At 46.1% G+C, this 238,562-nt stretch overlaps 6 protein-coding genes and 2 long non-coding RNA genes across 19 annotated transcripts; 2 read left to right on the top strand and 6 right to left on the bottom strand.

The window, feature by feature from the left end:
* Positions 1-485: 485 nt before the first annotated feature.
* SESN2 (sestrin 2) lies at positions 486-60,016 on the bottom strand. 6 transcript variants are annotated; one of them, XM_079986077.1, is made up of 10 exons: positions 59,567-60,016; positions 17,431-17,496; positions 12,683-12,880; positions 10,638-10,820; positions 9,895-10,107; positions 9,085-9,244; positions 8,309-8,424; positions 7,485-7,675; positions 5,954-6,098; positions 486-5,124 (listed from the first exon to the last, which is right to left on the bottom strand). In XM_079986077.1, exons 1-10 carry the CDS (start codon positions 59,960-59,962, stop codon positions 5,038-5,040), a joined length of 1,755 nt encoding a protein of 584 aa, XP_079842203.1. In that variant the 5' UTR covers positions 59,963-60,016; the 3' UTR covers positions 486-5,037. The 6 variants fall into 6 exon arrangements, with proteins under 6 accessions (XP_079842203.1, XP_079842204.1, XP_079842205.1 ...); XM_079986078.1 differs by having other exon boundaries at positions 9,094-9,244; XM_079986079.1 differs by lacking the exon at positions 59,567-60,016 and adding an exon at positions 40,386-40,862.
* Positions 32,311-37,517, bottom strand: LOC307221802. The gene is made up of 2 exons (XR_013841533.1): positions 35,875-37,517; positions 32,311-32,632 (listed from the first exon to the last, which is right to left on the bottom strand). It is a non-coding gene; the product is annotated as an uncharacterized lncRNA (long non-coding RNA).
* A 4,218-nt stretch (positions 60,017-64,234) lies between the features above and the next one.
* On the bottom strand, positions 64,235-84,183 carry FAM76A (family with sequence similarity 76 member A). 2 transcript variants are annotated; one of them, XM_079986231.1, is made up of 10 exons: positions 84,021-84,181; positions 80,530-80,594; positions 79,630-79,684; positions 78,767-78,919; positions 77,785-77,942; positions 76,217-76,303; positions 75,512-75,643; positions 68,621-68,756; positions 67,746-67,847; positions 64,235-66,395 (listed from the first exon to the last, which is right to left on the bottom strand). In XM_079986231.1, exons 1-10 carry the CDS (start codon positions 84,099-84,101, stop codon positions 66,309-66,311), a joined length of 1,056 nt encoding a protein of 351 aa, XP_079842357.1. In that variant the 5' UTR covers positions 84,102-84,181; the 3' UTR covers positions 64,235-66,308. The 2 variants fall into 2 exon arrangements, with proteins under 2 accessions (XP_079842357.1, XP_079842358.1); XM_079986232.1 differs by lacking the exon at positions 75,512-75,643 and having other exon boundaries at positions 84,021-84,183.
* A 1,535-nt stretch (positions 84,184-85,718) lies between these two features.
* On the bottom strand, positions 85,719-97,825 carry LOC307221596 (ryncolin-3-like). Of its 4 annotated transcripts, none has more exons than XM_079986247.1 (8): positions 97,662-97,820; positions 95,657-95,797; positions 94,448-94,501; positions 92,318-92,362; positions 90,278-90,414; positions 88,122-88,251; positions 87,685-87,819; positions 85,719-87,050 (listed from the first exon to the last, which is right to left on the bottom strand). In XM_079986247.1, exons 1-8 carry the CDS (start codon positions 97,759-97,761, stop codon positions 86,803-86,805), a joined length of 990 nt encoding a protein of 329 aa, XP_079842373.1. In that variant the 5' UTR covers positions 97,762-97,820; the 3' UTR covers positions 85,719-86,802. The 4 variants fall into 4 exon arrangements, with proteins under 4 accessions (XP_079842373.1, XP_079842374.1, XP_079842376.1 ...); XM_079986248.1 differs by having other exon boundaries at positions 90,278-90,411; XM_079986249.1 differs by lacking the exon at positions 85,719-87,050 and adding an exon at positions 87,057-87,230 and having other exon boundaries at positions 97,662-97,825.
* On the top strand, positions 88,261-90,082 carry LOC307221777. Its single transcript, XR_013841503.1, has 3 exons — positions 88,261-88,804; positions 88,848-89,093; positions 89,552-90,082. It is a non-coding gene; the product is annotated as an uncharacterized lncRNA (long non-coding RNA).
* Positions 97,826-98,553: 728 nt separating the features above from the next.
* LOC307221524 (digestive cysteine proteinase 2-like) lies at positions 98,554-115,941 on the bottom strand. The gene is made up of 11 exons (XM_079986111.1): positions 115,846-115,941; positions 114,036-114,107; positions 112,363-112,455; positions 110,222-110,394; positions 108,321-108,561; positions 107,361-107,562; positions 107,041-107,234; positions 105,999-106,090; positions 103,310-103,471; positions 100,725-100,914; positions 98,554-99,345 (listed from the first exon to the last, which is right to left on the bottom strand). Exons 1-11 carry the CDS (start codon positions 115,886-115,888, stop codon positions 99,158-99,160), a joined length of 1,650 nt encoding a protein of 549 aa, XP_079842237.1. The 5' UTR covers positions 115,889-115,941; the 3' UTR covers positions 98,554-99,157.
* A 12,321-nt stretch (positions 115,942-128,262) lies between these two features.
* On the bottom strand, positions 128,263-161,383 carry LOC307221526 (digestive cysteine proteinase 1-like). Its single transcript, XM_079986114.1, has 11 exons — positions 161,232-161,383; positions 153,467-153,526; positions 145,905-145,997; positions 143,501-143,673; positions 140,394-140,637; positions 137,998-138,193; positions 134,567-134,760; positions 133,585-133,676; positions 132,096-132,257; positions 131,207-131,396; positions 128,263-129,667 (listed from the first exon to the last, which is right to left on the bottom strand). The coding sequence occupies exons 1-11, from the start codon at positions 161,281-161,283 to the stop codon at positions 129,480-129,482; spliced, it is 1,644 nt and encodes a 547-aa protein (XP_079842240.1). The 5' UTR covers positions 161,284-161,383; the 3' UTR covers positions 128,263-129,479.
* Positions 161,384-176,974: 15,591 nt separating this feature from the next.
* Positions 176,975-238,110, top strand: FGR (FGR proto-oncogene, Src family tyrosine kinase). 3 transcript variants are annotated; one of them, XM_079986117.1, is made up of 13 exons: positions 176,975-177,354; positions 216,574-216,634; positions 222,389-222,653; positions 223,802-223,904; positions 224,832-224,930; positions 225,258-225,361; positions 225,958-226,107; positions 228,688-228,843; positions 230,742-230,921; positions 232,094-232,170; positions 232,541-232,694; positions 233,109-233,240; positions 233,406-238,110. In XM_079986117.1, exons 3-13 carry the CDS (start codon positions 222,401-222,403, stop codon positions 233,612-233,614), a joined length of 1,617 nt encoding a protein of 538 aa, XP_079842243.1. In that variant the 5' UTR covers positions 176,975-177,354; positions 216,574-216,634; positions 222,389-222,400; the 3' UTR covers positions 233,615-238,110. The 3 variants fall into 3 exon arrangements, with proteins under 3 accessions (XP_079842243.1, XP_079842241.1, XP_079842242.1); XM_079986115.1 differs by lacking the exon at positions 228,688-228,843 and adding an exon at positions 227,113-227,277; XM_079986116.1 differs by lacking the exons at positions 176,975-177,354; positions 228,688-228,843 and adding exons at positions 180,878-180,898; positions 227,113-227,277.
* Positions 238,111-238,562: the final 452 nt, after the last annotated feature.

Genomic DNA, 238,562 nt, shown 5'->3' with positions numbered 1-238,562 from the left:
GTACCCAATACAATAAGCTGGGCTGTGTGTGCTTACTTGTGGTATCCACAAGTCTTTCTCCCATTCAAGGACATAAGAAAAAGCTTGCTGGTTCAGGCCAGTGGCAAAGCACCCTGTTCTCAGAGTGGCCAAACAGATGTTTGTGGGGAACCAGCAAGCAAGATTCAACCCCAAGAGCCCTCTCCCCTGCTGTGGTTTTCACCACCTGGTATTCAGAAGCATTGCTGATTCCACCTGTGGCATCACAGCACAGCTCTTCAGGCTAATAGTCCTCTCCTCTGTGAATTTGCCTAATCGCTCTTTTAAAGCCACCCAATTTGGCAGCCATCAATGTCTCCCGTGGGAGCGCGTTCCATAGTTTAACTATGTGTTGCACGGAGAAGCACTTTCTTTTGCAAATGTGTCCACAGGCTCGAAGACGGTTGGCAACCCCTGGCTTCACTGATGTAGGCAAGAACTCTGTTTAAAAACAAACCGGACAGATGTTTGGAAAAACCAAAAGGCAACTTTATTTCTCAAAAACAAACAAACAAGAACTGGTAGCAAAGTCACAACACTGGTACAGTCAAGAGTAAATACATTTTTTTAAAACACACACACACAACATAACTTATACGGAGCAGAGGTCCCACCCAGGTTCCAGAGGCATCCAAGTCTGTACTGCTGGAGGGGTGGGGAAGGGGGAGTGGGAGGGAGTGAAGCCAGGAAGAGAGAGCAATGGTGTGCATGGATTGGGTTTTTGTTTGTTTTTTTAAAAAAAGTATACTTGATGGCATGAGATTTGAGAATGGTCATTGCAGAGACTGGGAGAAATGTGAAAGGTAGTGGCACATTCAGGCTAAAGTCACAGACACAGCCTGCTCTCTCAGGATGCTGTGGGACCCTCTGCTCCCCTGCCCCACACTGCACCTCTCAAGGTGGAAACAGACAAAGCTTTCCTAAGAAAGACCCACCTGAAACAGGACACATGATAGTCAATCAACAAAACTGCATTTGGATACGGACAGGACCAGGTTTTTCGCTCCTTAAGAAAAAGTGGCGAGTATCTAAATCAGCTCAAAAAGCCGGCTTGGGAAGAAGAGGGGGGTGGCAGGGGGAAGTGAGGAAAAGATCAAAACCAGCTTGAATAAAGAGTCGAGGCCTGCTCAGCTCAGTTTAGTCATGGGCCAAGCTAGCCTTTGAATTTCACAGTGCATTTGCTGCCTTAATGTGCAATACTGCCGTGGGCAAAGAGAACGAGCCATTACGCTTTATGGGGGCTTTGTTTCTCCAGGGAAGCTGAGCAGCAGGCTACTCTGGTGAAGCCACTTCAAATGGATCCCCCCTGTGAAAAACAAGGGGGACAACTTAACCAAGAGTCCTTGCAGAGTGTGGCCTAGAGGTTTAGGTCCTTGCAGAGTCAAGGCCCCACCTTCCGCCTACAAACACTACCACAAGACTTGCTTTGCAGTGCAGGAAGTGTATGAATGTTAACACACAGTGACCGTACAGTGTCTTGAAGCAGAGTTAACTAAGCAGCCAAACATAAACCCCAGCCTTTTTGTTTTTCCTTCCAGCGAGCAATGTGTTTCAGTTAGAAGAAAGAATATCCTTTGCAGTCTCTCAAGGCATCTACAGAGTCAGTCTGGAAAGCCATGATCACTAGTATCTTGAGAATTTACAAAAGGGTGGCTAACCAGTGGCCCTCCAGATGTCGCTAGGAACCAACTCCCATCAGCCCCCAGCCAACATGGCCAAAGGGCCAGGAATGAAAGGGCGTGTGGACGACCACATGTTAATCACCCTGCTTTGAAAGTCAGCATATAAACACCATAATCATTCTGAACTCTACACAACCAGGTGAAATTTCAGAAACCCAAGGCTCCATACCAAATCTACTGTATTGGGACCGATGGACGGACTGGGAAGCCATGGGGCAGCCAATGTGCTGCCTTCCAGAAGCTATGGACTACAACACCCATCAGCCCCAGCCAACATGGCCAATGGTCCTACAATGTCTGTAGGGCACCATGTTGGCTAACTTAAAATACCAATTCATGAGCTGTAAAGCCAGTCATTTGAGGTAGGCCCCAGCAAATGAATCCTGTGTACCTTATCTTTGACCAACAAAGGCCGAAAGACTGTTTTAGCTTCCCTGCCTATGCCAGCTCTGTGATATCTTTACTTTTCCTAGGGCAGGAACTGGGGAACCTGTGGCCTTCCAAGTGTTGCCGGACTACAAATCTCATCATTCCTGAACATTGGCCATGTTGGCTGGCGGCTGATGGGAGTTGGGAGTCCAGCAACATACAGAGGGGTGCAGGTTCCCCTTCCCCCATCTTAAGGCTTATAGAGACAATAAGCATATACTTCCAAAGTCTGGACTCATCACAGGGAGCTCCTAGGGCATATTTACAGCATAACCAACTCAGAGGTAATATAGGCTCTCTCTGACCTGAGCAAACCAGGCCTGGGAGGCCAAGTCAAAGAGGCAGCACTAGCTTTCAATCAGCACCCCCCCCCACAAAACCCCCTGCCTATCTCATCGTTCCTGGTGTCCTCCAAATGCTCTGCACCACAACTCCCATCAACTCTAGTCTGCACAGCCTGGTTGGCCGAGGTTGATGGGAATTGTACTCCAAAATAATCTGAAAGGCAACAGGTTGGGGAACATTGGCTAGCTTGAGCAACCTCTGCCCGTGCCAGTCTTTCATATATTTCAGGAATGCTCCCTAGAGTCCTGTTCTTCTTACCAGTCAAGCCAACACAGGATTTTCATTACTAAAGTATAAAGGGGGGGGGGAGGCACATATATACAGAACAACCAAAACAATCTTGTGGGCATACTCCAGGTGTTTGGTACACGCAGTTTCATGGCAACAATCCAAGAGGTAAAAATTCAAGATTGTGAATATGAAAGGGGAAAGCGCCAGAACTTGATATGCATCTACACCACCTTTACGTGTTAAAACCTTTTGAAATTATGGACACTTAGTTCCTTCTTGAAGTGTAAAAAAACCCACACCCAAAAATGGGTTAGCAATGGGGGGGGGGAGCAGCTTAAGAAACCCAACAAGAGTGTGGTGTTGTTTGAAAAGTTATCTTTAAGGTTTGCTTTTTCACAGTTTAGTGATCTACTCTCTGACCAGGGAAATCAGTTAAGGCAGATACACAGTGGACTCACAAAGAATGTTGTGTGTGTGTGTGTGTGTGTGTGTGTGTGTGTGTGTGTGTGTTTTGAGCATAGGGCCTGAATGGGGTCTTTCTTGGCAGAGGGGAACCCTCCTAACTTGAGAGAGAGATAAAAAGCGCACAATGTAACATTAAGGCATGATGTTTAAATGCTCTCCACTCTCCAGTGGTCAGTGCTCTTTAAATACTTCCATATATTCACATTTCTGGAGACTGCTTTGGCAACAGGTGAGGGTCTGCTCTATACACGCAAGAGAATGAGGTGGGAGAATGGAGCACACCACTTCAGCCAGCCAGAGAAGGATCACATTTTTTCCATGCCCTCTCATGTTATATATATATGTATATCTTTTTATTCCCTGCAAGTAAAGGACTAGTACATCAGAGAGAGGGGGTTTAGTTGAGCCTGCTTCCTTCATGCTAGCTCTTTACATACAGGGACATCTACTTATTTACTGCAGGAGACCATTTAAAAATGGCACCTCTCACCTGCAATCTAAACTAGGGCAGAGCATTGCACGGCAAGTGTTACCACTTTATTCTATCGCACAAACAGATCAGGCCAACCTCTTCTGAAAATGTCTGTTCAGTCCCCAACTCTGGGTCATCTAGGTGGGCCCATTGTTGCCTAATCAAAACATAGAGGAACTTGTGGGCAGGGCCAGGAGGCAGAGAAAATAACAGCTCCATAAATGCTAAACACCCAAGTTATGGGATCTGTGAGGCAGCCTAAATACATGCACGCGCGCACACACGCGCACACACACACACACACACACGTTGGGAGGTGATGCTTTTTTAAGGGAGGCAAGCACAGTTGGACATCTCTATCTATACCCCAATTTTCACAGATGCAGCAGCCTTCTGTTCTGGATCTGGTCCTTGAGAATCTGTGTACTCCAAAACTGGTTTCCTCAGATGAGAGATCTCTCCATCCCTGGCCAGGAGAGACCCTTGCATTTTGCCCACTTTGACAAGGTGAAAAGAAAAAGGGAAATCTGGCCAAACTTAACCACAACCTGGTATACTTTTGCCCCGTGTGACCTCTTTTAAGCCAGTCGCCATATATGGAGTGCAGTGATCTCAGGCAGGAAGCTAAGAAATGTAGTGTAGTCACCAAAATTGCAGTGGGGAAACTGCTTGTTTCATATGATTCTCAGGCCTCCCCCCACCTTCCAAAGCGTGACCTCTTCGAACATTCACAGTCCTACATTCAAAGTCCTGCAGCAGGTAGAGAAAGGAAAGCCCGACATTGCGGCAGAGAGATCTCTTTGGTTAATCAAGTCTTTGCCTCAGCTGGTCCAGCAGCGTTGTCGTTGCAAAGGACATGGCCACGAGATCCGACATTCATTGCACTAATCACCTACTGGGTAGGGGTGGGTGTGTAGGGGGAGGTATCTGAGAGTAGCCACAACAGGAAACCACCACCAATTTCAACACATGACAGGCCAGCAAAAGGGCATTGGCAAAACAAGCCTTCCAAGATGGAGGCCAGAAGCCTGGCCATCCAAACATGACCACCCCTCTTCCCAGCTGGTGGCAGAGCCAACAAGCCACACAGCTGGAGGGGGATGGCTCCCAAGTCTCAGCCGAGAAAGCCGGGGTTAGGCAAAGTTGGTTTTCACCACACGTGTACAGTTTGGTCTCCTGCACCGCCCTCCTTGGCTGGTCGCTTGGCAGGAGATGCTCAGAACAGTGTCAGAAACGCCACACACAGCCCTCCAAAAAGTCACGGGGAGCAAGGTGACAAAAGTGTCTTTCGCAACGTAGTCCAGAAACACGCCTCTGTGTGGGGAGGGGAAGGCTCCCCTGTCCAAAACAGCTGGCCTGCCCCCCTTAGGGACGGCAAGGGGGAGCAGAGTCCCGTCAGGTCATGTAGCGGGTGATGGCACGCAAGGCGTACAGCAGGGCAGCCTGCATGCGGGCCTCCAGCAGAAGCAGGTTGATATGCACCTGGAAGGTGAGAAGAGAGAGGTCAGAATGGAAAGGGGCAGAGAACAAAGCAAACATGCCAAGGCCCAGCAGGGACTACCGCTGATGCCTGCCTGTGCCCTGAGCCCTCCTTTTTAATTTTGTCTCCTTGGCAACTGGTGCTCCTTTTCCCCAGTTATAATCCCCTGGTGTTTCCCTGGGGCATTGTGGGAAATTTAAATGGCGACACCCAATGGAGCCTTCGCTCAGAGCTCAGCATTGATTAGGAGAGCAGCATATATATCTCCAAGCAATTTTGGAGACAAAAGCTCTTATGAGAAAAGTAAAGGATATATCCAATATTAGTCCTGGCCCACTGAATGGATGTATTACTAACTTAGGCCCATTCATTTCATGGAAGGAGAGGTGAAATTCAAACAGGAAATGAAAATAAATCAGCTAGTTTGAAAGTTTGTGGGATAGGGTTGTACTCCGAGTAGACCTGCTGAAATTAATGCTGCTAACTTAGTTGTGTCCATTCATTTCAGTGGGTCTGTTCTGACTAGGAATAGCCCTGGATACAACCCACAGTGTACAAGTGTGCAGCCATATCCTATATTGGGACCCTCCCAGTCTTGTTGGACCCAAACCTCATGAGCCCAGCCAGTGCAGCCAATGGCCAGTGATGATGGAAATTACTGTCACACGTCATCACAGTGTGTGTTGTGTCCTCGGCTCCCCCGTCCCTGCTATCACTCTCTCAGCCATGAGAAACTCAGACCAGTCTCTTGAGACCCCAGAAAGAGTGAGAGAGAAACAGACCTCCCTTCTCCTCTCCCTCACCCCCCAAGGAAATATCATGTGGCTTTACCTTTTCAGAATGTTTGAAATGCCTCCAGAAGTGAGTGTACATGCGCTTGGTGGCTTTCTCTGGATAGCAGGCCACAGTTTTGATGTAGATTTTCAAGCTGCGCTCCAAGAGCTGATTCACCTCCCTGTAATCATAGTCGTCGTACCTGGGGGGGGGGGGGAGCGCAAAGATGTGAACGTTATGGGGCTGCCTTCTGTCAAGTCAGAACATTAAGAACGCGAGTGGCCCAAGTAGTGCAGCATCCTGTTCTCAAAGAGGTCAAGCAGATGCCTATGGGAAGCCTCCATGCCAGACCTGAGTGCAAAAGCAAACCCCCCCCCCCCATTTCCAGCAACTGGCGTTCTAAGGCCTCTGGCGTTGGTAGCAGAACACAGCCACAAAGTACGTCTCATCCTCTTTGAAAACCATCCAAGTTGGTGGCCATCACTACTTCCTGGGGGATTGAATTCCATAATCTAAGCATGCACTCTGTGTAGAGATCCTCTTTCTTTATCCATCTTCCAACAGTAGAGTCCATTTTGACGGGCAGCAACTCTCTGGCGTCTTCTGCAGAGGAGCCCTTTCCTGGCTCTGCTCATCAAGGTACTTTAAACTGGACGTCCCAGTGACTGAGCCAATGAAATTCTGCATGCAAGCACATGCCCTGTACTCTTAAGCTATAGCGCTTCCCAGAGAAATCACTTCTTTAGCCACACGCCAACCAACAGCACAACTGTCCCTTCCCTCTTCATTTAAGTCAGGGGGTGAGCCCCTGGTCTAATTTCATTGGGGGGGGTGGCAAAGAAAGGAAAGAGGGTGGGCAGAAAGAGAAACCAGTGGTAGGAAAAGGTTAGCTATTCCTGCTCTAGGGAAGCTGTTCCATTCACATGGCAGATCCAGCCGAGGATATGACAGGACAAGTCCTCCCACATCCCACAAACGTGCCTAACATCCGACCTCTCTATGAATTAGGTGACTCAGCTCCCTTGAGTCACACCTGTTTGGCGAGATCCGTGCAAGGCTAGTCACAGAAATCAATCCAGCCAAAACACACAAAACAGTCAATCTCCTCCTTCAGTCCTATACTAAACAAAGCAACCGGTCTGAGAAGGACGATGGATCTCAGTAGATTTCTTGTGAACCAGGCTATGGTTTAGCATCACATGACTAAGCTTTGGGCTTGTGTGCTTCCTCCTCTCGCCTATGTGTCCTACTTCCTGATCTGAGGCAAACCATAGTTGACATGAACCAGCAAACTAGGGTTTATCTGCAAAGTTTCTTACAATTTCTAATCCCACTTTTCAGACATTTGTAGTTTCCCAAACGGGTAAGCAACTAATTAAGCAAAATCCATGAAGGATAGATGGCGCACATGAGTACAAGGCTCATCCACAAAGTGCCAAGCTATGGTTTGGTGCTGCAAGCAACTTAATCCAATGCTTTCCTTTCTTAGAAGTAATCATTCAGCAAAGTAAAGGTCTGGAAAGGTCTCAGGTTAGCCTTGATGAGACACAATGCAGTGCGGAGGGGAAGGGAGAAACCAAAGTCTTACCGAATGCCGAAGACACAGTGCACATAATTCCAGATGGCCCTCCGGAGCATGGATGTGTCCACCCCACTGTGCATGGCTATGGTATTATAAGTCAGGTTGTAGACCACCTGGAATTTCTCATCCAGCAATTGCCCCACATCAGGATATAGGCGATTGATGAGTGAGTAGCCATGGTCCTCCCAGGTGTAATCCTGTGTAGAGAATGAAACATAAGGACATAAAGTGAGCCTGTTGGATCAAGCCCATGGCCCATCCAGTCCAACATCCGGTTCTCAGGGTGGCCAAGCAGATGTCTGCAGGCCGGACTGGAGTGCAACAGCACCCCGCCCACCTGCGATTCCCAGCAATTGGTAGTCAAAAGCATGATGCCTCTGGCAACAGAGGTAAAGCATAGCCAATGTGGTTAGTAGCTGCTTATAGCCTTGGCTGCCATGAATGTGACTTATGCTCTTTTAAAGCCATTCAAGTCGGTGGCCACCACCAAACAGCCTCTGTGCCACAAAGCCTACTGATTTTCTTAAGTGGTTTGCCATTTTGACAGATCTTGCCCTGCACTCATCTACTTAAAGTAGAACAATATAGTATTGTAGGATGCACAGGTACTAAGTTCATCTATCTATAAGATTTGAACTCTGGTCTCCAAGGTCACAGCCCAACACTTTTACTGCTACACCACACTGGCAAATATTGCATATTACCAATCTGCTGGATTGCTATCAAAGGACAGAACTGGCATTGCGTTTTAGAGAATGAGGGAGGGGGGTTGGGAGAGACTAGGAACCTTCACACACAGCAGGGACCGTGAATGAATGCGGACAAGGTACCTGAGCTCGGAAAGTCGGGGGCGTCTGTTCTCCTCTCCTGGTGAAATCCTTGTATCCAAATTCTGGGTCCTCCACAAAGCACATCACATTGGGAGGCAGGGAGTGTTCAGCAATGTCTAGTGGGAATAAAGCCCCAAGGAAGATTAATGTGAGAGCATCAAAAACACCTCCCTCTGGACAGTGCTTTCTCTTATACCAGAGCAGGTGCTATGTGCAACTAAGCTGTTCAACTAGAATACAACTGTGTCCTAATATACACCCTAGAAAAATAAAGGGAGTTTGGAGCCTAGAATTATTCTTTATTCATTTTGCCAAGACAGGATAGGAATGGCACAATAGTTCCCATCTTGCATGTGTATAATCCTTCTTTCACAAAAGGAACTTGCTCTCCTTTTTCCAGCTTCAGTGGCTAAATGCAGAACACATCTGTACTATACATGTAAAGCAGTATCATACCATACCAAACTGTAGTTTGTTTAGGGGTGCTGTGAGTTGTTAGGAGATCCCTATTCCCTGCAGAGAGCTACAATTCCCAGATTTCCCTAGGAAGAGGGATTGATTGTTAAACCACTCTGGGAACTGTGGCTGTGTGAGAGCGATTACCTTGTTGCACTAAGTTCCAGTGCAAGAGTCTCTACTTCCCTTTGAACAGTCTGTTTTTGGTTGTTAACAGCACAGTCACTGGGAGATCCCCCTCAAATCTTTTCCAAGTCTAGCAGGCCGTAGCACTAGGAAACTCCCCACTGAAATGGCTTGGATCCCATCTGAGAACTTGCCTGTCTTACCCGAGGGAGTAACGAGCAGACTCTCTCTCTTTTCCATCTCAAAGCGGGTCTCCATCTCCTCCTGGGTGACTGCCTCCTCTTCCAGCTGGCACTCTTGCAGAAGCTTCATCCTCTCCATCAGCACTTCCACCTCCTCCATAGCATCTGAGCCCTGAGAACATTGGGACAGAAACCAGTCAGTCCTCAGAATGACGGCTGGAGAGGGGCACACATTTATGAAGTGCTTAATTGGGGAACGGCCGTAGCTCAGTGGTACAGCACCTGCTTTACATGCAGAGGGGCCTCCAGTTCAATCCCCACTTGCGGGTGGGAATGTCCCCTTCCTGAAACCTTGAAGAGCCTTGGAGAGCTGTTGCCAGTCAGTTTAGACAACACTGAGCTATATGGGCCAATGGTCGTTACTTAAAAGCAGTGCTTTTTTCTGGGGGGATGCGAGGGTACACATACGCCTAAATATTTTGTGAATCTAAGTTTGTCCTCGTTGAGGGGCAGTCTTTAAATATGAGTAGGAAAATGAGAGTATCTCTAAACTTTTTTTTTTTAAGAAAAAAGCACTGCTTAAGAGTATAAGCTTCCTGAAATAAACCTCTAAAGTTTCATAAGCCACTCTGGAAGCCTTTGAGGCTGAAAAGCAGGACAATGAATGCTTTCAGGTAAGCAGATATATAATGTGGAAATCACAGCACTCCCAACACTCTCCAAGAATGGACCCTGCCAGTTTTTGGTGCTGTTTTCTAGTGGGCTTTAAGGGTCCTTAAAGCATTGAGAAAAATGGAACCCCCTCCCCTTACTGCCACTCACACTGGAACTGTTTACTCCATCCTCCGAGGCCGGACTGCTATCACAACTGCGTGGCGAGGGCGGCCGAAAGACGTGGCCTCCTTCCTGGTCGATCTCCAGATTGATGCCGCAGCCAAAAACGAAGGATGCAAGCGAGTGGTAATGTGTGAGGAGCACCAGAGCCTGGATGAGTTCTGCCAGAGACCAACTGTTGTCGCCCGTCTTCAGGAGCGCCTGTTTAAAACAAGCACCACCACCAAAGGGGTCCCCATTTAGCTCCATGCATCAAAAGAAGAACTGCTCATCTTTAAATGGGAAATGAATAATATCTTGCTCAGAACTCTGCTGTACATAAGGCTGGCAAGGCTGTGCTGCGCTTCCTAAACAGCAGGGCAATGGGTTTCAACAGGTGGGCAGGGCAACCTACCTGCCCCCCATCTGATGTCATCTGATTGACAGGCAGGTTGTCTTGCCCAACAAAGATGGTCCATAGGGTGGTGCCAGATAATGATCTGGCTCACAGGCCAAAAATGTACTCTATCCCTGCAACAGACAAGAATGGTCTGACCGGGTATGAGTCAACTTCATATATTTGTAAGTGAATCACTTTCTGTGGCCTGCCATTAACAAGAAAATGGGTGAGTTTTTTGTTTTCGTTTTTTAAAAGAGCAATGGTCTTATGAATCAATACACTGTCCTCTGTGGAGTTCTCAATGGATGTTTGCGCAACTCCCAATTCCTTCCTTCCACCCTTAGTTACTCACCTCAATGTGTTCCTTGGTAATCAACCAGGGCCGGTGGGCCAGGATCTTGTTGATTTCGTTGAGGTTCCTCAGTTTCTGTGGAGCATACTGCAAGCCTCGCAGCCACTCTGGGTCCCCACCCACCTGCAGGAACTCCCCCATGTGGAAGCCAACCAGATAGGAACACTGATGTCTTGCAGCAGCCTGAGAAAAAATGGGTTAACTTAATAAGAGGGGTAACTCATAAAGAAATGCAGGAGAACAGTCTCTGCCAGGAATCAGAGTACATGGCCACATTAACAACACGGGACCCAGATTTGGGGGAAAGCTTCCCATTGGGCAGTGCTTAATTAGCCACCCTGAGCCCGGTCTTGGCTAGGGTGGGGTATAAATAAATTATTATTATTATTATTATTATTATTATTATTATTATTATTATTAATTTCTAAAAACAAGGGATACACAGGAAGCAGTTTTCTACTGCCAAGACCATCGGCCCACTATGCTTTCTCCAGCTTGGTGCCTTCTAGATTGCTGGGTTCCTAGCCAGCTCCAGCCAGAGTGGCCAATGGTCAGGGATGATGGGAGTTGTAGTCCAGCAGCATCTGGAGGACAATAGCCTGGGGGAAGCTGGTCTACACCCATGGACAGTGGCTCCACACAGGTTCAGACAGGCATCTTTCCTGGCCAAATGTGGAGGTTCCAGGAAGTAAACTGGGGACCTGGCCTTCTGCATGACAAGTAAACGTTCTGCCACTGAGCAGAGGTGCTACTGAGGTGGACCCAAGTTAGTCATGTACCTCAATTTCAATGGATCTTCTCTGAGTAAGACCAACATTGAAAGCTGCACGCTATAGCTACGGCTATAGGGCCACATCCGCACCAACTGAAGGACAATTATTACCACTTTGTTACGGCTTCCCCCAAAGAATCTCGAGAACTAGAGTGCTGTTAGGCAAGCTCTGTCCCTCTCACAGTAATATTATTCCCCAAGTGGCTAAACAATCATTCTTCTTCCCAGAGAATTCTGGGAATTGTAGGTGTAGGTGGGGAACAGATGTGGCCTAAGAACTCTCAGACCCTTTGCTAACTACAGTTCCCAGGATTCTTGGGCAGGTGGACAGGGACTATGACTGTTTAGAGAGAGATGATACTGCTTTAAATGTGCAGTGCAGAGGGGCCTCTAAAATTCTAGGTCTTGCGAGGGAAGTCAGTAAGGAGTGTGCAGTTAGGCAACACAAACACACAAAAGTGACCAGCAGCCAGAGGAAAATAAGATGGGAATTCAATCAGGATGATTTGTTTAATGGTCATGAATGATTCACATATGGTGGCAAATTGATTTTCTTTTGCCTAACTGCCAATCACATTACTTTGAAAAATGTTACATTTATAACTTTTATTTGATTCTCATTTATAATACCTTACTTTCTGATGTTCAGAGGTTATTTTGTATAGCTGTTTTCTACCTTCCACACATTTTTGTAGCTGATTCTATGGTGTAATGTTTATTTTGATACTAAAGAGGATTCAGAGGACTTATTATTTTGATACTAAACAGGATTTATTTCAATGCTTAGCCGTGTTTTAGGGAATGTAGAAATGATCTGGGCACTTTTTGTATTTGCTGTCTATTTAAGACATTTTAATCTATGCCGTAAACTGCTCAGAGTTTTGTTTAAATATAAGCAGCATGTAGGTTGTCCAAATAAATAAAAATACGAAGTGAAACAGTGATAGAAACAGCCACTCCATTTAAACAAACAAACAAACAAACAAACAAACAAACAAACACCTGGCATTTTGTGGGTGTTGTTGGGGAGTGGCTGCCAGGGGCAATGCTATGACCACTGGAAGAATTAGAAACAACTCTGAGGTAATTCTGTCGTAATTCAAAACACAGAATCTAAACAGGTGCAGGGATAGCTAGGGAATTTTATAATAATAATAATAATAATAATAATAATAAGAAGAAGAAGAAGAAGAAGAAGAAACATTTTAAAATGAGGTGTTCTTTAACATCTACACCTACTGACCCAGGTTCCCATTTCTCCTCAGTCACTCACCATGATGGCAATGTAATGGCGCTTGTGATATGGCAAAGGCCCATCCATCCGCAGCAGGAGGTACTGAGTTTTCCAGAAGCTTGTCAGGTACTCAGGATGCAGCCCCATCACCATGGTTATGTTATCCACCCTGCCTGTGGAAACAAAGGCCTCAATGAAGAGGCGCCGCTGGGCACTCTCTACTCCTTCTTGTAGGATCTACAACAAGTTAAAAAAAAAAGGCAGGAATGTAATGGGTTGTCCAGGGGAGCCTCTTTTATTGAGCATTCGTGCCTATTAGCTTGCAAAAAGCATATGCAGAAGTTCGATTGCATCCAGTCTTTAATGGGGCATTTGTTCACATTTATTTGCAGGCAGGTTATATGGTCAAGAGCTCCACTAGTTTTCACGGTGCGTTTCCCCATTACTTCCCTAATCACAAAAAGTACAATCCTTTATGAAAAGTGAATTTCTTGTGCGAGGGTGACAAAGCGCTTTAAATTCACTTTAACCGTGCAAACCTAGATTTCCCAGTATGCACTTGAAACCCTTCTGCAAAATACTGAAAGTCTGGAGTTAACCCTGAGTGGCTATACAGTGGTGCCCCGCAAGACGAACGCCTCGCAAGACAGAAAATCCGCTAGACGAAAAGGTTTTCCGTTTTGGAGGCGCTTCGCAAAATGAATTTCCCTATGGGCTTGCTTCGCAAGACGAAATGTCTTGCGAGTTTTTCCGACTTTTTTCCCCTTTCCCCACCTTTTTCTAAGCCGCTAAACCGCTTATCAGCCGCTAATAGCGCTAATCCGCTAAGCCATCAATGGGCTTGCTTCGCAAGACGAAAAAACCGCTAGACGAAGAGAATCGCGGAAGGGATTCTTTTCGTCTTGCGAGGCACCACTGTATAGTTTTTGGAGCTGCTAAAAGCACTTCAAATACACAATGTCAAACACACAATGTTACCAAAACAACCCTGTCCAAGTAGATTACCATCTATATGGGCAGATCCAAACCATACTTTTAAAGGACATGACTCCCTGCCCCTGACTAGAACTCTGGGAACGGCAGCACCCCTTTCACAGAGCTACAATTCACAGCATCCTTAACAAACTACAGATCCCAGAATTATTTAGGGGAAGTCACTTGTTTATTGCTCTGTATTTTATGCTTTTTTAATGTTGTAGGCCGCCTTGAATCCCAACTTGGGGGAAAGATATCATATAAAACTATTAAAGAAATAAATCAACGTGCTTTAAACATGCACTGGATGTGCTTCAAACGTATGAGGCAGATCTGCCCCTAGTAAAGTTGCAGAAAGTCTGCAATAAATCCATTCAGTTGTCACAGCTTCACCTGAAGGAATACTCTCCTTTCCAGCAGGGCAACACATAACACAGCAAAGTTTACTGAGCAAACAACTTTGAGAGAGAGAGAGAGAGAGAGAGAGAGAGAGAGAGAGAGAAATTTAGCCGTTTCCCACAGCAGCTGAAGGGCTCAGCCATCTGATGCAATCGGGTTGTTTGTTCAAATTCCAGGCCAAAAAAACAGCCACCACCAACAGCCCAGCCCATCACACACCTCCTTGCCCCTCCTGCTTGGCAGGGAAATTTCAAAAAACACGGCTCTCTCGGTTGTTGGAATCAAAATCCTGCCCGGTGACGTCTCTGGAAGCAGATACTGTCCTTGTGGCCAGCACCACAGAGCTGTCCAGGAACAAAACCCATATCATTTCCCCAGCCAGACCAGCCAATGGCTCAATGGCTCCGAGTGGCACCCCCTTGTGAAGGAGGGGAGAGGAGCTGCCAGTAGGCCAGAGAGAAAAAGAGAAAGGGGCAGCTGTCAGCCCAGAAGGAACCCCCCCCCCCACACCCAAAGGCTGCATACACACCATATATTTAAAGCACCCCCTCCAACAGTCCTGGGAACTACAGTTTGTCAGGGGGTGTGAGTTGCAGCTGTGCTGGGGTAAACTACAGTTCCCAGGACTCAGGGGAGTGCTTTGAATGTGGTGAGTGCCTGCAGCTGAAGTCTGTAACAGGAGCAGAGTCACAAAGGATTTGAACAGATTTATGCTGCCCAAAGGGTCCCACCCCACCCCAGGGCTTGAAAGGAGGGGTGAGGACAGCATCTGATGGGTGCAACAGTGGCCAGGGAGAGGTAGCTGGCGCTCAGTCTTTTGATAAGTTGTTTGTGCATACACAGGGAGGGAAGGTCATTCGATAAATAAGGAGATGACGACATCACAGGGCAACGCTCACACATGTGTCACTCCCATCACAGGAAGAAAAAAAAAAATCACAAGGGTGGGGGAAGCCAAGGACTTTGCTGTGGCAATAAGCAAATAGCACTTTGTGTTATGTGTTGCCCTGCTGGAAAGCCAGCAGGGCTGGCTGCCCCCCCAAAACCAGGAAGGGGCGGGGGTGGAGATTAACACCTCAGATGCCTCTGAACCCATGGCCAGCAGTTTTGCAAGATTGCCAGAGGTCAGGGAAAGAAACAAGTAAACAATAATCTGTTGCTTTAGGCAAGAAAACCACCATAGAAGGGGGCAACCCTTCTTCAAGGTGCAAGGAAAACATGGGGGAAATACAGGATATTTATTTTTATTTCAGTGCTGGTGGTGAGAGGGGTTGATTTTCATTTGCAGCCTCCCTTCCTTCATCCCAGTTAAATAGGCAGCACCCCAGAAGCAATACAGTCGTACCTTGGATCCCGAAAGCCTTGCAAGTCGAACACTTTGGCTCCCAAACGCCGCAAACCAGAAGTGAGTGTTCCAGTTTGTAAAACATTATTTGGAACCCGAACGTCCTCCGCGGCTTCTGATTGGCTGGAGGAGCTTACTGCAGCCAATCGGAAGTCGCGTCTTGGTTTCTGAACGCTTTGGAAGTTGAATGGACTTCTGGAACTGATTCCATTCGACTTCCAAGGTACCACTGTATTTTGAAACACACACAAAAATATATCCTATATATACAAATAGCAAACTTGTTCTTAATGCAAACCCTTATCTAGGCAAAATAGTACCATCCATGCATGAGGAGGGGAGAGATGTTAGCAGACCCAGGGAAGCTCCAAGATTTGCAGCAATACAATTTTTTTAATTTGTAAGAATAAAAACTTAAGTGGATCCCTTTACCATCCAAAAAAGCTCACTGACAGCCAAGCATGCTTAACAGCCACAGGAACAAGATTGGTAGGGGGGCACCCGGAACATAGTGTTCTCAAAAAGTGCATGGGTGGCTGGCCTTCTAGGGGCAGGGAAGAATGGAGTTTTCTCAAAAAGGGCATGGCTGGCTGTTAGGCCTTCTGAAGAAGAGCACTCCGCACTGCAACATTTTCTTGCAGGTCCTACTCATAAAATAATTGATGTTCTGGTATTTGCTTCTTATCAGCAGAACAACAAACTATTTATGTTATCAGTACCAGGGAAAAAACAAACCTGTTTTTAGCTACTGCAGTTTCCCTCTGGGAATCGGAATTTATGAAGCAGTTTGACTGGCTTTTTCTAACCTCCTTTAAGGAACATGATCCCTAGACTTCAGTAGAGAGCAGTCAGGTGCAGAGACAAGTGACTGAGGTCACCCAGTGAGCATCATGGCTGAGTGGGAACTTGAGCCCTGGTCTCCCAGGACCTAGTCCGACACTCTAACCATAATGCTGCCTTGATTAATTGTCATGGAAGTATGGTCTATAATTATCTCAATAAATAGATAAAACAGAAGCTGGAGACAGTGGTGTGTAGAGCTCAAAACAGTGGTAACTAGAGATCACAAGACCGTGTGTGTGTTCCTGCCCCCTCTTCCCCCCCAAAAGGAAATTCGTCCCACCCACCCTGAGGTTTTTTAAAAAACAGTGTTGGGGCCCAGCCAGGTCTCTCTAGATCTGTTCATGAACTCAGTTCTGGCACCTCTCAGGTGGGAGCCATTGCCATTATAAGAGGCGTTCATGGTGAGTTCTGGCACCTCTTTTTCTAGAGAAATAGCACTGAATACACATGTTCCTTCCTAACATGGATGGGAGGTGGGGATGGAAAGGAATACTAAAGTTTCTGCCCCCCGCCAACCCAACAACGCCCCCCCAACCCAGCTCCAGTTCCCCTAGCTGAAACAGTCTCTCATTCTAAAGTACTGCTTCCTCAAAAACGAAAGCAAAGAACAGGGGCACTGACTAACAAGAGAGCTATTCCCATGCTCAGGACCACCCTGAGGTTTACAGAGTTAAAAGAAATGATGAGGACAACTAAAGAGCAAAGGGAAGTCCTATATATGGCACAAAGAAGATAGAGAATGTTCAGCCATGGAATGTTGAGTGTGGGAACAGCAGGAACCCTGAATAACAGCTCTCCTGCTTGTAGCCAGCAAGCACACTGAACCTTTGCTAATATTTATTATTTATCGATACTCAGTTCTTTAATATTATAGCACCTGAAGACTACTAGATGCTGAATGCTTGCCGGCTATTTTCTTGTGCATATGAGAGATCTCAGGTACATAGCCTGTTTGCTAAGGGTGCTGGGAACTGTAGCACTGCAAGGAATAAACTATGGTTCCCAGGACTCCTGCCCCAAGGTAGGGAGGACGAATGTGTTTTAAATGCACAATGTGTAAGCAGCTAGAGCTAACCTTCCCAGCACCCAGACTCCTCTCCGCCCCCCAGATCCATCCCCAGAAATGCAAAAATAACTAGCCCCATCACTGCAAGGTGCTCTCTAGGAAGGATGATTCCTTGGCCTGGCAGAGAGAGAAAAAGAAGTTCCAAGCTGTGCATCTTACCTCTTCCACCGGGATGAAGGAACTGGGGCCTCTTCCCAACTGCCGGGGGATTTTGACTCCTCTGTCCTGGAAAATGAAAGGAACAGCTGTTTTTAGAAGAACCAACACGCACATCAAAGGGGATTCTGCCCCACCCAGTTACCTCTTCCCTGGGAGGACAGCCATTGCCAGAGGCTGTACGTCACAGTTTGGGGGTGGAGGAAGGGTGGGGTGGGGAGAGTAAGGCAAGAGTGAAAGAAAGCACAAAGGAGTGGGGGGTGGGGAGTGCGCCAGACCCTAGAGAGCAAAGGCTGCTGGAAACTTCAAGTTAGGCTCTGCGGATGAGATGTCTTTTTCTCAACCTCTCCTCCTTGCAAAAGCCGCTTGGAGCAATAGCCCCGGAGGAATTGCATCAGATAAAAGACCTGCCCAGAACTGGTTAGCTCAGTGTGAAGTTTGGGGATTTCCATCAACCTCCCCCACGTTCAGAAAAGAAAGCGACAATATCTCTTAAAGGAGGAGGAGCTGGTCACCCTTTGCTTTTGACTCAGGAATTCTGCTACCTGATGAAAACGGTCCAAAGCGTTACAGGGAGATGTCCCCTCTCCCTGCAACAGAGGGCCTAGCTTTGCATCAGCAAGACGATCTCTCCAGGACAGGAGGCGTTTGGTAACCTAGTTTCTCTCTCACACTCCACAGACCAGCGGTGCCAGGGCAAGAAGAGCTGCAGGCTGGAAGACTTTTATCTAGACAGCTGATCCTAAGAGCCACCTGCTGAATTCCAAGACTAGACAAACAGAAGGCAGACAAACCCAGATCACCACCTGCCACTTCTCTGCTATGCTTTAGGCCAATGGCTAAGGGGGGTTTTGTTGAAGGCGTCAACTGAAGACAGCTTAGTGCTGCAGGGCCTCCGAGCACTCTCCCCCCGCCCACCTGAGCGGAGAGTTTTCTGGCACTCCTAGACAGGACTGGGAGGTCTGTGTATATCAGAGAGCTAGGCCTACACTCCCCGCTGGGCTCAGTACGGAAGAGGGAAAGCTGAGCAAGCAGTGCTTATGCGCTACAACACAGAGGAAAGTAGTATTGTGCCCTAAATTTTGCAAGAGAGATTGGCTACCAGTGGAGTTATCTCTATGCACTGACCAAAGCTAAGGTCGACAGACGCAATTGCCAGCTCGCCACTGGCGAGTGCATCTTTCTAACCTGGCGACTGCAGCATTGGAATATGGAGAAGAACAAGGATTTGTCCTTCAACAGCGTGTGGATTCTAGGAAACTCCTATTCCTGCTCTGGAAAGCATATCGCTGTGAGGGGTATAGGGGTTTTGATACTGCTTTAAATGCACAGTGCAAATGGGCCCCCAGAAGTTATACAGGACTTTTCAGCACCACCCCCAGAGGTCAAAATGCTTCAGCTTGATTATCTCAGTGATCTTTCAAACAACCCTGCAGTTCAGGCCCTGTATCCACCCCATTATGCAGAAGGAACATGGAGCAGGGAATCCAGTAAAGGCTACTTAAGTGAGCTCTTGACGGAGTCAGGAGTTGAACTAGAAACCGGCTGGCTCTTAGCCGCTGCACCACACCAGGGCTCTCCTATTAAAATGTTTCCCCATGCATGGCAATTTCAGGATGAACACTGCTCTATAGGCAACCAGCAACCACATCTTCCCATTTCTTGGCTGTGCTGGAGCTTTCAAAAAAGTTAATTACATCCAACAATAACATGCAAAGTTAGTAACCCTGAGGGCTTATCATCTACTTTTGATGTGGCTGTCAGACCAAACAAGCTGTTCACCACAAAATTAAGAGATATAATTAGAGCCAGCAGAAACTCAGGTGTTTTTTTTTAATAAAAAACCCGTACGTTACCAAAGGTGGGAGTGTGGAGGCAGAGAGAAAGGGAGGGGGGAAAGGACAAGCAGCAACACATTGGCCAACATGTCTTCAAAAGCCAGTCATGAGATTTAAAACAGCCTTCTCCTGGTGACCTGCAGATGTCGTGGGTCCCCATCTCCCATCAACCCCAGTCAGAACGGCCTGTGATTAGGGATAATAGAAGTTGTAGGCAAACAACATCTAGTGGGCACCAGGTTGGGGAAGCCTGCAAAAGATGCCCCTTTAGGCAGAATGTAGTGATTTAACACCCTCTTCAGGTGTCCATTCTTTCCTATCACCTCACAGAAGTTCATTGTATTTTTTAAATGCCGCTTTTACTTATTTACTCTAGAAATTTAAAAAAAGAAATTCAGTGTTGTCACAAGGAAGGAAAGTAATAAGGAATTAGCCTGCATTTTGGAGGGTTAAGTACTTTCAAACATCACTGCAGGCCAGATTTGCAAATGGATAAAACTGATCAAAGAATGGCATAAAGGAGCCTTCTGAAGAGCTGATGGTATGAATTTAAAAGGAGAAACAACCTCCACTATATTATGGTGTGGGCCACAAACTCAAAGGTAGCAAGATCCCTAGTGAAGGTTGCTAAGATGTCACCACTTTATATCCTTTACGTTTGGTATTTTACCTTATTGTTTGTTCTTGTGCTAGTATTATATTTTCTTTACGTAAGTATTGTATTGCATTTGTAGAGTTATAGTCATAGAACTGTAGAGTTGGAAGGGACCAAGGGTCATCTAGTCCAACGCCCTGCAGTGCAGGAATCTCAACACGAGTTTCAGTAATAAAAAAGCAACTCAGATTTAGGAACACAAGAAGCTACCTTATGCCAAGGCAGACCACTCGGGTCTGTCTACCTCAGTGCTGTCTACACTGGCAGGCAGCAGCTCCCCAGGATTTCAGGCACCAGTTTCTTTCAGCGGGGATTGAATTAGGGACATTCTGCATGCAAGGCAGATTCTCTGCCATCAAACTTGCAGCCCCAGAATCCTTAGGACTGTAGGAATACACACACACACACACACACACACACACACACTTCTCAAAAAGTGAATTTTCCCAAATGCAACTTGCTCAGGACAAACATAAGTCTGGATGAGCCCTATTTAAAATACTATTTTGGTCAAATCCTTCAGAGTTTCCATTTGGGCCTTTTCATATCCCTTTCTATTTTAAAAGTGCACATAAAAAATAAGATATACAAACGCAACAGAACACTACTTTTTGAAAATGTAGGTATGCACATCAGTAGGGATACCAGAGAACTTCAACAAAAATGGAAACGGGAGCAGAAATTGCTGGTGTTCCCTTATTCATCCCATGTCTGGAAGGCTAAACAATCCAACAAATATTATCTGTGGTCATTCTTCAGTCCACCAATGAAACATGTTTGATAAATTGCCCCCTGCAATTTGCATTGTGTGCGGATTAATGTAACTGATTATGTAATTAATTCACCATAGTGGAAAAGAAGATGAATAATGCAGTTCTTGTTGGAAGCCAAATTGCAGCAGAACAGAAACAGCGCAGCACGCAATGCATCCAAGGCGGAACAGAAGTATACAGTGGTGCCCCGGAAGACGAATGCCTCGCAAGACGAAAAACTCGCTAGACGAAAGAGTTTTCCATCTTTTGAGGTGCTTCGCAAGACGAATTTCCCTATGGGCTTGCTTCGCAAGACGAAACGTCTTGCGAGTTTTTCCCCTCCCCCCCTTTTTCTAAGCCGCTAAGCCTCTAATAGCCGCTAAGCCGCTAATAGCGCTAATCCGCTAATAGCCGTGCTTCGCAAGACGAAAAAACCGCAAGACGAAGAGACTCGCGGAACGGATTAATTTTGTCTTGCAAGGCACCACTGTATTGCCTTCTTACATCCCTTCTCACCAGAATGTAGGGATGGGTTTCTGCTGTTTTGTGTGCATGATCATCATGGGCAAAATGTGATTTTGTTAGCGAACAGTGAGCAAAACTGTCCTAGATGTTCCCTCCATCAAGTCACGGCCGTTCTAGCGCTGCTCTCTGCAAGCGTGAGAACACAAGTCGCCTGTGGGTTGGAGGGTGAGCGGGGCTATTTATTCCACTCCCCCCCCCCTTTTTTAGACTTTCATTAAACATTGAAAAAACGAGCGAGCGAGCGAGGAACACATACAAACAAGTAGAAAAAAGAAGCCCACAAACCAGTATTTACACTTGTGCAGCTGGCTAAATAAAGGGTTAAAGAAAAGCTTCCTTATTTCAGTCTCCAAAAATGCTGACTCCCTGGAATGACACTTTTTTTTTTTAAATGGAAAGAGCCAGAAGCCTATATCCAGAGGCACACACAAGACACTGGTGAACTAACCTTTGCCACTCTTCCTTCTCTCCCCCCCCCCCCGCCGCCACCATGCACACACCCTAACCAAGCAAGTCTAACTCAGCTCAAATATAAAGCTCTCCAAAGCTGCTGACTCGACAGACTTTTTTTTCCAACCTCTGAGACAGACACACACACACACACACACACACACACACACACACACAGCGCTTTGATAAAGGGAGGGTTAGAAAGCTGAGAAAGGGGAGGGAGAATAGGAAGGTCAGGCCTCGGCTGGAGGCGCTTCAGATTGCCAAACAGCAACTAAACTGGACTCCTTTTTTGTCGCCAGATACTTGAGCCAGCCAATCACAGCATAGAAGAAACACAAGATTTTGTAATCCTTTGAGCTTCCATAAAACAAAGCTTCAAAAGTGCAATATAAATCATCACAGGTGGTCATTAGTAATACAGGCTATATTTATGTCCCACTCACCTTATTTCTTTCCCTGATCATCTAACCATCAATATTTTTTTATTTTTTTTAATAATTAATTCACTGACAAGAGGAACAATGAACCAAGCCAGCATGGTCAATTCCACATCTCTAGCCAGCATGGTCAATTGCACACAGCGCAAATGTCCCGTTTTGAGCGTGACACCTTGGATTGACAGAAGCCACCCTGATCCAAATCCTGGGTTTTGGCTCCCATGCTCTGAATGTGCCACAGCGTGGGACCCAAATACACATGTTCTTGGTCGCAAGACAGTTGGCTCACACCAGAGTGCGGGACCAAAAAATGGAACAGCCAGTGTACTTATGGAAGCCAGTGCTGCACTTTCGGGATTTCAGCCAATGGGGACCAAAGGAGTGTGGAAGCAAAAGACACATGTCTTTTGGTTCCGCGCTCTTTTGGTTCCACACAAGTGAAGGCAAGGCGGTGGCTAGCAGTTGGGCAGTGAGCGAGTGGCAGCAGTGTTGGGGTGCTGTGTGTGTGTTCCGAATTGCCCTCCCGAAATGTTTGGGGGTATGCAATTGTCAAGGAGGAGAGAATAATAATTATTATATTATTTATATCCCGCCCATCTGGCTGTGGCCCTTCTTCCATTTTTAAAACTGTCTGGCGGGTTGCGACTAGGGAACATGACATCCCAACAGTGCCTGCCCCCGCATATATAGAATGCCCTCACCAGGAAGGAAGTCTTGGCTCCCAAAACTGACATACTGTCAGTGCCAGGCAAAGCCATTCCTCTTTTTCTCAGGTATTGGTGGGTTATTGTTTTTCCTCGCAGCAGTTGGGGCATCCCTTCCACACTTTTTGGGGCTGTGTGTGGTGGTTAGACCTATGTTAGCGGGATAATTTATTTTTTATGATATGATTACCTCATATTGTCCTTCATTTTAATGATTTTGTTTTTCATATGTTGCTTATTTTACTATTACTTGTAAGTAACTCTGAAACACTTGTGTAAAGCTACAGCTAATAAAACACAAATAATAAAATGCCCTCCTTTCCATTGTTTTAAGTGTGATTTCAGGTCTCTTTTCTCCATCCATCCTAATTCAATACTTTTATTTTGCGAAGGGATATGTGTTATTTTAATATATATCTCAAAAAAGTGAACACATGGCAAAACAACAGAGAACTTAAATAACATAGGATCACTACAGCTGTCTGCACATAATAGCAAAAAATCTAGCAAACAGGAGGGTATATGTTGGAGAGTGCAAAGAGACAAGTTGGATTAGGTAATAAACCATGGAAATTTTTGTTTTGTTACAGGTTAGCCTATGGTTGGTCTTCATCCACTGGTTCCTGACAGTTCCAGAAACAGGCATGTTGGTCTGGCTCCTGTATATGTGCACCATCATTTTGTCAATGGAAAAAATTAAATCTTGCCAAGTTGTGCTAAATTAATTTGTGTCTCTTAAACAGCATGTTCTTCCAGTATGGCAAAGTTTCATTGCTTTGGCACACAGGTGACTACTATTAGCCATTGTTTTCTAGCATGGATATTAGCCAGAGCCGGCATGGGGAGCCTGTGGCTTTGGGATGGTGTTGAACCAAAACTCCCATCAGTCTCAGCCAGCATGATCAATGGCCAGGAATTATGGGAGTTGTGGTTCAACATCTGGAGGGCTACAGGTTCCCCATCACTGAAGAGAAAAACACGGCAATTACCCAGCCAAGATTGGCAGGTCAGTCTATGGCATGATTTGCTAGCGAACCTTGGCCATTGCAAAAACAGGGAAACAGGTCTTAGCCATGGAAAACAAAAGAAACGAATGCATTAAAGCACTGAACTGGATTGTGAAGTTTATAATGTAAGCACTCGCTTCAAAGCTTGGCTTGGATAAATTTAACTTTCTCTCAACAATAGGATAGATGCCTTGAAACATAAATCAATCAGCGAGGAGCTGTTTGTACTGAATCCCTTTGCATGGAAAAAAACAAACCTGTGAAAGCAAGCCCAACCATGCCTCATCCACCCCCATCCCCGCAGCAAGCCAACAGACGGTATTTTTCGCAATTGAAAAGCTCGAAAATTGCTACCAGGTAGTTACTTCAAGGGACTAATCCACATGCTCTCAGTCACTTGAAGACCAGTGGTGCCAAGTTTGGCAGATACATAAAACCAGAAGTTATAAGAGTATCCCATGTAAGGATTAATAGGAGAGTCTCAGATCTGAAAAGACTGAAGAGCTGAACTTTTGCTGCTTCTCCATTCTTCCAGATAGGAATTTCCTGTTGATAACTTATATATAATCTATTTACTCCCAAGTGTTCCCAGTAAGTCAGTGGACCAGCTCAAAGCAAGTGGATTGTCAACCCAAACAAAAAAGGTCTCTCCCCTTTCAACATGGATCTCTGATGTCAAGCAGCCAAGCAACATTTATTTACTCTCATTTCCTTACAACCAAAAAGTCAGACTGACCTACCTTGATTTTGGTCTCTCTCTCTCTCTCTCTCTCTCTCTCTCTCTCTCTCTCTTTATTAAAAAAGTGGGGTAGCTTCTTTTTGCCTGCCTTCACGACAGAACTTAAGCCCGATCACTTCCCATCCTCAGCAGCTTCTGTGCTTCCTGTTCTAACACACTGCATCCCTAAATAGTCTTGTGTCTGCCCACAGATGCATCACGTCACAGACCAATTCCCTATGATGCAACTTGTTTCCACCAAGAGGGTGGAGAGCTGAAACAGAGGACTCCTTTGGGAAACAGGCAAGTCAGCCAAAACGGATTGTTCTCCCAAAAGGAGAATACTCAGATTATGGATTCTTGCCTCTGCCACCCACCTCCTCTTGATCTGATTAATCTCATCCTCCAGCCTCCCACTGGCACAGCAGTTGTACCAAATGTCCCCACCTTCTCTGTTAAGACACAAAACCCATGCATAAATCCTACACAGTCTGTTCACTCAAGCCTGGCAACATTGGCTTTATAAAACTCTAGAACATGGGCATAGCCAGGGGGGCAGGGGGCAGCTGCCCTCCCCCCAAATCAATAAAAATATATAATTAACTGAGGTTCTGTGTCCCCAACAAAAGGCCTGCCCCTCCAACAAAAATCCTGGCTACGGCCATGATCTAGAATGAATGCAGGTGAAAGGAGAAGAATAAAATGATTACAGCAATGATCTACCTAGCAGGGTGGTGATAATAAGAAAAGAATCTGTAAATCACTTTGTACACTTTTAACAAGTCAGTTCTTAGTGCCTCCACTTCCTTGTCTGTTCTGCCAACCATCTCCCCCTCAATGCAAAGACTGTTTTTATCTCTTGTCTTTAAAGGAGTAGTTTAAGGCTTCCCCTTACTTCTTGATTAAATGATTTTTGGTTAACCATTTAAAAACTCCACCAACCACTTTTTTTTACCCATCCCCATGCCCCCACTTCCTAATTTCCTTGTTTCATAGAATGATGGGGGCGGGAGTATGTTCAGTTGACATTTTACCAAGAAGCTGCCTCATCTTGACTTCCCCAAAATGAGAAGCAAACCAAAACGCAACTAGCCACACTTCTCCAAATTTCGCAACGCAGTTCTCCAATAATAAAAATGTGAATATTATTGGAAAATCTGCCTGAAAATGTAAATGTAAACAGCTCAGGACCGCAATACCTCAAGAACCACTTGTCTCCACATGAACCTACCTCGACCCTAAGATGATTCTCTGAGGTCCTTCTCCATGTGCCTCCTCCATGACAAGTCTGAAGGGCGGCAACATGAGAACAGGCCTTTTCTGCAGTGGCTCCCCTTTTGTGAATACTCTCCCCCCAGGGCGCTTTCACTATATATATATTTTTAAAATTGTAATCTTTAAAATTTGAATAAATACTAGGAGAAACAATAAAAAACAAAACAAAACAAAATAAAATAAAGACATAAGAAATACAAACAAACAATTAAAAAAACCAGATCAAACCTTTACATAGCTTTCTTTCCTTTACTTATTTCCTTGACCTCCTCACACCTCCCTTTTTTGTATTCTAGTTCAGTTAGATGTTTCAGCAAATCCTTTCCAGCTTTGTTTTTATCCTAATAATTTATCTTAATATACTGTAATTCTCGTCTTTCACCAATTAATAAATCAATTTTAACCTAATCCTTTATATCATTTCTGCTAAAACCACATTACTTCATTCCAACAACCTTGTAACATTCCTTAATTTTGCAATGTTTCTGTAAATAAACTTTATTTTTTTTCCAATCTTCTTCCACCGACTCTTCACTTTGGTCTCGGATTCTGCCAGTCATTTCCGCCAGTTCCATATAGTCCATCACTATATACCATTAGGCATCAGGTGAAAATGATCCTTGACAATCAAGCCTTTGACCGATTAACATCCAATCACCTTTTAAATATGTCGTGGGAGATTATTGGTTTGTTTTGGTTCTTATTTTTTTATGTATTTTGTATCTTTTATGTTGTATTTTTAGGTTGCAAACCACCCTGAGATCTATGGGTGAAGGGTGGTATATAAATTTGATTAATAAATAAATAAATTAGTAATAAATATTAAACAACATTGCTTGCAAAGATATGTTCATTGGGAGAAACATAGCAGGCCACAGGTTGTCTATCTGTGGTCTACACCAGTTGGTACCAACTCTCTTAAGTTTTCAGACAACGGTCTTTTATCAAACCTGCCTGGAAATGCTGGGAATCGAACCAGGGAACTTTTGCGCACAGAACATGTGTTCTGCTACAGTGCTCCAATTCCTCCACTGTAGCTACAGGGAATGGAAAAGCCTGCTCTTTGCCCTTTGCTAGATGCTTCACTCCCCACTCGACCCCACAGAAAACACACAGAACAGTATATTCAAGATGAAGCTGGATGTTGGAAGGTTCAGGACAGGTGAAATAAAGCACTTCTTCAGGCACTGCATAGACAAATTATGGAACTCGGTCCCACAAGAGGTAATAATGGCGACCAACTTGGATGGTTTTAAAAGGGGATTAGACAAATTCATAGGAGTACAAGTTCGTGGCTACTGGCTATGATGGCTATTGCTCTGTCTCCATGATCAGAGGCAGTACAGTGGTACCTCAGGTTAAGTACTTAATTCGTTCCGGAGGTCTGTTCTTAACCTGAAACTGTTCTTAACCTGAAGCACCACTTTAGCTAATGGAGCCTCCCACTGTTGCTGCACCACCGGAGCACGATTTCTGTTCTCATCCTGAAGCAAAGTTCTTAACCCGAGGTACTATTTCTGGGTTAGCGGAGTCTGTAACCTGAAGTGTATGTAACCCGAGGTACCACTGTAATGCATCTAAATACCAGCTGCTGGGAACACAGGAGGGTAAAGGGTTTTTGCACTCAGGTCCTGCTTGCAGTTTCTCATAGAAACCTTGTTGGACACTGTGAGTGCACAGGATGCTGGCCTTGGATTCAGCAGGACCCTTCCTATTCTCCAAGATTCTTATGTGATAATTTGGCAGCAAGTTTAATGATCCAGTTCATATACTTTTTCCTGTGTTAACTTCGTGTTTGTATAGGGATTGTAATTTTAATACAAACTGTTTTGAACTTTTATGTGGTATTCTAATAAATGTATAAGGCAAAGAAGGGGGGGGACCCAGGTACCGGATATTACAGGTACCTTATAGATGGAAGCACCTCAGAGTCTGAAACAAATATTTCAGGTGAAGCTGGAGAAAAAGCAATGCTGACTCTCCCGTCTAAAATTTAAAGCAAATTGAAGATTGTAACTGATCCCCATCACCAAAGTACACATGAGATACTACTATAAAGGCAGACAAAACTTCCATGCTTTTCCATAAATGCCCTGACCGTCAACTGGTCCAAGGCTGTTCAATCTCAGGCACACCAAAACCCAGCTGAGATACCCGGCACATGCCAACATAGAAAGTGCATGATAAAGCATCTTGGAATGGTGGTTAGGTTTATTAAAACATGTCCTCCATAATAACTAAGGCTTATTAAAACTAATTAACCATATCAACATCCTCCTCTGGCTACAATATCTCGACTGAAGTAGAGGGTGATTGTCTCAATTTGTCTGATCCCACAGGCAACGGTGCCATCAGGCGACCAGACACCTAAACTTGGCGGATTTCAGCCTGGGAAGTGGCTCCATTATCGCTCTGAAAGAGACGGTATCGGATACCCAAGTCACCCAACAAGAGCCAGCGTGCTGACTAGGTAGGGTGACTCCGCAGGAGATGAGACGCAACGCTTAGTCAGGAATTGGCAAGAGCATACTTGATAAGCAAGTCAGGAAAGGTTAAGCAAATTACAAGCCGTGCAACAAAACAAGGTTATTATAGTGTCATAAACTCAGGAGGCCAAAGAGGCTGCTCAGTCTGTTGGAGCCTATAGAACCAAAGCCAATCAGCTGAGACGGCTCTTTAGGTTGACCCAACATCCCCAGTTTTATTTTATTCTTTTGCCACCTTTCTATTAACCATCCGTCTCGCCTGACAATCCACAAGGTGGCTTTATCTTAAAATCTGATACCAAGTACTAAATAAATTAAACCTTAGCCACATAAACAGCAGCAAAATTACCCATCAGACCAGCAGCAACTAATATAGATCCATGGCAGGTCTCTTACTGGTCCCAAGGTAAGCTGGAATAGCAGTCTTAAGCACCATCTTGGCCTAAGGGCAGTTTGTTAAAGATGCTGAGAGTTGTTAGAGGAGACCTTTATTCCTGCCACAGAGCTATAATTCCCAGAGCTCCCAGGGAAGAAGGATTGCTGACAAGAGAGCCCTAGACCAGCTTCAGTGAGGAGGTAGATTCAGTGGGGCCCATGGAGAAGGGCTGGTTCAGAGGGTCTGGGTTCATCAACCCTAGCTGGCAGGGATCAAGAATCAGGGATGATGAGAGCTACAGTTCAATCAGATCCAGAGAGCTATCTTTCCATGGGTCAGTCTAGCTCAACATCGTCTACACCAGCTGTGGCTGATGGGAAGTTGTAGCCAACACATTTTGAAGGGCACAGGCTTGTCTATCGGCACTGGCAGTGGATCTTCAGGTTTCTAGACGAGAGTCTTTCCCAGCCTTATTTGGAGATGCTGGGAACTGAACCCATGAACTTCTGCATGAGACCATCCCAAACGAAGGACCATGTAAGTTGCACTTTGATGAGTATTTTTTCCAAAAGAGCTTTCTACCTCTTTAAATACGGTATATGTAGCCCAGTTATTTTATTGACTGAAATGTAAGAATTGAAATCTGTGCAGTTGAATACGTTATTTCAGCTCCTGCACCATTGTTCCGTTTCCGAAGTTCAAGGCCGGCTGCTTTCTCTTATGCAGTCAAAACGGCACCACTCACTCACTAAAGGAAGCTTTCAGAAGGCTCAGGAGACTTGCCAAGGTTTACAGAAGCACAAAAAATACCCTAAGTAACTAAGGGAGCATCTTTCCCCAAAAAGCTCAATAGGGGCTGAGGATGTTCAATGGCTAAAGAATGCTGACTGCCTTCTGGAGAAAGGGAAAAAAGAAAACCAGAAATTGAAGGTCTTGAAAGAAGGCAATGCTGGTTGGCTGACACTGTGAACAGAAGCACTTCACACTGCAACTGTTTTGTTCCAGGTTCCATTTGTTCTATGCCTATTCATCATTCTTGCTCAGAGCTGCACCCTCTGCTGGTATATAAGGGACTTGACTGCTGTCGCCTATGCCTTTATGTGGTGCTGCCCATGAAGATAGCACAAAAATTGCAACAAGTGCTATTGGGTGCTGGTCAGTAATTTCACCAGTACTTACAATGGGCCCAAAAGCACTCTGGTCACGGGTTCAAGTTAGCCTTGGCCTATGAATCCCTCCTTGTTGACAGATAAGGGAATTACACAGGGTGACACAGCTAGGTGCTTCCAGTTTTGCATTTGGCTAGAAAAACAGGATATATAACCTGGCAAGCGAGTAATCTGTGGGCCATTGCAGACATAACATTCTTGGCTTGGTAAACAATGGCTTGGTAAGCAAAGAACCAGTATTGGGCCTTCACATTCCTCCCTGGTGTGCCAGCTTACACAATGTGACCCTTCAGGCTCTCTTTAAACCACAGATCCCCACCATTATGTCCAAGGTGGGAAATGCTCAATGTTGATTTCAGCAACCAGAATCTTAAACCCATAAGGTTTAAAATCCTGATAGGAGCTAAAGTCCAACATTGGGGGGCGGTGGATAGGTTCCCTACCCATGGCTTCTAAACTATTATTCTTATGTGCACATACTCATATGACCCCTGACATTTTTGCCCAATCTGTTGTTTCCAAACTGAAAAACTGTTCCAGCAAAAAGCTACTTTGTGATGTCACAGACATCAGGTCGATCAGCCCTCTGTTCTGCCTGAAACTAGCACAACTTCCCACCCCCAGAGCTCAATCCTCAGACGACTGTACACATGACAACAGCGTCGTGAGTTTACTTTCCAGAAGAGAGAGGCTCTATTCCAAAATCCACATTTGGGCAATACCCTTATTAAGCTAATCAACGTGTTACAGAATGGCATGTACACATCTGAGCTCTCCAGAACGCCCCATCAGACCAGATGAAGGTTTCTTGGGAGTTGTCAAACAGGAATTAAGAGAAACCAGGCAGTTTGTATACACTGGTACCTCGGGTTACAGACGCTTCAGGTTACAGACTCCGCTAACCCAGAAACAGTATATCGGGTTAAGAACTTTGCTTCAGGATGAGAACAGAAATCGCGCAGCAGCAGCACAAGGCCCCATTAGCTAAAGTGGTACCTCAGGTTAAGAACAGTTTCAGGTTAAGAACGGACCTCCAGAAAGAATTAAGTTCTTAACCCGAGGTACCACTGTGTACAGTGGTACCTCGCAAGACGAAAGAGTTTTCCATTTTTTGAGTCGTTCCGCAAGACGAATTTCCGTATGAGCTTGCTTTGCAAGACGAAACGTCTTGCGAGTTCTTGCGAGTTTGTTTCCTTTTTCTTAAAGCCGCTAAGCCGTTAATAGCCACTAAGCCGCTAATAGCCGCTAAGCCGCTAATAGCCGTGCTTCGCAAGATGAAAAAAACGCAAGACGAAGAGACTCGCGGAACGGATTAATTTCGTCTTGCGAGGCACCACTGTACTGAAATATGTCGGGCCATTGCCAGATCCCAAGGAGAAAGCAGCAAGGCTGGAGGTAAAGCAAAGGTTGCCAGACAGTGGGTGACTCCAAGCGACCAACTTGCTCTGACAAAGGTTGGGAGCAGATTGAGGCCTTGTAAGCTTCTGTGTCTCCAGACTACCTCCTTCACAGCTTCCCTCCTGATGCATTTCTGCACTGCCAGACTATTAATGTGCAGTGGGGGGCATCTTGTGTTTGAGTGTCCAGGCTCTGGCCCTATAGACCAGTGGTGGCGAACCTATGGCACACGTGCCAGAGAGGGCACTCAGAGCTCTCTCTGTGGACACACGCGCCATCGCCCCAGCAGGGCCATAGCTTCCATGCTGGGGGTGGGGGAGGAGGAGGAGAGGAGGGTTTGCGTACACCATCCCAAGCCTGTGGCACCAGGGCCTAGCAAGCATCGAGGGGCTGAGCAGGCATTGACTTTTGATGCGCCAGGGCCTCCCGCCAGTCTGTTTTTCCTACTCAGGAGTAAGACACCTTGAGTTCAGCAGGGCTTAACTCCCAGGTCATTTAGCATATAAAGATGGCAACCTAAGAAAGGGCTGCTGGGTTTACATGTTTGCTGGGCTTTCCTGCAGAAGCCAACAGGGAAATTCATTCCGTGGAGGCTGCGATCAAATGCCAGCTGAAGAAACAGCAAATAATAATAGTAGTAGTAGTAATAATAATAATAATAATATTCTGCCCATCTGGCTGGGTTTATTTATTTATTTATATATCTCATATTAAAAACTGGGAGAGGGTGGCTCTTAGTACAGCCCTTCAGTGTACACTAGTGGCCAACATCGTGGAACCTTCTGGAAAAAACGTATTTCCGAGGTTTGATGGCTCATAATACCACTTGTTTTGGAGTAATACCAGTGCTTTTTTTCCTGTGGGGACGCAGGGGGACGCATACTCCTAAACATTTTGTGAATTTAATGGGAGAAGAAATTCACTATATTTATTTTCCCTGATTTGAACTGTATTTATTTTCCCCTGGTGGCATTTTTCTTTAGTCAAAATGAGAGTACCCCTAAACATTTATTAAGAAAAAGAAGCACTGAGTTATACCATAAAATTTTATATCAATCGAAAAGATAATTTAATGAAGAATATAATGCAATAACTTTTATGAAGGATTATTTATTACAACAGAAGTCATAAAGAAGAAACGTGAAACACACAGAAAAAATGAGAGATACAGGTTAAATTGCCATGTTGGCACTTTGCGATAAATAAGTGGGTTTTGGGTTGCAGTTTGGGCCCTCGGTCTCTAAAAGGTTCACCATCACTGCTATAGGCCCTGGTGGTCTGGGAAGTTCCTCTGCTGCTCCTGTCCGACAGCCTCAGGCACAATTGTCTCCCTATTTTCTGCAGTCAGTTCTGAGCCCTGAATTTGACCATCTGGTGCCCCTGCAGCCTCCAACTCCATATCAGTGTTAGATCTAAGGGCCAAGACATATACATTTATGCTGCATCGCAATCATAACTGGTATGCTAGGTTAAAAAGGAATTCAAAAGAAGCCAAACTGGGTAGCTTTTCTTACAGACTGGAAGGAATGCTCCCTCAGAAAATAGGCATTTTGGTTGGTATTGCCGCTATGGTCCAAAAGAGCTACTTTGACCTTGATAGTTTTTATGTAGGTTCTGGATTTGTACGTCGAAGACATAGAACATCCCCTTCACCTGTTAGGATACGGAGACTAGGGACCAATTGTGGCTTTTTGCAGCTTACAAAGGGATGATACTAATACAGGAATGAAGCAAAATAGGAAATCTCGAAGGTGCATTTGAAGCAGTTTGTTGAAGCCTGTCTGTTTTGAATTAGGGTACTGTTCTTTGGGGGACCGCTGAATCAGTTTCTGCAAGTGCTGGGTTTAATGCAATCTTGCAGACTATGTGATAATTCTCTCTTTACATTAATAGATAGAGCGCAAAACTGCCTTATCCCTACTTTGCAGAAACCAGCTCAGAGGTCTCCCAACCTGAAATGCGCTGGGCCTTAAAGAACTTTTTCAAGTGCATATTAAGTCCTCTCTTCTCTTTCTCTGCAGCACATTAGTATACTAGCAGTGAAAACGTGTTTACCTTGCAATGTATAAGTAGGGGTGAGCAAATACGTCAATTTAGGTTTCTCTCAGTTACTCATTTTCCATGATTAAACTCTGTTCTCCACATTTCCAAATCAGTATGTGATTATTATTTTTAAAGAGGGTCCCCATGAAAATTCATCAGCATCTTAGTGTGTACTTCTAATATACACATTTGCATAGCAATTTCTGCAAATACAATACATTTTTGTATACTCTTTGCACTAACATACACACACCCACATAAAATTTATTGTAGCATACACATTTTTAGATACATTAATTGGCTACTAAACACTGCATTGCAAAATTCAGAGACGTGCAAATGTCAAAGGATGGCTGTCTTCTTCTATTGTTGTTGTTTCAAAAAGTGTGAATCAGGTATGCTCACCTCTAAATTTGAACCATCAGATTTCTACTCCATCGCTTCGTATAATTCAAAGGCTGCATTCAGACAGGTTTTTATTTCATTCTCCCAACGTTCTTCTGGAAACCAAGCCTTATGAGGAACAGTTGAGGGAGTTGGCTAAGAGGAGACTGAGAGGAGATATGATAGCCATCTTCAAATATCTGAAGGGCTGTCACATGGAGCAAGCTTGTTTCCTCCTGCTCTGGAGGGTAAGACCCATACCAATGGATTCAAGTTACAAGAAAGGAGATTCTGACTAAACATCAAGAACTTTCTGACAGTAAGAGCTGTTAAGAACAAACTCCCCTGGGAGGTGGTGGATTCCCCTTCAATGGAGGTTTTTAAGCAGAGGTTGGATCGCCATCTGTCATGGATACTCTAGTTGAGATTCCTGCACTGCAGGGGATGGGACCGGATTACCCTTGGTGTCCCTTCCATCTCTACAATTCTATGTTTCTTTATCAGATAATTTCCATGTCTTATGTGATATTTCACACAAGCCACTTGTGAAATCCAGTGGAAACATAGCACTCATTTCAGTGCTATTTGCTTCCAGAAAAAAATCTGTTTGTAGCCCCACTAACCCAGAAAACCATACAGCTCTTTCCCACCATTTAAAATTTAGCACAGCATAGAAGTACCGTATTTTTCCTTCTAGAAGACTACCCTATGTATAAGACACCCCCTATTTTGGGGAACTCAGATTTAAGAAAATGGGGGGGAGATGTATCCGTGTATAAGACACCCCCTAATTTTTGACATTATTTTTTAGGGGAAAAACCTAGTCTTATACATGGAAAAATATGGTATATTGTTCAAAAAGCCACAGTTCCATAATGCAACAGGTAAAAGATTGTAAAAGGTACATTAGAATCTGGGATAGAAGTGGTAATATTGTAAGGAAAAGTAATGCAATAATCCCCACATCTGAATGTGCCTGAAATCAGGTCTGTAAATACTTCCCCAATTACCGGTACCTCCCTGTGGCATGTACAGCTGCAACCACACCACCATGTATTCCATTTTCACAACATTTCCCCAACTGTGTGTTCAGTTCTACATTGTATCTGAGCTTTCACACGATGCAAAAGTTACTTCCAGAACTATGGAGGAATGTAGTGGAACATAGCATTCATTTCAATTTTATTTGCAGACAGATTTTTTTCCGGAAGCAAACAACACGGAAGTCAGCACTAAATTTGCACTATATTTCACTACAGTTCCAGAAGTGGCTTTTACGTCACATCAAAGCTCAAATATAAAGTTGAACTGAACAATTAGGGAAAAGTTGTGAAAATTGAATTAACTGCCATGAAGACTCAGAATAACTTTTAGGCAACCAAACCAATCAGCTTTTGCAAGTAGAAAGGATTCCGCCTCTGCCCACCCCCTCCTCTTTTTAAGGTCAGTGATATTTCATAAATGACTAACACAGGTATTTGCAGGCCAAAAACAGGCTAATAAACATTTATGAGCGATTAACTTTTGTGAACTCGTTTGCAAGGCTGCAATAAATCTGTAACAGGCAACACGATCCTTAGAAGCAGCAGCTCTTGGATTGCAAAATCACTGGCTGAGATTGAACAGCCTCAAGCAGATAATCTTTCCGACTACCAATGCAGTTCTATGCATGGGTTCCTGGGTGTAACCACCACCAAACATAGTGAAACTTAGCTACGAGGAAACAGTATGAACCCAAGTGCATAGTTAAACTATGGATGTAGCAATGACTGCCAACTTGAATGGTTTTAAAAGAGGATTAGGCAAATTTATAGAGGGCAAGTCTATTAATGTCCATGTTTGGGTGAAATGCTAAGCCAAACCATTGTTTAGCATGAGCATGCTAATTTCCAAGGAGAAGATGGCAGTTGTTTTGCTGCTCCCTGGTGTTTTTCTAGTATATTTATTTGTTTTATTTCAAAAATTTATAAACTGCTTTATTGTTAAATAACCCTCAAAGCTATGTACAAAAAGGAATAAAACAATGAATGGTTAGTGTAGCAGCTAAACCGAAGTGTTGTCCAAACCTAGGCCCAAAATTTGTTTTCTGCTTACAGGCCATGGTGAATGAGAGACCTTAACCACAAGTCGGTAGCATTTTCAGATCCGCCCCCCAAAGCCTTGCAGGAGGAATACTGCCACTACAGTCAGAGTACAATTTTAAAATTAAGAGTGTGAAGTACCTCACCCAATTCTGTTCATGCAAAGAGTTCGAAACTAGAGGTGTGGAAGCTGAGGCGCTTAAGACTACAATTCCCATCACCCTGACCTCCGCCCTCTCCGACTGGGGCTGATGGGAACTGTGAGTCCACCACATCTGGACTGCAATTCCTGATTCAAGAAGCTGAAGAACAGTTTGCCTTTATGTCGGGGAAGGTATCTGGAGGGTTGGATTTCTCCCTTTCTCTCTTTTCCAAGAGAGAACTGTTTTCTCCTCAAATAAGTTTTTTTGCCAACTGCCTTCCTTAGTTACAATGAGTTACATCTGTCTGTTTTGGTTTCTCTCAGTTTCTAAAGTTTTCCAATCTTAAGGTCAGCTCTCCACATTGACACATCAGTTTAAAAATAATGCTAAAAAGTGGGATATTGTTCAGTAAGTGCCCACCATTGCTAATTCTCAAACCTGAAAAATAAAAGTCCACTTAAACAGACAGGAAAATGCAGCCATAACAAACGGAATCAAAAAGACTCCTGTAATTAACAAAAGGCATCTCATCTGTACTCCTCCAGATCCACTGCCCTCCATTGTGTGAAGGTCTCCGGCTTCCTCAAGACTCCACCCTTGCTACCATGCTGCCCCTTCTGCATAAAGATAAGGTAAAGGGACCCCTGACTGTTAGGTCCAGTTGCGGACGACTCTGGAGTTGTGTGCTCATCTCGCTTTACTGGCCGAGGGAGCCAACGTTTGTCTGCAGACAGTTTTTCTGGGTCATGTGGCCAGCATGACTAACTCGCTTCTGGCGAAACCAGAGCAGCGCACGGAAACGCCATTTACCTTCCTGCCGGAGCGGTACCTATTTATCTACTTGCACTTTTAAGTGCTTTCAAACTGCTAGGTTGGCAGGAGCTGGGACTGAACAACAGGAGCTCACCCCATAGTGGGGATTCGAACTGCCAACCTTCCGATCAGCAAGCCCTTGGCTCAGTGGTTTATACCACAGCGCCACCCGCCACCTTCTGCATAGAATAGAACAATTCTGCACTGCCACTACTCTTCTTTCAAACACCTCCCTAAAGTCCTAGTTCCCATGCCCTACTATAACTCAGTCTGTCACTAGTACACCTAAGCTGGGACAGTAGCAAGCTGCCTTATGCCAAGTCAGAATATTGAGACCATCTTGCTCAGTACTGCCTACACCAACTGGCAGCAACCCTCCAGAGTTTCAGGCAGGAATCTCTCCCAGCACTTCTTGGAGCTGTTGGGGATTGAACCTGGAATCTTCTGCATGCAAAGGAGATATTCTGTCACTAAGCTACAGACCTTTCCCATGTGCAACAGAAACAACCACATATCGTTTCCCTGTTTATCCCTGCCTCGGCTTCCTCTAATGTTCAATCTATGTCAGATTTTTTATTACGAACTCCTTGGGGCAGTGACCTGGCCTCTTTTCACGATGTAAAAGTGGCATGCACCCTGATGGTACTATATTAAACTACCATCAACAATCCCTTTCCTTGTGCAGTTCAATACATGCCCAGGCATACAGGGAAATTAAAGAGGACCATCACTAAAGCGGTGCATAAATAATTGCAGATGCTCCCAATTCACAGTGTAGTTCCACATTTAAAACCTTAGCAAGTCTGGGTCCACTATACCTTCCATAGCATCTACTCTATTCATATGCTGTCAACCTCACTCATTCTGCTTGCCAACCCCTTTGTCGCCTCCCCTTTCCCCTGCAACTGGCCAGCCCCTCCTCCCTTCATCCATCCCCTTTCCTACCCCTTCACAGCTCACTCAAATCTCTCCTACCCTCATTGCTCCCCAAGCCCCAACTCACAGCAGCTGCCCCACCCTCTTGTAAAGGAGAGGGGAGGCACTTCAGAAAACCTCCATTAAGCAACTTGCCTGGGCCACCTGCCACTCACATTGCTTTCTAATTCACCTGTCTTCCATTCTGAAATCATGCTGGAATTGGTGTGGCCACCTATTGGTGGCCATGTGAAATGCAGCATGACAACAGCCTTACATTTTCATGTATCTAGGAAGATATTCCACAACTCATCCAAAGTGATCTTGGGGCATGACACAACTTAACATACATACAGAAAATAAGATCACAATTAAAAACCACGAATCCATCTATTAAATATTACATGCATTACATAGACAGCACAGGCACACAACCAATTCAAAAGGCTCGGTGGGAAGCCTATTTCTGTATTTACTTCACTATAGACAAAATTAGAATAGGCATCTCTCCAAGCTGGGATGAAAACAGGGCCTTCCCAGTGGTGACACCAGTGTCATGAAATTCCTTTCTCAGAGGCATTTGTGTCAAGTCAGTTTAATTCTTACTTATTAAATCATAGTGAACCTTTTGGTAAACATTTCAACAGGCATTTCAGAGCCTGGTCTGAGTGTTTTTTTTTTAACTAAGTGACTGATCAAGTGATGGAAAAAATGAATTAAGAGACTGTTTTCAGTTTCTTTGTTTACTTTGTATAATTTTAGCTGTTTTGACTAGTGTAGAAAAGAAGTGTTTGCTTTGTTGTAAGCCTCAAAAGTTCTATGCCATACAGAGCCTAGGGAGGGGTGCTGCGGGCCAGAAGGGGTGGGCAGGGGCCACCTCTGGTCCATGGGCCAGTAGTTCTCCATGCCTGCTCTATGGAAAGACACTGGTAAGACAGAAATAAAATCAACAAACAAATTAAAACCAAGGGATTTTTAAAGCTATTCACACTTCCTGCTCCGAATCTAACAGTGGCTGTTGTCCACCCTCGCACTTAAGACAAAAAGGACTGAGGAGAAGCAGCTGAGGAGCTGCTGCTCTTCCAGCCAGCGAGTGCCCATGCAAGGAGTGCATGTGTGCGAATGGAAGCGAAGACCCTTGGCTTGTGTCTTGAGCTGCATGATCCAGGGAGGGGCTTCAGCCCAAGCCTCTGTTGCTCTTCACTGCAGGGAAGAGATTTAAAGAGCCCTTTGCTCCATCCCAGTGGGCCAACAGGCAAAGCCAATATTGGCTCTGTCTTCAGTGCTTGCAAAACTCAAAATATGGCCTGTCAATTTGGGCTTTATGGTGTCCAGAGAAACTTCACAATCCTGATGGGAAGGCTGGGGGGGGGGGGCGAGGAGAGGGAGAAATGCAGCAAAGCCAAACAGCAGGTATTCACCACTCCATTAAAATTATACACCGGATTAACCCTTTGTAAACCATCACCACTGCCATGTGGTATCAATACACACTGACAAATATTTTGAGATCCAAACTGCCCCATAACTATACACTAAAGCAGCAGGGCCAGGAAATCCATAATTTAAAAACCTTATAGCAATTTAAAAACTCTCTGGCAGCTAAAACAATCTGAAGAAAGGATGCAGTGTGATTTTCCACCCCTTTGCAGTGCTGAGCTGGGTATAATTAGTGGGTGTCCAGGGGACCCAATTTTTTTTTTGGGGGGGGGGGCAGCGGCTAAAGTGCAATAAGTCACATTTTCTGGAGTGGGTCAATCTATGGGTTGCAAAAGGGGCAAGGATACAACCTTTCTTCTTGAAAAAGTTATCAGTGTTTGCTTAGCTAATCCTGGAGATAGAAGTTATCTATGCAGAAATCCTGCAGTTAAGCTGGCCCCCTTCCGCCCTCGGCAGTGTGGGGCACACAGTGTGGGGCATGCCCGTACATGTGTGCTTGACCACTAGAAGAAACAAGTCAAAACGGGAACTTATCGCCTCCCTCTAATGAACATCATGCAAGAGGGAGCCCTTGACCCCCACAAGCCGATAACCCAGAGCAAGGCTGCGGCAATCCTAACCCCTGCTTACACATGGAACTTAAATAAAAAACACAGCGGCGTTTATTTGCTCCAAAAGTCCCACAGTTAGGAGAAGAGTGGGCGCTCTAGTGCACACCGGTAAGTTACCTGGGAGTCAGGCCCGGTGAATTCAATAGGACTTATTTATGAGGGTAGCAAGGACTGCGGGGTAAGGTCTATTTAGCCATTTAGGGGGGCGAGGAGGCCGTCCTAACGGACCAACACACCAAAGTAAAAGGTTCGCAACCGCTTACCATTTTGCAGTTTTCAGAAGGAGGGAAGGCACATCCCCGCTTGCGCCGACGGCTCACTCTCCCAGCCCGTTTGATCATTAATCTCACTTAAGTGGCCTCCGGTACAGTACAGCAGCCACGCTCTCACCCCAGATTTGAGAGTGTGTGTTTTTCAAGACCCCAAGCCTCCGTGTGCTTGTTTGTGTCTCTACGGCTGATGCAACTAGGTTCTAATGTATCCTGTTCGGAGGATCATCATAACAACCACCTTTTACGCAACTCTGCAGCAGCAACTGGAGCGCCCCCCTCCTCCTCGCTCCCCCCTCCCAATCCCCCTAAAATGGCAAAGAACCGGCGCGCGGGGAGGGGAAATAAACAAACACCGACGCCGCACAAAGTTAGCCAGGGTTACAGCTGAAAGGCAAGTGGTAACCCTCCCCCAAAATACCCCCAAGAGGGAGAGAGAGGCACGCGTCTCCCTCGTTTGCCTTACCTCTTTACTCCTCAAAGTTCCGAGGCTCTTGCAGGGTAAATAGCCCTGGACTCCGGGGGCGTCGCAACTCTCGGAGTCTGCGACCATCATGGTGCCGTGTAGCGCTGGGGAGCCGCGCGGGGCACGCACACCAGAATAAAGCGCGATCGCTGTCCGCTAGCCTTTCCTCCGAAGTTGGGAAGAGTTTGAAAAAGCAATTCTTGAGAGAGGGGGAGGGAGGTGGTGCAAATTCTTAAGAAAGAGAGAGGGAGGAATAAAGTGCAAAGAGGCAAGAGCGGGCAGGCGGACCCCCCCTCTCCTCCCGGGCGCGTCAAGTGTCACAGGGAGGCTGAGCGCCCCTCCTTCTCCGCGAGGCTTCTGCGACAGAACGTCCGAAGCTGGCGGAGTTCTAGAACGTCCCGGTGCCCCGGGGTTCCAGAACGCTCAAGAGGCTCGCGAAGCGCCCGACTGAAAACTCTCCTCCAAGTAATCGCTCTCAAGAGCACTGGGGGAGGGAGGGAAGCCCCGCCCCCGAACAGCTGCTTTACTGAAGGGGAGGGAAAAGAGGCGTCGACGCCCGCCCCGAAAGCCAATCGTTGGGATGCAGGCGGGGCTTTCCCTAGACTGGGGCTTCAAACTGCCGACCTCTTTTGCACCAATTGGAAGGAGAACAACAGCCCGCTTTGGGATCATGGGAGGCGTAGTTCCCGCCGAGGTTGTTTTTCTCCTAACATACATGCCCTGGGAAAGGGGTGGAAAATTTGGCGGCGGCTGTGCTGCTGCTGCTGCGCGGGGCGGGGCGGCCCTCCGGCCGATTGGAAAGCAGCCTTGGAAGCGCAGCGATCCGCCGGGGTCTGTTAGGGCCGGTCTGTCGCGATATGCGGGCGCCTGAAGACTGTCGCGCTTTCGCGCGGCTCTCTGGACACATTCTGGTGGGGTTGATGGCCGCATATGCCCCTAATGCGCAATAAGGGCGCTTCCCAACCTCAGATTTCAGGGCTGTTCACAACATAAAAATACAATATGAAAGCACAAGATACATGATAAAAAAAGAACAAAAACCCTACAGACCAATACCTCCCTCCCCCAAAAGTCCGATCGATTGGGGAAAGTGGGTTTGTTGTGCAAGTTTACTAAATTAGCTGTAACTGCGCATCCTGAATCTGTTGGAATGTGACTGACAACCAGCTGATGATAGCATCAGTTTGGAAGTGATACAAGAGGGCAAAGTTCATAACGCCCCCCACCCCCAACCTTCAAAGAAAGCAGGGCTGCTTGCAGACTGTCTCTTGCTGGTGGGATTCAAGCATCTGCTGGCAATTTTAGGTTGCACAGCTAAAGCTCACTTCCAGATAACCAGTTTACTGAGCAAACACCCTAATCTGTTTACGCCAAGTTTGTGAGGAGGTTAGACAATGGGTGCTTCCAGACTGACACTATTTTCGGGTGGGATTCAATCATGTAAAATGGGGGTTTACTTATTAATTAGATTTCTATCCCATCTTTTCCTCCAAGGAGCTCAAGGTAGTGTACATAGTTCTCCCCGTTTTTTATTTCACCTCACAACATACCTGTGAGGTAATGAGACTTCTGTAATGGGAAAATGCACTGGAAGCTGTGGGATAATGGTTGCTTGGAGCATCTTTGTATCACCTCTCTGCTCAATAAACACTCATGGTGGGATACCTTATGGAACACAGCTGTTATGGAGAAACTAAGGAAGTATCTGAGAGCGCTAACGAGCACAAAGACCACAAGTTGATTTAGAACCGTGTGACACATGTTTATTCAGAAAGGACTTGCCACCAGGTACCCATGTTTCAGTCTGGGGCAATCTGTAAAGACAGAGAGTAGAAGGCATGCAACTGACACAAATAGACCTTACAAATAGACCAACTGAGGCAATTGCCTCAGGTGCCGGGATCCCACTGGGACCCAGATGCGGCAGGTCCTGTTGTGTCACACTGCACATCTCCATCTGCTGCCATTGCTGCTATGGTGGTGGGTTCTGGCAAGCTTTTGTGGAGTTCTGTGCGAGCTCTTACTGCTGCCGCCACTTCTTGCTTCTCTGGCGATGGGGGGGGGGGGGGCAGGAGGCCTGCTGTGGTCCTGGAGTTCCATGGGCACCACTTGCCTCTCCCTGCCGCTGCCAGAGAAGCAAGAAGCAGCTGCAGTGTTGGGTTCTGGGTTCCGGATGTGACGAAATATGATGGGCCGCCCCTGCTAACTGATATAATCTTGTACAAAGCTGCTTAATCTTTGCCTATCATTTACTGACTGCTGATTGACTTTGATGCAATCTTACACACGGAATGTTTTTCAGGCAGGGAAGGTACATGGGGATTGTATGTCATATGTATTTTTTGAAACTGAAAAATAAATTTCAGGAGAAAAGCTTAAAAAAACAACAACCACAACCCTCAATAAACAGCTCTTCTGGAAGTGAGGGAATCATATATATTGAGTAATCATCAGGATTTTTCTGCAAATGTTTGCAGGTTGCTGTCAAGTGGTGGTTATCCTGCACTTTCCACTGTAGTTTTCCACCACTTTTTGTACTGCACAACATCAAGTGAATGGGAGCAGATTTGTTGCGCAAGAGTGCCATTTGCATTGCTTCCAGGCAACCTGTTTATCAAGAATTTATCCTGAATTTGAATCCCACTTGCAAAATAGCAACAGTATGGAAGGGTTTGAGTATGTTCACATTAGGGGCTTGAAGCGCAGCAAAGTCATCCCGCCCCTCCCCACTGCACATCGAGCCACATTTACAAGTATTTCTTCATTTTTCAGGAAGGGGAGCTGGGGATGTCTATACCTGACATACATTTTTTGTTTTCCCTGCAGCCCCCCTGGAACTCCTGTTCATTAAGCTGCCGCCAGAACTTGCACACACATCTGCCCCTGCACAAAGGCTGTTAGGGTATGTTCACATTACCGCTTTCTTCCTCATCCATTTTTATAACCAGACTGAAACTGGTGCTGGTTTTAGGGAAAGCACACCAAACAGCAGTAATAAACTACAGAACTGCTAGGGACTGTGGCTAACGTGTGAACGCAGCTTCAGAAACTAGCAGTAGGACCGCACTAGGTGCAGAGTAAGCCAAAATGTGAACATATCCTCAGTGCCAGTTCCCTATTTGTGGAATGCCTTCTCGTGAGGTGTGCCTCTTGTTACTAGCTGAAAAACACTTCTGTTTACCCAGGCATTTGATGCCTGAAAGATGCAGCTCCTGGCAACCTTGAAATTACTTGCTGTGAGAGCGTGTGATTATCTTATGTTTTAATTGTATATGTATTTTTTAACTGCATTGTTTTATCACTGGCTGCAGTGTTTTATCACCCTGGGTTCCTTTGGGAGGAAGAGCGGGATGTAAGTTTAATAAATAAATGACTCAGCCGAGGCAGCAATCCTATGCACAAGCCCCACATGGGACTGACTTTCGAAAGAACATGCATAAGTTTTGAGCTGTAACTATTCTAGTTCGGAAGAATTCTCAGTTTAAGGCTGTGGATTCACTGCTTTAAACGTCTAGAGAGTTGATTGTCTTCCTTTATTTTCACAGGTATGACTAAGAGACGTTTTTGGTGAGTAACTGGCAAGATAGGTGTCTATTCTTTCCTTCAGTTTCTGAGATGAGTTAAGGGGGAAAAAAGGAGGAGTACACAGTGATCAAGTGTGGAGAGGGCCCTCTTTTCTCTGGAATGTGCAAAACAACTGCAGTGAGAGAACAACAAAGTGATAAAGAGAGGGGAGTATGAAGGGGGGGAGGCAGAGGAGATTAGCACACTGTTCAAATAACATTTGTTCCTTGAACGCCCAGAGCAGTTGATCCAGAGCCATAAATTTGCCCTCGAGGTAAGCAGCACTGAAGATGCACTTCTGAAGTTACAGGAAAGAAGTAATCTACTTATAAACAACACGGTTCTCGTTCTTCAACAACACTCATAATACCATCAAGGGGATGGAGCCACTCCCCAAGGAAGAAAGGCTGCAGCATTTGGGACTTTTTAGTTTAGAGAAAAGACGAGGAAGAAGTGAGATGATAGAAGTTTATAAAATAATGCACAGGACAGAGAGAGCGGAGAGAGGAAAGTTTTTCTCTCTGTGTCATGACACCAGGACTCGTGCGCATCCGATGACGCTGAACGTCGGAAAATTGAGGACTGACGGAAAAAAGTACTTTTATGTAGCACTTTGTTAAACTATGGAACTCACTCCCACAAGAGGCAGTCATGGCTGCCAACTTAGAGGTCTTTAAAAGAGGACTAGCTATCAATGGCCACTAGCCACAGCTATGCTCTGTTTGCCATTTGGAGGCAAAATGCTTCTGAAACCACAGGAGAGGAGAGCACTCTTGTGCTCAGATCCTGCTTATGGGTTTCCCACAGGCCAGCCACTGTAAGAACGCGGTGCTGGACTAGAGGGGCATTGGCCTGATCCAGCAGGCTCATCTTCTATTCTTAGAATCCTTAGTTTCCCATACTCATCTCTTCCCAGAGACCTAGTGTGGGGTAGTGGTTAGAGCGCTGGACTAGGACCTGGGAGACCAGGGTTCAAATCCCCACTGGACCATGATTCTTACTGGGGGTCCTTGGGCCAGCCACTGTCTCTCAGACTAACCTAATTCACAGGGTTGCTGCGAGGATAAGATGTGGAAGGGAGAGAACCATGCACACCGCCTTAAGCCCCTTGGAGAAAAGGTGGGGCTTAAGTGTAAAAAATATTCAATAGATAACAGATTCAAGTCTGTTGCTCCATTCCTGGGAAACTCAATCCATTCCAGGCAAAAGAAGCACTGATTGTCCAAAGGTTCACATCACCATTGCCTGGCCATTCTTTGTTGATGATCAGCCTGATTAATTCTAACAACAAAGACATCTGTGGTGTGATAGCTGGGAATGTAGCTTTTGAAAGCATATTGTACTTATCCGAGCACTTGAAACTTTGGAAAAGGAATATTGTATCAAATGGAAGAAGTTTCTATGCTGTAAAAATAACCTCTGACCCTCGTTTAATCTCTCAAAGCCAAAATTAGTTTGTTCTTAGATTTCAAAGTCTGCAGCCTCCCGTTAAAGTATCCTTTACATAGTAATTTAACAGGAACTGGCAGTTCTAAGATTTCCAAGGCCCTAGTCAAGAATTTGGAACAAGTACTTACACTTTACAGTGGTACCTCGAGTTAAGTACTTAATTCGTTCCGGAGGTCCGTTCTTAACCTGAAACTGTTCTTAACCTGAAGCACCACTTTAGCTAATGGGGCCTCCTGCTGTTGCCGTGCTGCCCGAGCACGATTTCTGTTCTCATCCTGAAACAAAGTTCTTAACCCGAGGTACTATTTCTGGGTTAGCGGAGTCTGTAACCTGAAGCGTATATAACCTGAAGCATATGTAACCCGAGGTACCACTGTATATTAGGAGGCAATGCTACTGTACCTTTACAGTAGTACCTCCTGTTACGAACTTACGTAATTCGTTCCGGAGGTCGGTTCTTAACCCAAAACCGTTCTTAACACGAGGCAGGCTTTCGCTAATGGGGCCTCCCGCTGCCACCGCACCACTGGCGCGCAACTTCTGCTTGCATCCCGGGGCAAAGTTCACAAGCAGGAGCATCTACTTCCGGGTTAGCAGAGCTCGTTACCCGAAGCGTTCGTAAGGAGGATGGTACGTAACCCGAGGTTCCACTGTACTAGTAAAGATAACTCTGGCAGATGTTTCTTGCCCTGTTCTTAGTATTATGGGAGGAAGAAAAGCTACAGCCATCTCCCCAAATCCTTTTTATTATTATTAAAGGTACAGATTTCCCAACTATGACATCTCATCCCATCAATTCATAGTGAAATCCAACACGTGTTTATTCTGAAGTTAGTCCTGCTAAGTTCAGTGGGGCTTCCTTCCTATCGAGTGAGTTCAGGACTGCTGCCTTAGTAAGTCATGAAAACTGATCCTTTCCTGGTCTGCCCTAAAACCTCCACTGGACCCACACAGACATCAATAAAAGGTTGTTTTTAAGATACCAGAGTTCTTTTTTTTAAGGGATTAAACAAAATGAGATCATATATTTTATTTTCAGCAAATGACTCAACAAGCTGGAAACCACAAAAGAGGAAAGAGATGTTGGGCTATATATATTGGTTGTTGACAATGTGTTATGAGCTGTCAGTGGCCCAGTTTGCACATAACGCTAAGCCAAAGCATGGCAAATGAGCAAACCGTGTGGGTTCGCGGAGAGAAGATTGCAGCCACTTTGCTCCTTCTCATGTCCTGCTGCTGCACTGCTGGGAGCTAAGCCATGGTTTGGCTTTGCCTTATGTCCAGACCTGAATAGGTGGTTTATCTTGCTCTGGACAAACCATGAGCTGCAGCCAAGGTTCTATGTTCTATGGTTTACTGCTTATGGTTTGTTTGGAGGAAATAAGCCCAGAATTGAACGTAGCACACAGAAGAGTGGAGGCGGCAGGACCAGAAAATGAAAAAGTTACCATGACCTTCTCTCCAGGAACCTGCCTGTTTGCTTGTGGCTTGGCTTTGTGTTCTGTGCCAAATGGATCAAATATGATGTGGTTCCAAAGAAGGCAAATGTAGAAGGTATTATATCCAGTGTTATTTATACCCACAGTTGACATGTTAAAATGGCTTACTTCAATCATAGATCTCCCCTGCAACATCTAGGAAGATCTTGATACCTTTTCACTGGCTTTGCTTCTGGACGGTTGTTGCTTCCAGGTGGGATTCAATTACATACTGGCAAATTCTGCGGTGCTATTTGATTTGATATTACTGGCAATTATAATTGATAGGGAAGTCTTGTCAAAAACACCCGCTTTCCCCAAAGATCAGTTTTTTTGTGACTGTAACACACACTGGCTTTATTTCCTGCTGGCACAGTTTTGACACTGTATTATATTTTTGTTTTGTTTTGGCGGTTTATCACTGCATTTTACACTGCCTAACAAATTTTGTAAACCACTTAATTAAAAAAAAAATCCAAGCGGCATGTATAAAACAATGATGATGAATCCAATACAGATAAAAAATAAGCAGAATTTCAAAACAAGTATTCACAACAAATTAAGTGTCTGGGTGGATCTGCTGAAATAAAAAAGTTTTTAGCAGGGGCCTAAAACTGCATCATGAAGATACCTGCCTCTTGTTTATAGGCAGGGGGTTCCAAAGCACAGCTACTGCAACACCATCTCACATACTGTTTTTATTCTTGTTATAAGTCACCCATAAAATTTTGTAATTGGGCAACATATGCATTCTGTTAAAAAATAAAGAAAATAAAAATCTTATCCACTTTTATTCCTGCATTTTTTAAAAAAAATTAATTTATAGCTATACAAAATTTAGGGGACACAGGTGGCGCTGTGGGTTAAAGCCTCAGCGCCTAGGGCTTGCCGATCGAAAGGTCGGCGGTTCGAATCCCTGCAGCGGGGTGCGCTCCCGCTGCTCGGTCCCAGCGCCTGCCAACCTAGCAGTTCGAAAGCACCTCCGGGTGCAAGTAGATAAATAGGGACCGCTTACCAGCAGGAAGGTAAACGGCGTTTCCGTGTGCGGCTCTGGCTCGCCAGAGCAGCGATGTCACGCTGGCCACGTGACCCGGAAGTGTCTCCGGACAGCGCTGGCCCCTGGCCTCTTAAGTGAGATGGGCGCACAACCCCAGAGTCTGTCAAGACTGGCCCGTACGGGCAGGGGTACCTTTACCTTTACCTATACAAAATTTAAATAGAAATAAACAATAATAAATAAAACACTGTACAGATAACTCACAACTTACACATGTTTAAATTGTGTGCATTCTTTTTCGGCACTTGGCATTTTTTTTTAAAATAAAAAGGGGCAGAAATAGGGTGAACATCTTGAAAAAAATACTTTGACAATCCCACCTGCCATTGAAGCCAATGTGTTTTGACTATACGCACTTTTGACTACACAGTATTTCAGGAACATAAACCAGCATAAATTGAGAGTCACCTATATTGACAAACAAGCAACAGAATGGTAACTAATCCAGCAACATAATTAGTAGCGATTTGACAATGGATATTATCAGACAATACACACTTATAATAAATATATAATTACATATAAAAATAGAGTATGTGTAGTATAGTTATCGAGGGCAATATTTGAAGTAAGTTTTATTGAGAGTGGACCCATTGAAATTAATAGATCTAACTTATTCAGGCTCACTCATTTCAGTGGATCTACTCTGAGTAGTACTAGCATTGGCTACTACCCTATAGTTTTGGTGTATAATTTGAAATTAATTTTCATAGGATCGAAAAAGGAATGTAACTGATGTTATATTTTTATACGGTTCGCAACTCAGGCGGAGAAGGGTGAAGGGCATGTAGGGAAATCGAACAAATACAGAAGCAAGCAACAGTGACTAAAGTGGGAGTTACTTCCCTATAAGCATGTGGAAGATCGGGCCGCACATCTCTCCAAGGGTCTCACAAGGCTGCTTTGCCACTTGCCACTTACTAATGGATGAAAAACAAACAAACATTTGAACCTAGTTGGAAGAAACCTGGACTGTCTCCCACCCCGGTCATTTTCAGCTCTACTTCATTCCAACCAGAAGCTATTTTAAAACCAGGCCCCAGACAGCAATCTCTGCTGTCTGATCTGAAGACTTCCATGCGGCGAAGTCCAGAAAACAGAAATGCTCTGCAACAAAACATCCCAGGTCTTTCTTTGCTCCCCCCCCCGCCTTCTTCTGCCCGGCAACAGCTTGAATCGGGGAAGCCTACCAATTAGAGGACCGTGCCTTTGCACCTTGCCGGAGAGTGAGAGTGCCTCTCAGAGCAGCCATTGAATGGGTTGTTGTGGTGCAGAGGAGAGGCAGTTCCTCAGCCAATCTGGGCAAATAGCACTACAAATAAGGGGGGGGGGGCGTGGAGGACGAAGCTTCTGCTGTACAGTGGTACCTCAGGTTACATACGCTTCAGGTTACATATGCTTCAGGTTACAGACTCCGCTAATGCAGAAATAGTGCTTCAGGTTAAGAACTTTGCTTCAGGATAAGAACAGAAATCGTGCTCCGGCGGCGCAGCGGTAGCAGGAGGCCCCATTAGCTAAAGTGGTGCTTCAGGTTAAGAACAGTTTCAGGTTAAGTACGGACCTTCGGAACGAATTCAGTACTTAACCTGAGGTACCACTGTAGCTCTAGAAGGCTCCTCGCACCCCATATTGATTTTTAATAGCTGTAGAAGTGGGGAAAGGCCCACCAGCCTGCAGACAACTAAGCAAGAGCCCGGGTCTTATTTTTTTTGGCATTCGCCATTGCACAACTCTGTGGCTCAACAAAGGGTTTCCTCAAGGAAGATTGTGTTATCACCAGCCCCTGTCGCTTGACAATGGTACTGGTTCTAATCTTCCTGCCGCGTTCTGCTGTTGCATCAAAAATGTTGGCCGCAACCACATTTTAAAGACAGAAGACGTTTGCGGTGGCACGTCCAGCTTTTCACGGGCCTGACCCATGCCACCAGATGTGTGGAGGGGTCGCGTGATCGAGGAGATGAAGCAACTCCAGCTATGGGGAAAAGTCACAGCGTTCGGGGCTTTTAAGTTTAGGGGAAAGGCAAGTAAGAGGCGGAAGGAGAGGAGATTATAAGATGGTGCGTGGCATGGAGAGAGTGGATGCAGACAAGTCCCCCCCCCAATCTCTCATAAGACTAACAGACAAAAGAAAGTAATTCTTCATGCATAGTTAAACTGTGGAACTCGCTGCCACAAGAGGCAGCGAGGGCTGCCACCTTGATTGGCTTTTTAAAAGGATTAGGCAAATTCACAGAGGACAAGGCTATGTTTTGCTTCCACTGTCAGAGGCACTGTGCCTCTGAATGTCATTTGCTGGGGGTCGCAAGGGGGAGGAGTGTTGTTGTACTCCTGTCCAACTTGCAGGATTCCCAGAGTTATCTGGTCAGCCACTTTCAGGATGCTGGACTAGATGGGTCATGAGATAGGGTGAGGCACATCTCAGTAGGAAGGGATGTTCATATACAAGGAGCTACCACCGAAAAGGCCCTTTCCTGGACAACCACATCACATACTTCATCCTGTGTAGGGACTACTAGGAGGTGCTCGGCTGCTGATGTTAGAGAACGAGCGGACTGATGTGGAAGAAAATGTTATTGCCAGGGAAGGCCAATGAGCTGCCCTCCCCATTTTGACCGGCCACAATTCCCATCATCTCTGACTGACCATTGCACATGCTGGCTGGGGATGAGTCCAATGGCATATGGAGGGGGCCAAGTCAGCTACCGTAGCTCCTTCCTCCAAATATGGTGATCAGTTTGACCCTAATGGGAGACAAATTAATGCTCCTTCCCCCACGCCCGTCCCAGACAGAGGAACCCAAAAAAGAGACCGCCATCAGCTGCCAGCCTGCGTCCTTCTTCTGACAGACCCAGCCACTCTCTAGGGAACCTATCAGCCTATTCACATCTTACAAAAAGGCCATAAGTTCAGGGAAAGGCCAATGGTGGAAGGAGAGCATCTCCTCCCAGGTTCATTAACCTCCAGGCAGAGGGAAATGTGACTGTGTCAAGCCTCGGAGTGACAGCTTGAGTGACAGCTGTGCCTTTTGGGGATGGAGAAGCAGGAGAAATTAGCACTGGGGCTGCTTTTCTTTACACAAAGGTGTAAGAGCACATGCCACAAATCTGTCACCAGATTTACTCATTTGGATCGTCTCTGAACCTTAGAATCCTCAGAGATTGCTTCAGAACCCACAATACAGGGTGTGTGAGAGACAGAGATTCAGTCCCTAATCTCTGCATGGAAAGCCTTTGAAAACCTCTAGACTGGTGTCATTTGTCTATGTGCAGGTTTATTCACCAACGTGTCATTCAGAGCAGATTCATGCCGGACCATCCACACACATTGTTCCATTTTGTTAGTTGTTCTGCAATGCCTCCCCAAAGTTACTGCATTATTGCGACCTAGAGCAGCACTCTTGCATTCTAGCACGGCTAAAGCAGGTCAAACAATAACAACACCCTGGAACACTGGTGGTACGAGAAGTTTCAGCAGGAATTTAAGCACGAAGCTATGGAACATGCACTGATTCAAAACAAAGCAATATGGCCACCCCAAAACCTTTGCAGGTTCAAATGGTATTATGAAAGCAGGATTGTGTATAACTGCCCTAATACCATCATGAGCACATATCATCACAAATGCACAATAAAAAGGAAGTCTGGTGAGGCCTGGAGGTGATAATTCTATCCAACTATATCTGTTGCAAAATAGCACAAATGGAAACCTCCCCCCACCGCCGAGAAATCACTATGGAGTCATTCCTTATTCATACAAATGACATTCCACACCTTCCACTTTTATTGACCAATAACTGGTAAAGGAGCCAATCTCCACACTCGTGATAATTAAATGCATGCCATGGTCAACATGTTTACCACTAGTATGATATGTTCCTGCCTGACGTGCCTTTTAATTGCTCCAATTAATATTATTCTTAATGCGCTGTTCACCTTAAGTTCCCAGGGCAGGTTGCAACATTAATACGCAATACTAAAAACAGTTTAAAACAACTTACAGTCATGCAAATATGGTGGGTCCTCAAAATATCTGTATGTGTGTGTGTTGTGTGGGTACTTATTTATTGCATTTCTATCCCATTTTTCCTCCAAGGAGCTCAAAGCAGCATACATGGTTCTCCCCCTCTTTATTTCATTCTGTAAGGAAGGCTAGGCTGAGAGACAGTGACTGGTCCAAGGTCATCTAATGAGTTTCATGGCAGGGAGTGGGGATTGTGCACCGTGGTCTCTCAGGTTCTGGTTTCACACTATGATGCACTGGCATTATAATCTGAAACCCCACTGTGGGAAATTTAAGATGGTGACACGTAACTACCTACTGTTGCTATGGTGTAAACCAACCTGTAGTTGGGTGGTGGGGGCATCAGTATAGGAGGGGACTTCCTAAGGGCCTTCTCAACCGCTGTACCCCTCTTTCTCTTAAGCATCAGTGGCCTTCAGGAATATCCCCTGTCTCTCACTTCTAAGGCAGATATAAGCGAAGCAAGTTCCCTGTCTCCCCATCTGCTCCCTTTCAAAGAACCCAACTTTTCCTACTCCACTGCACTCCAGATCGCCAATGAGCCTTTAATCTCTTGTTGTTTGCTCCGATTTAAATTGGCCTCATCTGGACATTGTTGCGACTGGGAGGGATCCTCCACTCCTGTTTTGCAACCAAGGAGTGGTGCGGTATCAAACATCTTGGGGGAATTAGGCCATTGTTTGCCAAGGTGATTCAGAGAGTCTCCTAAGGGGGAAATGCTTCCATACAAAGGTTGCAGTGCAGCATGGTCAGGAGTGGAAGAACACCCTGCTCCCAAAAGAGTCATGATCCCATATTAGCAGGGTCTACCTATACTCTGTGATCCTAAGTGATGTTATCCATCGCTTTGGGACACTTCACAGGAACAGATTCAGAAATGAAATAAATAATAGCTAAAGGCTAGGCTTCGTTGTTGGGTAGCCATGCGTCCTACTTTGAAGAGGGCAGGCTTTAAGGGCTACCATGACTAAAGTGGTATGATACTGCTTTAAAGGTATAGTGTTTCAAAGGTATAGGCCCAAGGCCTACTCTGACTAGACCAATTGAAGTTAATGAACATGACTACCTTATGTCTATTAATTTTAATGGGTTTGCTCAGAGTAGGGCTTCGGCCCCTATCTGCACTATACATTTAAAGCAGTATCATACCTCTTGAAACAGTCAATGGCTTTTCCTAAGGGATCCTGGGAATTCTAGTTTGTTATGGTCGCCATGAGCTGCTATGCACCACCTGTTCCCCTCACAGAGCTACGATTCCCAGTGTTTCCTGTGAAGAGGGGTTGATTGTTAAACTGCACCTGAAATTTTGTCCTTTTCTCCAGAAATCCTGTCTTTTGATATTAATTTTATAACATTTGATATCGCAGAGCCACAGGTTCTCCATTCCTGGAGAACACCCTACTAAAACTTGATGTGCCAACAATGGTCTGATCCCATAGCAGAGGTTTTCAACCCTTTTGGGTCCACGGCTCCCTTGACCAACTACATCCTTTCTGTGGCACCCCTGTGAGGCTCAAGAGCCCAGTTATGTCACCCCTTGCCTGCAGAGCTGGCAGCCCCTCACCCCTTTTCGAACAACCTCCCTTGCGGAGTGTTCCCTCAGCTTCCTCTCTTCTCCCCTCTCCTTGGAGTCCTCAGGGCAGCCATTGCTGCTGCCCCTGGTCTCTGAGCTGCCCCACCTGCCCCAAAGAGAAGTGCCTCCTCACCCTGCCCCACAGGGGCCTGGGAAACACCCCATGGCCAGCCCCAGAGGCACCATTCGCCTGGGGAGCTTGTAGCCAGGGCTGCTGCAACAAACAGCTGTGCAAGAGAGCATCAGAGGAGGGAGGGAAGGAAAAAGGGACAGAGGCCAGTGTTGCCAGCGGCCCCCTTGACCATCATTCAAGGCACCCCAGGGTGCCACGGCACGCTGGTTGAAAACCACTGCCATATACAGTGGTACCTCGGGTTACAGATGCTTCAGGTTACAGACTCTGCTAACCCAGAAATAGTACCTCGGGTTAAGAACTTTGCTTCAGGATGAGAACAGAAATCGCGTGGCATGGTGGCAGCGGGAGGCCCCATTAGCTAAAGTGGTACCTCAGGTTAAGAACAGTTTCAGGTTAATAACAGACCTCCAGAACGAATTAAGTTCTTTAACCTGAGGTACCACTGTAAGAGGAGTTCATTAGGACACAATCCAAATTTGAAAAATCAACAATACTTTACACTTTAGGGAGTTCTGTGAAAGGGCCTCACATCTGCCCAGCCGCTGCAGTGTGCTGCTAGACTTTTCTTCCTCTCTCCTATTTTCTGGACCTTTTGAGGTTTGGAGTTCAATCTGGACAAAACAGGAAAGACCTTGACCATGCAGTGGTGGGTGACACCTTCAGGAACCAAATGCCAGCATATGGGTGAACTTTCCAGAAATCCTGATGGCACTTGGGGAGAAGGGTTGGGGTGAGGAGAAATCCAGAAATGCTAACAGGGGAGGCTTCCAATCTGCAGTATTTGCTTGACTAGATCAAATTATTATATCCTTTGTAATCAGAAGTAATATCTAAGACACCTGGCCTGCCATTAGTGCGCAAATAGAAAAGAAATTCATGATTGCCCAAAGGCACTGGGGAAATCAATATATATATTCAAAAGCTTGATGAGAAGAGAGAGAGAGAGAGATAATTTAATGGAACAACTTCTTTTCCAATTTTACCCAGTGTTAATTTTTTCTCTCTTGACAGGCTCTCGGGCAGGAGGGGAAACTGGATTACAATAAATGGGGCTTTGGAGAGTAATGGAAGCTTCTAGCATACTATCAGTATAGGTTTTTGAAAATTTTAAATGGAACGGTATTCATATTTACTGTCTATTTCTTTCTAATAGCCTAGCTTTCATATTAAACCTCATATCCCCAACTGCACAATCAATTTGCAATGCAATCCTAAGCATGTCTACTCAGAAGTAAATCCTATTGAATTCAACAGGGCTTACTCCCAGGTAATAATGGGTTAGGACTGCAGCCTCAATTCTCACAGTACATTTTTTCCTGTTGCCCCCCACCCCACCCCTTCATGCTGGAAGGAGCAAGTTTCTTAGGCCCCATCTGCAGCCTACTGTGAAAGCAGTATCGAACCCCCTTAAACAGTCTTGGTTTTCCTGGGAATTGTAGTTTATTCAGAGTGCTGAGAGTTGTTAGGTAAAGGTACCCCTGACCCTTAGGGCCAGTCGCGGACGACTCTGGGTTGCGTGCTCATCTCACCAACTTTTGTCCGCAGACAGCTTCCGGGTCATGTGGCCAGCATGACTAAGCCGCTTCTGGCGAACCAGAGCAGCGCATGGAAACACTGTTCACCTTCCCGCCAGAGTGGTACCTATTTATCTACTTGCACTTTTGACGTGCTTTTGAACTGCTAGGTGGGCAGGAGCTTGGGCTGAACAACGGGAGCCATGAGGCATCCCAAACAATTAGACTTGCTGGAACCCCTCAGCCTTTCATCTTCCTAACACAAACAGAAAGGAAAATGGAATCAAGTGGGGGATTTCTAAAAGGAACATGTGGGTTTTTCCACACCTCTCACACCTGCTGGACTCCCCTCTGCCGATTCTGTTGGAAGATTCCTGCAAAGATTCCTGCAAAGCCTCTCTCTACAGGCCGTGGGGGAGTTAGAGCTGGATAGAGAGGGAGAAATCTGTCAATTTCAGTTGCTCTCAGTTCCTCATTTTTCCACTCTTATGTTCTGTCCTCCACATTTCTACATCAGTTAATTTTATTTTTAAAGTTCTTGTGGAAATTCACCAGCATTAAATAGTAGATTTTCCCACATAAACACATGGTTTTTTATTATAAAAAATGCAGTTTTGCCTCACAACCTAACCTACCTCACAGGGTTTTTGTGACACTGAAATGCAGGCGGGGTGGTGGTATATATAAATACATTAAATCAATTGCCAAAGGTAAAAATAGGGTCATGCTTGTAACATCCTATTATATGAAACCAAGGATCATGGTCAGATACACAATTGTATGTTGCAGAAGGTTAATACATGTGCCCTGCTGCATTGGTTTCTCCTGCAACAGGCTGTCTTCCGCTAATTTAAAAGCCAAGAAAGTGTTTGCTTCTTTGCTAATTCGCCCAGGAACCTCACCAAAATGCTGGAGAGGGTGCACCTCCACAGGCACATACCTCCACATGTGGTGGGAGTGCCCCAAAATCCAACTATTCTGGACAACAGCCATATGAGAAATATGCAAAATAACTAAGCAAGTATTAGAAATTGCCCTAGAATTGGCCCTACTAAACATCTTCCAAGACAATAATGCCCATTTACACCACAAAGAACTCATAACCCACCTACTTTCAGCAGCCAGAAACACCATAACCAGACACTGGAGAGACCTGTCAGGAGTAAGCATGGACCAATGGTACCAAATAGTATGGGAAACAGCCTTACTAGAAAAATTAACCAATAAACTGAAACTGACATGGGGACATACAGAAGAAGACGCCTTCACCCCGGTATGGCTCCCCTTTATCACATACACAGCCCAACAAGACAAAGACAAAAATCTACCAACAGCATACAAATCAATATGGCTAACCTGATCCAAAACACCCACCCACCCAACTCACACATGAAAACAAAGATCAGCACAGCCAATCACAAACAAACAACCACACCCTTGGTCAACCCCAACCTCTCTCACCACCAAAGGAACACAAGTGAACAGCAGAAAACCTGCACAAGTGACACTGACAGAAAACCCCACATATATTAAGTAAAATAGAAACATCGCCACCCAACCCCACCCCCACTCACCTTTCCCCCACCTCCACCTCTTTCCCCTTTTCTTCCTAATGTCTCAACAAATCAAACTGATCTGTAAAAAATGTTACTTGGAGAAAAAAGAAGAGAGAGACATTGCACATACTTTTGTAAACCAGGAAAATCTTTAATAAAAATACATTTTTTTAAAAAAAGATACGCTTGAAAAAGGTAGCTGCACTCCAGTTCAAAACATACCCCTGCAGTTGCAAGCTGCATGTGAAGTGGCAGGGTTAGCTCTGCGAGGGGCCTTTTGTGTTCGTCACACCTTCCAACATTTCACAAAGGAAAATAAGGACAGGCTTGCAGCAAACACATCTCCGTGTTACACAGAGGGCCTTCATCGTGCCAATGCACCTAGATAATGGAACACCTGGCACTGTGAAGTACAGCTGGCCCCTTCCTGTGCTGCGTTATTAAAGGCTGTTTTGCTCCTGCAGGCTTTCACTCTGTATGCGGCAGTCAATGTTTTGATGCTTGGTTTTTAACCAAGCCAATCCTGTCCCCTTGGTTGATTGCCTTATGCCAGGGCTGGGGAGCCCAGTTTCAGCTCAGCAGCACAGCTCCTCATTTTCCCCCACCACCCAGAAGCCACTCTGACAGGTGGGCAGGGACAACCATCTTGTCACATTAAAGGAACTCACTGGCAGCGTTAATGAGCTGATGGACACTAACAGCAAGCTCTTCTTTGAGCATTTTGCATTTTTATTCATTCTGTGCCTGCAAATTTATGTTAGGGCGGCAGGCTTCATGTTGGGGGGGGGGCAGAACCTCCGTTAGTTGAGTATTTTTATCATGGGTGTAGCCAGGATTTTTGTTAGGGGAGCAGGCCTTTTCTTTGGGGATGCAGAACCTCAGTTAGTTATGCATTTTTACTGATTTTTATTAATTTGGGGGGGGGCAGCTGCACCTCCCTTCCACCCCTTGGCAACATTCATGATTTTTATTGATTTGCTTGAATGCGGGGGAGGGGGAGCTGCCCACCCCGCCCCCTGGCTACGCCCATGATCATCATGCCGCTTTAAACAGGCTTGGCTTCCCCCAATGAATCCTGGGAATTGTAGGTTGCTAAGGGTGCTGAGAGTTGCATACCCTCCAATGTTTCTCTGACGAAAATAAGGACATCCTATTCTGTATCCTTCAACCATTTCTCTGATGAAAATAGGGATGCCCTAACGAAAAGCAAGACATTTTGGGATCAAATCAGAAACTAGTACAGCTTCTGTAAACCCGGGACTCTTCCTGGAAAATAGGGACACTTGGAGGGTCTGGTTAGAAGACTCCCCCCTCCCTTTGAGCTGCAACTGTCAGAGTTGTTTAACAATCGCTCTTCCCAGGGAATGCTGGGAATTGTAGCTCTGTGAGGGGAATAGGGGTCAACAGTTCCCAGAATTCTTTGGAGGAACTCATGACTGTTTGAAGTTATACGATACTTTTTAAAAGACATAGTGCAGATGGGGCCTCTCTTACTCAGGAAATACAGTGGTGCCTCGCAAGACGAAATTAATTCGTTCCGCGAGTTGCTTCGTCTTGCGATTTTTTCGTCTTGCGGTGCTAATGGTTTTACGAAAAAGGAAGCAAATCCGCAAGACGTTTTCGTCTTGCGAAGCAAGCCCATAGGGAAATTCGTATTGCGAAGCACCTCGAAAAACGGAAAACCCTTTCGTCTAGCGAGTTTTTCGTCTTGCGAGGCATTCGTCTTGCGGGGCACCACTGTATATATGAAGAAGTTGCTACTTCCCTCTCATTTTTGGGACAGTGAAGAAACTATTCCAGGTCTGGTCACAGACAGCCTTATCTGAAATTCTGGGACTATTGTTTCTCTATTGTCCTAGCCCTTAAATTTTATTACATTTATGGTTATATGATTTCTTGATTGCACACATATTGTACAAGCGCACAGAATGGTACTGGTACAGTTCAACATCTTGAAAAGAATTCTAGTCCTTATGGCCGCCTGAAAATATAAGTTGTTATAAAATATAGAATGTTATCATCTATGGTGACATAGCTCAGCTGAGGCCAGTAAGATGGTATGGAAGATTTTGCTAGGCCTTAATTCCGAACTAGGAATGAAAACCTATTTTCCGTTCCACCCTAGTGACCCTGTTGCATTAGAAGTAATAACAAATAAGGGAGTGCCCCTGATCATGTGCAGAGTACCTATTGGCGCTGAACATCCACATATTCCCAACATAACATCCCAAGTGAGGAGATAGACCTCCTGCATTGGAGCCATTTGTTTTTGTTCCACTAGGTATTTTGGTAGAGCATGAGACTCTTAATCTCAGGGTCGTGTGTTTGAGGCCAATGTTGAGCAAAAGCTTCCTCCGTTGCAGGGGGTTGGACTAGATGACCCTCATGACTTCGTAACTTATAAAGTAGCGCTATATGCGTTGGCAGCTAAGAAGATGAGGAGAAAAGAACGAGATAAAATAGCGGTCAATTGCAAAGGTGATTCGGACATTTAAGCTGGCACATTCTATTTGAGAACCCCCTGCTATTCTATCGTATGCAGCAAACAATTTCTAGGAGACATGACCATGGTTTATTGTATTTGCAGTGCCTGATGTTTTTATGGTTATTGTTGTTTTTCTTTATTGTTGTTTTCCTTTGTGAATGATGCCATGGCCTTTGGCTAGTGCAATAAAGTTGATGATGATGATGACCCTCATGGTCCCTTCCCACTCTATGATTCTATGATTTACACAAGTTGTCTCCTGTGAGCTTGTTTAATATAGGTGGTTTAGACCATGTTCTGACATTCTGCCTTTAATCTGTAACCAGCCTGCCTAGACTTGGCATCTTACCTGGGCAGCCTTTAGCATTTGTGAGCATCGCTCTCTGACCTCTCTGAAAGGGCAGCTTCTGGAGAGCCTGAGCAATAACACCAGGATCTGGTGAAGCTCCAAACCTGCTGCTTCTGACGACGATGAGGACCGTCCATTTTCCAGGTCATTTCGGGAAGGGCAAGGCTGATGGCCGATGGAACTCAGCAGAGCCTGAGCCAAGGTGTCCATTGCTTCTCCCCGGTCCTTTTCTCCTCTGCTATGGAGCCCAACCCACTTTCCAGAGTCCAGGTGGCCCTGTGGCCCTGGCTGAAGTTTTCTCTGGTCCTGTGGGATGGCACTTTGTTGAGCCATCTGCGGATCTTCAGCCCTGATTGGCGCATTAATGCAGACCCCAGGCATGGATTGGCTTGTCATTTTTCTGGGATCAAGCGTACCTGTTCTGCAGTCCTGATTCTCTCTCCCTTCAGCCTTTTACATCTGGAAGTTTCTCAGATCCACTTGCAGCAAGGGGAGGCCACACGAGCAGACAGACATCTCTAGTAGCAGTGGCACACCCACCAGGCTGAGAGGACGACGTCTGCCTGCAATCCTGCCTTGGTGAGCCTCGGTCCTCTAACGTTGCTTTTGTTCGGGTGGGAAGAGGCCGCAGAAAACATCTCAGGCTGATGCAATCTGTCTTGTCTCTGCTGCCGGAGAAAGCACAGAACTGCAAGTCGTGACAGGTAAAGGGGACCGTGGCTAGAGCAACGAGCCCTGGTGCATTCTGGGAGATGTAGTTTTCTTTGTTATGAATGTGCTGGAAGCTGTGAGTTAAGCCCTGACCAAGCGGTATTTACAAGATGCGTTATTTTCCAGAGGCAAAGCTGTGTGAAAGCAAACACACACATATACATATGAAGTCTTGTGGGTCCTTAAAGACTAACATTTTGGTACAAGAACTTATGTTACAATACATCTGTTACAGCTGAAGGTTCCTAACAAGACCTTTTAAAAATATACATTAAAATTATCTTCCGTCTCTCGGTCCTGCCTTGCGTCAAAATGTGCTTAGGCCTTATATTTGGACACACAGACTGTACTTGTGTATGGGATTATGGGAAAGGGAAAGACAATATTTCTAAAATGGACATCCCATTTGATGAAAATTTATGAATGGGGAAAGGATGGATTGTGTATTGGTGTGTGTGTGGGGGGGCAAATTGTGTGCCAAGGTTGCTTGTTTGTTTGTTTTTCACAATACAGTAAGATAACAGATACAAAAACTGCAAACAAAACAAGGTGGCATTTATTCGAGGATTTGTGAATTTTATTGTTTTTGAAATGCACACTTGGGAGAAGCATTTATGTGCTAATTCATTAAAATATTCATGTATCCTTTTGCAAATATTAAAATAAGAATTTGAGTGGGAGGAAAGGACCAGTCATGTTAAGAAGAGTTAGAGTGCCTGAGTCCATGCTGTCAGCTTTTTGCAAGAGGGATTCAACCACATAGATTTGCACAAAGTCGATTAAAAGCCCTCTGTTGTCCTCATGCAACAAAACTATGGACTTTTTCCAGGTAGGAGAAGTGTGGGATGAACAAATGACTAGAAGCAAATCAGGATAACTGTTCATTGTCAGTAAAGACTGGGTACTTTTAGACCTGTTGTTGTTTTTAGGTTGTACTAAGACTGTCTTCCTGCAGTTTAGGATCCTGCTGTTGAATAACTAAATTTGGTATTTTCAGGTCACACAAAAAGCAACATGGCTACCTTTGCTTTTGCATGACAGGAGCTGCCATATGTTTTGATACCCACCCACCCCTTAATGGTGTTATTGACTTCCACCCCTTTACTCTCCCCTGATAGAGCCTGTGGTTCACAGTGAAATCAGTACTATAGGAGAACATGGTACATACTGTCATCAATAGCTGTGAGAAAGTGATACCCAACCTCAGTAAGGATGTAAGGACTGCAGAGACCATGCAATGCTACATGCGTTTGTCACAGCACTCCTGAAAGGGACGGATGAGGGCAAGGGTATAGTAAAGTCACATGAAGCTAATGCATCCTCAAGCAGTGAGCTTAGGACAAAACACCCGCTGCTTATAAAGCACTGGCAGACTAGCCAAAAAATGAACTTGCATGAATATAAATTGTATGGAACCACAGGGAAGGGGGCAAGGAAGACCAGAGGCAGCCCACTCAGAAGGCAGGTGAAGCAGCTGCCTCAGGTGGTGGAAGCGCAAGGGGTGGCTCCCGACCCACCCATTGCTTCTGGTGTGAGGCATTGCTGCTGGTCTTCTCCACCCTTGGAGAAGGAAAAACGAGCAGCAAGGCATTGTGGAACACCCAGTGGCGTAGCGTGGGGGGTGCAGGGGGGGCTGGCCTCACCGGGCGCAACATCTGGGGGTTAGGGTTAGGGGGCGCAAATCCACGGGTTAGGGGGCACAAATTACTTGCCTTGCCCCGGGTGCTGACAACCCACGCTATGCCACTGGGAACACCCCTAAGTTTGGTGAGAGGGGGGCATTCTGGCAAGCGGCACTACCCCTCATCCTCCCCGCCCAGGGCAGATAAGATTTAATCACCTAATATGAACAATAAAAGCATTCAACTGATCCTGACTTAAACATAACAATTGTCAGAACACATCCATCTCTTCCAGGGGGGCTAAATATTGTGCTGCTTGCTGCATGTAAAATGCATCAGGGACAACTTTGAGCAAACTTACCATTTTGTTCTTTATGACTGGCGGTTTATCGTACGATGCAGGAACTAGTGATTTTATTGTAATGGTTCTGTGTTCGGTTTGGTCTTATTTTATATAGATGTACAGGCCACGCCCCCCCCCGGCAATACTGTTCACTGAGTGTAATAAAAGAGATTGATTGACCTAATATTAAGTCCATATGTCCAAGTGGATATCCAAATGAAACTGACTAGTCTAAGCTGAAAGGGCAGTGGGATCTTCACTGCAGTCCCAATCTTAATTAAGCTGCCTGCACCTATTTTAAAGACATTCACAAAATTGCTAAGTTGGCTTCATGTCTAGTTTGAATGGTGTCATGTCTAGTTTGGCCGTCACTCATGCCTGTGTTTTGCTGGATTAGGATCTGGAGCAGTAAGGAAATTGAAGGAGGCCTGCTTATCATTCACACATTTGCACTATCCAATTTCTCCCCCCACCCCAGCATCTGCAAATTGGGAAAGTAAATGCTTTTACCTGTAATCCAACTAACTATAGTACACACCAAGGTCACACGACATGTCAAGTTGCTGGAGTCTAGGAAACAGCTCCTACATCTTTGCATGATTGCCAGGAACAGCTGTTACGGTGAATGTCTACATCTCTGTGCAACCGGTTGGCTGGAAAACCCAGATGAATTTTGTGAATGGCTGAAAGTTGAATTAGGTGACTCTTGACATTTATTCACTTATCTCAGCATTTTCAAACAATGAAAAAAAGTTTGTCTAGCATTTTAACATTTGTTGCTGACACGAGCATCACAGCAGCCCACTCTCAAGGCTGTTGTAAGGATTATTTGGAGAATATACCGTAGGTGGAGTAATCTCAGAACTAAAATGCACAACATAAATGCTATTGTTTCATTTTATTGTAATACCAGTTTTGTGTTTGACACCCTGGGGCCCTTTGGAAGGAACAGCTGGATATATATTTAATAAAAGCAAATACTATTCATTGTGTTTATATCCCACCTTTTTCTCCAAAGAGCTCAGGTGGTATACACGGTTCTCCCCCTCATTTAATTCCAGCAACCCCGTGAGGTGGGTTAGGCTGAGAGGCAGCGATGGGCTCAGGGTGACCCAGTGAGCTTCATGGCCAAGTGGAGATTTGAATCCTGGTCCCCCAAGTCCTAATCTGACACCCTTTGGGAGGAAGGGTGAGGTATAAATTTAACAAGTGAATAGTTTGTTGGTTTCAGTTGTGTTCCATCTACAATTTTATTATGTGCACTGCTTAGAGAGCTGTCTAAGCTGTTTATAAATCTTTCTAAATAAAACAAGCAAGAACATATATATTCTGGTAAGGTGTGATGGGTTCCAATGTTGTGCTAAGGAACCTGTTCAGTTAGTGCAAGGATTAACGCTTGTGCAATGGGATTTCCTCCCTCTCCCATCATCTAAATCTGATCTGGGGGTTCACAACAGCAGATGTGGGGAGGGCACAGGGTGTACATGGGGGTGGGAGGACAGTGTTCCAATGTGCAAGCATAAATCCTTACACTAACATTATAACTGCATTGGGTACCACTCAATGCGACTTGAGCACTGTTCACTCCCCACCCTGTCTCCAAGTGGCAGTCAATCAAACAGAGTAGGGGAACTCCGAGAACAATTATGTTATGCCATATGCCTTCTTCAACGAAACATTTTAAAGAAGATGGCGGGGGCAGTGGGGGGGGGAATATGCATTTCTCATGTTGTGTACTTAAATTTAGTGGGAGTCTGAGATTTTTTTGTGTCGCTTTGTAGAGAACTTCACTCCTTTCCTCACTTGGGTTATTCCAGTTTAGCTCATGAAACTTCCCTGCATGGAAAAGAAAAATGATCAAGGACTTGATGTTCGTAGGATTTTAAAAAATCGGAGAGACTAGCTGTCACCCCCCACCCTACTTTTTTTAAACAAGTGACGATAGCTACAGTAATGTGACAAGACTGAAGGAGACATATCAAACAAGAAACCTTCAATACAGAAAATACTGTTTAATCCTCTACATACATCAAATCCCACAGTAGCACCAAAAGGTCTTTGTGCTTCATGCTGATCACCTGCACCTGGATCAGGCCCATGCCAGTGGGGGGAGGGGGAGAAGGAATGGTTTATCTTTGCCGACTCAACCAAGAAAGGCATAGGCAAAGTATCGAAATATGAAACAACCAAAAGATCCCCCCCTCTCTCCCAAACCATTTTTTTTTTACATTTATTTTGTACAAATCAATGCAACTTTTTTTTTAAAGATTGCCAATGTTACAAACATAGAAAGAAAGAAAAACAGCATCACTATAAATCACCCACTTAAATGCATGATCAAGGTGTCACAGTTAAGAAAAAAGACACAATTTACAGGAAAAAATCCTTCTCCTTGTCTTCATTTTCTGTAGGCTGAGGAAGCTAAAAACTACTCCCGCTTAAATTTCTTTTTCCTAAAAATGTTCTTGAATATAAAAATTAGGCTTCTGCTGCTACAACTCCTTCTGGTGCAATGAATTCTTAATGTACAATGTCTTTTAAACAAAGCAAAAACAAGACTAAAAAATAAATAACCCTCAGCAGAGTGTGTGTTTCAATATTCTTTCTTCCACGTTCCAAGGCTTGTAGGTCTTTCAAAGTGCTACTGGAAAAAAAAATCATCCCATATATTTATATATTTTAAAATATCCATAAAAGCCCATCTGCAGCAAATATCCCTCTATTTATCTTATAGAAAGTTAATCTCACACCACCTCAGATTGCTGTGTTAGGTGCATGTCCATAAAGGGCAGGGGGTGTCCCCCATTATTTCGGGCTGGGCTCTGTACAAAGGAGCAACCTGGCCAAATACCTTGCCTGGATCTCAACTGTATTTGAACGGCTTGCTATTTCCAAAGAGATGCCTTGAGGGGCAGGGCTCAAACAGCTGCAGTTCATCCCATGTCTCCTCTAATTGGGGTAGTGGTCTCATGGCCTTGCTGGCACTCCCAGCAGCTTCTTTCTCCTGCAAAAGCCATCATCTTGAACAAGAAAACGAACACAACCTTCTTCCCTCACACCTCTTTGTTCTGCTGCCAAGTTAGCTGGAAACATGGTGCCTGACCTCCGCCCAACTTCCTCAAAACTCTGCAGAATTGGGCCTTGTTACAGCCCAGTTACTACCACATTATTGGGGACTGGCCTCACCCAACCACTGATCTTGGGAAAAGGCTCCCTTCCTCCCCTCCCAATTCCAGACAAAAGGGGTTGGGGGAATAGGAGAAAAAGCAGGCCAATCTTAATCAGGGACTGAACCCTAATTCTCAAAGAACCAATGCCATATAAGTGATGACGACGACAACAACAACTGAATAAGCGAAACTGCAATTCACCAACCCACTTTCTTCCAAATTAATGTCCCCAGTATTTTTTCCAAGAGGCCCTTCAGCCTCCAGAATTCCTGATAAGACAGTTGCTGCATTAAACCTCCATCTGGTTTAACGTCCCACAATTCTACATACGTAAGGGAAACTAGAATCATAGAATCATAGAGTTGGAAGAGATCACAAGGGCCATCGAGTCCAACCCCCTGCCAAGCAGGAAACACCATCAGAGCACTCCTGACATTTGAGAGGAGCTCTGCATACTAGAGCAAAACGCAAGCATTCTTACGAGTAAGCAAAGTTAGGTACTGCTCTTTAAAAGGCTATACTCAGGCAGGACGTTAAATGCCTTGGGGGGAGGGGAGGAGAGAAAGCAGGAGAAGTCCGTGGAGGGATCCTATCCCAAGCCCTGTTTCCCTTACCGACTCGAAGGAGTGGTAGTAAAACTGAATGGGAAAACCCTGACATTGAAAGTATTTGTTGGCGGGCTTGGAGGGATGGTGCCCCCAGCCACCCTCATCGCTGTACTAGGACAGGAAAACAAGATGTGGAAAACCCAACACCTCAAGCATGCTATTGAATGATCAGACGCAGAGGCTTCCACCACGTCCTTCGCAACAACAATCAAAATGAGGTTCTGGAAGGATTCCAACCCAACCAGCTGGGTTTGCAGCCTTACTGCGGGAGGAGCTCCCAGGCGGTGTTTAAGGGGAGGTTATTGCTCCTGACTTCTCCGTTTTCTTCCCCTTGGATAAAGCTGCGGCTTGTTTCAGGAGCTCTCGGTTCTTGGCCTGTTGGAGGAAGGAGAAGATCCATGTGTTACTTGAATGGGTTGGGAAGTAGCCCCAGGCTGAGTAACTGCTGCCGATTTACAAAGAATCATGGACTGGAAAAGAATAAAAGAACATGGGGGGAGGGGAGAGGGGAGAGGAGTTCTGCACTGAGAAAAGCTCAATTCTGCAACCTGAATAAATTATGCAAAGCAATCTATCCTGTAATTCTCCCAGTCATCATGGGGAAGGCACTGATGCATTCACACAACCATGAATATATATAAGCAATATGATCCAACATGCACACCCCTGAGAGTGCGACCCTTGGGAAAGGGTTGGAGCTCAGTTGTGAACTACGTTTTATATGCAGGAGGTCCCAAGTTCAATCCCTATTGCCTCCAGGTAGTGCTGGGAACACCCCCTTTCTGAAACCTTGGAGAGCTGCTGCCAGTCAGAATAAATGATAGGTAAAGGTAAAGGTAAAGGTAAAGGATGCCTGTATGGTTAAGTCCAGTCAAAGGAGGCCGAGGGACCCAGCGTTTGTCTGCAGACAGCTTTCTGGGTCATGTGGCCAGCATGACTAAACCACTTCTGGTGCAAGGGGACACCATGACGAGTGCCAGAGCACAGGGCAGCACCGTTTACCTTCCCGCTGCAGCGGTACCTATTTATCTATTTGCACTTTTGAACTGTGTGCTTTTGAACTGCTGGTTGGCAGAACCTGGGACAGAGCAACGGGAGCTCAGCCCATCACAGTAATCGGCAAGCCCAAGGGGCTCCGTGGTTTAGACCACAGCACCCCCTGTGTCCCGGTAAAGGATACCGCTTCTCGGTAAACGATGCCAAGCTAGGAAGCAAGGAGGCGCACCAACTTAGATAGCTTTAAAAGAGGACTAGATGAATTCATGGAGGATAAGGCTATTGATTTCTCCTAGCCGTATTGGCTATGTTCTGCCTCCACAGTTGGAGGCAGGAATGCTTCTGAACACAGCTAGAAACCACAAAAGGGGAGAGTGCTCTTGTGAACTCAGATCCTGCAGGCATCTGCTTGGCCACTGTGAGAACAGGATGCTGGACTAGATGGGCTACTGGCTTGATCCAGCAGACTCTTCTTATGTTCTTATGATGCAGCCCTCTGTATCTTTATGTAGGACTCAGAAAGATACCTGTCTGAAAATCTGGAATGCTGCTGCCAATCAGCACAGGCAACAATGAACTAAATGGGCCAAAGGTATTGAATTGTTAGAAATCCAGAGTAGAATATTAGTCGATCTAACAATGCAAAGGTTTGCAGAGCTGGTCACAGTGTTCTCAGCATCCAATCAGTCCTGTAAATGCTAATTAATGGACCAAGTTAAACAAAGTTACCTGCAATTGTTCTGTGACTTCCTTGTGAGTCTTTTCCATCTGGTTCATTTTCACCCTCATCTGGGATTCTTGGTACTGCAGATCAGCCTTCAGTTCAGTTATCTGCAGAACACACACAAGCAAAAGAAATCAAAGCAGTTAAAATTCATTTGCAATTAATATTTGCCATACAATGGGAGATATCCTTGTAGAAATCCAGTATGCTAAATAAGCTGCAGGGCTGCCACCTGGGAACAAGGTGATAAGGAGTTTTATTAAATTCCATATATATTTAGTTTGAAAAATGAAGCAGGAACATAGCTGAGATTCAACAAAATTCTTACAGAAGCCTTTGCGAACCTGGTGCCCTCCAGATGTTTTGTACTACAACTCCTATCAGCTGTTGCTGTGCTGGCTGAGGTTTATGGGAGTTATAGTCCAGAATATCTGGAGGGCACTAGGTTCCTGAAGACTGCCTTATGGCTTAACTTCCAAAATCATGAAACACAACCAGCGCCCAACCACCTTTCAGCTTGGGATCCAAACACCCACAAGAGCACCTCTCCTTACACCATCCTGGCCATGTCTTGAGATCTTTAGAGGAGGCTCTTCTCCATGTTCTGCTGCCAGGATAATTTCAATATGCAGCAGACAGGGAGAGAGTCTTCTATGTGGTGGCACCCCAACTACAGAATGCCCTCCTCCAAACATGACAGGTGGCAATGTGACAATCATTTCAACACTAGCTCAAGACTTATAGAATCTTATTTATCTGTAGCGATACTATGAAAGATCCAGCTCTAGCTTTCCTCACCTTCCTTAGGAAGAAAATTAAGAACAGATTACAATAAAGTGCCCCATTGTCTCACTGAGAGGTGGCTCAAAGGGGACGTTACCTTCTTCTCTTTCTCCAGGATCATCTGATCTTTTTGGTGCAGCATTTTCTTGAGAGTAGCCACTTCCTCTTTCAGCTGGGCTATGATGACAAAGTGGTCAGTGCCAGGAGAGTCCAAGGCAAGATCTGGAGAAAAGCTATAAAGAGACAGTAAGGGGGAGATCATTAATTACTCACCCCTGGGCTCCAGTTCAGATGGGATAGTAAGCCGTGAACAAGAGAGGTCAGTCCCACAGGCTAACAGGAAAGCCTGCAAAGTCCCTCACGGTCATCTAGTTATCATCATTCAGTGAAATGTGTTTGGAGAAGAGAAACCCTTCCCAACCTTGAGTCACTGGATGTTGCTGACCACAGCCAATGGTAAAGGATGAAAGGAACTGTAGTCCAACAACATATGGGGACCCAAGGCTGGAAACGCTGATTTAGAGGATATGTATGTAGGGTGATCTACAATAATTAAAATAACACATATGTGCAACATTGGATGCAGGTTATCTCTGACCCTCCAAAAGTAGCTGAACTCCTACTTCCATCAGCCCAGCAAGTCAGACCAATGGCCAGGGATGATGGGAGTTGTAGTTCAGACACATCTGGAGGGTCTGTGTGGCAGGCTTGACCTATTTGTCAAAAGCATGCTGCTCCAACTACATATTTAATTTGTGCCAGGGACATTTTGTGTCCCTCCCCTTTTAAAATGACAATATAGACAATCCCACCTTCTTCTTTGGTCAATTACCACTCCAAAGGTTTAGCTAATATTTGACGTGTTTCCACACTCTTCACGACAAAGGGGACAACGGCTATGGCTCCAATCCTATGTATGCTTCCTTGAGCGCAAGCACTATTGAATTCAACTTACTTCCAAGTGACTTACTTCCAAGTAAATATGCGTGGGTTGATCTGAATTGCATCTAAACAATTATCACTGTATATCCTGCGAAGAGGGAAGAACGCTATGCACCTTCTTGAGCATATCACTCTCTTTGCACAAAATGAACTAATAAGCAGTTCTCCAAAACTTCTGTCTTCCCCCTTGTTTGCAGCTGTATGATATTATCCTTTTCCGTGTGGATTCATATTAATTTTTCAGTGCAGCATCAATTTTCTCTGTTTGGAGTTTCTCTGCATTATTTAGCGCACCTGTGCATAACACTGTACAGACCTGTCTTTGTTGAATTTCAGTGCATTGCTGTCAGCCTAGTCCTAAAGCTCAACATCCCAATCAACTTCCCATATTCAATATAGCAGCTTTAAGGAAGGGTGAGAAACACTACTGTGAACACACCACCAAAGAGCAGCTTAGAAAATTTCTGAGCTATGGATCTTCTACACTGTGCAAAATGAGTTCATGTGTGTCAGGGGTTCAGGAGCAGAGATACAGGGGAAGAGAGGAAACGGAGAGCGAAGGGGAAGAATCTGAGGGCAGCGTAGGGGAGTATGACAGTGGCCCGAGAGATTCCATGAGCTTCTCCAGCGATTCAGAAGATTCCCAGAGGGGGGCGCCGATGGCCAGGGCAAGGGGGGTCCCAGGGGGGACACACCAGAAGCAAGGGGCCAGCGGGGACTCCCAAAGCAGCAGCGGGAGATCAGGACCAGTTCCCCCACCAGAGCGGAGTGGGGGGGAAGAGTCTCATGAATCAGGGCCAGCGTCTCCTCCAGTAGGGAGAGAAGATGAGTCAGAGCTGGCCACGCCCCCATCGCAGAGTGAGGGAACGGAGGGGAAGTCAGGTCCAGCTAGCCCCCCCGAGGGGGGAAGCAGTGACAGGAGCAGTGTAACGGTCAGGAGAAAGGTTGCTGGCTGGGCGCGCGCGCCAAGTTCAAATGTACAGGCGCGCGGGACAGCAGGAAGCACGGATTGGGAGCCAGGTCCTAAAGCACGCCGGAGGCAGGGGGAAGAATCCGGGGACTCAGCATCAGAAGAGTCCAGAAAGGGCAACACCCCAGCGGACAGGCGGACCCAGAGGAGGAAAGAGCAAAGGAAGAGGTGGAGCAAGGCTAGAGTCTTAAACTGGTGTCTGGGGGGTGGAGATTCAGACGGAGCTTCAGCGGTCTAGGGTTTAAGACGTAGGGCTGCACGCCGCGGCTTTGAAATCGAAACTGCGTTTCAATAAAGACTCTTGTATATAACAACGGACTGGCGTTGGTCCTTTGTGAGCTGGGACCTCGGGCAGCCCTGACAATGTGCTTTGGTATTCTTCATGTTGTAACGTTCAGTGGGCAAAAATGTGGGATGTTAAAGAATGCTGTTTCACATGCAGAGAGAGGGAGGGATAAAACAGTAAGGAAAATCAAAAGCCAAGAGGTGGCTATGGCATGAGGTTTTCTAAATACCCTCAACAAGGACATATCCATACCACAAACCTATGTGGCAGCGGTGGGAATCCTGTAGCCCTCTAGTTGCTGTGAGACTGCAACCGTACTTGTCTCTGACTACTGGCTCTGCTGTTTGGAGCTGATGGGAGTTGGGAGTCCAACAACCTCAGGAGGGAACCAGGTCCCCCACCTCTGTTCTCCTGGCTTCCCCCAAAGAATCCTGGGAATCTACCCTTGCAGCACTACAGTTCCCAGACTACCAAGCTGCTTTAAATCTGCAGTGAAGACACGAATGGCCAACTGATGGCTTGCAGGCAACAACGTACCTTGATATGTCCTCATCAAACTTTAGTCAGAGTAGTAATATATCCCCAAGTGCATTTGGAGATGCACTCTTTGCCCTTGGAGATAAAGGAGACCAAGATTCCCAGCAGCAGCATGAACATGTTCCCCATGAGGAACACAATCACTGCTTTTTCAGGTTAGGTTTGAAACCCAACATGAACACAACACACCATAAATGCTACTGCATTACTATCCCATGCAAGTTTTGGATATGCAAAGAGTCACTGCCACCCCTGATGTAAATTTATATTTTTTAATATTGTGTTGGAAGCTACCCAAAGTGGCTGGGGCAACCCAGTCAGATGGGTGGGGTATAAGTAATATATTATTATTATTATTATTATTATTATTATTATTATTATTATTATCATCATCATCATCATCATCATCATCATCATCTTAAATCTGCAGAAGGTGGATCCAGACCAAGTCAGGCACACTTATTATTTCCACTTAAGATCAAAACTTACTTATCAAGTTGCATGGATTTCAGCAGGTGTAACTACAGTGGTGCCTCGCAAGACGAAAAGAATCCGTTCCGCGATTCTCTTCGTCTAGCGGTTTTTTCATCTTGCGAAGCAAGCCCATTGATGGCTTAGCGGATTAGCGCTATTAGCAGCTTTTAGCGGCTTATCAGCTTAGCGGATAAGCAGATAAGCGGCTTACCGGCTTAGAAAAAGGGTGGGGGGAAGGGGAAAAAAGTCGGAAAAAAACGACTTGCGAAGCAAGCCCATAGGGAAATTCATTTTGCGAAGCGCCTCCAAAACGGAAAACCCTTCCGTCTAGCGGGTTTTTCGTCTTGCGAGGCATTCGTCTTGCGGGGCACCACTGTACTGCCTTGGTCCAGATTTAACAACCCATTTAATGCAACCTAAATATTAATACTGGGGGACGCAGGTGGCGCTGTGGGTTAAAGCCTCAGCGCCTAGGGCTTGCCGATCGAAAGGTCGGCGGTTCGAATCCCTGCGGCGGGGTGCGCTCCCGCTGCTCGGTCCCAGCGCCTGCCAACCTAGCAGTTTGAAAGCACCTCCGGGTGCAAGTAGATAAATAGGGACCGCTTACCCTGGCCTCTTAAGTGAGATGGGCGCACAACCCCAGAGTCTGTCAAGACTGGCCCATACGGGCAGGGGTACCTTTACCTTTACCTTTTTAAATATTAATACTAGAGACAGAAAGAACCACACAAATGGAAAGAGGAACCCTATGAAACAGTGAAAGTTCTTGGGGGAGGCAGTAAAGAGAGAGACAGTATTTCAACTCTGTTGACAGCACTTTCATTACAGAAGCCAAAGAACAGAAAAAGAAGTAGCTAAAATGAGAGTGGGAGGGTGAGGTTTTCCAGAAATACCCCATTTTCAGAAACCATTGTTTTATCTACAACCTCTTCTTGAAGGGTCCATTCACAGTCAACTTCTCCTACACACAAGCAAGCACCCTCCATCTGAACTAGGAGCCACACCTACATTAACACGGGGAAGCATTATTGTGAACCAGGCTGTACAAAGGTACAACTACAGCCACTCCCACGACTGCGGAAGTGTCTGCTTGCTGTCTTCAACGTACACAACTCGGCCAGGAATCAAACTACTCCTTAAGAGTAGAAAGCTGGGCAGGTGAAGGCCTGGGGAGAGTCCTGAGGGCCAGACAGAGATACCCGCAGGGCCACGTTCACCCCATATGCCCGAGGTTCCTCATTCCTGACCTACATAGAATGCCTGGCTTGCCTCTGGTTACCAGGCAAGCAACTCAGTACAAGACTGCACTTATGTAATATTGCTCATTTCCATATAACTTGAGACCCAGAGTCCTCGAAGGGAGGTCAGGCAAAGCAATAACAGGGCAGACAAGGACTCCCTTGGAACTTCAGGTTTTTTCCCCTCTCCATACTGACCAGCCTTGATTGAGGCAGGCATAACTGTACAACGCTGCCAAAAATGTCCACCTTCCTAATTACTCTTCAGCTTGAGACACACCATGCAAAATGCAGTCCATCAGCTTCACAACTCACCGACCCACCCTTTGTCAGTCCCAGGCAGGCAGCAAAAACAGGAGGTATAGTAACAGGCTGCCATAAGCTTGGCGGGTTGCAAACAGTGCAAGTTTGCTGTGAAATGAGAAATGGGAACTGTGGAACCTGGGAGCCTCTAGATAAAGTGTGGGGAACCTTTGGCCCTTCAGATGTTGCTGAACCGAATCAGCCTTGGCCCCGGTTCAGCAATTTCAAGAGGGCCAGAGGTTCCCCATGCCTGCTCTGGGTGCTGCTGTGCAGTTTTTGCAAAGTTTCCTGCTACACCATCCAGAATATAGCAGGTGACAAGAGCCTAACAGACCCGGCTGAAAGACTAATTCCAGCCAGGTTGCTCACAAATCCCAATTCTTATGGATCACAATAAACCTGTGATTTCTTTATGCTGGTTTCTGCCTGCCCTCCCATGGCAATGAGGAGAAATTGCAGGTCTGTGCTAAAAAATTGCACTCTCTTCCTTAGATAGTCGTTTAGAAATCATAACATGTATGCCATGGTCTAGTAGGTTTAGGTGTACCGAATATAGAGTGATTATTAGAGCAATAAGAATTAAATCAAGCATACATATACAAGCCTTGATTCTTACTGCTCTAATCACTGAAACTTGATATAGATTCAGTAATACAGTATCTTGTCTTATGGATGGAGAGGAGAGGACACGCAAGGAGGTGAGAGTGCACTAGCTGTGTGTGTCAGCCCCTCAGCTCTGACCTTGGGAGCTACAGATATGATTAAACAACAAATCTGGGATGTAGCTCTCCAAAAGGATAAAGTTCAAAATGCATGCTACTCAGCAGCAGGAAACTGTAGCAAAAACTTCATTCCAGCTGATTATCATTGTATTATAATCCAATGCTCATCTTTTTTGGCCAAATTACATTGTGAAAATTAAGGTGTGCGTTAGATTTGATGGCACATTAGACAAGTGATTACGGTACTTTTGAAATTTCTAAATACCACAGCTGGCTTTAACACCTTACCATCTACTCTATTGGAAAGGAGATCCTCATACATTCCTTATAACCAATGTGTCTTGCTTTTGTCAATCAAGCATTGAAACCATTGAGCATGTATTACTATATTACTCATATTACAAGGACATCTGCTCCTTATATATTTTAACTATTTTAACTGAATTCCCAGGCAGATCTGATAAATTTTACACTTCCCTCCTTTTGTCAGATTCCACTAAAGGCTGTTGGTAGCTTTTTGTACTTTTGCAAGCGTTGGGGTTCTCTCAAGTAACCTCCAGGCTGAATTACTGCAATGTTCTCTATGTGGGGCCGCCCTTGAGGCTGATCCGGAAGCTCCACCTGGTGCAAAATGTGGCAGCTCAACTGTTCACTGGGGCAGGACATGGCCAACACATCACCTCATTCTTGAAAGACTTGCACTTGCTGCCAATTAGCTACTGGGCTAAGTTCAAGGTGCTTGTTTTGATGAATAAAGCCCTACATAGCTTGGGTTCAGGATTCTCTTTATAAATCCAATTGATTACTGAGTTCTCTTGGCGAGGGCCTCCTGCGGATATAATCTTGTCAGGAGGTCTATTTCCTCACAATACAGGAATTGGTCCTTTAGCGTTATGGCACCTCCTTTTTGGAATTCCTTCCCCTTAAATATTAGGCAGGCACCCACTCAGTTTGTCTGTTCAGGGCCTACTGAAGAACTTCTGTTTTCAACAAGCGTTTTAAGTGGAGACCTTTCCCCGTCTGCATCCACACTGGAGATGTTTTTATTGTTTTACCACCCTGGGCAACTTTGGGAGGAAGAGGGCAGGATATAAATTCTATAAATACATAAAAAACAAATCCTGCCAGTATCTCCATCTTGTGTGTGGATAATGTCCCCTTGGCTCCATGAGAACGCACACTAGAATAAGGAGTTCAATATTAGTGTATAGAACAATATCGTCTCCGCACATGGATTTCATGCCTTGATATTTCTAAATACAGGCATCACAGACAATGAGGGAGTGACAGGAGAGTTGTAACATGGAACTAGACCAGACCTTCAAGCGATGGTTAATAAAGCAATTGCCAACAAATTACCTACACACTTAGAAGTCCTGGCCTACAGTCTGGCCCACGCTCCTGGAATGATATGCTTTAGGAAGAAATCCAAGAGCATGGATTGCTTCCATAAAATGAGACAATTCCCAGGGTTGGGGAGGAAACGGGTGGGGGAGAAAATGATAGGTGATCTCACTTCAGGATGTCAGTGCCTTGAGAAACAGGACAATCATGGGCACCGAGACTCTGTTGGGAAGCAGCCCACTGCACCAACACGGACGGGGCACTCTGGATAGGGGGGCAAAGCATCTCGGGAGAGGAAGGAACGCTGAGAATTAGAGAGGAAAGGGAGGAATGAAAATATGCACATCAAGAGCGTCAATGCTAACTACACCCGCCCCCTCCTCATTCTTTCCAGATTTTAAGTGTCAGGGAAACCCTAACCTACCCTACCATGTCACTTGCTGGGGAAGGGGGGAAAACCAACACATTTTTTTTGCACACAGCAGTCACAGAACAGAAGCTACAGACTTCAGAGATTGGCAGAGGTTTTCCTTCTCCCAAAACAAAGGAAGGGGGTAAAGTGGGTCTCTTTTTAAAAGTATGATCTTGCTTGACAGTAGCTTTCTTTTCTCTAATATATTTCTATTCTGCACTGCCTAATTTAACAGCATAGTCTGGAATCCCAAAACTACACATATAACTACGCAAAAGAAATGCAACATATCACCAAACGTTTTCCCCATAATGATAAAGTTGGTCCACAAGAGCCCTGCAGCTCCAGAAGAGAAGCTTCACCATTTAAGTCTCTAAGCACTGAAAAGTTTTCTAATTCTTTTTCTTTTAAAACTAAAAACAGATCAGACCACCCACCCGCACTTCCAAATTTTAAGATGCTCACCTGTCTCCATTGGCTGATATGGCATCAAACTTGGGCTTTTTCTTTGGGATTTCATTCTGAATAGAAGATGTAGATAATGTTTTCTGGCTGCAAAAGGAAACAAAGCAACAAAACACACCGTTAAGAAGTTTGGCAATTCCAAGTCAGTTTTCTGGTTGTTTTCTATAATTGCAGTATGCTCCTTGAAAAAAAGAACTCTTTGTGGATAAAGCAGCAGGGTTTCTTAAACAGAAGTAAACATGAGATGACCTTTAATGCACCTGTTAAAAAAAAGAGGGGGGGCACCCTGACCATACTCAGTGGCTACACATTTTAATACTAGTTATGTGCCAAAGCTGTGGATTTGCTGACTAAAGTAGAAAAAACTGCAACACTTGTTATTGGGAGTGGTACATTGCACCCTCCTCCCACTTTATCCTCCCAACAACCCAGTGAGGTAACATATGGGATGTGTGTGTGTGTGTAAGAGAAAGAGAAAGAAGGCCAGTATCACCAAATGAACCTCAAGGCAGAGTAATGATTCAAACCTAGATCACTCTGATCGTATCCAATACACTATCCTGACTCACACACTTCCTTGCCAAGCAGTTTCCAAGACACATTTAAGCAGGGCAATGTGCATGTTGTGATCCCATGTGGCACTGGGTGCAGAATTCATCAAAAAATAAACTTTAAACAGCAGCAGTGCATTACAAAGCCACTACAGATTTCCACCTTCCCAGTTGCTGCACAGGGTCCTCAACTTGTACAGAAATACAGAGCAAAGCAGCAATTTTCCAGTCCTCACAGCTGGGAAGAAACGTCGGCCATGCCTGCTTAAATGTCAAAATAGTTTTTAAATAGACAGGCAAGTGCTCTTTCTCTCCTAATCACCTCCCTGCTCTAAATCCCAAATAAACCGAAAGGTGGCTTGGGTTTATTATTGTTTTTAAAGCAAGAGGACTGCAATATGTGTTAGTGCGTACTTTGGTCCTCTGAAAAAGCAAACCACACCAAAAGACAAATACTTCTTATTTACCATAAAGTAACAGCCTGCTATTGAGAGCTCCCTTAATAAATGATTTGAGGAACATATCCTAATATTCAAGAACATATTGGTTTACCCTACGGAAGCATTCAAACATACAGTTTTAGCAGGCAGCCCACCATGGAAGTGCATTAGACACATTTTGTGTCATCCTCTCCCCCCAGACAGAGTTCAGGGAAAACAGTTTTTTTTCTTCACTTTGCAGCAGAAGGCAGTTTTGCCATCTCCAGTTAGGGCTGAGAGAAACTGCTGCCTGAAACCCTGGAGAGCTGCTGCCAATCAGTGTGGACCATATGGAGCTAGATAGACCAATGGCAGCTTCCAACGTTCCATGCCTTCTCATAGAACCCCTGCATGTTTCCATGCATGTTTGTATACATCCTATCTCAGAGTTCAAAAGGCCACTGAAGGTCTGTAGGATGGCCGCAATCCTTTGGCCAGAAAAAGCAAGCCTGCTTTTCTTCTGCATATGCCTCCATATGCCACAGGAGTGCACACAGAGAGTGAAGCTGCCGAGGGAGCTACACTGATAGTGCATTACCTGTTGTAGTGGGTGCCACCGCTGAGTCGGCCATACTGTTCGTTTTCCGGCAGGCTTGTCCGGGAAGAGGTGCTCAAGTGCTTACGTTGCTCTTTGGTCTTCTGCAAGACTCTTTTATAGGAGAGTGTGCAAAGCCAGCAGAGTAGCTTCCCATCCACCTAGGTAGAGGAGAAAAGGGACAAAACAGGCAGGATGTTATCACACACTCTCCTAGACAAAAGGAAAAGCACAACAGCCAAAATGGAACTGAGAAGCAGCTCTTCTGAAACAGACCATATTTAGAAACAAAATAGTCACGTCCGTTTAAACTTAAGGGTAGCCAGTGTGGTGCCTTCTAGATATTGCTGGACTACAACTCCCGGTTTTTCTGGGAACTGGCCATGTTGGCTGGGACTGACAGGAGCTGGTATCTGACATCTGGAATGCACCATGTATTACTGGTGGGAAAGATACAAGCCAATTCACACAGCAATCTTTCCCCTAAAACCAGTGAATTTAAGTTTCACTCCTCATGCTGAATGCCCGGCCAGATCTCAAGATGTTGGCCAGGAACCCATGTGGAATCCATGTCTCACTGAGCAAAGGAGACATCAGGGCAGTGGGCACCTGCAACAGGCAGAAAAACTTCAAGGAAATGCAGTGAGCCAATGAGGAGGAGGTCCCTCAGTCCCTATTGCGAGGGACTTAATGTTCAGTAGTTGGTTTCGAAGCTTACCCCACCTCCTGGCATGGTCAAAATAATAACAATACCAAAGTCATAATGATGACTCAGTAGGGAGCAATCTGATGAGCACACAGAATCATAAAATCTTAAGAGTTGGAAGGGGCGCAAGGGTTATCTAGTCCAACCCCCTGCAAAGCTGTAACATCTGTAGGACATACTTTTAAAGGTGTCATGTGTTAAATGGCCTTTTGGTGCTCAGAATCTACCCACAGCAGACAGCTTTTTCACTTTCCATGCTGAATGTATATAAGCACTCACTTTTTTCCTGTCATCTTTCCTGTCAAAGGCACACTGCTGCTTACACTGCTCACACGAATGTGGTGGTCCGTACTTCTTCTCGGAGTTTGTACAACGCTGGCACTTGTTACCAATAAATGCAGCAATTATATTGCAATACTGGCATGGTTTGGGCTGTAAAAAACCAGAAAATTGTAAAGAGATTAATGATGCACTTTAATTATATATGCAATCGCCAAGACTTGCTCCAGTGTTCTCAATGTTGCCTCCCTGCTTTCTCTCAACTAAGCATGATGAGTTTCCAAAAACACACTACATACATTTAACTACCCTAAGCTTGCTGTGACCTTTTCTTCCACTTGCTGGTCCACTGGAAACTGGCCAGAGTTCCACCCACCTCTGCTTTTAAACCACCATAGCAGGAATGGGGAATTTCCAGCCTGCATGTCAATCTTGTCACACTAGGGAGTCAAATTCTCCCGAATTCATTTTTTTAAAAAAAACACCAAACCCAGTTAGTTGATGTCATTGCAGTGCAGGATGATGTCACCTGATGGATAGAGTTTGATTTTGCATTGGCTGCCACACCAGTTCCCCTGGCCATAGCAGCAGGATGCAATCCCCTCATCAGCTGACAAGCAAGAGTTAGATCCTACTCAGTTTAGCTGACATTCAGGGCTGCAAAGCGCAATGCTACCCAATGTGACTACGATGTCAGGTGATTGACACACAGGTAGATGGCTCCACCTGCCTGTCAAATTTGGTCCTCAGGGTGGGAAGATAAGGATCTGGCCCACTGGCAGGAATAGATTTCCCACCTTTTCACTATACTATAGGAATTAAGATAAACTTCCAGCGCGTAAGGAAAGAAGACTGAAACATACCGTCCCATAAAGTTTCACGTTCTGTGCACACTTCTTGCATATTGTGTTGGTTTTGCTAGCAAAACAACAAAAAGATTAAATTAAGATAGGAAAACATGATGTAACGTGATCTGCATTTATAGATTGTAAAGCAAAAAGAAGTAACTTTGTCACTTTTTGAATTATATACCATTTGTGCCTTACATGATATGGTCAATTTGTAACTATTAAGTTCTGGATCCAATTCTATAATATTTTAATTTAAGAAATAAAAAATGCACAATATATAAAAATGCAGAAAGACAGAATGATTTGCTGTCTCCTGTTTAAAACAGTAGGGGTTGCTCATGAGTGTTCAACTCAATTGGAGTTGCGCAAAGCTATTTCAAATTGTATTCTACATAGCAATTCTACTTTGCATTAAAATTAAATCCCTGGCATCTCCAAAAAGGACATGGGAGAGAACCATGTCTAAAATCCTGGGCAGCTGCTGCCAGTCAGAGCAGACAATACTGGGCTATGTGGACCAATGGTCTGACTCAGCACAAGGCATCTTCCTATGTTTCTATGGTCCAAGCTTGCAATCCCAAGCCTTCCAATCCTTGGAAACAGTCTCTGATAGAGTTCACTTCTGAACTGATGTGTGAATTAGTTAGAAAAAAAAGGCTGAGTATTTTTCGCTATTGGATAGAAAGTCAGACTCCCTGACTGATTCAACCTGGCAAAGCACCACTCTTATGCTTAAAACAATAGCTCAAGTGTGTTGGAGAGTCAACAAATGCTGAATGCACCAGAACAGGCGGCCTTTGTTTTGGAATCAAACAATGAAAAGCCACAATTGAAGATATCGCAAAGAAAGCAGTTCCATTTTCCCCCACCCACCCAGACAATCCAGTGTAAAAAGGCTGAGCAAGTATTTACCTCTCTTGCTGGAATTCAGTTCTGCAATAAGTACATTTAACAATGGGGTGTGCAATCCGACACTCCTGAAAGAGAAAGATTTTTGAAAGTTATAAACATCTAGTTATAAATATCTAGGGAATTGAACTGAAAGGCAAAAACATACAAAAGGTGTTTGGGTTGTCACTAATGTATCATCCCGTAAACTTAAGGAGTGTGATACTGACAAGGAATGGTGAAGAGAGAAATCCCATCGTGATAAAGATGAAGGCAGGTACTAGAGTGGTGACTCAAAGTGGCAAACTATCAAACAACAGATTTTTGTATTCTGGCCCAGGAAGCAATTAGACAGGGCTACTGCTTTACACAGCATCCAATTAGAGAAGATGGCCAGTGCAACAGGCAGGGTCATCTTACAAAGTTATCATCTCCAGAGTCAAAACTCCTCTCTTTATAGTTCATCTTCATATTTTGCTAGTGGCACAGAAAACTGCAATTCTTCTAAGAAAAACAACATAGTGTCTCTTTAGCAATGAGTATGTTATCCCAAAGAAGGGAAGTGCCAAAGAATGCTCCAACTACCGCACAATTGCACTCATTTCACACGCTAGCAAGGTTATGCTTAAAATTCTACAAGGCAGGCTTAAGCAGTATGTGGACTGAGAACTCCCAGAAGTGCAAGCTGGATTTAGAAGAGGCAGAGGAACCAGAGACCAAATTGCAAACATGCGCTGGATTATGGAGAAAGCTAGAGAGTTCCAGAAAGACATCTACTTCTGCTTCATTGACTATGCAAAAGCCTTTGACTGTGTCGACCACAGCAAACTATGGCAAGTTCTTAAAGAAATGGGAGTGCCTGATCACCTCATCTGTCTCCTGAGAAATCTCTATGTGGGACAAGAAGCTACAGTTAGAACTGGATATGGAACAACTGATTTGTTCAAGATTGGGAAAGGAGTACGGCAAGGCTGTATATTGTCCCCCTGCTTATTTAACTTATATGTAGAATTCATCATGCGAAAGGCTGGGCTGGATGAATCCCAAGCCGGAATTAAGATCGCCGGAAGAAATGTCAACAACCTCAGATATGCAGATGACACAACCTTGATGGCAGAAAGTGAGGAGGAATTAAAGAACCTTTTAATGAGGGTGAAAGAGGAGAGCGCAAAATATGGTCTGCAGCTCAACATCAAAAAAACAAAGATCATGGCCACTGGTCCCATCACCTCCTGGCAAATAGAAGGGGAAGAAATGGAGGCAGAAAGAGATTTTACTTTCTTGGGCTCCATGATCACTGCAGATGGTGACAGCAGTCACAAAATTAAAAGACGCCTGCTCCTTGGGAGAAAGGCAATGGCAAATCTAGACAACATCTTAAAAAGTAGAGACATCACCTTACCAACAAAGGTCCGTATAGTAAAAGCTATGGTTTTCCCAGTAGTGATGTATGGAAGTGAGAGCTGGACCATAAAGAAGGCTGATCGCCGAAGAATTGATGCTTTTGAATTATGGTGCTGGAGGAGACTCTTGAGAGTCCCATGGACTGCAAGAAGATCAAACCTCTCCATTCTTAAGGAAATCAGCCCTGAGTGCTCACTGGAAGGACAGATCGTGAAGCTGAGGCTCCAATACTTTGGCCACCTCATGAGAAGAGAAGACTCCCTGGAAAAGACCCTGATGCTGGGAAAGATGGAGGGCACAAGGAGAAGGGGACGACAGAGGACGAGATGGTTGGACAGTGTTCTCGAAGCTACCAGCATGAGTTTGACCAAACTGCGGGAGGCAGTGGAAGACAGGAGTGCCTGGCGTGCTCTGGTCCATGGGGTCACGAAAAGTCGGACACGACTAAACGACTAAATAACAACAAATGTTAATAGGGATTCATAAAGAAAATCATGTCTCCTTCACTGTTGCCCTTGATTGTAATCAGTCACTGAAGAGAGTCATACTGCAGCAAAGGAACAGTAGTTAGATACCACATTAGATAAGTAGCAGCGTTTAACTATAAGCAAGAGTGCAAAACAAAAACAAGAGCAAGATGTCAGTAATTACTTTCAGTACATTTAAACCCAATTGTTTTTAAATTTGATTGTAAGTTGCCTAAGGAATGCCCTTTTTAGATGACTTAACAAGTTAATAAAACAACAATTTAATAAAAACAATAACATATTGTGGTTTTCTTTCTTTTTATGTTGTGAACCGCCCTGAGATCTTTGAATGAAGGGTGTTATACAAATTGGGTAACTAATAACTAATAATAATATTGCCTAGGATGAGACACCAACATCTTTATTCCTGATCTTATTATATGACTCATTTGTCCTGTTATATGGTCTTTAATGTATTTCTTTTATGATTATATTGATTTTATTGTGAAATTGCCTGGGAGCTGTTTGGCTGAAGAATAACTTACGGAACATGCTAACTACATACTGCCATAGGCCACATCTTTCTTAATGAACCCCAATTAGAAGCTAACACACGAGGCACAAGCATACAAATAATAGGAATAAACAAATACACTCTGACTTCACAAAGGACGTATGCAGGAAATAACTAAAGCTATGTTAAGTGGGATTTGTGGGTAGACTCACAAAGAAGCGCCTGCCTACCCAGTTTCCAAACCACCTCCCTAAGCAACAACACCTACTACAATCTATAGGCCAATCCTACCCATGTTTACTCAGAAATAAGGTCCACTACATTCAGTGGGGCTTTCTCTCAGGTAAGAGCACATAACTGAAGCCTTGGCTTCTTGCTCCATTCCTTTCCCATTCTATTGTCTTCATCAAAGCACTTCTTGAAGAAGAAGAAACCAGTCCCAGAGAGTCGGAGTGGCGGTATAATAGCTATATGAAACTGGACCGCAGAGACGTGACTTTGAATTCCCCCCACTCACCCCCAAAGATCCCTGAACAGTCTTGGGCCATACTCAAAAACCTAGCCTACCCCACACAGCTACTGCATGGATATCCAGAGGCACCTACACCTCCTGTGCAGAAAGTTGCAAGGGATATAAAGGCATCCTGATTTATATCAGGATTTCTCTTATTCCCTTCACCCAGCGTTCAAAGATCTCAGCCGTGCTTGCCAGGGATGATGACAGCAACCCTGTGAGGCAGGCCAGTTAATTCCAATATGGAGTGGTGGCCAGTGGGAGGGAGGGAAAGGGGGGGGGGATGCCGAGTAATGCTGCCCTTCGATTACAGCACGCCTCGGCCACAACAACAACCACCACCCTGTGAGGTAGGCCGGTGTTGTTTTGATTCCAGCATGAACTGGAGGGTCAGGGGGGAGGAGGCAGAGAGAGAGAGAGAGAGAGAGAGAGAGAGACAGAAGGTTAGAGGCCGAGCGAAGCTGTTCTGGCTAAGGTCACCCAAGGAGGTGGCTAAGCTGAGCTCCGACGGGAGAGGAAGAGAAGGGTCGGCGGGTGGGATTCCGGCTCACAGCTCGCGCTCCTAACCGCCACGGCGCCCGCGCCCCCTCAGCCCCCGCCCGTTCCTGGCCCTGACCTTGCAGAGCTGCTGTCCCTGGCTGAGCGCCTCGAACGGGAAGCGCTGGTGGCACTTGGTGCAAGCATAAAGCGCCGCCATCCCGCCGCCCGCACTGACAGGCGCAGCTCTAACCCAACCCGACGTGACGCTCCCGCCTGTCTACGGCGCCATTGGTCGAGCGCGGCGCCACTCACCGCTTCGGAGGCGGGGCCTCCGTTCGTAAATGGAGGCTCATTGATTCTCCGGAGACGTCACTCAGAGGTTTAGGGCGGGGCGGGCTCGAGTTGTTGCGGGAAGAAGCCGGGGAAGGGAAGGGCGGAGCTGCGTCTCCGGGTGTGCCTCCGTCCGGGGTTGCGCAAGGGGAGCGGCGTCACGGGACCAACTCGGGTCACCCTTAACCATAGAGATAGCCAGAGAAAATAGTAGAGTAACGTGCAATATGAAATATGTTCTCCCGTGGTTATTGCTGTGGTAAAAACTGGGGGCCTTCCCTTTTGCTAGTGTTGCCCATAAGTATCTTTGTGAGGAAAACAGGACTGATATAACTCGAACTGGAAGTCTGAGTGGCAAAACTAGACCAGAAGCATAGAAAGTATTGAGACAACTTGTGACTCTATAGTTGCATCTCCATCAATTGCTTCTACGCTCCCGCACGTCTTCTGTTCTCTCGCGAGATCTGTGTGTGCTTTGGAGGGGGTGAAGGATGTTATGCTTGTTTCACATATTGTTTCGATTACAAAGTGGTTTTTAATTGTTATGGTCCCCTTTGCAGAGGGTTGCGTCCTGTTGTCGCAGTGGCCACGCAGATGCCTCGAGGAGGAACAGGCATCCAGAAGCCCCACTGCCTCTGATGCATAGGTAGCCGTCCTGGCTAGGAGCCCCCGGCTGCCACGAATTTATCCAATCCTCTTTTAAAGGCCACCCCAAGTTGGTGGCCATCACTGCTTTCTCTGACGAGCGAGTTTTCCAGAGTTTTAACAACTTCGTGAAGAAAAGTACATTTCTTTATTATATGTCTCAAATCCTTCCGCGTTCAGGTTCAGAGGACACCTTGCAAGTTCTACTGTTTCTCCGTGCCATGCATCAGTTTTTGAGCTTCTGTTCTGTCACCTACAGCTCATCTTTTTTCTAAATTAAAAAGTCCCAAACGCCACAACCTTTCCTCATGGGAGAGTTGCTCCACTCCTTGATCTTTTGCCCTTTACTGAATCTTTTCCAACTCTCTAATAATATCACCCTTCTTCAGGCGAGGTGACCAGAACTACACAGTATTTCAGATGTGGTTGCACCATAGATTTGTGTAATGGCATTATGATATTGGCAATTTTATTTTCATTTTTGATATGGAATGGATAAGGGTATTATATCTGACTGTGTATTTTACCTCTGGTGTTTCCTACGGGGTATGTTGTGTATGTGGATGTTAATGGAAATCCAAACTACCAACGGCTAATTTTGTATCAAATGCCATGCTCTACAAGTGATGCAAAATCATGTTGTCCCCCTTCCCCAAGATTTGTTACCAATATTTTCTCACAAAATTATGTAAGGCCACTACACCCTCTCCTCCTAAATGTAGGAGACGTATCTTTATAGGGTCAAGTATGGTACGGGGTAGGGAATGCTTATAGTATTTTATACTCCTTTAAATTCCAAGGGCAGCCTAAAGAATCATCATCATCTTTGGAAAGAGTTCTAGAGACTTTACCATGTCTGTTTAGATCTGTTTATTTGTTTCTCATATACAGGTTGAGCAGGCTAACATACTCATACAAATAATATTAATAATTAAGAGCTACAACAGTCCCCGAAAGCAACAGCTGTCCCCATAACTGCTTCTGTCAAGCTAGCTGCAAAAATTCTAAGGCATTCTCCAGCCAAAAGTCAAACCTGAGAAGCAATATACGTTCTGAATTGCCAGATAGTCAGCATTTCTTGTTTGTGGACCATACTTTGACAGGGTTGAGCCTGTAAGAGCTCTTGAAGGCAGCTCCTATCCTGCATAGGGATGTAGGGGATATCTAGATAAAGGCTGGTTGCAATATAGAGATATGACTCTATGTCTCATTTTCCATATGAAGTCATGGCTTTTAAGTTTGGTTTTGTTAAGTGGTGAAGAAACATAGGAGATAGGCGCTTATTAAGACTTAAAAAATATGTGTGTGAGCACACAACTATACCAGTTCTATCTCAGGCTGGCCTGCTATGAGTTATCAGAAATAGCCGTCAGTGCATTGACCACAATCCGTATACAGTAGTTTCTTGTACCAAGATCCTCAGTAACATGGCCTACTTTAAATCAAGTTCTTGTATCCAAATCTTCCACCTACATCAGCTATTGGATGCATGGGGAAGGGCTGTTCTGCAGAAGGGGTAGATTCAAGAGCTAATATAAAGTAGGACTATGTGTGGTTGTTTGCAGTTAAAAGATTGTTTGGCAGGACTGGGATGAGGAAAATGGCCCTCCAGCTGTCACTAGACTACAACCACCATCCTTGACTGCTGGCTGAGGCTGATGGGAGGGAATTTGGAATCCCAACCACATCTGGAGAGTCACACCTTCCCTATCCCTGACTTAAGGCTACAGAAGGTGCCTGCTCCCCTAGTCCTTATGGATAACCTTATTGGATCAAGACTGGGGCAAGGAGGATAAGTCAGGTGTCACCTTTGTGGAGATGTCTCCAAATTCAGGCTGCCTCACAGGTTAAAATTGGAGAATGCACGAGAGATTGAAGCTGAAGTAGTGCCCAGGCCCTCTGCTGTAAAGCACCCAGCCTACACTAGACCTTTTCTTCACTACCTACTCTGGTCTTATTTTCATGTCCACATATTTATAAGAGTAATGATAACCCTTCCCAGCAGCCCAGTTGATGCCATTGGCATAAGAGCTGTGTTCGCCTTTGAGATAGAGCCCATTGAGGTTAGAATGATGACAGTCCCCATACCACCATGCACCTGTGTAGACTTCTGCGCAGCTGGAGACACTGTTGTCATTATCTTTGTCCCGTGTTGAAAATGGCATGTTGTCGTGCACAGATAGAGAATCTCCTGGGGAGGTGGAATGTAAAGGCAGGTCTTGAATTTACTTGGCATACATAAGGAAGGCTTCTTTTTTATACAAGGCACAGGTGGGATCTGCAACAAATTGTTGCAGTACATCCTCATTCTGTAACAGGAGTGCTTCTATTTTGGGGTCCCAGGTAGCCAGCCACGCCTCCCTCTGGGAGACTGTAAAATAAATTGTAACAGGCCAATGCAACCTCGCCTCAGTTTTCTATTTTTTAACATTCCAAGGCACCTGGTGATCACCAAAATCCACTCCCTACACCTCTTGCCTTCCATTGGACTTCATAGTTATGGTGCCTGCTGCAGTGCCCCAAACGCTCTGCGCCCCATGCGACCGAACCAGTCATGCTCCCCTCAGTCCACCTTTGCTGAGCTCATTACTAAGAGGGAGTGACAGAGACTCTGATTAGATACACAAAACTACTGAGACATGGGTCGGAGGTAGAACCAACAGCTTAGATACAGTCTTACATAGCACTGAAGGATAAACTCTTGTGGAATATGGTATCTAGGTCAAAATAATTTGCATAAACATGATAAATGTTTGACCACTGATGAAAGAACTTGCCCATCTTACTAGCTGAGGAGACCCAATGTGGTTCTCCCAGTAACTCACCCATGTCACCACTGGAGTAAGAGCCCAGAGTCAATGTGTAGTTGTCATTTTCACTCAGGACTTTGAAGCTTGTATACAGGGCAAAAGTTCTGACTTTGGCAAAATCCTCGGCATCGATCCTCAGTTGGTGTGCCCCTAATCAGAAACACAAAAAGTCACTAGAAGCATGAAGTGGGTTTGTTGCACAAGCCCTCCCAATCATCTATTATTATGCAACCTGAATTTGCTAGGATGTGATTGAATCCCACCCCATAGTCAGTCTGGAAGCACCCGGATAGGGTTATCGGAGTCGAGAGAGGACAGGAATACCTGTAGCGAAAGGGAGCCTTTTGGTAAATATGGGTTCTTTTCACAGGAGATGCGAAGGCACATGATGATGCTAAGGCACATGAGTTCTATACTCCAATCATCAACTGGACACACAAAAGCTGCCTTACCCGAACTAGTGAGAACATGGATGTTGTCGTTGCCCAGCCAGAACTCAGATGCTCGGTTCCCAAACCCCTTCTTGTAGGACTCCCAACCACGATAGAAATCTACTGATCCATCCTGTCTCCTCTGGAACACCTGGGAAGATGACAGGCCAAGCTTTCTCTTGAAACCGTACTTTTCAGAAACAATCAAAGCTTTTTTTTCTTTTACAAGCCTTTCTAGATGGATGAAAAGGTCTCTGCCTCAGGTATTCATTTTGTATTGTTATTAGTGCTGGTGGATAGGTGTGGCTCGGGGACAGTTCTGAGGGCCAAATGGAGAGGCACGGAAGGCCACATTTGGCCTTCAGGCTAGAGTAGAGGCAGCCTGTCCATGAGGCAAGGTGAAGTAGCTGCCTTGGTGGTGGAAGCCGAGGAGGCAGTGCCCCTGCAGGCACCCCGCTGCTGCTGCCAGACATAGTGCTGCTTTCAGGTGAGATCTTGTCTCTTCAGCTTTTCAGGTAAGGGGGAGGGAGGTGACATGGTAGCACATTCATATTTCACCTTAGGCAATGAGTGGGATGTGTGACGGCCCCTGGGCTGGAGGTTCCCTGTTCCCACCCTAGAGCTTCTCACAGTTTGGAATGTGAGTTCCAGCCATGAATATCTCTGTAGGCCTCCTATGTAGTGTTAGGTGGATTTGCTGGGTTGTTTCATCCTTCGTAAAACATAAATAAATACATGTACATGGAGGAGGGCTGCTATTGGTGACCTACAGTCGTGACAGAAATGGGCTTAATCTCCAGAATCACTCAGCCCTTAACTACAATAGCAATACCACCAAAAAGCCCAGCTTTTTCTGTGACATCTCTTTGGCCAGTGATGAAGACTAATTTAATCCCCAGTGACCCATCTTATTGCATTCAGTATAGTGAGATGCCATACAGTTTTACTGCTGTTCATGTTTAACAAGCATCTATTTCCAGAATTGTTCTAAGCGTCTGTCAGGGAACTGCCATCAGTGCCGGAGGGAGAGAGCGAAAGCCAGAGGGATTCCAGAGAGCGTCCAGGGATTGGGAGGAGCAGCCCATCTTCTGGGGAAGAGAATCAGCGTAGCGCCAGTGGGGAAGGGGGGCAGATGGGGGAAGCGGCGAGGCGGTCCCATGACTCCTTGCCCGGGACCAGCGGGGAGAGTAGGGGTCCTCTGCTGCCCACGCCCTCCTTGCGCAGAAGGCTTTCGCGCAGAGAGAGTAGGAGGAGACTAGGCGTCAAAGAGCTTCTTTGCTGGAAGAAGTTTAAGAAACGCCCACTGATGGATTCTGCCAGCGATTGAGTCAGCCACGGGTGAGTGGCTGTCCGGACAGAAAAGGTTCACTTTGGCAACCCAGCCAGGTGTTTGCACCCAGCCGGGGAGATACAGCTGGCTTACGCATGAGCAACCCCTAGAACCATTACAGGGCCAATGGAAATGACATAGATTCCTCAGGCACAGTGTGAGCACCATGGTCATACTGTTCTTTCTAGAGCAGGGATGGGGCATCTGTGGCCTTCCTGGTGTTGTTGGACTCCAAATCCCATCAGCCCCAGCCAGCGTAGCCAACAGTCAGGACCCACCTTGGTTGTGAGTCCTAGAAGACCTTTTCCACTTGGCCTGGGAGAGGGGGCCCTGACTGACTCCAGCTTCAAAAGGTTAAAAACAGGCTCTTGGGCTGGGATATTGTTTAGGGGGGTTGTTGTGGGGGGTTTGTTGCTGTTATTGATATATTTGTATCTTCTTTTTTTTTAGATCTTACGGTTTAGGTGGAGATTGTTTCAATTTGTGTACTTCAAGATGCTCTATTTATTGTTGATGACTACCTTCGTTATATTTGTAATTATGTAATTGCTTTCATGTTGTAAGCTGCCTTCAGCATGGTTTGAACACTGGAAAGGCAGCACGCAGATAAAATGATGGATGTATGATGGGAATTGTAGTCCAGCAACATTTGAAGGGCTTGTTTTAGAGTAGGCATCCCCAAACTCAGCCCTCCAGCTGTTTTGGGACTGCAATTCCCATCATCCCTGACCACGGGTCCTGTTAGCTAGGGGTGATGGGAAGGTGTCCCAAAACAGCTGGAGGGCCGAGTTTGGGGATGCCTGTTTTAGAGCTATCAGGCAGGTTGCACAGGGGCAGCAAGACTCACCAGCCAGCCTCCCCCATCAGTCTCCATGTCGCAGAAGACAGCCAGTGTTTTCTTAGCTGTGGGGAAGACGGTGTACCACCCACTTAGGGTCTCGCCCTGGTCTAGAAGCTCTTTGCAGTTCTTGGCTCTTGGGCCTTCTTAAAAAACAAGGAGATTTTTTTAAAAAAACTTTTATTTTGCTTTAAACAAGTACATATAAATATAGACAACCAAAATTACAAAGGAAAATTCCTTAATAGTAATGAAAAAAAAACTTTTAAAACTACAAAAAATATCAAAGTACATGACACAGAACATAAGCAACTATGGAAAAGATAAAAGAAAAGAAAATAGAAAAATAGAAAAAAAATAAAAATAAAAAGGAAGATGAGCCAAAGCAGGAAGGCTCATCTATTGTACACTTCCGTCACGCTCACAACAGATCATTATTCTTATCAATTGTCTCTATCTGCATTCCAAAGGAATCCCTCATCTTGGTATCAGGGAACATTTCTCTATGCGGCATCATTCTAAACATAGCCAGATCTTTCTTGCTGAGCCCTTGTCCCCTAAATAATTATTTAAACATTCCCATTCTTCTTTCACCAAATTTTTAGGTTTATCTCTTATTGCATCTGTCAGCTTTGCGAGCTCCAAGTACTCGCACAATTTGACTACCCATTCCTCTTTAGTGGGTGTATTTTTATCTTTCCAGTGTTTTGCCACTATAACCCTTGCTGCTGACGTTGCATACATAAATAGCCTAGTTTTGTTTTTGGGAATATTATCTGAAACCATTCCTAGTAAAAATTCTTCCGGTTTCTTGCTAAATGTAGTTTTTATCAATCTCTTTATCAAAAAACAAGGAGATTTATGTCAGGCCGACAAGCCATCTGATGAGCAGATGCCTTTCACTGACTTGTGCTTAACTCCCACTGAAGAGATGTGAATAGCTGCTATCTTGTAATCTCAAAGGCTAATTGCCACTATATGGATTGTGTGGGTAGGCATGCATGTATGCACACCTAGGCTGCGTACACACTCTACCTTGCAGCACATTCAAAGCACATTATTTCCCTCAAATAATTCTGGGCACTGTCTTCTGTTAAGGGCTGCTGGGTATTGTTACTCTGCAAGGGGTCAACTACAGTGCCCAGAATTCTTTGAAGCAAATCAGACCATTAGTCCATGTACCGGTAGTTCAGTATTTTCTACATCACCCATCTCCAACCTGGTGCCCACCAGATAGTTTGGACCAACTTCCATCAGCCTCTGCCACGATGGTATATGTATGATCAGAGATGATGGGAACAGTAGTCCAAAACATTTGAAAGGCACCAGGTTGTTGGAGGCTGATCTACAGTGACTAGCATATGCTCTTTTCTGGAAAAAGAGTCTTTTCCAGGCTTACCTGGAGATGCCAGGGACTGAACCTGGGGCTTTTCACATGCAAAGCAGGTGTTATGAATTATGGCCTGTGCACAAATTAGGAATGTAGGAAGCTGCCTTATCCCAGGTCTGACTATTTGTTCCTACAGCCCAGTATTTTCTATTAAGCTTCCCAGAGCCTTGGGCACAAAGCCCTTCCTTACATACTTTGCATTGTCAGTTAATGGTGATTTACATTCATGATGGGATCAGGGCAGTAAAACAGAATCCTGCTTTCAGTACCAATTCTGTGAATGTATTGGTTTATTTTCTGTACTGGTTTTGTTGAGCTTCAGCTCATGAGTGCCCCTACAATGTGGCACTGGGAAAGCATAGCAAAACAAACAACCAGAAAGATGTATGGACAAGTCAATCAGCAATGACTATTGTTGTTGTTAGGAGGCCCCTGTTCCCCTCACAGAGCTACAATTCTCAGAGTGGTATAGCAATAAACCCATCTTCCCAGGGAACTCTGGGAACTGTAGCTCTCTGAGGGGAATAGGGGTCTCCTAACAACTTTCAGCACCTTGAGCAAACTACAGTTTCAGGATTCTGTTTATGGTGGTGTGATCCTGCTTTAAATGCATTGTGCAGATAGGGCATAATCGTGGCTTGGATGAGGAAAGGCTCTACCTTGTTGCTGGGAGCTGCCTCCGCAGTCCGAAGCACAAGCTTCTCCTATAGGGGGTGGAAAACAAACAGCCTTTGGTTAGTGAGGTCAGTGTGAGGGTCCCATGTAGCTAGAACTCACTTCAAATGCAGTAAAGGAAAGAGTTTAACCACAAACTACAAGAAAGAAGATTCCACCTAAACATTAGGAAGAACTTCCTGACAGTAAGAGCTGTTCGACAGTGGAATTTGCTGCCAAGGAGTGTGGTGGAGTCTCCTTCTTTGGAGGTCTTTAAGCAGAGGCTTGACAACCATATGTCAGGAGTGCTCTGATAGTGTTTCCTGCTTGGCAGGGAGTTGGACTCGATGGCCCTTGTGGTCTCTTCCGACTCTATGATTCTATGATTCTACAACCCTGGCTTCAGACCACATGCTAAGCCAGACCTTGCCTTAGCGGTTGTGCTGTGCTGAGTTTAAAGGAGCAGGGAGGCACAATCTTCTCCTGAGAAACAACACGTTCATGTGTTTGGCTAAACCATGGTTTGGCTTAGTGTCACCTGCAAATGCGAACCCATTTATTTATTTACTGCCATTTATGAATCGCTTCCCATAAGGTATCTCAAAGCAATTTCACAGCAAAAGCACAAACAATAACGACAATTAAAAACGGTTCCAGATATAAAAACAAGTTCACATGTGAAAAGAATCTTAAAATCAAGATGTGACATTCAGCACGTGATTGGTCCTTGTGTGCTAGTGGATCCTGCTGCACCCACTTTATTTAGTAAATAACTGCAGGGCTGTGAACAGTTTAGATTGGGACCACCACAGGGCTGGAAGGCTTTAAAAGAAATTCTAATCCTTTCCCCACCTCATCTTCTTGTTTATCTAAATATTTCACTCTTCTTCTCTTTACCTCTTGTTATAACTTACGCTGCTATAACTACTCACACCCTGCTAGGTTAACTATCTTGTTATAATGATTTTTCATATATTCTATATATAACTTCCATTCTTCCTTAAGTTTTTTGTCAACTCTATTTCTTATTCTATTTGTAGAATAGCCGCCAACTCCAACAATTTGTGATGCCACTCATCTTTTGTTGGCGCTGCGTCTGTTTTTCACTTTTGTGCCAGTAAAATCTGAGCAGCGGTGGTAGCATATGGCAACAGACTCATTTGATTCTTTGGGGCTTCAGATGTTGTTATGCCCAGGAGGAAGGGAAGGATCTTGTAAACATTTTTTTGAGCTCGTTATAAATTGTTTCCCAATATTCTTTAATCACACTGTAAGACCACCACATGTGGTAACTTGTTCCTACTTTTTTTGTGTTTTTTTTACACTTCCAGCATTTATCACTCTGTGATTTAAACATCTTTGCCAACCTATTTGGTGCCAGGTACCACCTGTGAACCATCTTTAGATTGTTTTCCTTTAAAGTATAGCATGAAGGAAATTTCAAGTTGTTTGGCCATAGATGTTCCCATAAGTTTAAATCAATATTGTGTCCCACATCCCTAGCCCAACTAATCATAGATGACTTGACCAACTCCTCCTTTGTCTCCCACTCAAGTAATAATTTGTACATTTTAGAAATAATTTTAACCTTGGAACCTAATAAATCCCTTTCGAATTGTGATCTCTGGTCTGCAAAACTCTCTTTTTTAAAATCTAGCTTAAACCTAGCATTGAGCTGATGATAACTTGGCCAGACCATCACTTTAGAAGCAGTGATGCTTTTGAATGGCAGTTCCCAGAAGCCACTGGGTTTCCCACAAGCACCTTGGTGGCCACTGAGAGAACAGGGTGCTGGACTAGATGGGCCATTGGCCTGACCTGACAGGCTCTTCTCAGGTTCTGTCAAGGTTCTTGAACCCCTTGACAGTCCTGATCTGGATCTCTCTCCCTGTTCTTGCTGTCTGCATGGGGAGTGAAATTCCCATTTATACCAAAGAAAAAAACAGCAAGTCCAATGCAGACTAGAACCATGGTTATGGTGAAGGGTTAAATCCCTCTCCACCTTGTGCTGCAGTCCTAATCAAGGGCGCGTGCACACACACAACCACCATCAATTTTGTAAAGAAAAAAACAAACCAGGGCCTATCCTACACTTAACATCCTATCCACAGAATTTGAAGAAATGCCTCTTGTACCTTTGTCTCCTTTGGGTCCAGCTTTTCCATGCTCTCCAGGGGAGCCCTTCTCACCTGAATGAAAGAGAAGGGTTTTATCTCAGTACGGTATTTAAGTGGAGCATTTTTAAACCTGCTCTTCAATTGAAAAGTCTCCCAGAGCAGCTTTCACACAATCAGCTAAAACAACACAGTCTCTGCTCACAGGCTCAGCTCACACCCTAAAAGAGGCGACACAAAAGGAAAACAGGAGGGAGGAAGGAAGAGGGGGGTGGAAAGCAAACTCAGGCATCAGTTCTTAAATAGTAGCTCATATAAAGATCAGCAGGGATGAAAAAGCCCTAGATTAATTGGGGGCCAGCATACTTGAAGTAGCGCCTCTCCCAAGAATATACCAGTCCTAGTTTTGAGATCTGCCCTGCTAGTAGTTCCACCCAGTGCTGTTTTCTAAAAAAATGTTTAGGGGTACTCTCATTTTCCTACTCCTATTGAAATACTGCCCCTCAATGAGGCCAAACTTAGATTCACAAAATGTTTAGGGGTATGCGTACCCCTGTGTACCCCAGAAAAAAGCACTGGTTCCACCTTTAACTGTGGCTCGTGTCACAGTGACTCATAGCAGGGCCTTCTCAGTCACGGCTCCCTAACTGTTGGAATCCCCTCCCAGCAGAGATGCATTATCTCCCCGCATATCGGAGCTGGGAGTCAAACAAGATCAGGAGGGCACAGCATTGGCCACCCAACAACCCCACACTGAGACCGAACAGAGGAGAGTAAATGAGCCATTCTGAGTTCATTTTGAAGCAAGAAATTCTGGAAAGGGGAAATTATCGCTACAGAAGGGTTTAGTCCAACTGGTGTGCCCCATCTTTTGAGGGGTGCTACTTTTGATGGTGACTGTGCTAAGCATAAACAACAGAAGAGTCCAGCTGGTTCTACATCTGTGAGGTTTAGTGGTTGGAGTGCCAATCTAGAACCCGGGCGACCACAGTTGAAATCCCCATTTCACCATGCCTACTGGGTGACCTTTTGGGCAGTCAGTGCCTCTCAGCCTAGTTTATTTCACAAGGTTAATGTGGGGATTAAATGAGGTGGGGGAGAAACAGGGATGCCACCTTTAGCACCTTGGAGAAAGAGGTGGGATAGAAATGCAAACAATAGCAACACTGCAACTGGGACATGCAAGGGCGAGTGGCCTTCTCCACCTGGATATTGATGGGGTCCTCTTACCAGGGGGCCCCAGAGGACCAGGATCTCCCTTAGCTCCAGGTGATCCAATTGTTCCCGGTATGCCAGGGATCCCAGGAGTCCCAGGCTGGCCTTGGAAAAATAATTTCTTGTCTGGCCCACACTCAGACAGCCCCTTTAGCTCTGGAAAACAAAAATGATGCAGTGATTCAAACAGGGTTCTAGGGCCACAGCTTTCTGAGAACTTGACAGTCACAAGGCGAAGTTTTCTGTTTCCCAGCAGGATGCTGTGCATTCAAGATCAGGAGCCATTCAAGGTCAGAACTGCCCCTACACTCCAGCACAACTTGAGAGCCACTTTCCCTTCAAGTTAACCTGCTAGGGGCCACATTTCGGGGGTGGGCAGAGCAATGAATGCGAATTGTACCTTTGTAGGGTAGCTACTTTGTACACATGCTCACAGATCCCTCTTGATCCAGGCCAATTGGTACTTATCTTGAAGTACACTTTTCAGCCAGGCCAAAACTCTCAAGAAAGGTGCAAGGCAGGACTGGTGGGGGGTATTGCCTAATACAGCATCTCTTTGTTATTCAGGTGCAGGTGTCCTTGACTGTACCTATGCACTGAAATTCAGTTTCGGGCTAGATGCTTTTGTTTTACAGGACCAATGCAAGGTGTTAGCGTTTAAAGCCCTAAATGAATCAGGCCACAAATACTTGAAAGACCGCCTTCTTCACTACAGACCTCCCTGGGTATTTAAGATCAGCAGAGGGTCCCCTCTTGCTTGTTCCACCACCCTCAAAAGCTGAGGGGTGGCTGCCCAGGAGAAGGCACGATGTCACAGCCCCCAAGTTGTAGAACTCTCTCCCCACAGAGTTGCATTCACTACACAGTTTTGGGGGAATGCTGGAGAGGCAAATTTCACATGGGAGAAGCATATTTTCAGGATCCAACCTTTTTTAATGATTGTATTTTTTTGGTAACTTCCTTTTTAAAAAAATACTGTGTTGGTATCATTCAGATAATCATACAATATCCTGGAATTATCTGTTTGTGCATCCTGGGTTTTGGAATTCCACCCGTACAATTCACTGATTCTATGCTGTGTTTTAAATTGTAGCAACCCAACCTAGGATCTCAGGGTGATGTACAGGTAATAATATAATTTTTATTTATGAGGGCTCATCAATTCCATCCCAAAAGCTTGTCAGCTGACCACAACACTACTGCCTCAGCTACAGGGCAATTGACAGGTACTGCTAGTTTTAATTTCGGTGAAGTCACTGCAAATGGACTCTGACATGTCAAACAAGCCTTGTTGAGATCATACCCTTCAGTGTGTGACAGATGAAATTAGGGACACTTCTAGATATGCCCAGTGGGTAGATCCTGGTGAATCACTGGGCAGAGCCAGAGCATCTTAGCTACCCCCACCCAGGGCAATTAAGGATGTGCCAGACCTCAGCCTGCAGCATTCTAGCATCAGGGTTGTGCCCATGCAAAACAATGGAATTAAAGATGCTCTGGAGACAAGGATTCTGAACCATGTTAGCAAGACTGGTTGTTGGCTATTCACTCTGGAGAAGTAAAGGGGTAGCCAACCCCCAGCTCAAGAATCTGATCCATCCACCACCAAGCAAAGTTTATTTGCACTCTCTCATTTTGCAGTGCTGTGTGCATGCACACACGTGCACCTACACACAAAACACAGTGCTATCTATACAGAGAGACTGATGGGGATGGAAATCACCCCATTACCAGTCCTCAGATAAATCAGCTAAGGAAAGAATGTAGCTCAGTGGGGCAGCACCTGCTTTGCATGCAAAAGGTCCCAGGTTCAGTCTCCAGCATCTCCAGGTGTGGCTAGGAGAGACTCCCTGCCTGAACCCCCATAGAACATCTTTGAAAACAAGACTGAGTTAGATGGACCAATGGTCTGTCTTGGTTTAAGGCAGCTTCTGTCATCACAGAAGAGCCCAATGAAGGCTGCTGCTGAGCATTTGCCATTTCCACAAACACCTCTTGCCCCCTTCCAAGTCACACTCACGTGCACAGCAGCTAGGTTCTGGGTCCTCTGCCAAGCCTCCCTTTATAGATGCAGCAATGAAGGTCAACTGAGTTAAGAAAAGGCTCATCCAGGGTGCCATCTTGTCCTTTGGCAGCCGCCTCCGGTGCTCATCCAGCCACTTTTTAAAGCTAGGACTGCTTTGTCCCTTAAATGCTTTCCATTGCGCAAGCAGGCGGAACGAGGCGGAGAATACCAAAGTCCTCCCAGTTGCGTAATCAATCAGTGTTCCTGGGTCTGCCTATCACAATGGAAAAACTAAGTGTAAGTTGGCAAGTTTGCACCACTTGAGGACCCTCCAAGGAAACCCTTATAGCTTTAAAAACACTTACTTGTGAAATACTCTCTTATCAGCAAAATTCCCACAGGAAATGTCTGTTTTCTGCTTTCTCTCTGCCAAAGTCATGCTTTTTTGATAAACCAAATGGGTATTTCAGAATTTCCTCTAGGGAATTTCCCAAGAACTGCATCTGGAGCTGCTATATGGGCTGTCTCAAAAGGCTATTTTTCATTTCAAAATGCCATGTATAAATTAAGTTAGATAGATCTTAAGAAGAAACACATATACTTAAAAAACCAAGTTTTTGAAATGAAGTATCACAACCGTCAGGAAGGCAGCTGGGGTGTGTGGGAAAGAGATGAATTCTTGACCTCTCTGGTTCTAGCCAATCAGTACTATGCATAGCTGGCTTTTGTTATAGGCAGACAGGAGCAGCTTCTCCCGAGTGTAGTCCTGCAGAGAAATGTGTATGTTTGAACAACAGTAGGAAACATCTGTGATGTTTCAATTTCACTAAACAAGTTGTGTGTTTATGCACTCTGTTAATATCTTAGGAGGCATCAGGAGAGTAAATAATTCCAGCCCAGCCATGAATGCTTGTCTGCTGCGCATAATTTATTCACATGCTGAGTTATATATGGTCAAATATACCCCCCCCCAATATCCTTGCCGCTCAGTGATTGGCGGAAAAGGAAGTATAGCAAAAGACAGTTACAGCAATATGGTTTGGTGTAGTATTGAACAGTGTGGGTTACACTAATCAGTAAACATGGAGACATATGTTTTAAAAAATACAGGAACCAGACTGAAGTCTTAAATTATGGCTGCATACACATTTGAAGCACAATTCTTTCCACCTCCCTGCTCAAGAACCCTTGGAGTTGTAGTTTATTAAGACTGAAGGGAACTATAGCTCTGTGAGGGGAAATCACAGTTCCCAGGATTTAGTAGAGGTGGAATGTGCTTTAAATGCATTTTAAATGTATGGTATGTACGCAGCCAGAGATGCTGAACTGTGTCAGTGAACAAATGTCTTCCAGTTCAGGACTTTGATCAGACTTGGAGGAATGTGTTGTGGCATGATCACTACCCAAACCCAGGTTCCCAATTTCTAGATTAGGTGGTTCAGAAGAGGTCACTTCAGATAAGGGCTGTTGTACGTTGACTGGTGTGATCCTTCTTGCCAGTGCTTCCCCCCTTAGGCCAGGACTGGGTAGGTGGGAGCTGTTGCCACCCCACAGTTGTTGTCCTTCATCGACATGAGGATGTAGCCATCATTGCCCCAATATGTGGACCAAGAGTTCTTGATGAGCCAGTAGCTCTCCCCTTCGAGGTCCCCATATCCCACAGCTAGGACCGCGTGGTCTAACTCCATTCTCTTGTTTCCTAGAAGAAAAGAGGGACCAGGAATAAATTCACCACCTAGTGCCACAGCTCGCCAAGCTTTCCTTGTGTACACTAAGACCAGGGGTGGAGGAGAAATCAAGTAAGTATGCATTTAAAACCAAATCTATCAAATATGCGCTTTCTGAAACATTATGTGATTTGAAATGCAGATATCCTTCAAAATTTGCACTTATTGGAATTCTGAAATGCAGTTCTCCAACCAACCAGTGTTTTTTTTTTTTTTTAAATGCATATATGAGGGAAGGTTGCTTGTAGAAATGTGTGCATTAGTTAAAACTGTTTTTATTAGGATAAATGTGCACAAAAATGCCAACTGAGCCAGGGGAAAATGTTGAGTATAAATATATAATAATATTAATAACAATGAATTTTCATAAGGATTAAAAGAATAAAATCTCATATTGCTGCAACTCATATTGGTCAACTAAATTTAAGACTGGAAAAAAATGCAAAACTGAGATAACCAAGATTGACAGATCCTTCCCTCCCTCTTCCAGGGCCTTTAGTGTGGTAAAATCTGCCCTCTGGAATGCACTTCTAGTGAACATCAGGCAAGCAATTATCTACAGTATTGGCATTTAAGCACCTGCTTAAAACTCATCTGTTCACCCAGACTTTCCCTGATGGGTGATCCAGCTATGTCAATGCACTAAGCTGATCTAATGATTGATTTGTGATGCATTTTGTACTTGTTTTTAAGGAGATCATTTTATTGTTGGTTTTATGCTGATAGACCTCCAGAGCTGACCTGAAGTCTCCATGTTTGCCTGCCCCACTCCAGGTGCTGGGGAGAGGGCTTGCCTTTAAAAAAATATTTTTTTATTAAGAAGACTATGCGTGCAGCTTGTAAGCTTCAGCCTGGCAGAAGTCAGCTGCAAATGACTGCATGGACTCTCTAGGAGTCTGCCATCCACAGCTCCCTCCTCCCCTGTTCCAATTAACCTCCATCTCCAGGGCTTAGTGGTAAGAAGGAGTGCAGAGGAAGAATCACCAGGGCCCGCCCTGTGACATCACCAAGTCTCATCCCCAGGAGCCACTCTGATCTCAGAATTGGGTTCGGAAGTCTCAGGGTCTGGGATGCTCCCAACTTGACAGCTCTAAGCACCATAGCAGATATGACCCTATGGCTCTGCAGATGTTGTTGGACCACAACCCTCTACATCCCAACCACTGACCATGCTGGCGGGAGCTGGAGTCCAATGACACCTGGAGGGCCACAGGCTCCCCATCTGTGCCTTAAATGGTGACTGGTGGTGCAAGAGAATTTCCATTGTGACACCTGCCTATAAAGTTGACACATCCATAAAATTCCCATCCCACCATAGAGGCTTTGAACTAAGGAGTGACATTAGACTCACCACAGTTTGGCTCATAGTAGATGCCACTGGAGTAGAAGGCAAAGGACTTGTGGGAGGCGTCAATGTTCACGGCCACAGGGCCATGCTTGTAAAGAGCAGCCTTCAGGGCAGTGGTGTTTTCAGAGGCCACACGGACATAGCCAGAGAGAGTTGCAATCAGCTCGGATTGGTTGTAGTGACAGTAGCCATTCTGGCAAAGGAAAAGCAGACACACACCCCAGTTTCACTGCAAGAAAGCTATTCCAGCCTCAGATACAAGCCAGCGACTCTGTGCGCACTCCCTGTTTTTGGGCTGCAATTTGTGCAACGTACATATCGAGCTGTTTGTGCAGAACGCCACCACAAAAGGGCAGGAAAGCCACAGGTTGCAGCATTCAGCTTCCTGAGAACCTTATCTTCCATGTTCTAGCCCTTATGAACACAAAAACATGCTTGGAAGTACCGTATTTTTTGTCCCATAGGACGCTCCGTCCCATAGGACGTACCTAGTTTTTCCCCCAGGTCGGGGAAACCGAACCAGGTCGAGGAACAGCGGGATGGCGGCGCTGCGCCTCCCTGCTGTCCCCCGAGCTTGTGGGGCTGGCCGATGTCTGCCCGGCGTGAGGGGCGCTCTGCTTCAGGGCGCCTCTCGCGCCGGGTGGCAGGCTGCTATCCGCAGCGTGGGGAGCCCCGCGGGGAACTCCTGCAAGGCTCCCCACACTGCGGATGTCTGCCTGGACCGAGGGGTGCTCTGCTTCAGGGTGTTCTTCGCGCCGGGCGGCAGGCTGCTATCCGCAGCGTGGGGAGCCCCACAAGGAACTCCTGCAGGGCTCCCCACGCTGCGGATGTCTGCCCGGCGCGAGGGGCGCTCTGCTTTAGGGCGCCCTTCGCGCCGGGCGGCAGGCTGCTATCCGCAGCGTGGGGAGCCCTGCAGGGCACGAGGGGCGCTCTGCTTAACGGCACCCCACGCACTGGGCAGGAGGCTGCTATCCGCAGCCTAGACAGCCCTGCGGGAACTCCCGCAGGGCTGCCTAGGCTGCGGATGTGTTCCCGAAGTGCCGGGTGCTCTGCTTTCAGTGCGCCCGGCACTCCGGGAAGCAAGCTGCTATCCGCAGCCTAGATAGCCCTGCGGGAACTCCCGCAGGGCTGCCTAGGCTGCGGATGTCTTCCTGAAGCCTGGAGAGCGAGAGGGGTCGGTGCGCACTGACCCCTCTCGCTCTCCAAGCTTCAGCGACAGCCTGCATTTGCCCCATAGGACGCACCCAGATTTCCCCTTCATTTTTGGAGGGGGAAAGTGCGTCCTATAGGCCGAAAAAATACGGTATATGGGGCGTTGGAATCTAAGAGCCAAACTTGGTGCACATCTGCATTCATCATTTATATCTTGCACGGAGCTATTGTTCTCCTGCCCTGTTTTGTGGGCTTCCTACAAGAGCCTGGTTGGAAACTCTAGGAAAGAGGATGCTGGACTAGATATGCTTTTGGTCTGATTCCACAGGGTCCCTCTTGTATTCTTAACATGCAAGTAGCAGCTGATTGGTAGGGGAGGCGACTGGCCTGGATTGCAACAAATGCAGAGCAGGGAATTTAACCCTTTCCTCTCCTGCTGTGGTCCTGGTAAAAAATTGCCCTACCCTCTGAAGCTGCATTGTTGCATTGCATACTTCAATAAAGCCTTGGTAAGCTGTTTTGAGTAACTTAAAGAATGCTGATTCCTAGTAACTCCTTGCGGGATGTGAAACACAGAGCAGTCAAATACAACATTCCTAGAGTGGAAATAAAAGGGGATGTCTGGACCAGCCAGTCGGAACTTCCTGTTTCCTCCTGGGCTGGGACAGACTTCCTCTACATGTGAACAGAGGTGGGCGTTGCAGGTAACAAAACAGCACAAGGGAAGCAGCCACATCTCTCTCTGACTCCATTCGTCAAAGAAGCAACATCCTATCAGTCTGAGATGCTCTCTTGGCTTCTAGCCAAGAGAGGACAAAGGAACTATCTCCTTATGGGATAGATTCCAGGTGTATATATTTTGTAACCTAAGTTTTTGTAACCTAAGTATGGGATCCATCTGTGAACAGACACACACTTTTATACAAGACTGTTGTGTCTAATCTTTTTATGAGGGAATAAAGGGGAATTTACCAAGAAACATTATACAAGCCTGGAAGAGACATATCTGCTGCACAAGTTTAAAAAGGGGAACGTTACTCTGCTAAATTATAGAACTTGTTAACACAAGTTGGGAAGAATATAACTAAACAATATATCCTCTCCTGCCTCCCTGAACATTCCCATACTCCTGAGGGCAATTTTTCACCCTACGCACTGGCAAGCCTACCCAGCCGAGAACCACAACCAGCCCTGCCTCTCTGATGAGTATACCTGGATGATTCACATATTTGTCTTATTGTCCCCTCTTCAAATTAGGTGCTTTTGCCCTGCTGGAATTTGTCATCAAACTGATGCCTTCTGCTTGCCTAGATGGAGGATGCATAGAAACCTCTGACCTTTGCATGGCTATGTTAAAGTAAGGCACGTGGCTCCTGGAAGTTTGCCCAAGAGGAATGCCACTCTCTGGTTGCTCCAGGTGGACATTCTTCACTCACCTGACCCTGGTACGGCCCATAGGACTCTGTGCTGGCAATCCCGCCATGTTTCATAATCCACTCGTAGGCATGCCATTCCTCGCCCCCATCACAGGCATGGTTTCCAAAGCCCCAGGAACAATCGATTAAGACTTGCTGTGACAGTGGAGTGAGCACTCCAGTCTGTACGGAAAAGATGGGATATTTATTTAGTTAGGACTCATCCAGAATTCCCCTTGTCCCACCACTTTCCCCCAGGGAAACCAGATCTTTACCACTCACTGAAACAGAGCAAGCATCCACCAGGTTTCCTCACAGATTGATGTTTGCCCCTAAAGAGCAGGTATTCCCCGGGAAACTGGTGGGGCAAACAGAAAACTGCTTGGACCCTAGGCATGGGACCAGGGGAAGTTTGGGGGAGCCCTCCATTAAGGCATTTTTCTTTTACTCTACTTTTTTGCCAAAATGGTTTCCAGAGCAGCTTACAAGTCAATAATATGACAGATCACGCCCTCGGGACTGAAATCTAAAAGAGATGACATGCAAAGAAAAAGGGAACGGTGTGGAAGGGAGGAAAACCAAACACGCGTAGGTGCCAGCTTTTAAAGTTACAATGGCCAACTGTGAAATGCCCAAGGCAGCGGGTCTCTCGGCTGAGGAATAGCCCTCCTTCTGGTCTCCCACTCTGTTCTGCAGCCTGATGGCATGAAAAGCCAGGGACCAAAAAGTCTAAGGTCTCATTCTGCACTATACATGTAAAGCGGTATCATACAACTTTAAGCAGTCACAACTTCCCCCAAAGAATCCTGGGAACTTTGGCTTGTTAAGGGAGTTGTTAGGAGGCACCTACTGCCCTCATGGAGCTACAGTTCCCAGAGTAGTTTAAAAATCAACCACTCTTCCTTTTTTTTTTTTTAATAATTTTTTATTGACAGGCCAATCACATCATATTATTCAAATCACATTGGTTCCAAATTATACAGCCAAATTTTTATATTTTTGGGGAGTACCCATATATCAAGCTCCGCACGAGTCCAAAATTCTGGCTATTTCCAGCCTTCACTTATTTTACTGCATTCATTAATCAGTTCTATCCAGTCAAAACCAGATAGTTCTTTGTATATTTTCTTCATCTTGTTGTTATCGTATTCCTTTCCTTGCGATCTCTGATGGTTCTCATAAGCCAACTAAAAGCTGGTTTCTCCTCTGTGTGGGTTTAGTCCAGGACAGCCCTGTTCGGCACCTCCATAGACAAAATTAATCATCGTTGTCCTTTATTTTTCCAGGCTAGCAGAATAAATCAAATAGATCAGGGGGCTCTGCCAGGTCAAACTTCAGTTCCGTACTCCTTCTCCTTCCTGCATTCCTGAAACACCTCCCCCATCTTTCTCTTTTCTCCTGCAGCCTGTCTTGGCGAGACGCCATTTTTTGACTGCGTCATAAATACTCTTCAGCGTCCACCGATCTTTTTTCCATCTCCCACACAGCTCTTAAACTTCTGCTTATGCTTCTTAAAAAAACGCAACGATCTTGTTTCTTTCTGGAGTGGAGGATTATTTTATCACATCATATCACATAGAGAAAAAAAAAGTTTTTCCTCCACCCCCCTTCGTTCCAAACACACAGTCTCTTGGTGGTATCATATCAAAAGATTTACTTATCCATCCGTCGCTCTCAGTCGCAGAGATCCATTATTCAGCAGCCTCATCTGTCGTGCATTGCTTGATATATGTGCTTCAGGTTCATTTCCGATCATCTGTTTCCAATTATAAATCCAAACTGAAGCAACCAGCACGCGCTAATCGGAATCGGCGTCAGGAAGAGCTGACTTCACCGAGGGCTCGTGCCAAGTGTTCTGCACCCCCATCTCTCGGATCAGGGGGTGCATTATGAACACCGCTGGCAAGACAGGGTCCCCCCTATCCTGGGGGGAAGGGAAGGCTGCCTACTTCCCATAGCAGCCCCTAAACTACCTCGAGTGGGTCAGAGAGATGTTATAGTCGGCCATCTTCCAACGCGCCCCCTGGTGGACTCCAAAAATCAACCACTCTTCCAAGAGAGCTCTGGGAATTGCCGCTCTGTGAGAGGAATAGGAATGTTCTAACAACCCTCAGCACCCTTAAACTATACTTCCCAGGATGAAGAGGTATGGTCCCAGAACAGGTTCACAATTTCAGTGACATCTATACTAAGTGGAGATTCGGAGGGTGGCAACACGAGAACGGGCCTTCTCTGCAGTGGCTCCCCATCTGTGAAATGCTCTCCCCAGGGAAGTTTGCCTGGCACCTTCATTATACACCTTTAGGCACCAGGCAAAAAACGTTCCTTTTTAACCAGGCCTTTGGTTGATCTGATTTACATCCTATGCCGTTTTAAAATGTGTGTGTGGGGGGGGAGGCTATTGGGTTGTTGTTTTTATTTTATTATGTATTTTGTGGTTTTATATCTGGATTTTCTTCTGTGAACTGCCCTGAGACCCCCGGATATAGGGCAGTATATAAATTCAATCAATCAATTAATCAATCAATCAGATAATAATGTGTTTAACTCTAGTTTATCCCTCACAGGGCTACAATTCCTAGAACCCTTAGCCAACTAGAGTTCTAGGATTCTTTGGGGGAAGCAAGGCCATGTTCTTTAAGTAGATGCTGTGCAGGGCTCTGAGGAATCAAGGAAGCCTCAAGACACAGTCAAGCGCCCAGGTTCTCACCTTGAGAAAGAGGGCGCCTTCCAGTGTTCCTGTTGTAGCAAAACTCCAACAGGAACCACACACGGCCTGGTCTTTGACTGGGGTCACAGCACCTTCATTGGTAGGCAGAGAGAAATGGGGACAAAAATTACAGAGAAACAGATCTCAACCACACTGTCACATTAAATGTTTGTTTTTTTTAAAGCCCAAGTCACTGCTGCATGAAGTTGGCATGGTGCAAATCCACACACAGGAGCACAGGATTGGCTCCACTGGCATATTTCCACCATGCCAAACTTCCCACCATCTTGCCCCTCACTTGCTACTTCCCATTATTTAATATAGGGGGAAGGGGGAGAGAAAAAAGCAGGGTTAATTGAAATATATTTCAGTTTTATGCTGTTTTGAAGTCAAGTTTGTTTAGGTTAGTTAAATTATTATTTAATTTACTTTCAAAAGCTTTTGATATATTGTAGAGTCCTATCTTCCCCTCCCTTTTCTTTTTCACTTTAGTGAAATCCTTTGGAAATATACACTTGCGTTCTATTTAATCTTGTATACATTTTGGCTTGTATACAATGCAGCACTCATTAGTGCTTCATGTCCCCTCCCCAATCGGCTCTAAAGGATTGGGGGACCCCCAAATGACAGATTTAGGGAGGCAGTGTGGAAATAAATGGGACAAATAGAGAGGATAAAATTGCACTCAGGGCTTATCCATAATAACCTTTCCCCTGCTCTTTCCAGGCACATCCACAATTTAAAGCTCCCTGTCTGAGTGCCCTTTATTTTCCTCCACAGCCTTCCCTGTGAAAACTCACCCTTTAAAGCTCAATCAGAGCAAACGTCAATCCACGGAAAACCTAAATTGATGTTTGCTCTGATTCAGCTTTAAAGAGTGGGTTTTCACAGGGAATGTTACTTACTTAGTGTTGCACTGGATAATTCTTTGCAATTAAATTTTGCAGATGTCCTATTTCAGTTTGGATTCCCCCCCCCCCCCGAACTGTTACTATAAGTATTCTTTCCAAATTTAAATTCAAAACGAGGGCTTTATGATCACCATAAAGCCGCCAATCCAGACTCTCTGGCAGGGTGAGGTTGTCATAGCCTTGGGCAGGGAAGGGCCAGCCCTGGTTGGGTTCACCGGTCTTTAGCCTCCCCCTCATCACCGCCATCTCCTCTGGTGTATGATCGGCCAAGTGGTTCACAGCCAATTTGTAGGAAAGGTTGGCCCTGTTCTTGGAGTGGACGTATCTGGAAAACAATAATAATGAAAAGCACATATATATGCCTGGCATATCTGATTTCCCTCTTTCCCATTTTCCAGCTGCAAATTATCAGTTTCCAACTGCACAATTTTTTCTTCCACATTTTGTGTACCTCATGTTGTGGATGAAGTTGTGCTTCCTGTGCTCCATCTCCTCCTCACTCTTGTAGGTCTTTCTGAATTTCCCCTTGTAGTGATGGAATAGGTGCTCGTGGTCTCGGCCTACTTCCCCGGCTACCCCAACAAATTCTTGCATGGGATTGGCCAAGATCCTATGCTCCGGTCCTATACTTGGCCAATGTGTGCATTTTATACCTATGAGACAGAAAGCATGGCAAAAAGTCAAAATAAGATACAGTTTATTTCCCTTCAGTTCTTATTTGCTTGCTTTGGGCTGCAGTCCAGACTGGTATTTTATTGTGGCTGTAGTCTGCAAGATTTTCTTTACACAACAACAGCACAATACCAGCAGATTTATTCTGATTTAGTTTGCCCTGTGATGTTTCTTTAATGCTACCACATCACTGCTGTCTGGAAGTTGTTAACCGTACTTGGTACTTGGGGCTGAAACTAATATTGCTGTTTTTCCTGACAGAATCTGTGGTAACAGAATCTCAGTGCCTTTAATAGAATCCAGAGCAGGCAGAGATTCAACAGGCATAGCTTCTCCATGGTTAGCTGGCAAGTTGAGATGACACCCGAGATGTGCATTTAAAGGACCCACCCTGTGATTGTAATTTGTTTTGACATTTAATTGGAATTTTAAATTATTGTATGCCACCCTGGAACCTGCTGATGAAGGGCAGGAAATAAATATAACATATATATATATATAGTGGCATTAGACAAAATGGTGCTCTCAGGACGTCATTGGACTCCAACTCCCATCAGGCCCAGCCAGCATGGCCAGTGGTCAGGGATGATAGGAGTTGGAGTCCCCAGTATCTGAAAGGCACAACATTGGTTATCCCTGCGCTAGACACTACCACAGCTGCAACATGCACCCTTGTAGTTGAGGAGAAGGAGAAACAGGAGGCTCTCTATGCAAGAGGACAGCTCTGCACTGAACATACCACCAGGGAGATCAAAGACGTCAGAGGGGAATCTGCGGGAAAAGCTGGTGTAGTCTATCTCATACTTGTCGTAATGGGAGCCCAGGAGAGTGTTGAAGCCCCTCATCTCATAGTGCACTGGGACAGGCTCAGGGGAAGCATCTGCAACCCAGAACCTGTAGATGTTCTTCTTCTTGCCCCAATATGACGTACTCTCCAGGACTGCGCAGGGCTGTCCGTTGTAGTCTTCCTGCAGAACAGTCTGGAGTTTGGAGTGCGAGAGAGCAGGAAATAATATAATAATAATAATAATAATAATAATAATAATAATAATAATAATTTATTATTTGTACCCCGCCCATCTGGCTGGGTTTCCCCAGCCACTCTGGGCGGCTTCCATAAAAACCAAAAATACACTAAAATATCACAGATTAAACACTTCCCTGAACAGGAAAGAGTAAGATTCTCAGTGAGAGGCTGGGAAGGGCAGGTTCGAAAATACCACTGATGTGCAGCAAACAAGAGCTTTTGAAACAGGCATGGAGAACCCTTGGCCCTCCAGATGTTGCTGAACTGTAACTTCCATCAGCAATGTCAGCCCAGGACGTTTTGGCACTTCAGGCAAAACAGAAATTGTGCCCCCTTGTCACCATCAACACTTCCTCTGCGCCCAGCCTCCTCCTCCTCCCCCTCCACTACAGCCAGGCACAGAGGCCATGGTAGTGGCAAAGGAGGTAGCAGGACACATAGGAGGAGGAGGAGGAGAAAGCAAATGGAAGCAGATGAGGCCAGATCTGCCACCTAACCTGACTACCTCACCTCACCTCATGGGTAGGCTGGTCCTGCTCACCGGCCCCAGCAAGTATGGTCAGTCACCGAGTACCGTGGAAGTTGTAGTTCAGTAGCATTTCCTAGTTTTTCACCACAGTTCTCTCTCCGCCCCCCCCCCCAGCACTCTTAAATAGAGCTCCCTGGGAAAAAGGGTAAGATGTTAAACCACTTGGGGAATTGTAGAACTGTGAGGGGAATAGGAATCTCCCAATAACTCTCAGCACCCTAAACCAATGTTTCCAGGACTTTGGAGGGGGCTGTTCAAAGTTATATGATACTGTTTAAATGTATGGTGCAGAGGGAGCCAGAAAGTGAGAAAGCAGAGGTGACCTGCCCACTTTTGCTATGGCCCAACCCTCCACCAGCATGCAGCTCCCAATAGATTGCCCCTGAAGAAATGAAGACTTAACAGGAAAAACAAATGCCCACCCCTACTCTAAGGGTGTAAGGAGCAAGTCTATATATGGGAAGCTGGCATAAAATACCTCAGCTTAAGTTAAGACAGAGTAAAACACACCAGCAACCAGACTCTGTTCAGGAGCAAGGCTACTGCTGGCTAAAGCTCTTCATCTCTAAAAGAAATTAGGTTTCTTGGTTAGTTACAGTGCATAAAGCTTCCAACCCCAACTCTGAAATCCAGCTTTCGAAATCCTCAAAATGCACTTCACGGCATATTGGCTGCATTCGGGCGCAACATCAAACCATGGTATAGTGTTACGGTATGTCTAAAACCATACCAGTTCCCAAAGTGTAGTTTATGAGGGGTTTCCAAATCAGGATATCAAACCTCAGGTTTGCAAGCCAAGCCAACTTTTGGGCTGACCGTTGTTTACCATTATGTCTGAATTCACAGTCCACTGGCAAACCATTTTGCTCTGCAAAGAGTTGTTGCACCGTGGAGACAAGGGTGAACAGACAAAACTGAGTGCAGGGGACAGAAAAGCAGATCAGGAACTCTAAAGCATAGTTCACTTGCCGTGTGTCTGGAAACTCAAACCATGGCATGAGCTTATAACTATGGTTAACATAATGCACAGTTTGGTGTGATGTCTGAACTGAGATGATTGGAAGCAGGAGCTTTAGGGACTCACCTGGAATTCAGATAGGTTAGGAAAGACACTTTGAGGCCTAATGGGATTCTCCAATGTTCCATTGATCTGGAAGCACTCCTTAATGTTGGCCTCGGTTTCCGTGGTTTCTGGAGTTACCTTGAAGCTGGCCCCAAAAGGTTTTACAAAGCTAAACTGGTAAGTGATCACCTGGCCTGGAGAAGCAAGGAAAGAAGCATTCATTACACCAATATCTGCCTCAGAAACTACATCTAATTCTTATTTCATTAGATCAGGGGTCAGCAAACTTTTTCAGTAGGGGGCCGGTCCAATGTCCCTCAGACCTTGGGGGGGGGGGCGGACTATATTTTGAAAAAAAATATGAACGAATTCCTATGCCCCACAAATAACCCAGAGATGCATTTTAAATAAAAGGATACATTCTACTCATGTAAAAACATGCCGATTCCCAGACTGTCCGTGGGCCGGATTTAGAAGGAGATTGGGCTGGATCTGGCCCCCGGGCCTTAGTTTGCCTACCCATGCATTAGATCAAAGAACTGTGGCCCTCCAGATGTTGTTGGACTACAACTTCCACCATCCCTGTCCATTGACCACTCTGGCTGGGGCTAATGGGAGCTCAAGTCCAACAGCAAATTGAAGCCCACAGGCTCCCCAACCCCATTAGAATTTCCAGCCCACCATGTTGGGAAACATTATTCCTTTACAACAAATGCTGCATAAATCTGAGGTCTGCTCTTCAACCTCAGCTGGGTGGATTATTTATTTCAGAGATGACAGGAATCAGGTCTGAGGGAAAGCCTGCAGCTTTATTCTTGATCCAGAAATAAAAAGGATGCAGTGGGCCACTCTTATTCCAGAGAAGGAACCAATGGCAACTGTTATAAACATTTTGACGCGCACAGAAAACCACAGTCTTTAAAACTCTATCCTGGTCTACAGATGCAGCAGAGCGAGGTAGCAAAATGGATTATGCCATTCCAGGCTGCATGTGTGTGTGTGTGTGTGTGTGGTGTGGGGGGAATCTTCCCATATCCATTCCACAAAATAAAACCCCATACAAGTTGAAAATTTGCACACAGGGTGTGGGCTGGGCCTAGATTTCTTTTCCTCCCAAATGTCCCAAGCCTTTGTTTTTATTTTACTTGCAGGGATTTGATTATCTTTTTATGTGGGGCAAATGTACCATACACCAGCCCTGGGCTCCTGTGGGAGAAAAAGTAGGGTATAATTGCCATATAAATAAATATGACAAACAAACAAACATCTGAGGTGATACTGCCCTGCTGCCTGCCCTGTGCCCCATATGCTGGATAACTTGTAGCCACCATTTTATACTTCCCAGAATGCTCCAGGGCATTGTGAGAAATTTAAACGAGGGGCCCAAGCTGCTCTGCACTGGCTGTGGTGCTGTTGCCACCTGCCACCAACCCAAGTAACCTCTCGTACAAATGTATGAAAGAGCATGTTGCTCTTGGCCCACCTGAAAACTGGATCCAACCCTGACCTCCAGCGACACAGAACAGGTCTCATTGACCACCTCTTTGGCTTCGAAGGAAGGGATAGCCTCTTCACAGCCCTATCTTCCCCTTGGAACAGTCTCTGGAGTGGCTTAAGGAGCACATTCCAGGTCTCTGCTATTATTATTCCTATCTTGTGTTTATATAACTCAGGGGTGGAGAACCAGCAGCCCTCCAGTTGTCGTTGGGACTCTGTTGGTATCTTTGAGAGAAGGAATGCACTTTGACTATTTTTTAAAGGTATAATGTGTACATAGACTTAAGTGCTTCTTTGGATACAAGCCATCATTTTCATTGCATTAAAGCAGGCAATGGGAAATACTACCGCCCGAGACGCTGGAGAGCTGCTGCCAGTCAGAGTAAGCAGGCCTATTGTGGGGGTCCTATGGTCCTCCAGATGTTATTGGACTCCAACCCCCATCAGCCCCAGCTTGGATGGGAAGGATGATCAGAGTTGTGGTCCAGCGACATCTGGAGTGCTCATCCGCCATCCCTGGAGTAAACACTATGAGGCTTAACAGAGAAATAATGTGGCCTGGTGTAAGGCATCTAAAACTGTTCCCAATCCAGATGGATATGTTCATGGGAGAAATGAAACAGATGTTTTCACTGGGCTTCCAGTGAATACCAGACGTCTCTTACCGTGATAATACTGGATACGGCTTTTCCCTTCCGTCTCATTGAACCAGGCTTCGAAGGGCTCTTCTATTTCAGCATAAGGCAGTTTCAGGATCCCTGAATGAAGCCAAATGGCAACAGCTGCTTAGCCAGAGTAAAGAATGGATGATGATGATGTGTGGTCAGAGGGTGGAGAGGGAGCAGACTGGGAGGAAGAGGAGGAGGAGGTGGTCTGAAGCTGAAGAGGTAACAGTGTTTAGTGAGCAGGAAGAGTCTGTGGCAGAGAGCAGTTCAGAATTGGAGGCTGGAGAGGAGTGGGGGCAGGCTGCTGAAGAAGCCAGGGAATCTCCCCCTCTTGCTATGACCAGCTCCCCTCCTCCCTTGTCTCCCAGAACATGGAAAGGAATGAAAAGGGCAGAGCAAAGAGAGACAAGATGAAGAAGCCTCAAATTGCTGGGGAAGGACCCTGGGGAAGAGCCTTAAGGAGCAGTGGGAAGGCATGGACCTTTAGTCCTTGCAACTGCCTCATTGGGGGCAAGACCTACTGGGAAGATCACTAGGCTGTGATCACTAGGCCTGCCCTTTGAATAAAGAGTTAACTTCACAGACACTGGGTGTTTCATTGCTAACCTGCCCTTGACTCCGGCTCCTGACACCCAAGGGTAGGGAACCAGTGACTCTCCAGAGATGGTTGGATATTACATGAGCAATAGTCAGGGGTGATGGGAGTTGTAGTGTAGTAACATCTGGAGGGCCAGAGGTTCCCCAGCCTTGCTATAAAAATGGAAGGAAACGCCCTCTGCACACAGAGCCACCTCCATAATGAGGCATCTCTGAGATATGGGCACTGTACTTATCACAACTAATCTAGCTCCAAGCGTGCTGCATTTACATAAGATGGAGAAAAATGAGTGCAATACAAAGAGATAAACATTATTCCAGTGGACATCTGTCAGTTGGCAAATCATACCTAGAAAGAACAGAAGGCTGATAAAAAGTTAAAGTAATGAATTAACGCACAAAGGCAGTGACTGATAGATGGCTGCTTATTTTTTCGAAAGGTAATTTCACAGATGCCCAAGAGAGCCTTTTTTGTTCCAACTTGCTTTGAGATTTATTTGTTTCTGTGTTTGCACTAAGCCTGCAAATTCTCCAGGTGTGCCTCTATGCTGCCAGATGGTCCTATTCTGAGGACACCGCTCTCCACATTTGGGGCTGCAAGCTTCAATTAATTAATGCGATCCGTCAGCATAAGCTTTAATCAGAAACCAGTTCTGTGCTTCCTGTCGCCACAAACCATTTTTAATACAGAAATTAAGGAGCGGATCATCTTCTGCCCTGCTTCTAGTGAGCATACCTCTTAAATGGGAAGATGCAGTTCTTTAAAACAGGGATGGGGAACCTGTGGCCCTCCAGATGTTGCTGGACTCCAGCTCCCTTCAGCTCCAAGCCAGCATGGCCAAGGGTCAAGGGTGATGGGAGTTAAGAGTCCAACAATATCTGGAATGCTGTTGGCTTCCCATCTCTGCTTTAGAAATTGGGAGGGGAGAGGTGTAGAAAAGACCAATAAATTATCCCTTTCCATTATCGCCTGAAGTGTTGCATACTCTGCCCCCCAACACAGTCTCTCATCTCTGCCTAGTCTTTACAAATGATTTCCCCCTGAAGCATCCAAGGGCAGTGAAGATGTTCATTACCTGTTATATGATAGGCACCCCCAAACCTGGGAAGCACCTGCAGACGTTTGTGTGGAGGTGTGCAGTCAACCACTGAAATGCAAAACAAAGACGACAAAAGCATTAGGTCAGATTTGGTTAATGTAGAGAATGGCACTTGCCCACAAAGGAAATTGTGTTCAGTGTGTCATAAGAATATAAGAAGAGGCTGGCTGGATCAGACCAAAGCCCCAACCAGGAGCAGTATCCTGTTTTCCGTGTGGCCAACCAGCAGAGGCACCAGTTTCTCAGGAGGACTGAGGGACCCCAACTTGACATCCTGACATTGTGCATGTGACTTGCGAGGAGTCAGAGTTCTGCCCTCTGAACATTGAGGGGATCCAGCCTCCTCAAAAAACAAAACAAAACACAAAACGTTGCTTCGGCCTCTAAGCCAACCAAATGCTTATGGGAAGCCCACAAGCAGCAAATCAGTGCAGGATCAGTATCAGACTCATGTTCCCCAGAAACTGGTATTCAGAGACATTTCACCTCAGACATTGGAGGTAGTCCACAGCCATCATGGCTAGCAGCCGCTAATAGCCTTAGGCTCCATGCATTTGTCTCATCATCTTTTAAAGCTATCCCATTTCTTGGCCATCACCGCACCTTAAGATAGCTAATTCCATAGTTCAATTTTGATTTGTGTTCCTTTTTGGCTGTCCTGAATCTCCCCCTATTAAATGAATTTGGATATGCCCAAGTTATTAAAAAATAAATTTAAGGAACTGCAGAAAGAGGGGAAGGAAGTCAAATTTTGAAATGTTACATTGATTGTAAAACTAATGAAATGTATAAATTTGAAAAATATAAATAAAAAACTTAGAAGACAAAAAAAAAAAAAAGAATAGCCCACCATTCAATTTCCTTGGATGACTCTGGAATTTAGTATAACGAGAGACAGAGATACCTCTCAATTTATTTGTTTATTATAACGGCTATATCCCACCTTTCCTCCAACAAATTCAAAGTGGTATATGTAGTTCGGCCCCTTCCCATTTTATCCTCCCAGCAACACAGTGAGTTGAGCAGGGATCTGAATCTTGCTCTGAAAGGCCCTAGTCCAAAACTACTGCTACTACCTCTTGCTGTTTGCTTTTGCCACAGCATGCATAATTTTATATGTCCATCACCAACTCTCCTCTCTCCACCCCAAACATTAAGCCCTTTCCTCCTTGAGAAGTTGCTCCATACCCTCTCCAAGGTTTTTGCTAATAATCATTATGCAATGAATTCAATGTAAAAGAACACTTAACTTTAAAGAAACCACCTGGGTATAATTAACACAGGAGAGATCCTTTGTCTACAACAGTGTTTTAAAACATACAAAAGTTAAAATACTAAAACCGACTAAAATAACCTTAACTTCCTAAGCATCTGGGCAGACTGTCTAAACAAGAATATTTTTAGCAGATGCTGAAAAAGAGTACGGAGGAGGTGTCTGCTTGATCTCAAGAGGCAGGGAGTTCCAAAGTGCAGCTGCTGCCTAATAAAATGTATTTATTAGGAAAAATTAGCACTAGAACACTGATAAATTTTCATGAGGATTTCAATAAACGAACACCCAACAAACATGGCAGAAATGTAGAATATTGAATATAAGATTTAAAAAATGAGAGAAAGAGAGAGCACTGAAATTGGCACATCTTTCCATCTCCTCCAACTAGATTCATCAATGTTATTATTAATCTTATATCTGCTAGGTTCTTATGCAGAGTCCTCTAGCCCTAATATCCCAGAAGGGTAGAATAAAATAAAGTAGCTGCCTAGAAAACAAGACAGTCAAACTTACCAAGAAAAGCAGCCCATACTAGGAAGATCAGCAGCATCCCCATTGCTGCTCAGCCACACATGCTCTTTCTCAGAGCCACTTTAACAAGGAGCTGCCTTATTAAGCAGCGGCCAATTAGCCAATAGTTGAAGCCTGGCCCTCCCAAAGGGTGAGGTGAGAAACCCTGGAGAATTTCTGAATGGCACTGCAGAAAGCACCAGTTCCTATTGGCTATTTATACAGCTCCCAATAAGGAAATGGCGAATCAGGCTGCTAGGCTGTGGCTTGTTTGATGTGATGGTGGATGGTGGCCAAAGCAATTTATCTGGAGGCTGGAGCTAGGATGACGTGCGGTAGTATATGAGTCCAAAGCCCTTGAACTTCTTTCAACAGCATGGAGAAGGAGAGGTGGTCTCCATAGCTCAGTCTGGTAGGCGGGCATCAGCAATCTATACCAGGCAGATGAATTCGGTATGGAAAGCATCACTCCATTTAGGCCCTGTGGCGCTGTGGGTTAAACCACAGAGCCTAGGACTTGCCAGTCAGAAGGTCGGTGGTTTGAAACCCCTCGACGGGGTGAGCTCCCGTTGCTCGGTCCCTGCTCCTGCCAACCTAGCAGTTCGAAAGCACGTCAAAGTGCAAGTAGATAAATAGGTACCACTCCGGCGGGAAGGTAAATGGTGTTTCCCTGCGCTGCTCTGGTTCGCCAGAAGCGGCTTAGTCATGCTGGCCACATGACCCGGAAGCTGTACCCCGGCTCCCTCGGCCAATAAAGCGAAATGAGCGCCGCAACCCCGGAGTCGGCCATGACTGGACCTAATGGTCAGGGGTCCCTTCACCTTTATCTATCTTAAGTTTTGGTCACAGGCCGTAATCAGAAATACTCTGACTCATAAGATTGCAACATTAAAACGGGCCCAAATGTGAAAGCTTTGGTATGGAGCCTCCATGTTAACTTGGCATCAAGAGTAAAGAAGCTTTTTTGGTACAGGGGCGACTCAAAACTGGATCCCAAGATACATGTGCCTATTTTTTATTATTGTATGCTGTAGTCCGGCTCATTCGTTGACTCTCCTGGGTAAGACAGCTGCTTCCCAGAGTAGCTTGAGGGCTGTGATGTGCACTCACAGGTCTGTCACACAAAGAGCATCACCAGTCAGGCAGCCTGGAAATAAATCTGAGCTGCATCATGCAGAAGCCCCATTCATTTCAATGGTGGATTGTGATCCCCTATCGTAGGGGACTGGAGGGGGGGGGCGCTTTTTCAGACCAAGGTCTGCACTCCTGTCTGGGTTCTGAAGGCTGCATATCTGTTTGGCAGGGCCAGAAGGAAAAGGAGGTAAAGGAACAGCCGTACAGTATATCTAAGCTTTGTACAATAGGCTAATTTCTACACCCACATGCTTCTGTCTGGACTCAGCTACACAGCTGCAAATAAAATGCTTTAAGTGTGATGTAAAGTGCATTATACAAATGTGACACTAGATGGCGATGGTGAGCTATGGGAGATTCAATATACTGGTACTTTTCAGAACATTTTTTTAAAAAGCATTTTCACGTTTTTATATGTGTGTAGATTCCACCTCTGTCCTCCATCCGGGCAACTGAGAGGCATGATACACCATGGATACATCATGGTTAGAGCGTTGGACTAGGACCTGGGAGACCAGGATTCAGCTCCCCACTCAGTCATGAAGCTCCCTGGATGACCTTGGGCCAGTCACTGCCTCTCAGCCTAGCCCACATCACGGGGTGGTTTTGGGGAATAAATGAGGAGGGCAAGTATGGACACCGCCTTGAACTCATTGGAGAAAAGGTGGGATATAAATGCAATCAATCAATTTCAGCCAGGCAAAATCATTCATGGAAGGTGTGAAGTAGGGTTGGTGATGGGTGTGGCCTAGAGAAAGGGGGTGTGGCCTAGGGAGAGTCTCAAGGACCAGATAGAGAGAACTGGAGGGCTGCATTTGGCTCCCAGGCTTGAGGTTCCTCACCCCTGGCCTGTGGCATAGACCATAAGAGGCTGAATCAGGGTGTTCCATTCTCACCTTCCACTCTTCTCAACTGATGCTCAACATTTGATAGCTGCAGAACATGGTGGACTATGTTCATTATAAAAAATCTAGTGTGCAGCTGCATGAAAACGCCAACTTCTATCCTAGGGGTCATCAGGAAATAGACAGGAATTAAAAAGGTGAGTCCATGATTCCTGATGACTAAGTCATTTTTACTGTATTTTTGGTTTTTATGGAAGCCGCCCAGAGTGGCTGGGAAGGCCCAGCCAGATGGGCGGGATATAAATAATAAATTATTATTATTATTATTATCCAGTCATTGGTTGGGCCACATTTGGGATGCAATGTGAAGATCTGGTCACCCTATCTCAAAAGGACAATAGACAGTTAGGAAAGTGCTGGGAAGAAAAGCAACTGGAATGCTCAAGAGTTGAGGGCTTTTTAACCTAGAAAAAAGAAGAAGATGACCTGTGTGTGTATATTAGGTTTGTGTCCAGATTTTCACTTTTTGAAATATGACAATCTAAAATAGAGGTTTCTAAAATGATATGGGGAGAGAGAAATTATTCTGCTCCCATAGCAGAACAGAACATAGCAGAACATAACAGTAGATTCAGGGCAGAGAGAAGTAAGAACTTCACACAGCACATTGCTAACTTGTGGAACTCATTGCCACAAGATGTAGTGAAGGCCTTTTTCTTAGATGGCCTTAAACAGGAATTGGACAAATGAATACCTGCTCATGGGCTTACCAGGAGCCTTTGTCTCCCTGTTGTAAGCCAAAAATGGCTTATCTTACACCCCCACTATCATAAAGTCAGGGTTGGGGGAACTGTGTGACTCTCTAGATATTGTTGGACTCTAGTTCCTATCAGGCCCAGCCCTTGGCCATGCTAGCGGAGGCTGATGGGAGTTGGGGTCCAACAGTATCTGGAGGGCCATAGCTTCCCAACCCCAGATAGAAGCTTCACCTGATCCAGCAGGGATCTTCTGCATTCTTAAGTAGCAACACAAGAAAATATAATATATTGAGCTTTCATTCCTATGTCGACGTGTCTCATTCATCTTGCTCAAAATCCAGCTGGTTTCTTACCCAAGGTCAGAAAGCAATCTGTCCTCCTCCTTCCTTGTGTCGGCATGTTCTTTTGGAAGTCATAACACAAACAGCAAAGCCAGTCCTTTGAACCAGATTCTGTATTAGCGCGTAATGTTTTGTTATGCACTCAGGACAGTTTGCCTTGTTTGGTCAAGAGTTACTTGATGTTTTCTTTTTTTAAAAAAACAAGCCATTTTGAATACTTTAAAAATATATATCATAATTTCAAAATTAAAACAGATTAAATTTTACCCAGCTCATAAATATAAAAAAATGAAATAAGCAAATCCTGTATCATGATTAGCCTTATTATTAAAAAATCAAAAAAATTAAAACCGTAACATATTAAAACACAAAGGTGGATTTGGGATGAAAAGTTTGGGAAGAATAAACACCTCAAGCGTCTCAAGCCAGAGTAAAGAGATGCATTTTCAGCATTCACCAGCAGCTGTATGATGAAGGAGCCTGATATTACTTTTAAATATGGAGGACTGGCGGGAAGAAATATGGATCCTGTTGGGCCGGAGCCTCTCCGAGATTTGGGGTTCAACATTAAGGACTATCAAAAAGACCGGCAGAGAGGAACTGAGAGAGAATTAAAAGCCTTGGATGTGAGATCTCCAGGCTAAACAGTATATTGGGACTGATGGATGTTGGGGACTGAAACCGGGAAGGGGGAGGGTGGAGTTTGGGAATTCAAAGGGTATATAATTATAATTTGTTCTGTTTTTATCTTTGTTTTGCTATTTGTATGAAAATGGGGAAAGCCGTGGAAGGGAAATTTTGGTCGACCTTAGAAAAATGTTTAAGAATGAGCGATGATGTATAAATATTGATGTTTAAGTTTGGATAACTAAAAATTGGTTTTTAAAATGGTTTAAATTAAATGAAAATAAGGTTTGCAAAAATAAATTGAGAATATGGAAGAAAGAGGAAAAGTGAAATAACAACATGTTAAAATAATTTATTAAGTTAAAGTTGAGAAATAAGCAATAAGGACTTGCTAAGCTAACAATTTAAATTGGAATACAAGAAGGGGAGGTGTGAGGAGGTCTGAGAAACAAGTTAAATGAAAATAAGTAATTGAAATTTTATGTGTTTTTAATTGTTTGTAAGTTTTGGATTTTTGTATTTTTTGTTACTTTTTGTCTATTTTTGTTTTTGTCTTGTTTTTAAAAATGCTAATAAATATTCATTAAAAAAAAAAAGAAAAGTTTGGGAAGAATAAACACCTCAAGCGTCTCAAGCCAGAGTAAAGAGATGCATTTTCAGCATTCACCAGCAGCTGTATGATGAAGGAGCCTGATGTGCCTCAGTGGGGAGGAAGTTCCACAACTTAGGGGCTTCCACCAGGAAGACCCTCTCCCAAGCCACCAACCCTACAACCTCTGAAGGCATAGGAACTACCAAGAGGGCCCCCTCTGCTGGTCTCCACATCCAAGAGGGTGTGTAGAGATGAAGGTGGTCTTTAAGTTCTCTTGTTTATCTTGTTAAATGGTTTTGACACATTTTGTGTATGTAGAGCAACTCACAAATGTAATAGTGAATTAGAACAAATAAAACAAATTACTAGAGCTCTAAGCTTTCTTTCCTGGCACCATGCCACAAGTGATAGTTAGTCAGTCTCTGGAAGGGACAAATACTGCTGCAAACTTTGCATTTTACCTTTATTTTGCTCAGATGCATCAAGCGCAGCTGTCATCGGAAAAGAAGAGAACGTTCAGAAGTGTCTGTGAAGGTCAAATAATGGAATGAAGTCACACTGGGCCAAAAGCGAAGCTTACGTCACCCTAAAACTGTAGGCACCGGCAAGGCCTTATCTCATAGCCATAATAACATCATTCCAGCATTGCATTGTCTGGGGGATGAGCTGTATGTGGGCTGGAGAACAGATATTATCTGCAAGCTATGTAAAGATTTTTCAGTTCCTCTCATTCTGAGATATGCCCCATATGGAGTGGAGGGATAAATATTTTATTGAATTCCGGTTTCCCTTGCTGAATTTGCTTTGCAGCACATTGTCACCCATTTCTGAAGGAACTTCGGGGGTAGCACAGCAATGATCTTGCTGCCACCCACATGGGCAGGCCTTAGGTCTGACGGCACCCCCAGTTGCTGCGGCCATGGCTTCGCCACAGAGGCTACCACAGGGTGGAGGAGGCACAGATGGGGTACACAGGCCCCAGCCGCCACCCCTCCTGCCATCCTCAGCCACTGGCTTGCCTGTGCTAGCCCTTAGCATTGTCTCTACCCAGAGCTGGACAATGGGTTTGCCTGCTGCTACCACAGCTCCTGACACCGCTTGTTGCTGGTGGGGCTGCATAGGAGGCAGAAGGCAAAGGAGGGGTGTGACTTTTCCCTGTGTTTTACACACACACACACACACACACACACACACACACCCTTAATAAACTATGATTCTTGTGGGTGCCATTTTCTGTTCATTTTCTCTAGTGGCAAAATGTCTTGGTCAGGCTGGCCCTGGGGAGGAGACAAAGCAGGTTTTGAACAGGAAAACTCTCCCTGTGTGCCTCTTGGGTGTAGGATGGGTGCTTGAAAAAGGTGGTAAAATTGCTATTCGTAAACCCCCCCCCCCGACAGTGTAAAAAGCAGAGCAGCACAGCACTGGTTTGATTGAACAGTGCTTGTAAACTAAGTTAATCCTCTCACTCAGAGCTACCCAGTGAATAAGCTTCATGTATTTACAGTGGTACCTTGGTTTAAGAACAGCTTAGTTTATGAACAACTTGGATAAAGAATGCTGCAAACCTGGAAGTGGGTGTTTTGGTTTGTGAACTTTGCCTTGGATGCAGAACATGTTTCGCTTCCTGTTGAGTGTGTTCCATTTGTAAATTGAGTCCCCCGCTGCTATGGGAAAGTGTGCCTTGGTTTAAGAACGCTTTGGTTTAAGAACGGACTTCCGGAATGGATTAAGGTACCACTGTATTGCAATTGTATTCCATGTCCAACCCTCTCTCCTAGGGAATCCCACAGGTTTCAATCTTGTCTCTCATGCTTTTAAACTTTTATTTGAAACTGCAGGGAGACGTCATTCAGGGACCTGAAGTGAGCTTGGAATCAGCATTATGGAGGAGAGGGCTATCAGAGGCTACCAGCCATGATGGTTATTCCAATTCCAGTTCCTGGGAACCACAGCAGGGGAGAGTGCGTTTGTGCTCCAATCCTGCTTGCGTGTTTCCCCACAGACATCTGGTTGGCCAATGTGAGAACAAGATGCTGGTCTGGATAAGCCATGGGACTGATCCAGCAGGCTCTTCTTATGTTCTTATCATGGGCGTTGCCAGGATTTTTGTAAGAGGGGGTAAGACTTTTGTCAGGGGGAAGAACTGACGTGATTGGTCAGTTTGTTAAGTATTTCTATTGTTTTACTTGGGTGGGGGAGAGACGCTCCCCCCTGCTCCCCCTTGGCAATAATAATAATAATAATAATAATAATAATAATAATAATAATAATAAATTTTATTTATATCCCGCCCTCCCCGGCCAAAGCCAGGCTCAGAGCGGCTAACATCGTACAAGTAAGACAATGCATAAAAACAAGCAATCAATAAATTAAGATATGTCCCACAATTAATTCAAACAAATTAAAATTAAAACTGGACAGGTGGCAATCTTCAGGTTAAAATTGAAGGCGGTTTCCAACTGCTTCCACTTGTTGCCCATAGTTCTTATGTATGTGTTTGTAGAAGTGTGTGAGTGGAAGTGTGTGTGGATGTGCTGGGTCGTACATGCAAGGGAGTGTGGGCCTCTGGCTGGAAAAAATTGCCTGCTCCTGTTCTGCTGCTACCCATAAGCAAGAAAGCCTGGCTATGCTCCCTTCCTCTGTATTTGACCACACCTGGTGAGGGAACAGAGCTATGCAATGACCCCGGCTGACACCAAGGAGATGGAGATTAAGGTCATCCTTCATTCTATCAAGCCACTTGCTCTGCTGTACTCTGCTTTGGGCTTTTTTCTGAGAGTAGGTTTTCTACAGCCTTACAAGGGAAGGGGAGCTATTATGAACATAGCTCTCGAGGGACCGTGCACTCAAACTGGGCTGCCCTTGTCTTGTGGCTGAAGGACTAACAAACACCACAGACCTTAAAGGAGCAGTGATAGGGGGACCGTTCTGTAGTGCAGCAGTGGGGAAACTCATAGGGCCAGTCTTCCCTACGCCTTGCAGGCCAAATTTGACAGGTGGGCTGCCCACTCGGTATTTGGAGTTCTGTCAGAGAAGGGGAAAAAATTCAATTCAGTTTGCATTTCAAGCCATGCATAGTGAATTGTGAATTGTAGTCTTTTTTTGAAAGACTACAAGAGCCGAAACCCACCCACCCCTTTGGAATTCACACTGCAGTTGGAATTAATGTACTGCAGTTTTCAGAGAAATGCATATGCTAGGGTAAAGGGTGCATAAAAACGCATGTAAGAGTGAAAAATTACATACAAATATGCTTTGCAAAAAGAAACTTAGGACTTATCCACACCTCTGTTTCCCCCTCCACTTCTTCCCACTCTTTAGCGCTAAACTGGAACAAACAGCAATCTGGTTTTCCGTGGATTGCCATTTGTTCCGATTTAGTGCTAAAGAGCAGGTTTTCCGGGGGAAAGCAGTGGGGCAAAGGCAAAACTGTTTGGACCCATGCTTTCAAGGCACAGGACAAGCAGAAGTGTGGATGAGCCCTTCCTTTGAAAACAAAACAGAATGGATCTGGCAGAGACCTAGTCATCCAGATGGGGAAATGGTGCTTTCCTCACTTTGTGCTATACATTCCAGCTTTCTACTCTGGAGCTGGTATAGTTCTCGTTCAAATCCCATGCACAGCAAATGCATCTGGCAATACTGATTCCCCCACTGCCCTACATGTATTTTGCCAGCGGAGAAGTTCAATGCGACAAACTACACACATTTTCCATTCCTTCTGCTGGGCTACAGAGGTGCTATACACAGATTTGATCACTAGGTGGCAACAGCATACCATTCTAGTCTTCAAAATAATTGTTTTCCCACCCAGAGGGTGTGTGGTTTGCCTCTGAATTTCAGTGAAATCGTGCTCCTTGACCTTTCCTGACAAATGTAGACTGTTTAATATATGCACCTCTGAAGCCTGTCTGAAGGCTGTTCTGATGTCCAAAAAGTTGTTTTCTAAGCTTTTGTGAATAACCATTCTCTTGGCTGCTATTTCTTCAGCTACACAACTGGACAGCTTCAAGAGCTCTTGGTCAATGGGCCAATGTGGCCAATGGGAAGGCATGTTGCCAGAGATTCATTCTGCAAGGCAGACCATACGCTTTTAGGAATGCTGCAGTTATTTTTTAAAATTATAATTGAGTCATGTGACCCAAAAATTTGAAACAATGTGGACTAAAGTCAACTTCTGAGGCCTGTCCAGGATTAGGAGCCCTGAAGCTTAAGCTTCATTAGTTTCATAGCCGACCCACCCCTGCCCTGATCCTCTGGGATGAGGAAAGGCTGCAATCTTGCACAGTCTCCATGTTGGGCAGCTTTGCCATTGTCTGCTGTGTGCCAGGAGCCCCAATCCACCCCTTGCTCGGTGTCTCTGAGTTCCTGCCTGCCTGGCAACATTAAAAAAAGTGCTGAGCGCAGAAGCAATTTCACAGCCAGCTTTTGCCAAGGCTTTAGGCAATCTCTCTTCCTCCCTCGTCTCAGGTGCAAGTTCCCATGAAGACTCAGAAGGACAAGATTGTTCCTTCCATGCAGGCACAGCTAGAGTACTGTATTTCAAGGTGTCTGGCCTTGGTTTAGGTAGCTAAAGGATGACATGAGGCCTGTACTGGCTGGCAGAGATGCCCCAGGGAATTCTGAAGAAACCAGAGGCCTTTCTCCTGGGCATGGTCGGCCAATTGGTGCCAAAGAAGGACAGAACTTTCTTTATGTATGCAACAACAGCAGCAAGAATACTCATTGCGAAGTATTGGAAGACACAAGATTTACCCACCTGGGAAGAATGGCAGGTGAAAGTGATGGACTATATGGAATTGGCGGAAATGACTGGCAGAATCCGAGACCAGGGAGAAGAGTCGGTGGAAGAAGATTGGAAAAAATTTAAAGATTATTTACAGAAATATTGTAAAATTAATGAGCTATAGAAAAATGGTGGAATGAAGTTATATGGCTTTGGCAGAAATGTTATAAGGAACTAGGTACAGATAGATTGTTAAGTTATTAAAGGGAAAAAACAAGCTTAGAATATGTTAAGATTAATTACAGGACAGAAAATAGATGAAGATGGAAAGGAATTGCTGAAACAGTTAATTGAAGTGGAATAAAAAAAGGGAGGCGTGAGGAAGTCAATGAAACAAGTGAATGAAAGTTAAGATTTAAAATATTGGAAGTGTTTTTAATTGTTTTTGTCTTGTTTTGTTAATTCAATGTTTTATGTAGTGTTTTTGTTTCTGTTTTTGTATTTTATTATGTTGATTTGTTTAATTCTTTTTCTTTCTTTTTGTAATCTTTAAACTCTTAATAAATATTATTATTATTATTATTATTTTTTAAAAAGAGATGCCCCAGGGAATTTCTGTTGCTTACATAACACGCAAGAGGGCAAAATGGGGAATCTATTCTGGTTGGCCCCACCGTGGCATAGAACCAGGTGGGCAATCTGTGCTCCAGGATCCCGTGGAGCCCTAGATCTAATTTCATGCGGGTGGCAGGGAGAGGGGAAAAAAAAGTTTAGGTCACTCATCACCATAACACGCCCCCCCCCTCCAGAGAGACAGAAATGGGCAATAGGGGTGTGTGGAGTGGCATGTGCAAGATTATTACAGATGGAATGCAACCCTTCCAGGGGTGGGGAGGAGGAGGTTGCTTACCCCTGCCATGGAGCATTGCCAGGTCCCAGGAATGCCAGGGAATGGAATGCATCAACCAGCCCATGTGAAGTAATAACGATAGTGCCTCTGAACATGTCCAGAGAGCATCAACGACTATCCATGGCCTATTCCTCTCTCGATTCACATGGGAAGAGGGGTAGGGCTTTCAAGGAGGACTTTAAAATGCAGCTAATCCATTTTTTGTTGTTCTGGAGTAAGGCTGAATCAGAGCAAATGTCAGTGTGTGGAAAACCCCTACTGACGTTTGCTCTGATTCAGCAGTAAAGATCCAGGGTTTAGCTATACCTACCTTTCCTCCACGCTTTCCAGGCACACCCTACAGTTTAAAGCTCTATGCTGGAGCACTCTTTTCATTTTTGCCCAGAGAAGTGTTGGGTGTTTCAGATGCTTTCCTTATACTGTAGTTGCTTAGCAACCGCTGGCTGTGTTCCCACAACCACCACACTAGGTGAGCCCAGAATTCACCAGTTTGCCTGGTTAGGGTGAAAAGAGAAGTGCATATCAAAAAGATGACAAAAAAGGGGGCACAGACTTACATAATCTTTTTCAAATGCTGGTTTATATGAAATTTATATGAAATCTTATTAAATTTGTAATAGAAATAACATTTTATCAGAGTAACGCAGTGACCAGATGCCCTGTGTGCCTCCTCAGCAGCATTCGAAATTTGCATTTTGCACCTGGCTATCGGCCACTTGTGACCAAGTGAAGATGCCCGGCTGCCAGGATGGCACCTGATGTCTCCACCATCTGGAGGCGCATGCCTGGGGATCCCTGGATCTTGACTGTTTTGAAACACTAGCAACGCACCATGTAGAATTCTCCCCATTATATTTTATCTTCACAATCAGAATGAATTTCAGGAACCAAGAAGTTATATTGAAAAATACATTTGGCCCCCAAATGACAACTAGCCATTCCACTTTGGCAGCTGTAACCCTGGTTTAAGGAGCCATTTGGCACCTAGCTTATATATCTGAGTTTCTAACACTGTTTGCTGTCAGCAGATATCTGCACTGCATTTGAAGTTGTTTTTATATATGAGATTGCTTTTAATTGTTTGTATGATCTGTGAAATCGCTTCGAGGTATTTTGCGTAAAGTGCAATCAACCAAATAAATAAAAACAGCTGATGGGGAATTTCCAAAAAATGCTCTTGTTCTCTCTTCTTAATGGTCCTTTATCTTTAAAACGGTGTCGAATACAGGGCCTTTCCTTTACAATGGGTTTGTGGTTGGGGGGAGGGGTCGGAATACTGCCATAAAGGGGTTCAATCCCCACTCAGTCATAAAACTCACTGTATGATCTTGGGCCAGTCACTGCCACTCAACCTAACCTACCTCACAAGGTTGTTGTGAGGATCAAAATGGAGAGCAGGGAAGAACCACACATGCCACCTTGAACTCCTTTGAGGAAAAGTGGTCTATGAAAAGTGTTACATAGGATTTCATAGCCCCCACCTCATGAATTACAGTCCTCTGAGGGTGTTGAGAGATCCCTAAAACCTGACACCCTCACAGAACTAATCTTTCTCAGGGCTAGCTATAGGGCGAGAGTAGCTCTTAAAGCCAGATTAGGCCTTTGCTGCCCTGCCGAAACCACCGAAATGGCTCCAGGCAGGGACAGCTAATGAAGGCCTGTGGCTGGAGTAAGCATTTGCCACCAAAATTATGCACGCCTTTGATCATGGCAACACTTTCCACGCAGTTATTCCCAGCACTAATAACTGGTGTGTCGAGTGGCCAGCTTAACGCTTAATAAACTCCACCAGCACAGAATCCCTTTTAATAACCATGCTCTATGACATAATTGTGTGCATGAGGCCTAGGGGCAATGTGCCATCATGGCATTTTTTTTGTCTGAGCAGGCAAGTATATACATACACCTGAGTTCCCTTTTCCTCATGTTTAAAGCACTATCCGTCATAACTTTTCCCCAAAGCATCCTGGGAACTGTAGCTTGTGAAGGGTGCTATTAGGAGGCCCCTATTCCCCTCACAGAGCTACAATTCCCAGAATTCCCTAGGAAGACGAACTGTTAAACCACTGTTTAAATTGGTATGAAACTGCTTTGATTGTACAGCGCAGACAGGGCCTTCTGTGTTTTGGTCCCTGGCTTTTCATGCTGTCAGGCTGCAGAGCAGAGCAGAGCAGGAGTTTTTCCAATGTTTCTCCTGAGAGATCAGCTGCCATTAGAAGAACTGTAACCTTAAGAGCTGGCACCTGCACTTGCTGTTTTTCTCGCTCCCTCCCTATCCCTTTTTCTTTGGGTGTCACGTATTTCAGACTATAAACCTGAGGGAATAAGGATCTCCCACAACTCCTCAAGCTAGAGGAGATGTAAGCTCCAGTTTCAGGAAGCGAAACTCCAACCTCCCCCCCTTTATTCACTGGCTTGGTCTTCCTGATGTTGCTTCAACACTGTGCCAAGTGCATTGTGAGAAGTAATAAGACAGACAAGCACACATGGTATGTACATATTTTTAATTGGCTCACTTGGGAAGAGCCATAGCAGCTGATGCAGAAGAGGAGGGAACACCTGAGAATGGAGCTTTGACAAAGCCATAGTTGATCACCCATCCTTCTACAACTGCTGTATATCGCCTTTCATGTAAAAAGAATCCTGCACTCCAGGAAGTGGGGATGAGGAGCTGCTGAGCTCCAGGTGGTATTGGGACTACAACTCCCATCAGCCCCAGCAAGCATGGTGGCTGCTCAGGGATGATGGGAGTTGTAGTCTAGCAACATCTGGAAGGGCACACGTTCCACCTCCCTGACCTAAGGCCCACAAGGACATAGCTCCTTGGCTTGTGCATGGCCTTAAGGAATTCCAGGCCTGGCACCGTAATACATTGTTCTGCGGTTTGTACAGTGGTTTTTGTAAAAGCTTTGGAAACAGGGGTTCATGGTGAGGGGACAGCAAACACCCAAGAAAACGGCTTCTATAATTCTTATTACAGTTGTACCTTGAATCCCGAACGCCTTGCAAGTCAAACATTTTGGCTCCCGAACACCACAAACACAGAAGTGACTATTTTCGGAACCCAAATGTCCAACGGGGCTTCCGATTGGCTGCAGGAGCTTTCTGCAGCCAATCAGAAGCTGCGCTTTGGTTTCCAAATGTTTTGGAAGTTGAACAGACTTCCGGAACGGATTCCATTCGACTTCCAAGGTATGACTGTAGTGGGTTTAAGGAATTGGAGGCATGAAGGATAAGAAGAGACTGGGTGATGAAGGGCCTATTCAAGAAGCAAGCACAAGGAGGATTAGGACTCTCAAAAATACTGGAAGAAGGTGCAGAAGTTATTTTTGTTTCAACAGGGCGATCCCTATAAGACGACTGGACTTTGTGGTTTTATTTATCCAGGCTAGTATTTAGACCCTGCTTCTCAGGGTGGGGAAAAGCCTTCATGAAATAGCTTCCAATATAGTTGAGATTAGGCCTTTTTTTAAACAACAAAAATACAACAACAACAACAACAACAACAACAACAACAACAACAACAACCCCAAAACTCTTCCAGCCCTGTGGCTAAAGATTTCAGCACACAAAAACAAATATGTTAGGGATGTTTAGGAGTTTTGGGCGTATGTGGGGTGGTGGTCCTGATTGAGAGCAAAATATATATTTGGACAGTATCAGCTCTGAGATTCCCTGAAGGAGCTTCCCAAGGCAAGCTTGGGTTATGCCATGATCGGGAACGTGGCATCAGTGGCAACTCCACAGTTGTTGTCTTTCATAGACATGAGGATGTAGCCATCATTTCCCCAGTAGGTGGACCAGGAGTTCTTCACAAGCCAGTAGAGTTCGCCTTGGAGGACACCGTAACCTACAGCTAGGACCGCATGATCCAGCTGGCCTCGTTTGTTTCCTAAAAATGGATTAAAAAAAAAATAAAAGAATCAAGCTTTGTAACAAGTGGGATAATGGAAAAGAGCACAGGAACAAAGCTGCCACCCAAATGTACTGCTGAAGATTGAGAATTCAGTTCCTCATGTGCAATGGCCTCCTGCAGAAAAGGGAGATCATTTTCCTCTCACCATATTAGAACTCAGGATTACAGACCCTAAGAGTGGGACCAGGAAGAGAGAAAGCTACTTACTGGGTTACCTTGAGTGACCCATTTGCATTCTTCCTCATCCCAAATACCATATGCAAAATGGGATTGTGATAATGACCTGCCTCCTAGGTTGGGTCGGGACGATGAATGAGATATGCAAAGGTCTTGGCAGTGCTTGCCAAAAGGCGTAATTATAACCAGCTGATGATTTGCAGTAACAACCATTGCGCACACTTTCTGTAAGTGATGATTATCATCAGCCAGGCTGCCATGTGACACCATCCTCTACCTCAGAGGTAAAGAGGCTATTGACTTGCCAACACTGCTAGACTACAACGTCAGTCACCCTCAACCACTGGCCCTGTTGGCTGCAGCTGATGTGCATTGCTGGACCTCAACTCCCCTTTGGAAGCAGCAGGGTGCAGAACTTTCCCACAAGTAGATCTCTTAGTGAGTGGGTAGGCACCCGAAACTTTTAGATCTATGTGGGTGGTGCTCCAGCTGGCCACAGCAATCAAGAGGACAGGAGATCCCTGCCAAGGCCTATCTAGTTTAGCATCCTGTTTTCAAAGTGACCATCCAGATATCCACGGCCTCGCTCCGATTTGCATAGGGCTGATGTCTGTGCAGATAGCACAGAGGATGTTGCAGTGGAAATCAGCATCTATGTATTTATTTACTGCCTTGCATTTCTTCCATTATAGAACCCAAGATGTCTTACGTGCGGTACCCAGGTGACCACCCATATCCAAGCACTGACCAGACCTAGACCTGGGACATTTGTTTCAGTAGCCTCACATGCCTTCAGACCATAACCTGGGGAGGCATTAGCTTCCAATTTCGCCATACAAAGCATGGAGGAGTTTACCGTATCGCAAATAGCCATGTGGGATGATGTGCAGGTTATGCCAAGTGCTCTTGAGATGCATCGCGGGAAGTGCAACTTTATTTACAGCAGGTAGTGGGGATCCTTGAGCCCAGGGGACAAATGCAGCCCTCTGGGCCTCTCTATTTGGCTCGGGGGGGGGGCTCCCCCTAGGCCACAGCCTACCCCACACCAAGCCACACTCCTCACCAGCTCTGCTCCACTTCCTCCTTGAGGGTGTAACTTTGACAAGGACTCGTTTGCCAGGATGGAGAGGTGTAGTTCAGGTGGGAATATAGCCTACTGCATAAGGGTAGGATTCACACCCACTGCTCTACCCTGTTTTGCCTCTGGCTTTGTTCACCCCTAGCCTACGGCCCCTGGAAGATTACCCACAAGCAAGAGAAAATGTGGCCCGCAGGCTAGAAGAGATTCCCCGCCCTAATTTACAGTTTTCTGCCACAATCTCATAGGCTGGGACTCACCACACTTGGGCTCGTAGTAGACACCATTGGAATAGAAGGAAAAGCTTCGGTGGGAGGCGTCGATGCTGACAGACACGGGGCCATGCTTGTAGATGGCAGCTTTCAGAGCAGTATGGTTCCCAGAGGTGACATTGACGTAGCCTTTGAGTTTGCCCACAAGCTGAGTGTCGTTGCTATGGCAGTAGCCATTCTGAAAGAGAGAAGAATCACCCAGGTGGGGATGAAACCCAAAAAGAAAACCCCAAGATTTCACTCATCGTTTCATTAACCACCATTGTTGTCCAGGAGTTTCTAAAAGCTTTCTGAATACATTTCTTTCTCCATGTGCAGTCTGGAGTCTTCACTGATCTGCCCCTCTAGTCTGGGCTAGATCAGTTTAGCTGGAGGGCTGGGGACACTGCTGCTGGGCAACCAGTTCACAGCACACTGTGCAAACCACAGCCTTCTATGCCCATGCATATCTCCGCCTTACCTCACTGCCTGCCACCCTATGCACAGTCAAGACTGGCATACATATGATGTACATAGTGATGCTGCACATACAAATGCTATCGTGCTCAAGAAACACATTTGTGTGGAGTGCTGGAGTTTCCACCTCCTGCGAAGTCTTCAGACGCCAGTGTGCCTGCCGGACACATGCTTTCCAATGCACAGCATCAGTATAGATGCCCACCCCTCTTTCACATGAACATGCAGCCAAGGATGGAGTCAGTGGGCATAATCTCACCCTGTGAGATTGGCAGACTTTCCTTCTCAAGATTCTTGGATATTCACATTCAAAGCACTATGACGCCACTTGAAACAGTCACAGCTTCCACCAAAGAATCCTGGGAGCTGTTGTGTAATAAATGGCTTATTAGTAAACTAATTCTGGTTTGACTTCTCTCACCTGGCCTTTGTATGGGCCGTAGGACTCTGTGCTGGCAATGCCGCCGTGCTTCATGACCCACTCGAACGCCTGAAACTCCTCGCCACCGTCACAGGCATAGTTCCCAAAGCCCCAAGAGCAGTCAATGAGGATTTGCTGAGACAGAGGGATGAGCTGCCCAGTCTGGGGAAACAGGAGAGAAGCAAAATGTCAGCCTTGGTTGAGAGGAAACTGTTACAGTGGTACCTTGGGTTTTCGGACGTAATCTATTCTAGAAGACCGTTCAAGTTCCGAAATGTCTGAAAACTGAGGCACAAAGGGCAGTCTGCAAATTTAACAGAGAAAATTGAGAATACACTCAGTGGAAGCCACTCGACTTCCGAGGCACGTTAAAAAATGGAAGCGTTTATTTCTGGGTTTATGGCGTTCGAGTTCTGAAATGTTTGTCAATAGAGACGTTCAAAAACAGGTACCACTGTACCTGCTTAGCCACGCAGTGCTAAACCGTAAATGTCAGGATAGCACACATGGAACATTCCCTTTAGAAAAGAAGCATTAATAGCATATTTTACTGCTGAAGCAAGGTTACATTCATAATGTGGAAAATAGGGCCGTTTCTTTGCTGAAGCTGAGCAGCTTTGTCACTGGCCTGTATCTGGATTGGAGACCACTAACCTGGGGTGTTGGAAAATTCCAAAGGAATTTGACCCATGTTCAGAATGAAAATCAATCCAGAAAAAATTATTGGCCTTCACTGTTGGTGCTTTCAGTCCACAAATGATTATGCATCAATTAAGCTTCCTCCCGCCCCCCCACTGCCAAAAAGACCCCTTGCATTGTGTTTCCTTAGCATTGAAAAAAACAGAGTGGAAGAATGAAATGACAGTGTAATTTATATAGCCAACTTTGCAATTTTGCCACAGTGGACAGTGAGGTGAAGTTGTGGTGAAAGATGAACTGTGGCGGAATGGAAGCAGAGCTGCATGCAATAGCTACAATGTGGAATGGAAAATGATGCCTTTTTGTATCCCTGCTCTGTGCTCCCCCTACTGAATAGAAGTGGGAAATTAAATGTACTAAATGAAATATTAAAATAGACGTTGCCACTGCTTACCAGGAGGGAGGTGGTGGGGAGCTCAGTGCAGTGTAAGTGCACCAGCAGAATCACAGCATTATTTCCATCAGCATGCCTGTGCACCGCACCAACCTCCCCATCATGTCTCCTGGTAAGCAGAAATGACACACCAGCTGGGTAGCTCTCCCTGTGGAACGTCGTCCCTTCAGATGTCAAGGAGATGAAGAACTACACAACTTTTAGGAGACATCTGAAGGCAGCCCTGTATCGGGAAGTTTTTAGCCACCCAGAGTGGCTGGGGAAAATAATAGAATAAATACTTTTCTCAGGAATGTGAACAGCTTGGACCTGTGTAGCATCCATTCGCTGAGTTCCCCAACACCTTCCAAATTAGTTGAAAGGAAATTCCCTGGTGAGACATAGGTGAGCTCTTACCTTGAGGAAGAGAGCCCCTTCGAGGGCTCCAGTGCTGGAGAAACTCCAGCAGGAGCCACACACAGCCTGGTCCTTAACTGGAGTCACTGCACCTGGAAGGGACAAGCAGAAAAGAGTTGAGATCCACCTGCACAACCATTTCTGTCGCCATCAAGCTACTGCAACATCACTCCTTTTGGATGTGGAGCAGCAGAGGTGTGTAACTTCAAGGATGCGCCATTCGAGAGTTAATTCTGTTTTCATTTTTAATTAAAACCAACTGGGGGACAGGGAGGGGCCACATTTGAGTGGAGCAGTAGTGCTGGGGAAATTTCTGCTTGCCCCATGCCTAGAAAGTACAGATCAAAGAGGTTTCCCACTTGTCCATTCATTCTAGGCATGAGTTGGAATGGTTCTGCCTTTGCGCTGTCTCCCAGGAAAACCCACTCTTTAATGCTAAATCAGAGCAAACATCAGTCCAAAGAAAACCCTACTGAGGTTTGCTCCAATTCAGCATTACAGAGCAGGTTTTCCTGGGAGAAAGCAAAAAGTGTGGATGAGCCCTTAGGGCAAACAGAGGAATACCTGTATGTATATTGGAATATCTGCATTTGGCTGGGAGGAGACTAATGCCCTTTTCTCCAAGTACCACTGCTCCAGTCGAGTTTCAGAGTCTCCACAGCTGCTTTTCAGGCAAAAATAAAAAACATCAGGAGATTCTATTGCTCTCCTCTGCATTTCCCAAGGCTTAGGACCACAATTGCTTACAACAATTGGCGCCTATAGCTCAGAGATATAGCATCCGCCTTGCATGCAGACGGTCCCAGGTTCAGTCCCCAGCATCTCCAGGTAAGGCTGGGAGAGAGGCCAGCCTGAAATCCTAAAAAGCTGCTGCCAGTCAGTGTAGACAGTATTGAACTTGATGGACCAATGGCACGACTCAGTATAATCCCCTTCTTATTTGTTCCTTGCCTACACAGGATTGCCATCCAAAACCACTCACCGTAAAGCCGCCAGTCCAAGCTCTCTGGCAGGATTAGGCCCACGTACATCTCCTCAGGGAAAGGCAGCCCATTGTTTGGCGCTGTAGTCTTGAGCTTGCCTCTCATCACAGCTATCTCATCCTGGGTGAGGTCCGCTAAGTGGTTCAGCGCCAGCTTGTAGGAGAGGTTGGCCCGGTTCTTGGAATGGACAAACCTGGGGGGGAGGGGGGCAGAAAGAATGGGAAAGCTGGAGGAGAAGGGGCTGGGCTGGGCAGGGGGCGGCTCAGGCTTGTTGTCGTCCTCCCCTAACCCTCTTGGGGTTAAAGGTACCTTGAACACTAACACACGGTTCTTGGAAGTACAGGGATAAAGCCAAAGTAGAAATTTGGTATGGCCAAATTCGCCTCACAGAGCTATAGTTCTCAGAGTGGTTTAACAGTCAGTCCCTCTTCCCAGGGAATTCTGGGAATTGCAGCCCCACGAGGGGAACAGGGGTCTCCTAACAAATCTCAGCAACATATTACCCTTCCAAGGATTCTTTGGGGGAAGCTCATGACTCTTTAAAGTGGCATAGCACTGTTTTCAACGTCCAGGGCACATATCAAGTCTTTTACAATGTTCCAGGCTTTCGACAGCAGATGAGAATTTTTTTAGTGTGGCGTTTTGATACTTGGTTTAGGCTGCTTTTTATTCTGCTGTTTTCATCAACACAGTTTCAGTACGTTTCTGTTACAATGGTGTGCTTTGTCCCCGGTTGTAAATCGTCCTGATAAACTGGCACCGAAGGGAAGTATATAAATGTATTAAACAAAAGCTGCTTCAGAGCACAGTGCCAAAGCCTAGGTCAAAATGCAGGGAAGCAACTAAGCAGAGGGGCCCCAGCCTCGAGGAAGAGCCCCAAATGATCTGGGTCTTGATTTCAGCAAAGCTTAAGCCCCAAAACATGTGTTAAGTGGCAGGGCTCAGCACAGGCTGGGATACTGGGATTTAAAATGAATTTTATTATATTGAACAGATTTAAAAACAACAAGGTAGCCTCAGACAAGCGTAGCTACAGTCACCTCAATATTATCATCAAAAAGCCAAGTGTGCCTCCATGCATGCATGCATATGCAAGAGTACACACTTCCCCTTGAGGAATGGCTGTGGCTCATTGGTAGAAAATCTGCTTTGTGTGCAGAAGGTCCCAGGTCCAATTGCCAGTGTCTTCAGGTAAGGGTGAAAATGTTCTCTGCCTGAAACCCCAGAGAGCTGCTGCCAGTCAGTGCTGACAATACTCAGTTAGATGGACCAATGGTCTGACTCAGCTCAAGGAACTTTCCCGTGTTCCTATTGGCTCTCTAACCCACTGGTCTTCAACTGGCAAGTCAGCAACCACTGCTGACAGTCAGTGTTGACAGCAATGGTGTGAGCACTGGTGTGACTTGGTATAGAGCATCTCCCTATGTTCCTTCCCCTCACCTCCAGGAACCAGAGCCAGATCTAAATACGGTATATTGGCGCAAGATTTCAGATCCCATGCTTTGACTCTGACAGCACAGCCACCACCTGTTTCATAATTACTCCTTTTTATAATATACTCCATCAGTAAAGGTGAGATGGGATGACAGCGCTTCTTCATTAGCTCTGCTTGAAAAGCCACCAATATCTAGCTCCTCCTCTTCAAATATTTCAGTCCTAGGTAAGGTAAGGGGACCTCTGACCATTAGGTCCAGTCGTGGCCAACTCTGGGGTTGTGGCGCTCATCTCGCTTTATTGGCCAAGGGAGCCGGCGTACAGCTTCCGGGTCATGTGGCCAGCATGACTAAGCCGCTTCTGGCGAACCAGAGCAGCGCACGGAAACGCCATTTACCTTCCCGCAGGAGCGGTACCTATTTATCTACTTGCACTTTGACGTGCTTTCGAACTGCTAGGTTGGCAAGAGCAGGGACCAAGCAACCGGAGCTCATCCCGTCGCAGGGATTGAACTGCCGACCTTCTGATTGGCAAGCCCTAGGCTCTGTGGTTTAACCCACAGCGCCACTCCCGTCCCTCTATCCTAGGTAGTCGTTATCAAAATCAGGTTAGTCATGTCAGACTAACCTGATCTTGTTTTTTGACAGAATTACAAGCCTGGTAGATGAAGGGAACGCAGTGGATGTAGCCTACCTTGATTTCAGCAAGGCATTTGACAAGGTGCCCCATGATATTCTTGTAAAGAAGCTGGTAAAATGCGGACTTGACTATGCTACCATTCAGTGGATTTGTAACTGGCTGACTGACCGAACCCAAAGGGTGCTCATCAATGGTTCCTCTTCATCCTGGAGAAGAGTGACTAGTGGGGTGCCACAGGGTTCTGTCTTGGGCCCGGTCTTATTCAACATCTTTATCAACGACTTGGATGATGGACTCAAGGGCATCCTGATCAAATTTGCAGATGACACCAAACTGGGAGGGGTGGCTAACACCCCAGAGGACAGGATCACACTTCAAAACGACCTTGACAGATTAGAGAACTGGGCCAAAACAAACAAGATGAATTTTAATAGGGAGAAATGTAAAGTATTGCACTTGGGCAAAAAAAAAATGAGAGGCACAAATACAAGATGGGTGACACCTGGCTTGAGAGCAGTACATGTGAAAAGGATCTAGGAGTCTTGGTTGACCACAAACTTGACATGAGCCAACAGTGTGACACGGCAGCTAAAAAAGCCAATGCAGTTCTGGGCTGCATCAATAGGAGTATTGCATCTAGATCAAGGGAAGTAATAGTGCCACTGTATTCTGCTCTGGTCAGACCTCACCTGGAGTACTGTGTCCAGTTCTGGGCACCACAGTTCAAGAAGGACACTGACAAACTGGAACGTGTCCAGAGGAGGGCAACCAAAATGGTCAAAGGCCTGGAAACGATGCCTTATGAGGAACGGCTAAGGGAGCTGGGCATGTTTAGCCTGGAGAAGAGGAGGTTAAGGGGTGATATGATAGCCATGTTCAAATATATAAAAGGATGTCACATAGAGGAGGGAGAAAGGTTGTTTTCTGCTGCTCCAGAGAAGCGGACACGGAGCAATGGTTCCAAACTACAAGAAAGAAGATTCCACCTAAACATTAGGAAGAACTTCCTGACAGTAAGAGCTGTTCGACAGTGGAATTTGCTGCCAAGGAGTGTGGTGGAGTCTCCTTTGGAGGTCTTTAAGCAGAGGCTTGACAACCATATGTCAGGAGTGCTCTGATGGTGTTTCCTGCTTGGCAGGGGGTTGGACTTGATGGCCCTTGTGGTCTCTTCCAACTCTATGATTCTATGATTCCTAAGATTGCTTCCCCCCTCTCCCCTCCCAGTCCCTTTTCCCTTTTGTGCTGTGCCTTTTAGATTGTAAACCTGAGGTCAGGGACTATCTTCTTGTGGCTCCCAGAGCCCTTTTTTTTGGCTGAAGGACAGGATGAAAAAAAAAATTCAAATACAACCAATGACCTCATGTTGTGGGTGAAGGTGTGCTTCCTGTGTTCCATCTCCCGTTCATCATCATAGGTCTTTCCAAACCGTTTTCTGTATTGGTGGAACACTTGATGGGCTCGGTCCTCTTCTCCCCCCACAAAATCTGCCATGGGGTTTGCCATGATGTGATGCTCTGAGGAGTCGCCGGGCAGTTCATCACATAGTTTTGTTTCTAGGGAGAAAACAACCCGGCAGATTTATTTATTTATTTCCTAATAAGTATACACTGCTTGATTGTAAAGAAATAAATAAAATCCTCAAAGCAGAATACACAAAGAGAATACAATGATAAAATTATAAAGAGTTAAAAACAACTATTTAGAACATTCAAAAAATAAAATAAGCAGGGATTTCAACTACAGCATCCATGGCAGGTGGCCACCCAGCCTGTGCTGAAAAACCTCCATTGAAGGGGAGTCCACAACCCCACAAGGAAGACTGTTCCACTGCTGAACAGCTCTTACTGTCAGAAAGATGTTCCTGGTGTTTAGTAAGAACCTCCCTTCTTGTAACTTGAAGCCACTGGCTTCCTACCCTTCAGATCAGGAGAAAAAAAGCTTGCTCCATCTTCCATGTGATAGCCCTTGAGATATTTGAAGATGGCCATCGTTATCTCCCCTCAATCTCCTCTGTTCTAGGCTAAACATACCCAACTCCCTCAGCCATTCCACATAAGGCTTGGTTTCCAGACCCTTGATCATCTTGGTTGCCCTCCTCTGCACACGTTCCAACTTGTCAATATCCTTCTTAAATTGTGGCGCTCAAACAGATCAATCAGTTATTGTCCCATCTATTCTCCTAACAAACAAGCAGGTAGAAGGTCTGATTTAGCTGACACATGGAAACAGAGGTCCAGTTGAGGAACGTCAAGCCTGGGGACTGATTGGAGCTCCTGGGGCTTTTCTGATTGTTCCTCGGGACTCTGCCCAGGCCATGCCCCCAGGCCAAAAACTTCACTGGCCCTGCTTATACCTCTTGTTATACCTCTTGCTTGCCTGGATTGGGAGTGGTGTGTGTCTGGCCACATCTACCACTTGTTATGCAGCCCCAGGAAGGCAGCCCACATGGGAACGGGGCCCTCAGGTTGACAAAGGTATCCCACTCTTGCATTAAAACCAAGGGTAGCCAATGTGGTGACTTCTAATCGTCTCTGGACTCCCAGTCCCATCAGCATGGCCAGTGGTCGGTGTGAGTTGTAGTCCAACAGCATCCCAAACACACGACATTGGCTCCTGCAGCACCAACCATAGTTTAAGATGAACTATGGTTTCCTGTGAATGAGCAGTGAGCTGCTGCACAGTAAAAGTTCCCACGACGCTCCTCCCGCACAGCAACCCGATTGAGCCAGAATCTGGCTTGTTGTGTTATACAAACCCAGGTGCATGGTTTGTTTTCCCCCAAATAAACCACATGTGGTAAGCCATAAACACACCTTGGCTCCCACTTGTGGTTTGTCTGGAGAGAAACGAACCAGCCCAAATTCGAATGATGCAACGGGCGATATTCTGGCTTGTCTCATCAGCAGGAGCAGTGGCAGGATGGGGGTTTAAAACTACGCTTTTAATGTGTTCTGCAAAACCAGCTCAGAATATTCCAACTGGACCAGGAAGGTTCAGCAAAGAAATAAGCTCAACACGAAGGTGAAGAAATCACAGTAGTTTACGCTTTTCAGGAAAGAATAGGGTGGGTGCCTGCTAGGGAGGATTTGGGACAGAATATGTTGTCTTAAGGACTAGATACACACACACACACACACCACAACGTTCTGCCAGATCTTGTGCTACAGAACTATTTCATACTTTGTTGCCCTTGTGTTTGTTGTGGTTTGGTTGGCATTCCACAAAGCGCTCCAACCAGTTAGATCACATCCGCACCGTACAATTAAAGAACACATTTAGAACATGTTTAAAGCACATGACTTCCTCCAAAGAATCCCGGGAGCTATAGTTTGCTAAGAGTGCTTGGAACAGCAGCTCTGTGAGGGGTGCACTTTGTGGAATGCCAACCAAGCCACAGAAAACACAAGAGAGAAGCTGCAAAGCAGAAATGAACAGGGAACCTGCAGCCCTCCATGTGCCATGTGACTACAACTCCCACCTTCCCTGACAATTGGGCCATGCTGGCTGGGGCTGATGGGAGATGGAGTCCAACAACAGGCAAAGAGCCCCAGGATTCCTCACCCCTGCAGTGCAGAGGCTAACATGTCAAACTCAGGCAGAAGATCCATTGCAAAGATGCAGACCTGCTTGAGGGCTAGCCCGCCTTACAAAGTTGTTGAGCAAGATCAACCCAGATAAGTTGTTTTGCCGCTGTGAGCGAGATCACCCTAAGCTACTTGGAGGAAGGGTGCGGAAGGATAATCTCGTACTCACCGTTCGGCTTCAGGTCGAAGACGGAAGCTGGGAAGCTGTTGGAGAAGTCGGTGTAATCTATTTCATACTTGTCGTAGTGGGACCCCAGCAAAGTGTTGAAACCCTTCATCTCGTAGTGCACAGGTGTCACACCACAGCTGCTGTTGGTGACCCACATGGTGTAGATATTCTTCTTCTTGCCCCCGTAAGAGATGTTCTGCCACACGGTGCAGTATTTGCCTTTGTAGTATTCTTCCCTTATGGGCTGGGGAGGAGCAATGGAAAGGGCAGGCATGAAAAGGGCTGTAATCCAATGTGAGTCCTACCAATTCATAAACTTAAGTTAGCCCTATCCATCAATTCCGGTGGGTCTACTCTGAGTGGGACATGCACGGCAAACAACCCATTGACTTTAATGGGGATTATTCTTTTTAGTATGTCCACTCGGAGCAGAACATAGCTGGATGCAACCCGAGGTCATCATTCTGGTCTATCTAGCTCTCTTATGTCTCCTCCAAAGGTGGCCAATAGGGTGCCCTCCATATATTGTTGGACTGCAGTTCTCATTGGGACCACCAGCTCTGGCCTGGGATGACAGGAGTTACAGTCCCAAAAGCTAGTTTGGTTCCCCCTGCTCTAGTCTCCCATAGCCTCCAAATAAATAGCCTACCAATTAAGCTGGACAGGTTGCCAGCGTCCACTGTGTAATACTGGAGTTCACTTGCAAGCTGCATCTATTGAATGATGCTTGCTTGCTTGCTTGCAGCATTTTTACCCCACTTTTCAGCCAAAAAAGGCCCCCAGAGTGGCTTGGGGCCAGATGGTTGCAGTAGCCAGGCAACAGCAGGAGGGCATCACATGGACTCCCCTTGGTGTAGAGCAGGCATAGGCAAACTCGGCCCTCCAGATGTTTTGGGACTACAACTCCCATCATCCCTGACTACTGGTCCTGTTGGCTAGGGATGATGGGAGATGTAGTCCCAAAACATCTGGAGGGCCGAGTTCGCCTATGCCTGGCCTAGAGCTCCCCATCTTCCTCCCTGTTTTTTAAGTCTTCCAACTAAAGCAAAGTCACACATGCACGCACACGGACGCACGGACACACACACTGACTTCACTATTCAGGGCAGCAGCTTGGCAAAAGTCAAGTTACAGCTTGTCATCAAACACATCTTCCCTGCAATGAGTGCCACTTTTAACAGCCACCATGGAACAACTTTTCACGATTATCAAGGAACTGCATCTGGGCGTAGCCTATTTTGCATTCGTCCTGGAAGCTTGGCACATGCCAGAGCAGCTTATGGCAAGTGGCTGAATCACTGAGCCAAGCTGCCTGAGGACCTGCCACCCTCTTTCGACAGGAGCAGCTCTCTTGAGCCCTGTCAGAAAGGGAAGGGGCTGAAATGTCAAGTGACATTTGAAGCTGGCGGGTCTCCCTGCAAGCACAGTAGCCTCTGAAGCAGATGTAGACAGGTAGGCTACAAGAGGCTGATGAACTGGGGAGGAGCTACATCTCAGTGGCAGAGCACCTGCCTTGCATGCAGAAGGTCCTGGGTCCAATCCCTGGCATCTCCACTTAATAAGGAATCAAGTGGCAAATTTTTGCATGGGCCAAAGGACAAGGAGTCCGATGCTGATATAAGGCAGAGTACATAGCAGAAACTACTAGGTTTGAATCCCAGGCAGGCCTGGGAAGGTCCCCTTCCTAGAACCCTGGGGAGCCGTGGCCAGTTGGTGTAGGCAATACTGATCCGGATTAACCTTGGGTCTAAAAAGGCAGCTTCCTATGCACCTAATTCCTACGCCGTGGGAGACTGGGCTTGGAAGAGACTTTGAGGAAAGGACCATAGTTCTGTGGCAGAGCTCTATCACAGCCTCTCCTAATCTAGCACCCTCCTTAACACTTTGGACTACAAATCCCAGAGCCAATGCCCTTGCCCCAGCTGCAAGTCTCAGCTGCTTGCAACCAGCCCTATGATCTCCACGTATGTTGCACCTTCCAATGTGTGCTGGAAAGAAGAGCGCTTCCTGCTGCAAGGCCTATGTCCACCTGGCCTAGGGGGCGAGGCTCACACTCACCCTGAAAACAGCTAAAAGACTCCTAAAAAGCTCAACAACTTTCACCAAGAAGAATATGGCAACCCTAGTTTTACAATGTTTTAAACGGTTCTAATTTTGCTTCCTCTGTTTTGTTTTTGTCTGGTGGGGGTTGGGGTTGGTTAAATGTTTAGTTGGGGTTGGTGGTTATTTTAATTTGGGTGTAACTATAAACTGTTATTATTGGTTTCTATTGATTTATTGGTTTGTTTGTTGCCTGTATAGGATATGTTTGATGTCTTGTTGTGTTTTAATATATGCTGTAAGCTGCACAGAGTGGCTGCGGAAACCCAGCCAGATGAGTGGGATATAAATAAAATTATTATTATTAATGTTATTACCAATGAGCAACCTGAAAGGTATGTCGTGTTTATTGACAGGCAACTAAGGCTAAGCACCCAGCAGGCAAAGGTGACAGAATCAGTCCATAGCAGGTGTCCCAGATCCAAGTGGGGAAGGGTCTTAGCTCAGACTGCTTTGCCTGCCAAAGGACCCAGATTCAATCCTCAGCATCTCTGAGGTTGAAATCCTGGAGATCCATTGCCAATCAGTGCAGACAAAGGTAAAGGTAAAAGGTAAAGGACCCCTGGATGGTTGAGTCCAGTCAAAGACGACTATAGGGTGTGGAGCTCATCTCGTTTCAGGTCGAGGGAGCCGGCGTTTGTCCACAGACAGCTTTCCAGGTCATGTGGCCAGCATGACAAAACTGCTTCTGGTGCAACGGGACACTGTGACGAGTGCCAGAGCGCATGGAAACGCTATTTACCTTCCCTTCGCAGTGGTACTTATTTATCTACTTGAACTGGTGTGCTTTCGAACTGCTAGTTGGCAGGAGCTGGGACTGAGCAACAGGAGCTCATACCACTGCACGGATTTGAACTGCCGACCTTCTGATCGGCAAGCCCAAGAGGCTCAGTGCTTTAGCGCAGACAATACCAAGCAGGGTCGACCACAAGGGGAGGATATATTATAAGGCCACCTGCTCTTCAGTTCAACCCTAAACATTTGACTGCTGAGTTCCGCTTGCTCACCTTGAAGCCTTTAAAGCTGGGAAAGACGCCTTGCGGTTTCACAGGTCCATCTTTGGTGCCGTTCAGCTGGAAGCACTTCTCGGCATTCACGACGTCCTCCGTGGTTTGCGGGGTGAGCTTAAACATGGTGCCGTAGGGCTTCGTGCTCCCAAGCTGCAAGGTCACCACTTGGCCTGCAGCAGAAGCAAGGGGAGAAACCAGCAACAGCCATAAAGGAGAGGAAATACAAGTAGGCAGTAAGAGCTCATCCTTGTGCAGGCAGATGGCCCCTGTAGACATGTGTTAATAATCAGAGATTTAGCAAGCAACCCCACCCCGCTCACCAAAGCACACAAGCCAGAAAGGGGCAGGGGAGGGGTTGGAAGGCACTAAAGGGGTGGGGGTGTCTGACAGTGCCAGGGTCCCACATGCATTTTAACCCTGTCTTTCTACTGTGGTTTGAAAGCCCTCTTTTATTGTCGCTCCACACACACACACATTTTAAAGCAGACTGCCCTGAAAGAATCATGGGAACTGCAGTTTACCCTTCACAAAGCAATGATTCCCAGCACCCTTAGCAAACTACAGCTCCCAGGATTCTTTTTTGGGGTGGAGGGGGGACAGATGCTTTAAATGTATGGTGTATACACAGCCTGTGTTGCTTTTTATTGTTGCAAATCTCTTTGAAGGTTCTTGAAAGAGCCAATAAGAAGATCAGGAATTTTTAGGAATGAGTCAAAATCTTTGGAAGAGCAAGCATGTGACGTGGGCCAATCTGAGTGAGGAAGATCACGGGAGTATCCTGTGCTCACAATTCAGTACGAGTTGTACAGGCTACAGCTGCCCACTGACTGCATGCTAATTTTTTTTTTTTTTTAGCTTAGCTTTCAATCAAATAAAATGTAAATAAATTCAGAAATGTAAATTAAAGCAAACGTGAATGCATTTGCAGAATGCCAAGAAGCAAATAAGAGGTCTGAGGTCCTGAAGGAAGCAGGAGAGATTACACTTTAAATAAACATGACCAACTCACTCAAATGAACGACTCTCTTTAATAATAGTAAATAAATTTAATTCAACAGCAAGCAAGCAAGCAAAGATTATCTTCGGCTGCAGACACACCTTTTAAATCTGCCCCCCCCCCCCATTAACAACTAAATGTTGAGGTGAGCATTCCAACTATTTAATTAATTTAAGGCTTGCAGCCTCAGCATAATCAAAGGCCACTAGGGGAGTGGGAAGATCATTTCCAGTTTAACAACACTGGAGGCTGCTGCTTAAATTGAAAAGGTATCCCTTAAAACAGGGATGGAGACTTTGTGAGCCTCCCCACCCTGCTCTAAGATGGGAGACTTAGAAGGGAAGTGGGGAGGGACTTCAAAAGGAACGGAGAGGAGACTTGCAAAAACCCTTTTGAGAATCTCCCCCCTCCACTATAAATCCCGGATCTCATTTAGATCTTGCTCCGATCTTTAATCTCTGTGCATTAGCTGCCAGCGATTCTTCAGCCGTGATTCTTGCACCACGGGGGGCTGGGCTAGGTGGCCTTTGGTATCACTTCCGACGCTAAAATCCTGTGATCGAATCCTGCTGCCTACGCTGTGTGGCCCTGTTTATTGTTGGGAGCAGGACTGTGCGGCCAGTGCAGGATTGAACCCTGTTCACTCACTCGTCAGCATGCAACACCAGTGACAATGGTGAAGGACAGGTGGGTTGTGGTTTGGGGAAAACGTCTTCGGGGCAAGACTGACCTACAGGCCGGAATTTCCCATTCCTGGTGTAGACATCGCTGAGCCAAATGGACCAGTGGTCTGACTTGGTGTAAGGGAGTTTCCTATGCTTATTGCTACTGTCGTTAAAGAGCTAGAAAGGGGGCCTCCATCGAAGCATCAGCTCCAGGTTTTGCAGGGTCCTTGGACAAGATGCCCCTCACCCCCCCCATGGTCTCCCTCCTTCCTTGAGTCTACTTCCTCCTCCCTGCCACAATATCAGGCTGCTGCTGCCCTTCCTCCTTATGACTGCTACCAGTTGCTTGCTAGCCAGGCAGAGGGCCAATGAGCCAGCAGGCAGTAGCAGCCGAGAAGGTTGCCTTGGTGAAGAGGATGAGCAGGTCCAGTGCACTCCTTGCTGGGGGGGGGGGGGCTTGGCTGACACCCAACCATGTTGTCCCTACTCCATCGTCTCATCTTGTTTGGTCTGGGATATCTGCTGGGAACTTTCTCCTCCACTGCAGAAACCCACTTCTGCCTTGTATTATTACTGCATTTACATCCTACCTTTCCTGCAAGGTGCTCAGGGTGACATCTGCAGCGCCTCCTCTTCTCCATTTCCATCGTATTATTTGGGAGCATGAGGTCTCCCATACCAGACCCAAGAGCATTTGGCATCTCCTTCCCACCCCACTGCCCTCTCTACGGCTTCTTACCGTCGTAGTACTCGATGCGACTCTTGTTCCCAGTAAGGTTGTACCAGGCTTCAAAGGGCTCTTCGATTTCGGCATAAGGGAGGTTGATGACTCCTACAGGACACAATGAGAGTTTCCAGGTGAGGGACTCAGAGGAAGGACTTTTTGGCTGCCTGCATATAAAGTAACCTCACATGATTACGCTCACATCCACAGGGTATGCTTCAATGTCTCCGTAGTTGTTGCTGTGACAGAGATGGATTTATAGTGGGCAACCAGATCAATGTTCTATGTACCGGTAGCTTGGGATTTCCCTTTGGGCATGAAAATAAATTCCCCGTCCGGAATATTGGGTCCAGCAAGCTTCCCAGTTCAGCTCTGAGCTGGCCTAGCAGAGTAATGCAGCGGTCCTGAGTCCATGTGAGAAAGGGATAAATCAAGTCCAAAAGACAGATCGGTTCTTATCTCTAGAAGCGTTTATTTACAAGCCATAAATCAGTCTCTCCATCGGAGCTTTCCTGCATTCTCCGTGCTTCCAAAAGCACACAGACACAGCCTGTCTGTTTAGCTGTGTCTCTCAGCGTCTCTCGGTAGAACTGAAAGTAACTCTCACAGACAAAGCCTGTGACGTAAAGCCCTGCTTCCGGCCCCTCCCAGATGCAGGGCACCACGGAGTTTTAACCCTGTCTGTTCCAAACTCCACATTCCCCCCTGTATCTGCGGAAGCTCCCCTGAATTTCAAGGGGTCTAAAACACACAGGGAACCTTTGAAAACTTCCTAGGTAAAGGTAAAGGGACCCCTGACCGTTAGGTCCAGTCGTGACCGACTCTGGGGTTGCGGCGCTCATCTCGCTTTATTGGCCAAGGGAGCCAGCGTACAGCTTCTGGGTCATGTGGCCAGCATGACTAAGCCGCTTCTGGCGAACCAGAGCAACGCACGGAAACACCATTTACCTTCCCACCGGAGTGGTACCTATTTATCTACTTGTACTTTGACGTGCTTTCGAACTGCTAGGTGGGCAGGAGCAGGGACCGAGCAACAGGAGCTCACCCCGTCGTAGGGATTCAAACCGCCGACCTTCTGATCGGCAAGTCCTAGGCTCTGAGGTTTAACCAACAGCGCCACCCGCGTCCCTTGTAAACTTCCTAGCTTGCCTCATAATATTGTATTTGCAACTGTTATTCGCTCATTGGGTTGTACGCAATGCTAAAGATATGCAAAGTAAACCCATTGAAATTAATGAACATGAATAAGTTAGGCCTGTTGACTATGTTAGGTCTACTTCAGGGAACTGCTCAGAGTGAAACTTAAAGCTGGATACAACCAGTAATGTATGTGTGTGAAGTGGCTAATTTCCCAAAGGAAAATGGGGCACAGGGGGGAAAATTCCACTGTGGAAAATTGTCTGACTCTTATCTAGTTTTGCCCATGTTGTTAAATGGAGGACACACCTGAATGGAAGACTGAAGTTGTTAAGGGGGGGGGGGATACTGTAAAGTGCCAAACGTCACCATGAATGCACTGGTTCCAATTCTCTCTCATTGTGAAAGCAGTGCGACTCTCATTTCATTGGAAAGATTGCTCAGAGTGCCTGAAATCTTAATGTTTGTGGAATGCATTTAATTTGTCATTCTTGTGGGCTGAAACAGACAAGGCCTGCTGAAGGCCTGTCTAGCTGAATCACTCTTAGCTGAATCAACCTTAGGGATGGCAAAAATCCTTAACACCACCCCCAGCCCTCTCCATGTGGCCCTCAGAACTCTTCCCAGGCCTCACCTCTCACTGCCCCCCACTTTACACCCTTAAGTGCTTTTTCCTTCCTGGCTGCAATGATCATGGCACTGACACAGTGGGGAATGCTGCCTCCCCTCCCCCAACAAAAATCCTGGCTACACCCCTACTCAGAGGCTGCTGATTTGTTACCACGTCAAATGCAAGGAGTTTGTGTTATTAGTATAGAAAGCTCTCAAGAACTTAGGACCATTGGCTGCCTTAACCTACTTAAATGATTCAGTCTGCAGAACTGGAACTTTTACAAGTGCAATATATAGTAACGCTTATGTCACACTTGAAAGGAAGTGATCCCTCAGTGTGGCAGCACTGGTCTTTGATTTTCTGTTTTCAGCCCCTGCAAAAAAACTTTGTTGGGCGAGCTAACCCAGACATGAAATGTTCATGTGTAGTTTTATTATGTATATTTGTTTTAGCACTGCTTATTTTATTTATATTTTAACTGCATGCTGATTTTTTAAATGTTTGGTATTTTTCAATAAATAATTTACAGATAATATTTTATATTATTATTTTATATTAGAGGTTTTTGTCAACTCAGCACTATATAAATCTTGCTAAATTAAATATGGAAATAAAATGAACATGTGAAGAAGAAATTATGCTCTGGAAAGGAGCAGAGGATGGCTGGGTGTCTGTCTGTGTGTGTGTGTGAGAGAGAGAGTGAGTGAGTGAATGAGTCACCCAGTAGTGCTTACTGGGGCTGATGGGAACTGTAGTCCAAAACATCCAGAGGGCACCAGGTTGAGCAAACATTTGCCCAAGGGCTTTGTCAGCGCTGAGATTTTAAAAGGCATTTCGAAAGGTTTAAACTCTATTGTTCTTCCGAGCTGCAAATTCAAATGGAAGTTGAGAAATCAATGCAAAGTTTTGCTTAACACAGTTTCTGCAAGTCACGGCAATAAACAACTTGTTTGCCAAGCCAAGTTGAAATTCACAAGAAGGTAAAGATTTGTCTCGCTGGATTTGAGACAGACTGTGCATCGCTTTAAATCACACTGGCCAACTCACAGCATCTCTTCCCCACGTTTCCCAGTGTTCTTTTGTTCAAGCAGACAGGTGAGATGCCAGTTTTGTTAGGCTCAGTATTTCCTTGCACTTGGGTCACCTACAACGTGGAGCCAAGGTGGGGAGGCCCAAGTGCAGCACCAACCCCCTGCATGCCAGCTTTAACTAGAAGTTGATGGGAGACATTTCAGGGACGCAAATGCATTTCAAAGACAATGAATATTTTGGCCCCGGACTAAGGTCCAGTATTCTGTTTCCAGCAGCAGACAATCAGATAGATGCTGCTAAACTCATAAGTGGGGCATGAAGACAACAACCTTCCACACCTTTGTGTCCAGCATCTGGCATACAGGAAATTTTGCTGAGATATACAAAGACTTTTTTTTTACGGTGTGATGATGTTCTTTGGAAATATTATTTTGCAGTTCCTCTTTTTGCACAGCACATTTGTCGTGATGAAACAGCTGCTTCTCCAGCAACATGGGTGGGATTGATCTGCCTGGAGACAGGCTTAAGAAAGGACACAGTGAGAAGCCTGCGGTTCTCCTGTTAGTTGACTACAACTCCCATGATCCCTGGACCACTGTCTGTGCTGGCTGGGGCTGATGGGGGTCAGAGTCCAACAACATCTGGAGGGCCACAGGTTTCTCATCCCTCCATCATACTCACACCCTGGATAAATTAATATTGACTTTCCACAACCCCAGATGCTGAGGCTGATGGGAGATGGAGTCCCAAACATCTGGAGGGCATCAGGTTGGGAAAGTCTGGATTAATCTGATGAAATGCCACACTTTACTTCAGTTCCCCTATTACTTAGACCCAGGTTAAAATATCCACTTAACCCACTGAAAAACTTTATACTATCATCATTCTTTGGCTAGCACTGGGTTCCTCAAACTTGGGTCTCCAGCTGTTTTTGGACTACAATTCCCATCATCCCTGACTACTGGTTCTGCTAGCTGGAGTTTGGGAAACCTTGGCTAGCATGAACAAGACCAAACGGCGTTAGATCTGTGCTCTTCAGCCTTCGGTCCCCTGATGTGGTTTGACTACAACTCCCTTCATCCAGCTTAGCCAATGGTCAAGGATGATGGTCCAACCACACCTGGGTAGGGACCCAAAACTGAAGAACACGACATTAGATATTTCCGAAATGATTGCAGGAGGGGGCGGGAATGGCAGCTTGCCTACTGTTCCTATCAAAAGATTTATATTGGGCAAAATAAGGACACACCTTGGCACAACCCAGTCATTGTACTTCTGCCTGAAGCTGCCAAGAAGAATTGTAGCTGAGTTTCCACACTTCCACGGGAGAGTCACAGAGTTGTTCTTTTTGTGTGTGTACATCCTGCTATGCCCCATCTATGCAAACCTGATGCCCTCCAGGTGTTTCGGACTACAATTTCCACCATGGACTGTGGGGAGCTGCATTCCAAAACATTACTGGGCGTGGCATGGGTGGGGAAGGTACAGTTCACCTGAGCCATGTATTTTTTTCATGAAAAGCACAATTGTACAATGACTTCCACAGCTTGCAAAAGGAAAAAGATCTTGGGAAGCATTTGGGGACATATCTGTGTATTGGCCGGTAGGTAGAATTACGTACAGCTGCCGCCAACTTGGCAATCAGAAAGGCACTGTGGGCTTTTCAGTGTCACTGCTCAAATATTTTAATGGTTGTTAAACAGCAGCCAACGAAGTGTTTCTAGAACAAATTAAAATATAGATTTAAAAACAAGGCAATAAATGAGACCCACTGGAAACAGGAAACTTAACAACGAAAGTGTGCTAGTGACACATTCCACTGTCGGATACATCTCTGCCTAAGGCAGAACAATTCTTCTTCCTTGGTTTTCATTGTGGACTTGATGCCATTTATGCATGCAAGTTTTGCACATAGTGCCATCCTCATCAACATGATGTCCCATACAGTATTTCCCTTCCATTTAATCCACATTTACCATTTTCATGTATTATTATTATTATTATTATTATTATTATTATTATTAATTCTTCTTCTTCTTCTTATTATTATTACTTCTTATCTGGTTCTCTTTGCTTTGTAGAACAAGCGGTGATCTATCTGTCTGTTATTTTCTAAACTAGCCTTCTCCAACTGGGTGTCTGCCAGATGTTTTGGACTACAACTCCCATCATCCCTGACATCCCTAGTCATGCTGGCTAGGGCTGATGGGAGTAGGACTCTAAAAAGTTCTGAAGGGCACAAGGTTTGGGGAATGCAGTTTCCACTTTCCGGCAGAGGTTCTCCAGGGTTTCAGAGAGGGGGCATTCCTAGCCCTTCCTGGAAATGTCGTGGATCTTCTGCACGCAAAGCAGATCATCTACCACTGAGCTACCTTAAGCAAAAATCGGCTACATACTGCCCAACTAATATGTGAAAAATGTTGCGTCTAGCATGGCTGTCAGCTACAAGCATAAGCATTCTTATGTGTGTCCCTGGAACAGTTAAAGTAAAGGTAAAGGGACCCCTGACCATTAGGTCCAGTCGTGACCGACTCTGGGGTTGCGGCGCTCATCTTGCTTTATTGGCCGAGGGAGCCAGCGTACAGCTTCTGGGTCATGTGGCCAGCATGACTAAGCCGCTTCTGGCGAACCAAAGCAGCACACAGAAACACCGTTTACCTTCTCGTCGGAGCGGTACCTATTTATCTACTTGCACTTTGACGTGCTTTTGAACTGCTAGGTTGGCAGGAGCAGGGACCGAGCAACGGGAGCTCACCCCGTTGTGGGGATTCAAACCGCCGACCTTCTGATCAGCAAGTCCTAGGCTCTGTGGTTTAACCCACAGCGCCACCCCCGTCCCTTCCCTGGAACAGTTAGGAAGAACTATTTCACCAGATTCCCAGGAGAAGTGACTAACACATTCAAGCACAATCCTTTTAATTTTGCTGAATCTAATCACAGTTTTGCATTAGAGCTGCCTGTCAGGTTTCATCACTAGCTAAATTATATTCCTGGAAGGAGAGCTTAATAATGGGAGACCTACTTGCTTCAGAGTGTCTCAGGAAGCTTTGCACATACTTGTTCAGGTTATACAGGAAGGGGCTAAATTGAGGCAGGAGGAAAGAGGAAAGATTGGATTCCACAGAAATCCCCACCCTTATCATTTGGCTCAGGAGAAGATGCAGATTGCCCTCTAGGTTTAGCTTCCCACCAAGTCAGCAATGGTGCAAACATGCGTTTCCGGGACACTCACTGGGATATGCCAACTAGAAGCTCTTAATGCAAGCAGGTTAAAATGTGTAGCAATATGAAAGAAACATTAATGAGATGGCAGCATTGGGCATAAGGCATTCCAAAAAAGCGGAGCATCATGGTTTACCTGGTAGTAGTGACCCCTCTGCTAAAGTTTACCTAATGCTGCAATTTCTAACATTAGTGACTCCTCCCAACTGTCTCTGACTGCATAATGAGCAATAAATAACTAGTTTGTTTACTTCAGGAATGGGGAACTTGTGGTCCTCCAGATGTTGTTGGACTACAACTTTCATCATAGCTGGTCATTTGCCACACTGGCTGGGGCAGACGGGAGCTGCAGCCCAACAACAGATTCCTCAACCTTGGTTACTTCATGCTTCCTGAGCAGGACCAGAAGGCTTTGTGCACTGCCGCTCTTGCAAGCAAAGAATGATGGGCAATTCGTGGGTCCTTCGATTTTAATGCAGAAACATGTCCAAAACTAGGGTGTCTATGAATAGGCTGTTTCCAACCTAGAGATTTCCCATAGCTCGGAACTCTTAGGAAGCCCCACATATTATTTTCCAGTGTGGTCCCTATACAGTGGTACCTCAGGTTACATACACTTCAGGTTACAGACTCCGCTAACCCAGAAATAGTGCTTCAGGTTAAGAACTTTGCTTCAGGATGAGAACAGAAATCGTGCTCCAGCGGTGCGGCAGCAGCAGGAGGCCCCATTAGCTAAAGTGCTGCTTCAGGTTAAGAACAGTTTCAGGTTAAGTACGGACCTCTGGAACAAATTAAGTACTTAACCTGAGGTACCACTGTATTCCAAAATGGAGGCTGGCAATAATAAAGGATCCACTAATTCTCAGCCAAACTTGGGATACTTTGCACAATTCCAGATGCAACTTCTACTGCTCATGAAGGGACACCTGCACCCGCTGCACAACCACAGCCATAAGAGACACAAGCGTGGTTCAAGATGGATTCAGTGTCTCTACCTGCACATTTTGGGGGAAAGGTCATAGCTTATGTATACAGAAGGTCCCGGGTTCAATCCCCAACAACTCCAAGAAGGGCTTGGGGAGGCCCCTCTCTGAAGCTCTGGAGAGCTGCTGCCAGCCAGTGCAGTCATTGGTCTGACTTGGTTTCCTATGTTCCTACATCAACTAGTTTTCTGCACTGGAACAATGGCCATCCACTGAAGGGGAAAGTGACATCAGAAAGCAGCTTAGGAGCTTGACTAGGGCACAGCCTGACTCCCTCCTTTGGCAATCTTCACAGAACTCTAGCCCAATGGTTGCCATTAATTTGATTTGAATTAATTTTATAATGAAATGATTTTAGAATGTTGTATTATTTTATTGTTGTTAGCCGCCCTGAGCCCGGCTTTGGCTGGGGTGGGCGGGATATAAATAAAAAAATATTATTATTATTATTTTATTATTATTGGCTAGACATATAGCAAAGTTGCCCAAACCAGACATTTTGGTCAAAAGCAGGAAGAACCACTCCACTGCATGCGCACGCATGTGTTTGTGCCACCTGCCTCTGAAAAGCCATACCAAGTGACGCTTACCTTTGACGTGGTACAGGTCTCCAAAATCAGGGGTTATCCTTGAATGAGCGCACCCATTTCCTGAAATAAGAAAAAAAATTGGTAGCATTGAATGCCTCACAATGGTGATGTAGAAGCGATTGAACAAAGGTTGCCCATTGTAGAGGAAATGTCCCTGAACTGAGCTACAAAAACCAGAAGGCCCTTGTTTGAATTTTGTCTCTGTCAGGAACTTACCAAGTGGCTTTTACCCTCTCAGTTATCCTCATTTCCCACATCTGCAATATGGGGATAATACTACCCATGACAATTTACTGTTTGGGGCTTTTGTGAGGATTACAACTAGAGAATGTGTGTGAAACACATTAAACATTTGAACGTGCTATACAAATGTTAAGTCTTAATATTTTCAGTTGGCACTGGACATTTCATGGACTGACAGATATTCACAAGCCAACCAATGACAGCTTTACAGCATGAATTGCTGGGCGAGTTCTCCGAAGGGTAATTTGGCTGCTCTTAAGTAATTTTTTTAGGACACACACCTCTTCATTCTTCTCGTACTTAGAAGACTGTGTTTCTACTCTCCAGCCCCAGACACTGTCACCAGCTCTGCTCCTGCAACTGCTTCAGAGGAGGGACTGATCTTTATCAAGGGCAAGGCAGCCAGCCCCACTACTGACATCAGTTGTAACTTTTGGAGCTAGAGCTTTCTTTCTTCTTCTCCTCCCTCTTCCTCCTTTTTCCTTGTGTGTCATTTAGTTTTAGATTATGAACTGGAGGTCAGAGACCATCTTAGAGTTGATCTTTGTAAGCCTCTCCAATATAATTTTCGACTAAAGAGTATAAATGCTGTAGAATCAATCAATCAATGTCGACTTTTGGATGAAAGGATTTGCAAGAATACAGTTTTTAAGATTGTGATTTGATTAGGTAAAGGTAAAGGTACCCCTGACCATTAGGTCTAGTCATGGCTGACTCTGGGGTTGCGGCGCTCATCTCGCTTTATTGGCCAAGGGAGCTGGCGTACCACTTCCGGGTCATGTGGCCAGCATGACTAAGCTGCTTCTGGCAAACCAGAGCAGCGCACAGAACCGCAGTTTACCTTCCCACCGGAGCGGTACCTATTTATCTACTTGCACTTTGAAGTGCTTTTGAACTGCTAGGTTGGCAGGAGCAGGGACCGAGCAACGGGAACTCACCCCGTTGCGGGGATTCGAACTGCCGACCTTCTGATCAGCAAGTCCTAGGCTCTGTGGTTTAACCCACAGTGCCACCCGCATCCCATTGCGATTTGATTAAAATGCAGCAAATAGAAATGGTTGTTTGGATGACAGAAGAGGAAATGGGAGAGTTTCAGGTGCTACATTGGAAAGCACCACAGAAGCAGGATTAAAAATTGCACAAGTGCAAAAATAGGGGACCAAACCCAAAATATATATCTGATAAGCTTGTCTTAAAGAGATGCTTTAACAGCAGTGCCAAGGAACACCTATGACTCCTAACCTTATAACGCTTGCCCCTGTCATTAAGCAACTTTCAGTTTGGAATGACTATTAAACAATGCGCAAACCAAAGCCGACACACCCTGAGAATGGGGCCCGCCTCTTCCTTGATGCCAGCATTTCCCGCAAAGGGGGCAAGCTCCTAATTTGCAGATGCAAGAAAGGTTGTGTGACATGGCAGCATACGAACCTCCCACTGTGAAGGACAGCAAGCCTTGCTACATTCTATTCCCCTTGTATTTTACTATGTAATTCTTACTATTAAACTTGAATTTAATAAATAAATCAGTTTTGTCACATCTGTGCAAAACTGACATGGAACAAGCAGCCCCAGTTGCTACTGGCTCCCGGCTAGGGTTGGAGCGTTTGGGCGAGCAGGTTGCATGAAGCAGCCTCTAATTTGGAAGCAGGAAAGCTTCAGGAGGAGACATGCCTTGCTGCTCTCCAAGTTCATCCATGTCAGCATTTTTCCTGAAGATGCCAAAATCCAACTGCCTTCCATAGTGGGGAAGGGCTATAGCTCATTGGTAGGGCATCTGCCTTGCATGCAAAAGGTCCCGGGTTCAATCCTGGGCATCTCCAAGTAGGACCGGGGGAGGCTCCCGTCTGAAACCTTGGAGAGCGACTGCAGGACAGTGCTGAGCTAGATGGACGAATGGCCTGCCTTGGAATAAGGCAGCTTCCTAAGTATTAGGAAAGTAGGTTAATGAAACACCAGAACAGGGTATGCCGGAGAAGAGGGCAGATCATTCCACCTGGCAAACTGAAGCGCTTGTGATTAAGGGAACGATCAGAAGAGCACAATGCTGAATTCCTCCCTGGACAGCACTGGAGTAGCAAATTCAGACAGCCAGAGCCACACACCCTTCTAAGATTATATAATAATTTTAGAAGGTTGTATCATCTCACAATTGTACAACAATAATAATTAGGGACACGTTGCAACAATCACTGCAGCTCTCCATGTGTTGCCTTTCAGCTAGATCTACTATTTTCTGTGCACATACATAGGCAAATGTACCTTCTTTCTAAGTGACTTAAGCTGTGTTTCCCTTGAAGTTCCTTTGTATGTAACAGAATTTGCACACTGTTCCTTGAAATGGAAGTGCCTTGTGTTTTCAGTGTTGCCAAATGCTTAGCTTTGGAGCATACAGAATGAAGCCGATTCCTCCCAGTTCTTCCCACGTTCCTTCTGCAGAGTGACCCTAGGAGCCCATCCTCAGGAGCTGACTCACCTCCTTTCATTCTGCTTGATCCCAACTAGCACAAACAGTGAGAAGACTACTTCTCAGTGGCTAAAAAGCTTTCGCTTCCTAGTGTTTCAGCAGCTCTAGGACAATGCTGCAGAAATAGTGACAGGACTTTGACACCCACCCACACGCACACCCCAAACCTGGACCACTGCACCTCTGTCCCTGGGGCACCCAATGAACTTGAATAGTGGGAGATTCGGGACGTAAGAAATACTTTTTCACACAGATCATTCAGGGTACAGCCATCCTAGGCCTCCAGCATAAGCCACTGAAAATCAACAAAGCAAGAACACTCAATGAATAGCTCAGTTGGTTAGAGACTGGTGCTAATAATGCCAAGGTTGCAGGTTCGATCCTCGTATGGGACAGCTGCATATTCGTGCATTGCAGGGGGTTGGACTAAGTGATTCTCAGGGTCCCTTCCAAATCTACAGTTCTATGATTCCTATGGAAGTGGAGTGAGAAGGGATGGGGGAACCTTGGACCCGAGGGACAAAGGCAGCCCTCCAAGCCCCTCTATCTGGCTCCCTTGGCCACACCTCTCACAAGCCTCACTTCCCTCCCAAAAGGTTTTTACCTGGCTCAGAGTGCTTCCTGCTTGCTTGGATGGAGGACAGAAAGGGGTGTGGGGGTTTCTGCAGAAACTAGCCTATTGCATGAAGGATAAAATTTGCATTAATTGCTCCACCCACTTTTGCCTCTGTCCCACCCACTGCTTGCATACAACCCTCAGAAGGCTTCTCAGAAAGGAATGCAACCCTCACACTGAGGGTTTTTTTTTTTGTGCCCTTATGGTAGGGGGATCATCTGTTCTATATGTGGCTGAATCTTGAGACCAGAGGGCAAGACTGTGGAATGATGCTCTTAACCAATTCATTGTTTTTGTCATTTGGTGTGGGTGTCTGTACAGGGAGTGGCTATTTATAATTTCCAGTGCTCAAGATGAGGCCCACCCAGAATTTAAAAGTTCTGAAGATCAGAGTTTCACCACCTGATCTCTTTTGCTACCTGATTTTAGCAAAGAAATTCCCCAGAATTGTAGTTTTGCAAGAGGGCAGAGTTAGGGTTAGAAGACAGGAAGAGCTGGGAAGTCCTGCCAGTCTCAAAACTACAGTTCCCAGGAAGCCCCAGGGAAACGTCATTCTCCAGATCTACTTGAAAGCAGGTTTCAGCCTTTTGATATATCTGCCCAGAGCATCTGGGTGGTGAAATTAACACCATTATTTGTGACTCTGACCACTGAAGTACAATTGACTCATGTTTTTGCCCTCCCACATACTCTCATGTGGTTCTGAGTGAAACTGCAGCTGCTGTTTGAGCTGTGGTTTTCTATACAGGACAGACATGGAAAGGCACTCTGGCTCTGCCAGTTTGTCAAGCTCAAAAGGGAATGAGAAGTCCTTCTACTAGAAAGGCTGCTACACCTGTTATCAAAAGAGCAAGCGAGCAATTTTATGTACTCAAAAATTTCACAAAATAAGCCAGCCATGCATTTCTTTTAATTGATTGGGAAAGGTAGCAGGAATTTTCACAGTACAGGTTATCTCTTCCAACAAGTATGTGAAATTACTTAAGAGGCAGAGCATCTGCCTTGCAAGCAGAAGGTCCCAGGTTCCATCTTCAGGTGGGGCTGGGAGAGAACCTTGCCTAAAATCATGGAGAGATGCTTCTAGTTAGTATAGACCAGGGTTTCCCAAAGATGCGTCTCCAGCTGTTGCTGGACTACAACTCCCAGCATCCTTGACCACTGGTCCTGCTAGCTAGGGATGACGGGAGTTGTAGTCCAACAACAGCTGGAAACTTAAGTTTGGGAAACCCTGGTGTAGACAACACAGAGCTAGATGTGCCAGTGCCTTGACTCCAGGCAGCGAGTATCTGTGACAAGTCAAAACACTGTATTTCCCAAGCTATTTCAATTGCTAAAGCTCCATTGTGCGCTCACTATGACAGGTACCAGTGATGCAATATGCCCAGTGAGGGGAAAAACACACTAATCATGTTCATGTGTGATGTTACTCGGTGTCATTGTTCTTCAGTGGGTGCGCACTTCCTTCTTGCAGCACAATTAGGCAAATCTCACCAAGAGGACAGCAATGCAAATCCCAGCAAGTGTTCCAATCGTTTAAAGATGCTATCACTGGAGAAATCAGGGTATTTGCCTTATGTAACTGTTAGCACACATTCACAAAGGATTTTGTCACCTGCGGCATGTGGGGAAATGCTTCAATAACCTCAATAACATCTCTGACTTCTGCTATTTGCAGCCAGTCAATACATTGGGTCAACTTTATTTAGACTGACCAGCTGAGACCTCCAGCTTAGGGCATCATACTGGTTTGCACACTGTAAGCACAAACTTCCTGGGTCAAGCTATTCCCACATCCTTTAAGTGTTTTGAACACGAGATAGATGAGAACCTACTGTACATCTGCAATAGCTCAGCACTAGTTTCTGACTCCCAGCAGCAACCAAAAATTCTCTCTTCTAAACGGAGGTGCAGAAGCGAATGAAACTTAGAGTCCTGGGGTGGAACATAGTTCTGGTACCAAAAAGAAACTCCCCAGCTGAGCACACAACACAGAGTAGGGCTGAGCCAAAATACCCTTCCCAATTAATGGGGTGAACGACTCTGGAATGTTGCTGGTGACATTGGAAGTTATCTAATCAAGAGGTCATCAGGGTGTGAATAACTGTGACAAGGCTGTCTCCACTGAAGTTATGCAGACCTGGGGTTACAACATAGCCCAGGATTTCACAACCTGGTGCTTTCTCCAGATGTTCTGGCCTACAACCACCACTAGTCTCAGCAAGCATGGCCAATGGTCTGGAATGACGAGAGCCTTGGCCTCAAAACAACTGGAGGGCACCAAGTTGGGGAAAGTTGGCATACTGCATTGGCCCTCTTGGCTTGCCATACCAGAAACTGCCTGAGTCAGCATTAAAGTTGGGGCTTTTTTGCTTATACAACCTCTATGTGGCTTCCTCTTCATGACACTTTTTCCAGCTGCCATAACCCTTTCTGCAGTGTAGGATACAGAAGAGCAACTTTTGCCAACCTGGCGCCCTCCAGATGTTTTGGATTCCAGTTTCCATATGCTGGCAGGGCCTGATGGAAGCTGGAGTTCAAAAGATCCAGAGGCACCAGGGTGTGGCCAGAAGTACATCTAATAGCTGCAGACAGCCCAAGCCCACTTGCCTCCAGATGCAGATGAAACAGAGATTGGCATTACGAGCAAGGGAGGTTTGAACCCATGGCCTTTGGGGAATGCTGCCCTAGCAGTTTCTATGCATCCTAACTCAAAGATGCCTCTGGATCCGCCTGTAAAGGCAACAGCTTATAATGCCTGCATTCCAAATTACTTGGAGAGCAAAAAGGATCATAGCTCAGTGGTAGGGCATCTGTCTTGCATGCAGAAGATCCTGGGTTCAAACTCTGCCATATCCAGAGTTAGAGAGGGGCTGGGAATGTCCCCTATCTAAAACCCAATCAGAGTAGACAATACTCAGCCGTAGGGACCTGTTATGTATTCCTATGTGGCAAAAGGTGGTGATACAAAGCAAATCCTATGAATCAAGTAAATTAAGCAACCCAACAGATGACCTCATGTTCCTTTCCCTCACTCACTTCATTCCCTGACTCTTTTTTCTAGTCTCCTCTAGAAGAAGACACCGAAGAGCTTCACACCTGTATTGGTCACAGGCTGTGTGCCTAGAAAAGAAGTGCAACAGGCAGATATTCAACCAGGTACAGCTACACCCTCCACTGCTACATCTGTTGGATTCCTGCCTAGTTCACAGCAGCTCAAGGCACCAATCCTGTTAGGGAGAAAAAAGACTGGCTCCCCTACATGCCAAAAGCAGCATTGCCTTACATCACCTCCAAACATCCCCTCATACTTTCAAGGAGACCTTGGCTTTGTCCTCCAAAGAATCCTGGGAACTGTAGTACTTCCCCTCCCAGAGCTACAATGCCCACGACTCTTTGAGGGAAGACATGTGCTTTAAATGTATGGTGTGTATGGAGCCTCAGTTGCTATGATGTAAAGGTAAAGGTGAAGGGACCCCTGACCGTTAGGTCCAGTCGTGGCCGACTCTGGGGTTGTGGCGCTCATCTCGCTTTATTGGCCGAGGGAGCTGGCGTACAGCTTCCGGGTCATGTGGCCAGGCACTGAGCAACGGGAGCTCACCCCGTCGCGGGGACTTGAACCGACAACCTTCTGATCGGCAAGTCCTAGGCTCTGTGGTTTAACCCACAACGCCACCCGCGTCCCTTGCTATGATGTAAAGCAGCATATAAATGGCTGAAATAAACATACATTCATACATACAACAGTGCTGCATGTGTGCAAATTGTGAATAGCTGCTTGCGCATATGGAGGATAACATACATGCAGAACTGGCATATACCATGAACTCCACACAAAGACAGAGAAGGAGCCCATGCAGTCCTAAACAGCACCCCACTGACACAGAATTTCACAGCTGAAAGTACCTTGTAGATAACAGTGGATCAGTAGATACCAGAAGGTGAGAGGAAAATAGGATTAAAGGATGGCATGCCAACATTTCACCAGCCCCATACTCCCATGCTTTTAACAGCATCTTGATCTACAAATATTAACATAGGGACCCACTTTCCTCCATGCAGAAGATAGCAGCTCCTTACCCATTCTTACAAACCAAGGGTGACATTCAAGGTTAGCCATCCTCAAAGCAGGCCCACTGATACTAATGGCCACGACTAACTGAGGTGCATCCATTTCAGTGCGTCTACTCCTGAGTAGAACTTAGCTGCCCACAGCCAAAGGAATAGTTGAAAAGGCACAAGAGCAGGTCAGATCATGCTGCCCAGCGCGGTCAGTTGGCAACCCTTTCTCATCTATTGTAATGATTTGATGGGGCCTTTTCCCACATTAAGGAAGAGCACACAGCAGCTGCAAACCCAGTCTCTTGGGCTTCCTTGTCAGATCGCGTCTGCAGCGCCCAGAAATGCAAACGCCACAGCTGCTTTAGCCGGAACCTACTCACCTAAAGCAAAGCTCCACGAGCAGAGAATCAGGACCAAGGCAAGCTTCCCCATGTCTGCGGCTCTTCCTTTTCCCAGCCGGCACAAGACAGCAGAACTTCACCTTCTGCTTTTAAGAGGAGCGCGGCCAGCCAATGAGAGCGGCCAAGCGCCCCCCGGGGGCGGAGCCTCGCCTCGCCTCGCCTTTCCGAACAGCTGATTACCGTATTTCGCAGCGGAGAGGCGGACTTGGCTTGACTCCAGCCGGCGCATGGCACTAAAGGTGCGCTCCTAAAGACGCGTCTACTCAAAAGTAAACACCATTGCATTCAATGCAATGAATGCAATGGGGTTTAGACGCAGGTAAGTGGGTGTAGGGCTGCAAGCTCTTTTCTTGATTAAGTGCTTTAGTGCATTCGTATCCCTTCTGCAAGGAGCTCAAGATGGCATGCGTGGTTCTCTCCCCCTCCCCATTTGATCCCAACAACAGCCCTGTGATTTAGGCTAGGCTGCTGGGAGGCAGTGGTTGACCCAAGATCACCCAGTGACCTGGTCTCCTAAATCCCAAATCCTCCCAAATCCTAATCTCTAATTTATACACCACTCTGACTCTCCCAAGTCCTAATCTCTAACTTGTACACCACGCTGGCTCTAACCACTACACTCTCCTTTCCTACTGCAACGTCCGCAATGCGGAGAGGGTTTTTAATTTTATTCTTAGCTTCATGGCATGCATCTCCCCACAGTTAATCTGTTCCCTCTGAGGATACTGAAAATAAACATTTGGGGCTTGAGAAGACTAGATTCCTCACCCCATATCACCCTGATTGTAATCCCTCTTCCTCAGTTGCTGATAGCCCAACATTCTCTCCATCCTGGACGTCTGCAGGTCTTTGTCAGCCCCAAAAATATTCATTTAAAATATTTCTTGGTTGCCCTCCTCGTTAAGAGATTCTAGGGTGGCGTATAAAAGCATGAATAAAATAAATCCACACCTACATATAAGCATTAAAAATGCAACAAAAAAGCATGACAAAATACAACAAAAGTGCAAAAACTAAAACCAGACTGGAAACACAAATCTTTATAAATAGAATTTATAAACATATGTTTCTACATGATTATGAGGGAGCATTCCAAAGAGCCTTATTAATACTGATACCAATTAATAGCATCAGCTACTGGACTGAATTACTATTAATTAAAAGTACTGTTTTAATAGTAATAATACCTTAATAATACGAATACAAGGAGGGCCTTATTAACAACTGAATGGTCAGTGTGGTGTAATTAGAGCACTGGCTGGACTGGGACCTGGGAGACCAGGGTTCAAATTGAAGCACACTGGGTGGCCTTGACCTCACAGGGTTGTTGTGAGGAAAAAATGGGGAGGGGAAGAACCATGTACACCACCTCAAGCTCCCCCAAGGAAAAGGTTGTATATTCATGTAATGGATAAATAAATACTGCCCTTTTAGGCAAGACCAAAGATTCACCTGAATCCAGCCTCCCACCAATAGGAGTTATCCAGTGATTTCCACTGATGAATCACTTCCCTTAAAATATGTTGAAAACAATTTCACAGAAAAATCACTGGCAATTAAAAGCAATTTAAAAAGGACACCATGCAGTAAAAAACAATTGCATAAACGAGAACAATTTCCTATGTAAAAACAGTTTCACATCCAGTGCAGATACAGGGAGGGATAAGTATCTCCACACTTCAAAGGCTTGTTGGAGAAGGAATGTCTTCAGCAGGCACTGGAAAAGCCAATAGAGAGGTTCCTGTCTGCTGATATGTAAATTGTGTCCATCGTCTTTCCTTCTCCCTTTGCCAAAATGTTATCATTAACCCTCCCCCTCCCTCTTGGCATACTTGAAATGCATTCAGGAGTCCCTCATAGTTTTAACTCCTACGCTTACAGGTGTATCCAGATCATGACTGAGTGAGGATGCATGGAAATTGCCAGGTGGGTTGAACTGCATTCCCCAGAGGCAGACAGTTCAGACCATGCTTGTGGTGACCACCTGTGCTCCTCCAGCATCAGGGATGGGGAGCCTTTTTTTTTAAGCCAGAGGGCCACATTCCCTTGCAAACAACCTTCTGGGGGCCAGATGCCAGGGTGGGTGGGGCCAGATGCAAACCTTTGTCCAATAGTAGAGCTTCCAGACTGTTGCCATTTTCAGGTGGGATTCAGTCACAAACCGGTAAATTCAGGTTGCACATTTAAAGCCGTTTTTGGAGCTCTGGTGCCACAAACATGCTTCACCAAATCCCCCCCCCCCCCCCCCGCAATGTGATGGGAAAATGCACAGGAAAATAATAATAATAATAATAATAATAATAATAATAATAATAATTTATTATTTATATCCCGCCCATCTGGCTGGGCCTTCCCAGCCACTCTGGGCGGCTTCCATAAAAACCAAAAATACAGTAAAATCACACGTTAAAAACTTCCCTGAACAGGGCTGCCTTAAGATGTCTTCTGAATGTCAGGTAGTTGTTTATCGCTTTGACATCTGCTGGAAGGGCGTTCCACAGGGTGGGCGCCACTACTGAGAAGGCCCTCTGCCTGGTTCCCTGTAGCTTTGCTTCTCGCAATGAGGAAACCGCCAGAAGGCCCTCGGCGCTGGACCTCAGCGTCCGGGCAGAATGATGGGGGTGGAGACGCTCCTTCAGGTATACTGGACCGAGGCCGTTTAGGGCTTTAAAGGTCAGCACCAACACTTTGAATTGTGCTCGGAAACATACTGGGAGCCAATGTAGGTCTTTCAAGACCGGTGTTATATGGTCTCGGCGGCCGCTCCCAGTCACCAGTCTAGCTGCCGCATTCTGGATTAGTTGTAGTTTCCGAGTCACCTTCAAAGGTAGCCCCACGTAGAGTGCATTGCAGTAGTCCAAGCGGGAGATAACCAGAGCATGCACCACTCTGGCGAGACAGTCCGCAGGCAGATAGGGTCTCAGCCTACGTACCAGATGGAGCTGGTAAACAGCTGCCCTGGACACAGATTTGACCTGTGCCTCCATGGACAGCTGTGAGTCCAAAATGACTCCCAGGCTGCGCACCTGGTCCTTCAGGGGCACAGTTACCCCATTCAGGACCAGGGAATCCTCCACACCTGCCCGCTCCTGTCCCCCAGAAACAGTACTTCTGTCTTGTCAGGATTCAACCTCAATCTGTTAGCCACCATCCATCCTCCAACCGCCTCCAGACACTCACACAGGACCTTCACTGCCCTCACTGGTTCTGATTTAAAAGAGAGGTAGAGCTGGGTATCATCTGCATACTGATGAACACCCAGCCCAAACCTCCTGATGATCTCTCCCAGCGGCTGCATGTAGATGTTGAAAAGCATGGGGGAGAGGACAGAACCCTGAGGCACCCCACAAATGAGAGCCCAGGGGTCTGAACACTCATCCCCCACCACCACTTTCTGAACACGGCCCAGGAGGAAGGAGCGGAACCACTGTAGGACAGTGCCCCCAGCTCCCAGCCCCTCAAGACGGTCCAGAAGGATGTTATGGTCGATGGTATCAAACGCCGCTGAGAGATCCAGCAGAACTAGGAAACAGCTCTCACCTTTGTCCCTAGCCCGCCGGAGATCATCAACCAGTGCGACCAAGGCAGTTTCAGTCCCATGATGAGGCCTGAATCCCGACTGGAAGGGATCCAAATGGTCTGCTTCTTCCAGGCGTGCCTTGAGTTGTGAGGTGATGTTTGCTTTTGTACAATGCAATGGTCATCTTGCAAATGGGGCATCTTGCAAACAAAACAGGTTGCCTGGAAATGCTCAGGGTTACACTCCAGCCTTGTAGAAGCCATAAGTTTTAAAACACATCTCTCTTCATCGCCCTTCCAGGCAAACAGGAGAGATTAGCACAGCTCAAAGACACATTACAACAGCCAGGCAAAAAAAGCACTCAAGGAGGGTGTGGCCAGGGGAGGGTCTGTGCTCTGGGTTCCAACTCCCATCGGCCTCGGTCCAGTAAAACTGAAGGAGCGTCTCCACCCCCATCCTTCTGCCCGGACACTGAGGTCCAGTGCCAAGGGCCTTCTGGCAGTTCCCTCACTGCGAGAAGCCAAGTTACAGGGAACCAGCCAGAGGGCCTTCTTGGTAGTGGCACCTGCCCTGTGGAATGCCCTCCCACCAGATGTCAAAGAGAGAAACTACTACCAGACTTTTAGAAGACATCTGAAGGCAGCCCTGTTTAGGGAAGATTTTAATGTTTAATAGGTTACAGTCATACCTCTTGTTACGTTTGCTTCAGGTTAAATCTTTTCAGGTTGTGTTCCACGGCGACCCGGAAGTACCAGAAAGGGTTACTTCTGTGTTTTGCCGCTCGCGCATGCGCAGACGCTCAAAATGACATCACACGCATGTGATGGCAAACCGCGACCTGCACATGTGCAGATGCAGGTTGCGTTCTGCTCATGTTGCGAATGGGGCTCTGAAACGGATCCCGTTCGCAACCAGAGGTACCACAGTATTGTATTTTAATATTCTGTTGGAAGCCGCCCAGAGTGGGTGGGGAAACCCAGCCAGATGGGAGGGGTATAAATAATAAATTATTATTATTATTTTAAATAATTTTTATTAAGTTTTCCATTTAACAATCCAATCATATCACATTAATTATTCCAAATTATACCAATAAATATCATAAAGTCCAAATATTTTGCCAAATTATAAATTTTTGTTGGGGGTTCCCATGCTTCGAGTTCAGTAAGGGTCCAGTCATCTCATATTTCTGCTGCTTTTAGTATTCACCAGTCCCATCTTTGAATCTTCTGTTGTTACCCTTTTTCTTCTTAATAGCCTCTGAGTTGTTTCCACAGGCGAGTTAAAGTAAGCATTGTTATGCTTCTGTGTGAACTTTGTAAGGCTCTCCCTTTTTTTAAAGCTGGTTAATAATATTATTATTATTATTATTATTATTATTATTATTATTATTATTATTAAGCCCACACAGCATGGCCAATGAGGATGGGGGGGGGAGTCAGCAACATCTGGATGGCCACAGTCCTCTGTCCCTGATCTACCATTTAAGCAAGACTTCAGCAACATACAGATTAGGATCAGTATGGGAATCCAGCTAAACAAAACATGGTATGTGAATCTGGCAAAGGCTGCTAGATACATGGCTATCCCCAACCTTGTGCACCCTGTGCTGGGCCATCAAAAAGGGTATGCTGTATCCCGGGTCTTTATATATTGGACAGAGACAGCCTGGGTGCTGTCCTCCCCACACTCTCATCACTTCCAGTTTAGATTACAGCAATTTGTTACACAAGGGATTTGTGTGTGTACATTCTGCAGCATGTGACTGATGCAATAATATTGCATTAGTAGTGTATTCATACTGGACTGTCCACACATCCTTCCACTTTCTGCGGTGCTTCCCCAATGCTGCTGCGCTATTGCCATCTGGAGGGGCACTCCTGCAACACAGCACAACAAAAGCAGTGATGGTGCAAGGAAAAATAGTTATATATGAAAAGAGAATTCCTGGGTGCCAATACCCAGGGATGGGGCAAGTACTCTTTGGCGAGAGAACCCTAGCAGAGATTTAAAGTCACAAACTATGCAGCAAAACAAAGTGTGGAAATATAGGCTGTTAGACCTTCAAAACTGAGAGTTCCAAAACTTCCCTGTTCCCCTAGCATGGCAGGGGGGACGGACCCATACATCTGGTAAGTTAAAAATGGTTTACTTACAAACTCTCCAAAGGTCAGGTTCATGTGATTTTCCATACAGCATTGAGAAAAAGTGTTATGGGCAGTAAAATCTGGCTTAGTTACAATGGTAAAGTTCCTAAATTATTTCCTATAGAACTCAATGATGGCTTGTGAGAGCCATGCGATTTGAGCTACAGCAACCAGCAAAGACTTCCTCGCATGCTGAGCTTCTCAGGGGAAACAGAGGCTTAATTACCTAGTCCCTCCCAAGGTGAGCTAAGCCTGATGGGACAGCTTACTCTTTGAAATTAACCCCTTCATGCATTGGTTAGACTTAAGGATGTTAGTTATTATGAGGCTAGTTATCTCACAAGCAACACAGAAGGAACCAGTGGCAATTGGTCTATTAGGTCAAATGGGGCACTGCTCCATCAACATCAGGCCTCCCTCAGCCAATCTCTCTGACCCAGTGGCGTAGCGTGGGTTGTCAGCACCTGGGGCAAGGCAAGTAATTTGCGCCCCCTAACCCGTGGATTTTAGCATTCGAGTGCGAGTGCGCCCCCCCCCCCGATGTTGTGCCCGGTGCCGCCGGCCCCCCCTGCACCCCCCACGCTACGCCACTGCTCTCACCTGCCTGCCTTCTTGTGTACAGCAACTCCGGAGGGGTAGCACAGCATGTCAGTTTCCTCCCCGAGTCTTGGTGTTGCTCTTGTATGACTCAGCAAGGAGGAGGATGGGTACAAAACCAGAAGTAGTTGGCTCTACCTGTCATTGGCTCTGGCTCCACCTGCTGTTGGTCTCCCTGCTTTCTACCCTACCTGTCCCAATTGCCACCAGCTATTGGCAGTTCGAATCCCTGCGACGGGGTGATCTCCCATTGCTTGGTCCCTGCTCCTGCCAACCTAGTAGTTTGAAAGCATGTCAAAGTGCAAGTGGATTAATAGGTACCGCTTTGGCAGGAAGGTAAACGGCGTTTCCGTGCGCTGCTCTGGTTTGCCAGAAGCGGCTTAGTCATGCTGGCCATATGACCCGGAAATTGTACGCCGGCTCCCTCGGCCAATAAAGCGAGATGAGTGCCGCAACCCCAGAGTTGGTCACGACTGGACCTAATGGTCAGGGGTCCCTTTACCTTTTTATCACTGAAAGAAACCCTTGAACACTAGTGGTATAAAAAGTTGCTGAATTCAGTAGGAAGTTATGGGACAGGCACTGATTGGAAACGAATCTGTATGTCCCCCCTGAAACTTTTGCGGGTGCAAACAGTTGGGTGGCGTGTAACTGCCCCCAAACCATCATGAGCACAAACCATCAAGAATGTGCAATGAAAATGATGTTTGCAGGGTGTTGGGGTATTATAGATTGTATAACAAAACAGGGGTGTGTTGAACTATTCTACAATGAGCAGCAGAGGGTGCTACAGACCAAGTTTGTGGTACAGACAGGGATGGGCAAATCCATCACTTTCAGTTTCTCATTTTTTCCATTTTTAACTTCAGTTGTCCACATTTCTACTTTAACGTGTGGTTTTTTTATTTTATTTTTTAAAGTGTTCATGAAAATTCACCAGCATTTTTATACTCAGGTTTGTATGCATTGCTGCAATACAGTCTTGCCAGCAGGTGGGAGACCATGTTAAATATTACCTGTGACATTTGCACTGGGAATCCTTTTCCACCTATGAAAAATCTCACATTGGTTTCCCTGACATGGGCAAAGATCAGGCAACCAGACTATATTACATTCCAGACACAATCACCCATATGACCGCCTATATTTCCCTCCCAAATAAGTTTTAAGTCCAACATAGAGCCTCTGGTGTAGATTCAAAGTTCCTTATACAAAACTGCAACTGAACATATACGATATCTCATATTAAAGCACCAGATCACAGTTTTTGTAAGAGGTGTAGTGGCCTGGGCACAGATCTGTGCATGCAACAAAAGTTGGGCTACGAGATGAAAACCAAACCGTGCCATTTTCTTGCTGCGTGGTTTTGCCTTAAATCCAAAAGGTCCCACATTTGATCCCTAGCATCTCCTGGTGTGGCTAAGAAAAGCTACTGCTTGAAACCCCGGAGAGCCACTGCCAGTCAGAGTAGACAAGACTGAGCCAGATGGACCAGTGGCCTGACAGAATATAAGGCAGCTTAGTGTCCTCTTTTTGTTGGTGATACAAATCCTCTTTTCCTGCAATGCCTATCCTACTCCCTGGGCAGAAGCGGCAGCAGATGAAAAGGCCATTCCGCTGACATTGCAGGAGCGCATCTCCAAGCATAATTTGAGCATGCATGCGCTGCCTGGCTCCTTTTATAGACTGGGAAACAGTTTTGCTGCCTTTAATTTCCCCCCTGGGATTTTGCAATGGGTTCTTTAAGCTGTTTAGTGCCTTGGAAGGTACCTCCTCCATTAGCAGCCTGTTCCAACAGCTAATCATGCTTGTTACAGAATAATCTGTGGCTCTTTTCTAATTGGAAGGTGCCCATTCTCTTTGGGGGAAGGGCAGCAGTTCAGCAGTAGAGCATTTGCCATGCATGAAGATGCTCCCAAATTCTGGGGAGGCCAGCCCTTTTGGACAAGTGGGGCACTGCCCCACCAAGATCAGCCTGCCCCTACCTGCCTGTCTAGGGGGCAGCCCTGACTGTCAGCTGCCTCCTCATTTTTAGCATTGCCTTTGCAGATTTCAACAAGGAGGAGGAAGTCAATGATGGAGAGCAGAGCCAGGAAGTCCATTGTTGCCAAGACCACGTCCTGTTCTAAATAGGAAGTCTTTTATAGCTCTTCCTGCCTCAGAGGAGCCAATAGCTAACCTGGGTGGGTGAGGGCAGTCCAGAAATCAGGAACACTACCAAGAGGAAAATTCTGTATTCTTGGTGGTGACTCACCACCCAAGGCACTTATATGCAGAGCGAAGAGTTCTTGCATTGCAGCCCCAGTGGCTCTCAATTCAAGAGCAAGTTTTTAGTTCCTTCTCCCACTCCCAGTTGTCAGTTTCTCCATTCATGTTGCTTCCGGATGACCTATTTATCAAGTATCCACCATGGTTTCTTTGCAAGATGTTAGATGATGTCAGCAGATTGAGCATTCATTCCAATTTCTTTCTGGGGAGGCTATATTCCTTATCACAAGAACTGCAGTTTTGAGAAGACGTGGGTTTGTAGTGCAAGAGCGCAACCTGATTGGCTGGTATCGCATGCCAGTGGCAGTGGGTACCTTCAGGAGCTATGGTTGCAGGAGGTCTAAACCAGCATTTCCCAACCTTGGGCCTCCAGCTGTTTTTGGACTACAACTCCCATAATCCTCAGCTAGCAAGACCAGTGGTCAGGGATGATGGGAATTGTAGTTCGAAAACAGCCGGAGGCCCAAGGTTGGGAAACACTGGTCTAAACCACTCACAAAAATACTCACCAATGCAGGCAGGGTTGCTGGTGCAGCAGAGTTCAAGCCATCCAAAGTCCAGCATAGCATAGCGAATCAGTCTAGGTCCAAACATAATCCAAAAGCAACGTCAGGAAACAGTTCATGCTCAATATCACAAAGAGTTCAGCAAGGGATAGGAACAAAGAGTCAGAGCCCTGTGCTGTTTCCAGCGAGTAGAAGACTCAGGAGGAATATCTACTCTGGCCTCTGTAGGAGACTAGCAACCAAACCTAACAAATGCATGTTCTTGCTAGTTGGTATGAAAAGGGGCTAATACCACAAAGCAGTATTTCTGATAGGCAGATACTCAGACCACAGAAATACAATTGGTAGAGAGGGCACTCATGTGCCAGAGGGAGGTATTTGTAGGCTCAGGCAAGGACCCTGGCTTTCAATCCCCAACATCCCCAGGTAGCGGCCCCTGCCTGGAAACCTGGAGAACGGCTGCCATGAAGTGGAGACCATCATGAGCCCAATGGACCATTGATTTGACTCCGCAGAAGGCACCTTCTTATAGGGACGCAGGTGGCACTGTGGGTTAAACCACAGAGCCTAGGGCTTGCCGATCAGAAGGTCGGCGGTTCAAATCCCCGTGACAAGGTGAGCTCCCGTTGCTTGGTCCCAGCTCCTGCCCACCTAGCAGTTCGGAAGCACGTCAAAGTGCAAGTAGATAAATAGGTACCGCACCGGTGGGAAGGTAAACGGCATTTCCATGCGCTGCTCTGGTTTACCAGAAGCAGCTTAGTCATGCTGGCCACATGACCCAGCATCTTCACGTAGGACTGGGATTGTCCCATATCTGAAAACCGGCAGAGCTGTTGTCAGTCAGAGTAGACAGCGCTCCCCTAGATAGGCTAATGATCTGACTCAGGACAAGGAAGCTTCCTTTGTTCCTATAGCTTTTTGTTTATTGCATGGCAGTGACAGGGTTGCTGAAACAGTCCAGTGAGGAGTGAGCATGTCGTGGAATGTTAGCTGACTGTTGGGAGAGGAAATGGGAAAGTGGGGAGGTGTTGGGGGACAGGGATGGGGTAGAGTGGAGTGTCCCTGGAGAGGGCACAGTTGGCTTGCTACACTGCAACATTTTGTTGCAGGTCCCATTTGTATGCTTCTCTTACCTTTGTGGCAGTTCTCCATTTGAAAAACAACCACATAGGATTATAGCGAAGCTACCTATTGGGTTCGTTGTTGTTTTAAATAACGGGGGGGGGGGGGGCTGACAGATGACAAGGGGAGCAGTGGCATTTCAGCTTCTCACCTCCACCTCTCGAATCCTCTCTTCCCACTCGTTTCCCTTTGCAAAGCTGCTGCGCTCTGCTTTGCCTGCCTAAATCAGTAACAATTTATTTTTGTGTTCACAGCCAGTCTTGAGGGAGGGAGGTGGGCGGGCAACCACAGGACTCAGATCACCATTTAGGATTAAATTGGAGCTGTGCCCCAGCTCAGAGCATGGGTGTAGCTCTGGGGGGCAGCTGCCCCCCTAAATCAATAAAAATAAATAAAAATACATAATTAACTGAGATCCCCCCCTAACAAAAGGCCTGCGCCCCCCAACAAAAATCCTGGCTATGCCCATGGCTCAGAGTTCTCCCCCATTTGGCATCTTTCCCCAGGGATGAGAATCCCTCTACATGTCCCACATTCTGCGTGGGTTGAAATGAACAAACTCCCAGCTGTTAAGAGCCTCTCATATAGGAGCAGAGGAAGCCTGCCTTAAACTGAGTCAGAGCACTGGGCAATCTAGCTCATTATTGCCTACCCTGACTGGCAGCAGCACTCCAGGGTTTCAGATGGGGGATATTCTCAGCCCCACCTGGGGATTGAACCTGGGACCTTTGGCGGGCAAGGCAGATGAACATGAAATTTATTACGGTCAGAGACCAGCTTGTGAAACACAAATGGAACTACAATCCCAAAAGCAAAACAAACATGTAAAACAATATACAACAATGGGTTTTAAGTTTAAAAATGTGGTAGGCATATAAATACATAAAGACTTTTAGACTACCATAGAGAAATAACCCATGGATCCGAGTTTGGGAAATTTCTTAACAAACTAGATTGAAAAGGGGGAAGGTCTGTGCCTACAGATCGGTGCACAGAATCTGGCGACCATCCGGGTCGTCTTGTGATCTTTCCCTAACAGGAGCATATCAAAATTTTGCTTTACCGGGAGGTCAGCAAGCCTCACCAGCAGGGGGTCAATGGCTTCTCTACGTGCCTCATTGTAAAAAGGACATCTAAAAAATATGTGTTCGGGCTTCCTATAGCCCCCAATGGACAGGTGCAAATTCTCTGGTCATATGGGACTTTTTAAAAGGAGCCTTCCAAGACTGGCAAGGGCAGAGCCGAGCTCCTGGCAAGTGTAAAAGCCCTTCTTGCACCAAGGCAGATGCTCCACCCCACTGCCCTTCACATGGGAGCAGGAGGCACCAACTCTAGGGGGCAGAGTTGTCGTCAGTCCCCTCAGTATTCCTTAGCAGGGGACTCAGCCTCTCCCCGAATATTGAGGGGGGTGGATGAGGCTGAACCGCCAAGCCAAGCACAGAGGGGAGGAGACACGGCCATTGAAGGTGCAGGGTGCTGGGCAAGGCCTCCTCCTGACAATGTACCTCCTCCCAGTGTTGCATGCATCACACATCACACACGACATCACAGGTGCACACTGCGTGTTGCATGCATGATGTCACACACACACTGCCTTGCTGAACCCCACCCCCCAATCTTTGGCTCATTGTGGCCCCTCTGCATGGCAGTTTAAAAAAAAAAGAAACTTGACATCAATCCTTCACCTTCCTTTCCTCCCCTCATTTTGTTATTTAACTTCCAGTCAGCCTTTGGATTGTAAATGCCTTGGGGCAAGGACTGCTCTCTTTTGCTTATGCCCCCCTTTAGCTGGGACCTTTCCTCTTGTGCAAAGGTCTGTGCTTTAAAGCACTGTGTCCGTGTGTGTTTTTTTCTTTTTTGCCTCAGCGCTTTTCCGGTGAAAACCTGCTCTTTACCACCGAAGCAGAGCAAATGGCCGTCCACAGAAAACCCAAATTGCCATTTGTTCCAAAGAGTAGGTTTTTGCAGGGAAAGTGCTCTGACATGGCACTTTAAAGGTAAGTGTGAATGAGTCCAATACTGAGCAAGATGGAGCAATGGTCTGATCCGGTACATGGCTGCTTCCTCTGTTCCTTTACATAGTGCAATGATAAACTATGGCGTTCGCTCCCATTAGAGGCTGAGAAGGCAACCAACTTGGACCTCATTTGCACTCTACTTTTAAAGCAGTATCATGCCACTTTAAACACTCACTGGAGCTGCAGTTTGTTAAGGGTGCTGAGAGTTGTTAGGAAACCCCTATTCCCCTCACAGAGCTACCAAGCCCAGAAGAGGGATGGATTGTTAAACCACTCTGATTGTCTTCTTGCTTTTCTGCCTGTCATTGGCTCTGGCTCCACCTCCTGTTGGTCTCCCAGGTTTCCACCTTAGCAAGTCCCAATGGGCACCTAGCCCTACTAGCTATATGACCACCCAAGGTCCCTTCCCATTCTCCATTTCTATGAATTCTGCATAAGAATAACTTATGGAAAATAAGTTTCCACATATTTGGCATGCTTTGACAAGGGCATTGTGCTTCTAAAATGCACACTTTTGAAGAGTTTGGATTTGTAAAGCCAACAAAGAAGGTATAGAATTTATAAAGGAAGCAGTAAAGGGAAGCAATGATGGAGAACCTTGTTCTTGTAAGCTAGGCAGGGCATTTAAGCTCCACCCAAGTCTACTGGAAGTCTGCCCACTGTCATCCTCTCTCCTGCCTGCTAAGCTTTCACCAGAAATTTTGCACACAGTTGCAAGCTTTTCTCTTAGACTACAGGCAATATCATTTAACTGAAGTTGTCTATGCACTCTGTGACCTGCAAATCTTATGTCACCCAGGCTCACTCTGTATTGATTCCTTGCACAATTACCCGGGAGAAATTGTGATGTTGTGGAGCAGGGTTCTTTGCACTCTCTCTCTCTCTCTCTCTCTCTCTCTCTCTCTCTCTCTCTCTGATTTCTCAGTTTACAAAAATACATGCATTGTCTCTTTTCTCAAGTTGCATTTTCTAGAGGTCAGTTTCATTTGCTGTGAGACATTAGTGTAACATACAGTGTTAGGTTAGGAAGGAAAGAGGGGGAGGCAGGGCTGGGTCAGGTGGCAATGCTTCTATTATTCTACTTAGTGTACGTGTGAGGTTTTGTGTCAGCGTCACTTGTGTGGGTTCTTTGCTCTTTTGATGGTCTAATGCAGTGTTTCTCAACCTTGGGTCCCCAGATGTTGTTGGACTACAACTCCCATCATCCCTGACCACTGGTCCTGCTAGCTAGGGATCATGGGAGTTGTAGGCCAAAAACATCTGGGGACCCAAGGTTGAGAAAGGCTGGTCTAATGCACTGAACTGAAAATATGGGAAGCTAGCATGAGCATGAAGACTAGAAACTTCCTCTTTTAAAGGGGGGAGGTCTGGACATAGAGAGTTGAAGAATGCTACACTTCTTGTTCAATACTAGATTTTGTACTTGAATGGATGTGCAGAATGAACAGCCCCCCTCCCCCTGGTGCTGCTTGCTCTGAGGATTACTGAGAGAAGTTACTATGCACCATAGGCAGTGCTCCCCCCCCCCAATAAAAATGTTTAGGGGTATGCATACCCCGGCATACCTCCAGAAAAAAAGCACGGACCATAGGTGAGGTTTGGAACTATATGCTAATACCATGAAAGAACAGCCCTGCAAGGTCAATACCTCCAATGTGGGGATGGGGAACCTGCAGCCCTCCAGATGTTGCTGGACTATAGCTCCCATCATGTATGACCATCGGCTATGCTGGGTAGGCTGATGGGAGTTGAAGTCCAGCAGCATTTGGTGAGCCACAGGTTCAAAGAATCATGACCATGAGGGTCTTCTAGTCCAATCTCTTGCAATGCAGGAATCTTTTGCCCAGAGTGGGGCTTGAACCCACAACCCTGAGATTCTTGGGCTCTACCAACTACCCTATCCCTACTGCAGGTTTTTTGTTCTCACCTTAACAGTGGCGTAGCGTGGGGGGTGCAGGGGGGGCCGGCCGCACCGGGTGCAACATCTGGGGGTTAGGGTTAGGGGGCGCAAATCCACGGGTTAGGGGGTGCAAATTACTTGCCTTGCCCCGGGTGCTGACAACCCACGCTACACCACTGCACCTTAAAACACATTTGACATACATTATTTCCATCCAGGGGACGCAGGTGGCGCTGTGGGTTAAAGCCTCAGCGCCTAGGGCTTGCTGATCGAAAGGTCGGCGGTTCGAATCCCTGCGGTGGGGTGCGCTCCCGCTGCTCGGTCCCAGCGCCTGCCAACCTAACAGTTCGAAAGCACCTCCGGGTGCAAGTAGATAAATAGGGACCGCTTACCAGCGGGAAGGTAAACGGCGTTTCCGTGTGCGGCTCTGGCTCGCCAGAGCAGCGATGTCACTCTGGCCACGTGACCCGGAAGTGTCTCCGGACAGCGCTGGCCCCTGGCCTCTTAAGTGAGATGGGCGCACAACCCCAGAGTCTGTCAAGACTGGCCCGTACGGGCAGGGGTACCTTTACCTTTACCTTTTATTTCCATCCAAGAATTCTGGGCGCTTTAATTTACCCCTCAGAGTTAAAAATTGCTGGCAACCCTTAACAAACTACAGTGCCCAGAATTCTTGGAGAGAGAGAATGTGTTTCAAATGTGCTTTAAATGCATGATTTATAACAGGGTTTCCCGAATGTGGGTCTCCAGCTGTTTGTGGACTACAACTCCCATCATCTCCAAGAACCCCTGTCATTTGTTAAGGGTGCTAAGAGCTGTTAGGAGACCTTTATTCCTCTCACAGAGCTCCAGTTACCAGAATTCCCAGTGAGGAGGGATTGTTTAAACCACTTTGGGAACTGGAACTCCATGTGTGGAAACAGAACTCCTAAATGACTCTCAGCACCTTTAACAAACTACAGCTCCCAGTATTCTTTGGGGAAAGCCAGGACTGTGTAAAGTGCTGGCATAGCTCTTTAAAGATAAGGTGTGAATGTCCCCTTATACAGCAAAAGAAACTACAAGAGATTCTGTGATGAGGGCCTATGAGAAGCAGAGGGCTCAGACCACACCCCCAACATACATTTAAAGCACAAGGGTTCCCCGCCATCCAAAAAATCCTGGGAACCGTAGTTTGTTTAGGGTGCTGGGAATTGTAGCTCTGTTGAGGGTAAACTACAGGTCCTAGGATTCTTTAGGGGAAATAATGTGCATCAAATATAGGGTGTCAATGTGCCATAGTTATTGCCTAACTCACATTGACCAAGCCTCTCCAGAAAAAAAAATGTTCTAGGGCTTTTCCAGAGTAGGAACACAGGTAGTTATTCCGGAAGTGCCCTTCTAAGGATGGGGATCTGCACTCGCCCACCGTTAGGCAGTGAATAAGACTAAGAATAATTTTAAAGGAGGAACGTTTCCTCTTCTGAACCAACATGACATGCCTTTTTTTTATTAAAAAAAAAAACCACCCATGAGAGAAGCCCTTGATTGGCCGTTCCTTCCCTCCTCCAGAAAGCAGCAAGCCGGCAATCAATGAATGGGTGGGACCTGGCGAGTCGGGGGTCCCGCCCTGACAGCTGATTGGGGGCGGTGGCGCTGGAGCAGAGGCGCTCGAGCTAGAGAACTGCTCCCCCCACTTTCCTACAATGAGCTTCTGCTCGGCGAGAAAGGGGAGGGCAGAGAGAAGGAAGGTGGGGAAACAGAGGAGGTGCTTTTCTGTTCGTGGCATTACACCAGCTGAAGGGTCAGTCCGGGGAATATACAGATACACACGCACGCACTCACATGCCTGCGCGCTCAGGAAGTACTCTGGCTGGTCCAAGCCCACTTTCCCTGCGCTTTTAGGGAAGGGAAGGAGCAACCCCAGCAGAGGAAGCGCCGGGAGGAAAAGCGAAGCGACCCCAGCGCTGGTCCTGCCAGTGGGGCAAAGAGGGACCCGTAGCGGGCGGGCGAGCAAGCTGGACGAGGGGGCGAAGCAGTTCCAGGTAAGGCGAGCCCTCGATCTCCGGTGCTTTTCGAAGCTGAGTGGCGCGGCGGGTGCGCGGCTTTGTGGATGCGCGCTCGGAGTTGGGGGTCAGGGGCTTAGGATCTCTGCGGGAGGATACCCCTCTCTCCTGTATATATGTCTGTGTATGTGTATATATACATGTATATATGTATGTGTGTGTGTGTGTGTGTGTGTGTGTATATGTATATGAGAAATTCAGAGAGAAGAGGGGGTCTGGTCGCCTTCCTGTAGTAGCTTCGCCATCTCCGTGGCTTGTTGCTGCATCGAGGGAAGGAGGAGGAGGAGGAGGAAGAGAAGAAGAGCAGCCCAGGCCGCGGAAGCTGGAGACTGGGGGGCGAGGAAACGCGTCCCTAAATAAATGATCGGGGGGCGAAGAGTGGCTAGTGGGGGCGGCAAATGTACGGAAGCGTTTGGGGAGGAGGGTGGCATGTGTGGGTGCTCAGAGGAGTGACTTCCCCCAGAGTATTGGGCGGGGAGGAAGGGGGTGTTCTCGGGGTCCAGCACCGTTCCCGGAACTGCAGTGTGGTGGTGTCAGTGGGAGGAGGAGGAGGAGAAGATGGATGGGGAGCTGTAACGCTCTCCGGAGCCCTCGCAATCTCCCTGGTAAACCACACTGCGCAAGCCGAAGGTGGGGAGGAGAAGGAAGAGAGAGAGAGAGAAGGAGGTGTGTTTGATGGGCACAGGTTGATGTACCTTTGTCTCTCCGCCCCCCCCCGGCTGTGTTTCCTCCTCCCACCCATCCCCGTTTCGTGCAACGATGTGCAGGCAAAAAGAAGCAACCACTGTCCTCTCCTCTCTCTCCCCCGCCTCCTATTTCAGCAGCTGGAGTGAGGCATCAATAAGCTCCTTTTGTGATACCCGCCCCGAGATCGGGACCAGAATCGGCTGCTTATACTGGGAACTGGGGAGAGAGGGTGGGGAACGTTTTTTCTTTCTACTGACGCCCCCTCGCCCCCCGACCGCCTTCTCCTCCCTGGGGACGCCTGGGCCATAAATCCTCCTCACAGCAAGCAACAAAAGGCTCGGCAGCAAACAGCCAAGGGGGTGAGTTGCCGGCTGCTCCAGCCCTGCAGGGGGAGAAGCGGTTTGTGTATATGTGCGTGCGTAGCGTGGGAGTGTCCTCCGCCTCCTCCCCCCCCCCACCGTTGTAAGGCCGGCGACCTACGAGGATCCCTTCTGACGCTGGACCAGACACCTGTGGACCACCTGCCTGCCTTTCTCCTTGCCCGCTCCAGTCTCGCGTTTCTTGCCCCGGCCGGAGCTATATGGTTTAGATCATGCTTTCTTAATTCCCTTTCCTCTCCGGCTCTTCCCTCCCCCGTGTCCGCTTATCTGCCAGATCGGATGTTGAGAGGGGTGTAAAATTAAGCCATCTTTTCTCCCCCACCCCCCTGCCAGCTCTCTGGCCATTGATAAGATTCTTCCCAAGCCCCGCCCCCTCTTCGCTCATGTTGTGAAGAGAGCGTGGGCAATGTCGCCTTAAGAGAAGTTGTGCCACGCAGGAGTCGCAGCCACGGCATCCTCGCAGGAGCCCTGATTCCTCACCAGTGAACTTCGGTCCTCTTGGGTTCCGGACTTGGTGGTCTTTTGCAAAGCATGCCTCCCTCTTGCTACATTACAAAATGTAGCAAGCCAGCTGTCTTTCTGGGTGCCCTCCTGCAGAGTGGGGCTCCGCACTTCTGCCCTAAAGCAGAGCTGTAGGTACGGGGGTGGGGGTGGGCTAGCCAGGTTTTTTGCCCTGCGGGAAACCTCCAGAGGGGCACTATGGAGCCTCCCAGCCTCTGTGTGTGCACGCAAATGCACATGAGGGGGGGGTGCCAAACTGGGTCTTTGACTCGCGTTAAACAAAGCTTAGTTTCACCCCTGCCTAAAATCCTCCAGACTCAGGGACAGGGGAACCACTTTTTCATTCTGAGGACCGCATTTCGTGCTAGGCAACCTCCTGGAGGCCGCAAGATGTCAGCAGCGGTGGACGGGGCCAGAGGCAGATGTGGGCGGAAGATTGAATGTGGTTGTTAGCTATGTACCATACAGGGCCGTCTTACCCATAGGTGTCAGGGGCGCAGGGCATCCGGGCGCCAGGCTCTCAGGGGCACCAGGCTGAGAGTCTGGGACCTGAGACTTGAGACTTGAGTGCTGCGACTGGCTCTTTTGCTGCAGGCAGTTATGTGCTGCGAGTTTGGGGGCGACCGAGCCAGCGAGACACTGAGTTGGCTGGCTGGCTCCGCCCTCCTGCATGCCTGGCACTGGGCAACCTGGGGGGCCACTGGGTGGATCTTTGCACCCTGGTGCCGCATATGGTTAAGACAGCCCTAGTACCATAGGCTGACTTTTTACACACATTCATGCACCCCTCTCTGTTGCCCATCTGGGCAAGCAAGAGGCATTATCTAGGCAGGTAAAAGCACTCAAGGAAGGTGTGGCGCAGGATTGTTGAGGGCTGAGGCAGGGTGGATGGGTGGGTGAAGTGGCCTGGGGAGAGTCCTGAGGGTTAGATAGACCTGGAAGGTGCACTTGACCCACAGATCCGGGTTCCCCAGCACTGCCCTACTGCCAGGCTTCCCCCTTCTAACCATGCGCATGGCGACCAGGCCTCAGCACACATTCCGGAGGCTCAGAGTTATGGTGAGAGAGCCGCTGAGGGAAACAGCTTGTTTCCTTCTCTCTTGGAATGGCCCACCCCACTTGTGTCCTTGGTTTCTCTCCTGCATTGTTCTTCTTTTAAAAGAAAAAATGAGAGAAAAAATGCCTGTCTTCTTCCCAAAACTGGGGGTTTCTCCCAGAATGTGACCAACAGTTTCCGCCTCTCATCCAGCACTCACAGATCCGGGAATTGGCATTTCCTTCCGGCGGAAGTCCTGCTTTTCTCAGCCAGAGGTTGAGCTGGGGGGAGATGATAGGGTTTATGGGGAAAGGGTTACTATGACTACTCCTGCGCAGAAATGAACATTTCTCTTTCCTCTGTGTGTGCGCTCGCTCGCATGTGCGCCTTCCTCTGGGTCACTTTGCAGAGAGAGTATTTTTATCAGGTTTCAGAAGGACAGTCCCTGCAAGGGAGGGGCTGCAGCTGAGTGGGAGAGCACATGCTTTGCATGCAGAAGGTCTCAGCAATGTAGCGAGAGCACCGGAAGAAGGCAGGCTGCCTCACACTGAGTCAGGCCATTGGTCCTTCTAAGTTCGTACTTTTTTTCAGCCAAAGGGCCACATTCCCTCCTGGGAAATGTGTCACTGTTGCGCGAGGCTGGTGGCAAAAGTGGGTGGAGCAATGAATGCAAATTTTGTACACATGACTAACTTGACACACATTCACACAGCCTCCATCCAATGAAGCAAGAAGCACTATCAGAGTTGCAGCCAGGCAAAAACATTCACATAGGGTGTGAATAACAGAATCAAAGAATCATAGAGATGGAAGGGTCATCTAGCTTACTCCCTGCATGCAAGAATCTTTTGCCCAACATGGGGCTCGAATTCTCGACCCTGAGATTAAGTCTCATGCTCTACTGACTGAGCTATGTAAGGTGAGTGAGGGGTGTGTCGTGAAAGTGGGTGTAGACTGAGGAGTCCTGAGGGCCAGACAGAGAGGGTTGAAGGGCTGCATTTGGCTCCCTGACCTGAAGTTTCCCACCCCTGATCTATACTCACTGGCAGCAGCTCTCCAGACAGGTGTTCTTCTAGCCATTCTTGGAGATGCTGGGGATGAAGCCAGCATTCAGTCTGCAGCATCTCCAGGCAGGCCTAGGAAAAATTCTCAAGCGGTCCTCCATCTGTTGTAGGACTTCAGGTCATTTCAGCCCCAGAGAGTGTATGTAATGGATGGGGATGTTGGGAGCTGGGGAGTTCAGCAACATCTGGTGAGCCACATGTTCCCCATCCCTAGTGTAGACTTCGCTGCACTAGAGGGACCAGTGGTCTTGGTCTGGTAGATGTCAGCTTGCTATGTTCTACATATTTGGCTTAGCTCTAAAGCAACTGCACTGTGATTGAAAAGACAAGTGTGCCCCAACCCAAAATTTATTGCACTGTCAGATAGGATATAGGGGAGCATAATATTCAAGTTATGTTGTTACAAGGGGATTATTATTGTTGTTTAATTTATGTACCACTTTTATGATAATATAGCTCCTAAGTGGTTTACAACTACAAAACCAATCCACAGTTAAAGTACACAATAATTTTAAAGCACCCTTAACTAAAATACACAATAAAACAGATTAAAAGAGCTTAACAATTGAAAGCAGTCAAAACTATAAAATCCCAAGTTCACTTCAGGGGAATGCTTGCTGAAATGGGTGTGTCTTCAGGAGCTGAAAAGTTGTTTGTCTGTATTGGATCACAGTCTACTTCTGGGGTGCCCAAACTTGTTTTCAAAGAGGGCCAGATTTGATGAAGTGAACATGCATGAGGGGCGACCAAAGTTGTTGAGCTTTTTTTTTTACCCCAGGACATATACTGCAACGGGGGCCAGATTAAATCGACCAGTGGGCCGGATTAGGCCCCCAAAATGGACTTTGGACATGCCTGATTTACTTTAAAAGTCTGTCTCTAGTAACTGGGAGGTCGGTTGCCCCAGATGTGGAAGTATATGACTAACTGTCATGGCAACAGTCATTGGCTGTGCATACCCAGAATGATAGAACTCTTGGGTTGCCTGTGCATTTGGGATGACCAGAGTTTTGGACTGGACTGCAGCAAATGTGTGAAAGCAGTTGGAGGATAATCTTTTGTGTTAGAGTTGGTTGAGGGTGGGAGAATCAACCTCTGGTCCCTGTGCTAATTTCAGAAACCTCCTTCATGCAATTTGTTCCCCTCGAAGCAGCCTGTTGGAGGTGGGGGAGCCACACCCCTTTTAGTTCAACCACATGTTCACATGGGCCCTCTGACAATGGTGGTTCGTGCCCATTAGTACTGGCAGGGCAGAATGCAGGGAGCCCAGGGGAGGCGGAGCCAGAGCCTGATTGGGAGGAGCCAGAACCCACAACAGACAGAGGCAACTAATCCTAGTTCCGCCTCCATCCTCTTCCCTGCTGAATTTTACAAGGGCAACACAGAGACCAAGGAAGAGGAAAGTGGCTCTTCAAAAGAAGGGGCAGACAGAGGTTGGTGGGGCAGTTGCTCATCATCCTAATGGACAAGCCAACACAAGATTTCTTGTTTGCTGCCTGGAAAAAGAAGAAAAAAAATATTTTAATACATAAAGAGAGCATGCAAACATTAATAATGTGGAAGAGGCCACATTGTGAGATTTAAGAAGCAAGCACACCTGTGCTGGAACCCATCCTATGAAATGAGTGCATCTGGGAGCATAAAACTTGTTGTTGTTGTTTAGTCATTTAGTCGTGTCCGACTCTTCGTGACCCCATGGACCAGAGAACGCCAGGCACTCCTGTCCTCCACTGCCCCCCGCAGCTTGGTCAGACTCATGCTGGTAACCACGAAAACACTATCCAACCATCTCGTCCTCTGTCGCCCCCTTCTCCTTGTGTGGAATCAGTTTCTGCGCACAACCTGATAGAGAAAAAGCGAGTAAGAGGTGACACAGTGTAAGATTATTAGATTATGCACCGTGTGTGGAGAAAGTGGATAGAGGAAACTTTTCCTGCCTTTCGCATGACACTAGAACTTATGTCATCCAATGAAGCTGAACGCTGGAAGATCCAGATAAAAGAAAGAACTTCTTCGTGCCGCTTGTACTTTAAACTATGGAACTCACTTTCCCAGGTGGCATTGATGGCCACCAACTTGAATGGCTTGAACAAAGGATTAGACAAATTAACGGAGGACATGGCTATTGACGGTTCCTAGCCAGGATGGCTGTGCTGTCCTTCTATGGTCAGAGGCCGAGAGCCTGCTGCACTCATTTCTGGTTTGTGGGCTTCCCATAAGCGTCTTGTTGGCCACTGTGAGAACAGGGTGCACCTTTGGCTTGATCCAGCAGGCTCATCTCATGTTCTTAACCTGCACGGCCAAGCAAACACCACCATGCCATTTTATTAACAGCTCACACGTGTTTCAGTGGAGGGTTTTGCCTAGAAAACCCTCATGATCTGCACCCCTCCCCACCTTCCCACTGGCACCTATTCTGCAGGGTTGAAGCCTCTGTTTAAACATATGTGAGCCATTCAGAAACGCCACCATGCACATGCAGTTTGTACTCAGGAAATCACCAAGTACAAGATGTAGCAGCATACGAAGCAGCCCCCGCAATTCCCTCTCCTCCCCAAGACATCCCTCTGCCTATTCAAGGTTTTCAATGGCATCTGGGAAGTGTGGGCAAGTAGAAATTTGAATGGAACAAGGAAAGAATGTTCATCTACTCTCTATTGTGTAACCTTGTGCTTCTGTATCTGGAGCTGCACAATGTATGGCAGTTTATTTTTCAGTAGCATTTTCAGCATGCAAAGTGTGCTGTGGTGCTTATTGTCTTCATCCAGTCAGTGCTGGGCTACAACGGAGGCATTTTGCATTCTTTCAGACCAAGTTCTCAAAAGCTTTAATCTGCCCCCTGGAGTATTGTGCTCTCTCTCTCTCTCTGTGTATCCAGGTTGCCCAGTGCCTCCATTCTGCAGCACTGAGCAAAACCATGTTGACTGTTTAATTCAGGAGTATCTAGTATGGCACCACCCAGATGTTGTTGGCCTTCAACTCCCATCCAGCATAGCCAGTTGCTGGGGTTGATGGGAGCTCCAGTCCAACAATATTTGGAGGGCACCATGCTGGCTATGCCTGCTTTAATTGATATAATCACAGAACCGGGAGGAGCTATATGCGGCATCTAGTCTAGCTTTGATTTGATGCAAGAAATCCCCAGAGCATCCCCAATAGAGCATCCCCAGCAGGAGAGGGCTATTTGCTTTTGCTTGAAGGCCTCCCTTCTAGGTAATTGGTTCCATGCCCAAAATGCCCATCCGTTCAAGAACTTTTCCTTAATGTTAACTGACACCTACCCTCCTGTAATGCAGGATGTAAATGAAACAAGTAATAGTGCAAATACAGTGGAACCTTTGTTTTTGAGCGTCTCGGAAGCCAAACGATTCGGAACCTGAATGCTGAAAACCTGGAAGTGAATGCTTCTATTTCCGAACGCACTTCGGAAGTTGAACGGCTTCCAAGGCGCGTTTCTCCCTTTTTCCCTTTTTTTTTATAATAATTTTTATTAGTATTCCAATTTTAAAACAAAACAATAACAACGACATAAAAACATCCACCAATACAAACAAACACACAAATATAAATTCTTAACCTCATTTTCATAAGCCTCCTTTCTTGGACTTCCCCATACCTCACCTTTTTTGCATCCTTATTTTACAGTTTTTCAGCAACCCTTTTAGCCAATTAAATTTAAATTTGTTATCTTTCTCAATTTCACCTTAAATAACATTTTCAGCTGCAATTCTGCATCTTCCTTCCCCTTGACATTTTAGCACTCTTCAATATTATAACAGTTCTTTAGATAAGCTTTGAACTTCTTCCAGTCTTCCTCCACCGTCTCCTTCTCTTGGTCACGGATTCTGCCAGTCATTTCTGCCAGTCCCATAAAGTCAATCACTTTCGTCTGCCATTCTTCCAGTGTGGGGAGTTCTTGTGTCTTCCAATACTTTGCTAGAAGAATCCTTGCTGCTGTAGTGGCGTACATAAAAAAAGTCCTATCCTTCCTTAACACCAATTGGCTGACCATGCCCAAGAGGAATGCCTCTGGTTTCTTGTGAAAAGTACATTTAAGTACCTTCTTAATTTCATTGTAAATCATTTCCCAAAAGGCTTTAATCTTTGGGCAGGTCCACCAAAGGTGAAAGAAGGTTCCTTCAGTCTCATTACATTTCCAACATTTATTATTGGGCAGATGATAAATCTTCGCAAGCTTAACTGGGGTCATGTACCACCTGTAAATCATTTTCATAATATTTTCTCTTAGGGCATTACATGCCGTGAATTTAATACCGGTGGTCCATAACTGTTCCCAGTCAGCAAACATAATGTCATGTCCAACGTCCTGTGCCCATTTAATCATAGCTGATTTAACTGTCTCATCTATTGTATTCCACTTCAGCAACAAATTATACATTCTTGATACATTCTTAGTATTGGGTTCTAACAATTCTGTTTCCAATTTCGATTTCTCCACCTGGAAGCCAATTTTCCTGTCTTGTTTAAAAGTTTCCATTATTTGATAATAATGAAGCCAATCTCGCACCTTGGGCTTTAATTTCTCAAAACTCTGTAGTTTAAATTCACCGCTTTCTTGTTCTAAAATTTCAGAGTATTTTGGCCATTTGGATTCCATATTCAGTTTCTTCACCTCCTTAGCCTCCATAGGTGATAACCACCTAGGAGTTTTATTTTCCAACAAATCCTTGTACCGAATCCAAACATTATATAATGCTTTCCTAACAATATGGTTTTTAAAACCCTTATGAACTTTAACCTTGTCGTACCATAAATATGCATGCCAACCAAACCTATTATCAAATCCTTCCAAATCCAGAATATCTGCATTCTCAAGAAGTAGCCAATCTTTCAACCAGCAGAAAGCTGCCGATTCATAGTACAGTCTCAAATCCGGCAGGGCAAACCCCCCTCTTTCTTTAACGTCAGTAAGTATCTTAAATTTTATTCTGGGCTTTTTGCCCTGCCAGATAAATTTAGATATATCTTTCTGCCACTTCTTGAAGCAATCCAGTTTATCCACAATTTGTAATGTCTGAAACAAAAATAACATTCTAGGCAATACATTCATTTTAATCACTGCAATTCGGCCTAACAAGGAAAGCTTCAAATTCGACCATATTTCTAGATCTTTCTTTACCTCTGTCCAACATTTGTCATAATTATCCTTAAATAAATTCACATTTTTAGATGTCATGTTAATCCCCAAATATTTTACTTTCTTTGCCACCATTAACCCAGTTTCATTTTGGAATCTCTCTCTTTCAACATTTGTTAAGTTTTTTTCCAGAACTTTAGTTTTTTGTTTATTCAGCTTGAATCCTGCCACCTGGCCAAAGAATTGAATTAACTCTAAAACTCTTTTTGTACTAGTGTCTGGCTCTTGTAACGTCAATACTAGGTCATCTGCAAATGCCTTCAATTTATAATGTTTAGCTCTGACCTGAACTTCTTTTATCAGCTGGTCCCCCCTGATCATGTTCAACAAAACCTCCAGGACTGATATAAAAAGTAATGGGGATATCGGGCACCCCTGCCGTGTCCCTTTTTCTATGGATAGTTCATCAGTAACCACATTATTTACAATTAACTTAGCCTTTTGTTCAGAATATATTGCACTTATACCATTTTCAAACCTTTGGCCTACCCCCATCCCATGGAGATTCTTCTTCATGAACTTCCAAGAAATATTATCAAAAGCTTTCTCCGCATCCACAAAAATCAGGACTGCCTTCGTGTTAATATTTACAGTTAGCAGTTCCATAATATCAATTATGTTCCTTACATTATCTGATAAGTGTCTTCCTGGGAGAAAGCCTGCCTGGTCCTTATGAATCTCCTCCATTAACACCCTCTTCAGTCTTTTTGCTAAAATGTCAGCAAATATTTTGTAATCCACATTAAGTAATGATATAGGGCGGTAGTTCTTGATCTGGTTTTTTTCAGTTTCAGTCTTTGGTATAAGTGTGATAAAAGCTTCTTTCCACGATTCAGGTGCCTTTTCCCCCTCTAATATTTCATTACAAACCTCCTTAAGTGGCTGTATTAACCATTCTTTCAATGCTTTATAATATCTGGAGGTTAGTCCGTCTGGTCCTGGAGATTTCCCTAGTTGCATGTTTCGAATGGCACCCTCCACTTCTTGGTCTGTTATTTTCTCATTTAAAATCAACCTACTTTGTTGCGAAATTTTTTGTAATCCATATTTCTTAAGAAAATCTTCCATGTCTCCTTCATTTTCCGGCCCTTGTGAATATAATCTCCTGAAATAACTCTGAAAGCAATTACTAATCTCATTTAGTTTAAAAATGTTCTTTCCATCCACCTCCAAACTTGTGACTGTATTTAATTTCTGTCTCTTCTTCAGTTGCCATGCTAGAAGTTTCCCACATTTATCCGCTGATTCAAATGTCCTCTGTCTCATTTGCTTAATTTTCCATTCTATCTCCTGGTTCATCAATTCCATATATTGCATCTGATAAAACTTAATTTCTCTCAGAATCTCATGAGACTTTGGTTTCGACCTCAGTTTCTTTTCTCCTTTTATTTTTTCCAAAATCTTATCCTTCCTTTCATTTTGTTTCTTTCTCTTTAAAGAGTTCTGTTGTATCAGAAAACCTCGCATCACGGCCTTACTTGCGTCCCAGATCACTCTTTTCTCAACATCTGTCCTCAGATTTATCTCAAAGTAGTCCTTCAAGGTTTTTTGGGCCTTTTTGTAGATCTCCACATCTCTGAATAGGGTGTCATTCATTCTCCATCTGAAGGATCCAGCTGTCGTTAGTTTCATTTCCATCTTCACTGCATTATGGTCGGAGCATGTCTTTGGGCAGATTTCCACCTTTTTTATCCTTGGAGCCATTCCACTAGTAATCCATATTTGATCTATTCTTGTCCATGTCATTTGTGCCTCTGAAAAGAATGTTCCCTCTCTCTCAAGAGGGTTTCTTGTTCTCCAGATATCAATCAGGTCCATGTTTTCAGTCATTTCAAAGAAGGTCTTAGGTAGTCTCCCACCCTTAGAGACCACCTGTCTTTGTGCTTTATCCATGTTTGTCGAGACCACGCCATTCATATCTCCTAGTAAAATCACCTTATGATCCAAATAATCCGTTAATGTCTCATGCAGTTTCTTGTAAAATTCTGCCTTCCCTTCATTAGGTGCATATATGCCAACTATCAAGATTTTTTCTCCTTGGATTTGTATCTCAATTGCCAAAATTCTTCCATGTTCATCTTTAAAGATCAATTTTGGGGCCAATTTTTCCTTTGCATAGATCACCACTCCTCTTTTCTTGACTTTATCTGATGAAATAAATTCCTGTCCTAATCTTTTATTTATAAGTAATCTTCTATGTGCCCTTGTTATGTGAGTTTCTTGTAAACATATCAAATCCAATTGTTCTCTTTTCAAAATATGAAAAACCTCACGCCTTTTTCTGGGAAGGTTGAGCCCATTACAGTTCCAGGTTAAAAATTGCAGAGACATTATTGGTTAGTTGCCTCCAGCTGCTCCCTGCAGCTGGTCTTCCTCCAAAGGTGATTTCAGTCCAAATGTCAAGTTTCCAAGGTCTGCATCAGAGGTCAAGTCAAGGGCTCCTTTCACAAGGTCCTCCTCGTTTCTGTCTAGGAATCGTTCTTTATCTTGCACTGTTCTTATTTTGACTTTTTTTCCTTTGTAATTAAAAGACAAGCCTTGTGGAAATTCCCACCTGAAAGGTATGTTGTTCTTCTTCAGCAGGTCAACCAGATTCTTAAAATAAGTTCTTACCTCCAGAATGTATTTTGGGATATCCTTGTAAATTTGAACAGAAGCATTTCCAATCTGAAGAGTTCTCTGGTAATGTAAGTTTAAAATTTTATCTCTTTCCTCTTTGGATCTCAGAGTTATCAGACAATCCCTTGGAATCTTCCTGCCTTCCCTTCTGCCCAATCTGAAGGCGGTTGTTATCTTGAAATCATCTCCCTCTGAATTTACCTGCCAAAATTCTGATAACTCTTTTGTGAGAAAGTCCACTAGGTTGTCCCCTTCACTTTCAGGGACCAGCCTAAATTTCAAATTCCTCTCTTTCCTCTGCATCTCCCACAAAGACAGGGCCGCCTCATGTTGGTCCAACTTCTTGCAAACTGATAGTAATCTTTCCTGTGTATTTTCAGCCGTAGCTTTAGCCTCTTCTGCAATTTTTCGAATTGTAGCGTTTCTCCCTTTTTCCCCATTGGAATTGCTGACCACCCATTGCGCCTTGGTTGTCTCACATTTCAGAAGTCGAAAGGTCTTCTGGAACAGATTACGTTCGACAACTGAGGTTCCACTGTACCTGCTATTGGGAGTGGGCTCCTTGTGCAGAAGACTACAAGCTCCCCCCTGCTTTGCATTGCCATCATTCTTAGGAACATAGGACGTTGCCTTATAATACCAACTCAAAACGCTGGTTTGAGGAACTTGGTATTAACACAGACTGCCAGTGTGGTTGTGCAGGGGTTCTGAGAAGTATCCAGCTCAGCCTGGAGATGCCAGGGATTGAACTGGGAACCTTCTGCATGCAAATCTTGAGCTCTGCTACTGATTCTTGTGCTTCCTTTCTACCTCCACTGTCAGAGGCAAAATGCCTTAGAAAGCCAGTTGCTTGGAATCACAAGGTGGGAGAGGGCTGTTGTGTTAAGGCCTTCTTGTGGGCTTCTTGTAGGCATCGGTCTAGTCCAAGATGCTAAACTAGATAGGTCTTTCACCTGATCATGGAGGCTCTTCTTATGTTCCAGCTGATAGAACATCACATTAGTGTTGGGGCACCAGCGAAAATATTAATCTCCTGCAGTAGGAAGGGGCAGTGGCAGAAGGGGCAGTGCATGCAAATGATCTATGGTTCAATCGGGGGTATCTTCAAGTAGAGCTGGGAATACCCCTTCTCTGAAACCCTGGAGAGAGACTGCCAGTCAGTGTAGACCATGGGTAGGCAAACTAAGGCCCGAGGGCCGGATCTGGCCCAGTCGCCTTCTAAATCCGGCCCATGGGTGGTCTGGGAATCAGCATGTTTTTACATGAGTAGAATGTGTCCTTTTATTTAAAATGCATCTCTGGGTTATTTGTGGGGCATAGGAATTCATTCATTATCCCCCCCCCCCAAAAAAAAATATAGTCCAGCCCTCCCACAAGGTCTGAGGGACAGTGGACCAGCCCCCTGCTGAAAAAGGTTGCTGACCCCTGGAGTAGACAATACTGAGCTGGGTGGAGCAACGGTCTGATACAGTATAAGTCAGTTTCCTATGTTCCTATGACAGGAGAAGCCATCTATGCTGGTGGAATATTCAACACCATATTTAAAGGTACAAAGAGCCCTCTCTAGGTCAGGAGCTGACACTGTGTCAGCCAGCCAAGTCAATGGCTGTGAAGCTCATGAGACAGACTTGATGGAGACAACCCCACCTTGTTGATTGGCCTCAGCAGCACCTGGGCATCAAAGGTATGTGTGGCCAGATGCAAAAAGAAGAAGATAGGGCTCTTGCATGTTTAATAGCATGATACCTGCTGAAGTGCCCTCTTCTACAGAAAGAGCATGTAGAAGGCAGAAAGGGATCCAATAGACCTTTTGGTGCTTTAAAATAGATTAGCATGGCTTTCCGGGTGCTTCCTCCCTGCCATAGCGCTCTGGAATGTGTTTTCCTAAACAGCAGATTCACTTGGCTTCTTGATAAAGCAGACCTGGCTATTTGCCACGGTTTCTGCTGGATGCATCGTTCTGCTCTGGGTGACTCCCAAATGTTCCATCGCGCAGGAAGCTATGGAGAGAGGCAACATGTTCTCAGAGGTGGAGTGATCCTCTTCACAGCCCGGCCACTGACTCATGCAGCCTTGGGGATGATGTTTCCTCTTCGTGAACCTCTTGCTTTCTCGCCCTAACCCAGCAAACGGAAAATGCTTGCTTAGCGCCTTCTCCTTTGGACACCCTCATGACGGCTGTCACGTCACAACTGTGGCAATCTCTGGCTAAATGTTGCTGGGAAAGTACCAGAGAGCTCCCCCAAGAAGTCTTTCAAGTTCATGTTTAGTGGAGGAGGATGTGGTATCTATCTCAGCATTCTACATTCCTGCTTAATCTGGATACAGATGGTGCTGCGGGTATAAGGTTTTTAAAAAATGAAAATGTGCATTTATAAAGGGTTATGGCATAATCTGTGCATAGTCTGGCCACTGATTGCCTGTCACCCACTGCTTCCTTCCTATGAATCTCCTGTTTGGAGCAGGGGTTCCCAGACTGTGCTCTGCAGACCATGGGTGCCCCTGGTCCAGGAGCTTCATTCCCTGCTAGTGGAATACTGTACTCTCCCCAGAAACACTTGTCTGGCATCTGCTTCGCTAGCTTTTTAGCACCACATGAAGACAAATGTTATTTCCCTTAGCTTTTAGTGGATGATTATTTTTTTATTGCTAAGGATGGTCAGCTCAGCCCATTTCCACTTTGTCAGTTTCACATGCACCCAGTTGTGAGTTTGTTCCATCTCATTTGGACAGATTTCCCCCCTAAAAGCATGAGGGGAAAGAAATTGCATTTGAACCATGTATATTCTTAATCTAAAACACACTTTATGAATGCTTTCCGATGCGTTTGCCCCCATAAAATAGGCTTCTTTGGTGTGCATTTTTGAACTGAACTCATTTAGGAAAATTCAAAGAATCTGTTTGGCAGCTACGCTCCAATCTATGTACAAGCTTGGTTGGTTCACTTCAAAATGTGATCCAAACAAACTTCTACTCCATCCCCAATTTATTACTACTTCTGTTGTGTGTGTGTCTGTGTGCGCGCGCTTCTATCTTATTATTTTAGCTCTAGTGTTAATTTGTTGTACAGTGGTACCTCGGGTTAAGAACTTAATTCGTTCTTGAGGTCTGTTCTTAACCTGAAACTGTTCTTAACCAGAAGCACCACTTTAGCTAATGGGGCTCCTGTTGCTGCCACGCTGCCGGAGCATGATTTCTGTTCTCATCTTGAAGCAAAGTTCTTAACCCGAGGCACTATTTCTGGGTTAACGGAGTCTGTAACCTGAAGTGTATGTAACCTGAGGTACCACTGTATCTGAAATGTTTACTACTTTGGAAGCTTTGTTCAAAAGGTGGAATAGAAATTTATTTAAAATGAAAACAGATTATGTCTACACAGTACCATTGGGTTCAGTGGTGATTACTCCTAGGTAAGCGGCTGTAAGGATTGCAGTTTAAGGATAGAAATGGCAAAGCAGCAGGTTTTGGCTAAATATCTGGAGGAACCTCTTAGTGGTAAGAGTTGTCTGTCGTGGAACAAAATCGTCTTGGGCGGTGGTTGGCTCTCCTTCGCCAACCGCTGGGTGCTCATCAGTAACTGCAAATGTCTTGCACTGAACTGGGTGTTGGACCAGATCATTGGTGGGCAACCTCTGGCCAGTCATGGCCTGCCAGGCCATTTCCCCAAACCACGCCCATCACTCCACCAGCTGCTTTCACTGGTGGCATTGGCTGGTGGGTGGGGTTTGATCCTTCTGGAGTCCTGGGGGAGCAAGCTGGCAAAGCAGACTCCTGCAGTCAGCAGAATTGCACCCACCAGCTGGTGAGTAGAGAGTGCAATCCTGCTGGCGTCAGCTTCACCTACCCCTGCAGGCCAACTCTGACAGGTAGGCAGGACCACCACCTGTCAAACGACAGATGTTGGCCTGGCAGGTTGAAGCAGCCTTTGCCAAACAGACGTGCCGACTGAGTTGCAGTCAAAACATCTGGAGGGCATCAGGTGGGGCTTAAGAGAGAAAACAGAATGCAAGGTCACAGAGGTCACAGATGTGGCTAATCTGACATGGAAGATGATAACTTCCTGACCTGAGCTGCGAAACAGATACCACCTGAAAAAAATTAAATGCTTTGTGGCACTTTTTATAAGCTTGTAGATTGTGATGTGAGTCGCCATGGATTTAGAGCCCTATACGTAATTAGGTGAACGGGGGCCAGGAAACCCTCCAAGATTAAATATAGGCTGCATATACACTGTACATTTAAAGTACATTTAGAGTGCAGGTAGAGAATCCTGGGAACTTTAGTTTACCACTCACAGAGCTACATTTCCCAGCACCCTTAACAAACTACAGTTCCTGGATTTATGATTCTATGATTCTTGGGAGGTGCAGCTGTAAATGTATGGTGTGTCTGCAGCTTCTGAGTTTCCACTGGTGCATTCAGGACACCCGAATGCCTCATTGCAAGTAATAGATAACTGGTCACAGTGCACACTCCAGAGATGAGCTTCTGGCAAAGTGTTGTTTTATAATTTAAAGGAAGTTTCTAACCCTCAGGTGAACAGTGGCAGGATTGAAATAGTACACTGGAAATGGAGTGACGATTATGGTTAGAAAACACCAGGGCCAAATCGGTGTGGGTTCCAGGGGTGAGGTTGCACAACTAGGTGACCCAAGCCATTTCTTCCTGTCATAACCTTCCCTGACTAAAATGATGTTGCTTCCTTTCTTTTTGCTTCTTGCCATATATGTGAAACCCTGGAAAGTCCCAGATTCTTCTATTTCCCATAATTAAGGCAATTCATGTGTCTTGCAGAATACAGTCTATGGCACAGAGCATAGCTAGACTTCAGTGTGCCTTCAGAAGTGTGAAGAGCATTTTGTCCTGACCCTCCCACTCTGCTCAAACCAGGCTCCTGTTCCCACGCCTCCTTAAGAGGCACCTCCTGGGTTGCATCAGATCACAGACAATTCTTACTGGAGGGTTAGACCAGGGCGGGGGAACCTCAGGCTTGTTGGTCATACGTGGCCCTCCGGGCCTTTCCATCTGGCCCTTGGGACTCTTCCTAGGTCACGCCCCTTACCAGACCTGCTTTGCCGCCCTCTGGAGTCTTCCTGCCTGGCTGTGTCACTGGACTCTGAGAACAATGCCTCTTGTTTGCCTGGATGGGGAAGGGACCGTGAAGGTTTGTGTAGAAGCTAGTCTGCTCTACCAAGGCAGGGTTCTCATTGGTTATTCTGCTCATTTTTGCCTCTGGCCTTGCCCACTGGCTCCCCAGATGGTTGCCTAGGAGGGAATGTGGCCCTCGAGGAGCTGAAAGAGGTTCCCCATTTCGGGGGCCCTTGAGAGGAGATTCTCTCCCACGATGGACCCTGCCCTCTATTCCCATTTCCCCTATCTCAAGCCCGCTTATATTGCTGTTCATTGGACATTACTTTGCATGCAGCTCAGCAGCCTTTCGCCCCCCAAACCCCACCCCCCCATCCCCTCCGCAGTCCTCCTCAGCTTCCTCCTTGAAGCTGCTGTGAACTGGACCGGAATCCTGGTGGCTTCCTGTCTCCATCCGGTTTCCCTCCAGCAAACGCCCTCACCACTTCCTCTCTGGCTTGTGCTTCGGACCCTCTCTTTCGCTTGAAAAGGTCCCGGTTGCCTGGCTTAGAAAATATATCCCCTTCCCCACAATGCAGTGCAAAGTGTAGCAGGGAGTCTCGGAAGGGCAGCCGTGTCTTGAACAATTGACAGATGATTGTCTCGCAAGTCTGCAGCCCACTTCATCAGAAGAAGGAAAGCAGAATTCAGTCCTTGCAAGCAGAGGCCAAAAAAATAAATTTGTTAGGCTTTTAGGCAGGGATGCTGTTGGACTGCAGCTTCCCTCCTGCTTGCTTGACCACTGGCTGTGCAGGCTGGGGCTGATGGGAGCTGGAGTCCAACAAAGTCTGCAGAGCAAGGGGTTCCCCAGCCTGCCTTAAAAACGGAACAAATTTAATATATGAATATAGGAAGCTGCCTTCTACAGATTGTTGGGGTTGATCTAGCCCAGTAGTGTCTGCACTGGCTGACAGCAGCTCTCCAGAGTTTTCCACCTGGAGTCTTCTCATCCTTACCTGGAGATGCCAGGGACTTAGCTTGGGACCTTCTGCATGAGAGATAGATGTTCTGTGACTAAGCTACGTCCCTTTCACAAGACTATAGGAAGCTGCTGCATTCTGAGTCAAGACCATTGGGCCATTTGGCACTGTTTACACTGCCTGGCAGCAGCTCTTCAGAGTTTGAGATGGGAGTTTTCTCCAGCTCTACCTGGAGATGCCTGGGATTGAACTTGGGACCTCTTGTATGAAAGCAGCTGCTCTGCCACTGAGCTACAGCCCCCTCCCCCAAATACATTTCCTCTCAGGGCTGGCAGTGAGTTAGCATACGTGCGGGGCTCTTTTTTTCTACTGTTTGGCTCTCCGCTCTCTCGTTTGCACCTGACAGGACCTGCTATATCCCAGCATCTCCTGGCTAAGCCCTTTCTGTCCATGACCATCTGCCTCCATGTGCAGGCTGCCATCTCCTCGCCAGCAACTTGGGTTGTTGGGCAGAAGTTCAAAGGCCACATCTCACGCCCACAAGAGGGGATGGAGAGAGTCCCCTGCGAAGGAAGGTTGCAGCCTTTGGGACTTTTTAACTTTAGAGCAAAGACGAGTAAGAGGTGGCATGAGAGAAGTGTGTAAAGTAATTCAAGGCACGGAGAAATAACTGACTAGAACTTGAGGACATCCAATGCGGGTGGATGCTGGAATATTTGAGACAGATAAAAGAAAGGGGTGGATGGCATTGCTTTGTGGTGGTTCTGGTCCTACTTGGATGGTCATTTCCAGAGGGTAATGCTGGGGGACTATTCTTTGGCCTCATGGAGCCTTCAATGTGGGGTTCCTCAGAGTTGGATATTTTCCCCTACACTGTTTAATCGCTGAGTGGGGTCTGCCATATATGTTGTCAGCCAGTGCTTTTTTTCTGGGGGGACGCATACTCCTAAACATTTTGTGATTCTTGGTAAAGGGTAAAGGGACCCCTGACCATTAGGTCCACTCGCGGACGACTCTGGGGTTGCAATGCCCATCTTGTTTTATTGGCCGAGGGAGCTGGCGTACAGCTTCCGGGTCATGTGGCCAGCATGACTAAGCCGCTTCTGGCAAACCAGAGCAGTGCACAGAAACGCCGTTTACCTTCCCGCCGGAGCGGTACCTATTTATCTACTTGCACTTTGACGTGCTTTCGAACTGCTAGGTTGGCAGGAGCAGGGACCAAGCAATGGGAGCTCACCCAATCGCGGGGATTCGAACCACCGACCTTCTGATCGGCAAGCCCAAGAGGCTCAGTGGTTCAACCCACAGCGCCACCCGCATCCCATGATTCTTTGTACTTTTGTCCATTTACTGTATTTATTTTTCCTGATTTGAACTGTAAAATGGGAGGTTGCCTGCTCTTGATAGGGCTACACTCCTTCTGAGGAGCAGGTATTTAGCTTAAGGGTACTTCTAGATCATTTGCTGTTGTTTGAGGCTCAGGTGGTCTCAGTGGCATAAGGTGCCTTCCATCAGCTTTGGCTGGTGGCCCAGCTGCCCCCCACCCCTGTACAGAGATGGCCTATGTTGTCTATGCACTGGTAACGATTAGGTTAGATTACTGCAATGTGTTATATGTGGGGCTGCCCCTGAAGATGGTTCAGAAACTCCAACAGGTGCACAATTTGGTGACCAGGTTACTCACTGGGACAAGATGGTTTGAGAATTTGAAGTGACCTCTCCAGGGCGCAAGCCTGGGCAGTGTGTCTGGAGGTCCTGGGCTGCCCAGATGACAAGACTTCCCTCTTGGCCTTAATACTGTGGTACAGTGTGGTGTAGTGGTTAAGAGCAGTAGACTCGTAATCTGGTGAACCGGGTTCGCGTCTCCGCTCCTCCACATGCAGCTGCTGGGTGACCTTGGGCCAGTCACACTTCTTTGAAGTCTCTCAGCCCCACTCACCTCACAGAGTGTTTGTTGTGGGGGAGGAAGGGAAAGGAGAATGTTAGCCACTTTGAGACTCTTTCGGGTAGTGATAAAGCGGGATATCAAATCCAAACTCCTCTTCTTCTTCTTCTTCTTCTTCTTCTTCTTCTTCTTCTTCTTCTTCTTCCAAAGGAAAGCAGGAGATGCTGGAAGGAAGCATACAAGGTGCCATCCAACCATCTTAGGGACTCCCCTTCAGATTTGTGTAGTGTTACTCCTTAGCCTTTTCTTCTACTGAAGATGTTCCACAAGACAGCAGAGGTTTAGGATCAGTTTTCCTTCTTCTAGATTGGCTACTTTCCTAGGCTGACAATCCCATCTGCCTCTCACTTCCCTTTACAGCATGTGCAGAAATTGCCATATTGACTATTGAACCCACTATTGGTCTTGTCCAACCAACTGCCGGAGCCTGTCTTAAGTAAATTAATAATAATAATAATAATAATAATAATAATAATAATAATAATAATAATAATAATGGAATGTGCTCCCACAGGAGGCAGTGATGGCCATCAACTTGGATGGCTGTAGAAAAGGGAAAGTGGTGGGCCCAGGTAAGCTAAGTGCAGCTTTCTGTAAGCCCCACCTGTAAGGGAGATAAGACAAAGCCAGAGGCCTAGCCTGCCTCCTTGTGGCTCTTCCCACCCCCAGCCTCAACACCCTTTCCCCTTGCCATTGTGCGAAGGCAGAGCCTGTGAAATATTCTGGGCTCTGTTCCCTTGTTGATTTATGCTGCCAGATTCCTCTGGGGACAACAAGCCTGCTGGGATGTCAAAGGGGGAGTGCCCCAGGGGGTATGCAAAGTCAGGCTCTCTTACGTCTAACAATAGCCCCCCCTGGGTTCAGCTATTTTAAGCTTTCAATAGGATTCCAATTACGGATGCTTTCATTATTCTTGGGGAAAACCCAGCTGCAGAGAAAGGGATTAGCAGCAAGCAGAGGGACTGGTGATGGCAGGGAAAGGGCTAGAGCTTAGTGGCAGGATGTCTGCTCTGCATGCAGAAGGTGTTGGGTTTGATCCCCAGCATCTCCAGGTAAGACCTAGCAGAGTCTCATTTCTGATTTTCTGGAGAGCCGCTGCCAGTCAGCATGAAGCTAGGTGGACCAAGGGTCCAATTCAGTATAAGGTGGCTTCCTATGTTCTTATGAAATCTCTTCCATTGGAGGAGAATAGAGTTTCCTTGCTGTTGTTGTTTGCTGTGATTTGTAGCATCTGCAAGCAAGACTTTGGCCATCTTCTTCCCTGGCCATTCCATGGTTGTTTCCCCCTGTGGGTTGGTGGGAGGAAACCAGGCAAGGGCCATAGCTCAGTGGAAGGATGTGTCCTCAGTATGCAGAAGGTCACAGGTTCAAGCCCAGGCATCTCCAGTTTTTAAAAATAAGAGCAGGTTCAGGTGTTAGGAAAGACCCTGGAGGGCTGCTGCAGAACTGAGCTGAGTGAACTAACAGGGCCCTGGTATAACCTTCGGCAACTCTTGAGTGCACTGGTTCCCGTTTTGTTCTCCTTCTAACAATATTAGCTCTGAGGTTCCATCTGCACTATTCATTTAAAGTGGTATCATACCACTTCAAAGTGCCATAGCTTCCCCCCAATATTCCTGGGAACTGTAGTTCCTTAAGGGTGCTGAGAGCCCCTAGGAGCCCCCTATCCCCCTCCCAGAGACACAATGCTTGGAGTTCTCTGGCAAGAGGGATTGATTGTTAAACACCTCTGGGAATTGCAGCTCTGTGAGCGGGATAGAGACTGCCTAAAAAGTTCCAGCACCTTAATAAATGACACTTCCCAGTATTCTTTGGGGGAAGCCTTGGCTGTTTAAAGTGGCATGGTGCTGCTTGAAATGCATGGTGCAGCAGGGGCCTGAATGCTAGAGCAGTGTTTCTCAAACTCCATCCCATTCCCCATGGGCTACTTTAAAATTACTGAGGGTCTTGGGTGACCACTTTTTTCATTCTACAAATTGAAACACATATACATGGGCATCTGCTGGGGTGTGGGGCAACACCCAGGTGAACACAACCCGCATATCCCCAGCTTTATTAAAAAAGAAAACCTGAGATATATGCAGGTACAACTCTCCTTGTTTTGCTTTGTGAGAAACCAACCTAATTATTTATTTGCAGTATTTACTTTGTGCACTGCCCTGGTTAAAAAAATAAAACAAAACCCTACAGATGCATATGCATAACTCACATTTTAATAACTGTAGTTTTTCCTTCCTAATGTGAGAGATGTGCTTCTGGATTAAATATGAAGAAAAATAGCCTTTTGTTGCTTCTTCCATGTCTGAATCATTATCAAAACCAAGGCAGTATAATGCAAATCTTGGGCACCAGGCCAAGGCTGCCTTAGCCCATTCTGATAATTTGGCTCAGATCCAGACAGCTTTGCTCCCCATCAGAAAAAAAATAAATCAAGTGCATGGCCAGGTATAGATGTTCTCAATTGTTCAGCCTCCCTCCTTTCTGCAGGCCACCTGGATGGAGCTCATGGACCACAGGTGGAGAGCTGCAGCATGTTCTCCAAATAGAGCACACTGGCCACTAGACTATTTCTTCCAAGGTGATATTGTGTACAGGTGACTCCCCACTTACACGGGGGTTACGTTCCTGGGTACGTGAATTTAAAGGTAAAGGTAAGGGGACCTCTGACCGTTAGGTCCAGTCGTGGCCGACTCTGGGGTTGCAGCGCTCATCTGGCTTTATTGGCCGAGGGAGCTTCTGGGTCATGTGGCCAGCATGACTAAGCCGCTTCTGGCGAACCAGAGCAGCGCACGGAAACGCTGTTTACCTTCCCGCCGGAGTGGTACCTATTTATCTACTTGCAGTTTGATGTGCTTTCAAACTGCTAGGTTGGCAGGAGAACTTACGTATTTGTGAAATTGTGTATAGTGGGAACATCATTGGTTTCAATGGCAGGTGGGATTGGGGGGGGGGGACAAATTTCCCGGATGCCCACCATTTGTTTGTTTGTGTGTGTGTTTTGCTAAGCTCATGAAACTGAATGCGCACAACTTGAACTCCCATTAGTGGGGGGGGGGGGAATGCCTGTACATTGGTCTGGTACCCAATAACAAAATACGTATGTTCTCTGTCAGTTGTGAAGTAGCTCCATAGTTTTCAGACAACTTTTTAGGGGACAGAAAGAAGGGAAGAGTTTTGGGTGGGTGAATGGGTGCTAATTCAATGCACTTTGATGCGGAAAGCCATGTCCAAAAACTGATACGGACCGGATTTTGTGCTCTGGTACCTGAGCTTGAATACAGCATATGAATCCTAGTGTGAACTGCAGTTTCAGAGAATCTCAGGGAAGGGAGAGTGCTGTTGAACCCACGTTCAGCTTGCAGACTTCCCCGAGGGAACTGGTTGGCCACTGTGAGACTGCGATGCAGGAGTGGATAGGCCAGCACGACTCTGACCCAGCAGGGCTTTTTTAAGGTTCTTATATCAGGTGGCTACATGTAGCATTTTGTGATTGTTAAAAACAAACCCAGCAGTATTTGGTAGCAAGGTTTGCAGGTGACATTCTGCAAATATGTAAGAATTGGGCCTTTGGTGTTTAAAGCAGGCCTGCGGAATCTGTGTCCCTCCAGGGGTTGCTGAATTCAACTCCTATCAGCCCCAGACAGCATAGCCAGTGAGGAGGGGAGATGCGTTCTGGCAAAGTCAGCCCTGGTTTAAACAATTAACCTGTTAGATTATTCAGTTAACCTTCTGATGGGCTAATAATGTATTCCAGAAAGCTTGGCAACCAATTTCTTTTTTTAAAGAACATCTTTATAACATTGCAGGAGGCAAACCGCATTTTAAAAGAGGAATTCTTTGTCACACACAAAGACATATGCACACACAAAATACATTTTTAAAGATGTGTGCATATATCTGCTGAAAACATAGCATATGCTTCTTGGTTCAGAAGATTTTTTTAAACTGGCATGTAAATTTAATCAATTGCTTAATCATACAAGCTGGGAGTCAATTAATCAGTTTAAATTGCATTTAATTGGGCTGCAGCCCCAATAAGAACGTATTTGTAAAAATGGTTTAATTGCCCCACCCTCAGCCTAGTGGAGGGGACCTTGTTTTAGCTAATGTTCTCAAAGACGATGGCTGTGGTGTGTTACAGGCCGCAGACCTCACAAAGTTGCTTCCCCCCAAAGTATTTATTTGCAGTTCTGCTGCTGTGAACTTCTTTTCTCATGGTATCTGAAGCAAATGTACCGAATTTCATTTATGGTGCGCAAGGCTCACAATGCCTTGATGTGGTTTAAAGAAGATGGGTCTCTCCATCTAGTTTTATTTCATTCGTTTAAAAGCATTTCTCAATGGCTTAATATTTTAAAACCTCTCAAGTGGTATATGGAACATACAACTTAAAGAAACCTTAGCACAGCATCATAAAAACAGAGTTACAATCTGAAAGGATCTGCACTATACTGCATTCAGTGCAGGTTATTTTTTTAGCTGGAACTCACTGGAACTCAGTTCTGGCACCTGTCAGGTGGGCACCATTGCCATTCTAAGAGAACAAGAGAGGGGTTCATGGGGAGTTCCAGCACCTCTTTTCTAGGAAAAATAACACTGATCAAATGTATAATACTACTTTAAACAATCATGGCTTCCAGAGAATCCTGGGAAGTGTAGTTCATTAAAGGTGCTGAGAGTTGTGGGGAGACCCCTGTTCCCCTCATGAAACTACACTTCCCAGAGTTCCTAGGTAAGAGGGATTGGTTATTAAACCACTTTGGGAATTGTGGCTTTGTGAGGAGAATAGGGGTTGCCTCACAACTCTCAGCAACCTTAACACACTGAAGCTCCCAGAATTCTTTGGGGCAGAGCCATTATTGTCTAAAGTAGTACGATACTGCTTTAAAAGTAGAGTGCAGACAGGACATTGTATGTTATCAGTAGTCTGGGGGAAGCCAAACTGCAGCATTCCAGTTATTGTTCAACTCCAGCTCATATCGGCCCCAGCCAGCAAGTCCGGTGGTTGAGGAGGATAGGAGTTGTAGTCAAACAACTAGTGGAGGGCACCAGGTTGGCTACCCTTGCAGCCTCTGGTGATGTTGGACCTGTACCAACTCGTCCTGTGTGCCCAACCTGGAATAGGGAGGATGAAGCACATCTTCACAAAACGTTAGTCAGCTTAACAGTGGCTTTTGCGTGTGTCTCCCCTGTCTGGGGTCCTGATCTCATATTCATGGGGTGCCTGGGGGGGGGTCATGCATCAAGACACATACACACCCGGTTCTGGCATACAATTTTAGACTCTCAGGGCCAGGTCACGCAGAGCTGGCAGGGTGTGTGCGAAGAAGGCAAACTGGGCACGGCTCCATCCCTAAAATGCAGAAGAAATCCTAAAAATAGCTCTTGGGTTTCCTCCAGCCTAAAGCCACTGACTGGCAGCAGTAGGTTCAATACGTACGGGAAAGAAGAATCCTCTTTCCCAGTGCTTAATGAACGACCTTTTATAGTGCAGTTGTGCAAAGGTTGGGATTCTCCCAAGCCTGTTAAAAAGAATGCCACCCAAGCCTGTCAATTCCTCCTCCTCGTGGGTGGGACTGTTTTGGCTGCATAAGCAATGGGGTGGCCAGTGCAATATTCTGTGGGATAGGTATAGGTATAGATATAGATATAGATATAGATATAGATATAGATATAGATATAGATATAGATATAGATATATAATTGCTTCTCTTACTGCTGAGAGATATAGCTCAGCAGCTAAGTGTCTTCAGTTTCTGATGGGTAAGACACAGCCTGCCTCATTTTAATGTGCAAAACATTCTGGAGCTATGGCACTCCCACTGAAAAGGCCCTGTCTGTTGTGCTCTTTTGACAGATGTCTTGAGATGGCCCCTGAAGCAAAGCTGGCGGGGGGGATAGTAGATAAGCCTGCCTGCCGCCGCCAAGGTAGTAGTTCAAGTGTTGCTTGCCTTGTACATAGCCTTGTACACAGCAGGGAGACATTCAACCAAACATACCAATGAAAAACTCCCTCGGAACAGCACAGCCAGCATATGCTCCTTCAGCAAACATCTAGGCCCATGTGCTTGGCGGCTAAGCATCACTTCCAGCCCTTCTGCAGTCCCCCTCTTGGTTAGTTGACTTTCACACGCACCGAATTAACCCATAAGTTGGGCACAGAGTGATCACCGCTGTTGCGCTTCCAATGAGTGGAAAGGCTGCAAGCCTGAATGCATTTACCTACTTCCAAGTAAGTCCTATTAAGCTCAATAGATTCTCCCTCCTACATTGTGCATGGGATTGCAGCCCGCATCTTTGCCTAGCAGGATTACAGCCTAAAGCTTCTATCCAAGTTTTGAGGGACAGAATAGGGAGTAGAGAGACAGTCACACAGGTGCCCCTTCCGCTAAAACATCCCACTCAGAGCCTGTGGGGCTGTAGAGAAGCCAATGTCTCGCAGCCCAGGGCAGCCACTTTGGGATCTGCAGCCTCACCATATACATCCCAGCTTCCTCTTGTGTTCTGAGAAATGCAGCTCCGGGCCGATTGCAGCCAGTGACTGTGCAGAAGTGAAAGTTGGGCTGTGAGTCACAGCAAAAGTAACCAGCCTTGCCTTTGGTTCAAAAGAGCAAGAGGTCTGAGACTTGGCGCCATCACGTTCACTCCACCTGGCTTTCCCAGGGGCTTCAAATGTATGGCATTGATGTGACCCAGGTCTCCCAGTATACAGAGTCCTGGTATGGGAGTGGAGAAGCTTTGGTGCACCTGATGTTGCTGAACTGCACCTCCCATCAGTCGCAGCAAGCATGGCCGATGGCAAGGGATGATGGGAGTTGTAGTTCAGCAACATCTTGCGGGCCAAAGGTTCCTCGCACTTGTCCCAGCATAGCAGCAGCTGTATTTTCTAAGACACTTTCTCTGTTTTAGGGTGCTTCCAGGCAACCTGTCGATGGAGCAACACCATCCTGATTTGTGTGCATGGAGGGCAGATGACGTTGGTTATTTAACGACAACCCTTCTCATTTGTTTGTGGGGAGGTTCAATGACATTCAGTGATCCTTTGCTCCCTGGTGCATTTCCCCATCATTTTCCGTAGTATAAAAAGTCTAGTGTTTTGGGGAAGTGTGTCCATTGTGCAAGACCTCCCAATCAACTGTAAATACACAAACTTAAATTGACCAGTATGTGGTTGAATCCCTCCCAAAAATACTTAACAGCCTCAAATTGCTCTTAGTTCCTGTTTTTGTATTTGGGGAAGAAGTTGAGGATGCATTTTTAATTTTTATAAAAATACCAAATCAAATCAGCGTGCCCCCGTGTGAACTAGAGATTGCCCAGAGTATTTAGAATATAAGAGAGGCCCTGCTGGAACATAGGACTGTCTAGTCCAGCGGTGTGGAACCTCAGGCCTGGGAGTTGAATGTGGCCCCCAGACATCTCATCTGGCCCTCATGATCCTCTCCAGGCCACACCCTCACTGACCCTGCTCTATGCTCTCTTTCTGTGCCTTGACCTGTGATGATGCCTTTTGCTTGCCTGGATAGAGGTTGGAGAAGGGGTGGGGTCTGAAAAATAGCCAACTGTACGAAAGTAAGAAACGTATCTATTGCTCCATCCACCTCTTGTCTTTGGCCCGGCCCATCACTGGCATGCCATGTTCCCCACAAGGGGAAATGCAGCCCTTGAATGAAGGAAGTTCCTCAACCCTGGTGAAGGTAAATATCCTGTTTCCCACAGGGGCAAAGTATCCTATTTTACAGGGGACAGTCCTCTATTTGATAGACTATCTGGTCTAAGGACCCATCTCCCCAATACAGTGGTACCTCGGGTTACATACGCTTCAGGTTACATATGCTTCAGGTTACAGACTCTGCTAACCCAGAAATAGTACCTCGGGTTAAGAACTTTGCTTCAGGATGAGAACAGAAATCATGCTCCAGCAGCGCGGCAGCAGCGGCAGGCCCCATTAGCTAAAGTTGTGCTTCAGGTTAAGAACAGTTTCAGGTTAAGAACAGACCTCCAGAACGAATTAAGTACAACATCTCCTGCCAACCTAGCAGTTCAAAAGCACATCAAAGTTCAAGTAGATAAATAGGTACCACTCCAGCGGGAAGGTAAATGGCGTTTCCGTGCGCTGCGCTGGTTCGCCAGAAGCGGCTTAGTTATGGTGGCCACATGACCCGGAAGCTGTATGCCAGCTCCCTCAGCCAATAAAGCAAGATGAGTGCTACAACCCCAGAGTCGGTCACAACTCGACCTAATGGTCAGGAGTCCCTTTACCTTTACCTTACCACTGTACATTTAGAACAGTATTGTACCACTTTAAGCAGTTGTAGCTACTCCCAAAGAATACTGGGAACTGTAGTTTTTTTTAAGGATGCTGACAGTTGTTAGGAGAACTGCCCATTCCCCCCAAAGAGCTACTACTGATTGACTGATTATTTAATTTCTATGCTGTTTAATAAATTCAATATATTGATAAGCAGTGCACAAAAAAACGGAAGCAACAACAGCCAACTTTAAACAAAATATTGCAAAGATACACGATAAAAATGTTACATTAATACAAAGTTACACACAAAAACAAATACAAATAAATATCAATTTCCTATCTGACACGCCCCCCCCCCTTCTCCAGCTGTTCCCACAGTGGCTTAACAGTCAATCTCTCTTTTCAGGGAATGCTGACAACTGCAGCTCTCTTAAGGAGATGGGGATCTCCTACAACTCTCAGCACTCTTAACACACTACAATTTGGGCGGCGGGGCGGGGCTGGGCGGGGTTAGCCAAAGACACAGCTTCAAATTTATAGTGCAGATTGAGGCCTAGTCAAATTTCACCTCAATTGCTATCAAGTGTTTACATTATCTTTCCAGGCAGTTGCCTACTGACTTCCAATCTAGGGTCCAGTTTACATTATTAAATCCCTGCATATCCCTATGAAGTAAGATACAAGCTGAAATGAGAAACTGAGCCATCTCCTGTGGAGAAGGTGAATTTTACCTTAGCACATTGGACCTCTTGAGAGTATCTCGCTGCTGAAAGCTAGATCTCTTGTAGAAATTGCCTTGTCTCTTTCTGGATTGCTGAGGCATTATCTCATATTTCAATTATTCTAGTCTTGCATTCAGAGGAGGAGAGAGGGAGAGCTTTATAAACGACATTAATCAAAGAGGTCTCTAAACATTGCATAGAATAAAATTGTAGATGAAGTACAGCTGAAAGCTACAAAACTATTATAAACAAACAATACATAAAATAACTAAAACGGATAAACTAAGGCAGAACAAGAAGTGGCAGTGACTGGGTGACTAGCAGAGTGTGTGATCACAATCCTGATACTCCCACAAGGCGAGAGAGTCTCACAAGTGAATGTGTGATGTCTTGCCTTTAAATGCTTGGCGAGAGGGGTGGGGGAACTTGCTGGGACATCTTTGTTTCTTCTGTTCAGTTCTGAACTTCTTGCTGCGCTCCTGGGTTCCTGAATCATGACTTCCGAGCACTGTGTCTGCTGCTGATTCTGTCTGGTTATTTGCCTGAATAAGGATCCTCCGTCTCTGTGTGTTGCAGGGGAATCAGGGCAGTTGCTTGGATCAGAATGCTGGTTTGAAACAAGCAAACATGGTTCCAAAGTAGCAACTATTTGAGAGGGACGAATGGACGGGCGGATAGCAAAATGGTGTACATAGAACGTTTTGGAGGGTTATTGGGGGAATATTTTATGGTGTCCCCAAACTCCTCTTCTGTGTCAAAAATGTACACTTCCAGAAACCTGGCAAAAACATTCCCTGTTGATATTCAGCCTTATGACCCAGGTGTGACCATGGCTCAGAAATCTATTGGGTTAATCTTCTGTATTTATTGGTTATTTGGGGGGATTTTTAATATACTGTACACATGGGGATTTGATGTGGATTAAAGGTTTCATTCATTCATTCATTCATTTGATTTATATAGCACTCTTCATCCAAAGATCTCAGGGCGGTTCTTGATGGATTCACTGATGATGAGAAGGGTAACTTTTAAGTCAGGGGAGTGAAGCTCTAGATTGGGTAAGGTCTAAGTCACTTGTCCTGGACTAGCTGGCAAGTTAGATTTATGCTTTATGGTCATGTGGGGGCTGGCTGAGGGCAGACTGAGGTTAGTGGGACAGTACGAGCCAACACGGCTCATAACTTATGTCACCTTGTGAAAACACAGAAGGGTTTGTGGGAACCTGGGGGAGTGTCATGTACTGAGTTAAATAGGATCCAAAATGCAGCAGTCTGATTGGCCCTAGAACAATGCAGCATTATGATTGGTCTGCAGGAGCCACCCAATCCAGATCCAGATGGAAGTGAATCCACAACCTGACTGGCCTGCAGGAGAATTCCAGAATTAGCCAATCACATGCAGCCCATTGTGTAAATAATGTATATAAAGCAGATACTTTGGGGGGACTTTCATTCCTCCTCACCACTATCAGCTGAATAAAGAGCATGAAATCCACTCTCGCCCCCGAGTATATTTCAGGGAGGGAAGGAAGCCATTACAGAGATATCCCAAGGCTTGGAAGAGACATCATCTTAAGAAGCCATAATTCTGGCTGCAGGCTGGGTTAAGCATTTCTCTAACGTATTTAGTGACCATTCAGGGCAACCCCACTAAACAGTTGCAAGTAAAGATTTGTTAAACTTACTGAATGGCAACTGGTATAGAATAAGGAAATTAAATCCCTCATTGAAGGTTGGAAATTTTTTTAAAGTGCCAGGTGAAGAAGATATGTTGCCTCCTGAGCTTTTTAAGCACCACATGGAATGTTGGATACCCATCTTGGAAGGTTTATTTACTTTCATAAATAGCACGGCCCAAATCTCTTCTGGATGGAAGATGAGGACCATTGTCCTAATTTTCAAAAAAGGGGATAGAAATGATCCACAGAACTATTGCTCAGTTAAGGCTACCAGACATTTCCTCCAAGCTTTATCTGTGACATCTCCTTCATATATTATCAGACTGGCTGCACACTAATAATATTTTTCATGAACACCAAGCAGGGCTTAGAGGATACAGTACTATTGATCAATGCTTCACATTGATGCACATCATTAGGAAATATACCGAAAACATTAAGAACACTCTATATGCCGCCTTCATTGATCTCTCTGCTGCTTTTGATTCTATTAAGTGAAGCAGAGTGTGGGAGAGACTACTTAAAACCAGCAACGGCTACAGACTTCTGTTACTGATTTGAAAACTTTACAGTGACATGGAAATGAAGGTTAGAGTAGATCTTAAGGGTGGTGTGTCTGAAGCTTTCAAATCAACTCGAGCATTGAAACAAGGTTGGATTGGGGCCCCCAGTCTTTTTAAGTTCTATATTAATGACTTGGTACCTTATTTAGCCCAAGTTTACTCCCCTTCTCCAGTAATTAGGAATTAAAAAATTCACATCTGTTGTACACAGAAGACACAGTTCTTCTTCCTCTTTCTCACCTGGACCTTAAAAATCTTTTGGCTGCTTTCAGTTCCTATTGTAAGCATGAAAGCCTCTCCAAAACCAAAATCATGATTTTCGGTAAACACAGTATTAGATTTAAATGGAGCATGGGGATCATCATGATTTAGAGCAGATCTGATCTTTTATATACCTTGGGATACTCTTTAGTGAATATCTGCCTTGGAACTGGCATATTGAGGCAGTGAAAGTCGACACATAGAAAGCTAATAGGGGCACTGATGAAATTTTACTATAATGAGGGTGGTTAGCTATTCAAACCTGCACTGAAAAATTACAATAGCAAAATGATCCCTCAAATGTTGTATGGAGCTGAAATCTGGGGCCACAACTTGAACTCCATTAAAGGGTTAGAAATAGTGCAGACTCAGTTTATTAGCAGATTATTCTCCTTACCTACAGGAGTGTCAGCATCTCTTTTACGCACTGAAGCTGGTTGGGAAACGTATAACGCCAGAGCGGCTTGCACCCAGTTAAACTACTTGAAAAGGCTCACTTCTTTACCCATTGAGCATCTCCTGGCTATGTGCTCTGTGGAACTGAGGACTAGCCATCTGTGGAATTCAAATGGTCAAAGTATTCTAGACTATTATTGTTTTCAGGAGTTGAACGTGGATAAGTGTCAGCTAAGGGACTGGCTCTTATGGATAGAATCCAGAAGGGACCTGCAATCGATTTGAACCACCAATTTTTCTCCTTTTGAAAACAGAGCATGTCAGATCTAGCTATTTGACCAAACTCTTGCCTGCCTCATTAAGAACTGCTTTTATAGAGTTGTGATTTCAAGTGCACACAGACTCTTTATTTGTGGGCAACCCCAGGTAGAATATATCTCCCATTGTATGATAACTTGTCCTTTATATGCAGATCCAACGAGGCTCTTTCTAAGACCCCCCCTTTGGACAGGAAATCAGCTCTCCCTGACAGAGAGGGTCCACTGGTTGCTGAGTGACAACAGTGCTGTAGTGGCGCATAAAGTGGCCCTTTTTTGCTCTGAAGGCAAAAAAAGGTTAGGAAGAAGTAACTGAGTTACTGTATCCCTGGTGGTTTCCCTGTTATTGTCACCTTCCTAATTTATGCTTCCTGTTTTTATTTGCAGTTGTTTGAGTTATATTTTAAGCGGCTTGTGGTTGTATGGATTTGCCATGGCTTTTGGCTAGTACAATGGGGTTTTTTTTTTAAAAAAAATTAATTGCAGAGACAGATGATGGGGCAGCTACAACAGGCAACAGAGCTACACTATTTCCCACCTATTTCATTTTAAACCAGCACACACTAGCAGGAAACAGGCTGTGATATGAAAGTGAAGGCAATACACTTGTTGTTGAGACCACAGTTGGTTATTTCTGTGTCATCAGATTAGACTTTGGCCAGCGTGGTTTCTGCTCTGAAAAGCGCCACGTGGTCTGTGAGGTAGAAATGGAACTTTTGTATAGGTTTATTTACTGCAATTTGAGCTCGCCTTTTTTCTATGTACCTGAAGGTATCGTGGGGTGGTTCTCTCAAGCTTCCATTTTTATCTTGTGACAGAACAATCCTGTGAGGTAGGCCAGGCTGCCAGATGGGGAATGGCCCAAGGTAATCCAATCAGATTTCATGGCTGGCAGGGGTGAGGCAGCCTCAGCCCTAGCCCAACACACTTAACTGCTGCACCAGATTGGATTCACAATGTTGGAAAAGTCATGGTTTTCCTCAAGGGTGGGGCTGGTTCATTGCTTCCTGATTGGGGCGGCAGTTACAAAATGGAGAAGTTTGCTCAGCCGCTTGTGAGTCAAGGAACTCTGATCAGGAAGGGTAGTCCAGTTCATCTTCCTCTTCCCGCTTTGCCTCAGGTTACACACAGCCAACCAATGCCCTTCAGATGTTGCTGAGCTGCAGCTTCTATCATGCCTGATGGGAGTTGGAGTCCAACAACAACAATGGCTTCAAGTTGCAAGAAAGGAGATTCCGACTAAACATCAGGAAGAACCTTCTGGCAGTAACAGCTGTTTGACAGCGGGAACGGACCCCCTCGCGAGGTCGTGGATTCTCCTTTTTAAGCAGAGGTTGGATGGCCATCTGTCATGGGTGCTCAATGCAGCTGAGATTCCTGCACTGCAGAGGGTTGGACTAGATGGCCCTTGGAGGTCCCATTCAACTCCACGATTCTATGATTTTATTAACATTTTGAGGGAACTGCACTGGCTACCCCTGATGCAGGCTGGTCCAGGAGGATAAGTGTTCTTCTAAGTGGGGCTATAGCTCGGCACTAAAGAAGGTCCCACATTGGCCCATCTTAGTCCAGCATCCTGTTCTCACAGTGGCTAACTGGATGCCTGTGGGGAAACTGCAAGAAGGATCTGAGCACAACTCTCCTCTTCTGCAGCATTCAGAAGCGTTGCTGCCTCCAGCTGAGGAGTCACTGACAGGTTTATCCTCCACAAATCTGTCTAATCCTCTTTTAAACCCATACAGGTTGGTGGCCATCAGTGCCTCTTGTGGAAGTGACCTGTATAATTTGACCATGTGCAGTGTGAAGGACTTTCTTTTATCTGTTCCAAATCTTCCAAGTTCTACTGTTTTGACAGAGGGGGGAAAGCTTGTCTCCACTACTTGCTTTCTCCATGCCATGCATTATTTTATAAACTTCTGCAATGTCGCCTTGTACTTGCTTTTCCTCTAACTTGAAAAGTCCCAGATGCTGTATCCTTTCCTCCTAGGAGAGTCACTCCATTCAGCTCCCAGCATCTCCCCCTTCCCATGGTTGTAGCCAATGAACATTTACTCAGAGTAGACCTATTGAAGTCCATGGTCCTGATCCATTAATTTCAACACATCTTTTTTCTGAGTAAACGTTAGTTTAGCACAAGCCCCTGTCAGTAGTTTATAAAGATTTGTCATGATCTACAAGAATAACAAACTGCAGTGGAAATGGAGGAGAACAGTAGCTGACATGAGAGCAAAAACTATAAAGGAAGAAAAACAACAGCCCTGATGTCCTTTGGGGAGGCAGAAAACACTAGGAGGGAAAGGGATATCTAATAATTAAATTATGGCTCAGATATTAGCAGCCTTGGGGCCTGTGGAATAACTGGAAACCCAGATATTTGTTTTTGATCAGATAAGTAGGAAGAATAAGGAAAAAGACAAGCAAGGGGTGAGAAAGAGGGGGAGGTGGTAAGTAAGAGCAATCTCTAACTCTCCATATCTCCAGAAAACAAATTTATACTTATATATTATTTTTAAAGAACATTGCTATTTTTCTAGAAAAAGAGGTGCTGGAACTCACCATGAACCCTTGTTTTCTTATAATGACAATGGCGCCCACCTGAGAGGTGCCGAAACCGATTCTGGTGAGTTCTGGCTGAAAAAGGCTTGAAAATAGATACCCCTTTCTGCAACAATGCATCTACGAAAGGAGTGAAGTAACCCAGGCGCAAACTGACCCTTCTCAGCTACACAGCCTCACTGGCTTGGCTTCACATCCTCCTTGAGAGATTTTACTTGGGTGGAATGCATTCTTCAACTTAGTGCCTCTTGCTGACCTGGAATCGGAGCAGAGAAGGGGAATGTGAGTCTGTGCAAAAACTAGCCTACTGTAACAGGCCCTCTGGACTCTCCCCGGCCACAATCTCGCTCCTCTCCTCAGGCCACAGCCCTTCCTGGGTCTGCTGCACTGGAATATCTCCTTGAACCCTGATGGTGCATTTTTGCTTGTCTGGATGGAGGACATACAGGAGTGTGTGTGTGTGTGTGTGTGTGTGTGTGTGTGTGTAGAAACTGGCTTAGTGTACAGTGATAAATTCCCCCCTCTCTCTTTTTTGCTCTTTCCACTTTTTCCTCTGGTCCTTCCCACCCCTGGCACGTGGCCCCTGGAATGTTGCCCAGAAGGGAATGGGGGCCTCGGTCTGAAAAGGTTTGGCTTTTAGAATAACCAGTTTGCCATCAGAGGCACAGGACGGCATGTCAAACGACAGACAGACGCGTCAGTCTCCATCAGAACCTCTCTTTGTTACTGCTCAGTGAAGGGTTAAAGAGCTGTGGTGGGCTTGGCTGGTCCTGGCTTCCCCAGAGGTCTCTATCTTCCTTCTCACCCCCACCCCTTGCCCTTTGGGCCGCTTTGAAGGGCGCCCAACGCCCTTGAGCCACGACACGTCCAATTCGGTCCATCGTTCTTTGCTCCCATTGTGTTAAGGCACCCACCATGGAAAACAATTTCACAGACCAGCCGTCAGGAGAGAAAGATTGGGGGTGACAATTGCCTGGCCAGCAAATGGGCCTGGTGGCGAAACAGAGAGCAGAGCAAACTCGGCAGAGGGCCCAGAGCAGGGAGTCTGGCGCTGCTGCTGCTGCTGCTTTTGTGGGGGTGGGGATGAAGGGAAGGCGCATTGACTTCGCTCCAGCTCTTGGGAGCCAGCAGTGTGTGGAATCAGCAGCCCTCAAGATTGCACAGTCACATGTTTGGGCATAGACACGAGAAAACCGGTGAGCAAACAATTTAAGGTGCCTAAATGCAAAATAGGGACACGGGTGGCGCTGTGGGTTAAACCACAGAGCCTAGGACTTGCCGATCAGAAGGTCGGCAGTTCAAATCCCCGCGACGGGGTGAGCTCCTGTTGCTCGGTCCCTGCTCCTGCCAACCTAGCAGTTCGAAAGCATGTCAAAGTGCAAGTAGATAAATAGGTACTGCTCCAGCGGGAAGGTAAACGGCGTTTCCGTGCGCTGCTCTGGTTCACCAGAAGCGGTTTCGTCATGCTGAATGCCGGCTCCCTCGGCCAATAAAGCGAGATGAGCGCCGCGACCCCAGAGTCGTCCACGACTGGACCTAATGGTCAGGGGTCCATTTACCTTTAAATGCAAAATAACTGGGCATAACAAGCCTCTCTGTGAGAAAAGTAACCTAACAGCTGTCTCAGACCCTCCAAGTGCCCCTGTTTTCCAGGGACAGTCCCAGATTTACAGAAGCCGCCCCGGTTTCAGATTAGATCCTGGAATGTCCCTATTTTCATTGGAGAAATCTTGGAGGGTAGGATATCTTAAATAAGAAAAATAACATAAGAACAAGCCTGCTGGATCAGGCCAATGACCCATCTAGTCCAGGATTGTGTTTTCACAGGAATCAACCAGATGGGGAGCCCCCAAGCAGGCAGTATGTGATTGAATCCCATTTTGAAACAGCAACCATCTGGAAGTGCCTTTCGTCTCACCTCTCTGCAAACTTTTCAACCCAGTCAGGATGGGTGCTCAATAAACAAGCCACCTGGAAATGGCTGAGAATGCTTATGCTGTAGAACAAGCTCCGTTGAAGCTTGTGTGGTCAACTCTCCAGTTTCTTTGCTGGGATCCTGAGGTCCATTGGCTGGAGTCAGGTGCAAAAAGAAGAAAGTTAGGGAAAACATACACTTAGAATTAAGAAAGAGGGTGCCCTTGAGCACCAGGGCTGAGCTTGCAATCCTGCCACACACAAAAATCCACTCCTGGTTTTCCAACCATTTTATTTTATTTTTTGTCATTTCAGCAGCTTAATTTAGGAAGCATTGGGTGGGTGGGGGAGTCATTTTGTTGTTGCAGTTGAACAACTGGGAGTTGCAAAGCCTTGCCAATTTACGGCAAATTACCCAGCTCCTCCCCCCCCCCCACACTTCCTGGCAAAGTGGAGGGTCTCAGTGGAGGCTGGGGAGGGCCGTAGGCAGTGCAGGGAGGCAGGTAACTCAGAAGGTGGCAGCAACTGCTACTAAGCCTGTACTGTTGCTTCCCTGAATAAATACTGTATCTCTTCCTTACTTGCACATAACAGCCTCTCTCTGCATGCATTGATCGCGAAATGGGACAGTGGGTAACACAGGTAAATGTAAATGTAAAGGGATCCCTGACCATTAGGTCCAGTTGTGGACGACTCTGGGGTTGCGGCGCTCATCTCGCTTTATTGGCCAAGGGAGCTGGCATACAGCTTCCGGGTCATGTGGCCAGCATGACTAAGCCGCTTCTGGTAAACCAGAGCAGCGCACGGGAATGCCGTTTACCTTCCCGCCAGTGTGGTACCTATTTATCTACTTGCACTTCGTGCTTTTGAACTGCTAGGTTGGCAGGAGCAGGGACTGAGCAACAGGAGCCCACCCTGTCGCAGGGATTCGAACCGCTGACCTTCTGATCGGCAATCCCTAGGCTCTGTGGTTTAACCCACAGCGCCACCCGCGTCCTGGGTAACACAGGGAACTCTTGAATAGAGTAATTGAGTTGGAAGGGACCCTGAGGATAATCTACTCCAACCCCCTGCAATGCAGGAATATGCAGCTGTCCCATACAGGGATTGAACCTGCAACCTTGGCGCTGTCAGCACCACGCTCTAACCAACTGAGCTATCCAGGCTGTGAGCCTTCCTGTATCCTAAGAACAGTAAGGAAGTACAGTATAACAAATAAGTGGCTTGGCCCCCTTAACCCTCCTGGGATTTGAGCAAAAGACTGAGTCTTATCCCTGCCATATTCCACAGCCAGAGATCGAACCTGGTTACCTCCCAGGACCCAGATGGTCAGGGCAGTATCAAAGGAACACATGCTGTCTTCTCCTTCCAAGTGTGCCTTGCGCCGAACCAAGATTTGGTCCTGAGGGATGGGGCACACTTGTTGTGTGTACATTTATACCCTGCCTTTTCCCCTGACAGGGACTCAAGGCGGCTTACAGATAAAAATCAGAACAGCTAAAAACATAGAACAGATTTAGTGGGTGCACTGGGGGAGGGGGAGAAATGGGAGAGTCCTGTTGCAGAAGCAGAAATCCTTATGCTCGTGGAACATGTTATCTGCACAAGTTTGGATACAACCTTCAGTATTTTGCAGGAGGGATCCAAGTGAATACCAGAACCTTAGGGTTGTGCCTTCGGAGTGGATTAAAAGACTCTGTTGCCCTAGCACAACAAACATACCTTTCTTAAAAAAGGACTTTTTGTAGTTTGGAAAGTGACAGGGAAGTGAGCCCCATGCAAGCAATTCAGGATGAATGCAGAACAAATGCTTATTATTAATATTTACTTATTTAGAGCATTTAATAATAATAATAATAATAATAATTAATAATAATAATATCTTTATTGTCATTGCCCCCTCTCAGGGACAACGAAAATTACTTGGCTGCTCCATCCACCCAGGTAGGGCACTCCACACAAAATCAGAACGACTATAAAAACACTAATTAAAACAATACAATATAATACAGCAAGGAAGATTAGATGACTTTCAAAGTCCAGGTTTCCCATTCAGGGCCGAGATCGCTCTGGAGAAGAAGCTGTTCTTGAGACGGCTCGTTCTTGTCTTCATCGTCCTGTATCTCCGTCCCGACGGCAGGAGCTCGAAGAGACAGTGACCAGGATGCGATGGATCTTTTACTATGTCCAGTGCCTTCCTATGGCACCTTGTGGCATAGATCTGCTCTAAGGTGGAGAGTGGGCAGCCAACAATGCTCTCTGCTGCCTTAACAACTCTGCACAACCCCATCCTGTCCTGGGTAGTACAGCTTCCGTACCACACACATAAGCCATAAGTGAGCACGCTCTCAATGGCACAGTGATAGAAGGCAAGCTGCAGTTTCTGCAGAAGATGGTTTTTCCTTAGGATTCTCAAAAAGTACAGTCTCTGCTGCGCCTTCTTCACAAGCCCCCTTGTGTTGACACCCCAGGACAGATCCTCTTGTAATTCAATACCCAAAAATCTGAACATTGTTACCCTCTCCACACAGACCCCATCAATCAAAAGTGGCTGGACATACCCCACTCTAAAAAGGCTCCCAGAGTGGCTTACATACAGTGAATTTAACCAAGCTGGTCTCTGCCCACAGGCTCTCAAGTTAAAAAAAAAAAAATGACACAGAAGGGGAAAGGGATAGGAAGAGGAAAATGAAGATCAAACTCAGGCACCAATTCTTAAACATTTGTCCTTATAATGACCAGATTGCAAGGTTCTATGACCTCACAAACAAATCAGAACAAATGCTCCATAAAGGCCAGGTATAATCTACCCTCTGCATGAACTTTGTGCAAGACAATCAAATGCTCAGTAAATGCAACGCAGACTTGCAATGTTCTTTGCAATGTCCATCAAAGGAATGGGACCATCATCTGGGTCACCTGTGTTATGAGTCTTGACATAAGGATTCCCACCTGTCTGCAAGGACACTGATATTGATGGATGCCGGTGTGCTAAGTGCTTGTCCCTTGGAGGGGCTATGACAGTGTAGGGCATGAGATTTAGTATCTCTGGGTAGTAACCAAGCCTCTTTCTGCTTGTCTTCCTGCTGTTCTTTCTTAGGCACGTGTTCCCGTCCAGCAGGAGACATGACACAGCAGCACTGACCTGACGGGACAGCCTGGTAAGTGGGCAGATGGTAGGGGAGAAATTTGAGTCAGTTCACATTCTAAAAACAAACTTAGCCTAATTTGCAGTTTCCAAAACAATGAAATTTGAAATTTGCACTTTTCTGAATTTCATAATGCAGTTCTCTGGCCAAGCAGTGTGTACCCAAAATGCATATGCCAGGGTAAAGTGTCCACTGACATGTTGGGCATTGTAGGGGTTGGACTAGATGACCCTCATGGTCCCTTCCAACTCTACCATTTATGACTACAGAAATGCCTGTTTTGTGCTGCAATGACGTTATGGAGATCCCATGGGACAAAATTACTTAAAAAAAAAAATTATAATATTTTTTACCTGTCCTTTATTGAAAAACAGGGTCATCACCAGAGGGTGGCTAGCTTGGTTATTTGCTTAGGCTACAAGCCCAGTAAAGGGGCCACTACCCTAATGTTTGTACCCTTTCCACCTTGCACAGAATACCCAAGAATCTCAGTTGCAGCATAGATGAAATCTCAGTTTGCCTGTCCTGCCTCTCCCAGACTAGGGGGTCCACTGAGGGCTCCCCAAATCCTGGAGCCAGCCCTGATCAAAATATTCCAGGGTAGAGATGCAAGAAGACATCAATTTCTGTTCTACCCTGTATTTGTTGCGTGGAACTCTGTTTCCATTCCACTGCAGCTCATTTTCCATCAAAAAACTAAGTTACTCGTCTCGCTGTCCACCGGTGAAAGTACTGACTTTCATAATTAATTACATAAATTACATTGCCATTATATTATTCCTCCCCGTTCATTTCAGCACAAAGGTCCCACAGTGCAAACAGGGGAAGAAAACGCAATCAATTACATATTGTTTGCAGACTGAAAGCAACGAGAGCAAATGCCAATCCTGTTTTGCTGGATTGATTTCTGTTCTAGACATGGGATGAATAAGCAAATATCAGCAATTTTTGCTTCCATTTTCATCGGAATCCCCCAATATCCCTTTTCCAGTGTGGGGGTCAATCAATGGCACTCCACAATAAATGCAGTTTCAAAACCCACAAATAAGCAACAAGACAGAAGGCTACAAATATATTGTTTTATTGCTGCAATGTGCCCCAGTTATTGGTTGTACGAGAAATATCCCCTAGACAACAGCCGTGGTTCCTCAGTGTGTGTCTGAGAGAAGAAACCCCTGGCAATGTTATTGTCTCTGCATGTTTATATATATCTAACCTCCCCCCAACCCAGTGCCAACCATTCCTCACTTGCTTCCCACTGTCCTACTGACCCAGGGCTGTCGGTGGCAGGTGTCTCTAATGTCTCTGTCACTCCGGATTAAGAGATGCGCTCTCCCACCCCAACCCCCTCCTGGGTGCCTTGCCTGCATTCCTTCACTACTTGCAGATCCAGACTCTGCCTAAGGGCCCGTCTAGATGCAGCTTTGCACTTGCTTTCCTTCCACAAAGATGGGAAGAGCTTGTTTTCTGAAGGTGGCATGGGGTGGGCAGCACATTTGGATTTTGTTTTGCCTTCCCTGGGCAAATTAAAATCCCTTCTCCAGCCCATACAGGGACTGATTTGTTTATTTCATATATTTCAGGGGTGTGTGTGTATAGATCTCTATCTCTATGTATTGATTGTGTGTGTGCGTGTTTTCAATCATTAAATGCAAATAACTAAGACTAAATTCATCTGTCCATAAATATACAAACGTTATATAAACTTTAAATACACATAGTAAGTAAGTAAATTGCAAGTTGTTTTTAATATTGCGTTTTCATGTTGTAACGTTACCCAAGACCTTGGTAATCAATAATAATAATAATAATAATAATAATAATGTGCAAAATCTTTTTTTATAAAGCATTTAAAAATTTATTTCTGACAACCCAAAAGTACAGTAGCAGGGCATTACATTGTACCCCATACAAAAACAAAAAAGGAATACTCACACAGCAGTCAAAATCAAGACACCAATATTTCCCAAGCTGGCTTAGATGGTGAATGTGGAGCATCTAAGTCCAAAGCAGAGGAAATAAAATTCCCCCAGCTGAGGTGGAATTGTTCTGGGCCTCCATTCCTCTGGAGACACACAAATGTACCGTATGTGTTACTCCTTCCTCAAAAACCATAAGTTCTTAAACTACAAGGACAAACGTATATTTTTTCAAACTTTTCCAATGCTGGGCTACTGAAATCCCTGCTGCAGCAAAGGTACTTTAGAGTGATAAACTCTCATGTTAAATATGCATATTGTGCAAACTCATTCAACATTATTCAATATAAGATAACCTGATCGTTTTGTTTAATTTGTAGAACAACCAGGGCTCTAAACAGAATTTCCTTAAGCTGACTATATTTTGTTGTCTAACCGGAGTTACGATATATTTAAAACTGTATCTCCCCTAATAACCACTATGGATTTATCGCCTCCTGTGCCCTTTCTTTCCAATATATGAACAAGCTCCACTTTTCTACAAATCTCACTGCCAGGCTTCTGTAATCCTTATTATATTTGCAAGTTTGGCCATCTGAGCTACATTTAGAATCTTAGTCTCAATTTTCTATTTCTGCATGGTCAGATTTCTTCTATGCTTGACACAGAGCTATTCGGGCTGCTGTAAGAAGGTGTGGCCTCCACTGATTTATATACTGCTTAATATTCACAATTTTAAGCGGTGTGAGATACAGTGGTACCTTGGTTTACAACCATAATCTGTTCCGAAGGTCTGTTTGTAAACTAAAACAGGTTGTAACCCAAGGCGCGCTTTCGCCAGTGGGGCCTCCAAATTTTTTTTTTGTTTGTAATCCCCGCAAAATGGGTTGTAATCCAATAAAAAGTTTGCAAACCGGGACACGTACTTCTGGGTTTGATGTGTTTGTAATCCTAAACATATGCAAACCAGATTGTTTGCAAACCAAGGTACCACTGTAAAATGTCCTGGGTTTTTAAATAAAAGAAATAATACATAGAATAAGAACAATTAAAATTCATCCTAGAAACAGAAAACTACATTAAAATGCTATCAATTTCAAAGTCAGGGTACAGGGACAGTTACAGTTGATTTGGAGGTCTTATGCAAGAAACTTGTTTCCCCAAAAGATTGGAATTTTTGCAGTAGGGAAAATGATGGAGAAACGTACTAGAAAGTGTGAGATAACACTTGCTTTTCATGCAATGCATGGGCGTAGCCAGGATTTTTGTTAGGCGGGGGCAAGCCTTTTGTTGGGTGGGGGGCAGAACCTCAGTTAGCAATGTATTTTTATTGATTGGGGGGCAAGCTTGGCTACGCCTGTGATGCAATACCATCTAACCTCCCCGGAATCTGTTCAGAATTAGTGCTCATTAACCAGCTATTCTTACCAACCTGCACACAGATCGGAATGAATAAACTCAACAAACTGGTCAAAGGGCTTAGAGCAGCATAACTTGGGCACCTTATTTCGTGGAACATTGAACCAGGATACGGTTTCCTTGCTTTTGTTCTGAACATCTTCTTCCATCTTCTGTGTGCGCACCCTCCCTCCCTCCCTCCCTCTCACTCACTGTATCTGTACTCCAGATGGCTGAGAGAGATCAGAAGGCGCTCAGTTTTATGTCTCCCGGATTGCAGGGAATATCACCCAGCTGGCAAGATGTTCTGCTTCCTCTGTGTTGTGCACCTCCTCCAAAAATGCAGGCCGTAGTTCTTCTCTCCAATATGTTAACACAGTCAATGAAGCCTCCCTGAAATTCCGGCATCCAAAGCAATTGCTTAGTTTGTCGCTGGAAATCAATTCTGGAAAATCGGATGCAACGCAGCTTGCTGAGAGGGGTTTTCATAGGGTTTAGACAGATAAAGTAAGAGACGTCCAGATTCCTAGACAATACTTGTACCCCCTTTATGTCTGCACTGACTTCTCACTATTCTCCTCACACTTTCTCGGGGCCTTGAGCACTTAGCCCAGCATCCTGTTCTTGCCTCCCCTCCTGGGATTTCCATAAACTGAATTTCAGAGGTGACCATTCAAAGAGATTGCTCATTGTCTGGTGAGGATGTGCCTTGAGGCACCAAAGATCCTTTTTTAACACCCAGGCCCAAAAATAACCCCACAAACACGCCTGGCAGTCCTAATGGGAATACCATTTGCTTGGAACCACAGGAGGCAGGAGAGCTCCTGTGCTTGAATTCTGCTTATAGGTTTTCCACAAGCATCTGGATGGTCACTGGCCTGATCCAGCAGGCTCTTCTTAGGTTCTTAATGGACCCTCTCTAGCATTAGTCCTACTGAGAGTAGACCGCTGAAAATGACTGAGAGGTCCCTTAATTCCAGGGGGGTCTACGCTGAGTAAAACTTAGCTGGATACAACCCAATAACTCCAGTTCCAACGGGGCCATTCTGAACTGTTCCAAGTGTTCTCCATGAACTCCTGGCCCTATAGAGCCTACCATGTCTCTTCCCTTCGGCTGATGTCCCAGACACGTTGCCATGCAACCGGCATATGGCAGAAAGGAAGAATTGTGGTTGGGGGAGGAGGGGGAGAGAATGACCGGAGAAAAATAAAGCCAGCAAGCTACCTTTCTTCCTCTGCTGCCTCCAGCTTCAAGTTATGTTGCACCATCTCCACACCCACCCACCCACCTGTACGGCATTGTATGTCTTGCACAGATGGATCTCGAGAGCCTTTCCTGATGGGCGATGGAGTAAAGCTGCAACCCTTTATGATCATATCATCTCCTCATGGCTTATAGTCAGGGGTCCTTATAGACCCTCCTGGATGTTAAGGTCAGCACAGGAGGCTTTTCTTGGTAGTTCCTCTATCCTCAGAGGCTCAGGAGGGTGATGGCCCAGGACAGCTCCTATGTTGTGGAACTGCATTCCAACAGAGGTGCATCAGGCACCTCCATTATGTACAGAACTTCCCATTGTATGCTGAAGATACAGCTCTTTAGGCCTGGACTTTCACATTCTCTCTCTCTCTCTCTCTCTCTCTCTCTCTCTCTCACACACACACACACACACACACACACACACACTACCTTCTGTATTCTCTTGACCATATTTTGTTTTAAACAGATTTTAAAAGTGTATTTCAAGTTGCTAAAACACACCCATAGGGAGTATAGCTCAGTCTGGAGACCATGAGACTCTTAATTTCAGGGGTGTGGGTTTGAGCCCTATGTTGGGTGAAAGATTGCACTAAATGACACTCACGTTCCTGTCCCACTCTACCGTTTTATGGTTCTATAACCTTATGGTGAAGGTTAGGTAATAAAATAATAATAATAATAATAATAATAATAATAATAATAATAATCACCCTTTACCTGAGGATTACAGGGCAGTTGACAATATTAAAACATAAAAATACAAACAAAACATTAATCCCCCACCACACACAGTTTAAAAGGCCACAGATTGTTTAATCAGCCAAAGGCCTTGGAGAAGAGGAATGCTTTTGCCTGGCGCCTACATAATAATAATAATAATGTGGAGGGGGCAGTTGCTCCTTTCCCCACATTTCAGATCACATGCTGTTATTATTCTTCAGTATGCACTGTTTGGTTGGAGAATGAAACCGCAAAACTCAGAGAAGTGTGAGTTTTGAAGGCTAGCTATGTTTTGGTTCGCATTCTGGTTCAAAAAAAGTGTAAATGAGGTAGTTTCTCATTTAAATGCAAACAAAACCAACCCATCCCTACTCCTATACCCTGAAATGTCCCTGCAGCCCTCAGTGTTTTATCCAGTCCTAATTTCTCTTCTCTCCCTCCTCTCCGTCTGTCTCTCTGATTCCATTTCAGGTGCTGCCAGCGATGGGTTGTGTGCAATGCAAAAGGAAGAGGCCCAATAAAAACCCCAGCAATGGCGGCGATGGGATGGCAAACCTGCAGCCCAACTCCTGCTACGATCCTGACCCCACCCCACAGAACCCCACCAACACGTTCACACGCATCCCCGACTACAACAACTTCCAGGCAGGGACCTCGGGGCCTTCCACTCCGGCCTTCATGGGGGGGTCCAGCCTGTATCCCAGCTCCCTCCCCATGTCTGGAGCCGGGATTGCAGGTCAGTCTCTCAGGGAAGGCTGCAGCTAGAGGACTCAGGTGTGGTGGGCAGGCCTCTAATGCTTGCTTTGGCTGGGCCAGCCCTTTGGGACAGGGCTAAGTCATGGGTGGGGAACCCAATTCAGTCCTAGGGCCACATTTCCTTCTCAACAAACCTTTGGGGGCCACATGCCAGTGGTGGGAGGAGCCAGATGGGTGGAGCAATGGATGCCAATTTTACCTTTGTACAGGAGGATGGTTGCTAGGTACACAAAAGCACACAGTCCCCTCTATCCTCCAATCAGGCAATCAAGCAGCATGATCACAGAATCATAGAGTTGGAAGGGACCCTGGGGGTCATCTAGTCCAACCCCCGGCAATGCAGGAATCTCAGCTAAAGCATCCATGACAGGTGGCCACCCAACCTCTGCTTTGAAGCCTCCAATGAAGGAGAGTCCACCACCTCCTGAGGGAAACCATCCCACTGTCAAACAGCTCTTACTGTCAGAAAGTTCTTCCTGAAACTCCCTTCTTGCAACTTGAAGCCACTGGCTCATTTCCTGCCCTCCACAGCAGGAGAAAACAAGCTTGCTCCATCCTCCATGTGACAGCCCTACAGATATTTGAAGGTGGCTATATCTCCTCTTTTCCCGGGTAAACATTCCCAGCGCCCTTAACTGTTCCCCATAAGGCTTGGTTTCCAGACCCTTGATCATCTTGGTCGCCCTCCTTTTCACATGTTCCAGCTTGTCAACATCCTTCTTAAATTGTGGCGCCGAGAACTGGACACAGGATTCAGAGCTCAAGGACACACGCCAGTCAGAGGAGTAGAAAGCAGGGCCAGTGAGGAGTGTGGCATAGGGAGAGAGCAGTAGTGGCTGGAGAGAGTCCTGAGGGCCAGGTGGAGATGCGGGGGGTGGGGTGGGGGGTGGTACATGACGACACACATTTGTTCCTCGCATCTGAGCTTTTTTCAAATGGCTTACAAAGTTATTTCTGGACAACTTGTTGGATGCAGCCCAGGTGGCGTTGGCATTTCCTGTGGACCGATTGTAATTCAGGAAATACCATGCTCATACGTAACATACCTGGGCATTTCTTGTGAGCTGGAGCTGCCTCTGCGGCTTTTGCTGGGTCCTCTCACTGCCTTTCTGCTGCTGCCCCCTGCAGGTGGAGGAGTGACCCTGTTTGTTGCCTTGTACGATTATGAAGCCAGAACAGAGGATGACCTCACGTTCAAGAAAGGAGAGAAATTCCACATAATTAACAACATGTGAGTATTGGCTTATGGTGTGGCTTAAAGGAGGTGTACAGAACGTTTGGTGCTCTAGAGTTGGCTCAGCTACAACCCTCACCAATCCTGGCCCTTGGCCGTGCTCACTGGGGCCGATGAGAGACAGTCCATGTATTCTTAGTAATTTATATGCCACTTCCATGTTGTGAACCACCCTGTGCTCTTTGGGTGAAGGGCAGTCTACATATTTAATAAAGAATAATTATAAAATAAGTGTCTTCTAAGTGGTTTACAGCTATACCATCAGCTACAAAATCCACACCTAATTAAAAGGCGCTGTGGGTTAAACCACAGAGCCTAGGACTTGCTGATCAGAAGGTCGGCGGTTCGAATCCCCGCGATGGGGGTGAGCTCCCGTTGCTCTGTCCCAGCTCCTGCCAACCTAGCAGTTTGAAAGCATGTCAAAATGCAAGTAGATAAATAGGTACCAGTCCAGCGGGAAGGTAAACGCCATTTCTGTGCACTGCTCTGGTTCACCAGAAGCGGCTTAGTCATGCTGGCCACATGACCCGGAAGCTGTACGCTGGCTCCCTTGGCCAATAAAGCAAGATGAGCGCCACAGCCCCAGAGTCGTCTGCTACTGGACCTAACTGTCAGGGGTCCCTTTACCTTTACCTAATAAAACACACACAAAACCAATTCATCCTTAATTAAAATATACACTAGAACAAACCAGGTGAACAGAATAGTGTTTAAAACAGATTAAAAGAAAAGAAAAAAAGATCAGACATTGGGAATTGAACCTGAGACCTTCTGAATGCAAAAGCCTGGGTTCTACCACTAAGCTATTCCTCCACCCAGGTGAGCTTTATAGAGCTGTAGAGTTGGAAAGGAGCGCAAGAGTCATTCATTCCAACCCTTCCTCGTGGTTCACTGGTTTTTCTTTCCTTTCTCCTGTTTCTCCAGGGAGGGTGACTGGTGGGAGGCAAGGTCTCTCAACACAGGAGCGACGGGCTACATCCCTAGCAATTACGTGGCACCCGTGGACTCCATCCAGGCAGAAGAGTAAGTATGGCGGCACCTGGAGGGGAGCGATGCAGGGGGTAGGAAAGGGGAGATGTACTCAAAGGAGGTGATTCTTTGCTTTTAGTTGGGTAAGGAACCTTTTTGGCCTGGTGGGCCAGACCAGATCACTTATCTCCCTGCATCCCAGGGGGTCAAACTTGAGCAACAGGAGTGGGGAAGAAGGGTCTGTTCCCCCACAGGAAGCACGCTGGTGAAGCAGCACCCAGCAGGATTGAACCTCGCTCTGCTCTACAGAAGCTGGCGACTTGGCCCGGGTCCTCTTCCCCTCTGTCTCCAAGCATTCACTTCTAAATCTTCTTTTTCCAGATGGTACTTTGGGAAAATTGGCCGCAAGGATGCGGAGAGGCAGCTTCTGTGCCATGGCAACCCCCGGGGAACTTTCCTCATTCGCGAGAGCGAGACCACCAAAGGTAGCACCTTTCTCCCAAGGGCACTCTAGTCCAAGCCCCTGCGATGCCGGAATCTCAACTAGATCATACATGACAGGTGGTAGTCCAACCCCTGCTTAAAAACGTCGGCTATTCTCCCTGTAAACAGATCAGGATGACAGCTCATTAAACAGGTCACCTGTGCTTTGGGCACGCTAGGTGTGCAAACAGAAGGGTCCTAAAAGACCCCAGGGAGGACACAGAAATCAAAGTAACTTATGGAAGAAGAAGGTTCATCTCCCAAATAGGTGGGAAATGCAATCCCTTTCGACTTGGCCTCATGGAGTACAGCACCACCTGCTGCCTTGCTGTGCAATTATGTCTTGATCATTCCTTAATCATTTTTTTTTTATTTACTACATTTATTTCCCACCTTTTCCTCCAAGGAACTCAATGTGGCATACATAGTTCAAAGCTGAGGGGCGGGGCTTCAGAGAAGGGGTGGGACCTTGGCTTCTCCAGCCCTGGCTTTTGATAGGTTATTCCACAACTGTGCATAGTGTCTAAGGAATGTTTTCCATTTTGCTTTTGCTCCTCCCTCGGGACCCACCTCTGCCACCTCTGTCTCCTCCTCCCAGGTGCCTACTCACTATCCATCCGGGACTGGGATGAAGTGAAGGGTGACCACGTCAAGCATTATAAGATCCGGAAGCTGGACAACGGCGGCTATTACATCACCACCCGGGCCCAGTTTGAGACGGTGCAGCAGCTGGTCCAGCATTATATAGGTAGGGTGTTGTGGGGCGGGATCAGCAGGAGAACGGCAAAGAAGAGACAGGGACAGGGACTCTGGACCCTCCTCCTCCAGCCCTTCGAGGATTTGGGTGGCTGGAATGTTTCATTTCACAAAGGTCTCCTCCACACCGTACGTTGAAAGCACTCCTTTATACCTCTTTAAGAGCAATGGAGGATCCTGGGAACTGTAGTTCACCAAGAGTACTGGGAGAAGTAGGTCTGTGAGGTCAGCATCCAGAGCAAACTTCAGTTCCCAGGATTCTCTGGGGGAAGAAGCCACTGCTATAAAACTATACATAAGAGAGGGCTTTAAATGTATTGCGTGGAGGTGAGCAAAATTAGTGCCGGAGCTCAACTCTGCCTGGAAGTGGTTTCCTGAAATCCATCAGTGGATGACATCCATTGGCACTGGTGGGACGGAAGGCAGGGAGCCCAACAGTAGGGGGCGCCAGAGCCAGTCTAATTTTGTCCCTACCCTTCTCCCTGCTGAGTTCTGCAGGGGGTACCATTGAGTCTAAGGAGGAGGAAGCTGATAGGCAGTGCTATGCCCTGGACAGAAAGGGTGACAGGGTGGGGGCCAACTGAGGTTGGTGGGGCAAAGACCCATATGCCCTAATGGAGCCTCCACCGCTGGAATCCTTCATCCCTAAGCCTAGGACTTGGAAGATTGTCCTTCCTCTTTGCTCCGGACAAATCCTCAGCATCTCCTGGTAGTGCTGAGAAACTCTGGGAAATGGCTGCCTGTTGGGTGCAGGTTATGGGGATTGGGAATTGCTACTGGCAAATCCAATGAGTGCAATGGTTTTGCTACCGCTTCAGTTTCTGTGTAGTAAAAGGGTATTTCCCCCTTGGTGACCAACTTGTTCTGCACTGGCTATCTTACTGTTCTTTATCTCTTCTTCTCTCCCTCCCTCCCTCCCTCTTTTTTTTAAAAAATGTGTATTCCCCTTTTTTTACCACCGCACCCAATCCTTGCTTTCCGGGGCTCCTTCTTCAAGAGAGAGCTGCAGGGCTGTGCTGCCGGCTGGCTGTGCCATGTCACAAAGGGATGCCCAAGCTGGCAGACCTGTCCGTCAAAACCAAAGACGTTTGGGAGATCCCGCGCGAATCGCTGCAGCTTATCAAGAAACTGGGCAACGGGCAGTTTGGGGAAGTGTGGATGGGTAGGATTGACCGCGAAAACAGAGGAGACGGAGCCCTAGAGGGGAGAAGGAAGAAGGCAAAGACACCAGGCCGAGTGCCAGTCACGGGGTGGGCATGCCAACACAAAGTGGCATCCCAAGAACATCCAGTGGGCCCTGCTGGACCAGGCCAAAGGCTCTTCTAATGGAGCATCCTGTTTTCTCTGTGGCCAAACAGGTGACTCTGGGAAGCCTGCAAGCAGAACTTGAGTGCAACAACTCTTTCCTTACTTGGGATTCCCAGAAACTGGGATTCAGAGGCAGGCTGAAGGCAGAGCACAGCCATAGTGGCTAGTAGACACTGATAGCTTTATTCTCCATGAATTCGTCTAGTTCTCTTTTAAAGCCATTCAAGTCTGTGTCCATTGCTATAGACTTGCTATCAAGGGCTGCTAACGTCCTCACATTATTGTGCCTTTGGGGAAGAAGCAGGAAAAAGAGGGCACCTGCACATGATTTAACGCAGGGATCTCCAAGCTTTCCTTGCCTCGGGCCGGTGTCTCAAGCGATGATTGCATGGCGGGCTGGAGAGCGCGCACCCGTAAGCATGTGCACATGCTATTTCCAGCGCACTTCTGGGTCGGAGGAGGCCCGTGTGCATGCGCACAAGCTATTTCCGGTGCTCCTCTGACCCAGAAGAGTGTTCCCGCGCTGTGCCAGTAGGAGTGGGCGGCAGCAGGGGTCGCTGTGGGCCGGATAAACGAGTCCCTCGGGCCTTATCCAGCCCCCGGGCCGTAGGTTGGTGACCCCTGATTTAACATCTTCATTCCAACATGCAAAAGTCACCGTAGGGCGAGATTACAATCAGCCTCTGTTGATTTGTTCGGAGGCAGCGATTCTTCTGAATGCCCGTTGCTGGAAACCAGAGGAGGAGAGAAGGCTCTTGTGCTCAGATCCCAGAAGCATCTCCTTGGCCACTGCGAGAACAGGATGCTGGCCTAGAGGAGCCATTGGCCTGATCCAGCAGGCTCTTTGTATGTTCTTATGCTCCATCTGTGCTCAAAACAGTGTCAATACAGTAGTATAGTGCCACTTCATCAATAACTTGGGTAAGAGTGGCCAGGCATTAACTTTATGGAGTTGATTTCTGCAGGCAAGCTTGAACCTGCCCTAATGATCTCTTTCTATGCAAGTCAAAAAGGGAAATCTACTGTATTCTTGTTCAGACAGCTGCTGCTCTAAAAGTAAGCCAAGGGCACCAACTAGTGGTCAAAGCAGATACTTCTGCCTGATATAATATGGGGCCTGGTTCCACACTCCTCTTCCTCCCCTTCCTGGGCCCTGTCCGTCCCTCCTGGGTGCATGTGGAATCCATCACTCCATTTTCCATCTCGCATTCTCTCTCTCTCTCTTTCCCACCTTCTCCATCCCACCCCATTCCATCCATTACAGAGTACAATGATGGTCTCTGCCAACTACTAACCAGGGTGTGCCCTTTTCCGAAACCCCAGACTATGGGCCTGTCTAAGGACGCTTGGGAAATCCTGCGCGAGTCCATACGCTTTGACAAGAAGCTTGGCATGGGATGTTTTGGAGATGTGTGGATGGGTAAGGTGGGGGCCTTCCAGGGTCACTCTGTAGCTTGGAGGGCACATGAGTTGGAGGTGGGTGGGGAAGCCCATGGAATGAGAGTGCATTTTAGGAACAGGCAATTTTTGGGGGGTGCTGCTGATTTTATACCTAGGAAAGATCAGTATCCTGCCTCATTTGGAAAGGCTGTAGCTCAACAGCAGGACAACACGTGCGTTGTATAGAAAAGGTCCTAGACATCACTCAGGAGATGTGAACCTGTGGCTCTCTGGAAGTTGTTGGACTCCAGTTTCCATCAGCCCCAGCCAGTGTGGCCAACAGTCAGGGATGGTGGAAGTTGTAGTCCAGCAACCTCTAGAGAGCCGCAGGTGACCCATCCTTCATCTAGTCACTGGCATATCCAGTCACAAGGATCTCCGAGTGGAAAGGCAGGGCAAAAGGTCTTCTGCTACTGCTATTCTTCCTATTCAGAACAGGCTCAGGGGGTCTCTCTTGGTGCAGACGGCACCTCGTAGCTTTTAAGAGCAGCCAGTAAGTACATCGTGCCCTGCAGAGCTGTGATGTTCAGTGATCAGTCCTTGAAAGCACAGGGTTTAGTACTGGATCTACAACGTCTTGAGAAGCAAAACTCTTCGTTTCTTTGTTTAAATATAAGTGCTGCTTTCCGGCATAGCTGTCAGCTTACAGATTTGAAAATAAGGGACCAGCAGCCTTGAAAATAAGGGACCAGCAGCCAAAATAAGGGACCTGCAGCCTCACCTGTTCCAGGCACTCCAGTCTTCCTGTCCTCCTGCAGTCTGGTCAAACTCATGCTAGGTAGCTTTGAGAACACTGCCCAACCAACTTTGTAACCAGAGGTTCAACTGAATAGAATCTGAATCACATGCACCACAAGGCCTATGCAGCCTCAACTTAAGATGGCTCCCTGGCCTGGCTTTGCACTGCAAAGTTTGCAGCAGCATGTGCAACAAAATGGCGTCCAGCGTTCAAAAACCCCCTCAGCTTGCATTAATTAGCCACACACAAGGCATGCAAGCTCCACCCACCAGTCGTTCTTAGACTTCTTATTGGGTGAGCAACACAGCCAAGCAACACAGTTGGAGCCTCCCTCCTCCCTGGCCGGCAGGGAGGGAGGGAGATGAGCTGATTCCTTTGAAATTTAAGGGACATCATTTAAGGGACATTTAAGGGACATCCATCAATAAGGGACAGCAGCAGGACATGGCGCTGGAATAAGGGACTGTCCCTTCAAATAAGGGACACTTGACAGCTATGCTTTCCGGCCCTTGTTGCCTTCAGGCCAGAGTCAGAAGCGGTAAACTCTCAGAAGCCAGCTCATTGCAAAGTAGGGAGGGCGAGGCAGGGGTGCCAACTTGAATAAAATATGGCGGGCGGGGAGAAGCTCCACCCAGCATAATCTATCACAAGAGTGGCAAGGACCATCAACTTCAAGGCCCAGCCCCCTCAAACATTTTATTGGGAGGGGGGTGAAGGGACCTCAACAACTAGGTGTTGGCTCCTATGGGGCGGGGTCATGATTGAGCTGGATTTCCATTGCTCGGGGACTGAGCCTTCCAACGTGCTGCATAGTTCCTAGCCCCCTACTACTAGCAAAACAGAACAAATGAGAAGGACTTACATGTACTGGAAAAGGATTGCTCTTCAGCTAGGAAGTTAGACAAGGGTGGCCCTTCTGAGTTGGGTTTTTCAGAAGGAGGGCATTCCATCCATCCCACACATGTTTCACCTCTCTGCTGAGGGAGCACCATCCTGATCTGGCATAGCTTCCCCCTCCCATCCATCTCCATCTTCACATGGGTCAAGGTGGGAGAGCGCAAGGGAGTGCCCTCACTCTAGTGGGCGCCCCCTCGCCATCCCCCTCTGTGACTCTTTCCCTTGCTTCCCACTGACTCCAGGGACCTGGAACGGCACCACGAAAGTCGCGGTGAAGACACTGAAGCCAGGGACCATGTCTCCGGAAGCCTTCCTGGAAGAGGCCCAGATCATGAAGCGCCTTCGGCATGACAAGCTGGTGCAGCTGTATGCGGTGGTGTCAGAGGAGCCCATCTACATCGTCACTGAGTTCATGAGCCAAGGTGCGGCCATATGCTGGCGTGGCCAAGGCCAAGGCTGGTGGGAGGGCGCCAAGGCTTCCGGGTGGATGGGTGGCAGGCAAGCAACTAGCTGCAACCCAGGGGCATCCCAGGAAGCTCAAGGGCAGGAGATTTCAAAGCGGGCAAAAAGAAGTTCAACTTTGTACAGTGCATGGTTTAAACTATGGAACTGGCTCCTGCAAGATATAGCAATGGCTGGCAATTTGGCTGGCTTGAAAAGGATATTAGACAAATCCATGGGGGGGGGGTCACAACTGGGAATGGTAGGGCGGGAGGCAGCAAAGCCCACAGTAGGTGGCGCCGCAGCCACTGATGGGGCACAGACCATTTATTCTAGCTTTGTCCCCGCCTCCTTCCCTGCTGAGTTCTTCATCGGCAACTTTGGGACTAAGCTGACAAACCAGAGTTCCCTGAGAATGTATATCAGAGAAGGGAAGTTTCCAGGTTTCCTTGCAGTTGAGAAAGAGGGAGGGACTTGGCGGAGGGAGAGCATGCAAGCCTGAGATTTGTGCAGGCTTGTCCATGTACCAGGGAACTGTGGTGTTTCTCTTATGTTTGAAATGGAATTCTGGAAGGTACCGGGAGGTCAATGGTGTTGGGTCCCTGTGCAATTGCAGCCTTTTTAGTTCAGTTATAAAACCACCAATGGTAGTCTACGTGATGCCCTCCAGATCTTGCTAGATTCCAACTCTCATCAGGCCCAGACAGCATGACTCATGGTCAGGGATAATGGGAGATGGAGTCAGGCAGCATCTGAAGGATACTACATTGGCTACCTCTGCACTAACCCAATTGTCTAGTCTATCATGGAAAAGTTCATCATATGCATTCAGCCTTTCCCAACCTGGCACCCACTTTCCAAGATGTTGTTGGACTGCAACTCCCATTGCCCATGATTATTGGCCACACTGGCTAGGGCTCATGGGAGCTGGAGTCTAACACCATTGGAAGGGTGCCAGATTTAGGAAGGCTGATAAGACTCATTCCCCAGCTGCTTGCCTGCAAGGGAAAGCCAGTGGCAGGAAACTGGGCATGGGAAGTAGACCGGACAGAGAAACTGGGCAAAGTGGTTGATGGGTAGCTGCCGCTGGTGGGTTATTGGGAAAAGATCCTAACAAGATGCTGGTCTGATCTCCTGACTCTGCCCTTCACAGGGAGTTTGCTGGATTTTTTGAAGGATGGCGATGGCCGGTTCCTGAAGTTACCTCAACTGGTAGACATGGCAGCCCAGGTAACCGGGGGTGGGGGGCAGTTGGGGAAGCTACATTTAATTTAACAATAAAATTCCCTAGACAGCTTAAAGAAATGTGAAATAAGCAAGCATGCCTGTCATTCAGTCTCATTCTTTTCTTTAGAAAGGGGTGATAGACTCTATGACATCCTTCCCCAACAGATGTTTTGGACTACAATTCCCATCAGTTACCAGCCAGCATAGCACAGCACAGCCAACATTTAGGGGTGATGGGAGGTGTAGTCCAACAGCATCTGAAGAGACCTTAAGTTAGAAGAAGGCTAAAGTATGAAGATGATCCTTGGGCAATGAGCGATGTCATTTGAGTCACCCACCTCCCTGTTGCATTCTCACTTCTGCACCACCCAAGATTGCAGCTGGAATGGCGTACATTGAGCGGATGAACTACATCCACCGGGACCTGCGTGCTGCCAACATCCTTGTGGGCGACAACCTAGTGTGCAAGATTGCTGACTTTGGCCTGGCCCGCCTCATCGAGGACAATGAATACACAGCACGGCAAGGTAAGCTCCTGGAAACATACCATGTTAAGAAACCCAAGATACTGTCTTATACCAAGTCAAGAGTATTTGCCCATCTAGCCCAATATTGCCAACAATGACTAGCAGTGGCTCTCTGGGATCTTGGGTAGAGTTCTCTCTCATTGTCTCTTACCTGGATGCCCAAGGGTCTGAACCTGGGGTTTTATGCATGCAAAGCAGGCAGGGCCGGCGCCAAAGGTTGGCATGGCTGGGCATCTGCCGGGGCCCCACTGACAAGATCCCCTTGGACTTGCTACAGGGAAGAGGCAAGAGTGCCCTATGGATGAACTGGGCCTGCCTGGAGATGTGTTTTGTGGTGGTTTGGTGCTGGGAGGGGAGGGGACATTCCCCTTCTGTGTCATCTCAGCATCTTCTCCCATCTCCCTCCCCTGCCAGGTGCCAAATTCCCCATCAAGTGGACGGCCCCAGAAGCTGCCCTTTACGGCAAGTTCACCATCAAGTCGGACGTGTGGTCCTTCGGCATCCTCCTGACGGAGCTTGTGACCAAGGGGCGAGTCCCCTACCCAGGTAAAGCCTTCCCCTGTCTGGAGAGATGGACCTGACCGTTTTTGGTTGCTCTCCATTTCTCACTTTCCCAATCTTAAATTCACTTCTCGACAGAAATCTACGGTGAATTTCTCCTCTGGAGCTCTCTGCTGAACCCTGCCCAAACCCCTCGCTCTTTTTCTGCAGGCATGAACAATCGGGAGGTGCTGGAGCAAGTGGAGAGGGGCTACCGCATGCAGTGCCCCGGGAACTGCCCTCCGTCGCTGCACGAGCTGATGGTGCAGTGCTGGAAGAAGGAGCCTGAGGAGCGCCCCACCTTTGAATACCTCCAGTCCTTCCTCGAAGACTACTTCACCGCCACAGAGCCTCAGTACCAGCCGGGAGACAACCAATAACTGTTGCTGCAGATGCCAGCAGGGACCATGGACAGCCCATCCCCTGGGGCACTTTGGGACTTGGCTGTCCGCAGAAACAGTCCTCTCCCTTCCTGGAGCAGGGGCCAAGGATCCCTTTTTGTACAAGTGGGGTTGGACTCCTATTTCCTTCTCTCTCTCTCTCTCTCTCTCTCTCTCTCTCTCTCTCTCTCTTCCCCGCTTCCCTTTTTTTTACAATTCCACACCGAGATTTTTTAATTGTGATTTTGTGTTTTAAAGTTCTGCTTCTTCTTGGGCGACTGCCGTGCTGATTTTTTGGAGTTAAGAAGACGACTGTGAGCCAGGGGCTCGGGTTAGCAAAGGGAGAGAGAGGGTTTTGTACAGTACATCCTTGCTTAATAAAGTTTCCTTTCCCCAACCCAACCCTCCCCTCCCTTTCCCTCCTATATTGTTTTGGAACATGATAGTGCTCTTTGGACAATAAACAACCCTCTCTTCCCTTCCCACCAGCCCTGGTGCCCCCAACTCTCCGAAGGAATGAAGCAGGCATGGGGAACCTCTAAACTTCCAGATGCTGTTGAACTGCAGCTTCCATCATCTCTAGCCATTGGCTGATGGGGATGGGTGTGATGGGAGTCCAGCAACATCTGGAGGGTTGACAGATTCCCATCCATCCCTGGAGTGTAACCTATGACCTTACAGAGGCTGTTGGTCCCCTAACTCCCATCTGCCCCAACCAGCATAGCAAGAGGTCGGGGATGATGAGCGTTGTAGTTCTGCAACATCTGGAGGACCCCAAATTATCCAGCCTTGGCCTGTGTGGAGTGACTGAAGTTCTTCAGAGCTTCAGGCAGGAGTCTTTCCCAGACCTGGAGCTGCTGGAGATTGAACCTGGAGCCTTCTGCATGCCAAAAGCCTGCTCCGCCACTGAGCTATGGCCCTTCCACTTTGCACAGTGCAGGTGGGCCACCTCACAAGGATGGTTGAGGCTGCCGAACTTGGCCAGGTGGGTTGCGAAGGGATTATGGGTCTGCCTTCATTGTCCTCTACAATTCCGTTGCCACCCTGCTCAAGGGCTTTGAAAGGGGTTGTTGGTTGTGTTTCACACCTCCCTCCCCACCCTTCTATAGCTTTTCCTATCCTCCCCCATTTCCTTAACCAGCGATGATATTATTAAAGCCGTAATCCACTGGGGGTGCAATGATAGTGGGCGGTGTTACAAAAGGCGGATCACATTGGAGGTGCAAGGGGGAGGTCTGTGCTACGGCTTTCATCGAAGGAAGCAAGAAGGGTTGCTTCAGAAGGAAATCTCTGCAACTGTGACGCATCTATTTCGTATCAGTGCCTTCCAATAGCAAGATACAGTGGTACCTTGGTTCCCGAACAGCTTAGTTGTTGAAAAAATCGGCTCCTGAAAACCGCAAACCTGGAAGTAAGTGTTCTGGTTTGCGAACATTTTTTGGAAGCCGAACGTCTGGCGCAGCTTCCACGACTTCCGCTAGAGTGCAGGATGCTCCTGCTGCCAATTGGAAGCTGCGCCTTGATTTTCGAACGGTTTCGGGAGTTGAACGGACTCCCAGAACGGATTAAGCTCAAGAACCAAGGTACCACTGTAATGTTCCTTATCAGACAGAGAGCTTAGGTAGCCATCTCATGAGAGTTAACCATGACAACATCTATATCATGTGCCCCTTATGTTTAAATCACTTATCATGCCACTTTAAACAGTCATGGCTTCACCAAAAAAAATCAGGGAACTGTAATTTGGTAAGGATGTTGAGAGTTGTTAAGAGACCCCATTTGCCTCACAGAGCTGCAATTTGCAGAGTTCCCTGGGAAGAGGGACTGGTTGTTAAGCCACTCTTTGAATTGAAGCTCTGTGAGGGAAATGGGGGTCTCCTGACAACACTCAACATCCTTAACAAACTACAACTCCCAGGATTCATTGGGGAAACCATGAGTATTCAGTGTGGTGTACAGGCAGCAACCAATGTGCACGGGGATTACATTTTGGATCCCCACGCACATCGGTGGGCCCCTGTAAGGCCACCCTGTTCCGCCCCTTTCTGTGGCATTCCTGTAATGTTTTCAGGTCATTTCCTGGTTCAGGCCAATGTGTGTGCGCACAGTCACACACATATTGGGCAAGCGTAAAACAGTTGTTGGCTGTAGTAGGGCTTTAGGTGTACGACAAATGAATATACAAGATTGGCAGCCGTTCCCTCAGGACTCTGGTAAACCAGGAGTCTAAAATTCCCTATTGCGGAAGCAGAACTCTGGAGTCAGACCAATTCATGCATCTTCCTAATGATGTAGCTGTAAGGATTTTGAACTTTGTGGGCATGAAAAGTACCTGGTTGGTTACTTGTGTATGTGAACGCAAGTAGCTAAACCATCGTATCAGGAGCAGGAAAAATCACCACAGCCCAGAGGGAAAGGGCAGGTCAGCAGTAGCTACCTTGACCACCATTGCCAGTTTCCCACCTGAGCAGACGAACAAGCAAGGAAAAAGTATTGAGGTAGCAGCAGTGGGCAAGACCATCCTGGAAGCTGCCTCAAAAGATGAAAACTTGTCAAAGTGTCACATGAAGTCTCACCGCCGCCGTCAGCCCTTGTCTCAACAGTCTTGTAACCCAGAAATTCCCTTAAACTACAAAGGACTCGGGATTTTGCAGGCGATGAGGAGAAAAGTGTCAGTTGACCAGCTGCGGTGCCTTAGGCTGCCATCCTAACTGCGCTTACCTGGGAGTAAGCCCCATTTAATTCAGCAGGACCTGCTTTTGAGTGGACATGGTTAGGATTGCATTGCTATTCAGTCTGGGCAGTATCTAGTGCTCCAGCTAGCTCAAGGATTTCCACTTGCGCAATGGAACTTCTCCCCTTTCTCCCCTCCCTCCCTCCCCCAAATCTGCTCTGTAGGATCAGAGCAACTTCCGGCACAGATTTGGGGGGGCAGAAGGAGGGGAAATTCCATTGAGCAGCCAAAAATCTCAGCACTAGCAGAAGCACAGAGTTGGATACTGCCCTCTGTTTCCCGTCTTTGCCACAGACTTCTCCCCTGGAGGTCAATCTTTTGGCAAGGAGTTGGGTTCATTGGGGGTGGGGGACCCTGAATCTTCTTCTAAGTGTCACAAGAATGCACCTGAGGGGAACTGACATTGGGGGAAAGGGGAATGATCTGGATTACTGGCTAGGATATTAATTTGTGGAGATAAAAATTTTATTTTTACAATCGAGATGATTGTAATGAGTTGGGGAACTGATCTGTTTCAGAGCAGGGCCTGCTGGGGAATTAACTGGTGAATGGACCGAAGATGAACAGGTTTGGGGGTGATCTGGAGAAGGGTGCCAATTACCGTAATTGACGGCTTTTTCTGGAGTGGCTTGTGTGGGAAATTGTTCGACTTGCCTTCTGGAACATTTACATTCTCAACTTGTATCAATACATATCAGTTAGCGTATGCAAAGGTTCTGCAAAAGTGTGTCTCTGGGCCCCTGCCCCGAACCTTTTCCTTACCTAGCATCACCCCTGCCTGCAGCACATGGCAAGTTCCTTGCTGAGCCAGGCTCAGGTGAGTATCCCAGTTATTCTCCTAGCATGAGGGCCCTGTTTCTCCCCAGAGGCTGACTTGAGGCCTCCCTTGCAGAAACAAAGCCTTGTGTGAACTTGGGACATGAGCTCAGAGTTCTGAAAATGCTTAGGTCTGGAGCATTCAGTGGCTAAAAAGCTCCCTTTCCATGCTGAATGGGCAGCTCTAGGACACTGGAGCCAAGGACCCTGAGGCAGAAATAGTAGCAGGTTTTCAACCCACTGCAACCCTGGACGATGACACCACTGGGTCATAGGCATGATAGACAACTTAGCATAATTTTGAACCCTGGGTCAGCTGCAGCAAGGCTAGGGATACACAAACCTTGCCAGATTTGGGGTTCTCTCAACCACTCATTCTTCCCAAGTTCAGTTCTCCTCATTTCAATATCAGTTTGCAATTTTTTGAGGGGAAAGAAATCATCGTGAAAATTTGTCTGCAGGTTATTGAGAATTTTCCCCAATACACTTGTTTGTATGTCATTTTGTCCAATACACACATATTCCTAAAGCAACTTCCTTCTAAACTAATGCATTTCAGTATGTTCACTTTCATGGACACGTGGCTTTTAATGCACATTTTAATCCAGTACATGCCTTTTTTTGTACATTTGGTTGGAGAGCTTCATTGCAAAGTTCAGAGAAGAGCGAATTTCAAAGGATGGCTGCGTTTTGGTTTTCGTATTGTTTCAGAAAGTGTGAATTGGATAAATTCACCTTTAAATGTGAACCGAATCAAACCTCCAGCCCCATCCTTACTTTCAAGGCAGACAGACCCTTCCTGAGCTGGAAACGTGAACACAAAAGTCAAGTGCCAAGCCTCTACCTGCTCCCCTCCTTTCCAAGTCCTTTGGAGCTACCCCGTTTTACACTATGTTTTCTAATAAACAAATCTGTAAATAAAGAGAAATAAACCTTTCTACCATGAGGGGAAGTTTGCGAGTCTTTGCCACGTGGAGATGAGAGTAAGAATAAAAACAGGGCAAAGGAAGATTGCAGTCTTTGTTGCAGATGGATCCAGGTTGCCACTTGAAGGGAATTAAGTATGTATGGGGGGGGCATTGTTAGGGGGTGGCGCAGGGGGGCTGAAGCATGGACCTTTGCTTACAGGGCTACTGGGCATGGTGCAAAGGTCTATTGAAACCCAGCATCTTAATTTGCTCTGAGATCTACATTTGCACCTATGCCTATAAAATAGCACATTTTATGCATATTTGCATCGTGGCCCTGATCCTTTCAAGTTCCTAGCAATGCCACTTGCATGCTTATTGTTGCATATCTGTCATCCAAGGAGAGGGACTCTGCAGCCCTCCAGGCGTTGGGACTACAACTCCTGTCATCCCCGACCATTGGCCATGCTGGCGGGGGCTGATGGGAGCT

The sequence above is a fragment of the Podarcis cretensis genome (assembly GCF_951804945.1).
Source record: "Podarcis cretensis genome assembly, chromosome: 8".
NCBI lineage: Eukaryota > Metazoa > Chordata > Lepidosauria > Squamata > Lacertidae > Podarcis > Podarcis cretensis.
The sequence above is the reverse complement of the archived record's forward strand: the minus strand, read 5'-3'. Positions and strand labels throughout refer to the sequence as shown.

Bases quoted from the DNA above. Each gene is read 5' to 3' on its own strand.
- SESN2 (XM_079986077.1), bottom strand. From the start codon at position 59,962: ATGACAAGCCAATCCATGCCTGGGGTCTGCATTAATGCGCCAATCAGG. The intron at 9,245-9,894 runs GTGAGTGGCAGT...CAATGTTCTCAG, and splicing joins ATGGAGTAAACAGTTCCAGT to GGCTCAGATGCTATGGAGGA. The intron at 7,676-8,308 runs GTACCTTGTCCG...TTCTCTACACAG, and splicing joins CCCCGACTTTCCGAGCTCAG to GATTACACCTGGGAGGACCA.
- FAM76A (XM_079986231.1), bottom strand. From the start codon at position 84,101: ATGGCGGCGCTTTATGCTTGCACCAAGTGCCACCAGCGCTTCCCGTTC. The intron at 80,595-84,020 runs GTCAGGGCCAGG...TTTCTCTTTCAG, and splicing joins AGGGACAGCAGCTCTGCAAG to GAGTGTCGGATTGCACACCC. The intron at 76,304-77,784 runs GTAATGCACTAT...TTCCTTTTGCAG, and splicing joins GGTGGCACCCACTACAACAG to CCAGAAAACATTATCTACAT.
- LOC307221596 (XM_079986247.1), bottom strand. From the start codon at position 97,761: ATGGCACCCTGGATGAGCCTTTTCTTAACTCAGTTGACCTTCATTGCT. The intron at 92,363-94,447 runs GTACAAGAGGCA...CACCCCCTATAG, and splicing joins TGGACCCAAAGGAGACAAAG to GAGAAGCTTGTGCTTCGGAC. The intron at 90,415-92,317 runs GTAGAGCCTTTC...TTGTTTTTTAAG, and splicing joins AGGCAGCTCCCAGCAACAAG to AAGGCCCAAGAGCCAAGAAC.
- LOC307221524 (XM_079986111.1), bottom strand. From the start codon at position 115,888: ATGGGGATGCTGCTGATCTTCCTAGTATGGGCTGCTTTTCTTG. The intron at 107,563-108,320 runs GTATGTTCAGTG...TCTGTCTCATAG, and splicing joins CGTCTTTGATCTCCCTGGTG to GTATAAAATGCACACATTGG. The intron at 100,915-103,309 runs GTGAGTGAAGAA...TTCCTTTGCCAG, and splicing joins ATGGGCCGTACCAGGGTCAG to AATGGCTACTGTCACTACAA.
- LOC307221526 (XM_079986114.1), bottom strand. From the start codon at position 161,283: ATGGGGAAGCTTGCCTTGGTCCTGATTCTCTGCTCGTGGAGCTTTGCT. The intron at 132,258-133,584 runs GTAAGAGCTCAC...CTGTTTCCCCAG, and splicing joins AAGGGGCTCTCTTCCTCAAG to ACTGGGCAGCTCATCCCTCT. The intron at 131,397-132,095 runs GTGAGAGAAGTC...TCTCTCTTTCAG, and splicing joins ACGGCCCATACAAAGGCCAG to AATGGCTACTGCCATAGCAA.
- FGR (XM_079986115.1), top strand. From the start codon at position 222,401: ATGGGTTGTGTGCAATGCAAAAGGAAGAGGCCCAATAAAAACCCCAGC. The intron at 226,108-227,112 runs GTAGGGTGTTGT...TCCTTCTTCAAG, and splicing joins GCTGGTCCAGCATTATATAG to AGAGAGCTGCAGGGCTGTGC. The intron at 232,171-232,540 runs GTAACCGGGGGT...GCACCACCCAAG, and splicing joins TGGTAGACATGGCAGCCCAG to ATTGCAGCTGGAATGGCGTA.